The 288358-nt window shown below is 43.2% G+C and overlaps 1 protein-coding gene across 1 annotated transcript; it reads left to right on the top strand.

Moving 5' to 3' along the window:
- Positions 1-61673: 61673 nt before the first annotated feature.
- On the top strand, positions 61674-269461 carry CATSPERE (catsper channel auxiliary subunit epsilon). Its single transcript, XM_044060190.1, has 5 exons — positions 61674-61679; positions 62047-62539; positions 233616-234052; positions 234141-234209; positions 269405-269461. Exons 1-5 carry the CDS (start codon positions 61674-61676, stop codon positions 269459-269461), a joined length of 1062 nt encoding a protein of 353 aa, XP_043916125.1.
- The last annotated feature ends 18897 nt before the right edge of the window (positions 269462-288358 follow it).

Raw genomic sequence — 288358 nt, 5'->3', positions numbered from 1 at the left:
GCCTCTGCTTTCTTTCCTTATGGGCAAACTCGATCTGAGGAGATCAGGAGAGGGGCACTACGGATAATCTTAGCTTGAGAGTTTTTTTGGCTGGCGCGAGCTTGTTATATCATCCGAGTCAAACCCATCCATCAGGAATGACTGAAGATCAACAGCACAGATGGAACTTTATGATAAGAACATAATTTCTTTTTTCTAATTACTTGCCAATGGTGTCACATTAATTCCATTCATCCACTTGTCCTGTACTGCTTCTGCTTCCACATGATTATCTTGCTGTCCAGTGTCTGCCCCACGCTCGTTCAGTAACTGCATTGCTTCCTGGACATCCATGACAGTTCTACTCCCTGTTGGAAGTATAACCTGTCAAGTAAGCAGGTCAGAGTAACTTGAACTTCAGTCTTTGTTGTATTCATAATCGCAAGTCAGGAAAAAAAATTGCCCTTCTTTGCATTTCAACAGAGTGGTCATTATTGTCCCTTACGTATAGATTTCCTAACTTACACACTACTCCTAGCCTGCACATTTTTGACAGCAGTTCCTCTTTTACCCTGTATGACTCTAATCTCACTATTATATGTCTAGGTTGACCATGATGTACCCCTGCAGCATAGTGAAACACTCTGTGTGCCCTTTCAATATGTGTTTTATTTTCTAGTACCTATGACTAACTGGCCAAATGGCTTTGTATAAAATCCTCAACATTTCCATCTTAAGGGCCCTCTGGGACCTCTTATCAGCTGAATATTTTTTTTTTCTTCCAGCCCAGGCCTACATCCAGAAGCTTGTTCTGTATTTCTTTGTATCTGCCTTCTAAGTTGGTAACCTTGTCAGACAGATCTGTATTTTCTTGCTGGCAAGGCAGTGGTGTCTGAATACACAGTTAGCATCTTATCTGTTTCCTCATTTCCTTTTATAGTTCCTTCTATAAATGCATCCTGTCGTAATTCTAGTAGGATTAATTCTAGGGCTGATTGTGTAATAGGCAATGTTGCCTGCAGTCTCATCTCCCTCTTATTTTCCTTTTTAGCCATGTGGTACACCATATTTTTACAATGTTCTGCAAACTATATCTTTTTCTTGTTTTTACCAGCTGCCTTATTCATGTGGTACATCCATACTTGCTGTGTCCTACTTCATAATGATGCTTTTATATTAAAGGACTTTTTTAAATTTCCTGGAATGATTTTTTGCAAAGGCACCATTCAGGAAGTCCACAGTTTGCAATAGTTTAAAAGTAGAATAACTTTTTTTGGTCATCTGCCTACAGTTCAAGGGGCACAGAAATGGATCTGGCTTGCTCCTGAGGTAAGGAGCACCAGAAATATCAGGGATAAGACTTTGGACCTTTTTTTTTTTTTTTTTTTTTTTTTTTTTGCTTGCTCTTCAACTTTAAAGTTAAGGGGCACAGACTGGGGAGAACCAACTGGGCTTAGTTCACCAGATCAGGGTAAGGTCCCCCCTAAACTTAGAATGGGGGAACAACACTGGGTGCTAGATGAGCTAACTGTGACTGCAGTAAGAACATACTATTCCTTCCACGCCCAGCCTTTTACCTTATCTCCTGTGCCTTTTCTTATGGCTTTATTTCACTTTAGCACTGAAATTGAGAAGGAGGACTGCATGATACAAAAAGGGAAGGGGGAAAGCTGTCTGACAGCCTGAGAATGTTCAATCTGACAAGTAGTCCTAATACCTGTGGCGCAAGTCTAATAGGTTACTAACAATGGACTTTCTTCTGACAAGTGTATAGTTATGGCAAATGCGTAACTTTTGTGTCATACTGCAGCAAGTTCAGAAACCCACCTTTCACATTAAATCTCAGTAGTAAGACATTTTTTATGATTTTTTTGTGGTTATTTTATAAACAAATGTTTTTAAAGGATACTGCCATCATGCCTGATCAGAGTTCTGTTCAGAAGAACTGCTTAGAAGACAAGCAGTTGTGCTGACAATTTCATCATCACATTAATCTCAACATCATACATGGGACACAGTCCTTGAAAACCATCACCTGTTACTTCAAGTTCTAATTTATTTATGTACTTCAGCCCTGAGCACTTTAGAAGAGACTCAAGCACAATCATTGCAAGTAATGAAAACTATATACCGAGCTCCACTGACGTAGGTGACCAGCCAGTACTCTACTATCTGCATCTGAACTATCCGAGGCTTACAACTAAAGATAAGAACCATTATTGCTTGTATTTCTGCACTTACTGTTATCACTGCTTTTGCCAATTATTTCTGCATTTTTACTGTAATTTTTGACTTTTTTCAACCTTTGCATTTAACTTGTGTTCTGGGCACTTGTACTATGCAGCATAGAATAGCCACAGATTCTCTGTGTCTAGTTCTGCATGTATTTGAATTGATCACTAATCCACAGCAAACTTTCTCTGGAGAGGGCCCACTGCACTCTTGTGGCAGGAGGCGTGTGGCTAGAGACCCATATGTTGAAGCTTGTTGGTCTAGAGCTCTGTTCTGAACTTTTGATTGGATATTTTGCCCACCAGTACGTTTTTTTTCATTTATTTTAAAAGCCCCACGTTGATGGCTATAGGTACATTAAATTTTCCCTTAGCTTTGGTCTGTTCTCCAGTCGGACATTTTTATGGTTCTGCTTCCCTATCAGTCTACAGATCAGTACAGCCTCTGAGCTACTCTCTCTAGTTCTTCTCATCTTTACTAGCGGACTACCCTCTCACAGGATCCCCATCTAGTCATTTCTGACCAATCCCTATTACTGACCATACCTTTTACCTAGCACTATAGAAGGATAATACTCCGCCATTTCTCCTGCCTACCTGGTTGAATTAATGTTCTGAGGCAATGTAGCAATTGCCTCATGTACACTGCCAACCCACTTCTTTTACACTACTCCAGCTCAACATGTGAGAGGTGCATCTACATAAAAAACATAGAATCTAAGCTCCCTCACTCACCAGTCAGTATGCTTGACCCTAAGCAGGTTGTCAGTACTCACATCTCACCAACCTCACCTATCATGCAACCAATACATAACCTCACATATGTGGAGGTCCTCTCTAATAATGTACCCGATGCACAGAGACCTCCCAAACGCAAGCACACCCCACATAGTTCACTTGCAGATAAACAAAGTACACATAAAAACACACATGCCAGTGTCTCACCAAGTAAGCCACTAAGGTGTAACACAGAACCAGATGTACCAGTCACAGGTGACTCTATCGCGAGACACGCTGATGTACTTCTCTGCACTATATGAAGAGAGACATGACTGAGATCTCTGATTATGTGTCCCAGGCAGGTATATCCCTAGCCTTAAGCAACATACTACCCTCACCTAGGATGATGCCGCAATACAAGCAAAAGATGATTGACTTCAACAATTGGCTTTGTTTCTGGTGCCATTCTAAGGGGATCCAGTTCCTGTTAAACTGGGATGATATGGTTGATAGACCTTGATGCTTTGCCAGAGACAGTCTTCACCTGTCACCTATAGGATTTTGGCTTCTAGCAAAGGCTCTTGCCTCCCCCAGTGCCTTTTTAGACAAGTACAAAATTTCAAATGTAAAGTGTTCCTCAAAAATGAATATTAGGGTCATGCTGCTAAATGCTAGAAGTCTAAACCTAAAACTGCACTCATTGGAAGCTGCCCTCACTTTGGAGGATGCTGATGTCTGTGCTGTCACAGAAACCTGGATGTTAAGTTGTCTATCTCGCCTTTATTCTTGCTGGTTGGGTTTGGAGCCGATCCTCGGCTCCGACTCGGCCATCTTCAATAGCTCGAGAGCAGTTTACTGGCTCAAGGCTACCCCATATCCCATGATGCCTGGTGCTAGTTACCCAGATCTCATTTGCCGCTTCAGACTGTGAGGTTGTCTTACTGGCTCAGGCTCATATACTTTCTTGTATAGTTCTATTTTCACTAGAATTTATCCCTTAATAGTATACCCCTAATTCCTTTATTGTACTATTACCATAGCTAGATTCTTTAAATAGTGTCTATCCCTCCTTTTTTTTTTTTTTGAAAACTCGTTTTACTTAGAGAGTTTTCCCCACCCCCTCCCCCTCCCTTCCTTTTTGCGGTAGCCGTTTAAATTAGAAGTTAACTCTTTTTGTCTTTTTGTCTTTTTTCTAGTTTAAAAAAAAAAAAATAAAAAAAAAAACGTTTTTAAGTAGTATCTGTAGTAGTAGACTTTACTTAGTTTTTAGTGTGTGTTAGCTGTATAGTTTATATATTGTTTAATTTGTTATACCTGCTAACTTGTTTTTTCTTGTGGTGTGTGTGTGAGTGTTTAACCTTGGTGTGTGTGCGGTAACATGACCAAGGAAACTAAAGTGTCCAGATTCAAGAAGTGTGACTCATGCTGACAGAAGATGTCTCTGACAGATGGTCACACTTCTTGTGTCTATTGTCTGGGCGCGGTGCACCTGCAGGAGTCTTGTTCAGTTTGTCATGCTTTCAGCCCAAGAGTCCTGCAGGAGCGCAAAAATAAGTTGATCCTTCAGGGTTTGCTCAAGCCCCAGGATTCACCGGCCAAGGCTCAGCCTGTGAAATCCTCCAAGCCACCTAAGTCTTCGGCTCCCAGTTCTGAGCTGTCGCTGGGTGAAACTCCACAATCCACCTCGGCTCCGGCCAGAGCCGATGTGCCTCCCTCCCAATCGGCTCCAGCAGGTACTTCAGAGCCATCTGGGAGTCGAAAGAGATCTAGGTCTACCTCCTTGGAGTCGATACGCTTGGCTCCATGGTCACCTCTGCTCCAATCGGAGCACAGTCATAGGTCTTCTCACTCCTCTCGGTCCTTTAGACTTTCAGATCAGGACTTGGAGAGAGTGGTCAGTAGGCTGCTGAAATCACAGGCCCTAGCGAAAATGTTGTCCAGCCCCCCTCATCAGGTGTCAGCTCCGTCCACTTCTGCAGAGATTCCTCCTCCGACTCCTCTGTTGAGCTCGGAGCCGGAGTTCGTTGGGGTTCGACTCGTGGAACTGTCGGCTCTGATACCTTCTCCTTTGGTTCCGTCCTCGGCTCTGATCCCTTCCATGGCACCGTCCTTGGAGGGATCTGGGCGCCGGGACTCCCTCATTGGCTCCGAGGGGGTGAGTGGCATCGGACCCTTGTCCGATCCTGCTCTCCCCCTCGGAGCTTCGGCACAGGTGAGCTTGGCTCCTATATTGGCCTCGGAGCCGTCCCCCTCAGTGCGGAGAGGAATTCTGGTTTCTTCGGAACCGGAGTCTTCTCTGCGTCCAGGCGGGGGTGCCTTCGAGGTCATGAGGAGTGTACTGGCCCCCGAGTCAGTCCCACGGTCAACCCCATCGGCTCCTCCCCCTATGGTGCCTGCGTCTGTCTCTGCCCCTCCTCCAAACCCCAAGCGTGGGGAACCAGCAGTCCAGGGCACCACCTTGAGTGTTTATTCCTCTTCCGAGGTCTCCCCTGATCACTCAGAGGAGCCACCTCGTAAGAGGAAGTGGAAGAGGAAGCACGTTGGCTCCCCTGAGTCTGTCACATCAGATACTGACTTAGAGGATTCAGAAGGGTCCCCGAGATCCCCCTCTGAAGATGTCTCCTTTTCAGACATTTTGGAAATGGGGAACTGGAATACCCTAGCCTCTTCCGAGGATGAGTTGGTATTCCTGGATGTGTTTGGTTCCCGACCTTCCACCTCCTGGGTGTCCCCACCTTTCGACCCACTTATGTCTGTGGTGGCTTGGAAGGCGTGGTCAGCTCCAGACACAGTGGAACCAACCCCCAGGAGACCTGCTAAATTTATAACTGCACCTCAGGACAAACAGTTTTTGACTAAGGGCGTACCTGTTGATGCCATGGTGGTAGCAGCAACCACAAAGAAGGAGTTGGCAGAAACTTCCTCATCTGTCCATCCCCCTAACAAGGAGTCTAGGACTATGGACAGATATGGGAAGTGAATGTTTGCTTCAGCGACCTTCTCCATGAGGTCTCTGAATTATTTGTGCCATTTCACCCGCCTTCAGAGGGATCTCCTTAAAGAGCTTGGAGATACCCTCCAAGATCCATCAGCTGAGGGGGCTCAAGCTACGGTGGCCTCCCAGCTGTCGACTCTGAATTCAATTGTTAACTCCTCTATGAGGCTCATTTCTTATGCAGCCGATGGTGTGAGTAGAGCTGCAGGCACAGGCGTTGCCCTTAGGAGGCACTCATGGATGCGGCTATGTAATTTTGCGGAGCCCTTCAGAGCGTCTTTCACCAATACCCCCTTTGATGGCTCTGCTCTCTTCGGATCACAGGTGAAGGACACCCTAACCAGGTGTGAACAGGAAGGCAAGACTCTGTCTGCTGTGGGAGTCCATTTTTTCACTCCTTCTAGACCATACCCCAAGGGTCAGAAGAGTGGAAAGATGTGGTTCCAGAAATCCCAGGGAGCCTGGCCTGACACACATTCTGAGTTCCCTTCCAGAGGCAGAGGAGGGAACAATAACAGACGCCGCCCTCGTGGCAGAGGGGGTCCGCAGAACCAGAGCAGCAGAGAATCCTTCTCTGAGAAGCCCTTTCAGCATCCCTGAAGGGTTGCCCGGCTGCCCACCTCTGGAGACAGTCGGGGGAAGGCTCTCACTGTTCCCCAAAGCCTGGCAAGACCTAACTCAAGACAAGTGGGTACAGTCGATCATATCCGGAGGTTACAGAATTCCCTTTGCTCAACCCCCATTACCATCAAACAAGTCCCTTCCAGATGTTCCACCCAATCTAAGGGCACAAGCAGCCATAGAGATTTCAAAGCTGCTACACAAAAGAGTCATCCAGGAAGTCCCGGCAGACCAGCTCAAATCCGGAACTTACTCAAGGTTCTTTTTGGTACCAAAAAAGACAGGGGACTGGAGACCCATTCTGGATCTCAGCAGATTAAACAGATCTGTACAAAGAACAAAGTTTCGGATGGTCACACTACAGTCCATTCTACCCTTCCTGGGCCAGGACAATTGGATGTGCTGTATAGATCTTCAGGATGCGTACTACCACATCAAAATGCACAGGTGCTCCAGAAGTTTCCTTCACTTCCAGCTGGGGGCCAGTCATTATCAGTTCAGAGCTCTGCCCTTTGGTCTCACCACAGCCCCCAGGGTGTTCACCAAATGCATGGCAGTGGTTACGGCTCACCTGAGACGTCAGGAATTCCAGGTGTTTCCATATCTAGACGACTGGCTCCTCACTGCTTCCACCAGGCATCACCTCCTGCAAGCCAGGGACTACATTATCAAAACTTGCTCCAGTCTAGGTATCACAATAAATTTCGAAAAATCTGCATTGTTGCCCTGTCAGCATATCACTTATATAGGCGCAAATTTAAATACCAGGAACATGTTTGCAAACCTTCCACCAGACAGGGTATCACTAATTCACCAGCAAGTACAGATTTTATTAACATGCAAAAGAATTCAAGTCAGGTTCGTCCGCCGAACACTGAGTTCCATGGCATCAGCAATTCTTCTAGTCCCCCTGGTCCACTTTCACATGAGAATCCTTCAGTGGCTACTATTCACACAGTGGTCCTTCCAACAGCTTCCCATGTCTCACAAGATTATGATCACAGAAGCATGCAAGAAGCACCTCGCTTGGTGGATGGTCTCCCCATCAGTGTCCCAGGGCAGACCATTTGTGCTATCCCCTCCAGTCGCCACAGTGACCACGGATGCCTCCCTGATAGGGTGGGGGGGCATTATCAGGGCAGGACAGTCCAAGGCACCTGGCAGCCTCACGAGTACCATTTGCATATAAATGTCTTGGAGAGGAGAGCCGTGCTTTTAGCGTTGCAAGCCCTTCAGGACTCTCTCCCTCCCGGAACCTTTGCAATTCAAATGGACAACATGTCAGTGGTGTGGTACATCAACAAGCAGGGCGGAACCAGGTCCTATCCTTTATGTCGAGAAGCACTCAGACTCTGGCAGTGGGCGATCTCTTCCCAATGCTTTCTGATCGCAACGCACATCCCTGGGAGTTCCAGCGTCATCACAGACAAGCTCAGCAGAGTAATTCTCATGCCTCACGAGTGGTCTATGAATCAGGAAATTACGGAATAAATCTTTCGCCACACCTTTTAACGGCAAGTGCAGCAATTTCTTCTCCCTTCTTCCACTTCCCGGCCACTCCTCCAGAGACGCTCTAGTCCATGATTGGCCTCAGGGACTTCTTTACGCTTTCCCTCCGTTTCCCCTAATACCCAAACTCAAATAGAGAGCAACTGCGTTGGGTTGCAAAATGATCCTCATTGCCCATTACAGGCCTCGACAGATATGGTTCCCATTCCTGCATCATTACCTTCTCGAGCAGCCTTGGATTCTGGATCCTATTCCAGATCTGCTGATTCATCAATCGGGCAGACTGCATTGATCCCTTCAAACACTCCAGCTCACAGCTTGGTTGCGCCACTTCCAACGTTAGCCAGGCTTCCTAATATTTCCTCCTCTGTGTGGGAAATTATTATCTCATCACACAAATCCACAACTAGGAAAACCTACGATAGCAAGTGGAAACGTTTTTCTTGCTGGGCAGAGGCGAAGAACATAGATCCCTTTTCAGACCCTGTCCACGAGATTTTGGAATTTTTAGTGGAACTCTTTCATTCTGGTTCCGCTTCTGCTACAATCAGAGTTCAGTTAGCTGCCATTTCAAATTTTCACGTTGGGTTGTCTTCTAACAACATTAGGCCTCATAAGCTGTGTAAAGCCTTCCTCAAAGGAACCACTCTGCTTAGGCCCCCAATCAGGGATCCACCACCTCCGTGGGATCTAAATTTAGTGCTAGCTTCCCTATTCTTGCCATCTTTTGAACCTGCAGCATCTTGCTCCATAAAGTTTTTATCTTGGAAGACTCTTTTTCTGGTAACCATTACTGCTGCCAGACATGTTTCGGAGCTTCAGGCTCTTGGTATTTGTTCTCCATACTTAGTTTTTCATAACGATAGGGTCGCTCTAAGGACCAATCCTTCCTTTCTTCCTAAGGTTTGTTCACAAAATAATTTAAATCAGTCCATAGACCTTCTTGTGTTCTTTCCTAATCACACCAATAAGGCAGAATATAAATTGCACCAGTTAGATGTCCACAGACAACTGCGTTTTTATTTGCATAGGACAAAGGACATCAGGAAGTCGGGCCAACTCTTCCTTTCCTATGCTGAGGGCAGACAGGGCCTTTCAGTCTCAAAGTTAACATTATCTAGGTGGTTGTCTCACATTATTTCTTTCATTTACCAGCTGAGAAACAAAGAACTATCTAGCAAACCAAAAGGCCACTCAACTAGGGCAGTGGCCACCACGGTGGCCTTCCATTCTAGGTTGCCCATGGAATCTATCTGTGCAGCTGCTACATGGGCTAACCCACATACCTTCATTTCTCATTATAAACTAGACATGGTTTCCAGAAACAGAGCTGATTTTGGTTCCACTGTTCTGAAGAGTCTGTTCCAATGAACCACCCAGGATAGTAGGTGCTAGGGATGCTGTCCCAACCAGCAAGAATGAAGGCGAGATAGACAACTTAACATAAAGAAGTTATGTACCTACCATAACGTTCCATGTTAGTTGTCTTCTTTTCGCCTTCTTTCTTGCATCCCACTCTCCATCCCCCTATCCTAGTGGATCAAGAGCAGCTCCCCTTTACAGATTTCATTGGCTGAACCTTCTCTGGTTGTCCTTTTCTGCTTAGATAGCTTCACAGTTAGACCCAAGGGGCTTCTAGGGCAGAAGTCTTCCTTAGTTATGTCTGGAATAGCTTTTTCAAACGAGATCTGGGTAACTAGTGCCAGGCATCATGGGATATGGGGTAGCCTTGAGCCAGTAAACAGCTCTCGAGCTATTGAAGATGGCCGAGTCGGAGCCGAGGATCGGCTCCGAACCCAACCAGCAAGAAAGAAGGCGAGAAGAAAGCAACTAACATGGAACGTTATGGTAGGTACATAACTTCTTTTTAAAGGCTGCAGAAGGCACCCACCCATACCTGGTTACAATGTCTTCCACTTGATCAGACCATCAAATGAGAGTGGGAAATCCAAAGGAGGAGGAGGAGTATCAATTTTTATTAAAGACAAATACTCCTATAGATTGGAAAGATTAGATGAGTCCCTCAAACTACTCCAAGTACTACTCTTGGTAGATAAAACTCCACTCCAAATTATTTCCAGTTATAGGACCCCCTCCATGAACCAGGACACCCACAATGCCTACCAGGACCTCCTGGAGTCCCTCAATATACCACCAAACATCCTGGTTTTGGGAGACTTCAACTGCCCTTCAATAATTTGGTCTACACCTGTACCAATGCACTCCCCAGAGATTCTTCAACTTTTAAACTCTAACACCCTGGACTAGCTAGTTGACACCCCCACTAGGGGTTCAGATATTCTGGCTCTAGTACTTACAAACATGAGTGATCATTGCACCATCCAATGTGTACAGTCATCTCTAGTGAGACCTGACCATAGGTCAGTCATACTAGAAGTAACAATAGAGTCTGACCCTCCCCCAGCTGGAAATAGACTAAAAACTTTCTCCAAAGCAAACTAGAATCTCTTACTAGATAATATTATTAGTTTAATTGCCCATACCCCTACTGATGTCAAGGATACCTATGCCGAACTTTATACTAAAGCCTTGTATAAACACCTTCATAGCTGCAGCAACTAAAGATAAAACAAACCTGCTTGGTGGACATCCAGCATAAACAGGCTATATAATAGGAGAAAGAAACTGCTGTCTAAAAGTAGTAGAAGATGGTTCCCAAACTTAAAGGACTCCCTCCTCATTCTAAATAAGCAAATAAGACACCTAGTGAAAAAAATCCAAAGCCAACCAAAAGCCTAAATTGGCCAACCTAGCTAAGGGTAACCATAAGGCATTCTTTGGCTACGTCCGCAACCTCAAAGGAAAATCACAGATTTACACAGAACTTGTTGTAAATGGCACAGCATATACTGAACCTAGTGATATTTCTAACCTGCTGGCAGATAGGGTCAGTGAGAATGTCTCCCCCTGTGTCTGCCCAGTATACCATCCCTCCTACATGTCCTCCCCAAGAAATCTCTAAGAAACAGGTCCTTAATGCCCTTTCCAAGGCAAACAATACAGCCTCTATGTGATTAGACAACATCCCTGGCTGTGTCCTAAATTGCTTAAAGCAAGAGTTAGCTGTACCTCTGAGTACCCTCTTTAACAACCGTCTAAGCACTGAGTGTGTTCCTGCAGACTGGAAAACTGTCATTGTCAACTCCCTCTACCTCATATGTAAGGTCATGGAGAGAATCATCATGGACCTTATTAACAGGGATATAGGAGACCTCCAAACACTAGACCCATCCCAGTTTGTTTTCATCAAAGGGAGATTGTGTCTACTAAACGTAGTGGACTTCCGCAAGGCAGTTACTAAAACTAAAACTGTGCATATTGCCTATTTAGACCTAGTGAAGGCCTTCAACACCATTCCTCATTCAGGTATCATTGATAAACTTACCTAACTAAACCTAAACCAGTATATACGCAGGCAGGTTGTAAACTGGCTCACCAGTCAAACATGCAGTTAAAATAGGGAACTCTTTGTCCACCTTTAGACCAGCAACCAGTAGAGTACCACAGGGCTCAGTGCTGAGACCGCTATTGTTTGGAATTTACTTTTCAGAAGTACAGGCCAAAAGAAAGGGCATGTGTCTAACAAAACTTGCAGATTACTGCAAACTGGTCTAATCATTGAATCCCCTTGTGACTTTGCCACCCTCCAGGAATGTCTTACTCAAACCAATGATTGGTGCCAAAGTCACAGGCTCAAGTTAAATGATAAAAAGTGTATATCATTATCATCCCCTTCAGCAAGGGAGATATCCCTGCAGAGTACCACATTAACAACAACGCCTTAAGTACCCAATCCGTGTTAAGAGATGCGGCACACAGGTTGTCAGAAGCCTCTCCTTTGACCATCATGCTTCCACAGTGGTAAGGAAAGCCTTCTACATTGCCCATCTCATCAATAAGGCATTGCCTCCAGAAAAAAAGCGGCTATAGCCCCCATGTACTCTTTCTTTATAAGACCCATTATAGAGTACAATGCACCCTTTGCTACCTCTGACAAGTGGAGAGACCTCAGAGATACCTTACAAAGAAAATTCAAGGTATCTTAATACCTGTTTTATGCTGATAGACTAAAATCCCTGTCACTATACTCTGTGTCATACAAACTACTCAGGAGTGATCTCTGCCTTGCCTATATGACAACTGTGGATCCTGCCCTGATGGAAATGCTACAAGTAAGACAAATGGTACTTGCTGCACCCGCTCTAGTGACCTCAACATGAGAAGCAATATTAACAGGACCTGCTGGACAGACAGGTTCATCTCTCAGAGGCTCCCCCTACTCTGGAATAGGCTTCCAATCCTAGTAAAACAGAGCCTTTCACTGATCCTTTTCAAGCGTAATCTGGATAACTGTATGGGGACTAGCAAATTCACCCCTGAAGTTTCAAATGTGTCCCTTCTGGACAGGGGCAGCAGGTGTTGAGTCAGGTTTATTATTATCACCATTAAAAAAGGGAAAAAAAACTTGGCTAGGCTTGTAAGGGCCTCAGGGCCATTAGCCTAGTAACCTCTTATGATCCTATGATTCTATGATCATATGTGTTATTTATGCAGACTACATGTTGAAACTAATTTATAGTAACATTCTTATTTGTGGAAAGAATTATCCAAAATACAGTAATTATGTAGTAAGAGCATAGTACCACAAATTAGACAAGTGGCAGTTTATTCAGATGATCAAGTTCAAGTTTGCTTGAGTGTTCAAAAAATAAACACTTCACAAAAATTAAAATGTTAAAAGCCAAAAGAAGTTTGCAACACTTCAAAAAATTACAAAGACATAAAAATAGCAATATGGGATAAAATGTTGTTGTATCTTTCGCTTTTCCCGGTTAGGGGGTCGCCACAGCGGAACTCCTGTCCGCTAATGATTGGAAGCAGATTTTTACGTACCAAGTTGCCAGCCCTGATGCACAAACTTCAATGAAGGTGCACCCATTCACGCATGTCTCCACACAGAAGACGCTTTATCTGAGAATCGAACAGGACATCTTACTGTGAGGCGACAACGCTACCGCAGCACCACCACCACAGTATAGCAATGTGGGATAAAATACATAACTTAAATAAAAAAAGTAAAACAACTGTTAACAGCATATGCTGAAGGGTGTAAACACTAACAGATGGTTATTAAGTTGCCTTATAGCAATGTAATTTGTAATGAGGCAGGTCTTAAGAAAATTAAAATATGATGCTATGTTCACCAAATAAATCATTTAACCATCTTTAGATGACATTAACATGTTTAGCCCTGTAGTCTGTCTTTTGGCCTTTTGTAATTTAATTCCATAATCATAAGATCTGACAGAGTCTGAATGTCTCTAGGGTCTCAATTAAAGAAATAACAACCAAAAAATAATGTAGATTATTACAGCAACTAAACACCTCAAAAGATGAATGCAAAAAGCATTTGTAAACGAGCAGCAATAAACATGGGCAGGTAGGGGTAAAACATTTTAACAATTCATACCAATTGAAACCATTAAAAAATGCAGTTTTCAGTCACCCCAGTTCCTCTTTACTCAGACATTGTAACAATGTAGCAGATATTCATCATTCCCACTGCCTCGTTGTTATTTTGGGTTATCTTACAAGGTAACTCAGTACTGGCCAACTTTCAAAAGCTCAGACTTCCCTCCCTCTCTCTCTTCCTAAGACAGCTGATTGGCTGAACATATTCTGAGAGGGAAGCCTTCAGCTGTGACAGGAAGTGAGTGTTCAGTCTGTTTCTGCTATTCAAAGAAGAAAGTCATCTGACTCCACACAATCCAGTACTAATTTTTCTGGATTACTGTTCAGATAAGGCCCATTTGGAGACCCTTTCCTCCCATTTTATTATTAGATTTATTATTCTGTTTCTATTTTTATGTTTATTTAAAAAATATTTTATTTCTGTTAGCAGAGCTGGCCTTTGGTCAACTGGTGCCCTAGGAAAAGGACTGCACAGTGCCCCCCACACACACAACCCGGTGCCCCCCCATCCTGGTCTACCTACACCATCCAGATTACTTTTTTCTTCCTTTTTCTCAGTTTGTCTTATTCTTTAGTTTTCTTGTGTTCATTGAACATATTTTAAATAAAACATTTCTCTACTACAAAAAAATAAAGAAATAAGTACTGGAAAAGAGCCCCCTGCTAGTGGCACCCTAGGTGGCCACTAGGCCTAAGCCTGGCTATGTCTGTTAATGCTGCAATACCTTTGGGAATTTCTGCTTGTAGCTGTGTTACTTTGGCATGTATATTTGATAAATGCTTGATGTGAAATTGTTCAATCTCACCGTTTATTCTTACACATGGGTACGGAGCCGAGCCATTGGCTCTGTGTCGGCCGCTTTACTAGCTAAAGATCTCAGAGTAGCTTGAGGCCAGGCCCCTATCCCATGATGCTCTTTGTCCTACCCCAGACCTAGTTTGCCACTGCAACTGATCACAAGGTCGTCGGAGAGCTCGGGCCAGTAGAATTTCCTTTATACATTTATATATGTATATATAGGGTGCTAGTTAGATAGGTGTGTTTGCTAGTTAGAACATACATTTATATTCTTAGTTGTACAGGGATCTGGCAACTTGGGACTGTTGATATTTACTGTATGCAGTGTGGTTAGTGCAGTAACCGTGTTTTGTGTTAGAGTTACTGTATTTTGTAGAGTAAACTGAAGGTTGTTCAGGGATCTGACAACTCTACAGCGTGCTTGCGTATTTCTGTTTTGCTATAATTTGGCTGATCATAGGGAGAAACAAAAATCTGGCTTCAAGAAGTGTCCTAAATGCGGGCAGAAGATGTCCATTATGGATGCACATGTAAATTGTGTTTATTGTTTGGGCCCTGTTCACCTCCAGGAGGATTGCTCTATCTGCCACTCCTTCAACAGTAGGGTTTTATTAGAGAGAAGAAGGAAGCTGGTAGATAGAGGCTTGTTGAAGCCAGATTTTCAAGAGACCCTTGGATAAGGCTGACCAGACCTCCAAGTTATCTAAGGGGTCGAAGTCTTCAAAGGTGTCCTCGGAGCCCAGGTCATCGGCTCCAAGCCTTTCTGTGAAGGTGCGGTTGCCGGCTCCATGGTCTTCAGAGCCGTGCACTGAGCAGGTGTTTCGGAGCCAGTCCCCGGTCTTGGAACTGGTCTCCGAAGCTCTGAAGTCACCCATCCTTCAATTGGTGGCATCTTCGGTTCCTGCGACCCATTCTTCGAGAACCCTTTCCGATGTGGATGTGGACCGGATGGTGCAGAGGCTTCTTGAGAACCTGGCACAGGCTAAATTGCTATCGGCTTCGACCTAACAGGGTTCGAGGCCTGCGATATCCCACTGGCTGTGACTACTCCTCCTTCGAGCCGAGCGGGGCTTTTGGAGCCAGAGAAGGAGGATCTGATGGCCTGTTCCAGTGCCTTTGGCTCCATCAACCCTGACTTCTTTGGTTCCATTGGAAGAGTCTCGGAGCCGACACTCTCTCGTCGGTTCCAGGGGGAGAGTCGAACCGATGCGTTGGTTCTGACCCTTCCTCTCAGGGCTTCAGCGCGGATGAGCTTGGCTCCATCCTCTAGTTTGGAGCCCACTGTCTCTGCATCGGAGAAGTTGCTGTCTTCTTTGGAACCGGCAGCTTCCTCAGGTCGGAGCAGTGGTGCCTTCGATGCCATGAGGAGGGTTATGTCGTCTAAGACACACACACATTGTCAGGTCCTTCCTCTTCCTCTCCTAAAGTGCCGCGTTCTGCCTCCACATTGCAGGTCTTTGTGAAGCGTTGAGACCTGGAGCATCAGGTAACCCCATTGGGTGACCCTTGCTCTACTGAAACTCACCCAAAGCCTCCACTGATGAGGTTTCCAGGAAGAGATTATCCAAGAGGAGGCATTTAGATTCCCCTCAGGAATCTTTGACATCAGACACCAACTTAGAGGAATTGGAATGGTCCTCACGGTCCCGCTCGGAGGATATTTCCTTTGCGGATATCCTGGAAGTCCTAAAGCAAAGGGATGACTGGCAGTCCGTTAGCCCTGCTGAGGATGAGTTGGTGCTCCTGAAGGCCTTTGGTTCTCAACCTTATACCTCCTGGGTGACTTCGCCCTTCGACGAGTTGATGGAATTGGTCACTCGAAGAGAAAGGGAGTCTCCTGATTCTATGGAACTGGTCCCTCGGAGGCCCAGCAAATTTATCACCTCCCCCCAGGTCAAGATGTTCCTCACTAAGGGAATTCCTGTTGATGCCATGGTGGTGGCGGCAGCCACCAAGAAAGAGATGTCAGAAACCTCTTCCACTGTCCATCCTCCTAATAGAGATTCTAGGACGATGGACAGATATGGGAAATGCATCTTTAGTTCTGTGACCTTTGCCATGCGATCGCTTAACTATTTGACTCATTTCACCCGTCTTCAAAGAGATCTCCTGAAAGAGCTTGGAGATACTCTGCAGGGTAATACAGATGGAGCTGTTTCTGACAAAGTGACAGCACAACGTAATACCCTTAGCTCCATTGTGAAATCTTCCAAGCGGCTCATTTCCTATGCAGCCGATGGTTCGAGTTGTGCAGCGGGTTCAGCGATAGCTCTTCGGAGACAGTCCTGGATGCGCTTATGCTCCTTTGCGGAAGCCTTCAAGTCTTCCTTTGTCAACACCCCATTTGATGGCTCTTCTTTGTTTGGGCCCAAAGTCAAGGAGACTCTCACTAGATGTGAGCAGGAGAGAAAGACTCTATCTGTCATAGGAGTCCATTTTTCCACCCCTACCAGACCATACCCAAAGGGCAGAAAGTTGGAAAAATGTGGTTCTGAAAGTCCCAAGGAGCTTTCCAGAACACACGTAGTGAACCCCCCCCTCCAGGGGCAGAGGAGGGGCCAATAATGGAAGATGCAGCCCTGGCGGCAGAGGGGGTCCGCAGAACCAGGGCAATAGGGATCAGTTCCTTGGTAAGCACTATCAGCACTCCTGAAAGGAGGCCTGACTGTCCTGCTCTGGAGGCAGTCAGGGGTCACTTGGCTTTGTATCCAGATGCCTGGCTAGGAATTACAACAAATTCTTGGGTACAAAGCATTGTTACCAGAGGATACATCATCCCATTTCTAGAAAATCCACCTGTTGGCAAAAAAATCCCAGATGTTCCACCCAGTCTCAGGGATCAAGCAGCCATAGAAATCCAGAGGCTGCACGAAAAGGGAATCATTCAGCCAGTCCCAGCAGACCAGATAGGATCCAGAACTTACTCCAGATTCGTTTTAGTTCCATAAAAGACAGGGGACTGGAGGTCCATTTTGATTCTCAGCAGACTCAACACATTTGTAAAGAAAGAGAAGTTCCGGATGGTCACACTTCAGTCTATTCTCCCATTTCTCAGAGTGGGAGATTGGATGTGCTCTATAGATCTCAAGGGTGCATACTACTACATCAAAATGGCCAGGCCATCCAGGGATCATCTGAGTTTCTGGCTGGGAGCCAGTCACTACCAATTCCGAGCCCTGCCCTTTGGACTCACAACAGCCCCCAGAGTGTTTACTAAATGCATGGCAGTGGTTACGGCTCACTTGAGGCGTCAAGGATTCCGAGTGTTTCTGTATCTGGATGACTGGCTCCTTACCGCCGCCTCAAGGCATCAACTAATTCTGTCCAGGGATCACACTCTGAATCTCTGCTCTCAGTTAGGCATCACTATCAATTTTGAAAAGTCTGTGTTGTTGTCATTGCAGCGTATCTCCTTTATCAGAGCTGAACTAGACACTGCCACCACCACAATAAGATTGCCCCTGGACAGAATAGCCACTCTCCAAAACCATGTCTCGGACATTCTGCAGAGAAGAAAGGTACCGGCCCATCAAGTATTGAAACTCCTAGGCACCATGGCAGCTATGCTCATAGCAGTTCCTCTGGGACGTATGCACATGAGGATTCTTCGGTGGTTACTATTCACCCAGTGGTCGTACCAGCAACTTCCCATGTCATTCTTAATCATGATTATGGACTCTTGCAAGAAGGATCTTCGCTGGTGGTTGACCAGCCAACAAGTTACAATGGGCCGACCATTTGTTCTCCCCCCGCCATCAGTCAGGGTGACAACAGACTCTTCTCTGATAGGGTGGGGGGGCTTTTTCAGGGAAGAACCGCCCAAGGCACCTGGTTGGAGACAGAGTCACATTTGCACATCAGTGTTCTGGAGCTGAGAGTGGTGCTTTTGGCATTGCAGCACTTCCATGACTCTCTGCCTCTAGGGACGATTGCGATACAGACGGACAACATGCCAGTAGTCTGGTACATCAACAAGCAAGAGGGAACCAAGTCTTATCCCCTGTGTTGAGAGGCCTTGAGAATTTGGCAGTGGGCTGTGTCTACCGGGCGCTTTCTAATAGCAACACATATCCCAGGGATATCCAGCGTTATAGTGGACAAATTGAGAAGAGACATTCTGCTACCACACGAGTGGTCTCTCAAAAACAAAGTTGTGAAGAAGATTTTCCACAGATGGGGCCAGCCTTGCTGTGACCTGTTTGCATCCCCTATGAATGCCAAATGCAGAAGCTACTTTGCCCTGAATCCCCCACCAGGGGACAGCCCAGGGGACTTGCTCGTACATGATTGCCCCCCACCCCCAGGACTCCTGTATGCCTTTCCACCTATACCCCTGATTCCGAAATTCTTGCAGAAAACCAAAACTCTGGGAAGGACTGTAATCTTAATAGCCCCTTTTTGGCCTCATCAGAATTGGTTCCCCTTCCTTCGACTCTATCAACTGGAGGAACCTTGGATTCAGGACCCAGTTCCAGACCTACTGACACATTCATCAGGGGCCCTCCATCCCTCCCTTCCTTCCCTCATACTGACAGCTTGGCTGCTCCGATTCCCTAACTAGCCAGGTCACACAGTTTTTCTTCGGAGGTACAGCACGTTATTGTATCTTCACATAAGGCTTCCACTGGAAAGTTGTATGCTAGTAAGTAGAAGTGATTTGCTTTTTGGGCTTTTCAGAATAACATTGATCCTTATGTTGCTCCAATTACTAGTATCCTGGAATTCCTCTATAAGCTTTTTCATGAAGGTGCTGCAGCTACAACTATTAGAGTCCAATTGGCTGCCAGCTCGAATTTTCACCTCGGAGCTAAAGGTTCTAACTTAATGTCTCACAGATTATGTCGGGCCTTCCTTAAGGGCACCATTCATCTTAGGCCGCCTGTTAGACAGCCCTTTACTCCCTTTGAATCTAAATTTTGTGCTGTCACGTGTTATTCTTCCCCCTTTTGAACCCGCATCATCCTGTCAGTTGAAGTTTCTTTCCTGGAAGACTATTTTCTTGGTGGCCATTACTTCAGCACGCAGGGTATCTGAGCTTCAAGCCCTTTCTGTCAAACCATCGTATTTGGTGTTCCATCCAGACAGGGTATCACTGAGGACTAATCCTTCATTTTTGCCAAAAGTATGTTCTGAGACCAATCTGAACCAAACTATTGAACTTCTAACCTTTTTCAGCAATCATTCTAATCAGTTGGAATACATGTTGCATAAACTTGATGTCCACAGGCAATTGAGATTCTATTTGGACAGGACAAAGGAATTTAGAATATCTGACCAACTTTTTGTATCTTATGCTGACGCCAAGAAAGGATTACCAGTTTCTAAAGTTACCCTTTCCAATTGGTTGACTGCATCAAACTTATCTACTCTTCAACGAACCAAACATTAGAAATTGGTATGAAGGCCCATTCAACTAGAGCTGTCTCCACGTCTTCGGCTTATATGGCTCGTTTACCTTTGGATAGTATATGTGCAGCTGCCACTTGGTCTAAGCCTCATATCTTTTTCACTCATTACAAAGTGACAGGGCAACCCAGCCACTGCGGATGCACAAGCCAGTGCATTGCTTTGTGCCGATCCTAAGCCCGGATAAATGGGGAGAGTTGCGTCAGGAAGGGCATCCGGCATAAAATGTTGCCAAATCATACATGCGGACAACAGTACAGATATACATACCGGATCGGTCGAGGCCCGGGTTAACAATGACCGCCACCAGTACTGTTGGCCAACAGGGTGCTGGCAGAAATTGGGCTACTGTTGGCCGAAGGAGAAGAAGAGGGGAAGGCATGTCCAAAGGCAGGTAAAGGTTAGGACTGTGATAGTGATGGTCGGAACTTTGAATGTTGGCAGTATGACTGGTATAGGGAGAGAGCTAGCTGATATGATGGGCCAAAGGAAGGTTGGTATATTGTGTGTGCAAGAGACCAGATGGAAGGGGAGCAAGGCTAGGTGTATCGGAGGCGGGTTCAAATTGTTTTATCATGGTGTGGATGGGAGGTGAAATGGCGTAGGGGTTATCCTGAAGGAACAGTATGATAAGAGTGTTTTGGAGGTGAAAAGAGTGTCGGATAGAGTGATGTTTATGAAGCTGGAAATTGATGGAGTAATGATGAATGTTGTTAGTGCATATGCTCCACAAGTTGGGTGTGTGATGGATGAGAAAGAAAAATTTTAGAATGAGTTGGCGTGGTGATGACTGTATCCAAGGGTGAGAGACTGGTGATTGGAGCAGATTTCAATGGGCATGTTGGTGAAGGGAACAGAGGGGATGAGGAAGTGATGTGTAGGTATGGTGTTAAGCAAAGGAATGCAGAAGGTCAGATGGTAGTGAATTTTGCAAAAAGGATGGACATGGCTGTGGTGAATACGTATTTTAACAAGAGGGAGGAGCATAGGGTGACATACAAGAGTGGAGGAAGATGCACACAGGTGGATTATATCTTCTGTAGAAGGGCCAGTCTGAAGGAGACTGGAGACTGTAAAGTGGTGGTAGGGGAAAGTGTTGTTAGGCAGCATAGGATGGTGGTTTGTAGGATGACATTGGTGATCAAGAAGAGGAGGATGAGTGTGAGGGCAGCATCAAGGATCAAATGGTGGAAATTGAAAAAGGGTAATTGTGAGGTGGAGTTCAGGGAAGAGTTAAGACAGGCACTGGGTGGCAGTGAAGAGTTACTGAATAGCTGGGTAAATACAGCAGAACTTGTAAGAGAGATGGCTAGAAAGGTGCTTGGTGTGACATCTGGAAAGAGGAAGGAGGACAAGGAGACCTGGTGGTGGAATGAAGAAGTACAGGAGAGTATACAGAGAAAGAGGCTGGCAAAGAAGTGGGATTGTCAGAGAGATGAAGAAAGTAGACAAGAGTATAAGGAGATGAGGTGCATGGCAAAGAGAGAGGTGGCGAAGGCTAAGGATAAGGCATATAAAGAGTTGTATAAAAGGTTGGACACTAAGGAGGGAGAAAAGGACCTGTACCGATTGGCTAGACAGAGGGACCGAGCTAGTAAAGATGTGCAGCAGGTAAGTGTGATAAAGGATAATGAGGGAAACGTACTTACAAGCGAGGAGAGTGTGTTGAGCAGATGGAAAGAGTACTTTGAGGGGTTGATAAATGAAGAGAATGAGAGGGAGAGAAGGTTGGATGATGTGCGGATAATGAATAATGAAGTGCAGTGGATTAGCAAGGAGGAAGTAAGGATAACTATGAAGAGGATGAAGAACGGAAAGGCTGTTGGTCCACATGACATACCTGTGGAAGCATGGAGGTGTTTAGGTGAAATGGCAGTGGAGTTTTTAACTAGATTGTTTAATGAAATCTTAAAAAGTGAGAGGATGCCTGAGGAATGGAGAAAAAGTGTTTTTGTACCGATTTTTAAGAATAAGGGTGATGTGCAGAGCTGTAGTAACTACAGAGGGATTAAACTGATCAGTCACAGCGTGAAGTTATGGGAAAGAGTAGTGGAAGCTAGGCTAAGAAGGGAGGTGATGATTAGTGATCAGCAGTATGGTTTCATGCCAGGAAAGAGCACTACAGATGCAATGTTTGCTCTGAGAGTGTTGATGGAGAAGTACAGAGAAGTTCAGAAGGAGTTGCATTGTGTCTTTGTGGATTTAGAGAAAGCATATGACAGGGTGCCTAGAGAGGAGTGGTGGTATTGTATGAGGAAGTCGGGAGTGTCAGAGAAGTATGTAAGAGTAGTACAGGATATGTATGAGGGTAGTGTGACAGCGGTGAGGTCTGCGGTGGGAGTGACGGATGCGTTTAAGGTGGAGGTGGGATTACATCAAGGATCAGCTCTGAGCCCTTTCTTATTTGTAATGGTGATGGACAGGTTGACAGACGAGATCAGACAGGAGTCCATGTGGACCATGATTTTTTGCAAATGACATTTTGATCTGTAGAGAGAGTAGGGAACAGGTGGAGGAGACCCTGGAGAGGTGGAGATTTGCTCTAGAGAGAAGAGGAATGAAGGTCAGCAGGACTAAGACAGAATATATGTGTGTGAATGAGAGGAAGGATAGAGGAATGGTGAGGATGCAGGGAGTAGAGGTGGTGAAGGTGAATAAGTTTAAGTACTTGGGATCAACAGTTCAGAGTAATGATGAGTGTGGAAGAGAGGTGAATAAGAGAGTACAGGCAGGATGGAGTGGATGGAGAAGAGTGTCAGGAGTGATTTGTGACAGACAAGTACCAGTAAGAGTGAAAGGGAAGGTCTACAAGAGGGTAGTGAGACCAGCTATGTTATACAGGGTGTAGACAGTGGCATTGACAAAACGGCAGGAGTCAGAGCTTGACATGGCAGAGTTGACGATGTTAAGATTTGCACTGGGTGTGATGAGGATGAACAGGATTAGGAATAAGTATATTAGAGGGTCAGCCCAGGTTGGAAGGTTTGGAGACAAAGCCAGAGAGGCAAGATTACATTGGTTTCGACATGTGCTGAGGAGGGATACAGAGTATATTGGGAAAAAGATGCTAAGGATGAAGCTGCCAGGTAACAGGAATTGAGGAAGGCCTAAGATAATGTTTATGGATGTGGTGAGAGAGGACATGCAGGTGGTTGGTGTGACAGAGCAAGATGCAGAGGACATGAAGAAATGGAAACAGTTGATCTGCTGTGGCGACCCCTAACGGGAGCAGCCGAAAGAAGAAGAAGACTTTAAAAATACTCTAAAAATATTAAGATGACAGTGACTGTATAAAATCACCACTTATTTGCCCATTTGTTTAAAATGGGTTGCAGTGAAATATTCTCGTTAATTCCATGGTATTGTGAGGCACGTAACTGTTTACTGCCAAACAGCTTCTCTTTCCCTAAGTGTCCCTTTTATATCACCTCCTTTTGGGTTGTTTTTTACTTGTTCTAAAATCCCAAACCTAAATCTTTCAAAATTCTGACACTGTTTGGAGTGCCTATATAGTGCATTGTTTTCATTCTTTTTCCACATTTGACGTACCTTGGTTTTAGAAAACTCCATAAGTTCTAAAATTTATTTTAAGAGATGAAACTGCCAGACATGTGGAGTGGTCTGTTTAGCAAATTTTTTGATCTGCCCAGTCTTTTATGTGGGCAAAACTGAGATAGCCTTGTGGAAAAGAATTTATGAACATCTTTATCAAATGAAGAAAAAGAATGTAAAGAATGCACTATACAAGTACTCCAAACAGTGTCAGAATTTCAAAAAGTTTAGGTTTGAAATTTTAGAACAAGTAAAAAACAACCGAAAAGGAGGTGATATAAAAGGGAAACTTGGGGAAAGAAAAGTTGTTTGGCAATTACAATTACATGCCTCACTATACCCTGGAATTAATAAGAATATTTCACTGCAACCCATTTTAAACAAACTAACAAATAAGTGGTGATTTTGTATAGTGATTTTCATCTTAATATTTTACAGTATTTTTAAACTATTTTTTTTAATTTTTTTAGGACGAGGGAATAAAAAAGTTTGGTCCCTTTAAGGTTTCTGTGTTTTTCTGCTTTTAATGTATTTCCCCTTTAAGACTGATTCACTTATGTAATTATTTATTTAAATTAAGAGCTTCAATATGTATAAATAGGGTGTATGGAGAAGTATTCAGAGATTCTGATGAAGTTCTGATTTGAATGGATGAAAGCGCTTAATCGATTTGTATTCCATTGTTTTTGTTTGTTTTTTAATAAATTTATTTAAAGAGCTAATTGTTCCTGCTGGGAGTGTTATATTTCTTGGCTCTTTGTGAGTTATCATAACGCTTCACATTATTTGAGTTTTTTGGTTGAATTTTGAGTGAATCCATCAGCAAGGTTAAACTACAGCAATATGTGAAAAAAGCTGCATACCTTTGCAGCAAGTCACTTGTTAAACTAGAAACAAGTTTATAAAGCAAAAAGCAGTATAGCGATCTCTGAATCCAAACAGTTTCCCTACTATGATACAAGTTCCTTACCTATGTGATTACATTTAATTAGTGCAGATGCAGCCCTCTCAGCACTGTATTTATACAAATGAGGTGCAAACTCATTGTCATTCATGAATTCTGCAATCTGCATTAAGTACAGGGCAATTAGAAATAGTGTAAGGACCTACACGATTGAGTGCACACACAGTAGCAGTGCAAGGCTGAGCATTGAGAAGTGTTACCTGCTAAGTTTGACTGCAGGAACAAGCAGAGTTTCACAATTAGTCTTCTTTGATATACACTTATGTGTGTCAGGGACAACAGACTTACAAGAAAGTCTTTCAATACATTTGCTGACTTAAAAGAGCAACATTACTAACATTTGTATGAATTGTTTATGAGCACACTTTATGCCTCTGAGTAAAATTTGTCTGAATTTCTAAGGAAGTACAGTACTCACTGAAACATATATCAAAAGCAAGGTAAATCACATAGCAGTTTTTGTTAAAGAATCATATAAACAGTCGAAAAGAGCTGCAGCGTGTTTCTAACCTTTATTTCATATTGTGTGAGGAAAGATAGGCTTAACTGTTGCCAATTTCACAGATATCCACACATCTAACTGCAAATTGCATGACACATTTCAGAACTTGGTTCTGTTGAGTATAATGTAACCTACTTTTTTTCCTTCATAGTATATGTATGTGTCTGTGGCAAATACTAAGAATAATCTCAAGTGCATATTGTGAATACCCTGGTGTCATGGGTTCAAAGCCAGAGAGGGTGCTGTTTGTGTGAACATACTGATGTTTAAGAAGTATATTTTGCAAAATTATTGTTATTAAAATGTTTTTTTAATAATTTGGAGCTTTTCTCCCTGGGTCTCCACTGAAAATAGAATTCTACTCAGTCGGACTTTCCTGGTAATCAAATATCAGCAAATAAATATATAAATATGTTCCTGTTGCAAGACAACAAAGTATAGGAAAGATCAGAACTGTACATTTTAACTACTACTTTCATAATGTGTCCTCTATTTAATTATTTTTTCCTTTTCTGTTCATCATTTGTATCCCATTTGGGATTGTGCACTGTCGACTGATAGTGGTCTCTAGAAGTGAACAACAATTCACTTTCTAAGGAAAATATTGAAAAAATTAAATTTGGGCTGCCTTCTGTACTGTAAATGAGCCTGACACCAGTGTAAAGTCATCAGCATTCTCAATAGTACTCAGTAAATAAATTCCACATGTCAGCTCAGTATCTTTGTGGCACAGGATGGAAGTGAAGTGAGCTTAGAGAAAGAGGCCACATAATGCTCAGTTCAGATCTCATTTACAGTAATTTTTTTATGACTGGATTCAGAATAAATATTGACACTCAATGTATTTGAAGTGAATAGGCTGTGATACATGATAAAATCATACATGTGTAATATATGCTGGAGAACTTATCCATATCTTACACATGTTCATCATGACAGTTATACAATATATTGTAAACTGTGATGTCATGAGTAATTGTATCTTCTGTGGCAAAATGATCTGTCATTCTCTGTGTGTCCCCTTTCTGAAAAAATTGCCATTACATGCAGTAATAATGATGCATAATCAATATGCTACTTTTGATGTTGCAAGTAAATGTATAATGGATAAATGTGTAATGCTAATGCTAAAACTGATATGTTCTTTGCTACATGTATCCATTAAATGTGTTATTTTGAATTTCAGTGTAATTTTTTAGGCTTTTCCATTTGAGGCTAGCTTGACAGCTAGCAAACACGGTTCACAGTCAAAGGAAAAAAATGAAAAATGTTGTTTCAGCTGCCTTTTCTATTTCAAATGAGTCTGGTGCCAGTGCACAGTTGTCAGCACTCTGGGTAGTACTCACTGACAAAAATGCACCATCAGGCAGCTTTCTGTGTGGCTCTAGGTGCAATTGCAGTGATCTTAAAGTAAGAGGACAGCTGAAGCTGGGTCCAAATCCAGTTTTAGGTACTTTTTCAGAGGAGTCAGAATGCAATTTGTCACAACATTTTGATTAGGAATGTAGCAATAAATTAAAATGAGTATCATACCTATTTAATTGCAATAAATGTATCATTACAGCTTGCTAGAGAAGTCCAATATAACATGTACAAACTATGTTAGACATGACAATAATTATATTTAATGTAGAATGTACATACATAGATATGATGTGCTTAATATTTTTGTAATAATTATTAAGAGTTATCATATATCAAAGTATGTGTTTAGGACAGTGTGTCTCATGAAGCAAGTTTGTGTATAACTTAACCCACTATGTATTACTCAAGTTATGCAACTATATGCATCTACTATGTATTTACAAACACAAATGTTATCTTTTACAAAGAAATGCAGGCACATGACTAAGTCAAGTCACAGAAATACAGGCATCTCTTAAGTATATCTTCATTCATTCCTAAATCAGTATACCTCTATCATGTGAAAAAGTAAGTTCTCATGTGACACTGATTGTTAGCAAGAAAAATTTACATTTGTTATCCTTTTTTGCAGGAGTTCAATTCCAAGGTGGTAGTACTTAATCTGTGTAAGTCCCAGTACCCAATATGCCACAAGTCATACCATTTGTCCTCCAACAAACCAAGATTATAACAAACACCATAAACCATTTCATTATTTAACACTGGAACTTGTGCAATAGTTTGAGCATCACATGTGACTAAATTGCACTGCCATATTTCACATCTTCTGTGCTTTTTGATGTAATCAGTGCCAATGTGTTTCCATGCCATTGCTGTGCTTTTAATTACACAAATGCACCTGCCAAGGCTGTGCATCTTTGTTCACAAGCTGTCATATGCAATATTTGAACTGGGCCCCTATTCAGACACATACTTCTAGCTTGACTTCTGCAGACATGGCCGGCAAAGGTAGGGATGTTATTCTGTTTAGAGCACAAAGGTGGGATGGTGAGAAGTCCAGGATTTTGTGGCACTCCTTGTTAAACACAATAGCCAGGGGCTGCTGTAGGAGGATTATATAGGTTCTCAGTATAAGGCTGAGGCTTGGAATAGCTTGGCCAGTGCTGTCTGTAGTGCAACTGACATCCCACACAGTGGGGAACAATGTTGTCACTGCTTCAGTGACATGAAGAAACATCAACGGGACCTTTTGAGCTGATAAGAGGATAAATTTAAGACTGCAAACACTCTTCAGGTGTGTAAGTATACTGACCCATCACCTCTCTATCCAACACAGTTATTCATTATGTATTTAGATATCTTTTTTATTTTCTGTAATTTACAGCTGCAGCAGAGATAGCAGAAAACCATGGGATGTATCAGGATAGACTAACTCACCTCAGAGAGGCCTAGAGTACATAATTATCAGATCTGAATGCAAGGTATATAAGTATTTTCAGTTCATCACTCTATATCATCTTGAGCAGGCATATCTTAACTTTTATATCAAACATTCAAGCCTGCTCCAATATCTCTTGGTGATTGCATTAGACAGTGAGTACATCCCTTAACTGCATGTGGGTTCAATACCCAGAAATAATTAGATTTTTACAGGGTAGTATTTATAAGATATTAGCTACAATACTGCTTGACATTAGCAATACATTTTTGCAAATGCAGTTATTAACTTTGAAAGTCTATGTCTTATATGATGTAAAATAGTGAAGGATATGATTCTGTTTGCCATATCATACCATTGTAATAGACTTATTTTATGATACATTAATGCCTTCATATGACATCTAGATGTGGTAAAAGTGTACATTTTTATTTCTCATATTGATGTATGTACTGAAAAAGAAAAAAAAATGAATGTGACATGCCATTGATCTAACTGTCTGTTTTTTATCTTCCTATCGTTCGGTTTCTTTTTTCAGATATGTATATATATATATATATATATATATATATATATATATATATATATATGTATATATATATATATATATATATATATATATATATATATATATATATATATATATATATATATATATATATATATATATATATATATATATATATATATATATATATATATATATATATATGTATATATATATATATATATATATATGAGTCACCTTCATTTGCCCGACAGAAATTTCAGGCAGCTCAATTGCCTGACAGTTCATTTGCCTGACAAGTAGAAAAAGACAAATAAAAGATATATGTCATTTTCCCCACAGTAGTGCGATCCTGGAGTTAGAATATATAGTTAGGGGGTATGTGAGGGACACAGCCCCCCACACTGGGGGGTGTGGGGGTGAAGCCCCCCACCTATTTTGGTATTAGTGAATAATAAAAAAACAAACTGAACAATATAAAACCAAAGTAGGTGGGGGCTTTGCCCCCCCCCATATCCCCCTAACTATATATTCTAACTCCAGGATCGCACTACTGTGGGGAAAAGGACGTATACCTTTTATTTGCCTTTTTCTAATTGTTGGGCAAATGAATTGACAGGCAAATGAACTGTCAGGCAAATGAACTGTCATGCAATTGGCCTGCCTGAAATTGCTGTGAGGCAAATGAACATGATATATATCATATATATATATATATATATATATATATATATATATATATATATATTGTTGCTGAAAAAAAGTGGCCAACAGCATGGAGAGCTAGACCAACCACTGTGATTCAGCCCTCCATACTTCCACAGGTGGCTGTAGTGGCAGCACCACAGGCAGCACAGACATCTAGCACATCTGGATCACAAGCTGTCAGCATTGCCTCCAGAATTTCTGCCCTACTTGTTCCACCTGCATCAGGTAAATCTGTCATGGCTCCTAGTGCAGTGGTACCCTCTGGTAGCAGTAATAGTTGAGGTGGCAGTTTTGTCACCTGTCAGTAGCTGGCAGGGCTGGTGGTGGGCATAATAGAGTGGGTCCTCATGCTCAAATCTGTAAGGTTGAAAATGTCCTGTGTTGTATTGCCCAAATGATGCTACGTCTGGCACTGACCTATGCAACTGACATGAGAGACAGTGATGACAGTTTTGAGAGAGATAACTATATTCTCACTGTTCTCAAGCTAGATGTTGATGCACTTCCGATGTCTTCCTATTCCCAGTCATGGCGTCTCCCAACCTTTTGTGTCCATCACCATCCCTGTCTGTCTTGTATGTCCTGTACGTCTGTGCCTGCTACATAACCTGCCCTAATTACCTGATCCCCTCATTCCCAAGCACCTTCTCCAGCAGTCTTCTGTCCACAAGAAAAAGGGCACTTGTCCCACAAAATATACACCCCTTACCTAGCTCTCCACTTTGCGTATGTGTCATCTTGACACATTTGATTGTTTCAGTTGGCTAAATAAAGTTATTCTTTTGTTGTCACTCATTCCTGGTGTGATGACTCTCCAAAGTCGTGTAACTTTGTGTGGCATTCTGTATTCAGGTTGGGAAGAAATGGATAGCTATGGTGTTCTCCCTCCACCATCCTGCAAATTCCTGTATTGTTTCTCCTGTGACCTACCCTCTGCTTGCCCCCCACTTTCACCACTGTCCTATCAACCTTGTTTCATACATTTAATCTGGTCAGAAAAATAAAAAACAGAATTACATACAACATACATAGCTAGAAATGGGTCATCAAAAAAGCCTTCACTTTTTGTCCTTGGCATTGTGCACCAGTGCTGAGTGACTATGAATGCCATTTTACTTTTGCCATCGCTTGTACTAGTCCTGTTACTTTAGCACAGATGTGCTTAAATCTGCTGCACTATGGGAATACAGAGTAAAGGCACCACTTTGAAACAGCTATTCTAACATTTCTTAGGATGCTGGATGTAATGAACTAGAAGTTCCTATGTGGTGTGTTGAGATAGTTCCCCTGTCTGTAGACTGATGTTTTTGCATATTGTTGTGGGTTCAGTTATAGCTGTATATCAACATATTCTCTCATGTTATTTATATTTCTACGATATGTTTAAATTCAAACATCTGTATTTATCTCCAAGTATATTTTATTAGTATAGCATTGAATAGTGTGTAAAGTATTTGCAAAAACATTCCGTCCCAAACAGGGAGACTTAGTAAACCACTCTTATCCTGCTAACATCTTAATCTTGTTTCTACTCCTTTATCCCTTCTTTATCCCTGTAGCAAACACTCTATTGTACAGAGCATGACAGAGTAATAATGAGCAAATACCTAAGAGTAACACACCATAAAGATGGTCCTAAATGTCCCATAAACAAAACTTTTGGTATTTCTCTCTACATCTGCCACTCTCTTTCTCTTCACCTATTCTGCTTCAGTAAGTTGTCACTGTCCCAATGGTGTGATTTAAATTGTGTGAATTAGGAGTTCCTTTGTGGTATGTTGAGATAATGTTAAGATCTATAGACTAATGTTTACATACTTTCATGTGTTGTTATCTAGAAATATGTCAAATTGTTATTGACTGCTTTATTACACTATTTTATGTGAAGATTTTGCCTCCATATTGTTTTCAGCCACCATTAACTTGCTACTGTCATAATCTACTTGGTCCTTGCCTCCCTCTTCCCCTGATTATGGAGCCTCCCTCTTCTGAGTCATCAGTCTTTCTCTTCTGCATTTGTGCAGTGTTTAGCACAGAGCATTGTCTGTAGCTTAAAATAAATGGAAGTCCAGAGTTTATGGCAAAATATTGTGAGATATGATGTTGCCTCTTCATTCATTCCTCAACTGATGGGTTTGTATCTGAGACTCAGATCCAACTCGGCTGCTTCTACCATATCTTCAGATCCAAAATGCTGGAGCTTTTCCCTTTGCCCATAATGCCCTGCCAACCTAACATACCTCAGATCTTGTTTGCCACCATTCAGCTTCAAACACGGATCCTGTTGCTCTCGAGCTTTGGAGTAGTATTTAGCCTTTTTTCATGAATTACTCTTACAAAGCTCATTATATCCATCTTTATTCTCCTACCTCCCTTACAAATTCATTTTTGACCTTTTAGGCAATTTCTGGTACTTTTTTTAGCTACCAGTTTCTCGGTACTTCGTTAACATACCATCTTTATACACTTCCTCCCAGCTTAAATTTACTCTTTAGAATACACTGTCATTGACATTTTTGGTAGTTCTTTCTTTCCTCCTTTCTGTTTTCTTCTATTTCCTTTCTAAACAAAAAATGTTTTCTTCCTTTTCTTAGCTTGTCTTCCCTAATAGTAATGGTCGACAAGCCAGCAGGTTTTAAAAAGTGCATTACTTGTGGGCATAAAATCCCCAGTTCAGATGCCCACAGGGAATGTGTTTATTGTTTAGGACCCACGCACTTGGACACGAATTGTTCTCTGTGCTTTGGATTCAACTCCAGAGCTCTTATTGACTGTACAAATAAGTTAGTACTGAGGAGGCTCCTTCCTTCTTCCTCTTCTACTTCTGCGGCTGGGGCTCAAACTCCATCCAAAAAAACAGACAAGGGAAAGCCAGACTCAGTGACTAAAGAAACAGAGTCCCACGAGAGGTCGATAGACCATTCTTCCTTGTCAGAACCTTCATCTGAACCTCTTACTAAAATGCACAAAAAAGTCTGGCCTGACTACTTTAGATCTGACTGGTTGTAAATCTAAGTCTCCTCTGATCGAAACTCCTCCAGTCCTACTGGATCCTGTTACTTCAAGGGTCCCGTCACCATTCTTGGAGGGATCTCCCCATAGGCATTCCAGACCTCCTTTCCCCACATCATCTCTTAGTTCTTCCAAAAGATTATCTGAAGCTAATGTGGAAAAAATGAAAAAAATTATACAGCCTAGATCCAGATGGAGTACTCCTGGCTCCAACTCCCACTGGATCTGCAAGCCGACCTTTGCTCACTTCCCCCTTTTATCTCCTCCAATTCGATCCTCTGTTTCGGAGCTCACGGATCCAAGACCCCTGGGGGTGTTTTCATTGGATCTAAAGATGGTCTGTTCTTTAACTCCAGTGACTTCCCAGAGTTGCCTGGCCCTGAGCCTTTTGGAACCTGAGGACTCTCAGAGCTGAAGAATTGGCCCTGGTTGCAGGGGGTTAGGATTGATTCCATTGCTTTTGGAGCCAACGTATCCCCTTGGGGCTTCGGTGTCGGACAGCTTGGGTATGACTCCTTCCTGGAGCGGAGTGCTGATGGGGTTGCAGGAGCTGACAGTTTGAGAACCACCAGCTCCTTTGCAATCGACTTCTGTTTCCCCAAGGCATTCTGCCATTGAGGTTGTAGAGAGGGCTTTCTCTTTGTCTAGAGATGAGACATCCCTGCCCTCCCAGATCAGACAACTTTGCCTCCTCCAGTTCTCTGCTTTGAGCCTCATCCAACTCAAATGGAAGATGCCACCCTCACAGCAGAGGTGGCCAACAGAACCAGGGCTTCTGGGATTCCTTCTCAGATAAGCTCTACCCATGCTCCTGAAGGGAGGCCTGACTGTTTTCCTCTGGAGGCAGTCAGGGGACATTGTCTTTGTAGCATAGGGTCTGGCTATCTATAACAAAAGATTCCTGGTTGCAGAGAACCATATCCAGAGGCTATATTATACCATTTTCCCTAACCAACCCAAAGAAAGTGAAAAGAATCCCAGATGTTCCACCCAACCAGAGGGAAGCAGCAGCACTAAAAATAAAAAATTATTAGAAAAAAAAAGTCACCCAAAAGGTCCCCCGGACCAGAGAAGATCTAAAACCTATTCAAAATTCTTCTTGGTGCAAAAAAGACAGGGAACTTGAGACCAGTTCTGGATCTCAGCAAACTAAATCAGTTTGTACAATATTCAAGATTTCACATGGTCATGGTTCAATCAATTTTGCCACAACTGCAAAAGGATGATTGGATGTGCTCGATAGAGCTTCAGGATGTGGACTGTCACATAAAAATGAACAGGTGCTCTAGAAGATATCTGCACTTCTGGCTGGGAGCCAGTCATTACCAGTTCAGAGCACTGCCCTTTGGCCTCACAACAGCCCCCAGACTGTTCACCAAATGCATGGTAGTGGTAGCAGCTCACTTGAGACTGCTGGGATTCTGAGTGTTTTCATGCCTAGACATTTGGCTTCTAACTGCCCCAATCAGACATCGACTCCTTCAGGCAAGGGACTACTTGCTCTAGTTGTGCATCCATCAAGGGATTACGGCCAATTGCAACAAATCGCAAATCATGCCTATGCAAAGTCTGGAGTTCATAGGTCCTCATCTGGACTCAGTCAGCCAAACAGCCTCTCTTCCTTCTGCTCAAATTCAGACATTGAGATCCTATGTCAGGAAGGTAATACAAGGTATTTCTCTTCCAGTATGGCTAATTTTACAAGTTTTGGGATCCTTGGAAGCTGCTATCACCTTTGTACCTCTGGCCAGGTTTCACATGGGGATACTTCAGTGAATGCTGTTGACTCAGTGGTCCAATCTTCTACATCCTTTATCTGCTCCAGTCAACATTACACAGACATACAAAAGGTATCTCCTTTAGTGGGTTAATTCGAATGAACTCTCAGAAGGTTGTCCATTTGTTCTCCCCCTGTGACCACGGTGACCTCCCAACTGGGATGGGGACATTTCTTAGGAAGGACAGTCAAGGGTACATGATCCCCCAAATAGGCCAAATGCATAGCAATGTTCTAGAAATGAAAGCAGTTTTCCTAGTGTTACAGGCTTTTCAAGACACTTCCCCATCCTAGACAATTGCCATTTAGATGGACAATATGTCAGTATTCTAATACATCAACAAACAGGGAGGAACCAGGTCTTATCCACTTTATTGAGAGGCAATAGAGTGTGGCAGTGGGCATTCTCTTCAGGTCAGTTTCTAATAGCAATGCACATTCTGGGGAAATCCAGCATGATTGCTGACAAACTAAAACAGGTCCATTATGATGCCTCACAAGTGGTCTTTCAATGTCAAAATGGTGGAGAGAATTTTCCGTCAATGAGGCCAGCCATGTTGCAACCTATTCTCATCTCCCCTCAACAACAAGTGCAGCAGGTTCTTTGCTCTGATCCCTCCAACAGGGTAGTCACTGAGAGATGATCTAGTCCATGATTGGCTCTCCGGTCTCCTTTATGCATACCTACTGTTACCTCTGATCCCCAAATTTCTACAGAAAGTATTCCAGTTGAAGAGCACAGTTATCCTGATTGCCCCCTTTGGCTTCATCAGGTCTGGTTCCCCTTCCTCTGACCTCATCTTATACATCATCCCTGGATACTGGATCCAGCTCCAGACCTCCTGTCTCACCTGACAGGAATGACTCATCTGGACTTAACAGGCCTCAAACTGGCTGCATACTTTCTCCGATTCCATTGATTGCTAGACAGCCCAGGTTGTCCTCTCCAGTCTATCATAACTTGTTATCTTCTTAAAAAAGCTTCTTCTAGAAAAATTTACCAAAGTAAATGGAAGAGATTTGTTTTCCGGGCCCTTAGCAAAGACCCGGATCATTTTCAGCAGCTGTGCCATCTGTCCTTGAATTTTTGGCTTCCATTTTCAGTGATGGTACAAGTTGTTCAAGTGTTAAAGTTCAATTGGCTGCCATTTCTGATTTCCACGTCGGTGAAAATAACTCTACCTTAGCTTCTTCTAAACTACTTAAAGCCTTTCTTAATGGAGCCTTTTTACTTAGACTATCTTTAAAGGATTCTGCTTCTCCTTTAGATCTAACTATTATGCTTCAGGCTGTAACCCAGACCTCCTTTGAACCACCAACCAGAGCAGATCTAAAATTTTTATCTTGGAAAACCATTTTTCTGATCACTATCACATCAGCTAGACTAGTATCTGAACTCCAGGCTCTATCTTCTATACCCCCTTACCTAGTTTTCCACAAACACAGGGTGTCTTTGCAGACCAAGTCATCTTTTTTGCCTAAGATATCTTTGGAGTCTAACATAAACCAGGTCATTAATCTATCAATTTTCTTTCCAAATTTTTCAAATAAGGGAGAGTATATGCTCCATCTGTTGGATGTGCATAGACAACTTAACTTTTATCTCCATAGAACCAGACTTCAGGAAAACTGACCAGTTGTTTATTTCCTTCTCTCCTGACAGATTGGGCAAACCAGTTTCCAAAGTTACATTGGCCAAATGGTTAACTGAATATATTTGCTTTGTCTATGGTAAATAAAAAGGTTCATCCTTGCCTAAGCTTCCTAGAGCTCACTCCACAAGGTCTATGGCGGTCTCTTCAGCTTTTTGGTCAAGGACTCCCTTAGATGACATTTGTGCAACTGCAACTTGGACTAATTTTTACACTTCTATTACTCATTACAAATTAAATTTGGTTTCCAGGAACAGAGCTACCTTTGGCTCTGCAGTATTCTGTAGTACTCAGTAATATCCTTCGATGAGGGCTGCCAGTGTTTTAGTAGCTGGGGACTCTGTCACATCAGTTGAAGAATGAATGAAAAGGGCAACATCAGATAAAAAAGTTATGTACTCACCATGCATATAAGTTAAAATTCATCTGATTGAAGGTTACTGGAACAGGGCTCAGTTTTGAGCTTTTTAATGGTTAATTTGTTTTCTATGTAAACACCGCATTTGCATGTATTTGCACTTGTTTTAACAAAGCTCCACAGAGTTTGGCAACCAGCTACTGCTCTGCTGTATTTATCTGATTAATGCAAAGCACCTGCTGATTTCTGCAAAACTTGAGTAGAATGTTTATGTATTGTGCACATTTGAATTGTATTTTTACTATATCACTGTTTATTTGAGCTGTTTTTGTTACTGAATTGTTGCACTTTGTTGGCTGTAGCATAGACTAGATTCAGACTTGCTGAATCTAGTTTTGTTTGGATAACTTGAGCACTAAACCAGGCTGTCTTTCGTTGGAGATGGTTCTCCTGCACCCTTGCGGCAGGAATGTGCAGTTAGAACTCATCTGATTGATGGTTGCTGGAACAGGGCTCAGTTTTGAGCTTTTTTATTAGTTAATTTGTTTAAATTAGCTTACTCACATTTGCTACATAAGCACTGTGTTTGCACTTGTTTTAACAAAGCTTGGTGACTGGCTACTGCTCTGCTGTATTTATCTGATCAATCTAAGGCATCTGTTGATTTCTCTAAAACTTCAGTAGAATTTTTCACTGTATTGTGCACTTTTGAACAGCATTTTTACTATATCACTGCTTATTTGAGCTGTTTTTTTAAGGAGTTGTTGCAGTTTGTTCACTGTAGCATAGACTAGATTCAGACGTGCTGATTGTAGTTCTGTTTGGATAACTTGAGCACTAAACTAGGCTATCTTTTATTGGAGAGGGTTCCCCTGCACCATTGTGTCAGCAGTGTGGAGTTAGAAATCATCTGATTGAAGGTTGCTGGGACAGGGCTCAATTTTGAGCTTTTTTATTATTTAGTTTCTTTAAATCAGTTTACTCACGTTTGCTACATAAGCATCGCATATGCATGGGTTTGCACTTGCATTGCAGCGCAGTGGGGGATACCATTGGCAGTTATAGACGCAAACAGTTTTACCTGCAAATTTTACCTTAGTACTCTGCTGGTGCTCCATTGTTGAGTTCTCACAATTGTGCCTCACTGCCAGGTGTTACATTCAGCAAATCCCCTGAGATACTAACACAGATCTCACCCACTAGCCCTTTATATTTTTTGACCACTTCTCCTGTTCTCTACTTTACCTGGTGCTTCCTGTCCTCTCCTTGTTTCTGACTATATTAACTTACCTACCATTATGGAGGAACAATTTCCCACAGTTTCTCTAACCACCCTGATATGGGCATCCTGAGGCAATGTAGCAATTGCCTCATATACACTGACAACCCACTTATTCTAGTTCACACAAATTCAGTATCTATATTAAGAAGCTAGAATCCAGGCTGTTTCGCTCACCAGTCAGTGCATCTGACACTAAGCAGGTTGTCAGCATGCACACCTCACTTCCTGCACCAACCAAACCAAAAGCAAATTAACCTATATCTGAAAAGGTCCTTACCAGAAGCTTACCTAAACATAAGAGACCTCCCAAACAAACAAACAAGATTCACATAATATATCTCCTGTGACACTTAGTGCACATAACATCTGTGTCTCATCAGACAAGCCCCTAAGGCATAACACAAAACCAAACATCTTACTGATAGGTGACTCCATTGTGTGAGACACAGATATCTCTCACCAGGTTGGATAGAGAAAAGGTCAGTCAGCTGTCTGTCAAGTGCCAAGATCCACCACATCACACAGGCACTCAAGTCTCTCAACAACAAGTACTGTTATGACTCTGTCATAGTCCATGTTGGTGTGAACAACTTGAGACATACTTCATTGGACTATATTAAGAGAGACATGACTGACCTCTCTGATTATGTGTCTCAGACAGCAATGTCTCTAGCTTTGAGCAGCATTTTACCTTCGTTTAGGATGATGCCACAATACAAACAAAAAAAATGATTGACTTCAACAATTGGCTAAGTTTCTGGTGTCATTCTAAGGGATCCAGTATCTATCAGTCTGGGATGATATGTTCGACAGACCTCAATGCTTTGCCAGAGATGGCCATCATCTGTCACCCTTAGAATTTTGGCTACTTGGTTAAGGCTGTTGCCTCCCTCATAGTGCCTTTTTGTGCAATGTCACAAGAACGAAATTCATGATGCAAAAATATCCTGTAAAAACAACATCAGGGTCATGTTGCTAAACTCTGAGTCTAAACCTGAAACTGCACTCACTGGAAGCAGTCCTTACCTTGGAAGATGCTGACATTTGTGCAGTCACAGAGACCTGGTTTAAGGCTGCGGAGAGCACCCCAGCCATACAGGGTTACATTTCCAACTACACATTCAGATCACATTTTAAGGCACAAGAACTAAAGGAGATTGTGTATCATTATTCATTAAAGATAAATAAACCTCTAGACTGGTTATACAGCATGATTCCATGGAATTACTTCAGGTACATTTGACTGTTAGTAAGACTCCTTTTCAAGTCATTGCCAGCTATAGGACCCCTTCCATTAAACAGGACATCCACTCAGGCTACTTAGATCTACTTGAGTCAATCAAGAAACATCCAAACACCCTGGTTTTGGGTGACTTTAATTACCTGTTCATTGACTGGGTAAATAATACATGTACTAACTCACGTGCCCAAAGGTTTCTGGATTTCATTAACTCCAATGCCCTAGATCATCTGGTTGATAACCCCACAAGGGTCTCAAATCTCCTAGATCTGGTGCTTACCAACATGGGGTACCATTGTACCACCCTCAGTGTACTGCCCTCCCTGGTGAGATCTGACCACAAATAAATCTCGTTAGATGTAACTATAACACCAGACCCCCTCCCCCTTGGCAGCAACTAGACTAAAAACTTCTTCAAGGCCAATTACACAATTGCAAGTTCTTATGAGATGGCATAAATAGCTTCATAGCCCCTCCATCCACAGATGGAACAGACTACACCAATGTTTTATACGAACATCTGTGCAATTGTATTAACTCTGCCATACCCGATAAGACCAAAGTAAGATCTTCAAGATAGAACAAACCTGCTTGGTGGACATCTGCCATTAACAGGCTATACAGTAAGAGAAAGAAATTGCTTTCTAAGAGCAGGAAGGAATGGGCTCAAAAATGGAAACACTCCCTCCTCAACTTAAACAAGAAAATAAGACTCCTTGTGAAGTCCTCCAACGCTAACTTATAATCCAAATTAGTTTCCACAACTAAGGACAGCCATAAGGTGTTCTTTAATTACATCCATAACCTCAAAGGAAAGTCACAGATTTGCGCTGAACTTGTAGTTAATGATACTACATATACAGAACCTGTGGATATAGCATATGTGCTGGCTGACAGATTCAGTGAAAACTTCACCCCCCCCCCCCGTCCCCTCCATACATACCCCAAAGCATCCCCACCACCTGTCCACCACTTAGTATCTCTAAGGAGCAGGTCTTAAATTCCCTCTCCAAGGCCAAAAACACAGTCTCTGTGGGACCATATAACACTCTAGGCTGTGTTCTACATGAGTTAAAACAGGAATTATCAGCACAACTGGTACTCTTTTCAATCACAGCCTAAGCACTGGCTTCATCCCAGAGAAGTGGAAAACAGCTACTGTCATCCCCTTGCACAAAAGGGGTGCATCCACGGACCCCAGGAACTAAGACCCATTAGCTTTATCAGCTTTATCTGTATGGCCATGGAGTGAATCATCATGGACCTTATCAACAAAAATATAGGAAATTATCAAATGTTTGATCTCATGCAGTTTGGCTTTGTCAAGGGGAGATCATGCCTGCTAAACTTGGTGGACTTCTTCGAGACAGTCACCAAAGCCCTAGACAAGGGCAAATCTGTGCATACAGCCTACCTTGACTTAGCCAAGGTCTTTGACACAATCCCCTACTCGGACATCATTGATAAACTCACCCAGTTGGGTATCAACCCATATATTTTCAGGTGGGTTGCAAACTGACTAACTGATAGAACTCATACAGTCAAAATAGGGGATTCCACCTCTTCTAACATAACCATAACCAGTGGAGTTCCACAGGGATCAGTTCTGGGACCCCTACTGTTTGGGATCTAATTCTCCAAAGTCCAGGTAAAAACTAAAGGTCTGTGGCTGACAAGGTTTACTGATGACTGCAAACTGGGAGCTGTCATTGAGTCCCCTAACAATGTCAGCATCCTGCAAGAGGGACTTACGCAGACTAATGATTGGTGCCAAAGTCATTATCTTAAACTATATGCAAAACAAATGCATTATCATCCCCTTTGGCAAGAGTGACATTCCTGAAAACTCTCACATCAATAGCAATACCCTAAGCACCCATTCAGTGGTGAGAGACCTGTGCACACAGGTTGACAGCAACCTTACCTTTGATCACCATGCCTCCACAGTGGTAAGAAGGACATTTTATATTGCTCATCTCATAAGTAAGGGCATTGCCTCCAGAAAAAAAAGAGGTTTTAACCCCACTGTAATCTTCCCTCATGACGTCAATAATAAGAGTACAACACTCCCTTTGGTATATACCTTTTCAAGCATCTGCAGCATTTGGAGAGACCACAAACGTTCCTTACAAAGAAAATTCAGGGTCTCCAGCATCTGTCGTATGTGGACAAACTGAAATCACTGTCACTTTACTCTGTGTCATACATACTACTCTGAGGTGATATTTTCCTTGCATGTAACAGTCTCTGACCCTGCTTTAATGGGAATGCTGCACATTTGCAAGTCAAATGGCATACGGGTCACTCGCTCAAAGGATATTAACGTAGTATGAGACATCAACAGAACCTGCTGGAGAGGCAGAATTGTCTCCCAGAGGTTGTCTCACATTTGCAACAGGCTTCTAATTCATGTTAAACAGAGCCCCTCATTGACCCTATCTAAATGCACTTTGGATGATCGGATAGTTAATTGGAAATTCACTCCGGGTGTTTTACCTGTGACTCTCTTGGACAGGGGCAATAGGTGCTGATTTTAGTGTGTGCTTTAAACGTACACTCTTCAAGGGTTGAACTTGGCTAGGCTTGTAAGGGACCTAGGGTTATTAGCCTAGTAACCGCCTATGATCATATAATATTCCATCTGTGCTGTCCATTTTCATTCTTCCTCAACTTTCCACCCACCTGCCCCCGTCCTTTGCTTCTGGAAAGATCTAAGAGTTTTTACTGAAACCTCTGTTCCTTGTTCGAGCTCCAGCTTCCTTTTTCCTTTCTGCCTTGTTAAATTCCTTAACAGGTTGTCCCTTTACATATATATATATATATATATATATATATATATATATATATATATATATATATCTACGTGTGTGTGTGTGTGTGTATATGTTAGGTTAGTGGGAATTATTGATAAAGGGAGGAGCTCAAGAGTTTTGGATCCGAAGATCTGGTAGAAGTGGCCAAGTTGGATCCGAGTCTCGGATCAGAACCTATCAATTGAGGAAGAATGGAAATGGACAACATAGATGGAACATTATGGTGAATACATAACTTTATTTTTTTTTTGGCTTCAGCCACCTTATTCTGGTGTCCTTCATGCCATTGTGCCTAGCCTCGCTGCACTATGTACAGTCAAGTTAATCTTCTCTTGAACAGGCTGAAGAGTTAAATGTACACCACATACGATGTTCCAATTGCAGATATTGTTTAGGAAGCATGCTGCCCAAATATTGCTGGCTTCATGAGAAATTTGTAAATCATGACACATTACACTTTAACATAACACATCTTGTTCTGTATTGGATTATTTGTTATTCTGCTGGCTGTAATGTGCACCTTATGTAATGTTAAAATTGTCATTACGATGATGAAGCCTGATGCCTATATTCTGCCTTACCTCATTGTTTTATAATTGTCCCTTTTAACCAGTAAAATTAAGATTGTGAAATAACATTTCCTGTGTGGTGTGTTGACATAATTCACATGTCTGTAAAATGCTTTTGGCATAGTGACAAGGGTTAGAAGACAGAAAATATATGAAAGTCATATGTGATGTTTTATTTATATTACTATTATGTGTATATTGTCTATACGTCTTAAAAACCCACCATTATCCTGCTCATGTCTCAATCATGTTTATATTTTTTGACCCCTGCTTGCTCCCTATTGGAAACACTTTATTGTACATAGCATGACAAATTACTTATGAAAAATATAACAGTAACACACCATAAAGATATTAAAAAATGGCCCAGAAAAATTAATATTATTTGTCTCTATCCATGTCTCCATGCCTCTCTCTGCTCTCACTTCAGTATCATCACTTTTTACTGTTCCATATTTATTATGCTACTGGATGTAATGTATACATTATGGGATTTTACAATTATCATGATTATAGGTTCATAGGTAGGGACTAGGCTATCTGCCCAAGGGCATTTATAAGCCTAGCCAGAGTGTGTCGGCTTTCGCCACCCCATTGATTAATTAACTGATCTTCTGTCAAGCAGAGCCAATGAAGTGATCCCAGGGGTGTATTTTCTGTTACCCATCCACTCGTCAAGATTTCTCTTGAAGAGTGTTAGTGAGGGGCTCTGCCTGATGTAATTTGGAATTTTGTTCCAAAGCATGGGGAGTCTCTGTGACAGGAATCTATCCCTCCAGCATGTTCTATTTATTGTTGTGGTGAGGTTTAGCTCACAAGTGCGCGTGGCTCGCAGTGACTTGGATTTCTTTAGGTGGTGCATGTCCATCAATTCTGGGTTGGACATGGCTTTGTAAGTCAGGCAGAGATCACCTCTGAGTAAGTGATATGCCACTGAGTACAGCCAGAGTTTTTTCAGTCGGGCTGCATAGGACATATGTTTGAGGCCAGTAATCCTCTTGGTGAGGTACTTTTGTGGTCTTTCCAGCTGTTGGAAGTGTCTTGTAAGGTACATCCCAAGTGGGGCATTGTACTCTATGATGGGTCTAATGAGTGACGAGTAGAGGGGCACTATAACCTCTTTATTTCTAGATGCGAACCCTTTAGTAATTAGATGGGCCACATAGAAGGATTCCCTAACTACTGTGGCAATATGATTGTCAAAGGAGAGATTACTATCTACCTGGGTCCCCAGATCTCTTATTACCTCTTCTGTATTAAGGGGACTGCCACCTGTGTGGTAATTCGTGGGTGTTTTCTTTTTCCCAAATGGGATGACTATGCATTTTTTGGCATTTAGCTTGAGGCCATGACTTTGACACCAGGTGTCCGTCTCAGTAAGGCCCTTTTGGAGGATGTCCATGTCAGCCGGAGAGTCAATTATGGCTCCCAGTTTGCTGTCATCGGCAAACTTGGTTAGCCTTAGTATTCCTGTGTTTGCCTGTACTTCTGAGAAGTATATGCCGAACAGTAGGGGTCCCAGGTCCGAGCCTTGCGGGACACCACTTGTGACAGGTTTAGAGTCGGACCTGGAGCCCGCTATTCTTACCGTGTGAGTTCCATCTATAAGCCAGTTGGCAACCCATCTCGTAACGTAGGTGTTTATGTTCAGGCTGGTGAGTTTTTCTGTAATACCCGAGTGGGGAATGGTGTTGAAAGCCTTGGCGAAGTCATGGTAGGTTGTGTGAACCACCTTTCCCTCATCTATGGCCTTGGTGACTGTCTCAAAGAAATCAACTAGGTTTAGTAGGCATAATCTGCCCTTAACAAAGCCGAACTGGGTTGGGTCAAGTGTTTGAAGGTTTCCAATGTCTTTGTTAATGAGTTCCATGATGATGTGCTCCATAGCCTTGCAGACCAGACTAGTCAGGCTTATGGAGCAATAGTTACCAGGGTCAGTTGTGGTCCCTCCTTTGTGGAGAGGAATAATCACTGCTGTGTGCCATTCTATGGGCACATAGCCTGTGGAGAGGCTGAGGATGAACAGTGTGTTTAGGTGGGGGGTTAGTTCGTTCTGTAGTTCGTGCAAGACGCAGCCTGGGACACCATCTGGTCCCATTGACGCTGTGTTTTTGGCTTTTGAAAGGGCTGTTTTCACCTGTGCGTCTGTGATTTTTGGGACACTACACTTTTCTGGTATTGCTGTGGGCCCTTTTGGAGGTGAGAGGGAGGTGAAGTTTGCGCTGAATCTATCTGCCAGGATGTTGGCAATATCAGTAGGTTCAGTATATTTTGTGCTATTCTGCACTAGTTCAGTGCATATCTGCGAGTTGCCACTTAGATTCTTAACATAGCTAAAGAAGGCTTTGTGGTTATCTTTTGAATCCTTGGCTATTTTTCTTTTGAAGTTAGCCTTGGATGATTTCATGAGGGACCTTAGTTTCTTACTGATACTGATCAGGGATGTCTTTCTTTCTTGGGATTTGCTTTTTTTCTGAACTAATTTCCTCCTCCTATTGTATAGCCTGTTTATTGCAGGGGTCCACCAAACTGGTTTCCTTCTCTTGGTTTTGCTAGGGATGGCACGATCCATGCATCCTTGTAGGTGCTCATAGAGTGCATTTGTAAAGGTTTCTGCATCTTGGACAGCATTATCCTTTAGCGTGGGGGCTGTGAAACTTACCACTTCTGTCTTAAGTAAGGTGAAGTTTGCTTTAGAAATGTTTTTTACTGTGGTTTCCTTTGTTGGGGGTGGTGGTGGGGTGTGAACATCCAGAGTGATTAGTTTATGGTCTGATCTAACCAGTGACGGGTTGACCTCCAGTGTGGAACACCTGTCGCCCATGTTGGTGATGACCAGATGTAATATGTTTTCACCTCTTGTAGGGGAGTTTATCAGCTGATCCAGGGCATTTGAGTTGATGAATTCCAGGAAGTGCTGGGCCTGGGAATTTGTACTCGAGTAGTTTTCCCAGTGAATGGTAGGGTAATTGAAATCACCCAATATCATGGTGTTCAGTAGGACCTTCATGTTTTCCAGTATCTCCAGAAAGATGGAGTGGTGGTCCTGGGTCATGGACGGTGATCTGTCACAGGCCACAATTTGCATTGCAGATTTGCCTGATGTTAGTTGCACATGGATGATCTCAGAGATATCATGCTGTGCCACTAACCTGGAGTTGTAGGTATCCTTGATGAATATGGATACACGCCCACCTTTTATGTTTCGGTCCATGTTCTGTGGCCAAAACGTGTGGTATGAGTTGTAGCCCGGTAGTGCTGGGGTGCTCTCTAGAGCTTTGAACCATGTTTCAGTTACTGCACAGATGTCGATGTTCTCCATACTGAGGAGTGCTTTGAGCGCGTGCATTTTGAGATTTAAACTCTTGGCGTTGAGTCGCATAACCCTCAGTTTTTTGTTAATTGCGCTGTTTATGGAGGTGGGTTTGACGTTTGAGCCTTGACTAAAAAAAGCACTATGGGGGCAGCAAGAGCCTTGACCAGTATTCGAAAGCTTAGGGGTGACAGGTGCAAGCCGTCTCTTGCAAAGCAATGCGGCTTATCGAGCATGTCGCCCCAGACTGACAGACACTGGATCCCATTTGAATGACACCAGGAGCTTTGCCAGTTGTTGAAATTGATCATTTTGTTCTTTATACTGAGGAATCATTCTTGGTGAGGGCAGGATGCTACTCAGGGTCAGGGTCATACCAGCCTGGGCTGCATGATCAGAGACCTCTTCCATGTCTCTTTTCATGTAGTCCAGGGAGGTACGTCTCGGGTCATTCACACCAACATGAACAATGACAAAGTCATATTTGTACTTGTTCTGGAGTGACCTGAGTGCTTGTGTTATGTGGTGGATTCTGGCTCCCAACCTTCTGCTTGTCTAGCCTAGTGAGTGGGATGTCAGTGTGCCTGACTATAGAGTCACCTATTACAAGTGTGTTAGGTATGTTATTTCGCCTTAAGGGCTGTGATTGTGCGGCACACTGATTTTGTGTTTTATGTGTTGCCTGGTTTGTGACGGAAAGTGCAAGTTGTAATAAAGACTTATACATACAATATCCTTTGCTTCAATCTGTTGTCAGGTTTGAACATTGCAAAGTGGGAGTTCCTGTGTGGTGGTGTTAGATAATACTCAGGTTTGTAGCTTTGTTTTGGAATACTGTCAAGGTTCAAATCCAGATATATGTCAAAGTGTTCTTGTATGTTTTGTATAACTCCTTTGTGTGTAAGTGTTGGCTACACATTTTTTTAACACACCGTTATCCTGCTGTTGTATTAATGAGTTCGGTCCCTATTGGGAACATTGTCTTGTACAGATCTTACCTGAATGATTATGATGCCAAACTGAAGAGTAGCTCAACACAAATATGTGCAGAAATGGACAATCTATGTCTGTATGTATATTTCTGTCACCAGGTGTCCTCCTCTTCCTACCCCTTCTGTCATTAAATAAACCCCCTTGATTCAAAACTGTTTCCACAAGCCATGTTTCTCTCAGGAATAACATGCTTGATCCCTCGTGTTTCAGAATACACCTGTATCATACATATAAGGAGTAAAGAACTGCAACTGTCATGCCAAATGTGTAAATCACAACCTGAAACGTGACCATAACACATATCTGTTCTGTAGTCCATCAGATTCAGACTTGGTTGTTATGTGTATATGAGCTCGAAGGTTGGCACAGAGCACCATAGACTACTGTTAATTCCTATTCTGAGTTCATCACCTCAAGATATGATTATGCATATGCTAATAATTTTCCATCAGCCTTGCAAATGAGCATGCCAGTGTTGTGCTCATGTGTTCATGTAGAGGGTTAAAGAAATGTGACTAGGTTGAACAACTCCTATATGTTTTTAATGGAATTTTGAAACTGAAGGTTTCTAGCTTACAGAGTGATGTTGACTGAGTTAAATCAATCTGTTAATGAATGTCTGCATTCCAACAGTTACACTTGCAACTTTGTTACAATGGTGTGGAACCTCATCACACATAATCCATCGTTGTTATTCAGAAGTGTACTGCCATATTTAGGAAGTGTCTGCATTGTCAGTGCAGATTGTGTAAGCATGAGCCAAGACATCTGACAGTGATACAGTAAAAGGTTCTATTAGCATGCAATCATACCAGTATGAACTGTTATGGTTACTTGCTTGACAAGCCACTGTTTTACAATTGTGATTGTCACTGACATTGACACCCAATGCTGTCTAACAGTTACATGTCATTCACAGTAACACAATGTACACAGATGACAGTATATAGATGTTGCAGATAAGTATGTCATTACATGGAACAGTCACAGTGCTGTTATGTTGACCTGTCCAGACATGTGCAGTTGTCCTAAAACATGTGATGCTCAGTAGCTGATATAGAAAACAGTGAAGATTGAATACATACAAATGTGCATTTTTACATCATTAAAGTTTGACTTCTCCTGTGGCGCTTGTGATACTGTGTTCTATAGGTTCTGTAACAAGGTAGGTAGGTGGTTTGAATCTGACAATGATGCATTTGTGTGTATGTATGTGTGTCTTTCTACTGTCAAGAAATGAAGTCTCAACAACAGATGTGCTTTGTCCATTTCCTCTCAGGAGAAAGATTTAAATTTGGACACAGCTCCCTGTACACTTTATCACACTTTTAATGCAAACATCCTGACTGCAACACACTAATGAAGCCATTCTGTCAAAAGTGCACTCTCTCCCTTTCAGTGTCAGACTTCTCCTGTGGCACTTGCAATTCATGCCATGCTCTCTAGATGCTGTAACCAATTAATTAAGTGGTTTGAATCTAGCAGTGGTGAACTTGTCTGCAAGGTTCTAGTAACAGGTAAGTAAAGCCTTAACAGATGTGCTGTGCCCACTTCCACTCAAGAGGAAAATGTAACTTTGGGCACAGCCCTCTGGACTTTTTATCACACTTTTAACACAAACATCCACACTGGTGAGGTCTTCCTCTGTCACTGTGAAAGTCATACTTCTGTGGTTGTTTTGGCTAATACTGTGTTCTCTAGATTGTGTAAGCAAATAAGAAAGAGGCTCAGATCTCACAGTGGTGAACTTGTGTGTGTGTGTGTGTGTGTGTGTGTGTGTGTGTGTGTGTGTGTGTGTGTGTGGTTTCAATATCAGTTACATAGAGCTTCCTGAACAGACATGATGTATCTACTTCCATTCAGTGGAAGAATTTAACCATGGAGACAACTCTTGCATCCCACTTATACCACACACATCCTCTCTGCAACACTCTGATGAGGTAGTCATTTCATAAGTGCAGCCTGTCAGTATAAAACTCAGACTTTGATGGCAGTTGCAACTAATACTGCGTTCTATAGATTGTGTAACTAGATGGGAAGGAGGTTAAAATCACACAGCAGGGAACGTCTGTGTGTAGCTTCAATATCAGTTATATATAGCTTCTCTTTTTTTTAAACATTTTTATTGAATTATCACTTGTGACACAGGCAAATTTACATAAAAGTAATCAAACTGTATTAACAAGTTCACGATGTTAAGTTGTCAATCTCGCCTTCATTCTTGCTTGATGGGTTCGGAGCCGATCCTCGGCTCCGACTCGGCACTTGCTAAGCTCGAGAGTCACTTTTACCAGCTCGAGGCAGCCCCATATCCCATGATGCAAGGCGGTAAGTATCCAGATCTCGTTTGCCGCTTCGCTGATGAGGTCCTCCTTTTGCCAGCTCCTGGTAAGTGTTTTATATAAAACTATCTTAGCCCCCTTTTCACTTTAAACTTTATATTTAACGTTTTTAGTTTATATTAAGCCCTTTTCTGACTAAAGTTTCCCTCACTCCTTAATTTTTTTAGTCAGGCCTTTTCCCCTCCCATCCGCCCCCTTGTCAGGGTGTGTGTGTGTGTGTGTGTGTGTGTGTGTGTGTGTGTGATAGGTTAGTTCTCAATATTTTTTTTGGGATAACTTGTTCTTTGGGACTGTGTTGTGTGTGTGTTTTCTGCGACTATGTCCAAAGAAAGGGTCTCAGGCTTTAAGAAGTGTGACTCGTGCTGTCAGAAGATGTCTCTGACAGACGGTGACACTTCTTGCTTATACTGCCTGGGACCTCTCCACCTGCAGGACTCCTGTGCGAATTGTCATTCCTTTAGCCAGAGAGTCCTGCAGGAGAGGAGAAATAAATTGATATTAAGGGGTCTTCTTAAACCGGAGGGCTCTCCGGCTAAGTCGGCTCTGAGCAAGACTTCTAAGTCTTCCAAGGCCCAGGCTTCTGTGTCTAAGCCTGCGGCCTCGGTTCCGACTCTTTCTGAGTCGAGATCGGCTCCGGCTGGAGCCGATCCTAGTTTGCATAAACCTTTGGCACCGATGGCTATCGGTGCCGATACTGGTTCAGTCACATCGGTGTCGGCTCCGACTGGCTCCGACCACCATGTGGCTCAGGCTTCGGTGTCGGCACCGACCGGCTCCGACACCCTTACCTTTATGTCTGTATCGGCTCCGGCCAGAGCCGATGCATCGAGACCTTCTGTCGGTGCCGAAAAGTCCTCGGCTCCGACTGCATCTATGGTTTCGTTGGCTCCGATGGTTCCTTCGAGGAAGAGGTCCAGGTCCCCTTCCTTGGAACCGATACTCTCGGCTCCGGCCTCACCTCTCCTTTCGGAACGGAGCCATCGGAGCCGATCATCTAGGTCATCCAGGCTTTCTGACCATGATTTAGAGAGGGTGGTCAGTAGATTATTGAAATCACAGGCACTGGCCCAGATGCTACATAGTCCGTCTCAACAGACGACTATTAGTCCACACCCTCTTGTAGTTCCTCCTTCGACTCTACCTCAGAGTTTGGAGCTGGAGTCTTCGGGAATAGTTTCTGCTATGGCTGAGGGGCAGATACCCCCCCCTTCTGCTCCCTCAGCATCTACTCTTATCTCCTCTTCGAGACCTTCCTTAGAGGGATTCGGTGGTCGGGCTTCCCTGGTCTCCTCCGAGGGGGTGAGTGGCATCGGACCCTTGTCCGACCCCACTCTTCCCCTTGGAGCCTCGGCCTTGGTGAGCTCGGCTCCGACATCTGCCTCGGAGCCTTCCCTTTCGGTGGGCCCTGGAGTTCCGGCTTCTTCGGAACGGGTTCTCTCGGACCTCCCTGGGAGGGGGGCCTTCGAGGTGATGAAGAGTGTGCTGGCCACTGGACTCAGCCAGCAGTCTGTTCCCTTAGCTCCTCCCTCTACGGTGCCTGTCGATATCTCTGCCATCTCTCTTGCTCCCGGACCCAGAGATCCTCCGCCTCAGGTTTCCCCACTGGAAAGAACCCCCTCTTCCGAGGATTCTCCTGATCAGTCAGGGGATCCTCCGCGCAAGAGGATTTGTAAGAGGAAACATATAGACTCCCCTGAGTCTATCACTTCAGATACCGACTTAGATGAGTCGGAGGGATCCCCAAGATCCCCCTCTGAGGATGTCTCCTTTTCAGACATCCTAGAACTCCTAAAACAGAGGGGAAACTGGCCTTCCAATAATCCCTCTGAGGATGAGTCGGTATACCTAGAGGCATTTGGATCTCAGCCCTCCAACTCCTGGGTGTCTCCGCCTTTCGACCCCCTCATGGAGGTTATTGCTCGAAAGGCTTGGGGTGCTCCTGACTCTGTAGAGCCAGTTCCTAGGAGGCCGTCAAAATTTATTACTGCCCCTTCGGATAAGCTATTCCTTACGAAAGGTGTCCCTGCTGATGCCATGGTGGTGGCAGCTGCCACTAAGAAGGAACTTGCAGATCCTTCCGTACCTGTCCATCCTCCTAATAAGGACTCTAGGACCATGGATAGGTATGGTAAGCGGATGTTCTCTTCAGCGACCTTTGCTATGCATTCGCTGAACTACTTATGTCACTTCATCAGACTCCAAAGGGACATTCTTAAGGAGCTAGGTGAAGTAGTACAGGATCCCACAGCTGCAGGGGCTCAACAAGAAATTGCTTCGCAGCTAGGAACCCTTAATTCTATTACTAACTCCTCCATGCGACTGATATCATATGCAGTAGATGGAGCGAGTAGGGCCGCAGGTACAGGTGTGGCTCTTAGACGCCAAGCCTGGATGCGACTCTGTAATTTTGCAGATCCCTTTAAGGCGTCCTTCACAAACTCTCCCTTTGATGGGTCAGCTTTGTTTGGCCCTCAAGTGAAGGATACATTGACCAGGTGTGAGCAGGACGGCAAGACTCTTTCTGCCGTAGGGGTCCGTTTTTCCACTCCTTCTAGACCTTACCCTAAAGGACAGAAGGGTGGCAAGATGTGGTTCCGCAAATCCCAAGGAGTCACGCCGGATACACGTGGTCAGTTTACCCCTAGAGGCAGAGGGGTTAACAATAACAGACGCGCTCTAGAGGCAGAGGGGTCCACAAAACCAGGGAAGCAGAGAGCCTCTCTCTGACAAGCCCTTTCAGCATCCCTGAGATGTTGCCCGACTGTCCATCCTTGGAGGCAGTCGGGGGAAGACTATCGCTGTACCCAGAAGCCTGGCATTCCCTCACTCAAGACAGATGGGTACAGTCGATCATATCCGAGGGTTACAAAATTCCTTTCGAGGAAAGTCCTTTCTCTCACTCAAATTCCCTTCCAGATGTACCACCCAGTCTAAGGGAAATTGCAGAGTTAGAAGTTTTAAAACTTCTACAAATAAGAGCCATTCAGCCAGTTACAACAGACCATTCAGAGCCCGGAATCTACTCAAGATTCTTTTTGGTCCCCAAAAAGACGGGAGACTGGAGACCAATATTGGATCTCAGCAGACTGAACAAGTCTGTGAGAAAGACAAGATTTCGAATGGTCACACTTCAGTCAATTCTGCCCTTACTAGAGAAGGACAACTGGATGTGCTCAATAGATCTTCAGGATGCGTACTATCACATAGAAATTCACAGACGCTCCAGAAGGTTTCTCCGCTTTCGGCTGGGGTCCAGTCATTTCCAATTCAGAGCCCTGCCCTTTGGTTTCACTACAGCCCCCAGAGTGTTCACCAAATGTATGGCAGTGGTCACGGCTCACCTGAGGCGTCAAGGATTCCAGGTGTTTCCGTATCTCCACGACTGGCTCCTTTCAGCCACCACCAGGCATCAACTTCTTCAAGCCAGGGATTACACAATAAATCTTTGCACTCAATTGGGAATTTCGATCAACTACGAAAAATCCTCCTTATTGCCCTGCCAGTCTATTACTTTCATAGGCGCAAACTTAAACACTGTTCGGATGTCAGCAACCCTCACAGGCCAAAGAATCTTAGATATACAAAGTCACGTGAGGATCATCCTAGCCAGCAAGAAAGTACAAGCCAGAATGGTTCTAAAGGTGTTGAGCCTCATGGCTGCGGCCATTACCCTTCTTCCCCTGGCCCGCTTCTATATGCGCCTTCTTCAGTGGATGTTGTTCACTCAATGGTCTTACCAACAACTTCCGATGCGTCACCAAATACTGGTGACACAAATTTGCAGGAATCATCTTTCATGGTGGATTACTTCTCCCCAGATTCACCAAGGCAGACCCTTTGTTCCCCCAGCCCCGGTAGCCGCTGTCACTACGGACGCCTCCCTGATCGGGTGGGAGGGTCATTATCAGGGCAGGATGGTTCATGGGACGTGGCAACCGTTCGAATACCACCTGCACATAAATGTCCTAGAGATGAGAGCAGTGCTTTTAACGTTGCAAGCCCTCAACGACTTTCTTCCCTTGGGAACAATTGCAGTTCACTCAGACAACATGTCTGTAGTATGGTATATCAACAAGCAGGGCGGAACCAAGTCCTACCCCTTGTGTCGAGAAGCTCTCAGACTTTGGCAATAGGCGATCTCCTCTCATCGGTTTCTGGTAGCAACGCATATCCCTGGGAAAACCAACATTTTAGCGGACAGATTGAGCAGAGCTATTCTCATGCCTCACGAGTGGTCTCTCAAACAATCTATAGTGGAGGAGATTTTTCTAGAATGGGGCCGCCCATGTTGCGATCTTTTTGCTACTCCCCAAAACAGCAAATGCCCAGACTTCTTCTCTCTCTTTCCACTGCCAGGCCATCCCCCCAGAGACGCTCTAACCCAGGATTGGCCCCAGGGACTTCTTTATGCCTTTCCTCCTTTTCCGCTGATTCCTCAAGTACTCCAGAAAGCCACCGTTTTGAGAGCCAAAATGATTCTCATTGCTCCATATTGGCCTCGACAGATTTGGTTTCCGTTCCTCCATCGTCACCTTTTGGTGCAGCCTTGGCATCTGGACCCAGTGCCAGACCTTCTGATTCACCAATCGGGTCAGCTGCACCGGTCTATCCCTTCTCTCAACCTCACAGCATGGTTGCTCCACTTCCTTCCTTAGCCAGGCTTCCTATGATCTCTAATCCTGTTAGAGACATCATAGTAGCTTCCCTAAAATCCTCTACTAGGAGGATTTATACTAGCAAATGGAAACGTTTTTCTTGTTGGGCAAAGGCTAAAAATATTGATCCCTTTTCTGCTCCAGTACAAGCAGTTTTGGATTTCTTAGCGGAAATCTTTCACGCGGGCTCCTCTTCTTCCATGGTCAAAGTTCAGTTGGCTGCTATCTCGAACTTTCATGTCGGGTTCGCAGATCACAACATTATGTCCCACAGGCTTTGTAGAGCCTTCTTGAAAGGAATTTTTCTCCTGAAACCTCCAATCAGGAGTCCTCCTCCTCAATGGGACCTAAATTTAGTGCTGACATCCTTGATTCTTCCTCCCTTCGAGCCAGCTGTTTCATGTTCCCTGAAATTTCTTTCATGGAAAACTTTATTCCTGGTTGCTATTACATCGGCTAGGAGGGTGTCTGAACTTCATGCTCTATCTGTTCGCCCCCCCTATTTAGTCTTCCACAAAGACAGAGTATCATTGAGAACAGGATGCTACTCAGGGTCAGGGTCATACCAGCCTGGGCTGCATGATCAGAGACCTCTTCCATGTCTCTTTTCATGTAGTCCAGGGAGGTACATCTCAGGTCATTCACACCAACATGAACAATGACAAAGTCATATTTGTACTTGTTCTGGAGTGACCTGAGTGCTTGTGTTATGTGGCGGATTCTGGCTCCCAACCTTCTGCTTGTCTAGCCTAGTGAGTGGGATGTCAGTGTGCCTGACTATAGAGTCACCTATTACAAGTGTGTTAGGTATGTTATTTCGCCTTAAGGACTGTGATTGTGCGGCACACTGATTTTGTGTTTTATGTGTTGCCTGGTTTGTGACGGAAAGTGCAAGTTGTAATAAAGACTTATACATACAATATCCTTTGCTTCAATCTGTTGTCAGGTTTGAACATTGCAAAGTGGGAGTTCCTGTGTGGTGGTGTTAGATAATACTCAGGTTTGTAGCTTTGTTTTGGAATACTGTCAAGGTTCAAATCCAGATATATGTCAAAGTGTTCTTGTATGTTTTGTATAACTCCTTTGTGTGTAAGTGTTGGCTACACATTTTTTTAACACACCGTTATCCTGCTGTTGTATTAATGAGTTCGGTCCCTATTGGGAACATTGTCTTGTACAGATCTTACCTGAATGATTATGATGCCAAACTGAAGAGTAGCTCAACACAAATATGTGCAGAAATGGACAATCTATGTCTGTATGTATATTTCTGTCACCAGGTGTCCTCCTCTTCCTACCCCTTCTGTCATTAAATAAACCCCCTTGATTCAAAACTGTTTCCACAAGCCATGTTTCTCTCAGGAATAACATGCTTGATCCCTCGTGTTTCAGAATACACCTGTATCATACATATAAGGAGTAAAGAACTGCAACTGTCATGCCAAATGTGTAAATCGCAAAACCTGAAACGTGACCATAACACATATCTGTTCTGTAGTCCATCAGATTCAGACTTGGTTGTTATGTGTATATGAGCTCGAAGGTTGGCACAGAGCACCATAGACTACTGTTAATTCCTATTCTGAGTTCATCACCTCAAGATATGATTATGCATATGCTAATAATTTTCCATCAGCCTTGCAAATGAGCATGCCAGTGTTGTGCTCATGTGTTCATGTAGAGGGTTAAAGAAATGTGACTAGGTTGAACAACTCCTATATGTTTTTAATGGAATTTTGAAACTGAAGGTTTCTAGCTTACAGAGTGATGTTGACTGAGTTAAATCAATCTGTTAATGAATGTCTGCATTCCAACAGTTACACTTGCAACTTTGTTACAATGGTGTGGAACCTCATCACACATAATCCATCGTTGTTATTCAGAAGTGTACTGCCATATTTAGGAAGTGTCTGCATTGTCAGTGCAGATTGTGTAAGCATGAGCCAAGACATCTGACAGTGATACAGTAAAAGGTTCTATTAGCATGCAATCATACCAGTATGAACTGTTATGGTTACTTGCTTGACAAGCCACTGTTTTACAATTGTGATTGTCACTGACATTGACACCCAATGCTGTCTAACAGTTACATGTCATTCACAGTAACACAATGTACACAGATGACAGTATATAGATGTTGCAGAGAAGTATGTCATTACATGGAACAGTCACAGTGCTGTTATGTTGACCTGTCCAGACATATGCAGTTGTCCTAAAACATGTGATGCTCAGTAGCTGATATAGAAAACAGTGAAGATTGAATACATACAAATGTGCATTTTTACATCATTAAAGTTTGACTTCTCCTGTGGCGCTTGTGATACTGTGTTCTATAGGTTCTGTAACAAGGTAGGTAGGTGGTTTGAATCTGACAATGATGCATTTGTGTGTATGTATGTGTGTCTTTCTACTGTCAAGAAATGAAGTCTCAACAACAGATGTGCTTTGTCCATTTCCTCTCAGGAGAAAGATTTAAATTTGGACACAGCTCCTGTACACTTTATCACACTTTTAATGCAAACATCCTGACTGCAACACACTAATGAAGCCATTCTGTCAAAAGTGCACTGTCTCCCTTTCAGTGTCAGACTTCTCCTGTGGCACTTGCAATTCATGCCATGCTCTCTAGATGCTGTAACCAATTAATTAAGTGGTTTGAATCTAGCAGTGGTGAACTTGTCTGCAAGGTTCTAGTAACAGGTAAGTAAAGCCTTAACAGATGTGCTGTGCCCACTTCCACTCAAGAGGAAAATGTAACTTTGGGCACAGCCCTCTGGACTTTTTATCACACTTTTAACACAAACATCCACACTGGTGAGGTCTTCCTCTGTCACTGTGAAAGTCATACTTCTGTGGTTGTTTTGGCTAATACTGTGTTCTCTAGATTGTGTAAGCAAATAAGAAAGAGGCTCAGATCTCACAGTGGTGAACTTGTGTGTGTGTGTGTGTGTGTGTGTGTGTGTGTGTGTGTGTGTGTGTGTGTGTGTGTGTGTGTGTGTGTGTGTGTGTGTGTGTGTGTGGTTTCAATATCAGTTACATAGAGCTTCCTGAACAGACATGATGTATCTACTTCCATTCAGTGGAAGAATTTAACCATGGAGACAACTCTTGCATCCCACTTATACCACACACATCCTCTCTGCAACACTCTGATGAGGTAGTCATTTCATAAGTGCAGCCTGTCAGTATAAAACTCAGACTTTGATGGCAGTTGCAACTAATACTGCGTTCTATAGATTGTGTAACTAGATGGGAAGGAGGTTAAAATCACACAGCAGGGAACGTCTGTGTGTAGCTTCAATATCAGTTATGTATAGCTTCTCTTTTTTTAATCATCACTTGTGACACAGGCAAATTTACATAAAAGTAATCAAACTGTATTAACAAGTTCACGTTTACAAACATTATACTTCACATATATTGCTATATATCATATAACCTAAGCAACATTACATAAATTATTCAATTCCTCCCTTTTTTTAGCCAAGAAACAACTTTATTAAATCATTGTCTATGACATAGTCAAGCACACATTTATATAAATGAAAACAAATCACACTGGCACAATCCTAATTGCAAGCATTTTACATTACAAACAATACTGGCACACTCCCAGTTGCAAACATTATACATCACTTATTATCTACCCAATCATTTTCAGTCAAACATCAAATAGCTCATTTAATTTCTATCTTCTTTTAAACCTCATTCCTTCCTGTATGTATTATTCCCACAATTCCCATTTTTTCCTATGTAGTTTGCCCCACCCTTTTCTAAAGATCTCAGTTCCAGTTGTTTTATCTCTGTTATTATATTCACTACTTCTAGTATAGTTGGTTTAGATTTTGATTTCCATTTTCTAGTAATTTCTTTTTTTGGTGGCCACCATAATTAGACGGTTCTACGATACATGATCGAAATTTCAACCTACCTACACATTGCTAGCAGGGGGGCAAGCCCCCCTGCACCCCCTGCTATTTAAATATACCAACTCTGAGATCACACTACAGTGAAGAAAATGGAAATTTTCCCATTCTGCACTATAGGGAGCTATCCATTCAGAAAGTTGGAACTTCCAAAAGTCGGTCATATGGTCTCGGCCATATGAAAGTTGGCCTTTTGTAAGTTCGATCATCTGTAGGGGATCCAATTAGACACAACAAGGCCTTACCATGTCTACGCAATTCTGATTCTGTATCATAGCTCAGAAAAATCATCTCCCTCATCACACCAATCTGCCCATCCAGCAACTCCGACAGTGCACCCCGCGGGGAATCCTTGAAGTCCACCAACTCACCACACTCCTAGAAAATATGTTCCCAATTACCTCTTTCTTCCCCATCACACCTCCAACATTTGCTGTCTACCTGAGAAAAAAATTCTCTGGAGTCTACTTGAGGTATAAAAATATCAATGTAAACATTTCCAAGCAAAAATCCAAAATCTTCTAGATTTTGATGTATATTTGGGAGACATACATATATCATCCTATTGTTTCTTTGTGAATTACTTATGCAGTCTCTCTTCCCAATCCATTCTAACCTCTGATTGATTCTTATAGTTATTATGCAATATTTTATATGCTCTACTAATTATTCTTTTTTTAATGGCGACTTCTGTTCAAGATTCTATTAAAAACTCTACCAGTGATGGTGTTTTGTTTAGGGCCCCCTATTTCTTTCTCTTTGCCTATACTCTGATATCAGTCCTTCAAGAAAAATCTTGATGAGTGGATGGGAAATAGGAAATTCACCCTGGGGATCACTTCTGTGTCTCTGCTCAACAGTGGCACAGGAAAATAACGTTCTTGGGTGGCGTAAGCCCTGGAACCTTGTTGGCTAGGCTTATGTAGGCCCTTGGGCCGATAGCCTAGTACCTACCTATGAAACTATGAACTTATAAACCACACTGATGAGGTCATGCCTTCATAAGTGCAGTCTATTAGTGTAAAAGTCAGACTGCTATACCACTTGTGGCTAAAATTGTGTTCTTTAGATTGTGTGCCTAGATAGATAGGGAATTGAAATCCAGCACTGGTTAAATAGTGTGACCTTTTGTACTGTCATGTACAGTTGGCCCTGTGACAGCACCCCTTATGTAAAGTTCCATTTAGAAAGTGTATTTTCACTGGCAGAGGGCTACCCTATAAATTCTATTAACCCCAGGCATTACCAGGTTTTGGAAATAAAATGGTTACAATATGCTTTCAAAAATAAACTAAATCACAGTTGTAAAATGAATTATCCTGTAGCACTGGCTGTTGTGCTTTCTAGACTGTGTAATTAAACAGGTAGGTGGCTTGAATTTAGCAATGGTTGACTGTTGTGACTATGTTTTTCTGTTGTGTTAGTTAGAGAAGGCTGCTAATGCATATAGGATGTGCAGCTGTGAATTGTTACTGTGCTCTTCAACCACCTTCTTTCCTTTTTAGGAGAGCATCACCATATTAAACAATGGTGATATCACCCATTCAAATCTGCACTGTCACAATTGTAAGCCAGCATCTGCTGTGGTGCTTGTGATTCAGGCAGTGCTCTATACCTTGTGATCATAGTAGTCAGTTCAAATCCAGCCATTACTTCTTACAGTCACTTGTGATAGTATGGCTGTGAATGTACATGTAGGTGACATTGTCACCCTGCTGTGTACATGTATATCTGAGGATTCTTTTTCTACGAATAACTGCTCATTTTTCACACAGAAATGCTTTATTGGATAGTGATGATACTTTGAATGAAATTAGGCTTTCCTAGGAGAAATGCTAAGGCTTTTCCCATGTCATGATGAAATGAGACAATGTTCTGTATGCTGTTGCTTTAATAAGGCATGTGTTGAATCTGTGATTATCAACACATTGTGCATGATTGCCATTCTCACATCACAGTGACAGCTGCAGTACACATCATATCACATGTGTTTGGATATGCTTAGCAGCAGGCAATACTGTGTGACAGACATATAGCAACAGTATTTTAAAGAAATTACAGGCACACATTTTTCTTCATCAAGAACATGAGTCACAGCTTCAAATACCCAAATATTTAAACTTTTTAGCAACACTTGCACTATGGTGTGTTCATTCTTCACAATGTCATGTCTACTGTCATCGCATAGTCAGGTGTTTGAAACCCACATTGAGTGGTTGTAATCATTGTGCGCCCTTATGCTGTTATACAAGAATAACATTCACAACTGTTATAATGTGTGCAGTTACAGTAGGAGAAGCCTCCCCATCCATTTTATCTTAAATAAATGTATTGCAACCCAGTCATATGATCTAATTACTTTATAGAGGTCGAGTCTCACAGATGTGTTAAGATTTCTACTGTGATGAGTGTGTGCTGTGGACATACATAGCTTGCTGTTCAATTCCATCAAAGTTCAACAGTATATGAATGTACTGACGTTATACAGCCAATACTGTATCAAGTTATTTTTATAAGTTTTTGCTTTGGACAAACAAATATAAAGTCATTTTGGAATTTCCTGGCAGTGAAACAATTGTTCTGTGTATGTTGTGTTGTGAGTGTTCCTCCAGCACATGCATTCAGTAATGGTTTGTACAGCATACCTACAAAGATAGAATGTGGTTCAATTCTGGAACAGTGTGTGTACAAAACAACAGAAACAGCTTCCTTGTTCAACAAACATTGATATTGCAGTGCTCATAGCTATGTGAGCATTAGCATAGTTACCTCCTTGTCATCATTCTGACAAATTAATATTGTACACGTTATCAATACATGTCCTTTCTTACTTCACATATTAATTTCAGTTATTTGTGGAAAGATCCATTGCACTGTGTTTGTGTTATTTACATGCTGTTATGGCAGTGTTTCCTATAATTTCTTGTGAGCATGCCCAGTAAAATCATGTAATAGATGTACTCCATTTACAAACGGATTGAAATGTCATCATATCTTTATTGTCATTTGTCACTTGCTGTTATCTCAACTCAGCACGTTATCAACATTAATATCACATTTACTCCCCTTTGTTACAATGGTGCTTTCTGTCCTGCTCACATCCACTGTTAGTTAGCATGTCTGGTAGTTAAGTGCGTGGGTCAAGAATTCTGAACAAAATTAATTATTATTACATCAGTATGGAAGTATTTATGTTTAAACTGTGTCTTTGTGACATAATTTGACTGCATTATCTCACTACATTTTCTCTGTTTTTTCCCCTCCCACTTATGTCTGCACTATTACCATTGTAGTTTGTGTACATTCTCCCAATTTAAAGTCCCCTGCTTGTTAATTCTTGTAACCAACTTGCCCTTACTTCATATTTTATTTATTTATTTAACATTTGTTTATTGGAAAAGGCTGAATGGGGCAGCGGCCATTTTCAGCAGAGGCCCAGAGAGAAAAGCACCAGATGCATGTCTTTGGAATGTGGGAGGAAACCAGAGCACCCAGAGGGAACCCACATGAATGCAGGGAGGACATGCAGACTCTGCACAGAAGGCACCCCAGCTGAGAATTGAACCAGATAACCTCTCGCTGTGAGGTGACAGCACTAAGCCCTACACCACTGCACCACCCAAGCTCTCCTTGTGTGCTCGCATTATAGGTTTGATTACAGGTAAGTAGTTTTGTTTACCTGTGTACTTGTGCTTCCTTGTATACCTTTTCTTGGTCTCCAGCACTTCTGCTAGCCACCATAAGGTGCATGTAAATGTCTAAGCGTGATGAGCAGAGTGCATATTCAGTAAGTGCTGTTGCTCATCTAGCTAACGCGCTTAAATCCTGTAGGTTTAACACAAAGCATACGCGATTGTTAATGAATCCCAGGTATATGTTTAAAGAGTACAACAAGCAGTTTTCTTCTGCTTCTTTCGGCTGCTCCGGTTAGGGGTCGCCACAGCAGATAAACTGTTTCCATTTCTTCCTGTCCTCTGCATCTTGCTGTGTCACACCAACCACCTGCATGTCCTCTCTCACCACATCCATAAACCTTATCTTAGGCCTCCCTCTTTTCCTGTTACCTGGCAGCTTCATCCTTAGCATCTTTTTCCCAATATACTCTGCATCCCTCCTCAGCACATGTCCAAACCAATGTAATCTTGCCTCTCTGGCTTTGTCTCCAAACCTTCCAACCTGGGCTGACCCTCTAATATACTTATTCCTAATCCTGTCCATCCTCATCACACCCAGTACAAATCTTAACATCACAAAGAGTAATAAAAATAATTGGTTATAGCACTTCCTCCAGTTTGGGCAACAAATTTATAAGACTTTCAAGAGAATAAATATGAGCAGAAGAAAGCCTATAAGTCTTCTGTACTGCAAGAGTATCTTTTTAGCTAACTCTGTTGATCAGCTTCCTTGTACAGCTGCATTTTTCTGTGTTCACCATTTGAATATAAAAATACATGAATGCCTCTGCACTCTTGACAACCTTATAGCAGCTGATATCTTATGATGTGTAATGCCTTATAGGAGTACTGGGGGGCATTCTGTAAGAGAGTCAATGAACTTTTTCTCAGCAATGGCAGATGATACTGATGGGTTAATTTTATAAATTAATAAAAAATAATCTAGCAACAAGACTGGTGAATGATGTATCACTTATGTCTCTGAAATGTGAGGGTCAGACTGCGTAAACCTCTCTGGAAGGAAGAAAGGAAAACTAAGTAATAATGTCTTCACTGGAGCATGATTCACTCCACTTTCATGAAATACTATCATTTGCAATTTCATATCTGAGTATGTATGTCAGTTGCTTTATTATTCTAATTATATCTGCATGTTGTGTGCAGTGGAGTTCACCATTAGCATTGCTAGATAGGAAGGAATAGCTGTATTTCACATGTATGGTAAAGCAGATCTGATTTGTGCAGGAAATATTTTTGCTGTGCTGTTTTACTAACGTATGGCTGTAATGCCAATCATCAGAAAGCTTCATAGCTGAAAAATGCAAAAATACAAGTTTGCACATCCCATCTGCAGCACTGCACCTATTGCAGCTTTAATAAAACTGTCTGGATAATGTTTCACATTATTTTAAAAATGTGTAAAGACTCTAGTCTTATGTTCTGTTGTTGTCAGTAATAACTTTATAGGATCCAGAGTATATTCTACTCAAAAACAGTTATAGGGGTGTTACTGAATTTATTTATTACTGAATTTAGTTTTTGACCTGCTGGAGTATGCTTATTACTTGCTGATTTAATTAGATGCGTAAAACAGAAACTGCTTTGTTTCTAGTTCTTGGTTTTAAAATAAGTTTCTGATGTTTTCCTTAGGGCTCCAAGAAATTTACTGTAATAGCAGTATGGACCACACATGAACTGTATCTGGGGAATGCCAGTGGTACTTCCTTTTCTAAAATTGCAAATTCTACAAAATTTTTGAACATTTTAAAATTGCCTATACAGTCTACTGTCAATATTCTTACTGTTTCTTCGGGTTCACGTCCACCTGAAATTGGAGTATTACTTAAGGTGTGTAATACATGTGACTTTACTGATAAAAGACTGTGGCTGTTGATATTCGATGAAGAGACAGATAAATGGAGTGTGAACTCTTTGTTTGCCAGAACTCATTCAAACCTTTTACCCAAAGGACCTTTCACCATGGAATTTTTTCAGTCGGCACTGCCATCTCTCTTACTGGGAAACAATGAAACTATTTTTTATAGCCTTGGAAACAACACACAACGTGGCAAGTTGCTTTTACCAGGCACTAACAACTTTGTCAATGCATCGGGAGGAAGCATTATACATCAGATTACTACTGGTTAAGTATTATCTGTTTCTGTTCCTTAATTTAGATTACAAATGACTAATTGTTTTCCCTTTGATTTATGATGGTTGGAAATACATTTATAAATTTGTGTTTAGTAATTTCATATGACATATTAGGCATTACTGTCTGAATTTAATTCTGGATAAATCTTCAAGTAGTTACTAAAACATAAGTTTCATCATCTCGTTTCATCATATCTGAGGTCTCTTTTTCTAGGTTTTCCATCTATCTCCTTGTGAGATCACCTTGAGATGATGTCATATACTTCATTCATAATGGCAGACAACATTGATCTGTCATGTGTGCTATAGTTCTTTCCTACTGCTGATTTTAGGTATACATTTACCAATGAAGCATTTTCAGCTGTATTTTTTTCTTTTCTTCTCCTTATCATACACTGCACAAGTCCTCCACTGAGAGAAAGTTACCTTAAAAGACACACATTTACTGAACCTTTTTATCTGGTTCAAAATCGTGTAACTCAAGTACTTCCATCTTAAGCTGGTCCTGTCTGGAAACTAAACTGGTTGTCTGTTCACCATGTTGCCTTGCCTCACGACAACAACAACTCTTTTCTAATTTGAGTTCCTTATCTATCCTAAATACACTTGCTCCCCTGTGAAACTCCACTTCTTATTGCCACCATTGTGGCTTCAGTGTCTCTGAACTTCGCTCAAGCTTTGAAAGTTTTTCTGTAGTTATTACCTCAGATAAGTTAGTCCTTGTTTTGCTTGTCTGACATTTTCAGAGTTAAATTATTGTCAGGAGTTTGACTGCTAAGTTTATTATAGTTCTAAATTATTTTTCTGCTTTTAAGTTTTCCCTTCTTTTACCCTCCCCATCCCTTGTTTAAAAAAATAAAAAAAAAATAACACATTGAAGTTCCTTCCCTTTTGAATACTTATAATAAGTTAAGTGATTGTAGATTGGCTGTTATTTGTGGTTTCCATGTAGTTTGAAATCAAGGTTTAAAGCATTATACCAGCTAGCCTAGTGTCAGAGGATACCAGTGACTCCTGATTTAAGAAGTGGAGGCAGTTGGACATAAAATTTCTCTACAAGATCCACACAACATGCGAGTCATGTGTCTTGGGGTAGGGCATTTGGATGCTGGCTGACCATTATTTAAGAACTTCAGCTCTCATACTTTGTTAGACAGATGTAATCAATTTATGCTTAAGTGATTGCTCAAGTTGTATACTTTTAAAGAAAAAGAAAAGGAGGATAAACAACTGGACAAAGCCAAATAACATCATTCTGAAACAAAAAAGAAGAGTGAACAACACTGACATATCCATTTAGACCAATTCTCTCCAGCAAAGGTACCCAGGTGGACTATTTATTGCACCTCAACCAGGAGCTTCCTTGTTGACCACTCCATCCAGATTGTCTTTTCCCCCAGACACAAGTCATTGGGTCCCACCAACTGCTTTGTGAACAGGAGAACTGGGAGCTCCTACTCAAAGCAGGAGCTTTCCTAATGTCTATTCTCGTGTCTGAAATAGGCTGCATCATTTTGTTCTTCCTTCTAGAACCTTACACTGCTGGACTGGGACATGATGATGGTGGCATTTGTGAAGGCTTAGCTTCAGTATGGTGCTGTCTTGACCCCCTTAGTGTCCAGGGTGGCTCGAGAAGAGCCCTAAACTACCTTCCTTACTGTCCCTCTCTTAGCCCTGTTTTAGATGTGGAAACCTTGCCACCAGTGAGAGAGTCCATGCTGATGTTCTCAGTATCAAAAAAGATTTTTTTCTTTGATGTTGATGCCCTTGGCCTTGCCCTTGGCCATCAGCAGATCTGATGAAGTACTTGGTGAAGTATGAAAGTGCTCATTTTGTTTTATTTTGCTTTGTTTTATTAAAGTTATTTTGTATCGTACCACCTGCATTTTGGTTTTGCCTTGCTCTATTTATTTTATTTTATCTCCTACTGTGTCTGAAGATCTTGGCACCAAGAGTTTGGTGCCAACTCCAGCCCCTAATTTATTGGGGCCATTGTTAATGTTGATGCTCTTGGCTTTCGACCCTCTCATTCTCAAAGTCTTCCTTTGTGACCTTGATTCCATGAATGTTAGTGCTGTCAATCAGTGCTGATGTTCGTCCTTCAGTGCTAATGGCTTCTACCCTGAGTCATTTAGTTAATAGAATGATACAGAGGAGATCCGAGGTGATCGTTGCTCAGGAACAGGTAAAAGCTCCACTAGTTCCACCTATAGACATCACTGAAACTTGAGAATTTTAGATGCATGTCACATCAGACTTGCACTCACAGGACAGAGGACCATTTAAGAAAGAATTGCTGAGGTCTGGGCTGCGCACTCCTCATGATAGCTTGGACAAGTCTCCTCCCCCAAGCCCTCCTAGGAAGAGACAGTGCAAGAAGAAGCACTTCAGAGTATCTCTCCCCAGATATAGATCTCAATGAATGGGAGGTTTTCTCACCCTCCTCCTGAAGACCCCACATTTGATGAAGCCCTGGCAATGATGTGGCAGAGAGGAACTGGCCAGTGGCAAACCTTCTTTAGGTTTTACTCCAAAGGAGAACAAATAAGGGACTTTATTCACACTGTAGCTTTTTATGTACCATAGTTGTTGTTGTTTGTCTTTCGGCTTTTCCCAGTTAGGGGTCGCCACAGCGGAACTCCTGTCCGCTAATGATTGGTAGTAGATTTTCACAAACGCCGAGGTGCCAGCTCGACCTTTTTTAACCTTCAACGAAGGCATGCCCATTTACGCATGTCTTTCGAACACCCACCCAACCGCGGGGAGGACATGCAGACTCCACACAGAAGGCACTCCCCGCACTCCAGCTGAGAATCGAACGGGAGAACCTCTTGCTGTGAGGCAACAATGTTACCACTGCACCACCGCAGATGTATGATTGTAAAAAACAGGTATGGGAGTGGGTTAATTATGTTATTCATTGGGGAAGGGGCTTTTCCCTTTTCATCCCCTGCACCATCCTGACTCTTCAGTTTGCTTATTGCTCTTATTCACAAGCTTTATATAATACTTAAAAGAAAAGGTTTCTTTTGAAATATTTTCAAAGGTGGAGCAGTACATAAAGATTACGTCTTGTATGCCTTGTTGTCACCACATAACACATTTCTTTACTGAAACTGTCATTTTAATGAATAAATTGTACAAAAGAAGAGACTCACCCCAAAGGAAAAATAGTTGACCATATAAAAGTCCAACAGTCACATGCTAATTTACACAGTGTCTGGCAACTTCAATACTTTAAATGAGAGATGTGACAAAATATTGCCTTTTGCTCCTGTCTCTAGCTTAAAGGTAATGCTTTTGACTCGAATTGTAAGCTTTTCTGATCAACAGGCATTCTCAATACTCTTTGTGCCTTGCACTGCACTCTCTTCCTGCATTTTTACTTTACATTACATCTTTTTTTTTTTTTGGACTCAGTAATATATAAAACTTACAAAATAAATTTAGTTTGTTTCTTATATATTTTTCTGAAATTATTGTTACTAGTACATAACCTATATGGTTGATTAAAGGATTTCTGTCTTCTTTATTTTGTGTGTGTGTGCCTGTAGCAATGCCTAAGCACGAGACCTTGGGTAGTAGTATTCATAGCTGTTGCATACAAGCACACCAGGTATGTACACCAGTCTTACATAAGCACAATCTCAGGCATAATTCAGAGACACAAGCTGTGCCAAAGTGAATCAGTTAGAAGATGATGGAGAAAGTTTTATGCAATAAGGGATTATGAGATATAAATGAGGAATGTAAAAAATCTATGACTTTCTTTCTTCCTTCCTGCCTTTTGTGAGTTACAGTTGCTTTTAGATGCATATGTGCACTATACACAGATGGGTTATAAAAAATGAATCTGCATCTTTTCTGTCTACTTTGTAGTCAAAACAAAATGCTCAGTCTCATTGCAAATTTAGCTTTTTCCTGCACTGAGTTGCTCATTTTGGTTGTGATGAAACCGGATGCACGAAGTGCCACTCACTGGCCTAAGAGAAGAAGGTAAAAGCAAACCTACTCTACCTTGCTGAGCAGAAGTTAGTGGGCAGGATTAGAGTGGGCAGGGATATAACAGGGACTTTGTTGAGCTCATAGTTCATAGGCATAAATTCATAGTTAAATACTGGGTTAGTTGCCTTATGGGGCTAGTCAATCACCCCAAGTTAGAACAGGAAGAGCAAATTGTTTTATAGCTTGGACTTTGTTTATAGATGTCAGGGCTGTTTTCAGTATTAATTTTAGTCTTTTAAAATATTCCTTAATTTTATTCACAGTTGTTCATGTTTTATTGTAGATCCTTCATCATTTCCCAAATATTTATACACTCCCTTCTGCTCAAGTTCCGCTATATCACATTCCTGTCAAAAACTGATATTTTCGTGGTGTTGTAGCTTTTCTGCTTTATAGGTTACCTTTTCACATTTATCAAGACCAAATGACATTCTTATATCATCTGAGAAAGTTTTGACCACTTGTAGCTATGCTTTCATTTCCTTATCTGATGAACTATGCAGTTTTAAATCATCCACAAAAAGAAGATGAGTAGTCTTTACACTATGTTATTTTCTGGGAGCCAAAATGTAACTGTGACCTAATCTACTAGACAGCTTAATGGTTTATGAATGAGACAAAAAGAGCAGTGGTGACGAGTCACCCTGCAGTATCGTCCTTTGAATTTTTATCCCTGGGATAATAATTTCTTCTTTACCATGGCTTAGCTGCAAAGCGGTTTGCCACTGTTTCATGGTCATTAAAATGTAATTGGTCACTTTAGGGAGTATAACTCAGTCCAAAAAGATGCGTGACTTTCCAATGAGCAATAAAATGAAAGTAGAAATTCAAACAAATAAATCCATGTAAGTTAGCAAATTGTTTATTCCAAACGAGTAAGCGCTTTCGCCAAAGGCTTCTTCAGACTCTGATTTATTTGTTTGAATTTCTACTTTCATTTTATTGCTCATTGGAAAGTCACGCATCTTTTTGGACTGAGTTTTACTAGTGTTTTAGCGTGAGTATCCTACCTCAACTAACAGCAGCTCTGAGTTTTGGATTTGTGCATTTACTTTAGGGAGTATCTTACAACATTTATATGCAATCTTTAATCCATGAATGTGGGATGCTGTCAAATGTTTTTTTGCAGTCTATTTATGCCATACTTAAGATTCTTCCCCTTTTTACACTTCTCCATTATAACTTTAGTTTAACACCAAAAGATCCTTTGTTCCATATGACTTTCTTTTGTTACCCTTTTGTTCTATTGCCATGATTGAGTTTTCTTCTAAATGACTATAAATTGTGTCGGCATTAATTCCAGTGTAGTTTATACATTGTCAGAAGGCAAGTTATTTGTCTGTAGTTTTTAAGGAAGCTTGCAGGTTCACTTTTGAGGAGGAGTATCATTTTTCCTGTTGTTAATCAGGTTGGTGTCTGTTCAGGATGCGTGTATAACTAGTTCTTACTCAGGACTAAATCTTTGTGTAAAGATGTTAATGCTTTTAGTCATAAGTTAGGTACTGCATTTGGGCCTGACGTTTTCTATTTAGGAGCTTTTCTTAATTTAATTTTCTCAATTTTTCTGGCAGTTACTTTATCACGTTTCATATCCTGTACATTTGAACTTCTTACTGTCCCCCCCCCCTTCTATCCATTTGGCATCTTTGTTATGCTCCACAGGATCTTCATAAATATTTCTCCAAAATGTGTCAATGTCTTATTTGTTGGAGGTGTTTCTATTCCTTTTACCTTGTTTTCCAATTCTCTATAAAACATTTTGAGTCATCAATGAATTGCTTATTTTATACTTTTCTTTTCTATTTGTCTGTATATCTTCTTAGTTTTCTTTATGTGATGATATCTGTAGTTTATTATTTGCAATAGTGTGATAGATCCTGGTCTATTCTGATACTGTGTGTTGCTTTTATCACATGTATCTTTCTAAGTATTTCTGCTGATCTGTTCACTCTTCTGTACTCTTTTAACAGTGACACTTCTTGTCTTAATTGCTTTATAGTTTTCTGTTCGATACTTCCATGATAGCATTTGATTTCTCCCTTTCCTTTCCCTTACTGCCCTGTGCTTTTGTGGTGAGACTCAATCTGTTATTAATTTAGGTGCACAATAATATATTCTAGTTACTTCTATTATATCGCACACATTTCTATGAACAGTCTTGATTATTGTGTTCATTTGCATTCTACAGAAACTTCCAGAAAGCTTCCTGGGACATATCCTCATCTGCTTCATCCTGTGTCATCCGTTGCTATTTCATGTGGGATCTCACTGGCCTATCACTCCACAACATTGGCTGTGTCAGAGTTGCCACAGTTTCCTGTTGATTCCTTTACTGTGAACTTTTGTACTGGTTTTCTGCTAAACAATTCAAAGTATCTTCATATGGCAACTGATCAGATGCTTCCCACGTTACTAGTTCTCCTTAATTTGGGGACTCATTTTTCTATCATGCTGTGAGGTTACCAGAGTGAAATTTTCTACACTAAATCCTTCACTTTCCAGATAGTCCATAACTTCAGTTTCTGTTTCTTTAACTTCTCCATTGCTAATCCTCTTTTCTGTGTTCTCCCTTTGTTTTCTTATTTTTTGTATTGTATAATGTTCCATATCTGGATGCCTTTGCTAATTTTTTTTTTTATTAGTTTTGCTTTCTCCTTTGCATAAATATTGCACCATATTAAATCTCTTTTTCTTTCCCCATGTCCACATTTCTTCTTCAGTTGTATCCCACTTGTCTTGTTTCTTCTTACTTTGGGGACTCATTGTTCCATCATGATGTGACATAACTTGGGTTAGACTTTCTACACCAAATCCTTCACTTCATGGGTATTCCATAACTTCAGCTTCTATTTGTTTAACTTCTGCTTTACTAATCTTCTGTTCTATGTTCTCCCTTTGTGATCTTATTTTTTGTATTGTGAAATTATCCTTATCGTGGTGCCTTTGCCTATATTTCTGTTCAAATATCTATGGAGCTGCTTTTTTTGTATTGATTCATTTGGCTTTCCCCTTTGCATAAATATTGCACATTATCATATCTCTCTTTCTTTTCCATGTCCATGTTTCCTTTTTATACCTTTTAAGAATCTCTAGATTTTTCTTCTTTATATTTTCACACTTCCTCAGTCACTTCTTTTTCCAAACAGCCCAAGGTTTCTTAGTCTATATAATATTTTTCATGAGTCTGGTATATTAATTAAACACACATTTGCATTTGAAGCTTTGACAGTTTTTCTTGTGCAAGTATATTTATTTTCTCTATTTTTTTCTTTTAATCTTTTTGTATATCTTCTAGCCTGATGTTCTAGGTTTTTTGCATAATAGAAACAATACATGATTTCTTTCTTATCCATAGTAATCCATTCTATAGTATTTATGGCTCTTTTCTGGCCTGTCAGTTTTCGTGGCTTTTTTGGACTACTGCTTCCTGATACAGTGTGTGTGTGTGTGTGTGTGGGGGGGGGGGGGGGCATGTATCCCCTGAGTCTGGCCTAACCTCATTGTAGGAATGTTTCCTTATCTTAAGGATTCTACATAGTCATTTTTTCCAGTCTTGATACCAGTGTGCCTACCAGGAATGGGCACTTTTTTATCCTGGGATTTTTGCACCCAGCTGTCTTTTTTTATTTTTTAACCTACTTCTGTCCATAATATATGATCTGATGTTGTTAATCTTCGTTCATTCCTTACTGATGGGTTATCGGTTCCATCCTTGGAACCAAGCCAGCCATATATCAAGTTTGCATCAGCCAAAAGCTCTCGAGCCAAGGTCCTACCCAGAATGCTCTGCTCTTTGTTACCCCAGATCTCGTTTGTCACGTTGCTGTTCAGCCGTGTCAAGCCACTCTCTTCAGCTAAGTGTATAATTTTTTGAAAGTTTATATATCATTTCTACTTTAAAGTTTTTCATACAGTTTCTTGTATTATTCTCCTACGCTATCATATCCTTAAGATTCTCTCCCTTTAGTCTGTTTCCCTTTATTACCCTTTTCTTACCTTTGAGGTAATCCTTCATTACCATCATTGGTAATTCTTCTTCCTTCTCTCTTCTTACCCTTTTGGGTAGTCTTTCCTCTTCTTTTTGATACTGTTGTACTTCTCCACATCATTATGTTGGATAAGAAAAGTAGTGTTGGTTTTAAACAGTGTAAGGATTGCGGCCATATGTTACCGCTTTCCGATGGCCATGACTTATGTGTCTATTGTTTGAATGTCTCCCACCTTACTGTGGATCCCCCGTGTGGGATTTATAGAAATTTTTCAACCAGGACTCTTAACAAGAGAAAGAACAAGTTAATCCTGAAAGGTCTTCTCAAATCTCCTTTCTGTGAGGCTATCTCTGGGTCGGAGGGCTCAGCCCCTCCTGATAAAACCCTGTAGGAGGCGTTCTTCCTTTTCCTCATCAAGGTCGCTCACTTCATCTCCCTCTGGAGATCATAGGGAGTCGACTCATAAGAAGGTGAAAATGACTACTACTTCGGTGCTGCCACCTGTGACCCTTTTGGCTCCAGGCTGGGCACCGCCCCAGCTGATTCTTACTCCAGCCATGTCTTCCTTATCGACACCGGCACCAGAGTTCCTGGTGCAGACAATTATGGCTCCGACAGTTCTGTCGCAGCCCTTACCAGCACCATCCATGCAGGTACAGTCCCCTTCGGCACCGTTGATACAATCCCCTTTGGCCCCGTGTATGACGTTACTATCCTCCATGGTGCAGTCACTTTTGGCAGTGACATACTCTTTGGTGCAGTCCTTTTTGGCACCATCATTAATACCAGTGCAGACACTTTCCTTGACAGCACCATACCCATCGGTGCCTACACTTGCTTTTATGGTGCAGACACCTTCGACTTCTATGGCGCCATCCTCGTTTCCGTGCTCTGCACCTCTTGAATTAGCAAGAACCAAGTACTCTCCTTTCTTGGATCCATTTGCTGGTAGCCAATATAGTCCTTTTGTAGAAAGGCCAGAATTGCCCTCAGGTTTCTCTATGAGGTTGACCAGGAGCCTCTCCGAGTAAGATGTGTTGCGGCTTGTTGACCACTTGCTTGTGGCCAGAGGTCTCTCTCAACTGTCGAAACCCATGTTCCCTCCATCAGGTGAAAGTATATCTCCTCAAACTCCAGTGTGCACTCCTCCTTTGACTTCCACCCAAGTACCAAAGCCCATTACTCCGACAGCAGCTTCCCTCCCTCTGACCCCAATAGTGGTTCTCACTTTGGAACCAGAGTCGTCCTTGTGACCCTCAATGCACTGGGCATTGGGATCTTCTCAAGCCAGTGGCTGTGCCGTGGGGAAGGGCATTCTTGGTTCCATGCTGATTTTTTTCTATGGCACCCTCCAGGAATCCCCTTTTTCATGCCTCACAGTCCTCTTGAGACTCCTGGTCTGGGGGTCGGCTAGTCGGGGCAGGGTGTGACCCCGGTTCTGAGGTTGTCATGCTCATTTCCAAGGTCCCATCCCACCTTGGGTGGACTGGCCTTCCAGGCCATGGAGAGGGCGCTTGCCTCTGCTGACAAACCCCACATGTCAGAATCCTCTCCGCACTCTGTGCCGCAACTCTCACAAGCAACAACTGCCGGACACTGGGCACAAGGGCCTCGGGTTTCTCCTCCTCAGGAGACCCCCTCTTTGCAGTCTTCCCCAGAACCTCCCACTGAGGAAGTACCCGGCAAAGCTTCATGCAAGAGGAAGCACATGGACTCCACTGAGGGGTCTTTGACCGAAGATATGGACTTTGATAATGGGGAAAGATACCCACAGTCACTCTCTGATGAGGTGTCCTTTGGTGACATTCTCGAGATTCTTAGACAGCGGGGTGACTGGAAGTCTTCTAATCCTTCCTGAGAAGAATCCATATTCCTGCAGGCCTTTCGTGCCCGGCCCCCTAACTCCTGGGTTACCCCGCCAGCTGATGAGCTTGTCCAGCTCATCGTGCAGCACACATGGAAGGCTCCTGACTCCCTGGAAGCAATACCGCAAAGGCATGATAAAATCTTATCACCCCCAGCTGAGCATCCCCAATGGTCACAAAGTCTTCCAGTTGATGCCATGGTGGTGGTGGCTACAACTAAGAAAGATTTGGCAGAAGAGAGCCAAACTTTCCATCCACCCAACAAGGAGTTCTGGGCGATAGACAGACTTAGATAAGCATGTGTTTGCTTCATCAACCTTTGCTGTAAGGTCTTTGAACTATTTGGCACACTTTACGAGGCTCCAGATAGATCTCATCAACCAACTCTCCGAAACCTTGGCAGGAGCTGTTTCTGATGAGGTCCCTGACATTGTAGCTTCTCAGATAGCCACCCTAGAGTCCATTTCCAATTCTTCCTTGTGTCTTATTTCTCACACAACTGAAGGAGTGGCTAGAGTGGCAGGCGTGGGTATAGTCACCAGACGACATGCCTGGATGCACCTTTGTGACTTTGCGGACACCTTTAGGGCTTCCTTCATGAATGCCCCCGTCAAGGCCGCTTCTTTGTTTGGCCCTAAAGTTAAAGATACCCTGGCAAGGTGCGAACAGGATGGCAAGACCCTATCTGCCGTTGGTGTCAGGCACTCCACTTCTTAACGATTCTACTCCAGAAATCAGAGGAGTGGGAAAATGTGGCACAGGAGATCACAGGGCTCTTTCCGTGATGCACATGCCGAGTTCTCCCCTAGAGGCAGAGGGGGAAACTCCAATGGAAGATACCCCTTTCGGTGTAGAACAGGTCTGCAAAACTGGGGTCCCAAACATTCTTCTCTGGCCAACCCTATCAGCGCTCCTGAAGCGTTGCCTGACTGCTAACTTCTGGAAGCAGTCAGGGGTAATTTTTCCTTGTACCCCGCTTCCTGGCGAAACATAACCACTGATTCTTGGGTACAACGGATAATATCTAGAGGCTATCACATCTCCTTCCATCTTTGTCCAACCTCATCCAGAGTGTTACCTGATGTTCCACCCAGTCAAAGGGAAGCAGCAGCATATGAAATCCAAAAGCTGCTACAAAAAATAGTCATCCAAACAGTCCCCACAGACCAGATAGGATCTGTTTTTTACTCAAGGTTCTTTTTAGTGCCAAAAAAGACAGGGAACTGGAGACCAATTCTGGATCTCAGCACAATGAACAAATTTGTAAAAACAGAGAAATTCCGGATGGTCATGGTTCAGTCTATCCTTTCTCTTCTGGAAGAAGACTATTGGATGTGCTCTGTAGATCTTCAAGATGCGTATTACCACATAAAAAATGGACAAATGCTCAAGGAGATACCTCCACTTCCACATAGGAGACAGTCACTACCAATTTTGAGCACTACCCTTTGGTCTCTCTACAGTCCCCAGAGTGTTCACCAAATGCATGGCAGTAGTTATCTCTCACTTGCGACTTCAAGGATTCCAGGCATTTCCATATCTAGACGACTGGCTCCTCACTGCCCCCACCAAGCATCTACTGGAAGAAGCCCTGCACTACACTCTCCTTACAGCACAATGCTTGGGAATTACTATAAACTGGGAGAAGTCCAACATGACCCCAGCCCAGTCTTTGGAATTCATGAGGGTACTGTTGGACACGAGAAATTGCACAGCATCTCTTCCAGACCACAGGCTTCAAAGAATAAAGCAACAGGTTCAACCACTGCTCTGTCAACACAAATCTCCCACTCAATCTATACTCCAACTCTTGGGGTCAATGGCAGCCTCGATCATCATTGTTCATCTAGCCAGATTCCACATGAGGCTCCTACAGTGGTTACTTCTCACTCAGTGGTATCCTCTGCAACATCCTTTGTCTTTTCAGATAAGTGTAACTCAGAGATACAGGCAAGATTTACTCTGGTGGACGTCTCGAAATCCCCAGCAGTAGTCTTGCCCCTTCAGCCCCCCTCAGCTGAAAGCCACGGTGACCACAGACGCCTCCCTAATGGGGTGGGGGGAGCTATGTCAGGGAAACTCGGTCCAAGGCACATGGTTGGAGACAGAGGCCCTTTTGCATATCAGTGTTCTGAAACTGAGGGCGGTGCTACTAGCATTGCAAGCATTTTATTCCATTCTTCCATCAGGGACTATTGCGATCCAATCAGACAACATGTCAGAGGTCTGGTACATCAACAAGCAAGGGGGCACCAGATCTTACCCATTATGCTGAGAGGCCTTAAGAATATGGCAATGGGTGATAGCCTCCAACCACTTTCTGACTGCAATGCACATTCTTGGGAGCTCTAACATGATAGCGGACAAATTGGGCAGGTGCATTCTACAACCTCACAAGTGGTCCCTCAACTCTGTGATAGCGGAAAAAAATATTCAACCACTGTGGCCAGTCTTGCTGTGATCTATTCGACTCCCCAGCCAACTTCAAGTGCAGCAACTATTTTGCCCTGATAACCCCTCGGGGACAGTCACCGGGAGACGCTATAGTCCATGATTGGCCCTCGGGTCTACTTTATGCTTATCCTCCTCTTCCCCTCATCTCCCAATTTCTGAAGAAAGCATAGCAGTTAAAAAGCAAAGTGATCCTCATTGCTCCATATTGGCCTCGACAAGTCTGGTTCCCCTTCCCCTGGCCTCACCTGCTAGATCAACCGTGGAGCCTCAATCCATCCCCAGTGTTGATCTCCCATCCGCAAGGTGTGACTCACCCCTGTCTATCAACCCTGAAGCTGACAGTTTGGTTTCTCCACTTCCAGTGATTGCCAGGCAGGAAAACCTCTCATCCCCAGTGCGCAATATTCTTATTGCATCTCATAAATCGTCCACCAGACAAATCTATCTCAATAAATGGAAAAGGTTTTCTCTATGGGCAGTGAATAAACAGTTAGACACTTTGTCAGCCCCAGTCTCGGTGGTTTCGGATTACTTATCACACCTTTTCCACTCTGGGGTGTCTGCCTCTACTATTCGTGTGCATTTAGCTGCCATTTTGAATTTCCACATTGGGTTTCAGAATTCTTCACTCATGTCGCATAGACTCTGTAAAACTTTCTTGAAGGAGGTTCTTCACCTAAAACCTCCCTTTAGAGAACCAGTACAACCATGGGATTTGGCCTTGGTCCTGCAAGCCCTAACAGCTCCCCCCTTTGAACCTGCATCTTCATGTGATTTAAAATATTTCTCATGGAAAACTTTGTTTCTAATTGCAATCACATTGGCCAGAAGCTTGTCAGAACTTCAAACCTTATGCATCAAACCTCTCTATCTTATCTTCCATAAGGACAGGGTATCACTGAGAACTAATTCTTCATTTTTACAAAGAGTGGTGTCAGAGCAGTCTATCAACCTATCTATTGAACTTCCAGTATGATTTCCTAACCACTCTAACAAGGGAGAGTATTATCTGCACTCCTTGGATGTTCATAGGCAAATACGATTTTATATGGACAGAACGAAATCTAACTGTAAATTAGACCAACAGTTTCTGGCTTTTTCTGGACCAAAACTAGGTCATCCTGTATCAGAAGATACATTGGCTTCATGGTTGAGAAATTGCATTACCTTTATCTACAACAAGAACAATGTCACCTTGCCTCACAGAGTGAAAGCACATTCTACAAGGTCTATGGCAACTTCAGCAGCTTTTCATGCTAAGGCTTCCCTCAATGATATTTGCTCAGCTGCAAATTGGGCCAAACCTCATACCTTTATTCTTCATTAAAAGTTGGATTTGGCCTCCAGAGGTAGAGCTTCTTTTGGCTCCATGTTGCTCAGGAATGTCCTTCCATGAGGGCCACCCAGGGATACAGGTAGCTGGGGACTCTGTCCTATCAGTAAGGAATGAACAAAGATTAACAACATCAGATAAAGAAGTTATGTATTACCATAACGTTCCATCTGAAGTAGGAACTTCATTTGTCAGCAACCTGTGGGATACGGATCCGATCTCGGATCCGAGCCGGCAACTTCTAACATAGCATAGATCCGAGCTCCTAGCTCCTCCCCTTACCCATAATCCCCTGCCTGCTCTAACTGACCTCAGATCTAGTTTGCCGCTCTTCAAGCAACAGCTAGGTTCAGAGCTCTTGGCGTTTTGTGAGGAAAAAAGTTTTTGTATTTTTTCTTCTGAGTGACTGGTTGTGTGTGTGATAGGTTTATCCTTTCTCCTTTTTATATATATATCATACTTGTTTTAATTTAAGAATAATTCTCCCTCCCCCGCTGGTCGTAGCGTGTGTGTGTGACTGAATTAGGGGCCTAGTGAGTGTGCTTTCCTACAGTATGTCGGAGGCCCCTAAGGCAATTTTTTCGAAATGCACCGAGTGTGGTCACAAGATTTCACCGGCTGATGGCCACACTCGGTGTGTTAGGTGCCTTGGGGTTGAACACCTCTCTTCGGGTTGCGCGATCTGCGCGGCGTTCAACCCCAGGGCACTCAAGGATCGAAGGTCGAAGCTAGTTCAGGCGGGCCTTCTACCCCCAGACTCTGCTTCAGCCTCCGGTGCTTCAGTGCCCGCTACCCCTCCGGTAGCGGTCACCCCTGTCTCCCTTCCTCAGACCGGGACTCAACCTCCCGCTTCGGCTCTGGAGGCTAGGGATGCCAGGAAAGAGAAGCGGCGGGAGAAGCACCTTAAGCGGCGGGCCGAGGCCTCTTCATCGGCCCCGCCCGCCAAGAGGGCTTCCCCGTCCAAGTCTTCTCGATCTCCTCCTCCTCGGATCCGATCCCCTTGTTTCTCCCCGGGACCCGAGGAGGAGGTGATCCGGTCCCCGTCGAGGTCATCAAGGCGACACTCCAGGTCTGCCTCGGTGGCCTCGTCGAGGTCCACTTTTAGCATGTCTGACGCGGATATGGACTGGATGATGAGGAGATTCATCCAGGCCCAGATGCAGATGGGAGTGCTCTTGCCTCCCCCCCTCTGGGGGGGAGCTCGACCCCTTTTTTCGCTCCTATAGCTCCTTCTCCGACCCGCATTCCGGGCTCGGTGCCGAGCCACGTTGGATCCGGGGGTAGGTTGGAGCCGACCGTGCTGGGCACATCGGCTCCAACTATTCCCTCGAGTCTGTCGGATCCGACCTCTCGGAGCCGTGGGCCGAGCTTCGGATCCGAGGGATTCGGTGTGCTTTCGGCTCCATCCCGGTCGGAGCACACTGGTCCTTCGGATCCGACGTTCTCGGCGCCGGGTCCGATCCCCGCTTCGGATCCGAGTGGGAGTCGGATCTCGGATCCGTCTGAGAGCGGCTCCCCCTCAGCTTTCGCTGTGATGGAGAGGGCACTGTCGAGTGCTTCCAGGCCTCCGGTCCTGGCTTCGGCTCCCTCCTGCACTCCTTCTCATCTGGTCCTGGCTCCCCTCACCCGGCCCTCCGGGCAGCCTGCCTCAGCGCCTTTAGGAGTTCCAGTGGAACAGCTTACAGCCCATGAGGACTCCTCAGACAGCCCCCCCCCGAGGAGATTCCCCACAAGGCAAAGTGCAAAAGGAGGCACATAGACTCCCCTGAGAGTCTCACAGAAGATACGGACTTGGATGAAGGGGAAGGCTCCCCGAGATCACCCCCTGAGGATGTCTCCTTTGGAGACATCATGGAAATGCTCAAAATCAGAGGTGGGTGGTCTGCCTCCAAGGCTTCCTATGACGAGTCCGTATTCCTTGAGGCATTCGAGGCAGGACCATCTACCTCTTGGGTGTCCCCTCCACCCGACCCCATAGTGGATCTCATATCCTCTAGGGCTTGGAAGGAACCGGACACCGTAGAGCCCATCCCTAAGCGCCCAGACAAAATTTTGAGCCCCCCTGCAGAGAGATCGCATTGGAGCAGAGGTCCCCCTGTGGATGCCATGTTGGTGGCTGCAGCCACTAAGAAAAAGTTGTCTCAGGAGAGCCCCACTGTTCATCCTCTGAGCAAGGAGTCTCGCGCGATGGACCATCTTGGGAAGCGGGCCTTCAGTTCAGCGACCTTCTCTATGAGGGCCTTGAACTATATGGCACACATTATTAGGATGCAGCGGGACCTAATTAAGGAATACGCTGCTTCCCCCCCGGGGTCCATGTCGGAGGGAGACAAGGATTTGTACTCTTCCCGAATGGCCACCCTCCGCTCTATCTCTAATACCTCTATGCGGCTATTGTCTCATGCTACAGAGGGAGCCGCTAGAGCAGGCGGAGTGGGGCTTGTCATGAGGAGACAGGCCTGGCTCCGTCACTGTGACTTCTCGGAACCCTTTAAGGCGTCATTCGCGAATGCCCCTTTTGATGGTTCTGCACTGTTTGGCAAAACCGTTCGCGACACTCTTGTCCAGAGCGAGAAAGACGGGAAGACCTTGTTTGCCATCGGAGTCCGCTTCTCTGCGCCCCAGAGGTCCTTTTCCAAGAACCAAAACGGTCAGAAGAAGATGTGGTTCCGAAAATCGCATCAATCTCAGTCTGCTCAGGACAACCAGTCCTCTCATGGCAGAGGAGGACAGGGAGGACGCTGCCCCAGAGGCAGAGGGGGTCCGAGGAATTTTGGGTCCAGAGAACCTTTCTCTGAGAGGCCCACGCAGAGCCCCTGAGGTGTTTCCTGACTGCTCCACTCTGGAGGCAGTCGGGGGGCGTTTTTCGAAGCACCTGGCAAGACGGGTGTCCATAACAACAGATTGCTGGGTGCTTCGCATTATATCCAGAGGTTACCTAATTCCCTTCATAGCCAACCCCAGAATCAGAAGCCTTCCCGACTTCCCACCCAGTCAAAAGAAGGCGGCCGCTGCAGAAATTCAGCAGCTTCTACAAAAAAGAGCCATCCAGCCCGTCCCCCCAGATCAAGTCGGATCAGGGTTTTACTCCAGGTTCTTTCTGGTGCCAAAAAAGACGGGGGACTTGAGGTCCATCCTCGACCTCTCTTTCCTAAACCTGGCGGTACCCAAACAAAAGTTCCGAATGGTCACGTTGCAATCCGTCCTTCCCTTATTGCGGGAGGATGACTGGATGTGCTCTATAGACCTCAAGGATGCTTACTATCACGTTCTAGTGGACGCGTTCCAGGAGGTTCCTCCGCTTCCGGCTTGGAGCCAGTCACTTTCAATTCAGGGTCCTCCCCTTCGGTCTCACCTCAGCCCCCAGGGTGTTCACCAAGGTCCTAGCGGTAGTAGCGGCCCACCTGAGACTCCAGGGAATTCAGGTTTTCCCATACCTGAACGACTGGCTCCTCACAGCCCCAACAAGGCATCTACTTTGCTCAGGCAGGGACTATTTTTTCGGTCTGGCTCCACTATTAGGATTAACCATCAACATGACCAAATCCTCTGTCATCCCTACACAGATGCTAGATTTTATAGGGGCAAGACTGGATTCCAGACAGATGCTTGCGTTCTTGACTCCAGATCGACTTCGGAACCTGATGTTACAAGTGCAGGCCATTCTTCAACTGCAAACTCCTTCGGCGGAATTGATTCTGAGGGCCCTAAGATCTATGGCGGCTGCAATCCCTCTGCTGCCATTGGCCCGGTTGAACATGAGGGTTCTACAGTGGACCCTCCAGGTACAATGGTCCCTGTCTTGCAACCCTCTGTCTCACCCCGTTTCCTTAAGCAAGGTTTGCAGAAAATCGCTCCTGTGGTGGCTCCAGTCTCCCAACCTCCACATGGGCCGTCCCTTCTCACTACCTCCACCAGTCGACACAGTGACCACAGACGCTTCTCGCTTGGGGTGGGGTGGGGGCATTTTTCAGGCAGAACAGTCCAAGGCACTTGGAACAACGTAGAGACCTCTTTGCATATCAACGTTCTAGAGATGAGAGCGGTGCTTTTGACATTGCAAGCACTACACAACTCTCTTCCAGTAGGGACAATTGCGGTACAGACAGACAACATGTCAGTAGTCTGGTACATCAACAAACAGGGGGGAACCAGGTCTTACCCCCTTTGCCGCGAGGCCATGAGAGTGTGGGAATGGGTGATTTCCACCAACCGCTTTCTCATAGCAACGCACATTCCGGGACGGTCCAACATTTTAGCGGACAGGCTCAGTCATACTATCCTGACTCCTTACGAGTGGTCTCTCAACCACTGAGTGGCAGAGCAAGTATTTGCCCGATGGGGGCGACCTTGTTGCGATCTTTTTGCCTCTCCTTCAAACACGAAATGCAACGATTACTTCGCTCTGATCCCCCCTCCGGGGAAGTCCCCGAGAGACTCTCTAGTTCATGCTTGGCCTCCCGGTCTGCTTTATGCTTACCCTCCTCTACCCCTGATGTTGAAATTGTTACAGAAAGCCAGGCAGCTGGGGAGCAGAATGATCCTCATTGCCCCATTCTGGCCTTGTCAGATGTGGTTCCCTTACCTATGGTCTCACCTAGTGTATCCACCATGGATTCTGGATCCCATTCCGGATCTCATCTCTCATCCTCTTGGTCTTCCGACTCCGAACCTGGTCAACCTCAAGCTGACGGCTTGGTTGCTCCAGTTCCACTCCTCATAAGGACTCCCGGGATCTCATCACCGGTCAAAGCCATTCTTGTAGCAGCTCACAAGCCCTCCACCAGGAAGGTTTATTGGAGTAAGTGGAAATGCTTCACCATTTGGGCAGAACACCGTCGTTTAGACCCTTTTACAGCCCCGATATCATCGATTCTAGATTTTCTAACCTCTCTCTTTCACCAGGGGGCTAGTTCTTCCACAGTCAAGGTACAGCTGGCAGCAATCTCATACTATCATGTGGGGCAAGAGTCTGGTCCTATTATCACTTCCAAACTGTGTAAGACCTTCCTCAAGGTTACCTTCCTCCTTAGGCCTCCAGTTAAAGAGGTGGTACCTCCATAGGATTTATCCTTAGTCTTGCAGGCCTTGACTGGTCCCCCATTCAAACCGGCTGCCACGGTTGATCTCAAATTTCTCTCTTGGAAGACAGCCTTTTTGGTGGCCATAACTTCAGCCAAAATGGTATCGGAATTGCAAGCCCTTTGTGTCAAACCACCATATTTGTTTTTTCACCCGGATAGGGTTTACCTCAGAATCAACCCGTCCTTTCTACCTAAGGTATCTTCAGAAGCAAACATCAATCAATCCATCAATCTCCCAGTGTTTTTCCCCAACTTTCATAACAAAGGAGAGTACAAGCTTCATTCCTTGGACGTACACAGACAATTACGTTTTTATATCCACAGAACTGCTGGTCATAGGCAATCCGATCAGTTGTTTATCTCCTTTGCCAAAAGTAATTTCGGAAAATCAGTTTCTAAGGTTTCTCTCTCTAGATGGATCTCGAGCTGTATTCTGTTAGTATATCAGAGTTCGGGAAGGCCTGCACCTCAAGGAGTCCGTGCTCATTCTACTAGGGCCGTTGCCACTTCTGCGGCCTTTCAAGCTAGAGTTCCGCTGGATGACATTTGTTCCGCAGCCACTTGGGCTTCATCTCACACCTTTATCAGCCATTATAAAATAGATGTTGTTTCCCGAGGTAGAGCGTCCTTTGGCTCTGCGGTGCTCCGGAGTATCCTTCCATGAAGGCCACCCAAGACTTAGGTAGCTGGGGACTCTGTCCCACAGGTTGCTGACAAATGAAGTTCCTACTTCAGATTAAGAAGTTATGTACTCACCATAACGTTCCATCTGAGTAGGTATCTTCATTTGTCTGCAACCATCCCCCCACTCCTTCCCCCTGACCGATTGGATCACTCTTGTGTTATTAGCATATGTTCCCATTGGGACACCTGTTATCTGTTGTGCTATGGGGCAAACTTGATCTGAGGTCAGTTAGGGCAGGCAGGGGATTATGGGTAAGGGGAGGAGCTAGGAGCTCGGATCTATGCTATGTTAGAAGTTGCCGGCTCGGATCCGAGATCAGATCCGTATCCCACAGGTTGCAGACAAATGAAGATACCTACTCAGATGGAACGTTATGGTGAGTACATAACTTCTTAATCTGTGTCGTTGATCTTCGTTCATTCATTACTCCCCACCCTCTGTCCCCCACTGGAGGCTCCTGGTTGATCTCATATACTTCCTTATTATAGGTCTGTTATGACCAGAGGTAGTCTCTACTTTTGTCTATCAACTTGCAAACTTGATCTCAGGTAACAGGGAGCAGAGCGTTCTGGGTAGGAGAGTTTTTGGCTGACGCGAGCTTGATATATGGCCGGCTCTGTTCCGAGGATGGAACCGATAACCCATCAGTAATGAATGAATGAAGATCAACAACACAGATGGAACATTATGGTAAGACATAACTTCTTTTTATATAAACCAGTTCCGATAGAACACTCGAGTGATGTTGACAGTAATCCACACAGATGTGTTGCATAAAAATGGTAAATTTATTAAGTGTGCTTTCATCTTTGAAAACAAGACTTCATCAGAAAACAGTTAAAATTCAAAAACACAATGCTTTTATACTCTTAAGCTAATATATAATTAATTAGCAATCAATTACACATCTTCTCTGTCATACTTAAAGCAGCAAACCAATGTTTCATAAAAAATGTTTTTTTAAAAAACTAGAGCTGTAAAAATAAAATGAAATATAATTCTGGTACATTACATATAAAATTAATGACAATAATAATAATAAAATATAATTTAATACATTCCATATAAATTGTTAACAATAAAATGTAACTTTTTCTTCTTAAAAGAAAACGTTTAAAGCTTAAATTAGTGGTATTTTAATACAGGCATAATGCTACATGCTTCATTAATACCTGGGGGGTGGGTGGAATTCAGTCTTAGCTGCCACTTTAACTCTTCCCTATCTAACCTGTTTTTCCAGTCACCACCCCTGGTGTCATTACTAAGGTTCTCAAGTATACCAAATAGAAAAGTTTTACATAAACCATTACCCTTTAAATGCCTATAGAGAGCATTATTATCATCCTCACGTCTAATGGCATAAAGGTGCTCGTAGATCCATCTACACAAAGCCCTTTTGGTTTTGCCAACATAAAACTGTTGGCAATTCTGACAAATAGAACTATAAACTCATTGCTTGGAGCCACATAAACCTCTCTTCAAACACACCTTTCTCTTAGGGGAACCGATTTCCACCCAGTCAACCCCTAAAATGTGTGAACAGTATGCACTGGATCCACAGCTCCTAGTTCCTCTAGATGTATCATTAGTTTTTATAGGATGTTCCAATAAAAACTTGAGGTTATTATTAGTTTTAAACACTGAGTTTTTTTACCTACAAAGTCCATAAGACCATCCACACCCCTAAACATTACCCAATTTCTCTTCACTATTTGTTGAATGTCCTTACTAATTAACCCATATGTCAAAACCGTGGATTGACTATAATTTGTATCCACAGAATAATCAGCAGGGTTTGTTAAAACCTCAATGGGTTTACCCAATAAGGGTACAAATTTCTTACCCCATTCATTTAAAACCTCCTCACAAACAGAATGTAACAAAGAGGTGGTGTAACCCTTATCCATAAAGAGGTTAACAAAGGTGGTTATCTCACTCTTACAAATCTCTTTACTGGAGCACATTCTTGCTACCCTCACCATTTGGCCCTTCACAATGTTTTTCTTAGTGTATCCTGGGTGACAACTGTTGTACTCCAAATAACCATTTGAAAATGTAGGTTTTCTATATAGTCTCGACACAAAACAACCCTTAATATTATCCACGGAAGTAGTTACATCCAGATAGTTTATAGACTTGTTGTCTTGTGTAACAGTAAATTTGAAGTAGTCACAAACAGTATTGATGTAATCAAAAAATTTCTTTTTAGTTTCATCCCCCCTCCATAAAATAAAAATGGCATCCAAAAAACAGAGGTAGGTCCACCATTGACCTAAGAATTTGCTGTTAAATATATATAGTTTCTCCCAGGAATACATAACGAGGTTTGCAAAAAGGGGGGCACAACTGATACCCATAGCAACCCCTTTTGTCTGTTTGTAAAACTCCCCCTCGAATATAAAAAAATAGTTTTTTAAAATAATTTCTATAAGGACCATTACAAAATTCATTAAAGTATTGCTTAAATTACAAACATCTAGTAAAGCTTCATAGAAAAGGTTTAAGCCCTCACAATGGGGAATAGAAGTGAATAAATCTACTACATCAATAGTAGAAAAAACATTCATCTCATGGAAATATTCACTTTTTATCTTACCCAGAAAATCCCATGAGTCACATAATATATAATCAATACTCTTTAAGTTCCCACAAACTATCCTGTCTATGAATATCCCCAGGGGGTAGGTCATACTGTTCTCGGAACTTATAATCAAACAATATGGGGGGGGGTCAGCTATATTTTTGTGGGTTTTGGGAATACCAAACATAATAGCAATTTTAGGATGCTCATTACGCAAGAATTGAAATATTTCTTCGTTGATTACACCCTGTAATAATGAGTCTTCCAATTTTCTTATGGGCTACATTAATTTCATTAATGGATGAGACTTCATATTTATCATCATCCTGTAGCATACTATAAATTTTATTGGTATAATACATCTTCTCCGCAATAGCCATACCCCCCCCCCCCCGTCAGGTTTCATAAACCTCAGGTTCGAATTACCACAAAGTTCCTTTAGAAGATGGTTCTCTTCATAAGTGAGATTATACTGTTTATGTTTGGAGTTGTAATAGGTTCCATAGATCTCCTGTGTGCATACTTTTTCAAAAGTAGAAATTATAGGATGTAAAGGGGGATTGAAACAACTTCTCCGTTTGAAATTTAGAGGTTTAGGTACTACGGAGGTATCCTTAAATAGATATTTTAGACTTAACTTCCTAGTGTATAGTTTAAAGTCTGTGATAATATGGGAGATATCCCCCTTATGACTAGGAACAAACTTAATACCTTTCTTCAATAGAGAAAAAACTTAATATCTTTCTTCAATAGAGACAAATAATCTTTTGTTAATTTCTATACCAGCATAGTTAAATATGTTGAACCCCTTATAACTCAATAATATCCCATCAAAGGAATTAATTATTTCCTCTTCTGGGACTTCTAGGTCACATAATAGTGACTGCCATTTCTCCATTTCTGGTAAGGGCTCCTTCACCCCCCTCCCTTGTTTCCCCCTTGTTGCTCTAAAAAATGCTTTCCTTTAGGTGCATTATACTTGTTCTGTAACCGTTCAGATCTCCTAAGTACTGGGTATTCCTAATCATAATTTTCAAGCACTTCATTAGTATATGGACGTGAGGGGAAGATGTTTAATTGATTGCTAATTAATTATCTATTAGCTTAAGGGTCTAAAAGCATTGTGCTTTTGAATTTTAACTGTTTTCTGATGAAGTCTTGTTTTCAACGATGTAAGAGCACTTAATAAATTTACCATTTTTGTGCAACACATCCGTGTGGATTACTGTCAACATAATTCGAGTGTTCTATTGGAAATGGTTTATTTTCATTTATGGTTGGTGTTTTGCAGTTCCTGGTTTTGTGTTTTTTGGAGTTCTTTTTATATAAAATACAGTCTATATATCAGTGTCGTCTTGGTGAGATTTTTGTAAAAACAGGGTCCACCTTGTGAAGGTACTCACCAAGACTTGCGGACTACCCCACTATTAACTGGAATCCTATACGACACCAAATGTACATGCACAGAAATTCCTGGATTATGTAAATACAAAGTGCCTGGACCAGCTAGTCGATACACCAAGCAGCGATGCAAACATACTGGATGTGGTCCTCATTAATATAGGAGACTGCTGCACACCCCCTACTGTAATGCCTTCCCTGGTAAGGTCAGACCACAAAATGGACTCCTTTGAAGTAAAAATAAAACCTGGACCCCCAGCTAAACCGGGAATATTTAGGAACTATTCTAAGGCTAACCTCCTGCTATTAAGTGAGAACCTGCCAAAATTTCAAGCCCCTATAAACCCTGAGAACACTTCTGCCTATGCAAAACTGTTCACAGAAGCCCTGTACAATCATGTAAATAGCTTCATAGAAGCAGCTGTATCCACCAGGAAGAAGTACAGAACTAACTCAAAAAACAAGTCACCCTGGTGGAATCACAAAATCAGTCGGATGTATAACAGGAGGAAGAAAATCATGACGAAAATTAGGAGGTGCAGCACCCAGCAGGATAAAAGCACTGTCATCAAAACTAAACAAACAACTCATAGGAGAAATAAAGTCTACAGCCAAAATTGAGTTAAGTTTGGCCTCCCAGGCCAAGGACAGCCACAAAGCATTCTTTAGCTATGTCTGCAACCTCAAAGGCAATACACAATTGTGTGCAGAGCTCATTGTAAATGGAGCCACCTATACTGAGCCAGACGATATAGCAAACCTCCTGGCTGATAAATTCTGCTCCAGCTTTACTCCAGTCTCCCCCTCAGCCTTCCCTCAGGAAATATCATCAAATATAACTCCCCCAACTATCATTAGGGAACAGGTTCTTAATGCTGTCTCTAAGACCAAGAGCACTGCATTAATGGGTCCAGACAATATCCCAGGATGCCTTTTAAATAGCATGAAACATGACCTATCAGGGCCTCTGGAATTACTATTTAACTGTACCCTCCAAACAGGCTTCGTGCCTCATGAATGGCAAAAGGCAACAGTCATCCCCCTGCACAAAGGTAGGACATCTACAGACCCTGGAAACTACAGACTCATAAGTCTCACTAGTCTTATATGTAAAGCCATGGAAAGAATTATCATGGAGATGATAAATAGAGATATAGTAAACCTCCAGAGGGTCTATATCAGAAGATTGGAGTTTCAAAACTTTGAATCTGATATGGTCGACACCATATGATCGGTCTTGAAACTTAGAATCTTTTAACAGAGCTCTCCATACAGAGCGGAAAGGGAAGATTTCCCTTTTCTTCACTGTAGTGTGTTCTTGGAGTTAGTATATTTAAGTAGTGGGGGGTGTGGGTGGTGCAGGGGGGGCTTGCCCCCCTGCTTAGAGCATTTAAATGGCTTGTTTTTGTTGGTTGCTGTGTTTTATTACATTTTCAATGTTTCAAGACTTCAGTTATATGATGTCAACCATATCAGATTCGAAGTTTTGAAACTTCGATAATGTAATATAGACCCAACCCAGTTTGCTTTTGTCAAGGGCAGAACATGCCTATGCAACCTGGTGGACTTCTTTGAGAAGGTCACCAAAGCAATGGATGAAGGCAAAATCGTTCACACTACCTACCTTGACCTGGCCAAGGCATTTGACACAATACCCACTCGGGCATTGTTGACAAACTCAAGAGGTTAGGTACAAACCCACATGTCACCCAGTGGATATCCAACTGGCTCACAAATAGGATCTAGGAAGTTAGACTTGGGGAGTCCATCTGTACAAAGAGGTCAGTCACAAGTGGAGTCCCTCAAGGGTCAGTCCTTGTACCACTCCTTTTTGGCATGTACCTCTTAGAAGTCAGGGCCAATGTCAGTGGTCTCTGGCTGACTAAATTTGCAGATGATTGCAAATTAGCAGCTGTCATTGAATCCCACACTGGCAGAAATGTTCTCCAGGAGGGGCTGACACAGACAAACAACTGGTGTCAGAGCCATGGACTAAAACTAAATGCCAAGAAATGCATATTATACCATGACCCCACCAAAACGTGCACGCTGATTGGCCAGCGTGCACATTGTAAATCGAGTTATACTAATGGAAAAAGGTCCGGTCGCCCGGACTTTTTTCCATTAGTATAACTCTACTTTTAAAACACTGTCTCGCTATGTTAAATGGGTTTAACATGGCGAGACAGCTTTAAAATAAGCAACGGAGATCTCTGTTGCTTATTTTAGCTGTCTCATATGCTAAACCCATTTAACATAGCGAGACAGGTTTTAAAAAAAAAGCAATGGAGAAAGCAAGATCTCCGTTGCTTTTTTTTACTGTTTCGCTATGCTAAATGGGTTTAACATAGTGAGACAGTTTTAAAATAAGCAACGGACATCTCCGTTGCTTATTTTAAAACTGTCTCGCTATGTTAAACCCATTTAACATAGCGCAACAGTAAAAAGCAACGGAGATCTTACTTTCTCCGTTGCTTTGCCACAACTCTGATGTACTGCGCGGGCGCAGTACATCAGAACTGCCGCGGATGCCAGACATCTACGGAAGGGCAGTAAACAGGCATTATACTATGCCATTATTTAAGAAAAGTAATAGTTTCTTTTCTTAAATAATGTCATGGTATAATAGCAATAACCCACTTCTGGGTGTGGGTAATGCTGTATTTACCCACGGTTGGCTTTGTTTGGTCCCTCGGGCTTCACCCTCGGGACCAAACCACGCCAACCGTGGGTAAATCCAGCATTACCCACACCCAGGCGTGGGTTATTGCTATAATAGTATCCTTTGGGAAGTCATCCATCCTTGGTAATTATTATATTGACAACACACCCCTTAGATTTGACCCAGTAATCAGGGACTTAGGGACACACATAGATAGTAATATAGCCTTTGATCATCACATGTCTACAGTGGTGAGGAAATCATTCTGTGTTGCGCAACATAAACAAAGGTATGGCATCTAAGTCCAAGGAAGTCATTGTTCCACTTATTCAGCATTCATCAGACCTTTCATTGAGTACAATGCCCCCTTTGATATGTACCTAACCAGGCATATCCAACAACTGGAATGTCCACAGAGGTTCCTCACTAAAGGAATACAGTGTGTAAGTAATATGTCCTATGCAGGCCACCTCAAGGTCATGTCCCTGTATTCTGTCTATGGAACAGGCTCACCATCCATGTGAAGCAGAGTTCCTCCCTAACACACTTCAAGTGCAAGTTGGACAATTGGATGGGGAACTGGAAATTCACCCCTGGTTTGGCACCTATGTCTATAATGGAAACAGGTAACCTGTAAATGGTTCATCTCCCAGCCCATGCTTGCACTTATCACAGGTATCAGAACTTGTCAGAGATTTGGGGTGCATGGCATGGATTAAAAAGAGCCTTGTGGTCATTAGCCTAGTAAACACCTACGAACCTATGAACCTATGATTCCACTTCCAGCAGTACTAATGTTCTGTGAAGTAAATGACATGTAAACTCATATACCATATGCATGCAACATGACTTCCTAGTGCGTAACTTCTGTATTACCAATGTTCTAAATTTAACTGAGATTTGGAAGGTGTCAAACACAATATCCCCTAAAGACAGTGTTGATGATGATCCTGGAGATTGTGAACAAGTGCTAGCCTCTGAGCTTGATGTTGAGTTGCTCCAGTGATGAGATCTACTGGATGCAGGAGATCCTCTTGATATTGACCTAACAGTGTTAGGGGACATAGACCTTGACTGAGAGGTTCAGCCACATGCTTTCTAAAAATACCTGACTGCCTTTTTCTTTGGGTAATCCACATACCTGCAGCACATGCTGTATTTTCTACTCAATCCGCCACACATGTGGACAGTTCTTCACACATGCCCAGCTGTGTTCCCAATTTGTGTCTGGTAAGCCCTTAATGTGTGCCATCATACTGCGCTTGATGATCATCGGGATTGCCTCTCACCTCCTCAGTTCCCATGTACTGGTAGATTTCCTCATGTATTCCATGTAGCACTCTGACCATCTCTATCTGAATTTCAGTGGCAGTAGATTGAGCCTGAACTATTGTGACACATCTGCTGCTAGGGAGACACGGTCTTCTCTGGAGATAACTGGAAAAGATGCCTCTGTTCTGCACCCCTATGTACAAACATAGCAGTGGGTACTGCTTCCTCCAAAAGGGTTATCTCTTCACCAAGGGGATGCAGGAGTACAGTTACATGGTGTCTTCCCCCTTGCTTTAATGTCATTTCCTTCTGTGATTAATGTTGCAGTATTGATTGCAAATGGTAAGTATCCTGCCAAGGATACCTTACTTCCAGCTGGCATACCAGGGTGTGGGTGCCTTCCTCATGCAACGTACATCCAACATATGACCCAAGCATGAGAAAGCAAAGTGGTACATAAAGGATATATGGGTGAGAAATTCCTCAGACCTTTTCTTGCCACCAGCCCAAACAGTAAGACTCCATTTTTGCTTTGGTCTGTCAGCCGAATAGCCTGTGCCAGCTTCCATTGCTTGTGGACAGATAAATAACCTTGTTGGGGAACCTTCTTCTTACCTTTATGTTATGAATAAATATTCATTTTTTTCATGTCATCTAGGAGGGTTAAATGTGATTTTAGGAAGCAGATACCTTACAAAGGCAGTCACACTAAATATTTATTCTGCTTGGGACATATTTACAACTCTAGTAAGTGCTTCCTTTGTTAATCATTTGTTTCTAAAACCTGAAAGAGTCACTTATCTTTCCTCAAAATCTACTTAGAAAAATCAAAGACTCAAGGAGTTCATTCAGGGTAGGATGGCCTTCAAGTCTTCCCAGTCAGACACCCCACAGCAGCTGAGAAACAAAGTTAAAAAGTCAAAGCCCAAAACTTCTTTAGTATGTATGGACCTGGATATTTCTGCTGTGGTGCTGCTTGTTGAGCACTCAGACCACCCATTATTTTCTACTGTTCCCACTATTGTGACGCTGTTTGCACAACACCTTGGCACATCTTACTCAAACAATTAGACAGACCATTTTTTCATGAAGGGGGAACCACCAATTATTGTTTCTAAGTGTCATGAGGGTATAACTCAAATTATGGTCTGAGAGGAAGTTCCTGGTATTCTTATTGAGTTATGTCAGGGTCTGATCCTCCCCACTTCATGTAGGCTAATGCTCCCAAGAAAATTAACCACATTCTAAACACATCATCTGATGCTGCCAATTTTCACTCTGTCCTCAACTGTTGGGTTTAGATCCTAGCCCTCAGATCTGACTTGGCCATTGCTAAAGCTTGTGGCAACCAGAAACTCTCAAGCTTTTCCCTTACCCATAATGCACCAACACCAATTACCTCAGATCTCATTTGCCGCTTCAAGCAAAAGATGTGGCTTCCATCTGTCTCCAGCATTAGTGAGATAATTTTGATATATTTCTAATTTTCTTTCCTCAAAACCTCTTCTAATACTATCACTTATTGATAAATAATAAATTTCCTCCTGTTTTTTCTATATGTTGTACAATTTATTCTGTACTTCTTAGATACTATTGTTAGTATCTTTTTTCTCCAAGTGTTTTGTATTAATCTTTCAAATAATTCCATTGTATAATAATCTTAATACATTTTCTGATAAGTAAAACAGTACGATTAACTATATACAATATTTACAGTTGGCCTAAATTATTATATTGATCAGTCTAGTCAGAGTAACATCATATTAATGAGAGATCATTTGTTCCCTTTTCTTTTACTCTCATTAAGAGTTTGAATTCACGTTTAGTGTCTCAATAAGTGATAGTATTTTTCCCATGGATTCTTGTTCCATCATCTTGGTGCTAATCTTAGTTCTTTTACTCTGGTTTCCAGTAATGCAGTTTCCTTCAATATTAGCAGAAATTCTTTAAATGATGGTTCCAGATTTGATTTCCATTTTCTGGTAATACATTTTCTAGGATTTTCTACACTGTTCCATAGTAGGTATAGATTGCTATTATTTAAATCTAAATTCTCATTAACATTCAACAAAATTAGAGATTTACTTATTACAAATGTATCTGAGAATATGGCTTGTAAGAAATTGCTGGCATATTCCCAAACTTTTTTAACTTTAATACAGTCATAAAATACATGTATCCAGTCTGCTTTACAACTCTGCAAGCGTCTCCAACATGTAACATTATTAGAAGTATTACATTTTTTAATCTATCTGGCGTAAAAAAGATCTGTGCAAAAATTTCCATGTGTAAATTCTCCAAAAATTGTATGTTGGATGTCAATTTAACAGAATTTAGTATTTTGTTTTTGTTTTCCAGGGATAACTTTATTGAATGACATTTTGTTATATGATTCCATAATTTTTGATTGATTTTAACTTTATAATTTATTAAAATTTTATATAATTTTGATGTCAAATTTTCCCAATTTTGATTATTGTATACTATTTCATATAAATGAATTATAAGTGTAGGTTTATCTCTAAAAGAAGAATTGTTAATTATTCTGAATAGATCTTCTGAGTATTGTAATATGCCTTGTAATAATACCCAGTCTGATGTAGAGAGATTATAAGTTTTTATTATAAGTTGACTATCCAAAACCTTATGTTCATTAATGCATTGTTGCCAGTAAATTAATTGTTTCTTTTGCCAAGTAATGAAAACTGTCCCATGCATTTTGTTTGGAAAATTTCTTGTTACATTGAAAGGATATAAAAGTTCTAGCCATAACTTTATATCTGTATTAGAAGTTACAAATCTTCTAAATGAATTATACATATCATTTAAGTATTTTAGATTAGTAGGTTTTGTTAGATTATATTGAAGGCTAGCACATAAGATATGCCATGGTTTATTAATATGATTGTCTATCATTAAATTCTTTAAAATGGTATTTTCATTTGAATAAATAACAGTGTGGAGAGATTTCCAGTTAAAAGAATAGCACGGATGTTCATCGTGTTTCACTGTTGCAGTCATGACTGTAGGGTTCTCCCCTGCCGGCAGGCAGTCCTCGGTCGGCCAGAATCCCAAAGTCTGGGTCCGGCGACGGCTGTTCAGCCATGCTCCCTGATGTCAGAGCGCCAGGAGTACAAAGCTGACAGCCGACGCCATCTTCTCCAGTCTTTCTTGCCGTGCGGTGATAGCAGTTCGCAAGTGCCGGTCGGCTGACTCCTGACGATTTTTTTCTGATATACTTCAGCCAGAAGATTTTCTTCACCACTCACAGCTAAGTACCCCGTTGGGGAAACTTTTTCCTTGCTCCACTCCGATGTCAGAAAAAGTTAATAATTGTATTTCATGTGGGAAGCAAATACCTCATAAGGATTTTCATTCTTACTGTATTCCTTGCTTAGGCCCTGATCACGGCGTAGCTAGTTGTCGGTTTTGTGCTACATTCAATCAACGTACAGTTAAGCGAAGGTACGATTTTGCTTTTCATTACTTAGGTAGGCGCTTTAACTACAAAATGTCGTCGGATACCGTTCCAGCTACCGGAGTTCATAAACGTCGCAAGGATAAAGACAGGCCTCCGAGGTCCAAATGTGATGATAGCGCACAAGCGGAGCCAGCTTCAGGTTCGGCTTTCGTCAGTGAGGTGCTTTTGCAGCCCCTGTCGTCGGCCATTTCAGAACCGACGGCCGAAACAGACTCTCATGAGGAGCCAACCAGGCCTTTAAATAGTTCTGTTGCAGGACCTTCGGACAATGCTCCTTCAGATGGTTCCGGAGCCGCTGTGCAGGTACCGGCTTCCGAAGGGGTTTTCAGGCCTACTTAGCTTCTAATAAAGGCAAAGCCAAAGACAAAGGCAAAGACTCCTTCTAAATCAAAGACTACAACACAGGCCTCTTCTGAACTGGCTCCCAAGTCACAGAAACAGTTACTCAAGATGGCGGAGGATTTACTTACTATGATTAGGGGTTCACATCCCCCTCCAGATAAAAGGCCAAGGCAGGATGTTTATTATGATTCCTCTGATCAGGCTTCTGTTTCCTCAGTTTCTTCTTCTGATCAGGAATATTCTTTCCCTCCTTATGAGGATTCTGATGCTGAAGAATCCATTCCTTCAGCTTCTCCCCCTGAGGATTTCTCTTTTGGGGAAACTTTGCATGAAATGAGGGAACATTTCCACTGGGAAGGACAGGAGTATTCAGAATCTAAGAAAAGAGTGAGGGATTTTCTTCTTCTTCCCCAACATAGACCCCTGGCTATTCCTCCTGTTTTGGATATTGTGGATGATGCTTTTTCGGAGGCTAACTTAACCCCTGATTCTTTTCCTCCTGCTCCTGTTAAACCTGATAGATATTACAGGGTTCCTGATTCCCACCAGTTTTTATACAAGAACCCTTCTGCTGACCCTGAAACCATTTCTCAGGGTCCTAAGGGGGTTAAGGCCACTTCTGCCAAAAACCCCATTCCTTCTGAAAAGGATTCTCGATCCTTAGAAAGATGGGGCAAAAAAGTGTACACTTCTGCTACTTTGTCCATTAGGGCTTTAAACTGTCAGTTTCATATGCTGAAATACCAGCAATTTCTCTTGTCTGTTTTGAAACAAAAGCTTACTTCCATTTCTGCCTGTGCAGATGATAAGGAAATACATGACTTATTGCATGCCACTGAACAGGTTGGGAAGCATGGTTTACACTGTGGATTTGATGCCTTGGAGGCTTCTTGTAGGGCTGCTGCCTCCGGCACAGTCATTAGAAGGCATGCATGGCTAAAGGAACAAAATTTGCCTGATCAAGTAAAAGCTAAATTATTGGATGCTCCTGTTCAGCATAATGTTTTGTTTGGATCAAAAGCTGAAGAGGTGATTAAAAAGATGGAGGATAAGGCGAAGTCCATGCAAACAGTTAAGCATTTCTTACAGGTACAGCCACCTAGATTTAGCAGGAATTGGCCTTCGAAAAATTGGTCCTTTCCCACTTCAGACAGGCCTCAGAGGGGTAGATATAGACGCTCCAGAGGAAGGCCTCAAACACAAGCTTCTTATAGACCAAGACAGTGGACTGCTTCCACCCCTAGGGGAAGAGAGGACAGGTCTCAAACACAAAGAAAACAAACTCAATGACTCCCTCTGTTGGGCTCCAGGAACTTCTTGTCTGGAAGCCCCTCTCGGAGGAAAACTCTCTCTTTTTTATCAAAATTGGACTCAAATAACCCAAGACAAGTGGGTTTTGGATGTGATTTTAAGAGGTTACAAATTCCATTTTCATACCTTGCCAAGACCAAGCGGATGGCCAGACCTTCCAAAACATCAATGGACGGAGGCCTTAAACCAGGTGGAAGCTCTTTTGGCTATGAATGCCATAGAACTGGTTCCACTTTCAGAGATGGGAAAAGGATTTTACTCAAGGCTCTTTCTAGTCCCCAGGAAGCAAAACTCATGGAGACCCATTCTGGATCTGTCGGTCTTGAACACCTTTCTAGAGATTCCAAAATTCAAGATGCTTACTCTACAGCAGCTACTTCCAATGCTGTCCAAGGATGCATGGATGGTAACTTTGGATTTAAAGGAGGCATATTTACACATTCCCATCAGGCAGGATCCAGAAAATTCCTCAGGTTCAAGGCCGGATCGAGGCACTTTCAATTCTCTGCGCTGCCCTTTGGATTGTCTACTGCGCCCAGGGTCTTCACCAAATGCCTGGCTCCAGCAGTAGCTTACTGCAGACTCAAGGGAATTCAAATTTACCCTTATCTGGACGATTGTCTAAATCAGGCAGACAGCAAGGATGTCTTACTCCAACATCTAGAATTTGTACAGAACCTCCTGAAGTTCCTGGGATTCTCTGTAAACGTAAAAAAGTCAAATTTGACACCATCACAACAGATAATTTTTCTGGTGCTCTTCTAAACACCACAACCCAGATGGCATTTCTGACATCCGAAAAACAATTACAGCTGGCTTCAACTTTCAAAACCTTGGCAACTTTAACTCAACTAACTGCAAGGCAATTCCTGCAGGCTTTGGGTTACATGGCCTCCTGCATCCTTCTCGTACCATATGCAAGACTACACATGAGGAAAATACAGTGGTACCTAAAAAGTGTATGGTCTCAGCATTGCCACAGTTTAGACATACTGATCTCCGTCCTTCCTTGCCTTCAAAAGGAATTTCTTTGGTGGTCCAGGGCATGTGCTCTAAACAAAGGGAAACCCTTCTGTCTGCCTCCTGCCACTCAGATTCTAACCACGGACGCCTTGGATTATGCTTGGGGAACCCATTTTCAGGGAAACTGTCTGCAGGGCCTTTGGACGAAGGATCAGAAGCACCTGCATATCAATTTAAAGGAAATGTTAGCCGTTCAGAAAGCTCTATTGGCCTTCAGGAATTTTTTACAACCAGGACAACTACTAATACGGACAGACAACATCACAGTTATGTGGTACATAAACAAGCAGGGGGGATCTCATTCTTACCCCCTTTGCAGACTAGCCATGGATCTATGGAACACAGCTCTAGCTTGCAATCTGGATCTTCAAGCTCAGTATTTACCAGGGAAACAAAACTTCCTGGCAGACAGTCTGAGCAGAAACCTTTCAGATCCACACGAGTGGATGCGGGACACCAAAATATTCAGGATGATAACAGCAGTCTGGGGATGTTCTCACACAGACCTCTTTGCATCCCATCTCAATCATCAACTACAGCTTTTTTGCACCAGGACTTTCCACAGAGCAGCTTGGAAAGTGGATGCCCTGTCATTCAGTTGGAAGAACCTATTGGGATATGCCTTTCTGCCTCTTCCTCTTCTTCCACGGGTTTTATTGAAGAAAAAACAGGACAAGCCCAAGATGATAATCTTGCTGGCTCCAAATTGGCCTTGGCAGTTTTGGTATCCAACTCTAAAGAACCAATGTCTGGAGCTCCCTTGGGTTTTACCTCAGTCTCCGAACCTTCTTTTCCAACATCAGGGTCAGGTTCTACACTCTCATGTCAGAACTCTCAGCCTGGCGGCCTGGTTAATCCAGGGCCCTTGATTTCTTCTTTCCTACCCAAGCAGGTTATGGATGTCATTTTAGAAGCCAGACGTCCTAGCACTAGAAAATCTTATGCTGGAAAATGGAAAAGATTTTGTTCCTGGATGCAGGCTCAGGATTCTGATCCTCTTCTTCCTAACATTACCTTAATTTTACTTTACTTGACAGATCTTTTACATAAGGGTCTCTCTTTCTCTTCCATTAAGATTCATGCCTCTGCTATTTCTGCTCATTATAATACAGACCCTCCAATCTTTTCCCACCAGCTCATGAGACAGTTTCTCAGAGGAGCTATGAACTTAAGACCTCCTAGATCTCCTCCCATTCCTGCTTGGGATCTCAACTATGTTTTGGAAAAGCTAACCTTGCCTCCTTTTGAGCCTGCTGCCTCTTCTGACATCAAGTTTTTATCTTGGAAGACAGCTATCCTGTTAGCCCTAACCTCTGCCAGGAGAGTTTCAGAGTTACAAGCTCTTATGGCTGTAGAACCTTATATTATTTTTCATCAAGACAGGGTGTCTTTGAGGACTAATCCTACCTTCATTCCTAAGGTGGTTTCCAAAGTGGCCTTAAATCAAACTATCCACTTGCCAACTTTTTTCCCCACTCCTCAAAATAAAGGAGAAAGGATCTTGCATTCCTTGGATGTACACAGACAACTACATTTTTACCTGGACAGAACCAAGGACATCAGAAAATCAGAGCAATTGTTTGTTTCTTATGCTTCAAGTTCCCAGGGTAAAGCCATTTCAAAACAGACCATTTCTAAATGGATTGCTCATGGAATCAGATTTTGTTATTCACACCATGGAAAGCAAATCCCAGGGAGTATACGGACTCATTCCACCAGAGCTGCTGCCACTTCTGCGGCCTTCCTCAGGGGAGTTCCTACCAAAGACATTTTAGAAGCTGCAACTTGGAGTTCAGTGCATACTTTTTCTAAGCACTACAATTTACCTCTCTACTCTAAGTCCAGGGCAGGCTTTACCTCTGCAGTCTTGCAGGGCCTTTTAGCCGCCCCTTCTTCTTTATGACCACCTCCCTTTCTTTCAGCTTTGGGATTCTACCCTACAGTCATGACTGCAACAGTAAAACACGATGAACATAGTGCAGTTGTGTACACCTACCATAGATGTTCGAGTGTCTTCACTGTTGCAGTCTGGGTTTCCCTCCCTCCAGTCCCCTCTTATTTTTACTTTTGTATGGTTCCTTTTTTCACCATTCTTCTGAGGTGTATTTGCAAAGGATATGGGACTTTTCTCATTATGGGACTCCTGACATCTGGGGCAAGAAAAACTGGAGAAGATGGCGTCGGCTGTCAGCTTTGTACTCCTGGCGCTCTGACGTCAGGGAGCATGGCTGAACAGCCGACGCCGGACCAGACTTTGGGATTCTGGCCGACCGAGGACTGCCTGCCGGCAGGGGAGAACCCTACAGTCATGACTGCAACAGTGAAGACACTCGAACATCTACATTTATGGTAGGTGTACACAACTGTACTATCTATCCAATTTATACTTATTTGTTAGTATCTTTTTTCCCTCTACGATGCTGTTGTAGTTTTTCATCACCATTGTTGCAGCTCTATCCCTTTTCTCTTTTTCTAAATTTTTCCTGTTTAAAAAAAAAAAAAAAAAAAAAAAAAAAGAGCCTTTCTTTCTAGCTTAAGATTTTGTTAAAGATAGCAAATAAACTAGAAGGGTTTAAGAAATGTACTAAGATATTTTGAAACAACAACTAAGTGTGGGCACAAGCTGTCAGTTTCTGATACCCACACACTTTGTGCCTACTGTTTAGGTTCCCTCCAATTACAAGAGGATTGTTCTATTTGTCTTGGTTTTAATCCTCATGCATTGGTAGAATGCAGAAATAAGCTTATCCTAAAAGGTCTTCATGTGAGAGTGTTCAATCTCGCCGTTTGTTCTTACACATGGGTGTCGGAGCCGATCCTCGGCTCCGAGTCGGCCGCTTAGCAAAGCTCTGCATCTAGGAGAAGCTCGAGACCAACCTACCTCCCACAATTCCCTCTGCCTTTACCTCAGATCTAGTTTGCCGCTGCAACCGATCGCATCGATTTCGAGAGCTCTGACCAACTTTGGGAAGATAAGCTTTTTTCTACTTGTATTTCTTCGAATTTTTTTTTTTGGGAAACTTATCTTTAGTGTGTGTGTGTGTGTGTGTGTGTGTGTGTGTGTGTGTGTGTGTGTGTGTGTGTGTGTGTGTCTGATTCATCCTTGGATACTCTAATATATATATAATTTATATATATATATATATATATACTTAGTTTCCTTAGGGCCTACCCCTCCTAGTTCTAGGTTTAGGGTTGATATTGATTTTTGTTATAGTATTGCTGTGTTTGTGGACTTGAATCCTTCCATTTTCAAACTGTTATTTGGTATAATTGTTTGTTTTTTCAACAGGATATGTCTGAAAAAGCTAAGTCGGGATTTAAGAGGTGTCAGTGTGGGCAAAAGATGTCTGTCACTGACAACCATAGCTCCTGTGTCTACTGTCTTGGCCCTCTCCATCTACAAGAAGACTGTTCTATTTGTCATTCTTTTAGTGGAAGGGTCATGACAGATAGACGCAGGAAGCTCATGGATAGGGGTCTTTTGAAGCCTTCCTTCCAAGAGGAGCTTGACAATTCGAACCAGGCTTCTAAGTCCCCGAAGGGATCGAAGACATCGGAGCCCATGTCATCGGCTCCGAGCTCTTTGTTTAAAGTTCGTTCACCGGTTCCACAGGCTTCGGGGCCGAGTGTCGAGCTTCTTACTGTGACCGAGTCTCGAGTCTTGGAACCGGTGTCGGAGCTTCCACCTCCTGCCGTATTGAGGTCGGTACTGTCCTCGGTTACTTCGACCCGTTCTTCCAGGCCTCTCTCCGACACCGACGTAGATCGTGTGGTGCAGAAGTTAATGGAGAACACGGCCCTGTCCAAACTCATTTCAGTCTCCTCCCAATTGGTGTCGAGACTCGAAGGCCTTCCCTTATCTCCATCTGTTCCTCCTCCGAGGCCTACACAGCTTTCGGAGCCGAGAGATGTTGATCTGATAATTGTGGAGCCCTTGGTGCCGGAACCGTCCCTTCCTCGGTCGGCAACATTGACCTCGACTCCGTCGGAACCGTAGGCGGACCCGCGGAGCCGACAATCCCTCCTTGGCTCCAGGACCAAGAGTCGAACCGATCTTTTGGTGCCGACTCTCCCCCTTGGTGCCTCGGCACGGATCACTTCGGCTCTGTCCTCGGGGTTGATGCCCTTGGCCTCCTCGTCGGAGATACTTCCGCGTTCTTCGGAACCGGAGGGCTCCTCGGCTCAGGGTCCCGGGGCCTTTGACCTCATGAGGAAGGTTTTGTCTTCTCAGACAACCACGTCATCAGAAACAACTTCTCTCTCCCATAAAGGTCCGTTGTCTACTTCTGCACCCATGACTACCCACAAGCGTAGAGCACCAGTGTCTCAGCCACTCCCAGAGGGAGCCCCTCCTTCCTCGGAGGCCTCATCGGAAGCCCCTCCCCATGACGTTCCGAGGAAAAAGTTGCGTAAGAGGAGGCACTTAGATTCTCCACAAGAATCTTTAACATCGGATACCGACTTAGATGAGTCAGAAGGGTCCCCAAAATCACCCTCAGAGGATGTCTCCTTTGCTGACATCCTGGAGATCCTGAAGCAGAGAGGTGATTGGCAGGCCCTACCCCCTTCTGAGGATGAGTCGGTTCTGCTGAAGGCATTTGGTGCTCGCCCTTCCTCCTCCTGGGTCACTCCGCCCTTCAATGAGTTAATGGAGTTAATTGCTCGAAGGGCGTGGGAGACTCCTAACACAGTGGAGCCTGTTCCCAGGAAACCTAACAAGTACATAACTGCCCCTCAGGACAAGTCTTACCTTACTAAGGGAGTTCCAGTGGACGCTATGGTGGTGGCCGCAGCCACTAAAAAGGAGATGTCCGAATCTTCCTCGTCTGTCCATCCCCCTAACAGAGACTCGAGGACCATGGACAGATATGGGAAGCTCATTTTCAGTTCAACGACGACTTTCTCTATGCGATCGTTGAACTACTTGACACATTTTACACGATTACAGAGGGATCTAGTCAAAGAGTTGGGAGATACCCTCCAGGGTAATACAGATGCTGCTGTCTCGGACAAAGTGACAGCACAACTCAACACCCTTACATCCATAGTGAACTCGTCCATGAGGCTCATCTCGTATGCGGCCGAGGGGTTGAGTAGGGCTGCAGCTTCAGCGATTGCTCTTCGTAGACAATCCTGGATGCGGCTGTGCTCCTTTGCGGAAGCCTTCAAGTCTTCCTTTACTAATGCCCCCTTTGATGGTGCCACTCTTTTTGGCCCCAAAGTAAAGGAGACCCTAACCCGGTGTGAGCAGGAGGGAAAGACTCTGTCTGCTGTCAGAGTCCGTTTTTCCACCCCATCCAGACCGTACCCCAAAGGGCAACAAGGTGGAAAGATGTGGTTTCGTAAACCCCAGGGCTCTTTCCCAGGCACACAGGGTGATGCCCCCTCCAGAGGCAGAAGGGGGGGGGCAGAGGTGGAAGGCGCCACCCTGGTGGCAGAGGGGGTCTGTAGAACCAAGGTGACAGGGATACCATCCCTGAGAAGCCTTTCCAGCACTCCTGAGAGGAGGCCCGACTGTCCTGCTCTGGAGGCAGTCGGGGGTTGCTTAGCTTTATACCCTCAGGCCTGGCAAAGCCTTACTTCAGACAATTGGGTAAAAAGCATTATCACCAGAGGTTACAAAATCCCCTTTGTATTTCCCCCGTTACCACAAAGACGGTTCCCAGATGTACCACCCCATCTGCGAAAACCAGCAGCGATAGAAATCTCAAAGCTGCTAGAAAAAAAGAGTCATCCAACCAGTCCCGGCGGACCAAAGAGGATCCGGAACTTACTCAAGGTTCTTTTTAGTTCCAAAAAAGACAGGGGACTGGAGGCCAATTCTGGACCTAAGCAATCTCAATACATTTGTGAAGAAAGAAAAGTTCCAGATGGTCACGCTTCAATCGATCCTTCCGTTTTTGCAGAAGGACGACTGGATGTGCTCAATAGATCTCTGGGACGCCTACTACCACATCAAAATGGCCAGAGTGTCCAGAGATCACCTGTGCTTCCGGCTGGGAGCCAGCCACTTTCAGTTTCGGGCCCTGCCCTTTGGTCTAACCTCAGCCCCCAGGGTTTTCACCAAATGCACGGCAGTGGTAGCGTCTCACTTGAGACGCTTAGGATTCCGGGTGTTTCCGTATCTGGACGACTGGCTCCTTACTGCCACCACCGAGCGTCAACTGATACAGGCCAGGGACTACACAATCAGCCTTTGTGCTCAGCTAGGGATTTCGATAAATTTCGAAAAATCTGCGTTACAGCCCTCGCAACATATTTCATTTATAGGCGCAGATCTAGATACCCGTTCTATGCTACTAAAACTACCCCTCACAAGAATAGCTTCCCTGCAAGATCACGTATCTCTCCTGCTATTGTCCAAAAAGTCCCCAGTCAATCTAGTCCTGAAAGTCTTAGGGCTCATGTCAGCTTCCCTCATTGCAGTTCCCATGGGGAGGCTGCACATGAGAGTTCTCCAATGGCTGCTGTTCGCACAGTGGTCGTTCCAGCAGTTACCGCTGACACACGAGATTCACATAACGAATACCTGCAAAGCACACCTGTCTTGGTGGTTACAGCATCACAACTTCATCAGCGGCCGGACGTTTGTGTTACCCAAACCAACAGCCACAGTGACCATGGATGCTTCCCTGATAGGGTGGGGGGGCATCTTTCAGGGACAGACAGTCCAAGGCGAATGATCCACCTTAGAGTACAACCTGCACATAAATGTTCTAGAGATGAGGGCAGTGTTTCTAGCATTGCAACACTTCTCCCCCCTTCTACCTCTAGGGACCATTGCAGTTCAGACGGACAACATGTCCGTAGTCTGGTACATAAACAAACAAGGAGGAACCAAGTCTTACCAGTTGTGCAGAGAGGCCATGAGAATTTGGCAATGGGCAGAATCCACGGGTCGCTTTCTGATAGCAACGCACATCCCGGGGTTATCCAACGTCATAGCGGACAGGTTGAGCAGAGCCATCCTGTTACCTCACGAGTGGTCCCTCAATCAGATAGTGGCGGAAAGGATTTTCCGCAAATGGGGCCAGCCTTGCTGCGATCTGTTTGCGTCTTCAATGAACACCAAGTGCAGAAGCTACTTTGCCCTTTTACCCCCTCCAGGGGATGTCCCCAGGGATGCTCTGATTCACGATTGGCCCCCGGGTCCTACTGTACGCTTTCCCTCCTATACCTCTGATCCCGAAATTTCTTCAGAAAGCCAAGGACCAGGAGAGGACTATAATTCTCATTGCCCCATTCTGGCCTCAACAGATTTGGTTCCCCTTTCTTCAAGCCCACCAAATATGGGAGCCCTGGATTCTGGACCCAGTGCCAGACCTACTGACTCATTCGTCAGGAGCTCCTCACCCGTCGCTCCTATCCCTCAAGTTAGCAGCTTGGCTGCTCCGCTTCCCTACTTAGCCAGGTCTGATCTTCTCTCTCCGGCGGTTCAGGACATTCTGGTCGTCTGTCATAAGGCTTCCACTACTAAAATCTATACCAGTAAGTGGAAACGTTTCGTCTACTGGGCGACTACACAACATTTGGATCCCTTAGTAGCCCCTCTAAACAAGATTTTGGAGTTCCTGTCCATGCTCTTTCACCAAGGAGCCTCTACTGCCACTTTAAAAGTTCAGTTGGCCGCTATTTCCAACTTTCACGTAGGAGAAAACGGAGCTCCCATTATGGCTCATAGGCTTTGTAAAGCCTTCATGAAAGGGTCCTTTCATCTCAGACCAACAGTTAGGTTACCTACAGCTCCTTGGAATCTAAATTTGCGCTTATCCCAACTAATTTTACCACCCTTTGAACCAGCTTCTTCCTGTTCCTTAAAGTTCTTGTCCTGGAAGACTCTTTTCCTAGTAGCTATCACTTCAGCCAGATGAGTATCAGAACTTCAGGCACTTTCCATCAAGCAGCCATATTAAATTTTTCACCCGGACAGGGTATCATTACGCACCAACCCTTCCTTCCTCCCTAAGGTTTGTTCGGTCAACAACATTAATCAGCCCATTGAGCTTCCTACATTTTTCAAAAACCACTCCAACAAGCTGGAATATATGTTGCACAAGTTGGATGTTCATAGACAACTCAGATTCTACCTGGATAGAACTAAAGACCATAGGAAAGCGGACCAACTCTTTATAGCCTTTGCGGACAACAAAAAGGGCATGGCAGTGACGAAACGCACACTTTCTAAATGGCTAACTGATTGTATAACCTTTGTTTATTCTGCTTCAAATCAGATTTTGCCCACCAAACCAAAGGGACATTCTACTAGGTCAGTTTCCACATCTCTGGCTCATGCGGCTTGTCTGCCATTGGACACTATTTGTGCAGCCGCCACTTGGTCTAAACCGCATACATTCATCACTCATTATAAAGTTGACAGGACTTCCAGGGATAGAGCATCTTTTGGTTCCACTGTGCTCAGGAACGTTCTTCCTTGAGTGACTCAGGGTAACGGAGCTAGGGACGCTACCCATGTGTAAGAACAAATGGCGAGATTGAGCACTCTCACATAAAGAAGTTATGTCCTTACCATAACGTTCCATGTGGAGTGTTCATCTCGCCTTTGTTCTTACATCCCCACCCTCCCACCCTCAGGTCTGGAAGAATGTACGGATTTAGAAGTCTGGTCAATTTGTCTCCCACTAGTGGTCACTCTGTTGTTCCTACTGGCTTGAGCTAGTGTCTGATCCTTACGTATACTTATGTATCCTTTTATGCTCATAACCTTTGTTATTGCTGGATCTGGTCTTGTTTGCAAACTAGATCTGAGGTAAAGGCAGAGGGAATTGTGGGAGGTAGGTTGGTCTCGAGCTTCTCCTAGATGCAGAGCTTTGCTAAGCGGCCGACTCGGAGCCGAGGATCGGCTCCGACACCCATGTGTAAGAACAAAGGCGAGATGAACACTCCACATGGAACGTTATGGTAAGGACATAACTTCTTTTTTTTTCCTTTGGGAAAGCTATAAGCTATATCAGAGGATGCTTCTTCTTCTTCTTCCTCTAAATCAAAAACTGCAAAAGTTAAAAAGTCATCCTTTCCTAAGCAATCTTCCTCCTCCTCAGCTTTGGACACCTTGAGGAAAAGTCAAGGTCTGAGCCAGTCTCAGCCCCAGATCCAAAAAAGGCTAAACTTCATGATTCAGCTAAGGAAAAATGATCAGATCTGACACCTTTTCATTTGGATCCAATGAAGTCAAAACCCTTGGATTTGATGTCTGATTCAAAGCTTTCCAAATCTGACCTTCAGACTATCAGATTTTTATCCAGGACTAGGTACTCTCCATTGCTGGATTTGGTTCCTGACAGGGTACCTTCTCCATTCCTAGAAAGACCCAGCTCTCCATCTATTTACTCCACTTACTCTTCCAGAAGCCTTAGAGAAGAACATGTGGAGAGACTGGTAAAGAAGATTCTCTTGGCACAGTGCCAGATTGGTGTTCCTTCTGCTCCTACTCTGCTGAATCAGGAGGTCTGCAAATCTACTACTCCCCTATTACAAATTTCTCCTCTGACTCCTATAGTTTCAGAGGTTTTGGATCCGAGTAGTCCAGATCCATCTGGCTTGGATCTGAGGTTAACTTTATCCTTGGCTCCAAAATCTTCCCTCAGGGCTCTGGTCCCATTGGATCTGGAGAGCTTTTGGAGCCATCTCTGCACCTCAGAGCTTCGGCACTTTGGCTCCAGCTTCCACCTCAGGGGTTGTGCCCTTGGAGCAGGGGAGGCCTACAATTCAGAAACTTGTCGTCTCAGATCTGATAGAATCTCTTTCTCTCCCTCTCTGAGCCTTTCTGCCTTTGAGGCTATGAAGAGAGTATTTTCTGCTTTGACAGTGCTGATGGATCCTTCTCCCTTAGATCCTAAGTTCTCTGCCATGATGCCTCACCATCTCCTTCCACAGGGACAGTCAGTGCCAAAACACTAGGGTCCCACCCAAGGAATTATTTCCTCTTCTAATACCTCCCTAGAGCATCCCACTAAGGAGGTCTCTAAGATGATGCCTTGTAAGAGGAAACACTTAGACTCCCCAGAAGAGTTCATCAGTGAAGATACAGATTTCGATCATGGCGAAGAGTCTCCATGATCACCTCCTGAAGATGTCTCCTTTGAAAAAATTCTGGAAGTCCTTAAGCAGAGAGTTGGGTGGATGTCCAGCAACCCTACATCTGAGGAATCTGTTTTCCTGGAAGCTTTTGGTATTGGACCATCTACCTCCAAGGTGAATCTGCCCACTGATTAGCTCATTGACTTGATCTCACAGTGGGCATGGAAGGACCCTGACACCATAGAGCCCATTCCTAGCAGACCAGACAGGATAATAGCACCTTTGGTGGATAGACAGTTTTGGGGGAAGAGAGTTATTGTGTCAGCCAGCAAGAAGGAACTAGCTGAGGAAAATTCCACTGTCTATTCCCCAACAAGGAGACACAGGTAATGGATCAATTTGGGAAGCATGTCTATGCTTCAACGACCTTAGCCTTGAGGTCTCGGAACTATTTGTCACTTTTTGCTAGACTTCAGAGGGATTTGATCAAGGAGTTATCAAATAACCCTCTCAGGTGCTGTTTCTGATGAAGTTCAAGCATCTGCTACTTTTCAATTGACGACCCTACAGTCCATATCCAATTCTTCCATGAGGTTGATTTCACATGTAGAGGGAAGAACTTCAAGGGCAGTGGGTTCAGACATTTCCATAAGGAGACATGCCTGGATGCACCTCTATGAGTTTGCAGAGCCCTTCAAGTCTTCTTTTGTCAATGCTCCTTTTGACAGAATGTCTATATTTGGCACCAAGGTAAAAGATACTCTTCCAAGTATGAAAAGGATGGAAAGACCCTGTCATAGGTGTGCATTTTTCGACTTCTCAAAGAACCTTTTCCAGGAATCAATGAGGTGGTTGAAAAATGTGGTTCAAAAAGTCTCAGGGTCCTTTTCAAGACACACATGTTGGAGGTTCCCTCAGAGGCAGAGGACGGAACTCTAGTGGATGAAGACACCCCCTGTGGCAAAGAAGGCCCACAGAACCAGGGTTCTAGAGATTCATTCTCTGACAAACCGTACCAGTGCTTCTGAAAGGAGGCCTGGTTGTCCACCTCTGGAAACAGTCGTGGGACACTTATCCCTGTACCAGAGAGCCTGGCTAGATATAACAAAAGATACTTGGGTGCAGAGGATTATTTCTAGAGGATAAATTATACCCTTTTCCCTTTCTCCCCCAATCCCAAGAAAAATCTTCGATGTTCCACACAGTCAGAGAAAACAAGCAGCAATTCAAATACAAGGGCTGCTAGAAACAAAGAGTCATCCAAGAGGTCCTGACAGACCAGATAGAATCCAGAACTTATTCTAGGTTATTTTTGTTGCCAAAGAAAACAGGGAAATGGAGACCAGTCCTGGATCTCTCCAAACTAAACAAGACAGTTCGAAGAACCAAGTTTCAGATGGTCACAGTTCATTCAAGTCTCCCTTTTCTGGGCAAGGATGACTGGATGTGCTCTATAGACCTTCAGGATGTGTACTATCACATAAAAATGAACAGACAATCCTAGAAGGTACTTGCACTTTCGGCTGAGAGACAGTCATTATTAATTCAGAGTACTGCCCTTTGGACTCACCACAGCCCCCAGGGTGTTTACCAAGTGCATGGCAGTAGTAGCAGCTCACCTGAGACTGGAAGTATTCTGAGTGTTTCCATATCTAAATAACTGGCTCATTACCACTCTGACCAGGCATCAACTCATATATGCAAGAGACCAGGCTTTTCCAGACTTACTGTCATCTTAAGATAATAATAAACTACAATAAATTCTATCTGCAACCAACACAGACTTTAGAGTTTATAGGAGATATTCTTTATACAAAGACAATCATTGCTTTTCTTCCATTACTGAAAGTTCAGATCATAAGACTTCAAGTCAAAACGATAATCTGCAGCACCTCAATTTCAGCCCGACTGTTTTTTCAGGCTCTGGGATCGATGGCAGCAGCAATAACATTGGTACCGCTTGCCAACTTTTATATGAGAATTATTCAGTGGATGCTAGCTTTTCAGTGGTCAATTCTTTATCAACCTATGTCATTCAAAATAAGCATCACTCACATCTGCAAGAGAGATCTGAAATGATGAATTAATTCAGACCAAGTTCTACAAGGTCATCCATTCATTCCTCCTCAACCAAAAACCATAGTGACCATGGACGCTTCTCAGCCAGGGTGGGGGACATTATATGGGGAAGACAGTCCAAGGCACCTGTCAGTTTGCATATAAATGTCTTAGAGATGAGAGCAGTGCTGTTAGCATTGCAGGTATTTCAAAATGCTGTCCCTTTGAGGACAATTACAGTACAGTCGGACAACATGTTGATCATCTGGTAATCAACAAACAGGGAGGAACCAAATCCTACTGAGCCCAAAACTCGAAGTACAGCATTAATAATAAAATACTAATGAAAATAAAATAAATGCAGGAAGCCAGGTATAAAATACCACCAATGGAAAAAGATAAAACTGTTTAATTAAAGAATAAAACAACAAACGGACATGTGATTTAGTGCTTTCATCCTGAAACAATCAGGACTTCTTCAGAATGACCCAACATACACTAAGAACAGTTTTATACACTCCCATCATGTCACCAACCTCAATTAATTAGTTAACATTAATTATAATTCTTAAAGACATAATAAAACTTCATAAAATCCTCTCTTGTCAAATAATGAATAATGAGTAAATATAAAATTAAAAAAAAAAATAGATAAACAATAAATGACCTGAACCGGCATAAAGTTTGTTAGAAATACAAAATACAAGAATACAATAAAATGCAATAAAATAAAAGCGTAATGAACCACCTACAGCTAAACTGCACTCATATGTAAAATGGGTTTAATAGAAGTATTAAGACCAGGGGGAATTGCTGCTTGCAACCTAAGTTGCCACTGAAGTTCCTTGTTTTCCAGGTGTGTTATTACTCACCTCCTCGGAGGTTTTGGTTAATTTGTTCTAGGGTGGCAAGATGAAATTTAGAGAAAGACTGACAGGTTTTAGAATGTTTGAATAAGGCACTGTTCTCATTCCTTTTACTGATATCATAGTTCATAGGTTCATAGGTTTATACTAGGCTATCTGCCCCAAGGCATTTATAAGCCTAGCCCAAATTTTTGTGGCTTACGCCACCCCTTATATGAAAAAATACTGTACCCATTAGTTTGTTGTGCTTCTGTCCAGCAGTGACACAGAGATGATTCCCGGGGTAAACCTACGATCTCCCATCCACAGGTCAAGATTTCTCTTGAACAGAGCCAGCGAGGTGCTCTGCCTCACATGGACCGGGACTCTATTCCACAGCATAGGGAGTCTCTGAGTGATAAATCTATCCCTCCAGCACGTCCTATTTTGTTCACAGATACACTTACGAAGCTTGCATTCCATTTTGCCCACCTAATAAGCAGGACACTGTAGGCATTTGGCTAAATATACAACTATTTTCAAAGAACAATTGCCTTTACAAAATTAAACTTTGGAATGAATATCATTCTCCAAAAAATGGACATTGCACATACCACACCAGGTAGTGCCAGGTTTTATCATGTCCCTACTACTAATGTGTCTACCTGCATTTTCAAATCATTTGTTAAAATCCCATCCTGTTTTGTAAATAAATTGTGGATCATGCCCTAAAAAGCTGAAAATAGCTGGGCTAGCTTTGAAAATATTCCAATTTCTCTTTATGTTGTTCTTCTTTCGGCTTTTCCCGGTTAGGGGTCGCCACAGCGGAACTCCAGTCCGCTAATGATTGGCAGTAGATTTTTATGGTGCCGAGGTGCCAGCTCGATGCCCAACCTTCAACGAAGGCCCGCCAATTCTACACATGTCTTTCAAACGCCACTCAACTGCTGGGAGGACATGCAGACTCCACACAGAAGGCGCTCTATTTCCACACTTTGAGGGTTGTATTGCAAAACTAAAGCTCTCTCAAAAATTTTCAACATTAGATGTGAAGTAGAGGGTGAGAAACCTGTTCCTAAAAGGAGTTTATAAATCTTCCCACAACCTAATTTGCCACTGAAGTTCCTTGTTTTCCAGGTGTGTTTTATTACTCACTTCCTCGGAAATTTTGGTTAATTTGTTCTAGGGTGGCAAGATGAAATTTAGGAAAGACTGACAGGTTTTAGAATGTTTGAATAAGGCACTGTTCTCATTCCTTTTACTGATATCATAGTTTTGTTCATAGATACACTTACGAAGCTTGCATTCCGTTTTGCCCACCTAATAAGCAGGACATTGTAGGCATTTGGCTAAATATACAATTATTTTCAAAGAACAATTGCCTTTACAAAATTAAACTTTGGAATGAATATCATTCTCCAAAAAATGGACATTGCACATACCACACCTGGCAAGTGCCAGGTTTTATCATGTCCCTACTACTAATGTGTCTACCTGCATTTTCAAATCATTTGTTAAAATCCCATCCTGTTTTGTAAATAAATTGTGGATCATGCCCTAAAAAATGAAAATAGCTGGGCTAGCTTTGAAAATATTCCAATTTCTCTTTATGTTGTTCTTCTTTCGGCTTTTCCCAGTTAGGGGTCGCCACAGCAGAACTCCGGTCTGCTAATGATTGGCAGTAGATTTTTATGGTGCCAGCTCGATGCCCAACCTTCAACGAAGACACGTCCATTCTACACATGTCTTTCATACGCCACTCAACTGCTGGGAGGACATGCAGACTCCACACAGAAGGCACTCTATTTGCACACTTTGAGGGTTGTATTGCAAAACTAAAGCTCTCTCAAAAATTTTCAACATTAGATGTGAAGTAGAGGGTGAGAAACCTGTTCCTAAAAGGAGTTTATAAATCTTCCCACAACCTGTTTCCACATAATGTTTTATTTAATTTACCAGAGGTCTTGGATATCCTCTTAATAGGAACATATTGGCTACTATGTCTAATTCTTTGCCAGTGTCTTCAAGGTGTGAAGTCATCTTAGCAACCCATAAACAATGTCCATTAACAATGCTCTTCTTTTGAGCAAGCGGGCGACAACTAGTAAAACCTAAATATGTGTTGCTAAAAGTGGATTTCCTAAAAACCCTCGATTTAAATCCTTTATCTGTATGCATAATAAGTGTATCCAAATAGCTGATCTACCCATTGTGTTGAGAAGCTTTCAGAGTGTGGCAGTGGGTGATCTCTTCCAACAACTTTTTTGTAGCAATGGACATTCTGGGGAAATTCAATGTGATAGCAGACATATTGAGCAGGTGCATTATTCTACCTCACAAATGGTCCCTCAACAAAAAGATTGCAAATACAATCTTCCTAAAATGGGGTCAGCCTTTCTGCGGTCTATTCATGTCACCAGTGAACAACAAATGCAGCAGCTACTTTGCCGTAATCCCCCCACAGGGGGAATCCCCAAGGGATGCTCTACTTTATGATTGGCTCCCCGGTCTCCTTTATGTGTATCCTCCCACACCATTAATTCCCAAATTTCTTCAGAAAGCTGCAAGGATGAAGAACAAGGTCATCCTCGTTGCCTCTTATTCACCTTGGCAAATTTAGTTTCCCTTCTTTTGGCCTGGCTTAATTCAACCACCTTGATTTCTGAATCCAGCTCTGGACCTCCTGTCTCACCCAGCAGGTATGATACATCCCGACATACTAAATCTCAGGCTGACTACTTGGTTCCTCCAGTTCCATTAATAGCCAGACAACCCATGATCTCTTCTCCGGTCTATCATATTCTTTTGTCCTTCCATAAACCTTCCACCAGAAAACTGTACTGCAGCAAATGGAAGAGTTTTTTTTTTTTTTTTTGGGCTCAGTACTGTAACACTGAACCTTTTCCAGCTCCCTTTCATAATATCTTGGAATTTCTTGTGCATCTTTTTGAAGACGGGGCTAGTTCTACTACTATTACAGTACAATTAGCAACAATTTCCAATTTTCACACTGGAATAGATGGTTCTTTGTAGCATACCAAAAGGTGAACAAGGCCTTTTTAAAAGGCACTCTACTCTTAAAGCCACCTTTTAAAGATCCTACACCCCCTTGGGACCTTCACCTTTTTGTTGCAGTCTCTTACACAATCCCCTTTTGAACTCTCAGCTACATGCAAACTCAAGTATCTTTCATGTAAGGCAGGTTTTCTTAGTGGCCATTACCTCCGACAGAAGAATTTCTTAGGTCCAAGCATTGTGTTCAAAACCTCCATACTTGATTTTGCATAAAGACAGTTACCTTCTGTACCAACCTGACTTTTCTTCCAAAGGTGGTGTCAGAATACAATATAAATCAATGTATTAAATTGCTGGTATTCTTTCCCAAATTTTCTAACAAAGTAGAATAATATTACATTTATTGGATGTTCATAGACAGTTATATTTTTACTTACATAGAACAAAAAACATCAGAAACTGTAATCAATTATTTGTTTCATATGTGGAGCCAACATTGGGTAAAGCCATTACCAAAAGTTACTTTACCTAAATGGATAACAAATTGCATTTCTTTTATTTATAACAAATCGGGCATTGCTCTGACAAAATCTGTTTGAGTCCACTCCATCAGGTCCATGGCAGCTTCCTCAGTTTTTCAGTCCAGAGCATCCATGGATGAAGTTTGTGCAGCAGCTATTTGGGCTACTCCCCATACCTTTACTACTCACTAGAAATTAGATATGGTCTCCAGAGGAAGGGCATCTTTTGTTTCTGTGGTGCTTAGGAATATTCTTTCTTGAGTTTACTCTGGAAATTAGCTAGCTGGGGACTCTATCCCAATAGTTGAGGTCAGAATGAAAATGGACAACAACAGATAAAGAAATTATGTACTCACCATAATGTTCCATCTGTGTTGTCCATTTTCATTCTTCCTAAACTCCCCTCCCACCAATCCTCATCCTTAAGACTTCTGGAAGAGTGAGTGCTTAGGGGACATATATGGCCTTATTTTTAATATAATTCCACACATAGCTTCTCCATAGTAATTTCCATCTTTTACTTTCTACTAAGGCAGCAAACAAGATCCGAGGTAATTTGGTTTGGTGCATTATGGGTAAGGGAGAGTTTTTGGTTGCCACAAGCTTTAGCAACGACCAAGTTTGATCTGGGGGAAGTTATCCTTCCAAGGCTGGCCCCTTTCTTCATACTGAACATAAACCGTAACAAAAGGCTAAAACATTTCTTCAATAAGAAGTTCCAGGACAAATCAAAGCCAGATTTCACAGGCCATAATGGTATTTTCCATATGAGTAAGCCAGTTTGTGACTATCTGCCTCAGCTTCCCTCCTTCTGCCTTAGCCTGTCTTCTCTTTATCTATAAAGAAAGCTTTCTGATTCTCTTCCTATATGGAGATTTATAACTTCAGTAACTTCAGACCAGTGGATCTTCAGTATCATAAAGAAAGAACACAAACTAACTTCCTCCAACCCTTTTCGATATTTCTCAAGTGCCCTCAAGCCAAGAACATCTAATGCTTATCATTCTCTTTTTGCTGCAGTATCCCTTGGCTAATTGAGCTGTATCCTATGAAGGATACATCAGATGGCAGGTCTTCAAAAAGCTCTGACTCCCTTCTACACCTACATTCTGACTGCTGATTGGCTAACCCCTTAGAGGGAAATCAGCTTTCAGAGTGTAGATGACTTTAAAACTTTCTTGCCACCTCAAGGGAAAGCAGCTCTGAAGTTTCAAAGGAGCAGCAATTAGCTATAGGCTTCATTTCTGTCAGGTTCCAACAGAGGAACCCTTCCATACAGAAAATATTGCCTTTTTACATATTTTGATGTATTTTTTTATTTTCTAAATAATACCGATAATTGTATTAATATTAGAAGCTTCTTGTTAGAAACTACTACTCTTAGCATAGGGCTTGTTATTGAATACTGACAATGATTTTGTAAGGAAAATGTACTGTTTTTGAGACATTTTAACTGAAGTATAAGAATTTAAAGACTGAGAAGTGTTTTATGTATTTAAAACAGTGCTTGAGTGTTTTGTTGCCTGTGTACACTTTGTCAGAGTTTTCCTTCATTTTTTGTTTTTTCCTTAGCACAGATGTATTTTCATTCCCATTGTCGGGAGTGTTCCTGTATGCATGTCCACACACAATTTTGAGGGACTGTGTGGGACTGGCAGGGATTTTGTGTTCTGTTTGTTTTTTTTACTTTTCAATTTTGAGGGACTGTGTGGGGAAGTGTAAGCGTGCATGCTGCTTATGAACACTTTTCTGAAACTTACCTTCCGATCGACTTTTCCCAGCAGAGCTTACTGGCAATCAGGCTTTATTTGTGGCTACAGCATGGATTCTTATACCCATTTGAATGTTTCTTCTTACACTGTACCCAAAAAGAAAAAAAAAACTGCATAGCAGGAGTCTCTGCCTACACCTCCGGCTTAGACAGTCTCTCAGTCACTGATGTGTAACTCTGCTGTAGCCATTTTTTTGTTGCTAGGACCACTTACTAGTTTCTCCAAGGTTCCTTTGGTGTAATCTCTTATACCACCATGGGCAGGGGGTTAGCCACACCCTCTACAGCTGTTTCAGTGAACCATCTTCTTTGATTTTGTCCCGGTGTTTTTTTTCTTGGTGAGGCCAGGAAAACAGACCTCTTGCCTAGGAGTGCCATCTCTCAGTCGTTTTCCTTCCAGGGATGTCCCTAGAAAAAAAATGAAACAAAAGGTTAGATATTGCTCATCTAAAGACATTATATCTGTTTATAAGGATGATTGTCATATCTTACACAGGAGTTTATTGCAGACTCTATCTTGGAGAGTAGAAATCTGTACCAGTAGGTCAATATATTCATGAAGAAAATATGTCAGACAGTTCTGACACAGACTGAGACAGGATTTTTTTGATGTATGATTTGCAAGCCCAAGACTCTCATTCAGAGGAAATGTTGTATTCTTCAACTCCATTAGAGAAGTTTTCCTTTTCTAAGTCTAGTTCAAGGATGATGATGTCTTTTTGTAAGAACAAGTGGATCCCCCCAATACTGAGGAGATATTATGATATGCTTGTAAGTAGATTTACCTCATGCTTCACCCATTCCTCCTATCATGCTAGCTGTGGAGGGTATGTTAATACTGGTTGTAAGAACCCTGACCCTCAGCCTTCAGTACTCAATAAAGGCAGGACACTTATTAATACCAACCCTTCTCCTCCAGACAAGAATGTAAGGTATTAGACAGATTTCATATGATAATTTCTTTCTTCCAGTTTATTCTGTCAGGTGCTGACAGCTTGTGGGACTGTTCTGCCACACTTACTTCAGAAGGTAGATCCTGTCTGAATCCTCCAATTTCTAAAATGTCTCAGGAGTCTAAACATGCTTTGAAGAGTGTGTATGATTATGCAAATACTGTGTACAGGGCCACTACTACTGCTACTGTTTTGAGATTTGCCTGAGTACATATTCATAAGTTTTCTGGTGAGATAAAGTCTGAGATTTTAAACTCTACTTTAGACAAGGAGGTCTTGTTTGGCCCTGCTGCTTCCCAGGTTCACAAACGACTTAATGACAGAGGGAAATGAATTGATGGAGTTACTAAGACATCTCATGCCCAGTATTATACATTTTACAAACCCTCTACTTTAAAAAGGCAAAATTATAAGTCCCTGCCATCTTCTGGCAAACAGGGAAAAAAAAGAAGTGGCAAGAGGGAACAATAAATAACAGATATCCTTTCAGAAAGGGTACAAACTATGCCTTCAGAATGACAATGTCAGCATTTTTCCAGGAATGGAACCAGTTGTGGGGACCACATCAAATAAATCAATTTGCTTCCTTTTAAAACAGACAGCTAAGTAAATTACCCACTGGGACTCATTGCAGACAGGCCAGGAACAGATGTATTTTCATTCCCATTGTCGGGAGTGTTCCTGTATGCATGTCCACACTTTCCACTGATATTCAGGGTCATTTTGAAGATTCAGAAGGACTCTCCAAAAATTATTGTGTTAACTCCATTCAGTCAATATTGGTTATGTCTTCTTATGGACTTGGCCAGGGTCAGTTACCACAGGCTTCCTCACAGATTGGTTCTACTCACAAAAGCCGGGAAGTCTGATACACCTCAGTCTCAAACTGGCTGCTTGGTGATTCAATTCTAATACCTTTTAGGCACCTTCTTATGAGAATGTGCAGTAGAAACCAAAGGAGGCAAGAAATCACGCTACTTGGAAATCTTATGTTAACCAATGCTGAAGACTTTTCTAGTTGGTGCATCAGCTATTACCAGGGCCCTGTCTGTGATTATTACCTCTGGTTCTCAAACACTTCTTTCATTTACTACCTATGGCCTGTTTACTGCTTTGGCGAGGAATATTTATCGGTCATTTCAGCATGTCTGCCCATGGATGCTCTTATTCATTTCAGACTTTTCTCAAGCTGTTCATTAAGGAGGTTTTCCTGTTGATATGTAAGTCCATCTGCAACTCAATGATGCTTAATTGGGATCTTTAATTTTTGCTGGGAGAGTTAGTTCTGTCTACCTCTGAAAAAGCTATTATGTCTGTTTTTGGCTCATATTTTGGTAGACTAGCTGGTTTATTGCTCTGACACCTGCAAGAGAGTATCTAGTTTACAGCTGTTCTTTCCGGGTAAACTGCTTTGCCTTTCCAATCATATGGGGTTATAAGTAGAAAAAAATCCCCTTATATGTCCTTACTACTTTCTGAGTGTACCTTTAATCTAGTCATGTATCTCCCTCATTTCTTTCATAATTTGAATGACAGGCAGAATGTACTGTATATAGTCTGGTTATGCTCTTGAAAAGCAGGTATAATATTGTCAGTACTAAGTCCTTTAGAAAAGCTGTATAGCTGTGGGTTTCCTTGTATGAGACTGGAAAAGTACAGCATGTGTCAGTTCAGACAAGTGTACCTGACTGTTCATTGCTGTATCTTTTCTTGTTATTCCCAGCATCATAAAATATTTCCAGGCAACATTAAGGCACATGCTAATAGAACCTTAGTTTATTTGATGGCATATTGGAAAGGGATAAATCCTAGAAGCATTCTAGAGGCGACTATGTGGTCCTCTGTCATAATGGATTCCTTTTCCAGCTCCAGGATTGCCTTTGCTAGGAACATTGTCCAGGTGCTCCAGGACTCTTATCTTTCCTCCTGGGTTGAATAAGCTTTGGTAATTAACCCATATAGCCTAAAAGCTACTGCAACAGTGAGACAGTTGAACATAGTACAGTTGTATAAGTTATACTTACCATAACAGTAGATATTCAAATTTCTCAGTGTTGCAATAGATGCATCCACCATCTATCCCCCTTCTACTGTATAGGTTCCTAGGTAGGTACTAGGCTATTGGCCCTAGGGCCTATATAAACCTAGCCAAATGGTACCCTGGCTTTTGCCACCCAAGAAAATTATTTTCCTATGCCGCTGTCAAGCAGAGCCACAGAAGTGATCCCCAGGATGAATTTCCTATCTCCCATCCAATCATCAAGATTTTTCTTGAAGAGTGCTAATGAGGAGCTTTGTTTAATATAGATAGGTAGTTTGTTCCAGACTATGTGAAGTTTCTGGGACAGGAATCTATCCCTCCATCATGTTCTGTTTATTGTGGTGACAAGGTTTAGGTCCCTAGAACGTGTAGCTCAGAGGGATTGGGATTTCTTTACATGGAGCATGTCCAACAGCTCTGGGTTTGACATAGCTTTGTATGTTAGGCAGAGATCACCTCTGAGTAGGCAATATGTGACAGAGTAAAGCCTGGAGTTTTTTGAGACGGTCTGCGTAGGGCATCTGTTTGAGGCCGGAAATCCTCTTTCTGAGGTATTTCTGTGGCCTTTCCAGTTGTTGTAGATGTCTTGTGAGGTACATATCAAAAGGGGCGTTGTACTCTATAATGGGTCTAATGAGTGATGAGTAGAGGGGAACAATGACCTCTTTTTTCCTGGATGTGAAACCTTTTGTGATGAAGTGTGCCATGTAGAAGGATTTCCTGACTACTGTGGCGATGTGATTATCAAAGGAGAGACTACTGTCCACCTGTGTCCCAAGGTCTCTTATCACACTTTTGGTGTTAAGTAGACTACCGCCTATGTGGTAGTTCATGAGTACAGAGTTTTTACCAAAAGGGATGACAATGCACTTTTTGGCATTGAGCTTGAGGCCATTTCTTTGACACCAGGCATCTGTCTCAGTGAGGCCCTTTTTTAGGATGTCCACATCGTTAGGAGTTTTGATTATGGCTCCTAGTTTGCAGTCATCTGCGAACTTTGTTAGCCAAAGACCTTCTGTGTCAGCCTGTACTTCAGAAAAGTAGATACCAAACAGGGGAGGACCTAGGAGTGAACCCTGTGGTACTTCACTTGTCACTGGTCTGAAGTTGGATTTAGAGTCTGCTACTTTCACAGTGTGGGTTCTGTCAGTGAGCCAGTTGACAACCCATCTTGTGACATAGGGATTTATACCTAGTTTAGTGAGTTTGTCTATAATTCCAGAGTGGGGGATGGTGTCGAAAGCCTTGGTGAGATCTAGATAGGCTGTGTGAACCACCTTACCCTCATCTACAGCTTTGGCGACTGCTTCAAAGAAGTCTTTCAGGTTTAGGAGACATGATCTGCCTTTTACAAACCCGAACTGGGTAGGGTCCAGAGTTTGGAGATTACCATTGTCATTGTTTATAAGTTCCATGATGATACGATCCATAGCCTTGCAGACCAGGCTCATCAGGCTAATGGGGTGATAGTTCCCGGGGTCCGTGGTGGCTCCTCCTTTGTGGAGTGTGATAACCGTTGCTGTGCACCATTCAGTGGGCACAAAGCCTGAGGTGAGGCTATGATTGAACATGGTACTTAGGTGGGGTGCCAGTTCATTTTGTAGTTCATGTAGAATGCAGCCTGGGATGTTGTCAGGTCCCATGGATGCTGTGTTCATGGCTTTGTAGAGTGTGTTTTTTACCTGTGCAGCCGTGATTACAGGTACTTTGCATTCTTCCAGTATAGCGATGGGCCCTTTAGGGGATGAGAGAGGGGTAAAGTTAGCACTGAACCTATCTGCCAGGATGTTGGCAATATCAGTTGGTTCTGTATGTTTAGTGCCATTGTGCTGTAACTCAGAGCAGATCTGAGTGTTGCCATTGAGATTCTTGACATAGCTATAGAATGCTTTCTGGTTGTCTTTAGAATCTCTGGCGATTTTGCTTTTGTAACTAGCTTTGGAGGATTTTATTAGGGATTTCAGCTTCTTACTGAAGCTGACCACGGAGTTCCTCCAATCTTGGTATTTTACACTTTTTTGCAACAGCTTCTTTCTTCTGTTGTAGAGTTTGTTTATAGCAGGGGACCACCAGATTGGCTTCCTTTTCTTTGGAGAATAGCATCTTGGTTCTGTTAGATATTGCATGATCCATGCACTCGTGTAAGTGCTTATAAAGTGCAACTGTATAGGATTCAGCAGTCGTATCTCTATTGTCCGTCTGCATGGGTGTCGTGAAGTTTGCCACTTCTGTCTTAAGAAGCGTGAAGTTGGCTTTGGAGAAATTTTTTTATGGTGGTTTCCCTAATGGGGGTGGGGGTGGGATGTGGATGTCTAGGGTGATTTGCTTGCAGTCGGATCTGACCAACGAGGAATTGACCTCTGGTGTGGAACACTGGTTGCCCATGTTGGTAATGACCAGGTCTAGGATATTGCTGTCCCTGGTGGGGGTGTAAATAAGTTGATCCAAGGCATTGGAATTTATGATTTCCAGAAAACTTTGAGCACAAGAGTTGGTACATGAGTAGTTTTCCCAGTTAATGGTGGGGTAGTTGAAATCGCCCATTATTAGGGTGTTAGATTGTACCCTAATATTTTCCAGTGTATAAAGAAATGAGGAGTGGGAATCCTGGGGCATAGTGGGAGATCTGTAGCAAGCTACAATTTGCATTGTGGTCTTGCCCAGAGTTAGTTGCACTTGGATAATCTCAGATGCATTATGCTGGGCAACTAGCCTGGAGGTGTGGATATCCTCAATGAATATGGACACTCATCTGCCTTTAGTGCTTTGGTCCAGGTTAGGTGGCCGAAAGGTGTGGTATGAAATATAGCCTGGTAATGTAGGGGTGCTCTCTGGAGCCTTGAACCAGGTCTCTGTCACTGCACAGATGTCGATGTTCTCCATTTTAAGGAGTGCCTCGAGTGAGTACATTTTGAGGTTTAGACTTCTAACATTAAGTAGCATTACCCCCAGATTTTGCTTGCTTGTACCTTTTACGGTGGTGAATTTGTGATTTGAATCTTGCCTAAAAAAAGCACTATAGGGGTGGCAAGAGCCTTAGCCAGTATCCGGAATCCCAAGGGCGACAGGTGCAGGCCATCTCTGGCAAAGCATCGTGGTTTGTTGATCATGTCATCCCAGGCAGACAGATACTGGATCCCCTTAGAATGACACCAGAAGCTTAGCCAATTGTTGAAGTCAATCAGTTTGTCCTTGTACTGTGGTACCATTCTGGGTGATGGCAGGATGCTACTCAGGGCTAGGGTTATATCTGCCTGGGCTACAAGATCAGAAAGTTCCTTCATGTCTCTTTTCATGTAGTCCAGGGAGGTACATCTCAAGTCATTCACACCAACATGGACAATGACAGAGTCATATTTGTACTTGCTGTGGAGTGACCTGAGTGCATGCGTTATGTGGCGGATCCTGGCACCTGACAGGAAGCTGACAGTAACTTTCTCCTTGTTTAGCCTGGTGAGTAGAACATCAGTGTGCCTGAATTTAGAGTACGTTCTTATGCCTTATGGGCTGTGGTTGAGTGGCACACTGAGTTTGTGGTTTATGTGTCATTTGGGTTGTGTTGGGGGGTGGAGGTTGCTTGTGTTTCTGCTTTGGAGGTCCCTGTTGCTTGGGTAGATTTTTTGTGAGAGCCTCCGAGAATGTAGGTGTGTTTTTTTGTGCTTCTATTTGTGTGTTTTGATGGTGTAGGTTTTGAGAGACTATGTGATGAGTGTGGTGTGGTGCACGTGTTTACCTTCTCCTCTTGATTGTCTAATCCAGTCTTGGGTGAAGAGAGCTTTGCTTCCAGTTTGGTTATATAAGTGCATCTCTCACAGGTTGTAGTGTTGGGTGATAGGAGGAGAGGGTTGTCTGTGTACATGAGGCAATTGATGCCCAGATTCATCAGGTAGACAGAAGTAAACACCTGGACCCTTAGACATGCCTGGATAGGTGCTTATTTATTAAGTACTAGTAACTGTTTTCTTCTAGACAAGTGAGGATAGTTGAGTGTTGTAGTAATTTGTAGTTTATTTAGTGTGTACAATGAGTTCTGAACAAGTGCTGAGCTCAAAGAAACAGATTTGAGTACTGAAACTAGAAAACTGGCTAGTTCTAAGAAACAAAATTAAGCTAGAAGGCTTCCCTCCAACACAGAAAAAATTGGGGGCTCAGAAGCTTACAAACAGTCCTGGATACAGCATATCTGTATCTGGACTAGACAACTTATAGGAAAGGCAGGAAACAAGCTTAGAAAAAAAGATATATATATATATATATTTATATATATATATATTTTTTTTTTTTTTTTTTTTTTTTGTAAAGTGGAAAGGGGGAAAACTGGAGCAGAAGCTAACTGGGTTGGCCTTCTCAAATGTTCTCCCTGGAATAGGTAGAATGAGCTAATGACACTAGACTGGGAGGAGTGTCCCAGATCAAATTTACAGTAGGGGCAGGCAACTGCAAAGCCACCAAGTATAAAAACAGGATACCAAGAGGGAGGTAGGGTGGGAAACAAAAGTCAGAACAAACAAACCCAACCAGATGCTTAACAATTGTAGAAAATTCTACTTAATACCTCACACACAGTGAGTAAAATAAAAGTGCTATAAATAACTCACAAGTAAGCAAAAAACAGGATACTTAATGTGATATATCACAGATTAGTTAGCTCAGAGCCCTTCCTCCAACTTCCTCCGATTAGCTCAGTGTGAAATGGCAGAAACAGTCACAAGTTAACTTCTTAAGTAACAAAGTTGAAACCTGAAACAACTTTAAAAAAAGCTTGAAAGAATCAATGAGGTGCTTACTCCAAGGCGTAGTCCAGGCAACCCCAGTCAGCCAATGGCCACAAACAATTCACTCTCACTGAAATGCTATACTGGCTTTGGCTAAGCTATGATGGCCTGGGACTTGTGCTCAGACACACAGCCTCTACTAACAAACAACTAGGCCCAAAACACAAGTCTGAATATGGACAATGCTACACTACCAACACTACTTAGGTAGAAAAACTGCAGAAATGTTTAAACAGATAAAGGATCAAGGAGACTCTAGAGAATGCTTTTAAATGCAAACAAGTTATATGATACACTGCTAGCAGGAAATCAGAACAAACAAACCCAACCAGATGCTTAACAATTGTAGAAAATTCTACTTAATACCTCACACACAGTGAGTAAAATAAAAGTGCTATAAATAACTCACAAATAAGCAAAAAATAGGATACTTAATGTTATATATCACAGATTAGTCAGCTCAGAGCCCTTCCTCCGATTAGCTCAGTGTGGCATAAAAAGTTATATGCTTATATCTTTTGGGAGTTTCAGGACAACTAAGCCTTCCTTTTATTGTTTGAGCAAGAAAGTCCTGAAATTGTCTACATTCTGGCTACTGATTTCCTTCCAACTGGCTAGCCAGTTAGCAGTCAGAGTGTAGGTGTGGGGGAGAGACAGAGCTTTTTGAAGACTGACCAGTTGTATCCCTGTCAGGATACAAACTAATTAGCCAAAGCCTACTGCAGCAGTGAGGAATTTGAACATCTGCCATTATGGTAATTGCAACTTACACAGTTATACTTTTTACCCATTCTGAAAGAGTTGTTCCATTGGGGAACTATAGAACTAGTTCCCAAACATCAGCAGAAAAGGGGGCTTTATTCTAGACTCATTTTGGTTTCAAGAAAGGAGGGCACCAGGAAACCCATTATGGATTTATCATTCTTCAGCACCTTCTTAATGGAGCCAAATTTCAAGATTCTGTCTCTTCAATGTCTTATTCCAATGATCCTCCTCATGCTTTCTTGACTACCTGGTCCTAAAAGATGGATGTCTTCATATCTCCATCCACCACATCATAGAATATACTTGAGATTTTGTGCCTTACAGTTTCATTTTTAGTTGCTTGCTTTGCCCTTGGTCTTTCTACAACTCGAAGGATATTCACCAAATGCTAACCCCAGCCATACCTTTCTTCAGGTGTCAAGGTATACATATACATTCCTACCTAAACTATCTTCTTTTCTAGGCTGCTTCAAGAGAAAAGTTCATTCTGGATGGCACGTTCACCATGGACCTTTTTCTCAACCTTGGCTTCACAATAAACTTGAAAAAGTCTGTCCTTTAATTCGTTCAAACACAGGATCTGCTATTTTAAGGCTACCATCTGAACACTGTCTCTATGTGGCATTTCTTCTTCAGGACAAGATGACTTTCTAATTGCTTACTTCCTGTCACTCCCTCCTTCCCCCTAAAATTGATCTCAGCAAAGAAGATATTGAAAGCCCTGAGGTGGGTCTTTGTCATAAGATCAAAAGTTCAAAAGACTGAAAATCAAAATATGTAACACTAAAATTATTAAAAAAAAGTGTGTGTGTGTGTGTGTGTGTGTGTGTGTGTGTGTGTGTGTGTGTGTGTGTGTGTGTGTGTGTGTGTGTGTGTGTGTTTATATTTGTGTATATGTGTGTGTATGTATATATATATATATATATATATATATATATATATATATATATATATATGAGGGTGTGGGGGTCAGCCCCCCCACATGAGGGGTGCAGGAGGGGGCTTGCTCACGGCATTAAAAATGTATCTGATGTTGTCAGTTTTCATTCATTCCTCAACTAATGGGTTCAGATCCGATCCTCGGATCCGACTCGGCCATTACATTGCCTCCAGAAAACTCTTGAGCTCCTTCCCAACCCATAATGCACCAAACCTTAGTATCTCTCAGATCTGTTTTGCTGCTTTCATGTCTAGATGTGGGTGCCTTCTTCTGTCAACTGCAGAGTGGGATTTAAGCCATTTTTTGGATATTTCTTAATTAAAAACTAAATGTTAAGTTGTCAATCTCGCCTTCATTCTTGCTTGATGGGTTCGGAGCCGATCCCTCGGCTCCGACTCGGCACTTGCTAAGCTCGAGAGTCACTTTTACCAGCTCGAGGCAGCCCCATATCCCATGATGCAAGGCGGTAAGTACCCAGATCTCGTTTGCCGCTTCGCTTAGGAGGTCTTCTTTTTACCAGCTCCTGGTAAGTTGTTCACTTTTGTGATATTTAAGCCCCTTTTTAGTCAAAACCTTTTATTGATAGTTTTTAAGTTTAATTTGTACCTTTTCTGACAGAAATTCCCTGTCTCCTTTAATTTTTTGTTAGTCAATCTTTTCCCTATCCCATCCCCCCCCTGTTAGGGTGTGTGTGTTGGTTTATAGAATACCTTTTGGTATTTTATTTAACTTAATTTTGACTGGTGTGTGTGTGTGTTTTTTCGGCACCATGTCAAAGGAGAGGGTCTCAGGTTTTAAGAAGTGTGACTCGTGCTGTCAGAAGATGTCTCTGACAGACGGTCACACTTCTTGCCTGTATTGTCTGGGCCCTCTTCACCTGCAGGACTCCTGTGCTATTTGTCACTCCTTCAGCCAGAGAGTCCTGCAGGAGAGACGGAATAAACTGATTCTTAGGGGCCTTCTTAAGCCGGAGGGCTCTCCGGCTAAGTCGGCTCCACCAAAATCAGTAAAACCTTCCAAGGCCCAGGCTTCTGTATCTAAGCCTGCGGCCTCGGCTCCGACTCGCACTGAGTCGAGATCGGCTCCGGCTGGAGCGATTCTAGCTTGACAAAGCCTTCGGCACCGATGGCTATCGGTGCGAATCTGTATTGACCACCGATGTCGGCTCCGATCGGCTCCGACACCCATGTGGCACAGGCATCGGTGTCGGCTCCGATCGGCTCCGACACCGTTACTTTGGTGGCTGTATCGGCTCCGGCTGGAGCCGATACATCGAGGCTTCCTGTCGGCTCCGAGAGGTCGGCTCCGACAGGATCTATTGTATCGGCTCCGATGGCTCATTCCAGGAAGAGGTCGAGGTCTCCTTCCTTGGAGCCGATACTTTCGGCTCCGGCTTCACCTCTTCTATCGGAACGGAGCCATCGGAGCCGATCTTCAAGGTCATCCAGGTTGTCAGATCATGACCTAGAGAGAGTGGTCAGTAGATTACTCAAGTCACAGGTACTGGCCCAAATGTTACACAGTCTGTCTCAACAGACGACTGTTGATCCACACCCCGTTACAGTTCCTCCTTCAACTCTACCCCAGAGCTTGGAGTTGGAGTCTTCGGGAATGGTTACTGCTACGGCTGGAGGACGGATACCCCCTTCTGTTCCTTCAGCCTCTACTCTTATCTCCTCTTGAGACCTTCCTTAGAGGGATTCGTGGTCGGGCTTCCATGGTCTCCTCCGAGGGGTGAGTGGCATCGGACCCTTGTCCGAACCCGCTCTTCCCTTGGAGCCTCGGCCTTGGTGAGCTCGGCTCCGACATCTGCCTCGGAGACTTCCCTTCGGTGGTCCCTGGAGTTCCTAGCTCTTGGAGCGGGTTCTCTCGGACCTGCCTGGGAGGGAGCATTCGAGGTGATGAAGAGTGTACTGGCCACTGGTATCAGTCAGCAGTCTGTTCCCGTAGCTCCTCCCTCTATAGTACCTGTTGACATCTCTGCCACTTCTCTTGCTACAGGACCCAGAGATCCTCCGCCTCAGGTTTCCCCATTGGAATTTCCCCTCTTCCGAGGATTCTCCTGATGTTTCGGGAGATCCTCCTAGGAAGAGGACTTGTAAGAGGAAGCATGTAGACTCCCCGAGTCTGTCACTTCGGATACTGACTTTGATGAGTCAGAGGGATCCCTAGATCCCCTCTGAGGATGTCTCCTTCTCAGACATCCTAGAACTTCTGAAACAGAGGGAAACTGGCCCACCAACAATCCCTCTGAGGATGAGTCAGTATACCTAGAGGCGTTTGGATCTCGGCCCTCCACCTCCTGGGTATCTCCGCCTTCGACCCCTTATGCAGGTGATTGCACGAAGGCGTGGGCAGCTCCTGACTCTGTAGAGCCAGTCCCTAGGAGGCCTTCAAAATTTATCACTGCCCGAGCGACAAACAATTCCTTACTAAGGGTGTCCCCGCTGATGCCATGGTGGTGGCTGCGGCCACCAAAAGGAACTTGCAGATCCTTCCGTGCCCGTCCATCCTCCTAATAAGGACTCTAGGACCATGGATAGGTACGGTAAGCGGACGTTTTCCTCAGCGACCTTTGCTATGCGTTCGCTGAATTACCTATGTCACTTCACCAGACTCCAAAGGGATATCCTGAAGGAGCTGGGAGAAGTAGTTCAGGATCCTACAGCTGCAGGGGCTCAAGTAAAATCTGCTTCTCAGCTAGGAACCCTCAATTCCATTGCAAACTCCTCCATGCGGCTAATATCTTATGCTGCGGATGGAGCGAGTAGAGCCGCAGGCACAGGTGTGGCTCTTAGACGCCAAGCCTGGATGCGGCTATGTGATTTTATGGATCCCTTTAAGGCGTCCTTCACAAATTCTCCCTTTGATGGGTCAGCTTTGTTTGGCCCTCAGGTGAAGGAAACCTTGACCAGGTGCGAGCAGGACGGCAAGACTCTTTCTGCTGTTGGAGTCCGTTTTCCACCCCTTCTAGGCCTTATCCCAAAGGACAGAAGGGTGGGAAGATGTGGTTCCGTAAATCCCAAGGAGTCACGCCGGATTCACGTGGTCAGTTTACCCCTAGAGGCAGAGGGGTAACAATAACAGACGCTCTAGAGGCAGAGGGGTCCAAGAACCAGGGAAACAGGGAGCCTCTCTCTGACAAGCCCTTTCAGCATCCCTGAGATGTTGCCCGGCTGTCCCTCCTTGGAGGCAGTCGGGGGAAGATTATCACTGTACCCAGAAGCCTGGCATTCCCTCACTCAAGACAGATGGGTACAGTCGATCATATCCAAGGGTTACATAATTCCTTTCGAGGAAAGTCCCTTCCCTCAAATTCCCTTCCAGATGTACCACCCGGTCTAAGGGACATTGCAGAGTTAGAAATCGCAAAACTACTGCAAAAGAGCCATTCAGCCAGTTACGATAGACCATTCAGAGCCGGAATCTACTCAAGGTTCTTTTGGTCCCCAAAAGACGGAGACTGGAGACCAATATTGGATCTCAGCAGACTCAACAAGTCTGTCAGGAAGACAAGATTCGAATGGTCACTCTTCAGTCAATTCTGCCCTTCTTACAGAAGGACAACTGGATGTGCTCAATAGATCTTCAGGATGCGTACTATCACATCAAAATTCACAGACGCTCCAGGAGATTTCTCCGCCGGCTGGGGTCCAGTCATTTCCAGTTCAGAGCCCTGCCCTTTGGTCTCACTACAGCCCCCAGAGTGTTCACCAAATGCATGGCAGTGGTCACGGCTCACCTGAGACGCCAAGGATTCCAGGTGTTTCCGTATCTCGACGACTGGCTCCTGTCAGCCACCAGCAGGCATCAGCTTATACAAGCCAGGGATTACACAATAGACCTTTGTTCTCATTTGGGCATCTCAATCAACTTCGAAAAGTCATCCTTATCGCCCTGCCAGTCTATTACCTTCATAGGCGCAAACTTAAACACTGTTCGGATGTCAGCTACCCTTACAGAACAAAGAGTTTCAGACATTCAGACTCATGTCAGGATCATTCTGGCCAGCAAGAAAATACAGGCCAGAATGGTTCTAAAGGTATTAGGTCTCATGGCTGCGGCCATTACTCTTCTTTCCCTGGCTCGATTCTACATGCGCCTTCTTCAGTGGATGCTGTTCACACAGTGGTCATACCAGCAACTTCCAATGCGTCACCAGATTCTGGTGACACAGACATGCAAAGAGCATCTTGCTTGGTGGATCACATCGTCTCAGGTTCACCAAGGCAGGTGCTTTGTACCTCCGTCCCGATAGCCACTGTCACCACGGATGCCTCCCTGATCGGGTGCGGGGGTCATTATGAGGGCAGCATGGTTCAGGGGACGTGGCAACCGCTCGAGTACCATCTGCACATAAATGTCCTGGAGATGAGAGCAGTGCTTTTAACGTTGCAAGCCCTCAACGACTTTCTTCCCGTAGGGACAATTGCAGTCCACACAGACAACATGTCTGTAGTTTGGTATATCAACAAACAGGGCGGAACCAAGTCCTACCCCTTGTGTCGAGAAGCGCTCAGACTATGGCAATGGGCGATCTCCTCTCATCGGTTTCTGGTAGCAACGCATATCCCTGGGAAAACCAACATTGTAGCGGACAGATTGAGCAGAGCTATTCTCATGCCTCACGAGTGGTCTCTCAAGCAATCTATAGCGGAATAAATTTTTCTGGAATGGGGTCGTCCATGTTGCGATCTTTTTGCTACTCCCCAAAACAGCAAATGTCCAGACTTCTTCTGCCTCTTCCCTCTACCAGACCATCCCCCCAGAGACGCTCTGACCCAGGATTGGCCCCAGGGACTTCTTTATGCCTTCCCTCCATTTCCTCTGATCCCTCAGGTGATCCAGAAAGCTACCGTTTTGAGAGCCAAATTGATTCTCATTGCCCCTTACTGGCCTCGACAAGTTTGGTTCCCGTTCCTCCATCATCACCTTTTGGTGCAGCCGTGGCATCTGGACCCAGTGCCAGATCTTCTGATTCACCAATCCGGTCAGCTGCACCGGTCAATCCCTTCTCTCAACCTCACAGCATGGTTGCTCCACTTCCTTCCTTAGCCAGGCTTCCTTTGATCTCTAACCCAGTTAGAGACATCATAGTAGCTTCACTAAAATCCTCTACCAGGAGGATTTATACAAGCAAATGGAAACGTTTCTCTTATTGGGCTAAGGCCCAAAATATTGATCCTTTTACTGCCTCTGTTCAGGCAGTCCTGGACTTCTTAGCAGAGATTTTTCATGCAGGCTCCTCTTCTTCCACAGTCAGAGTTCAATTGGCTGCTATTTCCAATTTTCATGTCGGGATAGCAGATCATAATATTATGTCCCATAGGCTCTGCAGGGCCTTCTTGAAAGGAATTTTCCTACTAAAGCCTCCAATCAGGAATCCTCCTCCTCAGTGGGATCTAAATTTAGTGCTGACATCCTTGATTCTTCCCCTTCGAGCCAGCTGTTTCTTGTTCCCTGAAATATCTTTCTTGGAAAACTTTATTCCTAGTGGCTATTACATCTGCCAGGAGGGTGTCTGAACTTCATGCTCTTTCGGTTCGACCCAACTATTTGGTTTTTCACAAAGACAGAGTAACTTTGAGAACTAACCCAACCTTTTTACCTAAGGTCGCTTCAAAGAACAATTTGAATCAATCCATTGATCTCCGGTATTTTTCCTAACTATTCAGACAGAGCTGAACAAAAGCTACATTATCTTGATGTCCATCGTCAACTTAGATATTATTTGGACAGAACAAAAAATTTAGAAAATCTGATCAACTTTTGTTTCCTATGCGGATAATAAAAAGGCCTTCCTGTTTCTAAAGTGACTTTGTCCAGATGGCTTTCTTCGGTCATCACTGAAATTTATCGCTCAGGGGAAAACAGCTGTGCTCAAAACCTAAAGCACATTCAACTAGGAGTTTAGCTACTTCTACAGCTTTTCAAGCTAGACTTCCTTTGGACACTATTTGTGCAGCGCCACTTGGGCTACTCCTCACACTTTTGTTTCCCATTACAAATTGGACTTGGCCTCCAGGGACAGAGCCAGTTTTGGCTCTACAGTCCTCAAGAGTTTGTTCCATTGAGCCACCCAGGATAGAGGTGCTAGGACGGTCCCATCAAGCAAGAATGAAGGCGAGATTGACAACTTAACATTAAGAAGTTATGTACCTACCATAACGTTCCATGTTAGTTGTCTTCTCTCGCCTTCTTTCTTGCGACCCTCCCTCCTTCCCCCTGGCCTGGACAGACCTTGTATAAGAAACTATTATGCTAAAGACCATTCAGACCTGGTCCTTTTCCATCTGTAAGTTTCTTCTTCCTTTGGGAAGTATTTCATGCTTGGTGTTATTGCCCTTTGTCAACAAACGAGATCTGGGTACTTACCGCCTTGCATCATGGGATATGGGGCTGCCTCGAGCTGGTAAAAGTGACTCTCGAGCTTAGCAAGTGCCGAGTCGGAGCCGAGGGATCGGCTCCGAACCCATCAAGCAAGAAAGAAGGCGAGAGAAGACAACTAACATGGAACGTTATGGTAGGTACATAACTTCTTATTATTTACTACTACTTACCTAATCTATAGATCTGATGTTGTCCTTTTCATTCTTCCTCATTGATGGGTTACTGATCCGATCCTCGTATCTGACTTGGCCACATTTTCCAGATGTTAGATCCAAATCTTGAGCTCCTCTCTTTTTCCATAATACACTACACTACCTCTCTAACTTCACAGATCTTGTTTGCCACTTTTGTGGTAAGACAGAAGAGAATCTTGAGCTGTAATGGAGTTTTTTTTTTTTTTTTTTTTTTGCTAAGATCTTTGTTTGATTGATTTATTTAAATTTATAATATTTCCCTTTCCTCCCTAAATAGTCTGTATGGATATATAAAATAACAAACACAAAGGAACCAAGTCCAGAATTCACTCCAAAGTAGTTTTATTAAAGTGCTTTTCATTTCCCAAATAGAACCTTCATCAAAATACATTTTCAAACCCAGGCTACTCGGTTTATAGTAACCCTTAATAATTAGCATAAAGCCATTAGCCTGAGTTAATTCCACCCCTTAAAGGTGTATTTACAACTACTTTAAAACTTGTGCGATAGTATGTTTATAAACATATATAAATGCATCAATATCATAATAAAAATACATAAATATGTAAAAAATGCATAATTTTACATATGAACATTATAGATAAAATTCAGCTTTTAACCTTAAAATGGAGCTAATGGAAATTGTACTATTTAAACCAGGATAATTGCTGGCATTAGTCCGCAGTTGCTATTTTAGCACCTTTTGTTCTAAATAGTCATTCAAAGGACCTCCTCTATCCCCTAAAATAAGTGATCAATTATAACAAATCTAAAATCATGTCCATCATTTTCAATAATATGTGCTGCCAAAGGATTTTTACTTTCCTTCTTTTTAATGTCATAACAATGCTGATATACCCGGCTCCTGAAAGTGTTAATGGTTTTTCCAATGTATTAACCCTGACATTGTGTGCACAGGGCTAAATAAACAACTGCTTTACTACCACCATTATATTTTCCGTTAATAATATATTGCCCATAATTAGAAATATTTATCTCACTGGTTTCTATCATGTACCTACATTGTAGGCAATATCCAAATTTTTTCATCGTCCCATTTTATCTCCCCTGTTTTACCTTTTCCAACATACTTTTAAAACAGATATCCTTTTTATAGTCAATTTTGGGGGTATTTCCTACGATGTTATGATACTCTTCTCTAATGAGTTCTTAACACAGATGGATATATTGGGGGACATGTTTACTAAGAGAGGATATCCGGATAAGTTTGTTATGGATATAACAAAAGAAGTGACAAATAAAAGGATGAACGGGTATTTTTTTCTGCTCCTAGGTACAGTAGTTTTAGCAACACTGCAGTTTTAGCATACAATATATTTATTTATTTATATTTATTTATTGACATTTGTTAACCGGGTTTGTCCAACTGGGCTTGTGGCCCATTTTCAGTGGAGACCAAGGAGAAAAGCTCAAGTAATACATTTTAAAACAAGTACAATTTTAAACAATATTGCTATAATAGCAGTTATAGCAAAACGATCCACATATGTTGGGTTACATGCATAAAGCAATGAGCAGTTTCAAGTTATCAAGGACATTATTTACCGTAACTGGAGTATTTTTAAGATTGAACCAGAGTATCATAACATAACAACAAGTTATTCGTACTTATGCCAGCATACCAACATGAGACATGATTGGATTCTTACCATCTGTACCTTAATGGAGTTAGTATTAGACAGTAACATCATTACCTTTGAACAGCAGATCTGAAGTAGGATATTCATTTGTCTGCAACCTGTGGGTTATGGATCCGATATCGGATCCGAACCGGCATAGTTTTCCAGCTATGGATCCAAGCTCTCAGCTCCTCCCCTCACCCATAATGCCCTGCTCTACCCTCATGACCTCAGATCTTGTTTGCCGCGCTGGTAACTAGATGTGGATTTCATAGCTCTCAGCTAAGTGGACTTTTCTTGTTTAAAAATAGAGAATTTTTTCCTTCTTTAACTTTTTTTGTGTGAAAGTTGTAGGTTTCCTATTATTATTGACTGTTTTTAGTTTAATTTAATTTTCAGTAGTAATTTTAATTCCCTCCTCGCTGTGCGTGAGTGTGTGTGAGGCCTGTGTGTTCCTTTTTTTGTTTAAGTTACTTTCTGTAACTTAGGTTAAATTTAGAGACTATGGCTGAACAGCCTAAGTCCATATTTTCTAAATGCTCCGAGTGTGGCCATAAGCTCTCCGCTGATGGCCACACTCGGTGTTATGTCTTGGGGTTGAACACCTCACATCTGGTTGTTCCATTTGTGCAGGGTTCAACCCCAGGGCACTGAGGAGCGGAGGTCCAAGCTGGTCTTGGCGGGTCTTTTACCGGACTCGGCTCCGACCTCCGCTCCTTCGGGACTCCTGCGGCTGCAGTTGTTCCCCTGTGGCACCCCTCCTGCTCCTGGGACTCAAACTCCCGCTTCAGGACAGGAGAGGGATGCATCTAAAAGGACCGGAGGAGAAGCACCACAAGCGGGGGCCGAGACCTCTGTTTCGCCCCGCCAGCCAAGCGGCTTCTCCCGGCTCCTTCGGTGCGGTCTCCTCCTTCTCAGCTCCGGTCACCTGTGTGCTTCTCACGGGGCCTGAGGAGGAGGAGACCCGATCTCGTCGAGGCTATCGAGGAGGCATTCCAGGCCTACCTCGGAGCCTCGTCGAGATCTACCCATAACCTTCGGATGCTGATCTGGACCGGATGATGAGAAGGTTCATCCAGGCCCAGATGCAGATGGGAGTGCTCTTGCCTCCCCTCCGGGGAGCTCAACACCCTTTTAAGCCTATTGCTCCTTCTCCGACCCGCTACCCAGGTTCGAGCAACTGGAGCCGAGCAGCCGGGCCGGGAGGTCGGGCCGATAGTACTTGGTACCGGATCCGACCATGCCTCGAGTGCGTCGGATCCGATCTCGGAGCCTGGATCCGAGCCGGATCCGGGGATCAGTGCTCCTTCGGCGCCGTCTGTGTCGGAGCGCACTGTCGCCGGATCCGAGTGCTTGCGCCGGCTCCGATCCACTCTTCGGATCCGAGGGGAGCCGATTGTCGGATCCTTTGGTCGAGGTCGGCTCCCTTCGGCTTTTGATGTAGTGGAGAGGGCTCTGTTGAGGGTCTCCGGACCCCGGCACTTGCTTCGCTCCGTCCCGCTCCCTCTGCACTGGGCCAGGCTTCCACCATCCGGCCCCTGGGACAGCCCGTTTCTGTGCCCCAAGTTGCTCCCATGGAGCAAATTGCTGCTGCGAGGACTCCTCTGACAGCCCCCAGAGGAGGCTCCTCGCAAGCATACGCAAAAGGAGGCACATTGACTCCCTGAGTCTCTCACTGAAGACACGGACTTGGAGGAAGGGGAAGGCTCCCCACGGTCACCCCGAGGATGTCTCCTTGGAGACATCATGGAAATGCTCCGTATTAGGGGTGGTCTGCCCCAAGTCTTCCTCGGACGAGTCCGTGTTCTTGGAGGCATTCAAACGGGCCCGTCTACCTCTTGGGTGTCCCCTGCCGACCCCTGGTGGACCTTATTACCACCAGGGCGTGGAAGGAACCGGACACCGTGGAGCCAATTCCCAAAAGACCTGATAGAATCCTTAGCCCGCCTTCTGACAGGACCCATTGGAGTAAGGGGCCTCCTGTAGATGCCATGTTGATGGCGGCGGCCACAAAGAGGAACTGGCTCAGGAGAGTCCTCAGTCCACCCACCGAGCAAGGAGTCTCGGATGATGGACCGCTTGGGGAAGCGGATGTTCAGTTCGGCGACCTTCTCGGTAAGGGCGCTGAACTATTTGGCACATGTTATTCGGATGCAGCGAGACCTTATTAAGGAGTACGCTGCATCCCCCCCTGAGTCCATTTCGGAGGAGGACAGAGCTCTGCACTCCACCAAAATGGCCACTCTTAGGTCAGTCACAAATACTTCTATGCGGCTACTCTCCCATGCTACGGAGGGCGCCGCTAGAGCTGCGGGGACAGGACTGGTCACTAGACGTCAGGCCTGGCTCCGCCACTCCGATTTTTCTGAGCCCTTCAAGGCGCGTTTGCGAACGCCTTTGATGGTTCTGCTCTGTTTGGCAAGACCGTTCGCGAGACGTTGACCCAGAGCGAGAAGGACGGAAGACGCTGTCTGCCGTCGGAATCCGCTTCTCTGCACCCCAGAGGCCCTATTCTAGGAACCAAAAGGGTCAGAAGAAGATGTGGTTCCGGAAGTCGCAGCAGTCCCAGCCTGCTCCGGACAACCAGTCCTTCCGTGGCAGAGGAGGACAGGGAGGACGCCGCCCTAGAGGCAGAGGGCTCCCAGAAACTTCGGGTCCAGGGAACCTTTCTCTGAACGGCCCGCAGCAACCCTGAGGGTTGCCCGACTGCTCTACTCTGGAGGCAGTCGAGGGACGTTGTTCGGGGCACCTAGCGGCATGGGAGTCCATAACATCGGACCGCTGGGTTCTCCAAATCATATCCAGGGGATATCGCATTCCTTTCCTTCACCTTCCAAAGTTGAAGTCCCTCCCAGACGTACCACCCGGTCAAGGGAGGCCGCTTTGGCAGAAATTGGCCATCTGCTAGAAAAGAGCCATCCAGCCCGTTCCCCCGACCAGATCGGATCAGGGTTCTACTCCAGGTTCTTTTTAGTGCCAAAAAAGACGGGGGAACTAAGACCAATCCTAGACCTCTCTCTTGAACCTGGCAGTCCCCAAAGAAAAATTCAATGGTCACTCTACAATCTATTCTCCCCCTTCTGGGAGAAGGCCACTGGATGTGCTCGATAGATCTCAAGGACGCGTACTACCACATCCTAATGGACAGACGCTCCAGGAGGTTTCTCCGCTTCCGGCTGGGAGCCAGTCACTACCAGTTCGGGTCCTTCCCTTTGGTCTCACCACAGCCCCAGGGTGTTTACCAAAGTACTAGCAGTGGTAGCGAGCCACCTGAGGGCTCAGGGTGTGCAGGTCGTTCCCTAACTGGTTGACTGGCTCCTTACCCCCAACAAGGCATCTACTTCTCTCGTGAGACTCCTTTCTCCATCTTGCTCCATTTCTGGGCATCACAATAAATACAAACAAGTCCAACCTGGCACCCACTCAGCTCTTAGATTTCATAGGGGCCAGACTAGACACAAGGAGTTTACGAGCCTTCCTCACTGCGGACAGAGTTCTAAATCTGCAGCTCCAGGTGCGGGCCATTCTCCATTCATGTTCTGTTCCAGCGGAGTTGGTCCTGAGGGCTCTAGGGTCCATGGCTTCGTCGATAGCACTTCTTCCTCTTGCCAGGCTCAATATGCATTCTACAGTGGACGCTCTTAGTACAGTGGTCATACCTTGCTCTCCCATGCATCATCCCATAGCGATCAGCAAGGCTTGCAAGCGGTCCCTCTTGTGGTGGCTCCACTCCCGGATCTCCACAGGGTCGCCCATTTTGTGCTTCTCCCCTCTCGCCACGGTGACCACGGACGCCTCCGCCTCGGGTGGGGGCACTTTGCAGGCGGACAGTCCAAGGCACGTGGAGCGATTCAGAGACCTTTCTGCATATCAATGTTCTAGAGATGAGAGCAGTGCTCTTAGCGTTGCTAGCACTTCAGGACTTTCTTCCCTTGGGAACAATTGCGATTCAATCGGACAATATGTCTGTTGTCTGGTACATCAACAAGCAAGGGGGAACAAGGTCTTACCCTCTTTGTCGAGAGGCCATGAGAGTTTGGGAATGGGCAATCTCCACCAATCGCTTTCTCATAGCAACGCACATTCCGGGTCGGTCCAACATCCTAGCGGACAAGCTCAGTCGCACCATCCTGACCCCTTACGGGGGTTCTCTCAATTGTCAGGAAGCGGACGGCATATCCGCAGGGTGGGGAACCCCTTCATGCGATCTTTTGCTTCTCCCTCAAACACCAAGTGCGACAGTTTTTTCGCTCTAATACCTCCTCCCGGAGGTACCCCAAGAGACGCTCTGGTGCATGCTTGGCCACCCGGTCTTCTGTATGCCTATCCACCCTTGCCTCTGATGCTGCAAGTTCTTCAGAAAGCCTCTCGGGTGGGTTGCAGAATGATTCTCATTGCTCCATTCTGGCCTCGACAGATCTGGTTCCCCTTCCTAAGGTCTCACTCGGTGAATCCTCCTTGGATTCTAGATCCCATTCGGATCTGATATCCCATCCATCCTGCATTCCTCCTCCGAACCTGGACAACCTGAAGCTGACCGCTTGGCTGCTGCAGTTCCACTCTTGATAAGGACTCGGTATTTCCTCACCGGTAAAGGCTATTTTGGTGGCAGCTCATAAACCATCCACTAGAAAGGTTTACGAAGCAAATGGAAACGTTTCTCTGTGTGGGCGGAGCGGCAAGGCCTAGATCCCTTCACGGTTCCTCTCCTGTAGTGCTTGATTTTCTAACCTCTCTCTTTAATGATGGTGCCAGCAGTTCCACAGTCAAAGTTCAACTGGCGGCAATTTCTCACTATCACATTGGTCAAGAGTCTAATCCTCTTATGTCAGCCAGATTGTGCAAAACTTTTCTTAAGGGTACTTTCCTTCTCAGGCCCCCGATAAAGCAAGCAGTTCCTCCTTGGGACCTTTCTTTGGTCCTACAGGCCTTGACCGCTCCCCCTTTCGAGCCCGCGGCTACAGTGGATCTCAAATTCTTGTCTTTCAAGACAGCCTTTTTGGTAGCCATTACATCAGCCAAGAGAGTTTCTGAACTTCAAGCTTTATCAGCTAAACCTCCTTACTTGGTTTTTTATCCGGACCGTGTCTCCCTCAGGACCAATCCGTCCTTCCTTCCTAAAATCGCTTCTGAAGCAAACATCAATCAATCCATTAACCTCCCTGTTTTCTTCCCTAAGTATGAAAACAAAGGTGAATATAGGCTACACTCACTAGATGTTCACAGGCAACTAAGATTTTATCTCAACAGGACAGCTGGTCATAGGCAATCCGACCAGCTGTTTATTTCCTTTGCAAAATTCAATTTGAGCAAGCCAATTTCTAAAGTTTCTCTGTCCCGCTGGATTTCACAGTGCATTTTATTGGCTTATCAAGCGTCAGGAAGGCCGCACCGGAGGGTGTTCATGCCCATTCAACCCGGTCAATATCTACCTCGGCAGCCTTCAAGGCTAGGATTCCTCTAGATGATATTTGTGCAGCAGCCACGTGGGCTTCATCTCATACATTTATTTCTCACTATAAGTTGGATCTTGCATCTAGGGGTAGAGCATCCTTTGGCTCCGCGGTGCTTCGGAATATCCTTCCATGATGGCCGCCCAAGATTCAGGTAGCTGGGGACTCTGTCCCACAGGTTGCAGACAAATGAATATCCTACTTCAGATTTAGAAGTTATGTACTCACCATAACGTTCCATCTGAGTAGGTGTATTCATTTGTCTGCAACCATCCCGCCCTCCTATCCCCCTGGCCTTTCAGTTTCCTGCATATTCCTTGTTACCCTTTTGAGGGTATTGTTGCTTTGGCAAACTCGATCTGAGGTCATGAGGGTAGAGCAGGGCATTATGGGTGAGGGGAGGAGCTGAGAGCTTGGATCCATAGCTGGAAAACTATGCCGGTTCGGATCCGATATCGGATCCATAACCCACAGGTTGCAGACAAATGAATACACCTACTCAGATGGAACGTTATGGTGAGTACATAACTTCTAATTTTTTAAACAATGCGAAAGTGTTGCTATGGGGCCAGCATGTGCCCCCATTTTTGCAAACATTGTCCTTTGCATATTGGGAGTTGGACTACATTGTACATAGTCCATATTCTTGTTTTTGGTCATATTACAGACATTTTTTGGAAGATATTATTATTCTATGGAAAGGTGACAAAGAGGAGCTAAATAGCTTTTTTCGTACATGAAGGATAGCACAGACTTTTTGGAATTTACTATCACCACAGGAGATGAAGTGGTTAATTATTTGGACATCACTCTTGTGAAAAATAAAGTTAAGAAGGGGTTTAGCTCCACTATATATAGAAAACCTACTTACTCAAACATCTTATTGCATTTTGATAGCTGGCACAAAGTACACCAAAAGAGGTCAGTTGTTAAAGGGCAGGGGATACAAAAAGCCAGGATGGTATCTGACTTTAATGAGTTCTTAACACAGATGGATATATTGGGGGACATGTTTACTAAGAGAGGCTATCCAGATAAGTTTGTTATGGATATAATGAAAGAAATGACAAATAAAAGGATGAATGGGCAATTTTTTTCCCGCTCCTAGGTACAGAGAGTATGGCTCAGACAGAAACTAATGTTGTAGAGAAAATTAGTTTTAACAAAGCTGCAGTTTTAACATATAATAAGCAGTTTCAAGTTATCAAGGACATTATTTACCGTAACTGGAGTATTTTTAAGATTGAACCAGAATATCATAACATCATAGGAAATGCCCCGGAGCCAGGTTTATCAGCATTGTTATGACCTTAAAAAGAAGGAAAGTAAAAATGCTTTAGCAGCACATATTATTGAAAATGATGTACGTGATTCTAGATTTATTATAATTGATCAGGTTATTTTAGGGGATGGAGGTTGTCCTTTGAATGACTATTTAGAACAAAAGGAGCTTAAATGGCAACTGTGGACAAATGCCAGCAATTATCCAGGTTTAACTAGTACAGTTTCCATTAGCTCCATTTTAAGGTTAAAAGCTGACTTTTATTAATAATGTTCATATGTAAAATTTGGGTATGCAATTTTTACATATTTATGTATTTTTTATTATGATATTGATGCATTTATATATGTTTATAAGCACACTATTGCACACGTTTTAAAGTAGTTGTAAATACACCTTTAAGGGGGTGGAATTAATTCAGGCTGATGGCTTTATGCTAATTATTAGGGGTTACTATAAATTGAGTAGGCTGAATTTGAAAATGTATTTTGATGAACTTTTTATTTGGGAAACGAAAAGCCCTTTAATAAAACTACTTTGGAGTGGATTCTGGACTTGGTTACTTTGTGTTTGTTATTTTATAAGTTTGTGTGGATTTTCAACAATTTCTGTATGGATATATATAATTTTTTTATCTACCATTACTATTTATTTTTCTGTTCGCGGCAGTGGTGCTGCGGTAGCGTTGTCGCCTCACAGTAAGATGCTGTCTGGTTCGATTCTCAGCTAGAGCATCTTCGGCGTGGAGACATGCATGAATGGGCGTACCTTTGTTGAAGGTTGTGCATCAGGCCTGGCAAGCCTGTACATAAAAATCAACTGCCAATCATTAGCGGACCGGAGTTCCACTGTGGCGACCCCTAACCGGGAAAAGCCGAACGACACAAACAAACTATTTATTTTTCTGTTGGTGGTACTGGTTTCCTATTGACTAGTACATTGTTGCTGTTGCCTTTCTAAGTGTTGTCTTGCTCTTCAACCACTCTGAACTTGCATTTGCTTTTAGATCATATTCTTTTATTGATGCTTCCCCTTCTGACCATTACAAGAACCTTGACTGGCTCCTGTCAGATTTATTCAGTCTTCCCTTTTTTTTCACTTTTATCTGGGTCTATTTAGCTTAATCTTTTTTTTTCAGATGGCTCATTTTTTAGTGTAGTAATGCTGTTTTCTGCCTCATAATTCTGTTTAGTCTGATAGCATGAATTGTTTGATCTCCGTGATGGTTTCCCGGTCTGGGTGCTACACTCCTTCTTAACCTTCAGAAATATATCTCTCAGCTGTCAATGTTTTCTCTTCCCCGTTTTCCATTTCGGACTTTGTATCTTTCAGAAAATTTATGTTAAAATAAACCCGGTTACTCTAACAACTTTCTAACTTTATAAAAGCAATATTTGCTGAGAGGATAGAAAGCTTGTTTTTTTTTTTTTCGTCCATAAGCATTTACATTTCTTCTTAATGTCAGTTATAAAGGAGAAAGAAAAAACAATAACAAAAAAAAAAAAAAAACGGCTCTTTGAATAAGGATGGAATCAGAGGGTGCAGTGGACTTGGTTTGCTCTGATGCCATATCCCTAAAACATTTCATGCTAGAATTTATTTTAAGTCTGTCCTTTACTGGTTAGTCATTTTGGGTTTGTGTAATCTCCATGTTGCAAAATGCTGAGTGGCACTTTATTTGGTCGGGACTCTCTATCCCCTGTTCTTAGATGGTTGTTTGCTGGGGCAACAGTTTCAAGGCACTATCATCTGTCCCCATAGCTTGTTTCTAAGTTCCTCTGTTGGCGCAGTCTTTCTTACCTATCTTGTTAATACACAGTTACAAATGAATGTTTTTTATTAAGCTGCCCTATAACCTTTAAAAAAAAAAAGGGTACTGGTGTTTTAGATTTGTTTGGATATTCTTCTACTGTGGTCTTGGCCATATCGTGGACTGCTGGCTACTTGTGTGGTCCTGGAGAGAGCCGATTCATTGATGGACTGCTCCATCTACTGGAGATGCAGGGTTTGGGTGCTTTGGCTTCCTGCACCTTAGAGCCTTTTTACCAATTTCTTTTGAGGCTCAAGCCCCCCCCCCCCCAAAAGAAAGAGACATTAATATAATATCACAAGCATCTCAGATACAATTTTTTGGATTCAGGACTGCTGGGACCTCTGTCAGATCCCAGGTCTTTTCACATCTGACAGTTGTCATCCCCTGTGGTGTTTTTCCCCTTGACTGCCTGTCATCGTCAGATCCTAGATCTTTGGATCTGACAGTCTGTGACTGTTGCTGTGGAACAACCTCCTTGGATCAGACAGGTGTGCAGAATCATTCGGATCCTGGTTTCTCTCATCTGATGCAGTCAGTCCAACCATATTTTTCTCCCTCTTCCTCAGATCTTAAGACTGGGATCTGATGGACCCCAGGTGCCCTTGGAGCACTGTACAGTTCTTGGATCCATTTCCTTCAGATCCGAAGTTATGGGACTATTGTGGTTTCTTCAGATCCAGGGTGCTGTTTGGATCCTACGGCTTTGTTATTTGTTGGATCCATAGCTGGTGAGCAAATGGTTCTGTCCTTGGATCCGGGGATCTCGAATCCTACATGTGGCAGGTTGGCCAAATACAGCTGACTTGTCCTTGGATCTAGTGCCTTTGGAGCAGGATATGTTGAGTGATTGGTCATCTCTTCAGATCTGAGATACTTAGATCTGACGTGTGGCAGGTCGCCGGGCATACTTCTCATTTGTCCAGTTTTGTTTTTTTGTCTCATATTTTTGGTCTTTTCTTCTTAAAAAATTGTGGTTTAATAGAAATTTATTGAGATTTAAAGACATAAATAATACTAAATAATGACAGACATCCAAGTTTCATATTTAATATCCTTCAGAAAATGAATAATAATTTAAAACCTGTTATTATATGGGCTTTCAAAGTTTATTAGAAGCAATTTTTAAAATGTGTTCTTATTCTTGGGCCTTTGTCCCCATCTTATAAGGTTTTTGTTTAGATTCCTTGAACTGAAATTGAGAGATTTTTCTTCTCTTTTTTCTTTTTGGGAAGCATGATGGCTTAATAGGAGAGTCTGTACTGCTAAGCTGTGTGGGCAGAGTTTGGGAGCTGACTTCCTGATACTTTCTGGGTGGAATTGATCTGTTTCCTTACATCTGGGGGGGGGGGGCTTCAGCAGGCATGGAGTTCTGGATGGTCCACTCTGTCATGGTTCCATTCGGTTGCTCCCTGAAACTAGTGACCCAGTGTACTGGCTGGCCTTGGAGATTTGTGTCTAGTCCTTGTTCACACACCCCTACATCGCCTCACCATGAAGTCCAGATTTTATTTCCCTTGAGCTACGTCCCAGGATCTTACTTGTCCTTTTCTCCTAAAGCCCTTCAGCTTGACACAGTGAGAAAGATCTTTCCCCCCCCCTCTTTTTTTTTTAAGATTAAAAGGCTTAAATCTAATATGTGACATTAACAAAACCTGTTGGAGAGACAGGTTTGTCTCCCAGAGAGTGCCCAGTCTATGGAATAGACTCCCCATACACGTCAAACAAAGTACATCGCTGACCATCTTCAAGCGCAACCTTGATGAGTGGATGGGTAACCACAAATTTGTCCAAGGGGTACTACTTGTGTCCCTCATTGACAGGGGTGAGAGGTGCTGATTGAGGTTTCTTTTTTGGGGGTAAACTATTGAATAGGCTTGTAAGAGCCATTAGCCTAGTAATCCCCTATGATCCTAAGACTTGATTCAAGCTAAGGTAACCACTCCGGCTCCTCCATTAGGCCTCTTATGCAGGGGGGAGGGATTCTATGTTTTTTCTCGTGGTGTCTCCTCCCTTTCTCCCCCTCTGGAATGCAGCAGTCTCACTGGATGTTATGGCAGCGACCTGTCTCACAGTATGAGTGTGATGATTAATACCCCCCACTTGTCCTTCCGTCCTCCACATGTTTGGAATTATGAATCTTCTCTTTGGGACTATATGAGTCTCCCTTAAATACCCCCACGCTGAATTGTTTACTGCCTGCACACTTCTTTAGGCCATACAAGATTTTAAATTAAAACTTCCATATTTCCCTAAGTTCGGGTCTATGGAGGATCCCAAATGCCTTTGAAACAACTGATCCAAATATTTCCTTCAGGGGCATGCGTACACACTGCTTCACTATCTCATGAATCCCCAAGGCTCCCGTTCCTCTTCTTGGTTGAGATTCATTAAACAATCTAACTCTTTGATAGAATTTCTCTCCACAACCAACTACTGCATTGCCCTTTTTCAAATACTTTGGGTAACTCCTTAAAGCATCTTTGTTTAATGCCCCCATTGATGACTTCTCCTTCACTGGAGCATCAGTGAATTGTCTGCTTTTCTGCAGCTAATAAAACAGAGGAGCAAGACCTTGAATGCCACTGGAATTTAAAACCTTTCAACTTCCATTCATGTACTATTCCAGGAAGGCTATAAAAATATGTACCTAGAAAGAAGAAGTCTGCAAAAACATGTTCCTAGATACTCCTTTTTTGAGAGATTCTATCAGTGTCCTTACACACCTCACAGGCTGCCCTACTCTAAAAAAAATTTAGGGGTCATGTTTATCCCCATCTAGAGACCTGGACTAATTTCACAAAATTCCTATGGTGTCCAAAAAAATAAATCTATAACAAGAGACACAAAGATGTGGGTCCTGAGATCTATATAGTTATTCTAAATCTCATTGTAACCTATCTAAATTCTGGATGCTTCACAATTCAGTCCATCCTGTCTCTTCTGTGCAAACTTTAACTAAGGTGTCCCTTACGTCTCTAAGATGCACAATGCCACATTAAAATAGCAGGCATTCTGGGTTATTGAGAGCTAGTTACTATCCATTCAGTTTATCTTCTTTACCTTCATTGTCATCCCCAGGAGCTCTACTTAATGTCAAATGGTCTAGTTAGCTCACTTGGTATTAAAAATGCTACTACAGTGATCATATACTAATAGTTAACCTTTCACTGCTCTTACCTGATATCCACATCCACTAGCCAATGCTTACTTATTGTTTCTACATTCCCACTGATTTAGCTCTACTAGCTAAATTGTTTTCATGCGATCCCTTTCTATAGACTGATGATACAATGGTCTGTTCCTTATCAGCCTTTTTCTTTCCTCTCACTATACATCCAATTTGGCAGATGTTATATTTGTTCCCAACCTTAGCACATATGGTAGGTCAAACCATTATCTTTATCTCCCCTATTAATCACAGTTCTTTCCGATGCTCCACACTATGGTAAGAATGCATACGAAGTGGAGGATGGTCCATCTTTATTGTACCCCAGGGAGATTAAAGGGCCTGTTACCACGGATATGACAATGGTTCTTCTAATATTACAAAGAATGTATTTTTGCAGAACATACTCTTCATTCCGACCTCCAATGAGATTATGTTTCAGTTGGGTCACCTAGTCTATCTCCTACATGTCTATCCCCATATACCATTGATCTACAAGTTCCGACGCAGGCCATGAGGCTAAAGAACTCTGGAAACATCCTTGGTCCCTTCTGGCATCATTAATTTTTTGGACCCCCACCTCTCTAGTCCCCTTTTGAAATAACATCCAGGATTTATATAGTCCAGTTCAGATCTCCTATCATTTCTGATGAAGAGCAAGTATTTTAATTTCCATACATTTCATCTAAAGGCATGGTTAATGATAATCCGATGGTTCAGTCTCTCTTTTCCCTAACCCTTGAAACAGTGAACAATTCTGATAAAAAAAACAAAAAAACATTCACAACTTCAAGCCTTGTATGCCAGACTACATGCCTAATCTTCCATAAAGTCAGGGTCTTCCTCTGGACCAATCCTTTCTTCATACCCATAATGGCCATAGAGACGATCACTTATCAGTCCATATAATTGTCAGATATCTTTCCTGTGTCCACCTTCTGTATTTTGCTGATTTATTTCTGAATGGTTGAAATTGCATTATCTTTCCAGAAACCTTTCTACCAAATCTATATCTACCTCATCAGCCTTTTTTTGAGCTTCCTTCGGCAATATCTGTCTTAAGGTCTATTCCTTAAACAGTCATAACATTGTGACGCTCTTCCTCATCTGCCTTAGTCACAGTGTCCTTTTGATGATATTTCTTTTACAGTCACTTGCTCAATATATCATATATTTCTTATGTATTACAATCTGGGCACTGTTTCCAGAAGTAGACCTTCTTTCGTTTCGACTGTACTCTGACATATCCTTCTTGGAGGGCCTCCCAAGAGTTATGTAGCTGGGGATTCTATCCATCAGTGAGGAAGAATGAAAAGGACAACATCAGATTTAGGAGTTATGTTAGGAAGAATGAAAATGGACAACACAGATGCCAGGTTATGGTAAGTACATAACTCCTAATTTTATTTTTTAAGTACATCACTGCTGTAGTCCTTTTTTCATACACTTTTGAGTGTATTCTTTCCTGCCATTGTTGGTAGGCCTAGTCTTCCTTCTCTACTCCATTTACACTTAGTGTATACCTCCTTAATTACCATAGTTGGTGATTTTTCCTCTTTACAAGATTCTTGTATTCTTTCTGTTAAAGTGCAGTTTAAAATATACATAAATAACATTAATTACCTTTTAGAGTCAAGAATAACTCTTCAGAATGTGCAAAACATTTTCTTTTTATTTAAATCCACATACATCAGTGCTGGGAGACTACCTCCACAGTTTAAAAATCAGTGTCACCAAGCAGCAGAAATAGACAGTTTTTATTTCCTTTTCTTATCAGTATCATGCATGCAGAATACTGACGTTGACAAATAGGGTCTCTGCAGACCCTCATGCTTCTCGCTTAGTGCTGGGTGTGAACACTCAAGAATCATGTTTTTAGTAACAATAATGTTTTAGAAAAAACACGAGCCATCTGGCTTGGTAATCAATCTTGTTTTCCAACCTTGTATATTTCAATACCAGTAAGATTCTTACTCCCTAACATTCCTTGTTACTACCATCCCAGCCTGGGAAGGTCAGAGCTTACATAAAACAAAATCTCTTTCACATAGTGTGCTTTCCTCCTTTCCTAGGCATTCCAGACTCTGTAGACCATACTACATCCCTTAACCCCTTCAGCACTTTCTTTACCTTAAGTCATCTGTTAATACACTTTACAGCTTAATATTAGAATGCAGTTGTGAAACACTTAGAACTACAATAAGTATTTGTGGTTTGCATAACTATGCACCTATACCATATATCATTTTTAACATGAATATTAAATAATTCATTGAATATATTTGTGAAGAAATTGTAAATTAATATGCATTTTGTGTAGAATAATCATGAGAGATGCATTTTTCTCTAACATTTCCGTACCATTGTTGGCATTTAACTTTTCTTCCTCAGGGCGGCCATGGTGGTACAGTGGTTAGCGTTACCGCCTCACAGCAAAAGGTTCTCCGGTTCGATTCTCGGCTGGAGTGCCTTCTGTGTGGAATCTGCACATTCTCCCTGTGGTCGCGTGGGTTTCCTCTGGGTGCTCCGGTTTCCTCCCACATCCCAAAGACATGCTGTAGGTGGATTGGACACTCTAAATTGGCCCTAGGTGTGAGTGTGTACGTGTGTGCCTTCTGTGGAAGGTTGGGTGCCAGGCTGGCAACTCAGCACTGTAAAACTCCACTGCCAATCATGAGTGGACAGGTGATCCGCTGTGGTGACCCCTAACCGGGAAAAAGCCAAAAGAAGAAGAAGTTTAGTACTTCTATTATTTCTGTAGTTTCTATGTTTAGAATGTCTGAAAAGGGTCCTTCAGGATTTAAAAAATGTGATAAGTGTGGGCACAAGTTGCCTTATTCTGATGCCCACAATCTTTGTTCATATTGCTTGCATCTGGGTCATTTGCAATAGGATTGCAGTATCTGTTGTGGGTTCAACCCCTGAGCAATAGCTGTCAGGAAAAACAAATTGATTTTCAAAGACTTATTGCCAATTTCCTTTTTTAAAGCCATTACTGGGGTTCAATCCCACAAACAAAATACTAGAGACCCCACAAAAAGGTCTAAACCTTCTGAGTCTTCAGCATCTTCATCCTCAGAACCTAAAAAGAAGAAAGAGAAAATTGGATCTGAAATTACTCATGTTCCGAACTTCATCGGATCTGATCAAGCCTGATCCTTATTCTGCACTCTCGGATCCAAAACCTTTACAGAGGATGTGTTATTCTCCTTGCCTGGATCCAGTCCCATCCAGAGTATCTTCTCCCTTTTTAGAGAGGTGCTCCAAATAGCCATCCCTAGCATCTTCTCATTCCTCCAGTAGTCTCATGGAAGCAGATGTGCAGAGGATGATGATGAAATTCTTCATGGTGTAATTTCAGATGGGAGTTCTTATGGCTTCTATCCCTTTGGGTCAGGAAGTCTGACCATCTACCACTCTACCCATTACAGCTCCTTCTGTGATCCAACCTGTTGTTTTAGAATATTCAGATTCAAGTGTTCTGGGCCCATCTGGTTCAGATCCAAAGAAAGCATTGTCTTTGGACACAAATACTGCTCTGTGTGCACCACCTCTGACATCCTGGAAGCCAGATGACTCTCAGAGCTGAAGCACCCCTGTTGGATCCTAGAGGTTGGAGTCAACTCCAAGGTTTTCATAGCCATCTCTTCCTCTTAGAGCCTCTGCATGGACAACTCGGCTCCGACTTCCACCTTGGGTGGATTTTTTTTTGGGTGGAGGGAGGTGATAAGCCAGAAACTTGCTTTCTCAGCTCCATTATCTTCCATCTCCCGAGGATGATCTGCCTTTGAGGAAGTGAAGAGAGTGTTCTCTGCTCTGGCAGGTTACATGCGTCCTACTCCCTTGGATCCACCTTCTACTTTTCATGTGACTTTGCACCATGATCCTCAACATTCTACCCCACAGGGACAAACAGCTCAAAGCTTTCCAACTACCCAGCAGGATATCCTAATCTCTTCTGATACTTCAACGGACCACCCCACTGAGGAAGTCCCTAAGAATAGAAAGTATAAAAGGAGGCACTTTGACTGTCCTCAAGAGTCACTCACTGAAGATACTGATTTTGATGGAGAGGGTTCCCCAAATTACCACCCAATGACATCTCATTTGGAGACATTCTTGAGATCCTTAAGCAGAAAGGTGGCTGGTCTTCCCAAGATCCTTCTCTAGAAGAATCAGTATTTCTGGAAGGCTTTGGAGCTGGCCCGTCTACCTCTTGGGTTACTCCACCTGCTTATGAGCTCATTGATTAGTGTGTCTTGGCTGGTGTGGAAGAAAACTGATATGGTAGAGCCAATCCCCAAGAGGCCAGACCAAATTTTGGCTCCACCAGTAGGCAGGGAATTTTGGGTTAAAGAGGTGCCAGTAGATGCCATGGTCATAGTGGCAGCTACAAAAAAGGAACTTGCAGAACAAAGTTCCACTGTCCATCCTCCTAAAAGAGAGTCTAGGGTGATTGTCTGTCTGGATTGCAATTGTCCATGAATGGAAAGAGTCTTCGAATACCTGCAATGACAAAAACGCCACTCTCATCTCCAGAACATTGATATGCAAGTTGACCCCTTCGAGGGACCAAGTGCCATGGACTGTTTTCCTAAGGAAATGCTCCCCCTTCCAATCTGGGAAGTGTTTTAGACTCTGTGATCACTATGGCCTTGGACTGAAGGAGGATAAAAAGGGCAGCCTTGTAGTACCTGTTGTGATTGCATCCACCAGCAAAGGTATTTTTTGCATACTTGAGTCATTATTATATTCATTGACATGGATTGAGAAAATATCAACCACTATATTGCTAACATCCATTGTAGAATTCTCATGTGGAATCTCGTTAAAGGAATTAAAACTTTTGCCACTGACATTAACCCCAGGGCTTGCAGAATCAATCAGGCTGAAATTCTGGTACTACAAATTATTTATCTGACCAGCATCCTTATCACTTGCACTCTTGATAGTGGAGGAGAAGCTACCATAGATACTGTGTTGAACACTGCTCCTATGAATGCTAATGTCTGGGTTGGTTGTAAGTGAAACTTGTTGAAATTTATGGTTATTCCTAGATGTGAACAAGTCTGAAGCACCTGATCTAGTGCTTCTATCAGTCAATGCATGATCGGAGCAGTAATGAGCCAGTCATCTAACTATGGAAACACCCAGATTCCTTGCAGTCTGGAGTGAGCTGCTACCACTGCCTAGCACTTGGTGAACACCCTGAGGGTTATGGTAAGGCCAAAGGGCAATGCTCTCAACTGACAGTGACTGGCTCCCAGCCAGAAGAGTAAGTACATTCTGGATCGTCTGCTCATCTTTATATGATAGTACACATCCTGAATATTTATCGAACACATACAGTCGTCCTTGCCCAGAAAGGGCAGAATGGACTGAACTGTGACCATCCGGAATGTTGTGTGTCAAACTGACTTGTTCAGTACTCTGAGATCCAAAATTGGTCTCCAGTCCCCTGTTTTCTTTGGCATTATACAGAATCTTGAGTAAGTTCCATCTTGGATGACTCTTTTTCTTAGCAGTTTTTGGATTTCTAGTGCTTCTGCTTTCCTCTAATTGGGTGGAACATCAGGAAATTTTCTTGACAATGGGGGAGGTAAGGAAAAGAGAATTATATAACCTCTGGAAATAATTCTCTGCAACCAGCTGTCTTTTGTTATATCTAGCCAGGCTCTCTGGTGCAGAGATAAGTAACCCCAACTGCCCCCAGAGGTGGACAATCGGGCCTCCTTTCAAGGGAGATGAAAGGGTCTGTCAGAAAAGGAATCTCTAGATGCCTGATTTTGCTTGCCTCCTCTGCCATGGGGGTGTTGTCTTCCATTATAGCCCCCCCCCTCTGCCTCTAGAGGAACTATCTCAATGTGTGTCTTAGAAAGGACCCTGGGACTTACTGAACCACATTTTTTGACCTCCATGTTGATTTCTGGGAAAGATTCTTTGAGGGGTTGAAAAATGCACTCCCACTGCAGAGAGGGTCTTTCCATCTTTCTCACACCTCAAGAGTGTGTTCTTCACTGTGGGGCCAAACAAAGAAGTCCTGTCTAAAGGAGCATTGATGCACGAGGACTTGAAAATCTCCACAAAATCACAAAGGTGCATCTAGGCATGCCTCCTGATGGAAATGCCTAAACCCACAGCCCAAGAAGCTCCTTCTGCAGCGTACGAGATAAGCCTCATGGATGAATTAGATATAGCTTGTAGGGTAGCCAACTGAGAGACTACAGAAGACTAAGCCTCAGCAGTTTTGGTTCCAGAAAGAGATTTTGATAGCTCTTTAATCAAACCTCTTTGAAGCCTCGTAAAATGTGTCAGATAGTTCAGCAATCTCAGTTCAAAAATCACTGCAGCATAAATAAGCTTCCCAAATCTCACACCACAAGTAAAAGGCCAGACGAATTCACTCAGTTTAGTACACAGATTAATTTATTAAAACAAAAAAAAAATAATAACTTTTGCAGTAAAAGTTAACAGCAAAATTTCAAAACTCTTAATACCATTAAGAGCAAGTAACACTTCTTTGGTGCCTTGGCTTTCAGAAAAGCATTTTCAGAGTACATCTTTCTGCTAGTACGCATACACTTAAATACATGCATTTGATCAATTAAATAATCATCCAATTAAGAATTCACTAAAAAAAACAAGTAAAACGTTTAACTTTTAATATTCTTTTTAACCTTCTTACATTAAATTCTTCCAAGAGAATTCCATATTCACACCTGTTGGAAACATTGTATTATATTTTAAAATAAATATTGCTTCCTTCCGTCCTTCTTAAATGTTCCTTAATTTTTTCATCAGTACTAAACCTAGTATTTACTTGTTCCAAAACAGTTGCCTGTAACCCCTGTGGGTCTCCATTATGATGTTCCTTAAAGCACATAGCTACAGGACTCTGAAATCTTTGCTTCTTGATGTCTCTTATGTGCTCTTTTAATCTTGCAGCAAAACTTCTCTTGCTCTCTCCAATATAAAATAATCCACAAGGACATTTTAAACTGTATATAATCTTTTCACTATTGCAAGTGAAGCTGCCTCTTCTATCAATTTTTTTCCATTAATGCTTTCAAAACTATCAACTATGTGTTTGCATACTGTGCAATTGTCACATGGAAAAGTTCCATATCTCACTACATTATTTTCTATATTTTTTGGTCTCTCAAATTTTCCATGTACTAACATGTCGTTAAGACTCTTGCCTCTTTTATATGAAAAACAAAGTTTAACATTTTTTAGGCAGGATTTTTCTTTCAGTATATAGGACCAATAATACCTATCTATTTTCTCTAAAAATGTTAGAAAGATTAGTATACTTAGACACATACAAGGCCATGTCAAACTCTGAGCTTTTGGACATGCTCCAATTAAAGAAATCCCAATCCCTTAGAGCCACATGCTCCAGGGATATAAACCTTGTCGTCACAATGAACAAAACATGCTGGAGGGATAGGTTCCTGACCCAGAGACTCCCCATACTCTGGTGGAATAGACTGCCCATACATGTCAATCAGAGCACCTCCTTGGCCCTCTTCAAAAGGAATCTTGACGATTGGATGGTAGATAGGAAATTCACCCCAGCAATCACGTCAGTCGCCCTGCTAGACAGGGGTCCAGGGAAGTAAATATTGTGGGAAGAAATATCCAGGGAATTGTTTGGCTAGGGCTGATAGCCTAGTACCAACCTATGAACCTATGTTGACCTATGAAATAGTGCTCATTGATCGTAAAAAGAAAAAAACTGAGAGACATTCAGGATTATGAACGGAAACAAGCATTTGTTTCTTCTTCCAAAACTAACAAAAAGCAGCATGTTAGGTTCCAGGAAGGGAAGGAGGTATCTGAACAATCTGTGAATTATTATACATCGGCTGAAAGTGGAGCCCCATCAGCAGAAGGGGAAGAATGGGAAGATTACCCACGGCTAGCAAAGGGACAGAATCCAGGGTATTTAAACATAAATTTTTGTGACCAATCTGGGTTACAACAAGGGATTAAGAAGAGAAATTGGTAGGATCAACAGCGTGGTGCTGGATATAATTCCTGGACCAACAAATGGGGAAAATAGACATAATGAAATGGGAATTTTCTAATAATATAAATGAGTGGTTTTGAGTATATTGTAAATTTGTCTGAATGCATTATTAGTAATGAAGAAAAAATGTTTTACATAGGGGTTTGAAATTTATCCCAATGTCTCTTTCCAGAATGCATGAGTTAAAGGGGGAAGTATTTAATTGTGTTGGCAAGTTACATTTAATTGATTTCTATGGAAATCTAACAAAAAGTTTAGAAGCAGATGTGAATAGATTTGTAGATGCTGCAAGTAATGAGAGTTTTTTTCTTGTAATTCTGATTTAGAATGCAATGTTTATAGCAATTTTGATACTAGTGGTGTTTCTTATAAAAGTAAATTTATGCCTCCTTTCAAGTGGATAAAATTGAAATGTTTCATCATATGTTAAATTATATGATAGAGTAAGAGTGCAACAATTTTTTTAGAAGTGAAATTCAATATAATATGACACAAAAAGAATGGGTCACTTTAAAAAAATTAAGGGAAAAAAAGGTCTTATATTTAATCCTGCAGATAAGGGGGAAAACTAGTAATAGTGCATTACACGCAATATGTAAATATGTGTTTACAGCATCTAAAAAATGACAAAAGCTATGATAAAGCAGGTTTCTTAACTTATCGGGAGGTGGTTGCAAACTATGAAGAATTAATATATAAAGGAGTTAGACTAAATCATTTTAGTCACGAAGATGCTAAAAATAGGTTTTTAAATAAAAGCAGTCAGTTGGCAAAGTTTTTTGTGTGCCTAAAATACATAAAATCAAGGTTAACCCTCCAGGTCGTCCCACTGTATCTGCCTGCAATTATGTAACCCATAATTTGGGATTTTTTTTGGATCAATTTTTGTTAAAAAAAGGTGATACAATTACATTCATATATCAATCAAAGACAGTTTTGATTTTCTGGATAAAGTAAAGGAAATAGTATGGCAGAAGAACATGTTTTTATAGTGATAGATGTAGTCAGCCTATACACCAGTATAAAACATAGTGATGGCATAGAAGCTATAGATTTTTTTTCTGGGGAAAACCCCAGTACACAGTATATTATAGAACTGACATTGTTCTGTTTGGAAAATAATATATTTGAATTTGATGGCTCTCTGTATCATCAGAAGTGTGGGACAGCTATGGGGGCAGCTTTTGCCCCCACGTATGATAATTTATTTATGGGTCTCTGAAAATCTATACATGTATAGGAATGACTTTTTTAGAAAACACGTTCTTCATTTTTACAGATACATTGATGATTTGATTTTTGTTTGCAAGGGGGGCTATGAAGAGGTGGAAAGGTTAGTTCAAGAAACGCAAGTGAACAGGTTTGAGATCAAATTCGATGTGTTACAAAAAGGAAAGACAGTAAATTATCTGGATATTACAATAGAAGGGCAATAATATGGTAAACTTAAAACTAAAATATTTAGAAAAATGGGACAACCAAGCTTTATGTTGCATGGAACTAGTTGTCACCCCCCAACACACACACACACACACACACACACACACACACACACACACACAGACACACACACACACACACACTATTTCTTCCATTCCTTATGGGGAAATGGTCAGGGTTAAACGTTTGTGCAGTGACAGGATGGAATGTGAGAAGGAAGTTTAAAATACAGCTAACATGTTTATAGAAAGGGGCTATGAGCCAGAGAAAGTATGGTTGGGGTTTAATAAAGCAATGAATAAAAAAGTGAATAAAGCACAAAACATAATAATGCATAAAAAGAATGTAGACAAAAAAGAAAAAAAATGAGTTATATTTTGTGTATAAGTTTACTAATTTTTCTAACATTTTAGAGAAAATAGTTAGGTATTACTGGTCCTATATATAGAAAGAAAAATCCTGCCTAAAAATATAATAGGTTAAAATGCCTTGTGGATTATTTTATATTGGAGAGAGCAAGAGAAGTTTTGCTGCAAGATTAAAAGAGCACATAAGAGACATCAAGAAGCAAAGATTTCAGAGTCCTGTAGCTATGCACTTTAAGGAACACCATAATGGAGACCCACAGGGGTTATAGGCAATTATTTTGGAACAAGTAATTACTAGGTTTAGTACTGATGAAAAAATTAAGGAACATTTAAGGAGGAAGGAAGCAATATTTATTTTAAAATATGATGCAATGTTTCCAACAGGTTTGAATACGGAATTCTCTTGGAAGCATTTAATGTAATCTTAACTGGATGATTATTTAATTGACCAAATGCATGTATTTAAGTGTATGCCTACTAGCAGAAAGATGTACTCTGAAAAGGCTTTTCTGAAAGCCGAGGCACCAGATAAATGTTATTTGCTCTTAATGGTATAAGAGTTTGAAGTTTTGCTGTTAACTTTTACTGCAGAAGTTATTTTTTGTTTTAATAAATCAGTCTGTGTGCTAAACTGAATGAATTCATCTGGCCTGGAACTTGTGGTGTGAGATTTGGGAAGCTTGTTTATGCTTCAGTGATTTTTGCACTGAGATTGCTGAACTATCTGACACATTTTACGAGGCTTCAAAGAGATTTGATTAAAAAGCTATCAAAATCTCTTTCTGGAACTGAAACTGCTGAGGCTCAATTTTCTGTAGTCTCTCAACTGGCTACCCTACAAGCTATATCTAATTCATCCATGCGGCTTTTCGTGTACACTGCAGAAGGAGCTTCTAGGGCTGTGGGTTCTAGCATTTCCTTCAGGAGGCATGCCTGAATGCACCTTTGTGATTTTGCGGAATCTTTCAAGTCCTTGTTCATCAATGCTCCTTTTCACAGCACTTCTTTGTTTGGCCCTACAGTGAAGAACACACTCTCGAGGTGTGAGAAAGATGGAAAGACCCTCTCTGTAGTGGGAGATAATTTTTCAACCCCTCAAAGAACCTTTCCCAGAAATTAACATGGAGGTCAAAAAATGTGGTTCAGTAATTCCCAGGGTCCTTTCTAAGACACACATTCAGATAGTTCCTCCAGAGGCAGAGGGGGGAGTTATAATGGAAGACAACATCCCCATGGCAGAGGAGGCATGCAAAACCAGGCATCTAGAGAACCCTTTTCTGACAGGCCCTTTCATTTCTCTTGAAAGGAGGCCCGATTCTCCACCTCTGGAGGCAGTTGAGGGTCACTTATCTCTGCACTAGAGAGCCAGGCTAGATATAACAAAAGACAGCTGGTTGCAGAGAATTATTTCCAGAGGATGTATAATTCCCTTTTCCTTACCTCCTCCATTGTCAAGAAAATTTCCCGATGTTCCACTCAATTAGAAGAAAGCAGCAGCACTAGAAATCCAAAAACTGCTAAGAAAAATTGTCATCCAAGAGGTCCCACCAGACCAAATAGAATCTGGAACTTACTCAAGATTCGTTTTAGTGCCAAAGAAAACAGGGGACTGGAGAGCATTTTTGGATCTCAGAGTATTGAACAAGTCAGTTTGACACACAAAATTCCGGATGGTCACAGTTCAGTCCATTCTGCCCTTTCTGTACAAGGACGACTGTATGTGTTCGATAAATATTCAGTATGTGTACTATCATATAAAGATGAGCAGACGATCCAGAAGGTACTTACTCTTCCAGCTGGGAGCCAGTCACTGTCACTTGAGAGCATTGCCCTTTGGCCTCACTACAACCCCCGGGGTGTTCACCAAGTGCTAGGCAGTAGTAGCAGCTCATTCCGGACTGCAAGGAATCCAGGTGTTTCCATATTTAGATCACTGGCTCATTACTGATCCGATCATGCATTGACTAGTAGAAGCACTAGATCAGGTGCTCCAGGCTTGTTTACCTCTAGGAATAACCATAAATTTCAACAAGTGTCACTTCACCAACCCAGAAGCCCAGACATTAGCATTCATAGGCTCAGTGTTCAACACAATATCTATGCTAGCTTCTCTTCCACTATCAAGAGTGCAAATGATGATGCAGGTCAGATAAATAATTTCAGCCTAATTGATTTTGCAAACCCTGGGGTTAATGTCAGTGGCAATAGTTTTAATTCATTTAGCAAGATTCCACATGAGAATTCTACAATGGATGTTAGTAATATAGTGGTTGATATTTTCTCAACCCATGTCCACGAAGATAAGAATAACTCAAGTATGCAAAAGATACCTTTGCTGGTGGATGCAATCACAACAGGTATTACAAGGCCACCCTTTTGTCCTCCTTCAGAACAAGGCCATAGTGACCACAGACCATACCTCTCAACCTCTTAGAGCAAGAAATCTGGACAAAGCAATAAATAAAAGTGGGACAAAGGCCAAAAAAATAGGGACAATTTTTAAATACTATGCTTACAAACTTAGAAAGTTGATAGAATAACAGGATTGGCATTATCATGAAATTTTCTGAAGGGTATGAAGTCTGAAACTCAAATGTCTGTCATTATTTTCTAATTTCAATATTTGATGATTTGCCACTAATTTGCCAGATTTGAAAGGATATTTTAAAGCTATACTGTTAAGGCTCATATACATAACACAAGCACAGCGCTGTAGTTCAAAGTGAAAAGGGATGATGAAGTGGAGGGGGATTCAAAAATAAGGAGAAAGTGGGGTTTTGGATGCAGCTTGTTAAGGAGAATGACAAAAACCATACAGAGTATTATATTCATAAAATAGCAGAAAGTATTCTAAGAACTAAGCCAACATAAAAATGGAGAAAGGAGATTCTACTGATAGAATGACTACAGTTAGTTCTGGTAGAGTTTTTAGTTTAACCTAGAACAGAAGCTGTTGGTGATAAAAAGGGATAATTAGTAGGCCAAATAAAATATTGCAATGATAACTATAGGAATCAATCGGAGATTAAAAAAGATTGGGAGAAGAGATCTGATAAGCAATTCACAAAGATACAATGGGAGGACATATGTATATCTCAAATGTACATTTTTTCTTGGAAGTGTTTGCATGGGTATTTGTAAATCCCAAGCAGACTCCAAAGAATTTTTCCTCGGGTAGATGGCAAATGTTGGAGGTGTGATGGGGAATAAAGAGGTAACCGAGAACATATGTTTTGGGACTGCAATGAGTTTGTAAACTTTAAAAATTCCCTACAGAGTACTCTGTCAGAAATATTGGGTGAGCAAATGGGTCAAAATAAGGAAGTTATTTTTTGAGCTGGGATATAGGATCTGAATTGTCTAGACATAGTTAGGCCTTGTTAAGTTTAATTATGGTGGCTGTCAAAAAACAATTACTAGAAAATGGAAATCAAAGTCTAAACCAGCTGTATTTGAAGTAGTAAATATTGTAAAAGAACTGGAAGTAGGATCATTAGAAAAAGATAGGAGCAAATTATATAGAAAACAATGGAAATTGTGAGACCAGTACATGCAGAATAAAGACCCGCGGTGGTGGTGCTGCGGTTGCGTTGTCGCCTCACAGTAAGACGCTGTCCGATTTGATTCTCAGCTAGAGCGTCTTCTGTGTGGAGACATGCGTGAATGGGCATACCTTCATTGAAGGTTGTGCGTCAGGCCTGGCAAGCCGGTACATAAAAATCAACTGACAATCATTAGCGGACTGGAGTTCCGCTGTGGCGACCCCTAATCGGGAAAAGCCAAAAGACACAAACATGAGAAGTGAAGTTTAAGGGAAGGCAGGAATTGATCAGTTTATATAATTTTGGATTGATGATAATTTTATAAAATAATATATGCAATGTATAATGTTTGTAACTGTGAACATGTTAACATAATTTGTTTTATGAAAATGTATGTTTGACTATGTCTTAATTGATGATTCAATCAAAGTGTTAAAAATTCTCCTTTACCTGCTGCAAGCATTGTACCTGCAAAAGTTGGTGGGTGTGTTGCTGGCAGCACCTGAAAAAAAAAATATTATCTGGTTGGAGTTGGGGATCACCTGTTTTCATTGACGGGTATTTCCCACTCTGGAGAAGCCTGCTGCCCCAGATATGGTGGCCTGCAGAGGTAGAGTGGGGGAATCAGGTGTCCTAGTCTTCCATTTCTAAGAATAAGGGTAGAAGGCAGCAGCACATACCTTTGGTGCTAAAGATAATCTGGAGCCCTGATTCTTTTGACAGGTTGAGCTTGCTAGGAATTTTGAAATCTTTGCAACACTTTTCTGATTTGGCTCTTGGTGTTGACACATATAGTCATTGTTCCAATTTAACACCTTTGCAATAGATAATTAATTGATTTATTCATTCATTTCAACTAAGGGAAGTTTAATTCCAAGTGTCTTCTTTGAAATTATATAAAAGGTATTTGAAGATTTTAATTTTTGTTAAATAGCTGATTAATATATAAAAATAATATGAGAGAGAGAGATATTATACAGAAACATGCTACACACATGTGTGTGAGATGGGGGGGTGGGAGGGTATATACATTTTTTGTGTGTATGTATGTATCACTTTTCATTGATTCCCTCTATAGTTATCCAGTACAAAGAGTGTGTTTATTTGTGTGAATGTGTCTTGTGTGGTGCAGTGGAGAAATGTAGAGCACAACTGCACTGACACTACTGAGACTTGTCTGCATATATCAACTGGACACAAGCTGATTTAAGTATATTTTTGCTGCACTTATTTAAGATTTGAGTAAGTAAGTATTGTGTGTCTTTGAGTCACTAAATGTTGTGTCTGTCTCTCTGCAGTTATCTGAGCTCACTGAAAGTTGTTAGACTGCTTTGAAATTCCTTTGTTAAGTGTTACTTAGCTTGGGGGTTTCTGCTAGCATTAAAATCTGTGTTGGTTACATTTCTAGTAATCATTTTAAATCGAGTTGCTGGCTACTGAGACTTGTCTGCATATATCAACTGGACACAATCTGATTTAAGTATATTTTTTCTGCACATATTTACGATTTCAGTCAGTAAATATTGTGTGTCTTTGATTCACTAAATATTGTGTCTCTGTCTCTCTGCAGTTATCTGAGCTTACTGAAAGTTGTTAGACTGCTTTGAAATTCCTTTAAGTGTTACTTAGCTTGGGGGTTTCTGCTAGCGTTAAAATCTGTGTTGTTACATTTCTAGTAATCATTTTAAACCGAGTTGCTGGCTACTGAGACTTGTCTGCATATATCAACTGGACACAAGCTGATTTAAGTATATTTTTTCTGCACATATTTAAGATTTGAGTCAGTAAATATTGTGTGTCTTTGATTCACTAAATATTGTGTCTGTCTCTCTGCAGTTATTCCCCCTTCCCCTCTGTGTTTCTTGTTGTGGTGTTAATCTTGGTGGCTTTGGAATTGCCCGCCCCTGCTGTAAATCTGTTTTTGCACACTCCTCCTGGACCCATCTCGTTTGCTCACTCAACTGAGTACAGTGAGATCATATTTTGATTTTGGATACTCCTACCAGTCCCATCTCCTCTGCAGTGTACAGAGAGAGCACTTGGGAAGGGCATTCCCCTATAGTATCTTAATCTGCTCTGTTTCCTCCGTCTAAAAAAAAAAATAAATTGCACTTCATCTGCCTTACTGTATTCGTGTTTCTTCCTACTTTATTACCTTATTTTGCTTTTGCCTCTTCTTAAAAGTACTCAATTGAATTTATTCTGCTGCCTTTATTACTGCTTGTTAGTAGCCTGATTAAATTGTAACTGTTATTCTAAGGCCCTTGGTTTAAGCACGTGGGCTTCAAACCAGTTGTTTTACATTAAGAAGGTTTGTGGTCTGCACTGCTGTGGCAGGACAGGCAGTGTACATCCTTCTAAGTTGGGAACTGCTGATTGAAGGCTCAGTGTCTGTTATTCTAAAAGTGTATTAATTCTGGGGTAAGAACTTGGGCTTCAGGCCAGTTATTTTACTTTAAGAGGGTTTGTGGTCTGCACTCTTGTGGGAGGAGAGGCTAGATTCTGCCCTTCTGAGCTGGGAATTTCTGGTTAAAGGCTTATTGCGTGTGCTTACTTGAACTGTTTCTTTCTGAAATCGGTACGCCTTGTTTGCTGTAGCATAGACTAGATTCAGGCTGGCTGGATCTTGCTTTGTTTGTATAACTTGTGCACTGATATAGGCCGTCTTTTTTGGAGAAGGTTTCTCTGTACCTTTGTGGCAGGACTGTGCAGTTAGAACTTGTCTGATTGAAGACTGCTGGAACAGGGCTCAGTTTTAAGCTTTTTAACTAGTTAATTGGGTAAAGTGTTGTTTTGATTGTATCTGCTCTATTTTCTGGAGAACAATATATATATATATATATATATATATATATATATATATATATATATATATATATACTTGTTTCTCGCCTTTCTGAACTAGTATAGTCCAGTTTTCATGTTATTGCTGAATCCAGGGCTGTGTTACAAGTTTCTGTGTTGCCATACCTTACTTGGATAGAAGGAAGTTTCTCTGTTCACCTGTGAGAGAAGGGAGCTTTGAGCAGGCTATCTGTCCCTGGAGGAGTGGTTTCAGCCCAGAAATTAGTAGTTTATTGGCCTTTTTGGGCTAAATTTGATTGTATCTGCTCTATTTTTTGAAAAAAAATATATACTTGTTTCCCGCCTTTCTGAACTAGTATAGTCCAATTTTCAGGTTATTGCTGAATCCAGGGCTGTATTACAAGTTACTGTGTTGCCATTACCTTACTTGGATAGAAGGTAGTTTCTCTGTTCACCTGTGAGAGAGGGGAGCTTTGAGCAGCCTATCTGTCCCTGGAGGAGTGGTTTCAGCCCAGAAGTTAGTAGTTTATTGGCCATTTTGGGCTAATTTCTATGTCTTTCACTTCCCTGCTAATAAAACCTCATTTGCACAGTTTTTACGCTTGTATTCCGCTCAGCAAGTGCCTTCCAGGTGTTCTGCAGTCTACAGCAGCAGAGAGACAAAAGAATGACTTTGGAGTGATTACGTATCACTTTTCTGCTTTTCTTGCTGTCTTAACTAATTCCGCCTAAAACGCCAGTTTTTTTAGCGAATCTGTGATTTAAAAAGTTTGTTATTGTATACAACTCCGCACAGCTCCTTGTGGTGTCCTGCAGAGTGATACAGGCAACAGAGAGTCCCAAGAGAGACTTTTCCAGATTTAAGTATTTTTTTTCTCTGTTTTTTTGCTCCGACTGCCTTTTCCCGCCTAAAAAGCGGATTTCTAACTGAGCTTTGCTTTAAAAAGTTTAAATTGCTTTTTACAGTTTTTGCACTTGTTTTATATCAATTTAAATCGTTTTTGTATTGTATAACTGTTGTAGGCTACACACTGTTTATAGCATTTACAGTGTTTTCTGTGTGTTTTTCTGCTGTTTCCTGAAAAAAAAAAAAAAAAAAAAAAAACTATTCTCTTTTCCCGCCTTTGCTGAACTAGATTAGTCCAGATTTCAGGTTTTGCTGAATTCCGGATTGTGGTATAGTTTCCTGTGTTGCCCATGTCCTTACTTGGATAGGGGGAAGCTTCTCTGTTCACCAGTGAGAGTGGGGAGCTTTGAGCAGCCCATCTCTCCCTGGAGGAGTGGTCTCTGCCCTGAAACTAGTAGCTTATTGGCCGTTTTGGGTCAATTCCTATCGCTTTCAGTTTCCCTGCTTTAAAAAACGCATTTGCGTGGTTTTGTGCCAGTATACAGCTCCGCACAGCTCCTCATGGTGTCCTGCAGAGTGATACAGGCAACAGAGAGACCCAAGAGAGACTTTTCCAGATTTAAGTATTTTTTTCTCTGTTTTTTTGCTCCGACTGCCTTTTCCCACCTAAAAAGCGAATTTCTAACTGATCTGTGCTTTAAAAAGTTTAAATTGCATTTGCCTTCTGCTTTTCACAGTTTTTGCACTTGTTTTATATCAATTTTAGTCGGTTTTGTATTTTATAACTGCTGTAGGCTACACACTAAAGTGCGCTAGCCTGTTTATAGCATTTACAGTGTTTTCTGTGTGTTTTTCTGCTGTTTCCTGAAAAAAATATATATGTATTCTCTTTTCCCACCTTTGCTGAACTAGATTAGTCCAGATTTCAGGTTTTGCTGAATTCCGACTGTGGTATAGTTTCCTGTGTTGCCCATATCTTTACTTGGATAGGAGGAAGCTTCTCTGTTCACCAGTGAGAGTGGGGAGCTTTGAGCAGCCTATCTGTCCCTGGAGGAGTGGTCTCAGCCCTGAAACTAGTAGCTTATTGGCCATTTTGGGTCAGTTTCTATCTCTTTCAGTTTCCCTGCTTTAAAACCTGCATTTGCGCAGTTTTGCACTATTTTGCGCATAGTGCAGCATCGGGCAGCACCGCTTAAACGGGTTTAAACTATTCCCGGTTCCACAAAGTCTGCTTTTCACTTTTTCCCTTAGAACTGCTCTAAATCTCAAAGTAAGCACTCTATTTTCATTCTAAAGCCCTGCAGTTGCTCGTATAAGTAATCTTATAAGTAAGCACTAATAAACTAAAGCACTACATCCTCTTATACTCCCTTTAAGTACTTGGCTCCCTATTGGTCATTTTTGATCAGTCAAAAAGTAGTTCCTTATACTATTCTGGCATGTCCAAAAGTCAGTTTTGGGTTTACTCTCCAGTCCCAGCTGGTGAATCTGGGAATCTTGAGGCAATGTTACAACTGCCTTATGTACACAGACCACCCTCTCCTCCTCCCAACAAGCTCAAATATATGTGAGAGATGGAACTATATAGCCAAACTGGAGGCTGAGCTCTCTCAACCCAGTACTGGCGCAGTCAGTCAGGCGGAGAAGGTAACCACACACACCACAAATACAGTCTCACATAGACCTATCACAACAGCAAACCAAACACATAAACACACAAAAACATACTCAAAGGCTCTAAATAAAAATCTGCCCAAGTAGCAGAGACCTCCAAAGCAGACATCCAAGCAACCGCTACCCCACAACAATACCCACGTATCACATAGTTCACAAAGTCACTTGTAATACGTGACTCTATTGTCAGACACACTGATGTCCCACTCACCAGGCTGAACAAGGAGAAGGTCACTGTAAGCTGCCTGTTGGGTGCCAGGATCCGCCACATAACACAAGCACTCAGGTTACTCCAAAGCAAGTACAAATATGACTCCATCATTGTCCATGCTGGTGTGAATGACCTGAGACGTACCTCCCTGGACTACATGAAAAGAGACATAGAGGAGCTCTCTGATCATGTAGCTCAGGCCGGTATGACCCTGACCTTGAGTAGCATCTTACCCTCACCAAGAATGATGCCACAGTATAAAGACAAAATGATCAATTTTAACAATTGGCTAAAGTATTGGTGTCATTCAAATGGGATCCAGTGTCTGTCAGCCTGGGATGACATGCTCAACAAGCCACGTTGCTTCGCTAGGGACGGCTTGCACCTGTCACCCCTGGGCTTTCGAATATTAGCTAAGGCTCTTGCCACCCCCATAGTGCCTTTTTTAGGCAAGGCTCAAAAGACAAACCCACCTCCATAGACAACACAAGGAAAAAGAAACTAAGGGTAATGCTGCTCAATGCCAGAAGTCTAAACCTCAAGATGCACGCACTCGAGGCCCTCCTCAGTATGGAGAATATCGATATCTGTGCAGTAACAGAAACCTGGTTCAGGGCTCCAGAGAGCACCCCAGTGCTACCAGGTTATACCTCATACCATGCTTTTCGGCCCCAAAACTCGGACCGAACCACAAAAGGAGGGGGAGTATCGATATTCATCAAAGATACCCACACCTCAAGGTTAGTGGCACTGCACGAAGCATCGGAGACCATCCATGTGCAGCTAACAGTGGGCAAAACTGCCTTTCAGTTTGTAGCCTGCTACAGATCACCCTTCCAAACTCAGGAACCCCACTCAACTTTCCTGAGAACACTGGAGAATATGAAGGTCTCTCCAAACACCATCATATTGGGTGACTTCAACTACCCAAACATAGACTGGGAGCACTACTCAAGCACCAACACCCTCGCCCAACGGTTCCTAGAATTTATAAACTCAAATGCTATGGAACAACTTATCATCACTCCCACAAGAGGGAAAACATATTGGACCTAATCATCACCAACATGGGGACTCTATGTTCCATACCAGAGGTATACCCCTCATTGGTAAGATCTGACCATAAATTAATCTCACTGGACAGCCATACCCCATCCCCACCCCCAGCCAAGGAAACCACGGTGAAGAACTTCTCAAAAGCAAACTTCACACTTCTCAAAACTGAGGTGGAATCCTTCAAAGTCCCCGGGCCAGTGGAAAATACGGCCCAAACTGCAGATTCCTTTACAAACGCATTCTATGGACACCTACAGGAATTCATAGATCGTGCTATCCCAAATAAAACCAAGACTCACTCCTCCAAAGGCAGGAGACCTGTCTGGTGGACCCCAGCCATAAATAAGGTATACAACAGAAGGAGGAAGCTACTACACGATATAGAAAAATCCCAAAAAAGGAAGGCATCTCTGATCAGTACTAGCAAGAAACTATGATCCCTCATAAAATAATCTAAGGCCAGCTTCGAAAGAAAAATTGCACAAGACGCTAAAGATAATCACAAGGCCTTCTTTAGTTATGTCAGGAACCTGGGTGGCAACTACCAGATATGCTCTGAGTTAGTGCAAAATGACAAAAAATACACTGAACCCACAGACATTGCCAACATCCTGGCAGACAGGTTCAGTGCAAACTCCCCCCCTTCCCCCCAAAAGAGCAAATGTCTATCCCAACAGAGTGTAGCCTCCCTGACATCACAGATGCACAGGTGAGAGCTGCCCTCTCCAAAGCAAAAAACACAGCATCAATGGGACCGGACAGTGTCCCGGTCTGCGTCTTACATGAGCTCCAAGAAGAACTGAACCCTCACATAAAGTCACTGTTCAGTCTCTGCCTTACTGCAGGATATGTACCCAAGGAATGGCGTACAGCAACAGTGGTCCCACTCCACAAAGGTGGTGCCACAACGGACCCCGGAAACTATCGCCCTATAAGCCTGACTAGCCTGGGCTGCAAAGCTATGGAGCATATCATCATAGACCTCATAAACAAAGACATTGGGAACCTCTAAACACTGGATCCTACCCAATTCAGCTTTGTTAAGGGCAGATCTTGCCTCTTGAACCTGGTCGACTTCTTTGAAACAGTCACCAAGGCCATAGATGAAGGGAAGGTAGTCCACACAGCCTACCTGGATCTCGCAAAAGCCTTCAACACAATACCCCACTAGGGCTTAAATATCAACCTCTATGTCACAAGATGGGTTGCAAACTGGCTCAGGGACAGAACCCACATGGTCAGAATTGCAGGTGCCATGTCAGACTCTAAACCAGTTACAAGTGGCGTCCCACAAGGCTCAGTTCTGTGACTTCTCTTGTTCGGTATATATTTCTCTGAGGTACAGGCTAACACGGGAGGACCGTGGCTGACCAAGTTCGCAGATGACTGCAAACTGGGTGCCATAATCGACTCGCCGACTGACACAAGCATCCTCCAAAAGGGTCTCACAGAAACGGATAACTGGTGCCAGAGCCATGGCCTAAAACTAAATGCCAAAAAGTACATAGTCATCCCCTTTGGGAAAAACAAAGTGCCCACAAATTACCACATAGGTGGTAATCCATTAAGTATGGAAGAAGTAATTAGGGATTTGGGGACCCAAGTAGATAGCAATCTCTCCTTTGACAATCACATTGCCAAAGTGGCTAGAAAGACCTTCTATATAACCCACCTTATCACGAAAGGGTTCACATCTAGATCAAGAGAGGTCATTGTGCCCCTGTACTCATCACTCATCAAGCCCATAATTGAATACAATGCCCCATTTGGGATGTACCTTACCCGACACCTGCAGCAACTGGAAAGACCCCAAAAGTACCTCACCAAGAGGATCAAGGGACTCAAACTGATGCCCTATGCAGTTAGGCTAAAGAAACTCCAGCTCTACTCAGTTGCTTACCGCCTACTCAGAGGCGATCTGTGCCTGACATATAAAGCCATGTCCAAACCAGTATTAATGGACATGCTCCACCTCAGGAAATCCAAATCCCTTAGAGGTACATGCTCCAGGGACTTAAACCTCAGCACAGAAATAAATAGGACATGCTGGAGGGACAGATTCATATCCCAGAGATTTCCCTCACTCTGGAACAAAATCCCAATCCATGTTAGGCAGAGCCCCTCAATGACCCTCTTCAAGACAAATCTTGACGAGTGGATGGGAGATCGTAGGTTTACCCCTGGGATCTCTTCTGTGTCCCTACTAGACAGAGGCACAGTAAACTAACCTTAAAAGGACTATCTTCTGTGACCTACTATACAGAGGCACAGTCAACTAATCTAAAAGGGTGGCGAAAGCCAAACACACTCTGGCTAGGCTTATAAATGCCCTAGGGCAGATAGCCTAGTATCAACCTATGAACCTATGACACCTGCTTTCTGTTCTGGTGGTGAGTTTCTGGCATCAGAGCAGTGGGCTTGCAAGAACTGTGGGTCGTCTTGAGCTGAGATCTTCATCGGCTGTGGTACCCGAATAACCATTCCAACATTACATAACCAACCAAGCGTTAAAAATAATTACAAAAAGAAATACATTCCAAAAACAATCCAAGCATACCAGATAATGTACTGAGCACACCAGATATTTTATTTAGTGATTTTGTCTTCGATATTACCAAGACTTCTTTGGAATCAGAATAAAAGTACATTGCAATACCTGTTTGATATAATATATATCTATCAAGTCACATGATAGATCACATTAAAACATTAAACCTGGTTATTAAAGGTTAATGAAATACCAATAAAAATAAAACATGATACAAAGCCAGTGATACATGGTAAAAAAACATTTTTAAAAATAGTAAATAGTGTGAGCAGTAGCTTAAAATTTCCTTAACCTCCTGCTTAAAGAAACCCTCAGTATTAACTGTCTCATTTAACCCTGGGTCACAATCAGATCATAGGTTTCCACGGGTCTATATTAGAAAACAGACTGTTTAGGTGATCAAACACCTAAACATTGATCTTCTAATATCGAACCGCACAATGTCAAACGTCCCAGGGAAACACGTCCCTCGGCCATAACACAAAAAAAAAAATACTTTACATCTAAAGTAAGTGGGGAGCTTCACCCCCACCCCCACCCCCCCTGACAATAGGGGGCTGTGCCCCTCACACCCCCCTAACTAAATATACTAACTCCGAGATCACTCAGCAGTAGGGAAATAGCAAACTCTGGCGAATGGCCAAGGGAAATCTTTCCCTGCATTAAATCGGTTGTTCACCGTTTTTTGCTTTCAATATTAGAAGATCAATGTTTAGGTGTTCGATCACCTAAACATTTGGTCTTCTAATATAGACCCGGTTTCCACTCTGTTTCTTTAATTTCTAACTTGTTCTTAAAATCTTCTCATCTTAACTCAATTAATAAATGGTCTATTACAAAAAAATAAAAATTGTTTGCATCCTTTGCAACTCTGGATATGTTTGTATAAAGCATTTCTAGTGTTTCCCAGCTTGATAGCATACAAATGTTCTTTTAAACTCTTAGCCAATGTTCTAGCAGTCACTCTTACATAAAAAGCTGGACATCCTGAACATCTGGCAATATAAACAACCTTAAAGAATTTGCAGCTGTATCTAGAAGAACCACCATAAGATCTGATGTTGCCTTTTCTGTCTAGGATCAACCTGTGGGTTGTCAGATCTGACTCTGATTTGATACCACCTGATTTCCAAAGACTTCAGCCTATTGGACTCTGCCTCCTTTACACATAATTCCCTGTTCCACCAGAGCTACTTCAGATCTAGTTTGCCGCCATTCTGGACAGCAGCTCAGTTGTGTGCTCCATTGAGTATATCCTTTTTCTAGCAATGTTTTGAGAATGTTAGCTTCCTCTAAAGGTTTTAAAACATGTATTGCATGTGGGCATAAGCTCCCATTTCAGGACATCCATGAGCGGTGACTCCATCTCCAGATACCCTTATTTACCTGGTGTCCTGGAAGGTGTGGAAGAAGCCTGATATGGTGGAACTGCTTCACAAGAAGCCTGACAAGATCCTCACCCCTCTCAATGATCAGCAGTACTGAAGTAAGTGTCCTGCCACAGATGCAATCGTAGTGGCAGTGACCACAAAGAAGGACATTTCTGAAGAGAGTTCCTTGGTCCATCCTCTGAACAGATAGTCTCGGGTATTGAACCATTTGGAGAAGCACTTCTACATCTCAGCCATATTCACACTGAGGGTGTTAAAACTATCCAGCTCACTTGGCCAGACTTCATTGAGACATTGTGCCTGAAGTGTCAAGAGTGGTTAAGACACATCAGACTCTGGATTCCCAGAAGACTCTGCTGTCCATCCTGCAATCCATTGCTAGCACATGCATGCATTTGCACATCTGATGGCACATCCTGGGCAGCCGGTACCAAAATCTCTGTGTGTCACCATGCTTGGATGAGATAGTGTGACTTTCTGGGCTGCTTTAAGGTAACCTTTATGAATGCCCCATTTGATGGCTCATCACTTTTCAGGCTGATGGTTCAAGACACTTTAACCACGAGTGAACAAGATGGAAAGACACTGTCTGCTGTAGGAGTTCATTTTGCTAGCCCTCAATGGACCTTTTCTTGGAACCAGAAGGGGAAAATTGTTCTTTTTCAAGAAATCACAGCAGTCATTTCAAGAAGCTCCTTTTTAAGGTTCCCCCTGTGGCAGGGAGGCAACCACAATAAACACCACTCTAGTGGCAGGGATGGTCTGCTGAACCAGGACTTCCATGGAGGCTTCTCCAGGATGCCCTTTCAATGACTCTGATGGGTTGCCCAACTGTCCTGCTCTTTAGACAGTCTGGATTCAACTGGATGTACACCTGCAAACTTGGGAGGCCATCATCACCTGGGCTGCATGGGTGTTAGGAGTCATATCCAGAGGCTATTCATTTAAATTTTTACAAGTTCCAAGTATAAATCTGATACAGCTTCCAGACATGCCACTCCATCACAGAAGAGAGGCAGCCATCGAAATTTAGAAGCTGCTAGCAGATCGAGTCATCTAAGAGACCCCATCAGACCAGTGGAGGTCTGTGGTCTACTCAAGGTTCTTTTTAGTTATGAAGAAAAACAAGACCTCAGGCTAATCCTGGATTTGAGTAAGTTGAATCAGTTTGTGAAGCAGACCAAGTTCTGGATGGTCACAGTGCAGTCTATTCTGCCTCATTTGAGGAAGGATGACTGGATGTGCTTGATCGATCTCATGGACACTTACTGTCATATAAAGCTTGCAAGACAGTCCAAGAGATTTCTGCAGTTCATCTGAGGACAATCATTATGAGTTCAGAGTGCTGACATTCAGTCTCACCACTGCACCACGGTGTTCACCAAGTGTATGGCAGTAGTAGCAGTTTGTCTTAGGTTGCAGGGCTTCCAGGTCTTTCACTACCTTATTGATTGGCTGCTAACCACCCCCATGAGAGCATCCTTAGTCAGGGCCAGGGACAAATTATTCCATATGTGCTGTTCCTTATGGATCACAGTCAACTATCAAAAGTCCAGTCTCCTTCCCTTTCAGAACCTAGAGTTTATAGATTGCCTTTGCACACCGTCTCCCAGATTACAAAGCTTCCAGATTTTAGAATATCGAACTTTCGGTGTCTGGCAGACTCCTTGCTTTCTTACAGGAATCCTCCAGCGTATTTTCTTTTCAGGCACTTGGACCACAAGGTGGCCACCATCTGTATAGTTCCCTTGGTCAGGTATTACATGAGGGTGCTACACTGGACTGTGGAGGCATAGCAGTAGTACTTAACTCATCCATTGGATTTTTCTGTTTTTCTGACCAGTGTTTCTTGAGATGAGATCAAATGGTGATTGATGTCTCTCTTGGTGTCCACTGGGAGACTGTTCACCCCCCCCCCCTTAGGGCACAGTTACAACGGATGGCTCTTTTCTGGGGTGGGGTATTTTGAAAGGAGGACTATCCAGGGGACCTGGTCTGCTACCGAGGCCAACCTGCACATCATTGTTTTGGAGATGAGGTGGTCCTGCTCACATTGCAGGGTTTTCAGGATGTATTCCTCAAGGGTGTGATTTCTGTCCAGATGGATAATATGCCAGTGGTCTGGTACCTGTCAGGAGGCCATGAAGGTGTGGCAGTGGGTGAATTTGTCTTTGCAGTTTCTGACTGAATTGCACATCCTGGGGAAATCCAACATCTTAGCAGACAGTTTCAGCAGGAATGTTGTCCTTCCTAATGCGTGGTCTCTAAATCTGAGGGTTGCTCTCCAGATTTTTCAGGGGCTGCAGCACACCATGTTGCAACCTGTTTGCATCCCCTTCCAATACCAAATGCAGTAGCTATTATGCCATACTACCCCCTCAGGGACAGTCTCCTAGGGATGCTGTTCTGTATGCTTGTCACCCCCAGGTCTTCTATGTGTATATCCTCTGTCTCCATTAATAATAAAGTTTCTTCAGGAAGTGGCCAGTTGCAGAGTGACTGTAATCCTACTTCCTCCCTTATGTCTTCACCAGTTGTGGTTCCCCTTTTTTTGGCCTCTTTTAAAGTATCCGTCTTGGGTCCTGGATCCCATTCTGGATCTGATTTCTCACCTGGATCCACCCAATCTTGGGACAGTGATGTTAACAGCAAGATTTCTCCAATTCCCTTGATGGCCAGGAATCTCAAGATATCAGACAGAGTCATACACATTTTAACTTCTTCTTAGATTCATAGATTCAAAGATTAGTACTAAGCTAATTGCTCTTGTGAGCCTTTTTAAGCCTAACCAATTATCCCTTGTGAGACTCAAACCCTGCACCTTGTGTTTGTAAGGCAAACAACCTTAACTATTAGACCACCCTCCCAACCGGAAAGAGAATGTCTACTCTTTAGGTGTATGCTAGTAAGTGGGAGCACTTTACTTTATGGGCTAAGACCCAGGGCTTGGATCCTTTTTTAGTACCATTGGAGACCATCTTGGACTTTCTCGTGGATTTGTTTAACTCGGCTAACAGTTATTCTACTGTTAAACTGCAACTGGCAGCTATATCCAATAGGGATAATGTGCCATTGGCTGCTGTTAAGATCTTGAAGGCTTTTCTCAAAGGAACCTTTTTGCTTTGCCATCCTGTCTGAGACCCTATCCCACCTTTGGACTTGCCTTTCACGCTCCAGGTGCTGGCAACACCTCCTTTGAGCCCTCTGCTATTGTTGATTTGAAGTTGTCTTGGAAGACTGTCAGAGCTGTAGGCCCTCTCTTCAGTCCTCCATATTTAGTCTTTCATTGAGACAGAGTGTCCCACAAAAGATACTGGTTTTCCGCCTAAGATGGTATCAGAGAATAATTTGAACTAGTCCATTCATCTGACAGTTTTTTTTTTTTTTTCGATTTCTCCAACAGGGGAAGATATCTGGTGCATTGTCTTGATGTCTAGAGCCAACTGAGATTTTATTTGGACAGCATAAAGTCCATGAGAAAATCTAACCAGTCATTTGTTTCCTTTTCTAAGACTACCAGGGATGTGCCTGTATGTATGATTGTATTTCCTTTGGGTATAGTTTACAGGGGGAAATCTTTTCTTCCCAAACCCAAAGGTCATTCTATTACTTCTACAGTTTTTTTTCTGCATAGTTGCTTTGGATGACATCTGCACAGCCACTACTTGGGTGGGCCATGATACGCTCATATCACACTACAAACTGGATATCCAGTTGAGGTGTAGAGCTTTGTTTGGTTCCATCATAATGGACAATATTCTTCCGTGTGGCCACCCTAGGGTGTTATGTGGCTGGGGACTCTTTCTCACAGGTTGAACCCAGATCGAAAGACAAGAAAGTTATATACTCACTATAAAGATACATCCGTGTTGTCTGTTTCTGTCTGATTCAACCTTCTGCACCTCCTGCCTCTGCCTTTGTGGCAATTTCCTTTTTCAAGAGATGACTGAGCCAGGGATACTGCTTCTTCTCTCTTCTTGGGGGTTCTTAGTCTCTTGATTTCTCCCTTGGGGGCTAGGTCCTGTATTTTATATGAAAGAGGGAGCAAACTCAATCTGAGGTAGCTCTGGTGGAGCAGGGGGTTATGGGAAGAGGAGCCAGGGTCCATTGGGCTAAAACCTTTGGAAGATGACCAGCATCAGATCCAAGTTGGATCGGACAACACACAGGTTGAACCAGATGGAAAAAGACAACACAGTTCTATCATTATGGTGAGTACATAACTTTCATTTTTATCCATCTGTTCAAAATTTTTATATGGTCTTTCAAATATGTACCTGTATAGATGTCACAACTGCCACACTTGTATGTACGTTTTGCTTTATCTGTTTTATGTAGTTCAGCTCAAGTGCTGTCATGTTGTAATATTTCTTTGATGTTAGCACTGGTTGCCTGAGCATAGGTGGAAAACATACATCCCTCTTCTCTAAAGTCTTATCTGCCACTTTTGATCCCCTCGTTTTAGACATAATAACAATGAAGTTGACCTCTTGTAAGAAATCGCCAAATCTGGTGGTAAGTCTGGAGGCAGTAATGAACTATCCTCTAGGAATATTTTTCTTTATGAAGGTGGGATGATTGCTCCTAAAGTGTAAATAGCAATTAGAAAATGTGTTTTTCCTATAAATCCTACTTTCAAAAGCAGTAGTTAGGATGATCCAGCTCAATAGTTTGTTTCTAAAAAGTTTACTTTAAATTCTGCTTCACCCAAAGTGAACTTAAAAAAAAACTAGTAGACTTGTTCAACTATTTCAGTAACATTTTACAATATTGCTGTGTACATTTAAAAGAAATCACCCATAAGCATCCTATAAACCAAAATCATACAGAAGCAGTCACATTCCTGTAATATATTGGTCTCCCACCAACTTAACACCAAATTGGTAAATGCAGGTGCCATTGATGATCCCATGCTCACCCCACAAGTCTATTGGTAAAACTTTTTGTTGAAAATAAAAAAAATCACTCTGAAGTAGTTTACTTCATTTGGTCTTCAACCTGTGGGATCCCAGATCCGTATCGGATCTCAGCCGGCAATTTCACTAGCATCTGCTCCGAGCTCCAAGTTCCTCCCCTTACTCAAAATACACTTCCTCTGCCTTTCAACCCCCAGATCTTGTTTGCCGCAGCTTGCTGAAGCATCGTGATCTCCTGAGCTCTGAGTAGTGAGTGGGTTTTCTGCTTTTAAGCAGCTTTTTTTTTTTTTCTGAAATATTAGTATAAGTGTTTAGTGTAGATTCCCTCTTCTCCTCCCCTCACTGGTGCGTTGTGTAATAGAACCTTTTTTGTTGTTTAGAATTAGTTTGTTAGTGTGCTTTGCTTCCCCTACCCCCTCGGTGTGTTCTGTGTGACTTGAGTTTGTGGTGAGTGGTCTAAGTGGGAAAACTGGTAATTTTTTCTCTCCTTATTCCCTTCTCTAGTTTCAGTGGCTTGGATAGAAGCATGGCTGATAAGCCTGAGTTCAAAAGGTTCACTGAGTGTGGCCATAAATTGTCTCCTACAGATGGCCACACTCTTTGTGTAATGTGCTTGGGCATTCCCCATCTGAATGCTGATTGCTCTATATGTGCAGGTTTTAACCCACATGCTATCAAGGACAGGAAGGCTAAGTTGGCCCTGAAAAGCCTTCTTCCCACTTCTGAGGCGGTTGCCTCGTCCTCGGTTTTGGTCATCAGCGGCTGCTGTGGCCACCTCTCCTTCCTCTTTTGCCCTTGCTTCTCCTCCCTCTCAGGCTGGGACTCAACCTCCCATTTTAAAGCCTGTGGAAGTGGAGTGGAAAAGGGGCAGAGAGATGGAGAGAGAGCCAAAATCTCACAGACCAGACAAACGTAAGAGGTCCTCGGACCTACCTTCTCCCACAAAAGTCAGCCTAGGATCTGTGACTCCCCTCGGCTCCGATCTCCGAGATTTTCCCCAGACCCGGAGGAGACACGTTCTCCATCTAGGGCCTCGGTTCCTCGACCTGCCAGGTTGGAGTCCATGGCCTCATCGAGATCCACGCATAGCTTATCAGAAGTTGACATGTATAAAATGATGAGGAGGTTCATACATACTCAGATCCAGATGGTGGTCTTGCCAGCCCTCTCTCCCCCTGGAGGGGGGAGCTCGCTTCCTTTTTTCACACCGATTTCTCCTTCTCCGATCTGTCCACCGGGTTCGGAGTACTCAGATCCATGGATGGCCTTAGTCAGGGGGTCGGCGCCGATGGTACCTTCTTCCTCAATGCCGACAGCTGCCTGGAGCATGTCAGATCCGACCAATTCAGATCCAAGCGGCTCTCAGAGACGGAGCTTGGGTGTTGGATCTGAGGGAGCAGAACTTTTTTCACTGGCTCCGGCATTGTCCGGCTAAGTTTCCTCCCTCGGAGCTTCGTCCACTTTGGGCCCGGCTCCTATTCTCATGTTGGATCCGGGAAGACCGACTTCCTTATTGGTTCCCCAGGAGGTTCATTCTCCCTCGGCTTTCAACATGGTAGAAAGGGTTCTCTCCACTACATCGAGACCTTTGACTATCCCCTCAGATTCCACCCCAACCCCCTCAGCTCTATCTATGAATCCCATCATTTTACCAGAAAGAAAGTCCGTGCTTGAGGAGCCTTAGATGGTTCCCCCTGAGGAACAAGTGGCTTGCGAGTTACTCCCCGGAGAGCCTCACCTGAGACATGCCTCGCAAGCATACGTGTAAGAGGAAGCACTTGGACTCCCCCGAGTCCCTCACCGAGGACACAGATTTGGATGATGGGGAATGTTCCCCCAGGTCACCTCCCAAGGATGTCTCCTTTGGATACATCATGGAAATCCTTCACCAACTGGGAAGTTGGTTCGCCCCCAAACCTTCTTCTGACAAGTCCATGTTCCTGGAGGTTTTCGGCATGGGTCCTTCTACTTCCTGGGTTTCACCTCCCAAAGATCCCCTGATAGACCCGGTCACCTCGCGGGCTTGGAAGGAGCCAGACACCATGGAACCTATCCCTAAATATCCTGATAAGATCTTAAGTCCACCATCAGATAGACCAGCATGGAACAAGAGCTCCCCGTAGACACTATGGTGGTAGCAGCAGCCACAAAGAAGGAGCTAGCCCAAGAGAGTTTCTCGATTCAACCTCCTGACCAAAAGTCACAGATGATGGACTACTTAGGGAAGTGGGTTTATGCATCAGCAACTTTTTCCATTAGGGCGCTGAATTACCTGGCTCACGTCATGCGACTCCAGCGTGACCTGGTCAAGGAGCTGGCTGAGAATCCCCCTAAGTCCATGTCGCAGTAGGACAGGGACTCGTTCTCCATGAGGATGGCCACTTTGAAAGCAGTCTCCAACACATCCATGCGACTCCTCCCACATGCTACTGAAGTAGTGGCTAGGACGTGTGGGTTGAGCGTGTACATGAAGCACAATGCCTGGCTCAGACTATGTCAGTTTTTGGAACCTTTCAAGTCATCCTTTGCCATTGCCCCTTATGACGGCTCTACTCTCTTTGGTACGACCTTCAAAAAGACTTTAGTCCAGAGTGAGAAGGACGGAAAGACACTGTCTGCCATTGGAATCCACTTCTCAAACCCTCAAAGATCCTTTTCCTGGAATCAGAGAGGGCAAAAGAAGATGTGGTTCTGGAAGTCACAGTAGTCCCGGGATACTTAGGGTTCTTCTTCCCCCAGAGGCAGAGTGGGACAGAATGGATGCCAGCCCAGAGGCAGAGGGGGTCTGAAGAATTTTGGGTCAAGAGAACCTTTCTCAGACAGGCCTGGGCAGCAACCCTGAGGGACTGCCCGACTGCTCTACTCTGGAGGCAGTTGGGGGAATGATTGTCATTGCACCTGGCGGCATGGGAATCCATAACATCAGACCGCTGGGTGCTTCAGATCATATCCAGATGATACTGTATCCCCCTTTGTGGTTCCTCCCAAACCTCCCAAACACCTCCCAGATGTACCACCCACACAAAGGGAGGCAGCAGCACAGGAAATCTCCAAGCTACTAGAAAAATGAGCCATTAAGCCTGTCCCACCAGATCAGTCCAGATCGGGCTTCTACTCCAGGTTCTTTTTGGTGCCAAAGAAAATGTGGGACTTAAGGCCCATTCTGGACCTATCTACCCTGCACCTATCAGTTGCCAAAGAAAATTTCCGGATGGTCACACTACAGTCCATCATGCCGTTCCTGCAAGAGAGTGACTGGATGTGCTCATTAGACCTCCAGGATGCCTACTATCACATAAAGATGCACAGAAGCTCCAAGAGGTTCCTCCGCTTCCAGCTAGGAATCAATTGTTACCAATTCTGAGCCCTACCCTTTGGTCTCACCACAGTCCCCAGGGTGTTCACCAAAGTGATGGCGGTAGTAGTGGCTCACCTGAGGCTTCAGGGGATTCAGGTATTCCTGTACCTGGACGATTGGCTCCTCACTGCTCCCATGAGGCGTCTACTTTCTCAAACCAGGGATTATTTCTTAAAGCTTGCTCTGCATTTGAGGATCACAATCAACACATCCAAATCACTTCTAAATCCTGTCCAGGTGATAGACTACATTGGGGCAAGGATAGACACCTTACAATGCAAAATCTTCCTGACCTCGGAGAGAGTACAAAACCTGAGGATGCATGTCTCTCTGATCTACCGTTCTCATCTCCCACTGGCAGAACCAGTGTTGAGGGCCTAAGGTTTAATGGCAGTGACCATAATACTTCTTCCATGTGCCCAGTTACATATAAGAATTCTACAGTGGACACTAGCTGTACAATGGTCCCTGTTGGAACTTCCATTATCGTATCCAATACAACTCAGTTGAGTCTGTTGGTTGTTCCTTCTGTGGTGGATGTGCTCTCCAGAGATCTTGGAAGGACCACCCTTTGTTTCAGCCCCTGTCCAAGCCACAGTGACTACAGACACCTCCCAACTTGGGTGGAGGGGGGTCATTGTTCGGGCAGGACAGTCCAAGGCCTGTGGTCCCCTGTACAGACCAGCTTGCACATAAACATTCCAGAGATGAGGGTGGTCCTTTTGTCATTGCAGGGCCTTCATGCGTTTCTTCCTCTGGGAACAATTGCAATTCAGTCAGACAACATGTCAGTGGTCTGGTACATCAACAAACAGGGAGGGACCAGATCTTACCCCTTTGTTGCAAGGCCATGAGAGTGTGGGAATGGGCGATCTCCACCAATCGCTTTATCATAGCAATGCACATTCTGGGATGGTCCAACATTCTAACAGACAAGTTAAGTTGGACAATTCTGATGCCTTATGAGTGGTCTCTGAATCTTTCACTAGCAGAGCAGATCTTGCTGGAGTGGGGTCAGCCTTGCTGTGATCTCTTCACATCTCCTTCCAACGCAAAGTGCAGTGAGTGTTTTGCTCTGAACCCCCTGCCGGGGGAGTCCTCCAGAGATGCTCTAGTCCATGCTTGGCCTCTCAGTCTTCTGTATGCTTACCCTCCAGTATCTCTTATTCTGAGGTTTCTACAAAAAACTCGTCGACTGGGGAGCAAAGTGATCCTCATTGCCCCATTTTGGCTTCACCAGGTATGGTTTCCATTCCTTTGGTCTCATCTTCTGTCTCCGTCCTGGATCTTGGATCCCATTCAGGATCTGATTTCACACCCATCAGGGGTTCCTCATCTGAACCGGGACAGTTTGAAGCTCACAGCTTGGCTGCTCCAGTTCCCATGATTGCTAGGACTCCTCCTGGATTATCCTCTTCAGTTAGGTCTATTCTGGTGGTTGCTCATAAGTCTTCAGCCAGGAAGGTTTACCGCAGCAAATGGAAATGTTTTTCTTTTTGGGCTTCTCATAGGAGTTTAGACCCTTTCACGACTCCTATTTCTGCCATTCTTGATTTCCTAGCCAGTATTTTTCAACAGGGAGCTAGTTCTTCTACTATCAAAGCTCAGTTGGCTGCCATTTCTCATTTTCATGTGGGTGAGAATTCTACCTTACTGGCCTCCTCCAGACTGTGTAAAGCCTTTATCAAAGGGACCTTTCTGTTACGCCCCCGGTCAAGGATCCTGTTCCCCCATGGGACCTTATTATGGTTCTTCAAGCTTTAGCTGCTCCGCCTTTTGAATCTTCTGCAACCACAGATCTAAAATTCTTATCTTGGAAAAGAGCATTCCTGGTGGCTATCACATCTGCTAAAAGGGTTTTAGAACTACAAGCTTTGTCCATCAAAGTTCCATATATGATTTTCCAGAAAGATAGGGTTTCCCTTCGGACCAATCCGTCCTTTCTTCCTAAGGTGGCATCACAATTTAATATCAACCAGACCATTAATTTACCTGTGTAACTTTGCTAACAAAATGGAATACAAACTCCACTTGTTGGATGTTCATAGACAGTTACGATTTTACTTACACAGGACCAAAAACTTCTGTAAATCCGATCAGCTGTTTGTGTCCTTCTCTAAACCCTTTTTGGGTAAGCTTATCTCCAAGGTTACTTTTGCTAGGTGGATTTCCTCATGCATCCTTCAGGTCTATGAGGATGTTCATAGACAGTTACGATTTTACTTACACAGGACCAAAAACTTCTGTAAATCCGATCAGCTGTTTGTGTCCTTCTCTAAACCCTTTTTGGGTAAGCTTATCTCCAAGGTTACTTTTGCTAGGTGGATTTCCTCATGCATCCTTCAGGTCTATGAGGACAAAGGTATGTCTCCTCTGGGTCAGGTGAAAGCTCATTCCACTAGGTCCATGGCTACTTCTGCGGCCTTTTGGTCTACAGTCTCATTGGATGATATTTGTTCTGCAGCTACTTGGTCCTCATCTCATACCTTTATTTCTCACTATAAATTGGATTTGACTTCTAGAAGGAGAACATCCTTTGGTTATGTGGCGCTCCGGAATATCCTTCCATGAGGGCCATCCAGGAGTTTAGTAGCTGGGGACTCTGTCCCACAGGTTGAAGATCAAATGAAGTAAACTACGTCAGATAAAGAAGTTATGAATTCACCATAACGTTCCATCTGAGTAGTTCTACTTCATTTGTCTTCAACCATCCCTCCCTCCTTCCCCCGACCTTGTCATATGAACAGCCTGCGGGCTGCAGTTGTAGGCCATAAAGTATTTTTCAGGTCGGGTTATCAGTATAAGGGTCAGCAAACTCGATCTGGAGGTTGGAAGGTAGTGGAGGTGTATTATGGGTAAGGGGAGGAGCTCGGAGCAGATGCTAGTGAAATTGCTGGCTCGGATCCGATGTGGATCGGGGATCCCACAGGTTGAAGACAAATGAAGTAGAACTACTCAGATGGAATGTTATGGTGAGTACATAACTTCTTTTTTTCTAAAATGAGTCCTAACAATTTACAACATGAATTAATTTTCTCATTGGTAAAAGCTGTGTATGTAATTAAAAACAATGTAATAAATTCAGCTGCTTCGATTTGTGTTATACTTGTAAACAAAGATTCAATGTCAACAGTGATTAACATGGCCTTCTCACCTGATATTTGGTCCTCCCTCAATTTATCCAAAAATCCAAGATCCTTAACATAAGAAGGCAACTTTTGTACAGCTTAATTTAAAACTCTGTGCAAGTACAAATACATTTCTTCAGTAATACTTCCTGAGGCTATAACGGCAGGCCTGAAATGTTGCTTGTTCACATCTTTGTGAATTTTGGAAATGCTGAAAAGAATACAATTCTATGATTTTTCTACAGTAAGGAACTTAAACAAGATAGGGTCAATAGAACTATTAACAACTATATCATAGAAAATAGAAATACTGCTGAGATACCTTTTATAAATTTCTACCGTAGAAACAATTTGATATTTAAAGTTGTTAATTAACAAGTTCTCTACTGAAACAATATAATCAGTTTGGTACATAACCATCATTCCCAGTCCTTTGTCATCTCTCATGAACTTTAATTTCCCTTGTTGACTTGAATCATGTAATGCCTTTCTTTCCTGTTGGTTTAAAATAACATATGTGAAGTTGTTCAATCTCACCGTTCATTCTTTACTGATGGATTCGGAGCAAATCCCTCGGCTCAGATATGACGAATTGTAAAGCTCGAGGTCTTCAAATAGCTCGAGGCCAAGTCCCTATCCCATGACGCACCTGGAATTACCTCAGATATAGTTTGCCGCTACAATAGATCGGAGGTTCTGCATTAGCTCGGGCCAGTAAAATTGTTTTTCTACTTATTTCTTACTTACATTTACATAGTTTAAATAGCTTAGGTAGTTTATTAAAGCTCTTACAGCTTTATACTGTGTGTTATTGTACTTTAGTCCTTTCCCTTAGTCTGTTTAAAAATTCTTTCTAGTTAGCCTCTCATTTTAGGCCTAGTTTAAACTCTTCGCTAATCAGTAGAGTGTGCTTAGTCAGTGACCTTTGGCACTATTTTGCTAAAAACGTTTTAGTGTGTAGTTTTTCTGTGTAGTGTATTTAGCCTTCAGTTTGTTTAGGAAAAGCTTACATTTATAATTACTGTTAGAGTTTTATCATTAACAGTAAATGTTAAGTTGTCTATCTCGCCTTCATTCTTGCTGGATGGGTTCGGAGCCGACCTCGGCTCCGACTCGGCCACTCTAAAAGCTCGAGAGTTGGTTCCACCGGCTCGAGGCTCCCCTTATATCCCACAATGCTAGGCGAGAGTTACCTCAGATCTCGTTTGCCGCTACAGCTTCGAGGTTGGTTGCTTCTACCGGTTCCTGGTGAGTGTTAGCTTTTTATACTAAAAAGTTATTCTTTTTTCCCCTTTTAACCTTAATTCTTCACAAATTAGTGTAGAATATAGTTTTTATCCCGACCCTATTTTTTCCCCGTTTTCTCTTTAAAAGAACCGCTGGTTCTTCCCTTGGGCCTTTGGCCTTCCCTTCCTTAGGGTGTGTTTGTGTAGTTTCTTAACTTTTTGTGTATAATTTCTAGTATTTTTACTAAAATTGTTAATTATTTTAGTATTAATAATTTTTCTGACAGGGTGTAACTGTGTGTTTGGTGTGTGTTAGTGTACACCTGTCAGTTAGGATAATGTCAAAGGAAGCAAAGGTCTCTGGATTCAAGAAGTGTGATGCGTGCTGTCAGAAAATGTCTCTGACAGACGCTCACACTTCTTGTGTCTACTGTCTGGGGCCTTTGCACCTGCAGGACTCCTGTGCTGTGTGCCATGGCTTCAGCCCCAGGGTCCTGCAGGAGAAAAACAAGTTAATTTTGAGAGGCTTGTTAAAACCAGAGGATTCCCTGTCAGTTTCAACAGGAAACCCTCTAAGGCATCGAGGTCTTCGGCCGCTTCTGAGCCGAGACCTCAGGTTGTTCAACCTTTGCCTTTATCGGCTCGGCTGGAGCCGATAAGACTCAGTCCACAGTTTCTGTGGCTTCCGGCTCGGCGGAGCCGAGGTTATCGAGGTACCTGTGTCGGCTCCGACAAGATCTTGAGCCGACAACCAGAAAGAGGTCTAGGTCACCTTCTCTTGGCTCCATTCATTCGGCTCCAGGATCTCCCCTGCTGTCTGAACGGAGCCAAAGGTCTCATTCCTCTAGGTCATCGAGGCTTTCCGATCATGACCTTCAGAGGGTGGTGAGTCGACTACTTAAGTCCGAGGCACTTGCCCAGATGCTTCAGAGCCCGACTCATCAGTCGGTGCCTGCCCCGGTCCATCAACTCTTTCCTCCTTCGACTCTTTTGAGTTCGGAGCCGGGTCGTGTCGGAACCGAGACTGTGGTCACTTCGGAGCCGAGACAATTGTCTTCGGCTCCGTCGGCTCCGTTTTCTTCCGTGGAGGAATCTCGGCGCCGGACTTCCCTCGGCGGCTCCGAGGGGGTGAGTGGCATCGGACCCTTGTCCGACCCCCCTCTCCCTCTCAGTGCTTCGGCGCTGGTGAGTTCGGCTCCGACATCGGCCTCGGAGCCATCACTGTCGGTGCCGAGGGGGGTCCTTAGCTCCTCGGAGCGGGGACCTCTGGCTCTGCCTGACAGGGGTGCTTTCGAGGTCATGCGGAGTGTGTTAGAGCCTGGCTCTACTCCACAGTCGGCTCCGTCAGCCCCTCCCTCTATGCTGCCTCAGGGTAAGTCGACTCACTCCCTCATCCCGGACCGCAGAGAGCCAGCTCCTCAGGAGCTCCCTTTGGGGATTTCATCCTCTTCCGAGGCCTCTCCTCATTTGGCAGCAGAGGCGCCTCGGAAGAGGAAGTGCAAGAGGAAGCACATTGACTCACCTGAGTCTATCACGTCGGACACAGATCTGGATGATTCTGAGGGTTCCCCCCGTTCCCCTTCTGAAGATGTCTCATTTGCAGACATTCTGGAGATCCTTAAACAGAGGGGAAATTGGCCAGCCCTCAACCCTTCAGAGGACGAATCTGTGTATCTTGAGGCGTTTGGCTCTCGTCCTTCCACCTCCTGGGTGTCCCCCCCGACCCCCTCATGCAGGTGGTTGCTAAAAAGGCTTGGACGGCTCCTGATTCAGTGGACCCCACTCCCAGGAGACCCTCCAAATTCATCACAGCTCCATCAGACAAGCAATTTTTATCAAAAGGAGTTTCTGTGGATGCTATGGTGGTAGCTGCCGCCACAAAGAAGGAACTGGCTGATCCTTCAGTGCCTGTCCATCCACCTAACAAGGAATCTAGGTCCATGGATAGGTGCGGAAGCGGATGTTCTCCTCAGCGACTTTTACCATGCGTTCGCTGAATTACCTGTGCCATTTCACTCGTCTTCAAAGGGACTTGGTCAAGGAAGCGAGTGAGATGTTGAAGGACCCTACAGCTGCGGGTTCCAATAAAAATGAACACGCAGCTGGCTATCCTTAATTCCATTTCCAACTCCTCCATGCGCCTCCTCTCTTATGCGGCCGATGGAGCGAGCAGAGCCGCAGGAACAGGGGTAGCCTTACGTAGGCACGCCTGGATGCGGCTATGCAACTTTGTGGAACCTTTCAAGACGTCTTTCACGAACTCCCCCTTGATGGATCATCTCTTTGGTCCTCAAGTGAAAGAAACCCTGACTAGGTGCGAGACTGATGGCAAGACCCTTTCTGCCGCCGGAGTCCGTTTTCGACTCCTTCTAGGCCTTACCCCAAAGGCCAGAAGGGTGGAAAGATGTGGTTCCGTAAACAATCTCAAGGGACTTCGCCTGACGCACAGAGTCGTTTTCCTACCAGAGGCAGAGGTGGGAATAACAATGGTAGACGTCGCCCTAGGGGCAGGGGGGGTCCGCAGAACCAGGGCAATCGGGAAGCCTTTCCTGACAAGCCTTTTCAGCATCCCTGAGGTGTTGCCCGACTGCCCATCTTCGAAAGATTGTCACTGTACCCAGAAGCCTGGCTATCCTTGACACAAGACAAATGGGTACAGTCCATCATTTCTGAAGGTTATTCTATCCCCTTTCTTCGTTTTCCAAATCAGTCAAAAAAATCCCTTCCAGATGTTCCACCCGCTCAAAGGGATATAGCAGCTTTGGAAATTTCAAAACTGCTTGCAAAAAGAGCTATTCAACCAGTGTCAGCAGACCAACAAGGATCCGGAATCTACTCAAGGTTCTTTTTAGTTCCAAAGAAAACAGGGGACTGGAGACCAATTTTGGATCTCAGTATCTTGAACAGATCGGTCAAGAAAACAAGATTTCGGATGGTCACGCTGCAATCCATTCTTGCCCTATTGCGAAAAGGAAACTGGATGTGCTCTATAGACCTTCAGGACGCGTACTATCACATAAAATGAACAGACGCTCCAGAAGATTCCTCCGCTTCACGCTGGTAACCAGTCATATTCAATTCACCGCCCTGCCCTTTCGTCTTACCACTCCCCTCCCGGTCTTTACCAAATGCATGGCAGTGGTAGCTTCTCACCTGAGACGACAAGGATTCCAGGTGTTTCCATATTTGGACGACTGGCTCCTCACAGCTCCCACCAAGCATCTCCTTATGATGGCCAGAGATTACACTTTTCGCGTCTGTCAAAAACTGGGTATCTCAATAAATTGCGAAAAGTCTGTTTTGTCGCCTTGTCGTACTATTACCTACATAGGCGCAAATTTAGATACTGTAAACATGTCTGCAACACTAACGAACCAAAGGATATCAGACATTCAAAATTGGTGTCACTTCTTCTCAACAACAACAGAGCCAAAGCCAGGTTAGTTCTAAAGGTGTTGGGAATCATGGCAGCGGCCATACCTCTCCTCCCATTGGCCAGATACCACATGCGGATCCTTCAGTGGATGCTCTTTCTCAATGGTCATACCAGGAACTTCCAATGTCTCACACCATTATGATCACATAGCGTGCAAAAAGCATCTCATGTGGTGGATGTCTTCCCCCCAGCTCCTGTTGGGGAGACCATTTGTTCCACCTCCTCCGGTTGCTACTCTGACAACGGATGCCTCCCTGATCGGGTGGGGGCATTATCAGGGCAGGACAGTCCAGGGCACATGGCAACCAAACGAATGCCACTTGCACATAAATGTTCTGGAGATGAGAGCAGTGCTTTTAGCGTTGCAAGCCCTTCAAGACTCTCTTCCCTTGGGAACGATTGCAATCCAGACAGACAATATGTCTGTAGTGTGGTACATCAACAAACAAGGCAGAACCAGATCATACCCCCTGTGTCGAGAAGCACTCAGACTGTGGCAATGGGCGATTTCTTCTCAGCGTTTTCTGATAGCAACGCACATCCCGGAAGTCCAATCACATTGCGGACAAGTTGAGCAGAGCTATTCTCATGCCTCACGAGTGGTCTCTGAAAGACTCTGTAGTGAGAGAGATATTTCTCAAGTGGGGTCAGCCTTGCTGCGATCTTTTTGCTACTCCCCAAAACAGCAAGTGCAGAGAATACTTCACTCTATTCCCTTTACCAGGCCAACCCAGCAGGGACGTGCTAGTCCAAGTTTGGCCCCGGGGACTTCTGTATGCATTTCCTCCTTTCCCACTGATCTCTCAAGTAATACAGAAAGCTATCGCTCAGAAGGCCTCATTGATCCTCATTGCTCCTTACTGGCCTCGACAAGTGTGGTTCCCCTTTCTACATCGATTTCTTTTGGAGCGACCGTGGAATCTGGACCTAGTTCCAGATCTTTTGATCCATCAGTCGGGTCAGTTTCATCGCTCCCTCCCCTCTCTGAACCTCACTGCTTGGTTCCTCCACTTCCAACCGTAGCCAGGCTTCCTCAATTATCTCACTCTGTTAGAGATATTTTGATAGCTTCCCATAAATTTTCCACTCGAAAGATTTATTTGAGTAAGTGGAAACGCTTCTCATATTGGGCACAAGGAAAGGACATAGATCCTTTCACCGCTTCCATCCAACTAGTCCTTGATTTTCTTGCTGAACTCTTCCATGCAGGTTCATCTCCATCTACTCTTAAGGTTCAATTGGCAGCTATTTCTAATTTCCATGTGGGTATTTCTGAATCTGCCCTAATGTCCCACAAACTCTGCAAAGCCTTTTTGAAAGGAGTTTTTCTTCTCAGACCTCCTGTAAGAAATCCTCCTTCTCCTTGGGACCTAAATTTAGTTCTTGCTTCTTTGATTCTTCCCCCTTTCGAACCTGCAGCTTCATGTTCCTTAAAGTTATTATCATGGAAAACTCTCTTTCTGGTGGCTATCACATCAGCTAGAAGAATTTCAGAACTTCAAGCACTCAGTTGCCATTCTCCTTACCTTGTGTTCCATAAGGACAGAGTTTCCTTACGAACTAACCCGTCCTTTTTGCCTAAGGTGGTCTCAACATCAAATCTAAACCAATGCATTGACCTCCCTGTCTTTTTCCCGGAGTATTCAAACAGGTCTGAACAAAAATTACACTACCTGGATGTTCATCGTCAATTAAGGTACTACTTGGACAGGACAAAACTATTCAGAAAATCTGATCAGCTGTTTGTCTCCTATGCGGAAAGCAGAAAGGGACTTCCAGTTTCAAAGGTATCTTTATCCAGATGGCTAACATCTCTGATTACCCTTGTTTATGAGATTAGACACCAAAAACTGCCTAATAAACCTAAAGCCCATTCCACCAGAGCTTTGGCTACTTCTCTAGCCTTCCAAGACAGACTGCCTATTGACACCATTTGTGCAGCGGCTACTTGGGCTACTCCTCACACTTTTATTTCCCATTATAAGTTGGATTTAGCTTCTAGGCATAGAGCTAATTTTGGTTCCACTGTTCTCAGGAGTCTGTTCCGTTAGGCCACCCGGGACAAGGTGCTAGGACGGTCCCATCCAGCAAGAATGAAGGCGAGATAGACAACTTAACATATAGAAGTTATGTTCTTACCATAACGTTCCATGTTAGTTGTCTTCTTCTCGCCTTCTTCTTGCGTCCCACCCTCCTTCCCCCTGGCCTGGACAGACCTAGAGGAGTTGTGATCGTGACCTCTCTTTCTACCACCTCTTTCTTAGTCATATGCTATTATGCATATTTTCTTGTTTCAGGATATAGGTCACCTCTTTTCTTCCTGCTGTTAGAGGTGGATTCTGTTTCACAGTTATACTGTTTTTGATATAAGCTGGGTTAGCTTACAAACGAGATCTGAGGTAACTCTCGCCTAGCATTGTGGGATATAAGGGGAGCCTCGAGCCGGTGGAACCAACTCTCGAGCTTTTAGAGTGGCCGAGTCGGAGCCGAGGTCGGCTCCGAACCCATCCAGCAAGAAGAAGGCGAGAAGAAGACAACTAACATGGAACGTTATGGTAAGAACATAACTTCTATTTTTGTCTGACTGGATATTTAGACAGGATATGATATCTTAGCAGCTATCTCCTTTTTCTGTATAACCTGCTATTATTGTGTGTTTAAAAAGTTGTGGTGACAGTAAAGGCTTTTCCTGTCTCATTTATAATTGCATTTATATTTACATTGCATTTCAGCGTGTGTGTGTGTGTGTGTGTGTGTGTGTGTGTGTGTGTGTGTGTGTGTGTGTGTGTGTGTGTGTGTGTGTGTGTGTGTATGATTTAGCCTGATATATTTTAAGGCTTTTGGTAGCTGATTACTGTAGAATTGTTTTGTGTGACAGTAATTCTTCTCCAAGTTTTCCAATAGCTGACCAAGACAAGCATCCCAAGTCTGGGTTTAAGAAGTGCCCAAAGTGTGGCCAAAAGATGTCTGTAACAGCCACGTGTATTGTGTATACTGTCTAGGAGACCTGCATTTGCAAGACAGCTGTGCTATTTGTCATTCCTTCTCCTCAAGGGCCCTTCAGGAAATGAAGAGAAAACTTATCGACAGAGGGTTGTTGAAACCTTCATTTCAAGAAGCTTTGAGTGACCAAGATGGATCCAGCAAGTCTTTAAATTCTTCCAAGACTTCGGACTCTAAGAAATCAAAAAAATCTTCGACTTCGGCTCCACTGCCATCGGAACCGACAGTCTTTTCCTTTTGGAGCCGGTCCCCTGTCTTGGAACCGGTGTCCGAAATTCCAAAGAGTCCATTACTTCAGTTGGTTCCACCTTCAGTGCACTCCTCTCAGTCCTCTATCAGCCTGTCAGATCTAGACATGGATCGTGTGGTGCAGAAGCTGTTATTGGCACCGGACTTGGTAAAAATATTATCGGCTTCGACCCAAATGGCTTCAGAGCCAAAGACCCTTACACCAGCTCAAACTATTCCTCCTCTGAGCCATGCTGTTCCTTCGGAGCCGGAAGAGTCAGACCCGATGATAGTGAAACCCTCGGAGCCGATGCCTGCTCCAGTGTCTTTGGCTCCGTGCACTCTGACATTCTCGGTGCCGATCGAGGACTCTAGGGGCCAACACTCTCTATTCGGGTCCGGGGAGGGTAGTCAGACTGACTTGTTGGTTCCAACTCTCCCTCACTGAGCTTCGGCTCGGATGAGCTCAGCTCCTACCTCTGGTTCGGAGCTCACTGTCCCAGTGCCAGGGGTGTCAATGGTATCTTTGGACCCGTCGGTTCCCTCACATTGGAGCAGAGGTGCTTTTGATGCCATGAGGAGAGTCATTTCTCCTAAGACATCCTCGACCTCAGGTCTGCCTTCCTCCTTCCCTAAAGCACCTGTGTCTGCTTCTGCCTCACACATCCTTACCAAGCATAGAGACCCAGAGCCTCAGGAAGCCCCATTGGGAGGCCCCTGCTCTTCTGATACCTCACCAGAAGTTCCCACTGATGAGGTTCCCAGGAAGAGATTGCGTAAGAGGAAACATCTAGACTCCCCTCAGGAGTCTCTAACATCAGATACTGACTTAGATGACTCAGAAGGGTCCCCATGGTCCCCCTCTGATGATATCTCATCTGCTGAGATACTTGAAATCCTTAGGCAGAGGGGTGACTGGCAGTCCAAAAGCCCTACTGAGGATGAGTCAGTTCTCCTGAAGGCTTTCGTGTCTCAGCCCTCCACTTCTTGGGTGTGTCCGCCCTTCAATGAGCTGATGCAGCTGGTCTCATGAAGGGTGTGGGAGTCTCCAGATACTATAGAGACTGTCCCTAGGAGGCCTAATAAATTCATTTCTGCCCCCTTGACAAACCATTTTTAACAAAAGGTGTTCCAGTTGATGCCATGGTGGTGGCGTCAGCTACCAAAAAGGAAATGTCTGAGGCTTCCTCATTTATCTATCCTCCTAACAGAGACTCCAGGATTATGGATAGATATGGGAAGCACATGTTTAGTTCAGCAACCTTTGCTCTTCGTTCGCTCAACTATTTAACCCCTTTTTACCAGGTTACAAAAAGATCTCCTTAAGGAGCTAGGAGATACCCTTCAGGGTACAGTAGCTGCAGGAGCTTCCAACAAAGTTGCCGTTCAGCTTGCTACCTTCAGTTCTATGGTCAACTCATCCATGTGCCTCATCTCTTATGCAGGTGATGGAACAAGTAGGGCAGTGGGTACAGCAGTTGCTCTTAGGAGACACTCCTGGATGCGCTTGTGTTCCTTCGCAGAGCCCTTCAAGTCATCCTTCATGAACACTCCCTTTGATGGCTCGTCCCTCCTCAGGCCTAAAGTGAAGGAAACCTTAACCAGGTGTGAACAGAACAGAAAGACTCTGTCTGCCATCGGGGTCCATTTTTCCACCCCTACCCGACCCAACCCTAAAGATCAAAGAGGAGGGAAATGTGGTTCCGAAAAGCCCAAGGAGCCTTTCAGGACACACATAGTGAACCCCCCTCCATATGCAGAGGAGGGCACAATAATGGAAGACAACACCCTCGCGGCAGAGGGGGTCCGCAACACCAGGGTGACAGAGATCACTTCTCTGGGAAGCCCTACCAGCGCTCCTAAGAGGAGGCCCAACTGTTCTGCTCTGGAGGCAGTCAGGGGTTGCTTATCTTTGTATCCAGACATCTGGCTCAAATCACAAAAGACAGCTGAGTACAAATTATCATTTCCAGAGGATACTTCATCCCATTCACCATACCCCCTCCACCCATAAGAAAAATCCTGGACGTTCCACCCAGTTACAGGGAACAGGTAACAATAGAGGTCCAAACGTTGCTAAGAAAGAGTCATCCAACAAGTACCAGCAGACCAGACAGGATCCATAACTTACTCAAGAATCTTTTTGGTTCCAAAAGAAGATGGGGGACTGGAGACCCAAATTCGACCTCATCAGTCTGAACCAATACGTAAAGAAAGAGAAGTTCTGGATGGTCACATTTCAGTCTATACTTCCCTTCTTTGGGTAGACAATTGTATGTGCTTGATAGATCTCAAGGATGCGTACTGCCACATAAAAATGGCCAGGCCATCCAGGGATCATCTGCGCTTCCGGCAGGGAGCCAACCATTATCAGTTTCAAGCCCTGCCCTTTGGGCTCACTACAGCCCCCAAAGTGCTCACCAAATGCATGGCAGTGGTAACTGCTCACCTGAAGCATCTAGGATTCCAGGTGTTTCTGTACCCAGACGATTGGCTTCTTACCGCCACCACCAGGCATCAACTCATTCAGGCCTGGGAGTCCACTCTGTCACTCTGCAATAATCTGAGCATTATCATCAAGTCAGAAAAAATCTGCCTTGTCGCTATCGCAGCATATCGTTTTTATCGGAGCAGAGTTGGACACCACCACCACCACACTAAGGCTTCCAATAGAAAGAGTCTTTCTTCTTCGTCAGCATGTCAGCATTCTGATTTCAAAAGACAAGAGCACCAGCATCAGAAGTTCTTAAATTATTGGCATGATCGCAGCAGTAATTCTAGCCATACCACTAGCTCATATGCACATGAGGATACTACAATGGCTGTTGTTCACTCAGTGGTCTTACCAAGAGCTTCCCAGGTCTCACACTATAATGATCACAAATTCCTGCAAAAAGGACCTTCAATGGTGGCTGACCTCGCTTCATGTCACGATAGGACTTCCATTTGTGCTGCCCTCTTCAGCAGCCACAGTGACCACGGACGCTTCCCTGATAAGGTGGGGGGGGGGGGCATTTTCAGGGAAAGACAGCCCAGGGCACATGGACCGATCAAGAGACACATCTGCATATCAATGTCCTGGAGATGAGAGCAGTACTTCTAGCATTGCAGTACTTTCAGGACTTTCTTCCTCTGGGTATGATTGCGATTCAGACAGACAACATGTCGGTGGTCTGGTGTTTGAACAAACAAGGAGGAACCGGGTCTTACCCGCTTTGTTGCGAGGCTGTCAGAGTATGGCAGTGGGCTGTTTCCACCCAGCGCTTTCTGTTGGCAATGCACATCCCGGGGAAATCCAGTGTGATAGCAGACAAGCTCAGCAGGGCTATCTTCTTGCCCCACGAGTGGTCCCTCAAGAAAGAAATAGCAGACAGGCTATTCCACAGGTGGGACCAGCCTTGCTGCGACCTTTTTGCCAGTCACATGAACACGAAATGCAGAAGCTACTTTGCCCTGATTCCCCCTCCTGGTCTCCTCTATGCATTTCCACCAATCCCATTGATACCCGAGGTTCTACAGAAAGCAAAAAATCTTGGGAAGGACCATCATTCTAATAGCCCCTCATTAGCCTCATCAGATTTGGTTCCCCTTCCTTTGACTTCATCTTTTGGAGGACCCTTGGATTCTGGACCCAGTTCCAGACCATCTGACGCACTCTTCGAGGGATCTTCATCCCTCTCTGCAGTCCCTGAAGCTGACAGCTTGGCTGTTCCAATTCCCATCATAGCCAGGTTCTATAACCTCTCCAATGAGACAAAACAGATCCTTTTATCTTCTCATAAATCTTCTACTAGGACGCTATATCTTAGCAAATAGAAAACATTTTCTATATCGGCTTTTAAAAATAATATTGATCCTTACCAAGCCCCTATGGCTTCCATTTTAGAGTTCTTGACTATGAGTTTTAACAAAGGAGCTGCAGCAGCAACAGTTCATGTTCAATTGGCTGCTATTTCTAATTTTCATTTTAGATTTGAAGGGTTGAATATCATGTCACACAAGTTATCCAAAGCTTTTCTCAAAGGGACTTTTCGTATTAGGCTACCTGTGAAATCTCCCTATTCTCCATGGAATCTAACTGTTTATGTTTTCACGGATAATTCTTCTGCCATTTGAACCAGCTTCCTCTTGTGACCTCATATTTTTGTCATGGAAGACCATCTTTCTGGTAGCTATTACTTCTGCCCGCAGAGTGTCAGAGCTTCAGGCTTTATCCATCAAGCCTCCATATTTGATATTCAATGCTGACAGAGTCTCACTTAGAACAAACCCCTCTTTTTTGCCCAAAGTTTGCACTGAAACCAGTCTCAACCAGATTATTGATTTGCCAGTCTTCTTCCCCAACCATTCGAACAATTTAGAGTTTATGCTATACAAACTTGATGTTCACAGACAGCTCAGATTTTATTTGGATAGAACAAAAGATTTCAGAAAATCAGACCAGCTTTTTGTTTCATTCTCGGACTCCAGGAAGGGTAAACCAGTGGCTAAAACAACTCTGTCTAAATGGTTATCTGAGTGTATCACCTTTGCCTACTCAGCTGCCAATATGCCTTTGCAACATAAGATTAATGCTCACTCAACCAGAGCAGTTTCTACATCATCTGCTTTTTCTGCCAGACTTCCCATTGATAACATTTGTGCAGCAGCCACTTGGTCAAAACCTCATACCTTTATCATTCATTACAAAGATGACAAGGCCTCCAGGGACAGCGCCTCCTTTGGACCCACGGTCCTGAAAAATATACTCCCGTGAGCCACCTGAGGATGATGGTGCTTGGGATGCTACCCATCAGTAAAGAATGAACGGCGAGATTGAACACATTCAAATAAAGAAGTTATGTACTTACCATAACGTTCCATGTGAATTGTTCATCTCACCTTCATTCTTACATCCCTCCCCCCTACCCCCTCCTGGGCTGTTTGATGACCGAGATGCTGGATCCATCCTGGTTACTCAATCCTTCTATGGCAAGGATTCACATAGCCTCCGTGTAAGAGTTATAACTCTTACACGGAGGCTGCAGTTAAACGGAGTGATATCAGCATGCTTTGCATATTCATGAGAGCATGCTGAATCACACCTAAGTCTAACATGGTCCGTGTAAGACAGTAGGGGGCGTGTCCGTAGGCTGAGCCCTGCAAGCGGACACGCCCCCAGAAGTGTAAAAGTGCCCAAAGTAAACACCCACAACAGAGTCCACGGAAATGTGAATAAACACAACACAACACATGCCCCCACAGACTATGAACATAAAATATATATAAATGAACATGTTATATATTTTTTTAAAATTGTAAAGATGTTTAACCGTGAGTGCCCGTAGCGCAGCTACAGTTAGCAGTCAGTGGGAAAGCATATAAGAACTAAATATGCAACATAAGCCAGGAAGCAATAGCGTAGCGGTAGAGATGTTGGCTGAAGAGCAGGCATTCATGGTTCGAGCCCCCACAACACCAATTTTTTTTTCTCAAAATAAGCAGGAAACAAGTCCCTGACAAATATGTACACATAAAACCACAATTTATGTAAAATGTAATGAAATAGCCCATTTATATTGAAGACATGTGAGGTAACAAAAGAAGAAAAAATGCCAGATGTGCACATAGCTGAGCTACAGTTTAACAGAGTGAGTGTATATGCCCCTAGATGAGCAGTGGTTTAACTAGTGCAAAATGAGTGCCCGTAGCTGAGCAGTGATCTAACACGCTAAATCTATGTGCCCCTAACTGAGCTGAGCGTAATATGCGTGCCGATAGCCAAATGAGGCTTAAACCAGCATACCCCATTTGCGCGGAGCTGTGCACCGCGCAAACGAGCTAACCGACGGGCAACGTTGAGCAAGCCGTATCAAAACTGCCTTTACACAGACACACCCCTCAGCATGTCTAGACAGTCATGAAAAATAAAAAGCAGTGGCCAGATTCGAGCCCTGGATACCATACACCATAGTCAAGGTACAGAACCACTAAGCCATGACAGCAGTACCTAGAAATGCAATAATAGCTAATATATAGGAATGAATACAAACTGGAGCATGACAATGCAGGTTCACTGAAGTTGATACAATTCCAAAATGGCCAATCACAGATATGTGCGGGAAAAACGGACTATATAAGCCCCATAGGCGGGAATACACAGCATAAACGATTGTAGAACTGACCTGCAGGCAGAATGACAGGAGTTGGAGAGGGTAGTTGCTTCCGAGCACAGAGGTGAGGTGTTGAGGAGTCCAGGTACATGGTCTGGCTCCTAGTCCATAATCATGAGGCCCAACTCATGCAGGGCCAGGTCCTCTGGGGAGCATACAGGGCTGAGGCGTGGGACCGGTTGGCTCATGATCTCACCAGTGCCACAGGGATTCCAAGGACTGGTGAGCAGGTCTGTCACCACCATGCGGACCTGAAGAGATGCAAGCAGGACCAACTGAACCTTTGGATCCAGGAGGCCCGGCAAACACCCAACGCCCCACTACTGAGTAAGTAACATTTAATTATGTATGTAAGAAATTAAACTAGCTGATATTATGGAGATGTGTATTCCAATATTACTTAATTTATATTACAGCTGCAGGTGTCCGTTCTGCGAACCGCAGAGCCTATGGCGATAGGCTGGTGCGGTTGCACCACCAGGCAGGTCAGTAATCCACTACCAGTAACTGTAAAGAAATACAAAAGTATGACAGTCAGCAAAAGAGTGCAGTGTAGTCAGTAAGGAATAAAATCTGCAAGTAACAGTGTGAAAGCGTATGCAAGTATTGCTTGATTACAAAAATGTGTTTCGGCCTGTAAGTTAAACCAAATAATGAAACTGTCTGACATATATTCTGAAATAAAAATGCCCTACCTGTAAGAAAATAGTACACAACCTGCAGCAGGCTGAAAAGTATAGCTGCAGAAGATGATGAAATCACATGTGTGAAATATATCCCTGTGGAAATACTGAAACATGACAGAAGTGAGACTGCTGGAAAGGATTGTAATAACTACTGGTAAAACATGTCAATAAAGCCTAGAAGTACCATCCTGAATAGTAAAATGAAAGCAAGTGAGAGAGTGTGAGAAAGTGTCATGAATCCAGCAATACAGTAGTAATAACCCCTGAATAAAGTATACTGCAGTCAAGACAGAATGAAATGCATGTGGGATTCAAAACCAAACAGCAAAATCTGTTCAAAGTGTTGCTGTATCTGGAATGTGTATCCCAAAATCTGGATATGTTGCTCTCAGTCTGCAATATGCAGATAGGATGATTGTCTGATATACCAAACATCCACACTTGTCTACAGCTATATAAAGCAAATGTAGCAGGATGATGTAGCTGAACAAAGCTAGATATGAATGTGTATGAAGAATCATAAAATGTATATTGATGTTGCAGTAATAGTCCTATCACCAAGTTGAAATAGTTATCATATAGGAAACTGTAGTTAGAACAGTAGTGTGTATATAACTGTAGCTATTAGAAATGTACAGCATATGATTGTTATTCGAAGGTGTTAATATTACTTTCTTTACCCCACCCTATAACCACATATAACCCATTCCACGTGAAAATGGTATGTGCAATCACAATTAACACCCCTGGACATTTGTCCTGTTGGGTCATATATATTTGCATGTCCGTTGATGCATCTGCCCTGTTCATACATCCACACCTGATGGCCTGTTGCCATCAATTAACCCTGCATGTTGTTGGACTCTGTATTTCTGTTCAAATTATGCATGTGTTATGCACGCTGTTCAATGGTGTGAATATCTGGGTGTTTGGTTAATGGGAATACTAATGCATGCTGTTACAACTAATTGTGAATGGTATTATATGTCACTAACCCAAACTGTCATGACATAATGCAAAACATAGGACGACAGGGAAGGCGGGTTCCAGCGGACCCACCTCTCCCACCTCAGCTAGCGAGTGCACCTGGCACTAGTGCCGAGTCCGGACCCTCCTCCAGTGGCCCTGTGCCACCTGCGGGTGGAAGCGCTGCAGGGGATGGGGCTCACCCCCCCCCTGCAATTGTGGCCGGAGGAGAACCACCACTCACCCTCCGTAGCGTCCGGACTGTGGTGCATAGGGAGATTTGGGACTCTGTTCTCGAGCCCCTACGCCAGCTCGAGGGACGGGTGGTGCAACTAACGGGCATGCCAGTTGCCCCGCTTACACAGCCCCCAGCACAGCCCCGTCCTGGGCAGTGAAGGAACAGTGGCAACTGCCTATGGGTGGGAATATCAGTTCCACTGTTGCCATCTGTGGGCTCATGGGCTCTGGATATCCAAACCTCCGTCCCCGTCAATTGCGTAACCCCCCCACACGTGTCATACACCACCCCTGTATGCGTCTTGTTTGTCTTGTCTGTTTACCTACCCAACCTACCTCCCCAGCTGTACCGACTTCCTTCACCTGACATACCACTCTCACCTAAAAAAAAAAAGGGGGGGCACTCTGTACCCACAAAAGAATTACGCCCCATACATAGTTGCCCATTCCGCACACATGTCTGCTGGACATGGAACCTATCAATTACAATTGGCTGTACAACAAGTATTATTGTTGTCCTGACACCTCTCTCAGGGGTGGAAGGTTTCAAATGTCACACCAAATTACATACATATGCACAGCTGTTGCTGATGAAGAAATGGGCAGCTATGGGCCTTACCTACATCCCTCCTGCACATCCCAAGCTTGTTTCCCTACTGTCTTACCCTCTTTGTGACCCCTTTTTCACCACTTTCCTGTCTCCCTATTTTATTTTCTTTCAAAGAAAATAGCGTGGGTGTGCGCAAGAGTAAGCACATTTAAGCGGTTATAAGAAGGTGTGCGCGGAGCCGACTGCCAGTGCGCATGCGTGAGCTCCGCGCAAACCAGCGCTTACCCGGTTACAACTGCTTAAAAGTGCCTTAGTCACTTTGATTGACAGGTCCTGTACTCAGTTCAAAAGCAAAATAAAATCCCACTGTGAGTCCCGAACCCAGGACCTTGGAAACAGTAGTCTGCATGACTTACCACTAAGCCATGACTCTTATACAAGAACATTGTGCTAAAATAAATATATCATGTAATAGTAGGAATGAATGTAAAGGGAATATAGATGTGTAGTACACAAAGCATGCCATTTAGAATTACTATCAAAACTAGTGGATTTCCATAATAGTAGTGTGTGAACAGAAACAGCCATGCTAGTTGGAAGCTAGTAGGTAATAATGTCACTATAGCACCTTGCAAGCCACACACATACTCACAGCAGGATCATCACTGCCCATACCCCACAACCTCTTACAGGAACACATCTGGACCAAGTAATAAAATATGTGGAGCAAAGGCCCAAAACCAGGGACACATTACAAATAATGTTACAACAAACGCAGACAGTTCAGAGAGTAACAGGGTCTGCACTTTGTGGGATGTTTAGAAGGGTATGAAGTCTGAAACTTGAATGTTTGTCACCATATTCTGACTTGAGCCCAGAGTGATTTGCCAGAAAAAAGTGTGCATAAGATATTGACCAAAATGTGAGGCAGAAATGTGGACAACCTGCAAATATCTGTACACATGACGGGTCTGACACCACCATGTTTGAATAGTTAAGAGCCTAGACATAGCAACAGTGAATGACTTACAGGGATGCCCCACAGACTCCATGTGAAATGTACAAACAGTAGGCAGAAAGGTGTAACACATGCAATGGTAACTATGGAGTCCTGAAAGTATTCACCACTTGCATGGCAGAAAAAGTGTAGTAATACATATGCTCATGCCAACCCACAGTCACAACTGCAGCATACCAGACATTCTAATGGGTGTACCCCACTGATATGTACCATTCCATGAGGCACACAACAGATGAACCTGAAAGTCTCTGGGGCCTGCTCAGCAGCATACTCAAATACCCTAATAGATGTCAAGGCCCACACCATGGCCAGACCACACTGCATGCTGTAACACCCTAGCATATATAGCAAGCATTCCAAGGTGTGAATGTACATGGAAAATAGGAAAGCTACAGCAGCACACTACAGTCAGGACACCTAGCAGGCATACAAGTAGTGACTGTAAAGGGCAACTGTTGAAGCCTTAGCAACAAAGTGCAAGCAAAAGTGAAAGGAAAGCACACACACACACATTAACAGTAGTAGTAGTTGTAGGTGTCAGTGTACATACACAGTTAGTACAGGAAACTGGAGAAATGAATGGAGGAATGTTAATCTACAACACACCTGGAAATATGAGAGAGATACCAACCTTTACACTCACAGAACATTGTCCACAGCATAACAGCATGGTCCCTGCCCTTAAAATCTGAAAGGGCTATGCCTATCTCACATACCTTATTATAGCACTGTTCTGAAATCACAGTGAGAACTGCAATCAGTACACAACTGGCTGCATGCAATTAGCAAATGCTGGCTAACAATTGGTGCAGAGGCCATCACATGGGCATATGCAGATACCTACAAAGTATGCTGTACTCCCAGTCCACACATGCAATACTTTCATTGCACCCTGAGAAGGACGTGAGAGACAGACAGACAGAGAGAGAGAGACAGAGACAGAGAAAACTGCAATTAAGCAGACACAAACAAATTGTTCAGCAACAGCCACCTGAAAGCTGACAACTGGGAAGTGGAGCAGCAGGACAGAGAACCAGACGGCAACACAAGCAGCTGTGACAAACACAGGTAATGTAAAGTAATATTATAAAGGTCTACATACTGTGAACCCTCCATATGTGTCATTGGTCTGTATCCATATGTATATGAAGATGTGTAAAGGGCAGGGGACATACAGCATCTATCAGTGAAGGCTGTACATACATTTGTATGTGAGAGCATCTATGTGCACATATCAATGTTGTAGGTTGTAGTGCCATGTACAAAGTAGGTTTCACAGTTATGTATGTTTAGCAGTATGTTAGTGTGTGTATACAGTATGGTAGACAAACATGTTGATATACCTGTCTAACATATGGATACGTATGTATGTCAACATATGTATGTGTATACATATATATATATATATATATATATATATATATATATATATATATATATATGATATGCATATATGTATACATACATAGAGAGAGAGATATAGGAATACATAGACAGATGTAGATAGAATATTGTACAAACATATATGTGTAATGCACACATACAGATATAGATATATGTAGATACATATACATAGACAGACTGATCTGACTATCTACAGGTATGACTGTATATGACAACCTTCAACACACCCTGTCCCACCCCCTCTGTCACTCTCATCCCCTCTGTGCCCCCCCTCCACATCTATAGCAATATATGTACATCAATATATATATGTGTATATGTATACAGATATATATAGATATATCTATATACATATAGATATATCTATACATATAGATATATCTATATACATATATATATATATATATATATATATATATATATATATATAGAGAGAGAGAGAGATGTATATAAATTCTGAGTGAGGCACATGTGTACAGATGTATTGCAACAGGTGCCTGGTGACAAAGGCATGGAGTGAACACCAGTGTCAAAACCGGAGTACCATACCACATTCCAAATCACCTACACCAGTAACCACCAGATATGTGATTGGCTGCCCACCACTGCATGTGTCAGGGGTGAACAGGGTCATAAATGTGTACAATAGTGGCCCCAATGATATTCACAGTGGCACACTATCCCTGGAATACCTGCACATGGTATGTGTCAGCGAACATGGTGTGTCAGCTATGGACATGTAGGTCGGTGTACCCCTCCACACCACATAATGGATGCCATGGTATGGACCTCACATGACAGCTACAGATATGGAGAAGGACACAGTGACATGTACAACACTGTGACAATGCACTCAAACACATTACCAATGCACAGTGACTGACAACACCACAGAGTACACATATACTACCCACATAAAGGTTACCACTCCCGGATTTACATATGTAAGTCACACCCATGACAGATGTCCAACAACCATAGTAACACCTCACACCATCCACAACCTAAATGACTGCTGTGTGTCTGTGCCACTGCAATAGAGTGCACATGTGGAGGTAAAAGTTCCTACCCACAGATAAGACATACCCTGCAATAAACCACACAGTGTTAAGAAGCAAGACTCCCCATGAGTACATGTCACACATACCCCTGCTGAATGTTAGTCAGATAGGTAATATGCCATATGAGTCACCCTGTGTAACTGTGTGACAGCAGCAGGTACCATCACACCTCATGTGTCACAATAGTCAGGGTAGCAGAACAGTACACTGCTGTAGTCCCCGGGGCAATAGCATATTGTATAGTATTGTATTGTAATGTAATGTATTGTGTTGTATTGTATTGGTATGCTGAGGTGCCTCCTTCGTGGAGTGGAACCACTGCTGCTGTGCGCCAGTGTACAGGTACATATCCTGTAGTCAGGCTAGTGTTACATAGCACTTCTATATGTGTGTTTAGCTCCTGTCAGAGTTTATGTAGCATGCAACTGGGGATACCATCAGGTCCCATTCATGTTGTGTATTCTGCTGTCCTGAGGGTGTCTCTCACCTGGACATCTGTGATGACAGGGAGGTTACAGTCAGCTGGGATAACTATGTCTTATTTTGTGGGAGAGGGCGGTGACACCTGCACTGAACCTGTCTGCCACAATGTTGTCAATATCTGTGGTGTCAGTGAAATATGTGTTGTTGTGTACTAACTATGGGCATAGAGGATGGATCCTGACCAGGTTGCTAACATAACTGAAGAAGGCCTTCTGGTTATCTGTAGTGTCCCTCTTGATTTCCCTCTCAAAGTTGCCCATGGATGTTTGTATGATGGAAAATAGATCCTTACTAGTGCTGCTCAGACATGCCCTCCTTTTATGGAATTATGCTCTGTCTTGCAGTAGCTTCCATCTTCTGTAATACAATCTGTCTATGGCTGGGGTCCACCAGACAGGATGCTGTCCCTTTGTGGAGAGTGTCTTGGTCATATATGGGATTGCATGATCCATGCATTCTCGGAGATGTCTGTAGAAAGCAATTGTGTAGGGGTCAGCATTGTGGGTTGTATCTGCCACTGGCCCAGTGGGCTGACAGGATACCATGTCACTATTACAAAGTATAAAATTTGCATCTGTAATGTTATTCACTATAGTCGTTTGTGCTGGTGGTGGAGGTGGGATATGTATATCCAGGGCAATCAGTGTGTGGTCAGCTCACAGTAGTTGATGATGTAGGCCATACAGTACCTAGATACAAACCCCCAGAGTGAGGAGGTGCTCTTGACCTGAATCAGTGTTCTGACTGCTGGGGTTTGGTAGTATGTCGTATGGAGTGTGCCAGGTACTGTTGCACAGTTGCTGGCTGAGCAGTGATACCTGGCCATTTACATGTGTATCCACCAAAAGACAGACAGATGCTACATATGTGAGATATGTTGTATCATAACAGTCGAGTAGCATGTGTAGTATGTGTGCCAAATTCTGCTGACATATAGTGCTGATATCAGGTTATTTTCTTTCTCAGGTACATGGCCCACCCGTGGAATCCCACTTACTCCACAGCCGAGGATGAGGAGATACAGCAGAGCCTGGTGCGGGATTATGTAATACTCTTTTCCTGCACCATCCAGAATCAGCAGGAGAGGGCTGCACTGTGGCAAGACCTTGTCCATCGGGTAAATGACATAGGCACGCATAATAGGACATATGAGCAGGTACGACATCACTGCAGTGATTTAATCAGACATGTCCATCAGCGTGCGTCGGATATCCACAGGCAACAGGTCGCCACAGGTGGTGGGGTGGCTAAACATCCCCCACTCACCAGACTGGAGGGACTACTCATGAGTGTAGTGGCTCCAGTCCACCAGCAACAACAACAGCAGCAGACATGCATTATGATGGAGGCTGGAGCCACGCAGCAGCAAGACAGTGAGCGTGCAGGTAATATGCCATATGTATAGTTGACTGTTGTGTACACTGGTAGTTAATGCATGTGTGAGGTGTGTCCTTGGTTTGTAGCTGTCACCATAGTATTTAATGTGCAAGTGTGATATCCTCAATATTAGCAGCTGACCTGTGAAAGGCGACTGTTGTACTACTGACCTGTATCATACTCAGTAACAATGGCACAGTTGTGCCCACTGACATTAGTTTCTTCACGTCTGCAGGTCCCTCTGGTATAACAGCAATGCAGCCTATCCATGCTGGTGAGTGTGTATTAACAATTCCTGTATTAGTCTTGATGGTAATAGTACTATTTGGCTCACTTAGTAGTGTTCTTTGTATGCATGTAGGTGTGTCTGTGTCTGTGTGTTGATATCACACATACTGCGTACTGTACAATTGTGTGAAACTGTGTGCATGTGTGCATGTGTACGTGTGCACCTGTGCATGTGTGCACCTGTGCATGTGTGCATGTGTGCATCTGTGCATGTGTGCACCTGTGCATGTGTGCAACTGTGCATGTGTGCACCTGTGCATCTGTGCATGTGTGCACCTGTGCATGTGTGCACCTGTTCATGTGTGCATGTGTGCACCTGTGCATGTGTGCATGTGTGCACATGTGCATGTGTGCACCTGTGCCTGTGTGCATGTGTACATGTGTGCACCTGTGCATGTGTGCAACTGTGCATGTGTGCACCTGTGCATGTGTGCATGTGTGCACCTGTGCATGTGTGCATGTGTGCACCTGTGCATGTGTGCACCTGTGCATGTGTGCATGTGTGCATCACTGGTAATGTGTAGACATTGTAAACTGTGTTTCCTGTTTCCCTCCCACAGGTTCTGGTGCTGCTCTGGTGTCATGTAGCAGGGAACCTGAATCAGGTGCCGTGGGTACTGATAATGATGACATCTGTGTAATGGCACAGGAAGGTATGCCAGGGTCCGCCATTGGTCAGCCGATTGACAGTACACAGCTGTCGACCCCATCAATGCGCACAGTTATCCTGCCAATACACCCTTTGTCACCAATGTCCCTAGGTGATGGACAGCATACAGTGGGCATTGACCAAGGTAATGTGGTATCTGTGGCACATGCCTCCCCACACAGCAGCCATGGGCATGGCCCAGAGATGGTACCACACAGACAGATGTCCAGGGGTTCTCGTGGGAGCATCCGTGGGCGTACTGCCCCTGTCAGACATGCCCACAGAGGTCTTACAACCTCAGCTATGTTTCGGGCTGTCATGCAGGCACAGTCACATATGGAACGGTACACCAGACAGGGTCTGAGGGAGCTGACAGCATGTCGCACAGCCATGACTGACAGTATGCGTGACATTGCGGCTGCCATCCATGATTTCACTGATGTCATAGACAGACGTTGTGGGGACATATCAGACCGGTTCCACAACTACATGTCCATGAGCCAGGGTGATGGTGGGTGGTTGAGGCGTCGACGTGGCTGTATGCCAGCAACAGCAGCAGCTGGCAGTCGTCGCGGACGACAACAGGGCCGCGGCCGCCCCCGTAGTGCCAGCAGCAGCCCCAGCAATGCTGGGTCTGTGCTGTCATCAGACCGCCCCAGGAGACCACGTGCATGTGGCTCTGGCCAGGCCCGACAGGGATCTGTGTCCAGTCAATGAACACCTGCTTCTGATGACAGTACCCAGTCTGGATTGGTACCGGATACGGTCCGTAGCACCCCTGCAAGGCACAGGTACCGTGTCCGTGGCCAGAGACACTGATCTGTATGACCTGGCAGGTACAGTCTGTGGCTGTCCACAAACACCAGTATATGGCAGCCATGAGGTGGAACTGTGTGCATCCATACACACATGCAAATTGACAATACCTAGGGCTACCGCATACATGCACACACTGCATCAACATTGCCCCACCTTCTACTGCTCTCCCTCACCAACACACATACACATACATGTCAATCGGTGGTATTGGTGGCTGACTCAGGCATACCAAGTTCACACCCTGTGCATATGATGAAACTGTGCCACCTCCTGCAATCTGTAACAACTGTGCAGGTACAGGTTAACATGTTGCTGATGCACAGGGTGACCACATAGATGTGTAGTAATAGTATCATGTTGTTAACAGTACTGTGTGCTGAATTAACTGTGGGTATATCACAGCATGCCTGATGCAGTAAGTGGGTGATTGTCATGTACTGTTGTCTACACCCGTGGTAAGTACCATAGTGTATCATCTGCACATGTTGGCATACTGGTGGTAATGATGTCAACAGAAGGCTACATACATAGGTAGCACAGGGGATAAGGTAATGAATGTAGTAATACGCAATGATGGACATGTAAATTGCAAGTGGCATGTTGCCCACACTGGACTCTGCAATGCAGATGTCTGAGGATGTTGATATGTGTGCAGTACTACACGACTGGTACAGGACACACAGGAGCACCCTAGCACTGCATGCTCACATCTCATACCATGCTAGACAGCCCCAACACACAAAACTAACTGTCACAGGAGGGAGAGTCCCCATATATGTCAGGGATACTGTGGTGGCAGGCCAGGTAGCATACATCCTACTAAGTATGGAACCACTGAGTGAAGGCTCAGTGTCTGTTATTTGACATGTGTATTACTGCAGGTATGAGCACATGGGTTTCCATCCAGTTATTGTACATCCTGACAGTACATGGTCTGTACACTTGTGTGCACTGAGACTGGACCCTAGCCATCTGACCCGTGTATTTCCATGTACATGTGCATAGTGCCTGCATATTTGCAGTGTTACCTACTGGAACTGGTACAGCTTGTTTGTTGTACAATGGACTACATGCAGCCCTGTTTACTGTAGCTTTGTTTGCATGCATGTTTGCTTGCAATTACCCTGGAATACTGATCACGCCTGCAATGCATAGTTATAGAGCTACTGTGGACTCCTAGTGCCATCTGCATAGCTTACTATATGTATGTCCATGTCCCACTTGACAGGATGTCACTGTTTGTCCTGTTCACATGTACATTGCCTGTGACACAGTGCATATGACTTACCTGGCATGTGTCCACGTGAGCAGTCATATATGCTACTGCTAACTAATCACAGGCACTACACCTTCACATATTCATCTTCTGTTGAACTACCTGCTTCGCTAGGGACGGCCTGCACCTGTCACCCCTGGGCTTTCAGATATTGGCAAAGGCTCTTGCTACCCCCATAGTGCCTATGTTAGGCAAGGCTCAAATGACAAACCCACCTTCATAGGTATCACAAGGGATAAGAAACTAAGAGTAATGCTACCCAACGCCAGAAGTCTAAACCTCCAGATGCATGCACCCAAAACACTCCTTGGCATGGAGAACATCGATATCTGTGCAGTAACAGATGCCTGGTTCAGGGCTACTGGGAGCACACCAGCACTACCAGGTTTAACCTGGTTGATTTCTTTGAAACAGTCACCAAGGCCATTGACGAGGGGAAGGTGGTTCACACAGCCTACCTGGACCTCGCAAAAGCCTTCACAACAATACCCCACTTGGGCATTCTGGAGAAGCTCACCAGCTTAAATATAAGCCCCTATGTCACTAGATGGATTGCACAGTGGCTCAAGGACAGAACCCACATGGTTAGAATTTCTGGAGCCATGCCAGACTCCAAACCAGTTACGAGTTGTGTCCCACAAGGCTCATTCCTGGGACCTCTCTTGTTTGGTATATATTTATTGGAGGTACAGGCCAACACGGACGGACTGTGGCTGACCAAATATGCAGATAACTGCGAACTGGCCACCATAATCGACTCTCCAGCCGACACAAGCATCTTCCAAAGGGGCATCATAGAAACAGACAACCTGTGCCAGAGCCATGGCCTTCAGCTGAACAGTGTTTAGAAAGGGAAACGTGCATTCTGTAGTCTGTTCTCCTAGTTGCCAAAAGGGACATTTTCCTCACTCACAATTGCACACACACTAACCCCCCTCAGCCAAACACACACACTTGCCATTTGCAGGATTCAACCCCCTACCTAACTATATTATGACACTTGAGACGGACGCATTAGCAGAGTGCGCTATTCGCATTACTGGGAGGTTTTCCTTCTCTTGCTGTACTTATAGGGTGCTGACATCATCAGTGTTTAGAAAGGGAAATGTGCATCCTGTAGTCTGTTCACCTAGTTGCCAAAAGGGACATTGTCCTCACACACACTAACCCCCTCAGCCAAAAACACACACTTGCCATTTGCAGGGTTCAAACCCCTATCTGACTATGTTATGACACTCAAGACGGACACATTAGCAGAGGGTGCTATTCGCATTACTGGGAGGATTCCCTTCTCTTGCTGTACTTATAGGGTGCTGACATCATCAGTGTTTAGAAAGGGAAATGTGCATCCTGTAGTCTGTTCACCTGGTTGCCAAAAGGGACATTGTCCTCACACACACTAACCCCCCTCAGCCAAAAACATACACTTACCATTTGCAGGGTTCAAACCCCTATCTGACTATGTTATGACACTCAAGACGGACACATTAGCAGAGTGTGCTATTCGCATTACTGGGAGGTTTCCCTTTTCTTGCTGTACTTATAGGGTGCTGACATCATCAGTGTTTAGAAAGGGAAATGTGCATCCTGTAGTCTGTTCACCTAGTTGCCAAAAGGGACATTGTCCTCACACACACTAACCCCCCTCAGCCAAAAACACACACTTGCAGGATTCAAACCCCTATCTAACTATGCTAGGACACTTGAGACGGACGCATTAGCAGAGCACGCTATTCGCATTACTGGGAGGTTTTCCTTCTCCTGCTATACTTATAGAGTGCTGACATCATCGGTGTTTAGAAAGGGGAATGTGCATCCTGTAGTCTGTTCTCCTAGTTGCCAAAAGGGACATTTCCCTCACACACAATTGCACACACACTAACTCTCCTCAGAGGAACACACACACTTGTCATTTGCAGGATTCAAACCCCTACCTAACTATGTTATGACAGATGCATTAGCGGAGCGTACTATTCGCATTACTGGGAGGTTTCTTTTCTCCTGCTGTACTTATAGGGTGCTGACATCATCGTGTTTAGAAAGGGGAATGTGCATCCTGTGGGGAGGCAGACACCAAGCACACTCTGGCTAAGCTGTCATTCCCTAGGGCAAACAGCCTAGTGTTGACCTCTACACCCATATGTTTAATTGTCAAATGCACATTATTTGTTGCTGATAGACTGTTTGCACATCTTTATTGCCATAGCATTCCCTGTTTGTATGAACAACTTGTGCATCTGTGGAAGATATTTGCATATGGGAGGGATCCACTATATCACGTATGTCTCTGTAGTCATTTAACTGTGTGCACTGGGCAGACTGCTGTAATGTGGTTGGTTCCTGGAATAACACATAAAAATATCAGATATGTGTGTCCAACTGCTAAACTGAGAGTTGGCCTAAGTGTGTGAGCATGCCCAGTTCAGCCTTCCCATGGCATGTTGTCTGACATATGTCTCATTTATCAAAGTGTGTGAACATGGCCAGTGTGAGCATTCCGTATGTTGGACTCTGCAGCCCACCACATTTGTGGATGAGTGTGAACTTCAACAAATATCACCCGTTTATAGTTGTGTGTTGTGTGTCATGTTGTGTAGTTACTGTACAACTGCTTTGTGTGTGAACACAACAGGATTATACTGTGCCTGCAGTGTTTGCATGGGATACTTTGCATACAGTTGTCAACATCCTTTCACACTGACCTAACACTGTAGTACTGTATAGTGTACTGGTAGTACCTTGACTGTGGTGGACAGTATCCTGGGCTTTAGTGCTATCACTGCTTTACATTTCGATAGTGAGCACAACAGCCTGGTTAGGGGCCAGTTGTGTATATCTGACCATGTTGCATTCTGTTCAGATATGAACTACTTAAACCAGGCTTGTCCAACATTAGTAGTGTATTCCACAACATAGGTGTACATTTGCAAACACTAGCGATGTGCCCTAGTCCATGTCTAATGCTAGTTGGAGAGTGTGTTTGTCCTTCAACACACATTGTAAGTGGAGTTTGCCATGACATATGTCATGGTTAGTATACTGTGCCTCTGTCTACCTGTGACATGACAGTGATACCCAGGATAAAGCTACCATCTCCCATCCACTCATCAAGATTCCTATTGAGGAAGATTGATAAGTGACTCTATGGGTAGCCTGTACTGGGAGTTTACTCATGGGTGGGGGTGGCTTCTGTGTTATGGATCATGCAGTACAGCTTGTCCTATGTAAGTCAGTGCTGGGGTTCAGGTCTCTCATGTGCATAGCTCACTGCCATTCAGATTGTACAAGGTGCAGCATGTTTATTGATACCAGCAACACAGGCAACACATGGCATCTGTGCAAGCTCTTTGATACTCCTGGTGAGGTACTGTTGGGGACTTCACGGTTGATGGAGGTGTCTGCTGAGGTACATCCCACAGGGGCTATTGTAGTCAATTGTACCGCTGATGAAGGATGACTGCAGAGCCACAATGACCTCCCCTTATCTAGATCTGACAACCTTCATGATTAGGTGGGTATATGGTATGCTTCTGTAAACACTACAGCACATGTTTGTCCAATGCAGGATATCTATCACCTTGTGTCCCCAGGTCTCTCATCACATGTTAACTACATAATGGGTTAACACCTATGTGGTAATTGGTGGGCACTTACTGTATATACACGGGGGTTGGCTATACACTTTTCTGCAATTAGCTTGCTGACATGGCTATGGCACCAGTTGTCTGTTTCTATGTGGCCCTTTTGTGGGATGCTTGTGTCAGCTGGTGGATCATATGTGGTGAGCAGTTTGTAGTCCTCTGCAAACATGTTCGGACACAGTCCTTCCATGTTTGCCTGTACCTATGGGACATATATACCAGACGAAGGAGATCCCAGGACCAAGCCTTGTGGGATGCCAGTTATATCTGGTTTGTAGTCTGACATGGCTGCAGCATGTCTGACCATGTCTGTTCTGTCCTTGGTCTGGTTTGCAACCCCTCTACTGACATAGGGGTTTATATTTAAGCTGGTGAGCTTATCTATAATGAACACGTAGGGTATTGTATAGAAGCCTTTGCAAGGTCCAGCTACGCTGTGTGGACCACATTGCCCTCATCAATGACCTTAATGACTGTTTCAATTGAGTCAAACATGTTTAGGGGCAGGATCTGCACTTAAGAAAGCCACACTGGGTAGGGTCCGGTGTCAGTAGGTCCCCAATATCTTTATGTCTGTGGTACATGCTGATCCTTTCCATAGCTGTGCAGACCGAGCTTCTCAGGATTCTGGGGTAGTAGTTTTCAGTATCCATTCAGGCAACACCTTTGTTGAGAAGGACCACTATTGTTGTACACTGCTCTTTGGGTACATACTCTGTGGTAAGGCTGACATTGAGCAGTAGTGTGATTTGGCATTCCATTCATCTTGGAGTCCATGTTGCACTAAGCCCAGGACACCATCTCATACCATTGCTGCTGTGTGTTTTGCTTTGTAGATGCTGGCTGTTACCTCAGCATCTGCAATGTCAGGGGGCCAGCAGTCTGCTGGGACAGATATTCTGCATTCGGGGGTTGCACTGCACCTGTCAGGATGTATGTTGGCAATATGTGTGTGTGTTTGTGATATTTGTGTGATTCAGAGCATATCTGTGAATTCCCAACATGGTTCCTACCATCAGTTGTGAAAGCCTTGGGATTATCCTTAGTGTCCTGTACAATTTGTATCTTCATAGGTTCATAGGTTCATACTAGGCTATCCACCCTAGGGCATTTGTTAGCCTAGCCAGAGTGTGTGTGGCTTTTGCCACCTTGCTATGTGAATATTATGGCCATTTATGATTTGCTTTGCTGTGCCTCTGTCTGGACATGACACAGTGAAGACCCCCAGTGTAACTCTACAATCATCCATCCACTTGGCAAGATTCCTGTTGAAGCGTGTCAGTGAGGGGCTCTGCCTAACATGGAGTGGGATTCTGGTCCAGGGTGTGGGGAGCCTCTGGATTATGTATCTGTCCCACCAGCACATCCTATTTCATTATTTGTTGAGGTTGACATCTCTCACTCTCACAGCTCCGATGGCTTTGAGTTTTCTGGGGTGGAGCATGTCCATTACTCCTGTGTTGGGCATGGCCTTCTACAACAGGCATGCAATGCCTCTGTTTAAGGCAGTATGTGACTGCATTCAGCTGGGGTGTCTACAGCCAGGCAGCATATGACATATATTTGAGACCCTTTATCCTCTTGGTGAGGTACCTTTGAGGTCTTTCTAACTGCTGCAGGTGTCAGGTAAGGTACATCCCATATGAGGCATTGTACTAGATTATGGGTGTGATAAGAGAACAGTATAGGGGCACAATGACCTCTGTTGACGTAGATGTGAATCCTTTCCTGATACAGTGTCAAATGTAGACAGTCTTCCAAGCCACATTGGCAATGTGGGTGTCACATAACAGGTTACTGTCCACTTGTGTCCCTAGGTCCCTGGTTACTCCTTCCATGCATAATGGTTTACCACCTATGTGGTAATTTGTGGTACCTTGTTTGGTATTTGGTGGGACATTCATACTGTCCAGTGTCTTCAGGACAGCTGGGTGGGGTTCCTGTGTGTGAGAGTGTGGTCTGTAGCATGCTACAGACTGTACAGCAGTCTTGCCTACAGTTAGTTGCACATGGGTGGACTCCAATGCCTTGTGCATTGTCAGTTACCTGGACGTATGGGTGTCTGTGCTGAATATGGATACTCACCCTCCTTTTATGTTTTGTTCCAGGTTTTGGGGCCATGACACATGATATGTGGTATAACCTGGTAGTGCTGGTGTGCTGTCAGGAGGCTTGCAGCAGGTTTTTGTCACTGCACAGACATTGATGTTCTCCATACTGGGGATGGCCTTGGGAGCATGCATATTGGGGTTTACACATCTGGCATTGGTCAGCATTACCCTTATGTTTCTTTCCACTTATGTTTTCTAGGGTGGTGGGTCAGTCTTTTCAGCCTTGCCTACAAAAGGCTCTATGGAGGTGGCAAAGGCCTTATCCAATATCCAGACGCCCAGGGGTAACAGGTGCAAGCCATCCCAAGAACAGCTGCATGGCTTGTCAAGCATGACATCCCAAGCAGACAGACATTGGATCCCCTTGTAATGACACCAGTAAGTGTGCCACTTGCTATGACTGATCACTCCGTGTTTGTACTGTGGCATTATTCTTGGTAAGGGTAGGATGCTGCAAACGGTGAGTGTCATACCGGCCTGGACTACATAATCAGAGAGCTCATCTATGTCTCTTTTCATGTAGTCTAGGGAGGTACATCTCAGGTCATTCACACCAGCATGGACTATGACTGCATCATATTTCTACTTGCTTTGGAGTGACCTGCATACTTCTGTTATGTGGCGTATTGTGGCAGCCTACAGGCAGCTTACTGTACCCTTTCCCTTGTTCAGTCTGGTGTGCGGGACAGCAGTGTGTCTGACTATGGAGTCACCTATTACAACTGTATCAGGCATGTTGTTTCTCCTTCTGGCCTGTGACTGTTTGGCACACCAGCTTTGTGTACTATGTGTTGCATGTGCTATGTTTTGAGGTTGTTTGATTGGGTGTCTGCTTTAGAGACCTCTGTTGGTGTGCTGTGTTTGTAATTTGTGCCTCCGGGAATGTTTTTCTGTGTTTATGTGTTTGGTTTGCAGTTGTGATAGGTCTATGTGGGACTGTGTTTGTGGTGTGTGTGGTTACCTTCTCCTCCTGACTAGTTTTGGGGGTACTGAGTTGAGGGAGCTCAGCCTCCTGTTTGGATAGATGGTTGCATCTCTCACATATATTTGTATTTCTTGGGTGGAGTTGGGGGTTGTCTGTGTACTTGGGGCAGGTGTAACATTGCCTCAGGATTCACAGATTCAACTTGTTGTGGCTGGCCTTAGTGGATTGTATGTGTGGACAGATTTTATTGCCATACTACTGATCAGTGATTACTTCATTGTTTAGGTTTGCTCTGTCATGTAGTAGCTTCCTCATTCTCTTGCATGGTTTGGTTATGGCTGGTGTCCACCATGCCAGATGCCTGCGTGTATGGCATCGTGTCTTGTTTTAATTTAGGATTGCATAATCCAAGCATTCCTGGCAGTGTTCATGGAATGGCTGTATTACAGGTTCTGAGGTGTGGCCCATATTTTGCACCTGCACAGGACATTTAATGGATTCCACATCAGTTTGGAGGAGTGCAAATATTGCTTTACACATGTTTTCCACTGTGGTTTTCTGGCCAGGGATTGTGGTCAGGATTTGTATATCCAGTGTGATTACTCTATGGTCTGGTTTTACCAGTGAGCAATACCCTTCTCATCTTGCCATCCAGTACCCATGTTGCTGATTATCACATCCAGTATGCTTACCCCTCTTGTGGGAGTGGTACGTTGTTCCTGGGCCTTTTGGTTTATGGATTCTATGAACTTTTGTCCTACAGTGTTGGAGCTAGTATAATACTCCCAGTCTATGTCTGGGTATTTTCAGTCACCCAATATAATGTGGTTTTGAGGACTTGATATATTCATGTATTCCAGCATAGGCCAGGTGCAGTTCCTGGTGTTGGGACAGTAGTCTGTAGCAGGCTATGAACTGGGGGGCAGTTTTAGCCACTGTTACTTGACCATGGCTAGTCCATGCTGATTTTTGTTGTGGTACCAACATGGGGGTGTGGTTATCCTTGACAATTCTTGCTAGTCACCCTCCTTTTGTAGCTTGTTTCATGTTTTGAGGCTGTACAGCACAGTATGAGATGTAACCTGGTAGTGTTAGGGTGCTGTTGTGAGCCTTGACTCAGTTTTCTGTTACAGCGCAGATATCAACATTCTCCATACTGGGTGAGTTTAGACTGCATGCATCTTGCTGTTTCAACTTATCCCTTATCTTATTCTTATCCCTTCTGATACCTATGGAGATAGGTTTGTGTTTTGAGCCTTACCTATTCAGGGCACACTGTGGGTAACAACAGCCTTTGCCAGTATCCATACGGCCTGCACTGATAGGTGCATGCCAGTCCTAGCAGGTGGAGCATCATGTCATGCTCAGCATGTCATCCCAGACTGGCACACATTGGATCCCCTTTGACTAACTGCGATACTTCAGTCAATTATTGCACTTGATCATCTCATTGTCATATTGTGGCATGATGCTTGGTGAGGGTAGGATGTTAGTCAGGGTCCTCAGGTGTGCATATAGTACATGGTGTTACATTACTTAACACATGGCATTCATGCCTCAGGTGGTGCTGCAGGGCTGCCTCTGTCGGATGCATATTACTCTTCCCTGTACATGTTTGTGAGCATGTCTTGTCATTGTAGGCATCCAACTTATTATTTGAGTGAGTCAGAGGGGTCATTCCCAGGGTTCCTACTGAGCCAGTGTATGTGCTATCGTTGCCTCTTTGCCAAGGCCAGGGCATACTGGGCACGCCTCCTTCTGCCTACTGGGGCAGGCTCAGGTTGTTCCTCCTCCGAGTCACGCTCTGCCTGTGATGGCCTTGGCAATGGTGGGGGGGCTGTTTGGCCCAGCCCTATGCTGGTCCTGCTGCAGCTGTTTTCGCAAGATCATATTATGTAGCATAGCACATACCATGACAATTTGGGTACATGTAGTTGGTGTGTACTGCAAGGCTCCACCAGATGTGTCCAGACACCGGAACCGTGACTTGAGCAGCCCAAACACATGCTCTATTACATTACGTGTTTGTGCGTGTGCCTCATTATGGCGTTCCTGTTCAGGTGTGTGTGCGTTTCTGATGGGTGTCATCAGCCACGGCTCCAGTGCTTAACCTGCATCCCCCACTAGGTGTCTGTGCGGGATGTCCCCATTGGTAAATGTCTGGTACAGCTGCGTCAAATGCCAGATGTGGGAATCTTGGTAGCTCCCAGGACAGCCACCACACACATTCATTATTATGCCCTGTGCATCACACACGACCTGGCAGTTGATGGTGGGGAAGCCCTTGCAGTTGATGTATGCCCTATCCCGCTCACCCACTGGTGCTTTGATGCGTATGTGCGTGCAGTCTATTGCACCCACTACCTCAGGGTATTCCGCTATTTGCTGGAAGAGACGCATATTGCTGGCCAATACCTCATGGGCATTGGGGAAATATACATGATCACCGACATGTGCTGACATGGCATCCAGGAACTGGTGCAGTACCCTGGAGGCTGATGCCTGTGATATCCTCATCATATCACCAGTTGGTCTCTGGAAGGTACCTGTTGCTAGTATTCTTAGGCCAACACATACCTTGGTTTCTACTGGGATGGGTTCCCCTCTGTTGGTTCTGTGTGTGAGGCGTGGCCTGCACAGCTCCACTATTTGCTGCAGGAGGTCTCTGTCCACTCTATAGCGCTCTACTATCTCCAGCTCATGTAACCCATGGTAGGTGACCCTGGGCCTGTACACTCTTCTCCGTCTCCTCACTGTGGGTTGTCTGGCACCATCTGCATTGTCACCACCCTCAGCAAGTCGCCTATGTCTCATTATGACAGCTATGGCAGCCCCTAACATTTCTGCTCTGAGTTCAGCTTTTTCAGTTTTCACTTCTAATAACTTAACTCCTGTCTTGCAGTGTCTCTTGAGAGAAACATCCTGCACTGCTGTTTGCAGAGTTTTAAGTGCTGGGCTGGGCTACTATTCTGCCTGTGTAATTGCCTGCTTCTAATTGTTTTCACCTGCTAGCACCAGCAGTATTCCCTGCTAGCTTCCTACTAAATCTGTTGCTTCCTTTTTCCTTTCTGTTTCCTCAGGGAGGAGCCATGTGCAGACCAGCAGAAACACGCTCACAGTGGCTTACACGCGCGCACACATACTTACACGGTTCAGAATCTGCTTATTCGGATTAAAACGCGTGCACACCCGTGCAAACAGTGTTAAACATCTCGCAACACGCTCCTACATGCTCAGTCTGCCTTACACGCGCGCACACTGCCTTACTCGCGCTTCATGGCGTGCACACGTGCGCATGCACGCCCAGCAAGAAACTTTGGTGTAGGCAACAGTGTACACCTTCCATTTCTTGACTTTCTCATGCTTATTTAGTGGCACACCTCTTTCCATGATATCTGTCTGACATCTGTCATGTAACTCTGACCTCCAATGAACTGCATTTCTTTCTACCATTCCCCCCTGTGATGTCACCTATCTCCTACTCTGTTCCTCCCCCTTCTGTAACTCTTACACTACTCAGACTGTGCTCTTTTGCTATGTGACAGTGGAATTCAGTATCCTAACACTCATTTGCATCAGATTGCCTACTAATGCTTAGTTACATCTCTTAGACTCAGCTTCCCCCCTTAGGAACCACTACACGGTGGCCATGTTGGTTTTGGTCTGCTGGTCCCTGCATTGACATTTCATGTATTGCATAAAACCCACATCTGTGGGTTTACAACCTTCGTTTTTATGTATTATGCAGCACAGCCCGTTTGCGCGGGGCTGCGCTGGGTTTAAACATCGGCGATCACTGAAAAAAATATATATATTTTTAAGATATTTGCATCAGGTTACCTTGCCAATGGCCACATATTTGGCCATTGGCATGCTGTCTGACACATATGCACCCTTTATTTGGAGCTGACATGGCTCCATTGCGATTTTTGCAGAAACGTACTCAGTTGTCAACTGAGTACATTTCTGCAGCTAAAACGGCTCTTACACGGGCTGTTCTGGGCTTCCTGGATCGCTAATCATCCTCATTTGCATGCTATTCGGATGCAAGTGAGGTGATTAGCTTATCCACGCCCACTCCGTGTAAGAGCCGATGTGATAGTGTTCAATCTCGCCGTTTGTTCTTACACATGGGTTCGGAGCCGATCCTCGGCTCCGTGCCGGCCTCTTGCAAGCTCTGCATCGAGAAGAAGCTCGAGACAATCTAATACCCACAATCCCCCTCTGCCTTTACCTCAGATCTAGTTTGCCGCTGCTGCATTCGCATCGTTGGGAGCTAGCTCGAGCGTCTAAAGCTAAGATATAACTTTATTTGTTATATTTTATTGGATTTCTTATTACTATTTGATATTTCTCTGATATACTGTGTGATTGTGTTGTTGACTGGATAAATTCTCGGTACCGTTAAACTGTTTTATCGGTTAGAATTTTTCGGGGCCTACAACCCTTCTTAAATTTAATAGGATTTGACTTTTATACCGGATTTGACAATTTTTTCTCGGATTTGACAAATTTTTCTTGGATTTGACTGCATTACTGGACTTGTCTTTTACTTCTATAATGTCTGATAAGGTAAAGTCAGGTTTTAAGCGTTGTCAGTGTGGCCAGAAAATGTCAGTGACTGACAACCATAGTTCCTGTCTACTGCCTTGGCCCTCTCCACTTGCAAGAGGACTCTTCCATCTGTCACTCTTTTAGTGGCATGGTCATTACAGATAGCGCAGGAAATAATGGACAGAGGTTTATTGAAGCCTTCTTTTCAGGAGGCTCTGGATGCTTCTGACCAGGCATCAAAGTCCTCTAAGGAATCGAAGGCGGAGCGCAAGCCACCGGCGCCGAGCTCTTCAGCAAAGGTTAGACCACCGGTTCCACAGACTTCGGGGGCGAGTGTTCAACTGGTATCGGTTCCTGAGCCTCGAGTCTTGGAACGGTGATGGAGCTCCCTCCTTCGACCTTATTGAGGTCGGCTCCGTCTTCGGTTCCTTCGACCCGTTCTTCCTCCAAACTTTCTGATATCGATGTGGATCGTGTGGTGCAGAAGTTATTGAAGCATTCGGCCCTGTCCAAACTTATTTCGGTTTCCACCCAGTTGGTGTCGAAACTTGAAGGCCTCCCGGTGTCTCCATCCATTCCTCCTCCGAGACCGGTTCAGTCTTTGGAGCCGGAAGAGGCTGATCTACTGATTGTGGAGCCCTCGGGTCCAGAACCGTCCTTTTCTCGGTCTGTTCCTCTCATCTCGACTCCGTCGGACCCGATACCGGAGTCTCGGAGCTGACGGTCTGTCCTTGGTTCCGGGGCCGAGAGTCGAACCGGCGTTTGTTCCGACTCTCCCCTCGGCGCCGGATCGATTCGGCTCCGTCCTCGGGTCGATGCCTTGGTGCCTGTGTGGGATTCTGCCCATTTCCTCGAACCGGGAGATTCTTCGATGCGGGACCGGCGTTCGACCTGATGAGGAAGGTGTTGTCTACCCAGACAACCACATCAGTGGAAGCAACCTCTCCTCCCCATAAAGGGCCGTTATCCTCCTCTGCACCCACGGCCACATCCAAGCGTCGGGCCAGTGTCTCAGCCACCCTGGAGGTGCCCCTCTTCCTCGAGGCTTCTTGGATGCTCCCCACAAAGAAGTCCCTAGGAAAAGATTGTGTAAGAGGAGACACTTGGATTCTCCACAAGAATCCTTGACATCTGATACTGACTTAGATGAGTCAGAAGGGTCCCCTAAGTCACCTTCAGAAGATGTCTCTTTTTCGGGCATATTGGAGATCCTGAAACAGAGAGGTGACTGGCAGTCCCTTCCCCCTTCTGAGGATGAGTCAGTTTTGCTGAAGGCATTTGGTGCTCACCCTTCTTCCTCCTGGGTCACTCCGCCCTTCGACGAACTAATGGAACTAATTGCTCGAAGGGCATGGGAGGCTCCTGACACAGTGGAACCAGTCCCAAGGAAACCCAATAAATACATCACGGCACCTCAGGACAAGTCCTACTTAACAAAAGGAGTTCCAGTGGACGCTATGGTGGTGGCAGCAGCCACGAAAAAGGAGATGTCGGAGTCTTCTTCATCTGTCCATCCTCCTAATAAAGATTCTAGGACGATGGATAGATCACGGAAGCGCATTTTAGTTCAGCGGCTTTTTCCATGCGATCCCTGAACTATTTGACCCATTTTACACGTCTACAGAGGGATCTAGTCAAAGAGTTGGGAGATACCCTCCAGGGTACTACAGATGCAGCTGTCTCAGAGAAAGTGACAGCGCAGCTTAATACCCTTACATCTATTGTTAACTTCGTCCATGAGGCTGATATCCTCGCGGCGAAGGTTCGAGTAGGGCAGCAACTTCAGCGATTGCTCTTAGCGAACAATCCTGGATGCGCTTATGTTCCTTTGCGGAAGCCTTCAAGTCTTCCTTTACAAGCGCCCCATTTGACGGTGCCACTCTCTTTGGCCCCAAAGTAAAGGAGACCCTTACCGGTGTGAACAGGAGGGAAAGACTCTGTCTGCTGTCGGAGTCCGTTTTCCACCCCAACCAGACCGTACCCCAAAGGGCAGCGTGGTGGAAAAATGTGGTTTGAAAACCCCAAGGATCTTTCCCAGGCACACAGGAGATGCCCCCTCTAGAGGCAGAGGAGGGGTAGAGGTGGAAGACGCCGCCCTGGCGGCAGAGGAGTCCGCAACATCAAGGTGACAGGGAGACACTCCCTGGTAAACCTTTCCAGCACTCCTGAGAGGAGGCCCGACTGTCCTGCTCTGGAGGCAGTCGGGGGTCAGCTTTATACCCTCAGGCCTGGCAAAATATAACTACAGACAAGTGGGTAAAAGCGTGGTTACCAGAGGTTACAACATACCCTTTCTATCTCATCCCATCCCAAAGAAAAGACTCCCAGATGTACCGCCCCATCTGCGAGAGCCAGCAGCTATAGAAATTTCAAAGCTGCTAGAAAAAGAGTCATCCAACCAGTCCCAGCGGACCAGCAAGGATTCGGGACTTACTCAAGGTTCTTTTTAGTTCCAAAGAAAACAGGGGACTGGAGGCCCATTCTGGACCTAAGCTACCTCAATACCTTCGTCAGGAAAGAAAAGTTCGAATGGTCACGCTTCAATCGATCCTTCCATTCTTACAGAAGGACGACTGGATGTGCTCAATAGATCTAGAAGATGCATACTACCACATCAAAATGGCCAGGGCATCCAGAGATCATTTGCGCTTTCGGCTGGGGCCAGTCACTTTCAATTTGAGCCCTGCCCTTTGGTCTGACCTCAGCCCCAGGGTCTTCACCAAATGCATGGCAGTGGTAGCGTCTCACTTGAGGCGCCAAGGATTCAGGTGTTTCCGTATCTGGATGACTGGCTCCTTTCTGCCACCACCCAGCGTCAACTATTACAGGCCAGAGACTTTACTCTTCAACTGTGTGTTCACCTAGGGATTTCTGTAAACTTGGAAAATCCTTACTTCAGCCATCACAAAATATCTTGTTCATAGGAGCAGAATTAAACACCGTCAGTTAATTCTAAGACTTCCCCAGAAAGGATACTATCACTTCAGACTCATATCGTCTTCTACTCTTGTCAAGGAAATCTCCTGCAAAACTGGTACTGAAGGTGTTGGGACTCATGTCGGCCTCCCTTATTGCAATACCCTTGGGAAGGCTGCACATGAGAGTCCTACAATGGCTACTGTTTGCACAATGGTCGTTTCAACAACTACCTCTAACACACGAGATTCTTATAACGAAGACATGCAAAACAGATCTAAACTGGTGGCTTCAAACTTGCAACCTTTCCAAGGGAGACCGTTTGTGCTACCCGCCCACAGTTACGGTGACCACGGATGCTTCCCTGATAGGGTGGGGGGGCATCTTTCAGGGACAGACAGTCCAAGGCGAATGGACCAATTTGGAGTACAATCTGCACATCAATGTTCTAGAGTTGAGGGCAGTGTTTCTAGCGTTGCAACACTTTGCTCCCCTTCTTCCTCTGGGAACTATTGCAGTTCAGACGGACAACATGTCTGTAGTCTGGTACATAAACAAGCAAGGGGGAACCAAATCCTATCAGCTATGCAGAGAGGCCATGAGAATCTGGCAGTGGGCGGAGTCCACGGTCGCTTAATAGCAACGCACATCCCGGGGTCATCCAGCGTCATAGCCGACAGGCTGAGCAGAGCAATTCTGCTACCGCACAGTGGTCCCTAAAACAGTCAGTAGCGAAAGGATTTTTTCGCCGTGGGAAACCTTCCTGCGACCTGTTTGCGTCTCCAATGAGCGCCAAATGCAGGAGCTACTTTGCCCTATTACCCCTCAGGGAAGTCCCAGGGACGCTCTGGTTCACGATTGGCCCGGGACTCCTGTACGCATTTCCTCCATTTCCTCTGATACCAAAGTTTCTCCAGAAAGCCAGAAACCTACACAGGACAATAATCCTCATTGCCCCATTCTGGCCTCATCAAATTTGGTTTCCTTCCTGAAGACTCACTGCATTTGGGGACCCTGGATTCTGGACCCAGAGCCAGATCTATTGACTCACTCGTCAGGGGCTCCCCATCCCAGCTCCTGTCCCTCCATCTAGCAGCTTGGCTGCTCCAATTCCCAACTTAGCCAGGTCTGATCTTTTGTCACCAGCAGTTCAGGATATATTGGTGGCTTCTCATAAAGCTTCCACTACTAAAACATATTCTAGTAAATGGAAGCGATTTGTATTCTGGGCAAATACACACCAAGTGGATCCTTTTACAGCTCCTTGAATAAAATATTAGAGTTTTTAACGGACTTATTCCATCAGGGTGCTTCTCCTGCTACACTAAGAGTTCAATTGGCAGCCATTTCAAATTTCCATGTGGAAGAATGTGGAGCTCCTGTTATGGCTCACAGACTTTGTAAAGCCTTTCTAAAGGGGTTTTCCATATTAGACCACCAGTCAGATCTCCTACGTCACCTTGGAGTCTAAACTTGTTGTTATCTAAATTAATGTTGCCCCCTTTGAACCTGCCTCTTCTTGCCCATTAAAATTTTTGTCCTGGAAGACTCTATTTTTGGTAGCCATTACTTCCGCTAGGCGAGTGTCTGAACTTCAGGCTCTCTCCATCAAGCACCCTTATTTGATCTTTCACTCTGACAGAGTTTCTCTTGAACCAATTCATCTTTCCTCCCTAAAGTGTGTTCTATTAACAATATTAATCAGTCCATTGAATTACCCACTTTCTTCAAAAATCACTCCAACAAAATGGAGTACATGTTGCATAAATTAGATGTTCACAGACAACTAAGATTTTACTTGGCTAGAACAAAAGATCACAGAAAAACTGATCAACTCTTTGTGGCTTTTGCTGATAGCAGGAAAGGACTAGCAGTTACCAAAAGAACTCTTTCTAAGTGGTTAACGGATTGTATAATCTATGTCTACGATTCTTCAAATCAAACTCTTTTGCACAAACCCAAAGGACATTCCACAAGGTCAGTGTCTACATCTTTGGCTCATGCAGCCCGCCTACCACTGGGCGCTATTTGTGCGGCTGCTGCTACTTGGTCTAAGCCACATACATTCATTTCTCATTATAAGGTAGACAAGGCTTCTAGGACAGGGCAACCTTTGGTTCCACTGTGCTCAAGAGCGTCCTTCCGTGAGTTCCTCAGGAACAAGGAGCTAGGGGCGCTACCCATGTGTAAGAACAAGCGGAGATTGAACACTATCACATATAGAAGTTATGTCCTTACCATAACGTTCCATGTGGAGTGTTCATCTCGCCTTTGTTCTTACATTCCCACCCTCCCGCCCTAAGAAGAACGTTCTTTGATGCCTGGCCAGGATCATCCTGCTGCTGCTTCTACAAATATGGTGTACATAGTTGACATATATATATATATTATATATATATGTCTATTGTCTTACTATATATATATATATATAGTTATGTATAAATTCTTATTTCTGGACATATGTGATGTAAGCATGAATGTGCTCTCTCTGGATTGGTTTGCTTGCAAACTAGATCTGAGGTAAAGGCAGAGGGGATTGTGGGTATTAGATTGTCTCGAGCTTCTTCTCGATGCAGAGCTTGCAAGAGGCGGCACGGAGCCGAGGATCGGCTCCGAACCCATGTGTAAGAACAAAGGCGCGATGAACACTCCACATGGAACGTTATGGTAAGGACATAACTTCTATTTTTAGCTTGTCTCTTACACGGACTTTCGAGTGGTCCCTAAAACAGTCAGTAGCGAAAAGGATTTTTTCGCGTGGGGCCAACCTTCCTGCGACCTGTTTGCGTCTCAATGAGCACGCCAAATGCAGGAGCTACTTTGCCCTATTACCCCTCCAGGGAAGTCCCCAGGGGCGCTCTGGTTCACGATTGGCCCCGGGACTCCTGTGCATTTCCTCCATTTCCTCTGATACCAAAGTTTCTCCAGAAAGCCAGAAACCTACACAGGACAATAATCCTCATTGCCCCATTCTGGCCTCATCAAATTTGGTTTCCCTTCCTGAAGACTCACTGCATTTGGGGACCCTGGATTCTGGACCCAGAGCCAGATCTATTGACTCACTCGTCAGGGGCTCCCCATCCCGCGCTCCTGTCCCTCCATCTAGCAGCTTGGCTGCTCCAATTCCCAACTTAGCCAGGTCTGATCTTTTGTCACCAGCAGTTCAGGATATATTGGTGGCTTCTCATAAAGCTTCCACTACTAAAACATATTCTAGTAAATGGAAGCGATTTGTATTCTGGGCAAATACACACCAAGTGGATCCTTTTACAGCTCCTTGAATAAAATATTAGAGTTTTAACGGACTTATTCCATCAGGGTGCTTCTCCTGCTACACTAAGAGTTCAATTGGCAGCCATTTCAAATTTCCATGTGGAAGAATGTGGAGCTCCTGTTATGGCTCACAGACTTTGTAAAGCCTTTCTAAAAGGGGTTTTCCATATTAGACCACCAGTCAGATCTCCTCGTCACCTTGGAGTCTAAACTTGTTGTTATCTAAATTAATGTTGCCCCCTTTGAACCTGCCTCTTCTTGCCCATTAAAATTTTTGTCCTGGAAGACTCTATTTTTGGTAGCCATTACTTCCGCTAGGCGAAAGTGTCTGAACTTCAGGCTCTCTCCATCAAGCACCCTTATTTGATCTTTCACTCTGACAGAGTTTCTCTTGAACCAATTCATCTTTCCTCCCTAAAGTGTGTTCTATTAACAATATTAATCAGTCCATTGAATTACCCACTTTCTTCAAAAATCACTCCAACAAAATGGAGTACATGTTGCATAAATTAGATGTTCACAGACAACTAAGATTTTACTTGGCTAGAACAAAAGATCACAGAAAAACTGATCAACTCTTTGTGGCTTTTGCTGATAGCAGGAAAGGACTAGCAGTTACCAAAAGAACTCTTTCTAAGTGGTTAACGGATTGTATAATCTATGTCTACGATTCTTCAAATCAAACTCTTTTGCACAAACCCAAAGGACATTCCACAAGGTCAGTGTCTACATCTTTGGCTCATGCAGCCCGCCTACCACTGGGCTATTTGTGCGGCTGCTACTTGGTCTAAGCCACATACATTCATTTCTCATTATAAGGTAGACAAGGCTTCTAGGGACAGGGCAACCTTTGGTTCCACTGTGCTCAAGAACGTCCTTCCGTGAGTTCCTCAGGAACAAGGAGCTAGGACGCTACCCATGTGTAAGAACAAACGGCGAGATTGAACACTATCACATATAGAAGTTATGTCCTTACCATAACGTTCCATGTGGAGTGTTCATCTCGCCTTTGTTCTTACATTCCCACCCTCCCGCCCTAAGAAGAACGTTCTTTGATGCCTGGCCAGGATCATCCTGCTGCTGCTTCTACAAATATGGTGTACATAGTTGACATATATATATATATTATATATATATGTCTATTTGTCTTACTATATATATATATATATAGTTATGTATAAATTCTTATTTCTGGACATATGTGATGTAAGCATGAATGTGCTCTCTCTGGAGATTGGTTTGCTTGCAAACTAGATCTGAGGTAAAGGCAGAGGGGGATTGTGGGTATTAGATTGTCTCGAGCTTCTTCTCGATGCAGAGCTTGCAAGACGGCCGAGGATCGGCTCCGAACCCATGTGTAAGAACAAAGGCGAGATGAACACTCCACATGGAACGTTATGGTAAGGACATAACTTCTATTTTTAGCTTGTCTCTTACACGGACTTTGGGCTGTTCCTGGATCACGAAGGCTGCATGGAGTCTTACACTACTCTTAGACTCCGTGCAAGCCTTCGTGAATCCGGCCCTATATCTTTCTCTTGGGAGTGAAAGAATGACATATGGTATTATTATATGCAGCAAATCAAGATCTGAGGTAATTCCAGGTGCATGGGATATGGACTTGGCCTCAAGCTATTTGAAGACCTCGAGCTTTGCAATTGGCCGTATCGGAGCTGAGGGATCGGCTCCAAACCTATCAGTAAAGAATGAAGGTGAGATGAACAACTCACATGGAACATTATGGTAAGTACATAACTTCTTTTTTTTTCTGTCTTTTGATTAATAGTTCATGAATGCCTTTTTCACAATAACTCTCAAATGTTTGTATAGTTGAGTGGAGGGGGATTAAAAATAGTAGGTTTCCTAAACTCTTGTCACACTTACTAATATTGTGCAAAAGGTATTCCAAATTTAGTTCCTAGTAAATTACTTTTGTTAAGAGTCTTAACAACATTTGCTATGACACTAAGTATAAAATTAAGTACCATTTCCAAAAGTTCTAGCTGCAAAGGACTAAATTGTTTAGCATTTAAATTAAATATTTCAGTAGTGGCCATACCTGTATCTGGTTGGGCCATTGCAGCATTGTTTTGTGGAGAGGTAGGCATAATCCCATGGTTCACTGGTAGATTGTGTGTTTGTGTGTGTGTGTTTTGTAGAGATGGTGTAACAGAAAACTGTGGAACAGGCCTGCACTAACACGTGCCTTGGTGAGGCAGCTTCTGTTGTCACTGTAGTGCTTTTGCTATAACAACTGTGGGGTGTCCTTAACTGAGATCCTCACAAAGTGTGATCTCTTTTAACTGTTGCAACATTGTTTTTTTAAATAAGTGGGCAGATGCCCTTGAGTCATTATTATGTTGTGTGTGTGTGTGTGTGTGTGTGTGTGTGTGTGTGTGTGTGTGTGTGTGTGTGTGTGTGTGTGTGTGCATGTGTGTGTGTGTTTGTATGTGTCTGCTGTGTGGATGGTTTAACAGAGGACTGTGGAGCACAGATGGACTGATACTTGCTACCCTGGTGAAGAAGCACTGGTGTCAGTACACTGTGCTTGGTGCAACAGCTAGAGGAAGGTATGTTTTGCTGATATACTCACCAGTTGTGGTCCTCCTTACCCATTGCAGTATTATTTATGGAGAAGTGGGCAAAGTCCCTTGTTTTACCTGTATATTTTTTTTTTGTGTGTGTGTGTGTGTCTGTGTGTGTGTGTGGGCACGTGTATACTTGTGTCTATGTCTGTGTGTGTATGTGTGTGTGTGTGTGTGTGTGTGTGTGTGTGTGTGTGTGTGTGTGTGTGTGGGCACATGTGTATACGTGTGTGTGTGTGTGTGTGTGTGTGTGTGTGTGTGTGTGTGTGTGTGTGTGTGTGTGTTTGTGTGCACACTGGGTGCAGTGGATGGATGACTGATATTATGAACTGATCTGAAGTACTTGTCTTCATTTGGTCTTCAACCTGTGGGTTCCTGAATCCATATCAGATCCGACTCGGCCACATATCCAGCATCTGATCTAGGCTCAAAGCTCCTCCCCTTACCCATAATGCTCCTGTCTCCTTCCTCCCCCCAGATCTCGTTTGCTGCACTACATGTCCACATGTCACCATCGTGATCTGAGCTCTCTGCGATAAAAGTTTGTGGTTTTGGTGTAAATCTTTCCTCTTTTTTTCTCTACCTGCCTTTCTCTACCTTCTACCTCCTCTCTGCATTTCCGTCAGTGTAAAAAAAAAACTCTCTCTGTCTTTCTCTTGCCCCTTGCATGTGTGGTCTCTGCGATTTGTGAGTGTGCTGGGTCTGAGGTTGGGACATGTCTGACATTCCCAAACCTGGCTTCAGAAAATGTACAGTGTGTGGCCATAAGCTCTCCCCAGCCGATGGCCACACTCTGTGCGTAGTGTGTCTTGGGGCAGCCCATCTCCAAGCCTTCTGTTCCATCTGTGCTGGGTTTAATCCCCAGGCACTTAAGGACAGGAGGGACAAACTCATCCTTAAGGGCGTTTGTCCCTCTTCGGGAACTCAAGTCCCTGTGCCCCTGGCTTCTACCCCGGCCTTTGGGACTCAAACTCCCACCAAGAGGCCCAGCGATAAAGACAAAACTTCAAAAAGGGATAACTCAGCTTTGGCCAGCCTACCACCTAAGGTTAGGTTGGCTCTGAGATTGGAGTTGCCCTGGCTCCATTCCTCTTGGTTTTCTCTGGAGCCAGAGGACTTCTGGATCTGGTCGCTAGCTCAGACCTCTCCTCAGCGCCCCTGCAGGTCAGTGTCAGTTGCCTCTTCCTCCCACTCCATCCAGAGTCCTAGAGAAGCGGAGATGGATAGGATGATGTGGAATGTCATCCACACCCAGATACAGATGGGAGTATTGCCTGCCCCCTCTTTCTCTGGAGTGAGGAGCATGCAGTCCTTTTTCACCCTGATTACTCCTTCTCCAATCAGACCTTTGGTTTTGGATCTGAGGACTCTCGATGTTGTGGGGCCAGCGCTGACGGTACCTTGTACCTCGATGCTGGCTATGACCTTGAGCGGGTCAGATCTGGCAAGCTCTCGGAGCCATAGGCTCGGCGTCAGATCTGTGGGTTTGGTGTTGGCTCCGAGTATGTCTTGGTATCTCGGCACCTGGACATTCGGCTCTGACTCCCCCATTGGGTCAGAGGGTGATGGCACCTATTGTCCTTTCTCAGGATGTCTGTTCCCCTTCGGCTTTCTCTCGATTTCTTTGAGACCCTTGACTATCTTGTCTTCAGACTCCATCCCGACTCCCTCTGTTTCTGGTATGGTTCCAGCCATTCTGCCATCTCAGGGGCAGCCTGCTACCACTTTACCTCAGGAAGCTTCCACTTGGGAACAGCAAGATTTTGCAGAGTCCTCCCCAGAGATCCCCACTGAGGAGATCCCTCACAAACATACATGCAAAAGGAGGCACTTAGACTCCCCACCGGAGTCTCTCACTGAAGACACCAATTTGGAGGAAGGGGAAGGTTTCCCCCAATCACCCTCTGAGGATGTTTCTTTCGGAGTCATCATGTAACTCCTTTGCCAGTGAGGGGGGTGGTCTTCCCCAAAACCTACCTCAGACGAATTGGTGTTCCTCGGGGCATTTGGAGCAGGACCATCTACTTCCAGGGTGTCACCTCCCACAGATCCTTTAGTGGATCTCATTACATCTTGGGCGTGGAAGGAACCGAACATGGTGGAGCCCATTCCCAAATGTCTGGATAAGGTTTTGAGCCCCCCTCAGATAGATTATATTGGAATAATTGAGACCCTGTTGATGCCATGGTGGTAGCAGCTGCCACTAGGAAGGAGCTCGCTTAGGAGAGCTTTACATTCTACCCTTCTGACCGAGAGTCAAGAATGATGGACAGTTTTGGGAAGCGGGTGTACGCTTCGGTGACGTTCTCTGTTCAGGTGCTGAATTACATGTGACATGTGATTCAGCTGCAATGAGACCTAGTTAAGGAGATCACTGAGTCGACCTCAGAGTCCATGTCGGCGGAGGACAAGAAGATCTTTTCCTTTCATATGGCCACTCTAAAATAAGTTGTGAAAACCTCTATGCACCTCCTCTCCCATGCAACCAAAGGAGCCACTAGAGCAGTTGGTACAGGCATTGCCATCAGGTGACACTCCTTCCTCTGGCATGTGTGTGTCTGTGTGCATGTCCCTGCGTGTACAAGTGTGCACATGTGCATGCATGTGTGTGCGTGTCTGTATTGGGACAGTAAAAATTGTCTTATTTTTCATTACAAATTTGCATGTGTGTTGGTGCCATCAGTGTGATGGCTTCCTCTCATGGTAATCTGCCATGGTTATTGCTGCATTGGCCTAGCACATTGGCCTGATGTGAGGTACTTGGTCTGGCCCATGACCATTCCAGCAGTGGTTTGTGAAGAGGTCAATAATGTCTCATTCTTGGATGGTACAGTGTGTGTGTCTGTGTGTGTGTGTGTGTGTGTGTGTGTGTGTGCTTATGCACATGAGTGTATATGCATGAGCTCTGTTCATGCATGTGTGTGTTGGTGTGAGCTCTGTAGAATTTCCAACCAAAAACTTTTACAGTGACCCCTTACTGATGTCTGTAGTATTTATTTATTTATTTAAATTTGTTGACCGGGAGTGTCCGACTGGACGTGGGTCCATTTTCAGCGGAGGCCTGGGGAGAAAAGCTCCACAGTAAAAAAAAAAAAAAGTAGTTACATTGGATTACATAGCGATTAACAATTTAACATAGAAATTACTTACAACATATTTACAGATGAAGAACATAGTACATCAGCAGACAACTAGAATCTTTATCTGTGAAGTACATAACAGGCATTAACAAATGTAACAATGAGAAGTTCCTGCTGTATAATAAGTACTAGGCTTATGAGCATCTGAGCTTGCTATCATCAAGGTAGTTAGTGGAGGTGAAAGAAAGGTAGTAGTTGGATGGGGTGGATGATATTAGAGTGGGAGTTGCAAGGGCATAGCCAGCATGTTTTTAGGTGCGCTTTTAATAAAGTTTTGAAGTTGGTGCAAGATGGTACAGAGGTAATTGTGGGTGGGAGTGAGTTCCATAATTTGGCTATGGCGCAAGAGAATAGTGCTTCACCAGCAGAGTTATTGGCTTTAGTGATCTGCAAGTGATTTTTGTTGCTGGATCTTAGTGGTCTGGTGGTGCGATAGGATTGGAGTAGATTCTGGAGGGATGGGACATTTAGTGGATGGTTTACTAGTTTGTGGGCGAATGAGAGTTGATACCACTGAAGGAGGTGAGGGAGTTCAAGCCAGCCCAGTTCAGCAAGTGAGAGACAGTGGTGACTACGGTAGGATGCCCCTGTGGCGAATTTGGCAGTTTTGTTGTAGCAGGTCTCTAGCTTGTTTATATCACATTGCCTTAGGTTGGTATATACTGGAGAGGCATAAAGTAGGGTGGAGATAAGGTGGGAATTTGCTATTGAAATCTTTGCTGCTTTGGTGAGAAATTGTTTATTTCTGTATAATGCTCCTAGTTTTTTCTGGACTTTTTTATGATCATGGATATGTGAATATCAAATTTTAGTTTATTGTCTATTTCTACTCCTAGCAATTTGGTGTGTTCAGTTGGGTATATAGTGGTGTTGTCTTTTGCTGTGATGTTAAAGTGAGAGTTGTTTTGAGTATGTTTGGTGGGTTGGAAGATGAGTAGTTTAGTTTTGTTTGGGTTGAGTATTAATTGGTCATCGGATAACCATGTTTCAACAGAGGAAAAGGCTTCCTGTGTGACTTTTTGCAGTTTGGGTAGGGACTGGGCTGAGCAGATGATGGTCGAGTCATCTGCGTATTGGATGAGTGTGCCATGTTTGGTGGCAGAGGCTAGATTATTGGTGTAAACAGAGAAAAGTAGGGGTCCAAGGATGGATCCTTGGGGAACCCCTATGGAGACAGGTAGTTGGGGAGATATGTCATTCTGCCATACAACGGATTGTTGGCGGTCAGACAGGTAACTCTGAAACCAGTTGGTGACTGATTGTGAGAAGGATAGGTTATTGAGGACAGAGATAAGTTGTTTGTGTGGGACCATGTCAAATACTTTAGATAGGTCTAGGAAAGTAGCAGAGGAGAGATAACCATTGTTTTTATGCTGAAGGATAGTGTTAGTAAAGGAGAGTAAGGCAGTGGTGGTGCTATGGTTTGGTCGGAAACCATGCTGAGTACTGGAAAGGAGGTTGTTAGTAAGGAGGTAGTGTGAGACCTGAGAGTGTATGCATCTCTCTAGTATTTTGGAGAGTGGAGAGAGAATAGCTATGGGGCGGTAATTGGTTAGTTCTGCAGAGGGTCCGCCTTTGTGGAGGGGAATTATACATGAGACTTTCCACAATGTGGGAGTAACTTTCTGACAGAGATCGGTTAATCAAGATGGATACTGGGTAGGCCAGAACATCAGCTGCGATTTGTAGGTATTCACTTGGGAGGTTGTCTGCTGCTAATTTGGTGGGTTTAAGTTTAGTTAAGAGTTTTTTTATGTTGGAGGTAGGCACAGGAGAAAAAGAGAAGGCAGTGGGGAGATTACTAGTTGAAGGTGTGGGTTGGAGGGGAGGGGGGTTGTGTTGTTTAGCTAGTGATAGTATGGTTTGGGTGAAGTGTGTGTTGAATGAGGTAGCAATATTTTCTGAGGATTGAGGGATGGTAGGAGGAGGGGTACTGACTTTACCTGGGTGGAGGATGGAGTTTATGGAGGACCAGAATTGTTTGGGGCTGTGTTGTCAGGAGTCTAGGGCAGACTGGTAGTATTGGAATTTGTCCTGTTTTATTAGCTTTTTGACTCTATTGCGTAGTTCTAGGAATGTTTGTCTAGCTGCGGGGGTTTTGGTTTTGCGCAAGTGCTCCCAGGCTTTATCCCTGTTTTTCATTTCTGACTTAGTGGTTTTCTGTAGCCATGGGGAGGGTTGTGCTTTGGTTCTGGAAAATCTTATGGGGGCATGGTAATTAAGGATGTTCAGGAAGGTAGTATTAAAAATTCAACTGCGTCATCTAGACTGAGGTACTTTAGAGCATGCCAGTTACATTCTTTGAGGGATGAGATGAATGTGAGTGGGTTAAAGTTTTTTTTTTTACGTATTTGACGATAGATGACAGGTTTAGCTTGGTACAGGTATTTTTTGAGTAGGAATGTTGGGGAGTGATCACTGAGGCTATCTGATAAGCAGCCTGTTATATATGACTGGGGGTTCTTACTGACTAGTATCCAATCCAGGGTAGTGTGCTTGCTGGAGTTTTTATTTATCTTTGTTGGTGACTGGACTAGTTGGGTGAAGCCATGAAGGTGTACATGATGGGTTGGATTGTTGCCAGAACAGGATTGCCAGTCAATATTGAAATCACCTAAGATGATAGTTTCTTGGGGGAGATGGTGGGAAGACCAGCTGAGGACGTTTTCTAGTGGAGGGATGTTTTGGCCAGGTGGGAAGTAGCATCCAATTATGTTGATGGTTTTGTTTTGGTTAATTTTGAGGTTGGTATATATTATTTCTTCATTGCCTATTTGTGGAGCTGATGATTTTAAGATCTGGATGTTTAGATGCTGTTTAAATATTATAGCTACACCACCTCCTTTTTTGTTTAGCTGGTTTACTCTTAGTATGCCGTAACCTGTAGGGAGTATTTGCTCACTGGTAATGTGAGGTTTTAGCCAGGTTTCTGTCAGGATGACAATATCTGGGGAGTATAAGTCAATGGTGGCATGGAGTTCATGGGCTTTGTTGGATATGCTTCTAATATTTAGGCTTAGTAGAAGGAAGTCACTTGGCTTTCTATTGGCTGTAATATGGGAGAAGTTGTGGTTTCTAGTCTGATTATGAGGACTGGGGTTGGAGATGGTAGGGCCAGGGTTGAGGTGGATGTCTCCACTTAGGGCTAGTTTTGATATGCATGAGATTATTAGTTTTCTCAGTTTTTGAATGTGTTTGTTTATAATGGAAACTTTATGATTGTGCTCTGTGGGTAATAGGTATGGTGGGAGGGTTACTATGTTAAGTTGTAGGGATGCTTTACGTTTGAGTAATATAGTTGGTAGAATATGTGGGGGGTGCATAGGGATGGCTCTTGAGCTGGTGGGAGGGGAGCTGAGTATGGGTGAGACATGGGTGGTGGTGTGAGTAGTAACACAGTGGTAGTGGTTAAGTGGGGGAATGATGGAGCTTTGGTAGGATGTAAGATATGCAAGGAGAGTGCATGCAGTGAGCAAAGGAAAGGTATGCTTGTACATGTCAGTTGAGGAGGTGTGAAAGTAGAGGGAATATGGAGGAGGTAGTGTTGGGTTAGCGCTGTGGTTGGCTATTGGAAAGATGGGAGGGGTTTGAGTGCAATAAAGGTGGGACCACTGGGGGCGGAGGGAATAGGGGGCAGGGTGGGGAGCGAAGCGGGTAGAGACCCTGTTAGGGTCTTGTATGAGGGTCTGGAAACAATCACAAAGCAAGACAAGTATGTGTTAAGAAACAATCACAATTGACCAAGGACTGCTCTGAAACTGTAAGTCTTTTCTTAATTTCTCAGGTGGAAAAACAGGATAACCTTGTATCAGTAGGCTACTGTGGTCATAGTTTAAATTAACAAACACACAGTATTGATCAGTTATGGATACTATTTGCTAACAGAAGGGAATAAGAGAAAGTGGAAGATGTGTGTGGTGGTGGGGGGGGGGCTGCTTACAGCCAAAGCACAGTGCTCTCCAGGGGAAATGAAGATTGGCTCAAACAGGTAGACACATACTCAAAGTTAACTGTAGCTGTTTGCAGACAGTTCAGACCCGGACTGCGCTTCTCTTATAAGAATGTTAAAGGTGGTACCGCAGTTGAATACTTAAGAGTGGTGTTAGGTTCAAAGTTAACTGTAGCTGTTTGCAGACAGTTCAGACCCGGACTGCGCTTCTCTTATAAGAATGTTAAAGGTGGTACCGCAGTTGAATACTTAAGAGTGGTGTTAGGTTCAAAGTTAACTGAGCTGTTTGCAGACAGTTCAGACCCGGGCTGCGCTTCTCTTATAAGAATGTTAAAGGTGGTACCGCAGTTGAATACTTAAGAGTGGTGTTAGGTTGGAGAGACGCTGAGCCTTCATGGGGCCTGTAGCAGAGTGGATTGTAGTTTTACTTTACTTTACAGTATGTTTTTACTGTTACAGCTGTGTGGCTGTCTGGGGTCATGACCTGACACATGCTTCAGTTCATTTTAGCTGTTGCTGCAGTTTGGCTTGTAAATGTATTGTCAGTGCTCCGTGGTTCACAGATAGTGGTCGGGTTTGTTTCTGTCAGTGAATGTATGTATACTTGCCTGCTTTGCTTTGTGTAATGGAGAACTGCAGAGTGGTTATGGTGGATGACTAACTGAAGTGAGCACAGGTCTGAGTGAGAGAAGATGAGCACTATGGAATAAGTGCTCTTCCAAAATACAGTTAATTGAATTAAAATAGAGTGCTCTGGAACTTTTGGGCAACCGCAAATAGCCTAAAAATGACTGGGATGGAAAATATGCTAGCTGCAGTAGACATTTTTTTTTCATTTTCCCAAATACCTGAAATTGCTAGCAAAATGGATTAGGCAGTCAGAAATATAGAAAGGGAATTGGCAGGGAGGCGAAGAAAAATTGGCCATGTTTGCTGACGATCAGGATATTAAGATGTGAAATGCTAGGAGAATTCAAAATAATCTCAGTTTATAAAATAAAGATAAAACCAATGTAATAACAATTAATTACACACCATCTTTCAGGTTAATCCAGGAGTTCTCATATTTATGGGGGCACTTTACATTAAAATCAAATATTTAGGAATCTAGCTTTCAAAAATGGCAAAGACGTGATTAGCGAGTCCTGGGAGCAAGTATGGGAGAAAATAAGTGCAATGATAAGAAAATGGAAGAGAGCTGGATCAAAGGCTCCAAGCCATGAAAATGTTTATAGCGCCCAAAATAGTATACATACTGCAAGCAAAAGTGCATGATCCAGGGAAGAAATTCTGGGACAAGCTCAGATAGTTAATAATGCATGGAATGAGAGATACGCAAAGGAACAGTGGCAAAAAAAGATACTACCTTAGGGAGAGGAAGGGCTGGAAGTCATGAATTTGTGCAAATACCACCAGGCATCCATCAATCCACAACCCCTTTTTCCCATTTTTTGCACATGGGGGCGGTCCATATGGGATAAACAAAGAGGGAATACAGAAATGGTATGAAGGGAATAAGAAACTATATTTCTATGAGAATATCTGCGAAGAGGAAGAAAGGGGGTATTGAAATATAGGAGAGTTACACAACATTTATGGCAAATATAATAAGGAATTATTAAAGAGAGACATTAAAAAAAATCTGAACTCATTAAAAATTTGAAAGAAGCCTGAAACGAGAAAGTAAATGAACAAAAGATTACTTAATTTCAGTCTATGGAGCTGTAATTCAGAATAGATGAGTAGAACAGTGAAGGCAACAACCTGACTGGTAAACTTTCACAGACAAGGAAATAACAGGAAAGTTGGTGAGAAGTCTATGGGGCACTAAAGATAGCAGCAGAATCTTGAAAATTTAGAATTTTTGGTAGAAATATCTGCACATTTATTTCTACAATCCACATTAGAATGTTTCCTGAAATGAAGGAAACTTGTTGGCAAAGTGAGAAAGACTCAGCAGTGCTTAACTGTTGTCATGTGACTTTGAAACTTGTATGATTGTAGCTGTGCTTTATGATGTGGCAATTATACAGTGATTTGTTTACTGTACATATTTCTAGTAGGCTAAAGCATTCTTATCAATATGAAATGAGTACTTTTCACTTAAGTTATATGGAGAGTTTATGGCGGCCCTTATTTATGAAACACTGTCATGAAGTTCCTGTGTTGGCCAGCTCAGGAGGATATGAATGCTGTAAATAAATGACTAGATTCGCTGTGCTTTAGAGATGAATAAGCACATAAAGTATTGATTACTGTCCTATTATTTCTTCCTGTAAGATCCTCAGTTATGGTGTGAATCATGTAGACACATGCACTTTTTATTTGTCTCTATGAGGCATACATAGCCAAGGAAAAGAAAAATATTAAAAGCAATGAATGACTGGAAGTCCATACTTGAATCGTAGAAGTCTTTCATACAAACAGTCTTGTGATCCTGAATAGCTTACATAAATGACATGTACTCCATATGTCCTCTAAAAAGCATATCACTGAAATACCAGTGAAAATTTTCTGAATTACTTTTGAGATACTTTAATTCGGCCATTATCTGCATCTTAATGTCTTGAAAAACATATATTTTAAGATATAGTTTTCTCTGTAATGTAACAGTCTGACTTAATTTTTTTAACCTGTTACAGATATTTCCGGGAATGTTCTGATAAAAATGGCAAACAATAAGTTATTCTTTTCTAAGATTGGAACAGAAGATACAATAATACTCCCTGACTGGGAAAATGCAGATACTGACATGATCTTTTACTCAGTCCCTACTGGAAACACATATGTTTTGAAACTGAAAGGAACATGGGTGCAGAGACAAGTCTATCCTCTAGAAATGGAAATATTCAGTGCAACAGCCAATCTTACAAATGGTTGTTTGTATACTAAATTCTATCACAACATGAGTGTTCCAGTGTACTATCTGGATATGGGTGAGCAATTATTTGCCTGGGCTCAGATTATTTATAAGGAGGACTTTGGAATAAGTATGCGGCTGGCTAAAAATAGAGATTTACTTCACGTGGATCAAAATATGGAGCTTGAAATAACTAATGGAATGTGCATTAGGAATTTGGTAAGTTGACCTGAAATGCTGTAAATTTTATGTAGCTGAAAACTAGATGTTAATATAAAACTTCTTTCTTTTTATTTTCTTGACCTAGCTGACCATCAGTTTGACTGCTCCCATGGCTCCCCTGATGTTACTTAATGGAGGGAAGGGACTAAGAAATGTGAGTTCATACTGGTCTTTTCCCCTCACCCAGTTTATGCTGTCATATGGCAGTCAGGGAGAACAGCATGGAGTGGAACTAGCAGCTGGCAGCATCACCTATGCTGGTGACAGGGCTTTTCTAATCCCTTCCCCTGGATGCTGACACTCCATGGAATAGGCTGAGTGACCCATGAGATGTAGCTTGTAAGACCATGCATACTCATGGACCCAGTGTTGTTAGGACTCCTTGGCCCAGTCACACATTCCAACCTGATGACATTTGACTCTTGGCCTCCATCACGGCTCAAGGGATCTGCCATCTGCAGCATTTACCTTCTCCCCAGGATGAGCATGCCCATCCTCCCTGCCAACCCAAGTGTATGAGCCATTAATCAAAAACAGGTCTCCAGGGCTGTAGTTAGGGTCGCTTCCTTCTATGCCATTGGGCTGGTCAAAATATTGATATAAAATTAATGTTTTCTGTCAAGATCTCTAATGAGAAAAACTAGCATCAAAGATGTAACACAGTTCTGTAACATTATTTATTATTTCTAACATAAAGATGATTTTAATGCTGATCTTTATTGTAATAATGACTTTTTCTAGTGCTTCTGTATTCAAGCTCGTTCACTTTTGCACCTGTTTGATTTGTGGGCAACTCCACTCTCCTTCATGCATCATCTGAGGACCTCCTTTGAGTGAGGATCAAAATACAGTATTCATAGACTTTTTAGCTTACAATTTTGCCTTTTTATCTGTGCTGACTACTTTGCTTTGGATTTAACATATTCAGAAATCGAGGGCAACAATTCACTTCCAATGTTTTATACAACAAAAAAAAGAAGAAAAGTAGGCTTTCATATAGCAAGTAGTGGGCTGAAGTGAGAGTCGGTAATATAAATACAGTTTTTTTAACACCTTTGCTAAATTTTCACATAAAACATGGACAAGCATACATTAACAGAAAAGAAAGCAAAACATATTAACATTTTTTCCATTTACATACTTTATAAAACATACATGTAGTCTTTCTTTCTAACTATCATCAGTCCAACATTATTTACTTAAATTACTCATTTCCTGCCTTCCCTTAAATCTGACTTCTCCTCCTGAACATTATTCTGCATGTATTGTTGCCACAGTTTCCATTATTTTCTGAAGCCGTACTTGCAGTTTTTCCAATTGGCAAAACCTCCTTTCTCCATTCTTCTGTTGGCTTAGTTTGTGGAATACATTCTGCTACTTTATAAATATAATATTATATATGTTTTTTATTATTCTCCTTGTAACTTGCTTCTTCCCTTTGTAAAGATCTCTCTTCCAGTTCTTTTATCTCTTTTACAATATTCAATATTTCAAATACAGTTGGTTTAGACTTTGATTTCCATTTTCTAGTGATTACTTTTTTGCCAGCCAACAGAATTAACCTTAACAAGGTTTTACTATGTCTAGGCAATTCAGATCCTAAGTCCCAGTGCAAAATAATGATTTCCTTAGCTACAGCCATTTGCTCACCCAATGTTTATGACAGAGTATTCTGTAGGAAATTTTTAAAACCTGTCAACATATTACTCTCCAAAAACATATGTTCACAGTTACCTCTTTCTTCCCTAGCATACCTCCAACATTTGCTGTCTACCTAAGAAAATGATTTGAAGTCTTCTTGGGGTATAATAATCTCTAAGCAAACACTTCCATGCAAAAATCCTAAATCTTTGACTTTGCATACTTGGGAGCCATAAAGATGTCTTCTGATTTTTCCCTTGTAAACTGGTTTTCCAGCTTCTCTTCACAGTCATTTTTTATCCTCCTCTGTTTGATTCTTATAGTTATCATGCAATATTTTATATTCCCTACTAATTATCACTATTTTAACAGCAGCTTCTGCTCTAGGTTCAACTAAAAACTCTACCAGATCGCGTCCTTCACTTAAGATTCACATACCCCTTTATATTTGCCAGTACTCTGATATTAATCCCTAGTAGGGAAGGCAGTCTCTAGCCTGCAGTCCAAATGTTTTATTGGCCTCATCCCACTCTGTTACCATTCTGTCTCTCTAGTTATTTGCTCCCACTACCTTGGTTCCTTTGCTAGTTTTCTCCAGTAAATTCCAGTCTCCTCTTGCTTATTTTCTGTAGCCGTACTTGCAGTTTTTCCTATTGCCAAAACCTCCTTTCTCCATTCTTGTGTTGGCTTAGTTTGTGGAATACGTTCTGCTACTTTATAAATATAATATTCTATATGTTTTTTTGTTATTCTCCTTAAAGATCTGCATCCAAAATCCAACTCTCTCCTTATTTTATATGGGTCTACTTCATATGTTTGAAATGCCAGAACATCAAACCTCTGATCATCGAAGACCAGTGGATCGAAGTTCTGAAATATCGAACCTACAAAAAAAAGTAAAATGTGAACACTTCTGATTTCATGTTTTTGCAGGAGGGGGCAAGCCCCCCCTGCACCCCACATCCTCTGCTACTTAAATATACCAACTCCAAGAACACACTACAGTGAAGAGAATGGTAAAGTTCCCGTTCCACACTGTATGGTGATCTACAGTCACAAAGTTTGATATTTTGGAACTTCGCTCTTCTGGTCTTCGGTGATCAGAGGTTCAGTGTTCCAGAATTTTGAACATATGAAGGGGCTCCATATATATATTTATGAGCTTTAACTGTGTAGCTCTAAAATATCACTTCAAATCAAGTAAACCTAAACCACCTTATTCTATTGGAAAGATCAACTTAACTCTTGCCTTCTTCCCTTTCCAGATAAATTCCTTCATCTCTTTATTATTGTCCACAACTTCTCAAGTGATTGATAAAATGTCTGACCTGTATATAAAACTAAATGGGCTAAAAACATTTTTGCTGCTTGTATCTTACTATCCATATCCATAAACAAAAGCTTACAGTTTTTCAGTTTTTGTATTAACTTTTGTTTAGTCTCTTCTCATATAACCTTAGGTACCATAACCGAGACCTTTTAAATCCATACACCTAAATACTTAACCATATTTATAGGGACATAATAAGATGACCACTGAACCTATTAACAGCTATAGCCTTTGTTATATCTTCATTAATGTTATATCCCGAAATGACATGCCGCTGTCTCAAAATGTTCCACAATACTGATATGTCCTTTTCCAGATTTATCAGGCACAAAATAATATCATCTACAAATAAAGCCAACTTTTCTTAATTGCCATACCAAATATATCCTTGCAGTTCTAAAACTCTTATGTTTTGCCAATGACTCTAAATATAAAGCAAATAACAAAGGGGAAAGAGGACACCCCTGCTTAGTTCTTCTGTTCCAATACCTCTTATCAAAGAAGAACCCTCTAATTTTATTTCTTGCCTCCGATCCTTCGTATATCATCCTAATTAACCTTATTATCAGAAAATTAAAATGTTTCCATTGCACTACTGATAAAATCTCAGCTTGCTCTGTCAAATCTTTCTCTGAATCAAGACACACCAGTAACAGCAGTATTTTCTTACATTTTGCTTCCCGCTGGTTCAACACTGTTCTTTAATGTTGTCAAATGTTTGCCTCCCCTCCACAAAACCACATTGATCCATATCTATCAGTTTTGGCAACAGCTTTGTCAGTCTTTTATCTAGTATAGACATAAACACTTTATAATCATGGTTTGAAATTGAATTGGCTATATATGAAGCTAGGTCTGATGGATCCTCACCATTTTAGGCAATACAGCCACCACAGCTTTCTTCTAAGATGTTGGTGCTTCCCCTCCTTTTAAAAGACTGTTAAACAAAACATCCCAGATCTTTATCGCTTTCTTTGCTCCTAACATTAATTATACATCACTCTTTTTATCTTATCTCCTCCTATAGTTGTTGAGCCTCATTTACCTCCAAACAGAGCGTAATTGTCTTCCATAAATATTTTCATTTGTGCTCTTTCTTGATTTCCACATTTATCTGCTCTATACAAATTTTCATAAAATTTACGAAACATCTCTAATACCTCTATAGGATCTCTGGATGTTCATTATGTTGATCACTGCTGCAGTAGTCTAACCGATTTTGGTTATATCCTGCTAAGGACATAACAGCCAGCCACCTTTCAAAGCTTCAGGGCACCTTCCACACACTCAAACTGTCAGGTAGCTTGAGCTGAGCTGACTGAAAAACAAGTTTGGGTGCAAAGCCCTTCAGTGCTTTACTACTGTTAAAGAGTACACTCAAATGAGGCTTTAGAGGATTGATGGTACGCTTGTGCTTTACCTTGCTGGGCTGATAAGTTCCATGTAGAGAAAATAACTTTAGTTTTCTTAATTTTGTTGATGTTTTATTACTTTCATCTTCAGGAAAGTTATTTTAAAGCTAGGAGTGTTGTGTTTTAATAGACTGTATTGTAACTGTAACATATTTTTAAATGGATAACTCGTTTTTTTCTGTAAGCTTAAAAGTGGTGTAAAGCAACTGAAAACATTTTTATGTGGAAAAATTGTGTTTGTTACTTTTGTGAGGATAGCGTGGTGTTTTAAAATGCTTTTCACTGTTTTTCTGTCAAAAAGTAACTTTTTTTGGAGATGCGTTTAATGGCAATTGCTGCTTGTCTTCCTCAGGAAAGAGGCACCATTTTTAGCTTGACCATGGAACAGACAATGGTTCCAATGGTTAGTTCTTGTTCCAGCCACAAAAAGAAAAACTTAAGGAAACAGCCTTTGCTGCCACAGTGGGCTAGCAATTTGCCTCATCCCCAGGTTGGTGGTTCTGCTGTGGTCATTTGTTGTACCTCAGACCAGTCATATTATACCCCAGATCCCTTTGGTGTAGCACCTACAGCCAATATGGACAGGAGAGTTAGCCACATCCTCTACAACCTTTGAAGTCCCCTCAGTGAGCAAGGAAGAACCAGGAAAAAGGGAAGGTGTTCCTGTTGTGTCAGAATGCTATGCCTATCCGTGGGGAAACTGCTACTGCCATTAGTAACATCATTGGTCCCATTTTTCCTGTCAAAAAGAAACATTAAACCAAGCATGTATCTACTCCTCCTAAAACTTCTTTGGATAGGAGTAACTTCTTGGGTCTGGCTTGGGTTTAATTCATGCTACTGATCCTTCTTGTAAAGTAGTTTCTGGTAAAAGAAAGGGGGGATCCCTCTTTTCTTGAAGAGATTCAAGATTCTGAATCTGAAATGGAAAAAGAAGGGATATATGTAGCTTTTTTCCTCAGCTTTCTGATTCTGACTCAGAGGAGAACCCGGTTTCTAATTCTTCCTGTAGGGGGGTTTCTTTCTCTAAGATTATAGAATGTACCAGTGTTTTCCATGGAATAACACTGAGGTTTCTCAGTCCCTCAGAAAATACTATGAGTTGTTACAGAAAGAGTTTCCAGAACCTATATCCATTCCTCCTGTTCTGTATGCTTTAGAGGATGTGTGTGTTACTGCCTGCAGTTTTCCTGATAGCCAATCAGCTACCCCTAAAAAGGCAGATAGGATGTCTGAAGCTCCTCGGTCTTTTAAATTTTCATACCCTATTCCCAAACCTGACCCAGCAGATACAGCTTTAGTTGATCCCACTGCTGCTAAGAACTTAGTTAATTCCAATCCTACTGTTTCTGATAAGGATGGGAAAGTATTGATATGTATTAAGAAAAAAAGTGTATACTTCTGCAACTTTGATTTTCAGGATTTTGAATAGTTAAGCTTGTATGTTTAAAGTTTATTCTGACAATTTGTGAAAGTATGAGGAATGTTTTATTTCCAGTTTCTTCTTGTTAGGAAAAATCTGCTTTAAATAACTTATTTTTTTCTATTGTACATGTAGACTTATTATTTACAGTGTATGTATGACTCTGTTGATACTTCTCTCAGGGCTATGGCCACTGGTACTGTTCTGAGGAGGTTTGCAGGGCTGCTTTCTCAGACATTTCTAGATGATGTTAAAAATGAGATTCCAAATTCTGCCTTGGATAGTGATTTATGTCCCCCCCCCTCTGCTGCAGAGGTGATCAAAAGCATGATAAAGGGGGCAAACTGATCTGAGTTTTCATCTCATATTTTCCAAAGGATTTCTATCATCTCATCTAATTTTGTCAAACCCCCCCCCCCCCCAGAATAAGCAGTCTTAAAAATACAGATAACAGATGTTTAAGAAGAATAGCAAGGGGGTTCCAGAAAGAAGTCTCAAACCTCTCAAAATGAATGGCAATCCAATAAGCTTGAATGAATTTTCAAGAGACCTTGCAACCCCCTCCTACCTTGGCCCCTTTTCTTCTTCCAGAAAGTCTGAATCTCCATTTTTCTCTTTGGCAACAGATCGTTTCAGACAAATTAGTTTTGAAAATCATTTATCAATGTCACAGATGGCAATGGGGAGAAATTCTTCCTTTTAAAGGAGTCATTCCTCATTTTCCAGATCAGACTCTTGTTTCCACTAGGTCTTCATCACATCCTGTTTCAAGGAATGATAGAACCAGTTCCTCCTTTCCATGTGAGAAAAGGTTTTTATTCAAGGATGTTCCTAGTGCCAAATAAAGAAAATACTTGGAGACTAGTTCTGGATCTTTCTTTCCTAAACCTGTTTGTGATAGTGTCCAAATTCAAAATTATGCTACTTCACAACCTGTTACTTTTTCTTCCTCTTTCAAATTTCCAGGCAGCAATAGACCCGCAGTGGTGGTGCTGCGGTAGCATTGTCACCTCACAGTAAGACGCTGTCCGGTTCGATTCTCAGCTGGAGCGTCTTCTGTATGGAGACATGCGTGAATGGGTGTTCCTTCGTTGAAGGTTGTGGGTCAGGGCAGGTAACTCTGCACGTAAAAATCAACTACCAATCATTAGCGGACCAGAGTTCCGCTGTGGCGACCCCTAACCGGGAAAAAGCCAAAAGACACAACAACAACTAGACTTAAAATATGCTTATCATCACATCCCCATTCATCCAGACTTCAGAGGTTTCTTAAAGTTTTATGTGTCTAGATCACATTATCAGTTCTCTGCCTTACCCTATGGACTATCCAGTGTATAAAGTGTGTTCACAAAGTATCTAGCTCCAGTTATAACTCATTGCAGGCTACAGAGTATCCACTTTTTTCATATAAATATCTATCTATATATATATATATATATATATATATATATATATATATATATATATATATATATGGATTCACTTTATATCCTCGAAATACTGAAATATCGAAATTCTGTATTTCGAAGCTATAAAGTCGAATTTTTGAAACCACGAAATTCAAACTCTCGCACATTGGAGATTTCGAATTTCACACTTCTACTGTACACACACACACACACACACACACACACACACACACACACACACACACACACACACACACACACACACACACACACCATCCTCCCCACACACACAAACACAAGCTCTCCACTACATAAAAGCAGGGAGGCAAGCCCCCCTGCACCCCCCACACACCCCCACTTAAATATTCTCACTCTGAGGTTGCACTACACACAAACACACACAAAACACCACCACACAAGATACACTCTCCTCACACACAGACATCACAGCAACAAAACAGCCCCCCACATTATGCCAATCGTTTTTACTAAAAATATATATATCAATGCATTTCTAATGGATATACCTTCTTATAATAGTGAATACATTAATATTATGTAGGGGGCTACGCCCCCCATACCACCCATTGTGGGGGGCTGTGCCCCCCACCCCCCCCTTATTTAATATTCTCACTCCAGGGTTGCACTGCAATGGGGCAGGGGCTATATTCCATTTTCGACCAAATGAACTTCGACCAAGTGAGCTTTCAGTCAAGTGAGCTTTCAGTGAAGTGCAATGCTTGGTATCATTTTCGACTAAGTGTAATTCGACCAAATGTATGGAATCCATATATACATATATATATATATATATATATATATATATATATATATATATATATATACAACTTGCTTATCTCTGCAGAGTCTATTTCAACATGTCAGGAATCTCTCTTTTGGGTGAGAGATGTCTTACACAAGATGAGATTCCAAGACAGCATTCAGAAGTCTTTCTTGACTCCTTTTATACAGGGTTATATTTCTCTGATGTTAACTAGAGACCTCAGTTTAAAGAGCATTTCTTCCACATGAAAAAATAGATGTTTATCTTTGTCTTTTTCTAAGGTTTTCCACATAGACTTTAGACACTGCAAGGGTATATGTCTGGATTTTAGGACTCATGGCATCGCTGACTCTCATGATATCCCTGGTAATAATAATGATACTCAACATGAAAAAGATACAGTAGTATCTGAAATATCTTTGGTCCCAGCATCAACACCCCCTTTCTGTTCAAATCACACTCCTGGGGTTCTTCAGAACAGAACTATTTTGGTGGAGACAACAAATATCAGAGAAAATGGAAGCAAGTGCTATAGAAAAGGACCAAAAACAGTAAAAATTCAGCATAGGATGCCCAATGAAGTACAGCACACAGGTTTATTCAGAGACAGCACACCATGAAGTAAAACATAAATGCTTATATTCACAAGTAAGTTTTCATCTATACAGACTTCTTCAGATGCATAAGTGAATATAACTCACATACAGCAGTTAAAATACTTTTAAATGAATAATGCCTCTTCAATCACAGTGCAGCTACTTGAAATGTGACAAGTTAAAAAAATGAATATATATATAGAGAGATAACATTGAATCACATGAAGTAAGTATTTAAATACATAATTAAACACATGTTTATTATATAAAACTTAAAACACAAGTACCCAAGTTTCTTAAAAAGTTTTCTACTTAAAATAATAAATAAAACTCTTCGGCCATATAAATAAAATCAGTCACTAAAAAGGAATGTTTCTCAAAAAAAACACTAGAGGGAGTATTATCATTTCAAAAAATATTTTAGTGACTGATTTTATTTATATCTCCAAAGAGTTTTATTTATTATTTTAAGTACAAAACCTTTTAAGAAACTTGGGTATTTGTGTTTTAAGTTTTATATAATAAACATGTGTTTAATTATGTGTATATACATTTACTTCATGTGATTCAATTATATAAATATATATTGAAAATGACAAAACTTCATAATACTGAAGACCAAAATACTGAAAGCTCAAAATACTGAATACTCAAAATACTGAAACTCAAAATACTGAAAACACATATTATGCGTAAACTCAGCTTAAACAACATAAATCGTAACAATGTCTACCAAATATATGCAGGGGGGCAAGCCCCCCTGCACCCCCACACCCCCTGCTAATTATATATATCTACTCCAAGATTGTACTGTGCAATCTTGGAGTTGATATATTTAATTAGCAGGGTGTGCAGGGGCTTGCCCCTGCATATATTTGGTAGAAATTGTTACGATTTATGTTGTTTAAGCTGAGTTTACGCATAATATGTGTTTTCAGTATTTTGAGTTTCAGTATTTTGAGTATTCAGTATTTTGAGCTTTCAGTATTTTGGTTTCAGTGTTTTGAGTTTCAGTATTTTGATATTTCAATGTTATGAAGTGAATATATATATATATATATATATATATATATATATATATATATATATATGTATTTTTTAACTTGTCACATTTCAAGTAGCTGCACTGTGACTGGAGGGGCACTATTCATTTAGAAGTATTTAAACTGCTGTGTTTGAGTTATATTCACTTATGCATCTGAAGAAGTCTGTATAGATGAAAACATACATGTGGATATAAGCATTTATTTTTTACTTTGTGGTGTGCTACCTCTGAATAAACCTGTGTGCTGTACTTCATTGGGCATCCTGTGCAGAATTTTTACTGTTTTTGGAGACAACAAATATGCTTAAATCCAGGTCTTCCCATCTCCTTCCCCTGCTATAAAGCAGTCAGCCACCACAGATGCTTCAGACTTTGCTTGGGGAGCAGTTTCAAGAGGGATAAATGTGCAGGGGATGTGAGATACAAAGGACAGATGCAAGCACATAAATATAAAGGAAAATCTTGCCCTGAACAAGGCACTCATCTCTCTGAAACATCTTTGGTCACCAGGACCTCTTCAAGTGGTTACAGACAATACCACAGTCATGTGGTACATCAACCATCAAGAGGGAACCTGGTCGTACCCTCTTTGCAGACTAGCCATGTTAGCTTGGGATATAGCTTCACAGCAGAATCTCACTCTGTAGGCATCCTACATTCCATCAGAGCAAAACTGTGCCACAAATAAGCTGAGCAGAATCAGGGCAGTCCCTCATGAATGGAAATTAGATCGGGGGCTTTTTCCAAGATTTGATTCATCTGTGTGGAGTTCCTGAAGTAGACATCTGTGGCTACTCTCTGAACAATCAACCTGCAAGATTCTGTTCTAGGACTCCATGCAAGAAGGTCTGGAAGACAGACGCCTTTTCTTTTTCTTGGACAGGAATGTTCATGTATGCTTTTCCACTCTTTCCAATAATATCCAGGATACTTCTAAAGATTTAGAAGGAATTCCCTATGATCATTGAGGTGACTTAATTCTAGCACAGGCAACCATGGTTCTCCCTTCTTTTGGAAATGACCAGGGGCAGTTATCACAACCTTCCTTATAGACTGGATCTACTCACACAAAAAAGGGGTGGTTGATACATCTTGAAATCAATCAACTTCAATTGACTGCCTGGATGATAGGCTCTTAATTCATTTTGGGAAACCTTTTGCTGAGTATGTGCAGCAAGTACTAACAGAGGCAAGAAAACTTACTACTTGAAAATCATATATTATAGGAAATGGAAAAGGTTTTCTAGTTAATTCCAACAACATAACCAGCTCCTATTCAGGGCTAGTTGTTTTCTGGTTCTACAGTACTTGTGTGAGTTACTATCCTATAGCATTTCTACTTCCTCTGTAAAGGTTCTTTTATCAGCCATTTCAGCTTGCCTGCCCATGGATCATCCTTTTTATTTTCATTCTCATATCAAAAGAGTTTTGCATAAGAGGCCTTCAAGAAAACTGCTGATCCCTCCCTGGGAGCTCAATGTTTTGTTATAGAAATGAACACTTGCTTCATTCGAACTAGCTAATCTGGCTGACTTGAGGCTCTTAATATAGAACACAGTTTTACTGCTTGCTCTGACATCTGCAAGAGAGGTTTCTGAGTTGCAAGCTTTTTACGGTGAGTCATCCTTATTTAATTTTCCATAGTGGTATGGTTTCTTTGAGAACTAAACCTGTTATGCTTCAAGTAGTATCCAAGTTTACTTTAAGTTAACTACCCATCTCCCCAGTTTCTTTCCTGAACATAAAAAATGAGGGAGAAAGGATACTCCGTACCTTGGATGTCCACAGACAACTCAGGTATTATCTTGAAAGAACTAAATCTTTCATATTTTCGGATCAATTGTTCATTTTCTGTGAGGGAAAGAAGAAAGGATAACCTGTGTCAAAACAGACTAGTTCCAAACTGTTGTCTAAGGCTATTACCCTTTGTTATACTTATAACAAAACTATTCCAGGTGTAGTCAAGGCCTGCTAAACCAGTATCGTGGCTTCATTTATGAATTTTTTTTGAAAGGGCTGAATTCTAGAAGTATTCTAAAAGCTGCTACTTGGTCTTCTGTACATACATTTACAAAGAACTATAAGCTTGATTCCTTTTCTTGGTGCAGATCAAGTTTTAATAAGACCGTTTTCCAGGGGCTTCAGGACTCTTCTCCTTCCATCTTTCAGATATAGCTAGCTAAGGTAATCTACCCATATCACTAAGGCTACTGCATCAGTGATCAATTTGGTGAACATAGTACAGTTGTGTAAGTAAAGCTTACCATAACAGTAGATGTTAGAATGATCACAGCTTTTTGGTGTGTTTTGTATGCTAGGGCTTGGACATTTTTTTTATTATTCCTAGCATTGTCCTTTCAGGGTTAAACCTCCTTGTCTATTCTGGCAGGAAATCTCTGAAGGGCATTTGTGCCTAAAGTAGTCCTTTAGTCAGCTCAGCTTGTGTTAAATTGAATTAACAACAGGTTACACAAAGATACTGTATAACTGTATATTCATATTTACTGAAAGGTTTATTGAAACAAGTTGACCAAGCAGTACCCTCAAGATTTTTACATTTTCTTTATAACATAGATTACTGTCAGATTTACTGTACTTCCTCAGATGACTCAAATTACAAAATGTCAAGCAGACAGTTCTTTACAGTCACTTTTATGTAGCTTCAGACTTCTTCCTTGATGAAACATTCTTTTGCTGATTAAAGCACTCTTTCTCTGCGTCCTTATCTCATCCAGAGAAAATTGGTTACTTAGCGGGCTGAATTGTTCTTTCATTGATAGGATAGTCTGTAACTTTTTCTGCTGTGTTAACCATTTCCCTTTAACAGGTTTATTCACTTGAATATCTGTATAGATTCAACTATTTATGATATTTCAACAAACCTCTATTGTCAATGCCATTTCTTACAAAAACATTCAGAAGTATAATACTTTTTGTTCCACACAAGCACATTCTGTTAAGCTAATCATACTTGTTTACTGCATATTTCTTTTCTGTACTTGCAGATGCTGTGTTGCATGGTATTTCTAAAAATATCACACTGTTACTATGACAGAAAGCAGTTTTACCAAACCTCTGTTACTATGAAAGAAAAACAGTTCTACCAAATTATATATATATATATATATATATATATATATATATATATATATATACACACACATACATACATATATACTATCAAATGCATATTATTACTATGAGGGAAAACATTTTTACTTTATATAATTCTATCAGCTCAAGCTGCCTGACAGTTTTGGCACAAAAAAATTTTTGTGCTCTGAAGATGTTATAAAAAAATAGTTGCTTAACAACAATCTCTCTAAGCTCATATGCATTATCCAAATACTCCGTTAGTTTCTCTTTAGCACTCTGCAGTTCTGCCTCTGCTTGTTCTCTGAGAATTTCCTTACTCTATAGTGCTTTAACCTCTGTCAGCCACTCTAAATAATTTCTATGTTTTCTTAACCATATCTCTTTCTTTTTTAATTCTACCCTGTTTTTAAACTCCATTTTCATCCTCCTCACTAGCTACCATCTCTGAAGAAATTTCAGTCTTTCCTAATAACTCTCAAGTAATTTCAACTACCCAATCCTTTATTTCCTGTCTTTTTAGCAAGTAGTGAGAAACTGTTAGTGTCTTGTTTTTGCTTCATTAGCCTGTATTTTTATCTTACTATCTGATGTTGTCTTTTTCATTCATTCCTCAGCTGATATGTTTGAATCCAAGACTCAGATCCAACTCGGTCACTTCTACCAGATCATTGGATCCAAAATTCTCAAGCTCCTCCCTTTACCCATAACGCCCTCTAACCTAACATATCACAGATCTCATTTGCCACCATTCAGCTTCAGACTCTGATCCTATCACTCTCGAGCTTTGGAGTTTTATTTAGCCATTTGTTGTGAGTTTTTGTCTCAGATTTCGTCTATTATATTTTTCTAATTCTCCCACCCTTAGTCCTTTTAACTCATTTCTGTATTCCTTTTGGCTTTAGTTTCTTGATACCTACTTAAAGTACCATAGCTAATACTCTTTGCTTTATGAATACTTGTTTGCTGACTTCTTTCCCTTTTTCCTTCACAAAAAAAAAAAAAAAAAACTTTTCTATCTTTAGTGTTTTTAGGTCTTTCTCTACTTGGACAACAATGTCTGATAAGCCAACTGGATTTACAAAGTGTGCTATCTGTGGGTATAGTCTTCCCCGTTCAGTTGCCCATAAGTGTATTGTTTAGATCTCACAAACTTGGATGTGGATTATTCAATCTGCTCTGGATTTAACTCCAGAGCCTTAACTGAGCAGTGGAATAAATTAGTCTTGAGAGGCCTTCTTCCTTCTTCCTATACTTCTTCAGTTGCTGGGGCAGAAACCCCTACCAAAAAACTGACAAGGGTAAGTCAGAGTCAGCTGTCACTGAAAAAGAGTACTGTAAGAGGTCTTCAGACCATTCTTCCTCTTCGGCTCCTTCATGGGAGATGCATAAGAAATCAGATCTGACTACCTCGGATCTGACTGTTTCAAAACCAAGATCTCCTCAGATCTGTACTCTTCTAGTCCTATTGAATCCAGTTTCTTCACGGCTCCCTTCTTCTTTCCTGGAGGGATCTCCATATAGGCCCTCCTGAACTCCATCCATCACATCATCTCTTAGAACTTTCAGAAGCTTATCAGAAGCCAGTGTGGATATAATGATGAGGAAGTTTGCCAGAGTGCAGATCCAGATGGGGGTACTCCCAGCTCTGACTCCCACTGGTTTAGCGAGCCGTCCTTTGTCCACTTCCCCATTGTTATCGCTTTCTCTGATCCAACCAACTATTTTAGAGCCCTCGGAACCAAGATCTCTGGAGGTGTCTTCATCAAATCCAAAGACAGTCTATTCTTTGACTTCAGTGATTTCCCTGAGTTGACCAGCTCAGAGCCTTTCGAAGCCAGAAGACTGCCGGAGCTGAAGCGTCGATGCTTAGTCCGGGGGTTGGAATTTACTTCGAAGCTTTCAGAGCCATCTCTTCCCTTCACAGCCTCAGCTTGGGTCTGACTCCTTCCTTGGGTGGAGTGCTGGTAGGGTTGTGGGGCTGATGGTTTGAGAACTTCCGGCTCCATTGCCATCAATGTCTGTGTCCCCTAAATTTGAGGTTGTGGAGAGGGATTTCTCATTGTCTAGAGAAGGGACATCCCTGCCCCACTCAGATTAGACCACTTTTGCCTCACCTGGTTCCCTGAATTGAGTATTTTCCATCCATTCCACTGAAACAGCCAGTCCAATGTAGTCTCCATTCAGTCTGTCAGGACATTGTCATCTCTTCTGATACTTCTCCAGACCACCTCACAGAGAAAGTTCCTCAGAAGAGAACATGTAAGAGGAGGAACGTAGATTCCTCTCAGGAATCTCTCATGGAGAATAATGATTTTGATGACTGGGAGGTGGTCCCAAGATCTCGATCTGAAGATGTCTCCTTTGCAGACATCTTGGAGCTCTTGAATCAAAAGAAAGTTAGTCCTCTGACATCCCTTCCCAGGAGGAACTGGTGTTCCCAGAGGCTTTTGGGTTTGGCCCATCTTCTTCTTGTGTGACCCCCCCCCCCCAGTCGATGAGCTCAAAGATTCTTTTTTGTCATTGGGCTTGGAAGTAACTGGGCACTGCAGAACCAATGCCAAAAAGACCAGACAAAATTCTAGCCTCTCCTAAAGACCAGGAACAATGGAGCAAGGGAGTCCTGGTCAGTGCCATGGTTATGACTGCAGCTGGTAGGAGAGAACTGGCAGAACAGAGTTCCTCTGTCCACCCCCCTAACAGAGAGTCCAGGGCTTTGAACAGATTTGGAAAGCACATGAATGCATCAGTCACCTTTGCCCTCAGGTCACTAAATTACTTGGCACATTTTATGAGATTGCAAAGAGATCTGATCAAGGAGCTTGCCAGATCTCTTTCTGGTCTATGTCTGCCAAGGATAAAAGTAGGATCTCCTCACAACTGGTCACCCTCCAGTCTATTTCAAGCATGATCATGAGGTTGATCTCCCATGCAGCATAAGGTACCTCACAGGCAGCAGGTTCAGGCATAGCCATTAGCAGACATGCCTGGATGTGCCTGTGTGATTTTGCAGAACCCTTTAAGTCTTCATTCATCAATGCACTTTTGATGGCTATTCCTTATTCATCCCCAAGGTAAAGGATACACTCTTCATATGTGAGGAAGTGGGAAAGACCCTCTCTTCCATGGGTGTATGTTTTCCAACCCCTCAAAGACCTTTCTGTAGGAATCAATGATGAGGTAGAAGAATGTGGCATAGAAAAATCCTTGGGTCCTTTTCAAGACTCATGTGGAGAGTGTTCCTCCAGAGGCAGAGGGGAGAACTCAAATGGAAGACACTGCTCTTGTGGCAGAGATGGCCTGCAGAACCAGAGCTTCAGAGGTTCCTTCTGGGATAAGCCGTATTAGCACTCCAGAAAGGAGGCCCAGCTGTTCCCATCTGGAGGCAGTCAGGGATGTTTGTCTTTGCACTAGAGAGCCTGGCTATCTATAACAAAGGATTCCTGGGTGCAGAGAATCATATCCAGATATTATATTATATAATTTTCTCTGATCCTCCCTATCAGTGTGAAAAAGATCCCTGAATTTCCACCCAGTCAAAGGGAAGCAGCTACTATAGAAATAAAAAAATTGCTAGGAAAAAGAATCATCTAACAGGTGTCCCTAGACCAGAGAGGATCCAGAACTTACTCAAGATTGTACTTGGTGCGAAAAAAGACTGGGAACTTGAGACCAATCCTGGATCTCAGCAAATTAAATCAGTCTGTACAATATTCAGAGTTTCAGATGGTTATGGTTTAGTCCTTTTTGCCTCAACTGCAATAGGATTATTGGATGTGCTTGATTGATCTTCAGGATGTGTACTGTCACATAAAAATAAACAGGTGCTCCAGAAGATACCTGCAAGTCTGGCTAAGCACCAGTCATTATCAGTTCAGAGCCCTGTCCTTTGTTTCCACCACAGCCCCCAGGGTGTTTACCAAACGCATATCATTGGTAGCAGCTTACTCAAGAATGCTGTGATTCTGAGTGTTTCCATCCCTAGGCAACTGGCTTCTAACTGCCCCAACCAGGCATTGACTTCTACAGGTAAGGGAATACTTGATCCAGTTGTGCATCCATCTAAGAATCACAGTCATTTACAGCAAATCACACCTCACACCTACCCAGTGTCTAGAGTTCATTGGTGCTCATCTGGTCACAGTCAATGAGATAGCCTCTCTTCCCTCTACTCAAATACTGGCACTGAGATCCCAAGTCGACAAAGTTTTGTAAAATTCTTCTCTTTCAGTTCAATTAATCTTACAAGCCCAGGGATCCATGGCAGCGATTATCACCCTCGTTCCTCTGGCCAGGTTTCACATGCAAATTTTTCAATGGACACTTTTAGTCCAGTGGTCCATTCCTCAACATCCATTAACAGCTCCAGTCAAGATCACACAAGTGTGCAAAAGATATCTTCTTTGGTAGAATCATTCAAATGAGCTTTCTGAAGGCTGCCCATTTGTTCTTCCACAGCCTGTGGCCACAGTGACTATGGATACCTCCCAACTGGGGTAGGTGAGACATTACTTGGGAAGGACAGGGTAAGGTACGTGGTCCCTTGAAGAGGTTAAGACACATATCAATGTCCTGGAATTGAGAGAATCCTCCTAGTGATGCAGGCCTTTCAAAACACTCTCCCATCTGGGATAATTGCCATTCAGACGGACAGTATGTCAGTATTCTGGTATATCAACAAGCAGGGAGGAACCAAATCTTAAATAATGATCAAAAATAGTACTAAACAAAGAAAAAAAAAATAGCCACACAAACTAGGAGCTGAACTCACTTTATATTAACCAGATCTGGTACCTCTGCATTTCCTCTTCAAGGATAACTCACAGACTCAAAAGGCTCCATTTATACAACATTGCCCCCTGCTGATTAGTTAACATTGTTCTTCAAATACACGAATAATGCTTTATTACAAAGTATATAAATATATAAACTTTATAAAACATTCATATGTAAAAAATTTACCGTAAAGAGCTTGTGTTTCTCGTTTTTTTGTTTTTGTTTGCTTAGGAACCAAATCTTACCAACTTTGTCAAGAAGCAATGAAAGTGTAGTAATGGGCAATCTTTTCTGGTCACTTCCTAATAGTAATGCACATTCCATGGAAATCCAATGTGATTGTGGACAAACTAAGCATGTCCGTTCTGATGCCTCACAAGTGATCCCTCAATGTCAATGTGGCGCAGGGTATTTTCTATCAGTGGGGTCATCCATGCTGCAATCTTTTCATCTCTCCCTTCAACAACAAATGCAGCTGGTTCATTGCCCTGATCCCTGAAATGGGGTGTCACTGAGAGATGCTTTAGTTCATGACTGGCCTTCGAGTCTCCTTTACGCTTACCCACTGTTACCTCAAATTCACAAATTTTTATAGAAAGCATTCTGGTTGAAGAGTACAGTTACCCTCAGTGCACCTTTCTGGCATTGTCAGATTTTTTTCCCCTTCCTCTGGCTTCATGTTCTGCATCCGCACCGGATACTAGATCCCACTCCAGATGTCCTGTCTCACCCAATTTGTATGACTCATCCAGACTTAACAGACCTCAAACTGTATGGTTTCTCCAGTTCAACTGATTACTACACAGCCCAGGGTCTCCTCCCTAGTCCATCATATCTTGTTATGTTCACAAAAAAATTCTACTAGAAGGATTTACAGGAGTAAATGGAAAATATTTATTTTCTGGGCCCTTAGCAAGAACCTAGATCCCTTTTTAGCAATGGTGCCATCTATCCTTGAATTTTTAGTTTCAATTTTCAATGAAGGGGATAGCTTTTCAACTATTAAAGTTCAATTGGCTGTCATTTCTAATTTACACCTGGTTAAAAATAACTCTACCTTAGCCTCTTCTAAGCTATGCAAAGCCTTTCTCAAGGGAGCTTTTTAGTTAGTCCATTGTTAAAGGATCCTACTTCTCCTTGGGATTTAACTGTCATGCTTCAAGCCATGACACTCTCCCTTTGAACCTTCTGCCAAAGCAGATCTTAAACTTTTGTCTTGGAAAACCATTTTTTTCTGGTCAATATTACATCGTCTAAATGAGTATATGAACACCAGGCTCTGTCTTCTAAACCTCCTTACCTGTTTTTTCACAAAAACAGGATGCCCCTGCAAACAAATCCATTCTTTTTGCCTATGGTAGCTTCTGAGTCCAACATAAACCAGGCCATTAATCTACAAGTTTTCTTTCCTAACATTTCAATTAAGGGGAAGTATGTGTTCCACCTTTTGGATGTGCATAGATAACTTTGCTGTTATCTCCATAGAACAAAGACTTCAGGAAGTCTGAACAGTTGTTTATTTCCTTTTCTCCTAACAAATTGGGCAAACCAGTATCCAAATTTACATTGACTAAATGGTTAACTTTAATGTATCTCCTTTGTTTATAGTAAAACAGGTTTATCATTGTCCAAGCCTCCTAGAGCTCATTCCATGAGGTCTATGACAGTTTCTTCAGCCTTTTGGCCAAGGGCTTCCTTAAATAACATTTGTGCTGCTGAAACTTGGACTTGTTCTCATACCTTTATTGCCCATTACAAATTAGATTTGATTTCTATGAACAGAGCAACCTTTGGCTCTACAGTAGTCCGGAATATCCTTCCATGAGGGCTTCCCAATGTTACAGTAGATGGGGACTCTGTCCCATCAGTTGAGGAATGAATAAAAAGGACAATATCACATAAAAAAGTTAGGTACTCCCAATAATGTTCAGTCTGTGTTGTCCAATTTTATTCTTCCTCAACTTCCCACTCACTTGTTCCCATCCTTGCTTCTGGAAAGATCTAAAAGTTGTACAGGATCCTCTGTTCCATGTTTGAGCTGTAGCTTCCTTTCTCCTTTCTGCCTTTGTTAATTTGTGTATTACAGTGTCCCTTTATATAAAGGGGCAGCAAACTCAATATGAGGCATGTTAGGTTGGTGGGGCATAATGGGTAAAGGGAGGACCTTGAGAGATTTGGACACAATAATCTGTTAGAAGCGGATGACTCAGATTCAAGTCTCAAATCTGAAACAACAGTTGAGGGTGAATGAAAATGGACAACACAGATGGAATGTTTGGTGAGTACATAACATTTTTTTATTGTTGCATGATCTGAAATAGCTATTGGACATGTGGCAAAGCTTTCAATTAAAAGCATATGCTCCTGTGGAATATATTTTCTGTCCAGTCTAGCCCAGTTATTGTACCTTGGGGAATACTTTGTAAATTCTGTCAGAGTTCCTACTACTGAATTCACTTCTTCAATGCAAAATATTTTCATGTACTCTGTTTTGTTCTATTGAACCTTCTACATCCCAGTGATACACCCTCACTATTGCAAATAAACTTTCAGTGACCACCAGTTAGTAATATTTTATTCTGAAAGCTGATTATTTCTCCCTACATTTTCTTAAGCACCACAATAGCAGTTCTGATAGTATATAAATACCTGTCAGCATAAACCTACTCCCTTGCCAATATCCCCCTTACTAACACAAATCTACCATTGTTGTCTTTTGTCCTCTTCTATCACTATTGGAGCTTCTCTAACCATCAGTATTATTATTCCCATTTTCCACTTCTGAATATCCAACCTGAAATCCTTTCTTTGTCAAATTCACAGGCTGATTTCTTTACAAATATTTATCTTGCAGCATTGATCTTTGCATTCTTAATATAATTCAATAACCTTTCCTTTTAGTTCATACCTGTAAGGCCATTTTTCAGTCCAAGATAATATGGATAGTGTAGCCATTATGATAAAAAGCTATTGTTCCTACCTATTATACATACCATTTTAAATGTGTATTTCCAACTTTTGTCTTGTATACGTACACCAATGTTTGGCAGGCTGATCCTTTAAAGAGTTGATGCTTCTTATCTGCATTTAAACATATGTCACATTTGTCAAAACATTTTATTTTAATGAAACCCCACAAACAAAAAAAGCTATAGACATTTTCTGAACACCCCCATCCCCTAGAAACTTAGATCAAACAAGCAAAAGTATGTACTTCTCTAAAAAAATGAAAATTTACCCTCCAGATAAGAAGAATTGCCCCTAATCAACAGCTGCACCCAGAGGCATTACCTAACTTAAAATTAAGGTTATCCATGATAAAGCACATGTTACAGCCTATGTTCCCAATTATACTGATTACAGTGTTTTCTTTTCTTATCATTATTTCCCTCACAGATGTGAGAATAGCTGGTATGATTTCAGAAAACATTAACTTTTAGCCCTAAACAGAAGTGCACTGACAATAATTAAATTAAACTATATAATATTATATTAAATGCATAAAATAAAGTATTAGAGCTTATATAATGGCTGCTTTACCTTATTCATTTCCCATAATTTCATACTTTATTTTTCAGTGACCTTATTGCCATTGTACCTTTATTTTTTATATCTCTCAACAAAGAATGCCCAGAAGTTTCAAGATCATTTGCTTGTATCTTCAGACAGCTGATTTCCATGTAAAAGCAGTCAGCAATGAGAAAAAAAACTGCTAACTGTTCCTCAGATGCATGAAGAAATCTTTGTCAGTTTCAGGCAGAACAGAATGTACAACTGCCTTCAGCTGCAGACTTCTTGACTCCTATTGAGAACATGTGCTACTGGAAAAAACAAGCTAATATCATTGTAGACGCAAGAAACATAGCACATTTGATGGCTTACATCATTTGACTTATTTCTCAAGCATACTTGATGACAAAAAACACTTGTTTATAGCTTAAGCCAAGGTCATTACTCTAGACATACACCCTTGTAAAAATAAGAGAAATTATCTTTATTCTACATATATTATAATCAGTACAGCTTTACCCACCACGCCAGCAGCTGATGATCACAACATATTAGCTTATACTTTTCTTTTGTCCAGCCTTTCTTCTCTTGTTATAGTGTAAAGCTACATTTCTTATAACTAAAGAAGTGTTTGTTTTCTTTAGTATCTTTAACACATGCAACAGTCACTGAAAAGACTCTCCCATATTTAAAATACTCTTGATTACACTCTTCATAAAACTGCTTTACTGTACAACTTGGAATTTAGTTCATGAAATGTTTATACAATACTAACAAGAGTAATAATTGTTTTACTTGCACTTACTCTTTTTTTCCTTTTAGTGTCCTTCTAAAATGTAATGACATAAAGTGGGGTATATGCTTTACTGTCCATCCACAAGTTTGACAAAGTCAACAAAAGTCCAGTCTTTCTCAGTCACGTTTTCTTGCAAAGCCATATTTCACAAATGTGACTGATTCTTTATAGTCTCCCATTTATACACTAATTTTACTGCTGCTGACCTTTTTCTTGTTCATCTTCCAGTACCAGACTCTGGTTCAAGTCCAAAGTACTCCCAATTTTTCTAGTCAGCTCCTGTGCTTTTTCTGTCTTTCAAGCATTTTTCTTTGGAACATTGGAATAAGTTTCACTGGCAAAGTCTTTGTATGAGTTTTATTGTCAGACGAATGAGATGCATTGTCCCCTTGTATTGCTGGATCACCTTTTGTTGACTGAATTTTGTTTTTATTTCCTCCTTAGCCAGTTATGCATCCAAAATATGTCTTTGATCCTCCAATAAGAAATATTATAAACATAGCTGTATACTGCAGCTTGAATATCACACCTGCATCTAGACATTCCCTTATTACTGTGATAAATTTGTTTCTAGTCTTCCTGGTGTGCAACGAATAATCGTTTTTCAAAAACACTCTGCTGCCTCTAATTTTTAATACTTTTTCCCTTCCTCCACAGTTTTGTCAGGATCATCTCTCACTGCTGGTAATATTGCATCTTTATTAATGCAGGTTGTCAAAGGAAAAATATACTTTAAAAATTATCAAAACACGGTAGGTTCAGGTTAAGGCACTTTAATCTTGCAGCAAGGAGACAAAAACATGCTAATACAGAGTTTGTCTAACCAGAAATAGGAAATACATTCATTTTTATAGATTCTCAAATTAATCTTGTCCTACCATGCTGACGTAACAGATTACCGCCTTTTCATCATCATCTGCTGACCATCTTTCCCATGAATTTCTGCTGATTTAAACAATTTTTATGTGAAACTTCCTGTGGAAAACAACATGGCCTTGGTTACTTTCAGTTAGATACTTGTTATGTTACATTCAAGATACTATGGCTAAATCAAGCACTATGCTAGCAGTTCATTTCTCTAATAATCCTTTGTCTACTTTATCTCTAAATTACTACAGCTGCAGAGGTTCCCATCCTCTGGACAAAGCTGTTTGTCTAGAATCATTACATTTATAACATAAGGCATTGTTCATTCATATACTTCTGACCTAGCAGATTAAACACCTGCTTCTCAAGTACATTTCCACAAGGCATAAACAAGAATATTGCTGTGCTAGCAGTTACTAGGTCAGAGGGCACCTTGCAAGTTTCAGAAAGCATACTGCAGTTTTCAAAAGGCATCTTTTTCAGTCTCATATGAAACTCAATTTATATAAAAGACAGTGCATGAAAAATAGAATGAAAAGCGTATTAAAATACTTGATTATTAATTTGGCATTAAGCATACACACATTAATACATATTTTTCTAACAAGGTCTTAGCTGATTTTTCATGGCCAAGTTTGTAGCACTCAGTGTGTTTTTTCAGTTAACAACTCTGACTGTGGAATACCAGTCCAATTGATTATTTGTGCTTACATAAAATTAATAAAGTTTGTTACTTCCAATTTCTCTGGTTCAGCATAAAAATCACAGGTTTTCACTATGCACTTTGTCTTCTATAACCTGCCAGTATTTGAAACAGCTGTTTGTGAGAAGCCTCATACTCAGCCAGTCATTTCAGCCTCTGATTTTTGCAGTTTTATCAGTTCATCTGACATAGCTAGTTGAAGCTTCTTCAATGTTTTCCAGTCTTTTGTTATTTGAGTTGATATATTCCTTCAATGTTTTTATTTATTTTAATCAGCTCTTAGTACATTTGATTTAATTTTCTCTAAATTACTGAAAGCTATTTTCTGGGCCAAACCGGAAGCTTGAACTACTTTTTATTGAATATTAAAAGCTACAAGAAAAATCTAGCCAGAGTTTTTACTGTGTAGTACTTAAATCTCTTGTAATAGAGGCCCATGGGATGTAGGCAAATGTCCCCTTAAGAACATCAAGTGTTTCAGCTATATAGCTTCTGATTATCCATGACATTTTACATTTTCAAGTCTTTATGGTTTAATTAAGGACATTGTGTTTCAGCTATATAGCTTCTGATTTTTCATGACTTTGCCTGTTAAAGTCTTTATGGATTAATTGATGTCCTAAGGGGGCATTTGCTTATATTCCATGGATCTCTATTACAGAAGGTTTACTGTGTCACACAATGAGAACTCTAGCATGGCTTGGTTTTATCTTGTAGTTTTTACTAATTGGTTTGCCTGTGTGACCTTTTTACTTTTTAGTTTGGATGCTAGTTGGGATATTTTGCAGACACCTTAATGGTGGTGGACCATCAGTTGGGTGTAAAGACCCTGTGTTTCTGAAGTATAGCCAAATTGCCTATGCTGTGCTGGTAAGGTAATAAGAAGGTTGAAACATGCATGGTAACAGCTAGTGGGGTTTGTCTTTGTTGCCTGATATATCCACAAAGACTTAAAACATAAAAGAGATGCTATCTCTTATAAATCCTCTCAATTCTCTCATGCACGTTGTTCTGTCAGGACTTTAGCTTCCCTGTATCTCTGCTAGGATGAGTTGACTAATGGTTTGGTTGTGTGGAAGGTGCCCTAAAGGCTTTTGAAGCTGGCCCTTAGCAGGATATAGCCTATATAGCTTAGGCTACTGCGTGATCATTCAAACATCTACTGTTAAGGTAAGTTTGCTTACCTGCCTGCACTGTTCATCACGCAGTACCCCCCCCCCACCTCTGGAACAGACTCCGCTGCAAATTAAGTAGTGTGATACACTCTCGTCCTTCTAATGAGACTCAGATGATTAGATGGATATTCACAAATACACCCCAAACTTGACTGGCCTAGCCCTCCTGTAGAGTATGGTCTAAAGATGGGTAATGACAAGGTGTAAATGGTCACAAAACTTAGTTGCCTTGTATTTCCTCTGATCCTGTGATATCCATATAGATGATACCATCCACACAGCATATGGAGATAGTCACCTGATCCTTATGGGTTGAATAGCCATCAAGAGAGGTAAATGTCCCTATGTATGCAGCTAACAAATCAGATATAGAATTCTGCCCCAAGTTCTGTAATGTGCTTATATACCATTTAATTCAACTGGATAAGGTACAAATATTTATTCACAAGAAAAAACTGAAGAGTCACAAGGTTTGTCTTACAAGGTAAGACTACAGCAAGTTGTCTTTTCTCTGTATGTTACTGTCTTGTTAGAGGGGACATACCTTCCATACAGAGCATTAAAGGACTACTTACATTTTAAAGCCATTTGCTTAGAATATCTCCTGATGTCCTAAATACAAGAGACCATTTGGCCTGAATAAAATCTTATTGTGAAGATTTACAGCTTCATATCTGTAAGATTCCCACACTAATGGACATTGCTACTTCTCTCAGTTAAATTCAGTCCATCGATCCATACTGTGAAAAAGGAAATGGATAGCTGTTTGGACACCTGCTTCATGTTATCCAGACCATCAAACTCCTCAACAACCAGTATAGTTTAAGCTTAAGCTTAAACCTATAAACTTTCAAATGTACAACAGTGATATGCTCAGCTAGAAATAAAGGCCCGATAACAGCTGTATACAAACACGAGAAATGCCATAACTATGTCTGTGACAAAGAAATTCAGATGGAAACAGATTACAAACTCTTGGTTGGAAATCATGTTCAGATAGTCTTTGAGCATGCAGGGGGATGTTACTTAATCTACAGAGATGATGTGCAGACAAGACATATGAGGAACTGCATATATCAGATGTGTTGATTAGAGCATATTTACCAGAGATACTTGAAGAGGTGCTAGAAATAGAAGTAGATATCTGACACTGGGCATTTCAGCTCCGTAACCTCTAAGGCTTATAGCAGCAGGTATTTAGTCAGCTCTATAGGGCGGCACAGTGATGCAGCAGATAGTGTTGTCACCTCACAGTAAGAAGTTCCCTGGTTCGATCCTTGGCTGGAGTGCCTTCTGTGCGGAGTCTGCATGTCCTCCCTGTGTCTGTGTGGGTTTCCTCCTGGTGCCCCAGTAGGTAGACTGGACACTCTAAATTGGTCATAGGTATGAGCATGTGTGCAAATGACAGGTATGGAAGAAGTACTGCGGCAGGGCTAGCCAATTGGTGGTATAAACCTTGACTCTAGATGATTGCCACTGTTGAAGTGACACTCCAATCCCATGTTAAAAAATGGAAAAAAGTGGTCATGGATGGATGGATGATTTAGTCAGCTTTTAGACTGCTGCAGTCTGTCTTCCTTACCTATAATCCCCAGTACTAAAAGATCCTTCTCCAGCCCTTTATTGAAGTTTTCACTCAGTAAATGTCCCCAAGCTATGATCTGATGTTGTAAATTTTCATTCTGTCCTCAAACCTGTGGGATTCAGATCCGATCCTCGGATCTGACTCTGCTATTGCAATAGCACGTTACAAAAAAAAAGCTCTTGAGCTCTTTCCTTACCCATAATGCACCCTTCTAAGTTACCTCAGATCTTTTTTGCCACTTTGTGAAGATGTGGGTTCTCCAATTGCCCTTGGACAGCTAAGTGAATTTTCAATATTTTTTCTATTATTATTGCTTTCTAAAATTCTGGACTCCTTTAAATAGTTTTAATTAAACTGTATTTATTGAAAGATCTTTTGCCTTCCTCCCTTGGTGAGGCAATTTCTGGAGCTACATCAAAAGTAAAAGAAAAAGAAAAATCTAGACAATCTAGCCCTGCTTCTTCCTCATCCTGCATAGTCTTGGACAAGGGAAGAAAAAGACCTATTTCAGAGATGACTACTCCCTCTGATCCAACTGCAATAAAAGATCAAGACATCAGATACAAAAACTTCATCGGATCTGAAGGCAAAAGTGCCGGAATCTGTAGACCTTCTGATTTGACCCAACCAGGCTAAAAGGACTCCTCGGATTATATATATCTTCTTAGGACTCAGTATTCACCCTCCTTTGACCCAGTTCCTTCTAGAGTTCCATCTCCCTTCCTGGAGAGACCTAAATCTCCATCAGTTATGTTGATTTACTCTTCCAGGAGTCTAAGCGAAGAAGACGTGGAGAGACTTGTGAAGACGATTCTCTGGGCACAGGGTGTATCAGGGGCTACTTTGGCTCTTACCCCTTTGGGTCAGGAAGTTCTGTGCATCATCTACCACTGCCCTTCTTCCTCCTCTGACTTCCTTCGAAGCACTGCAGCCATCAGATCCAATCTGGCATCATCTGTGTCAGATCAGAGGATCTCTGTTTCCCTGGATCCAATGTTTAGTATGATCTTGGCTCAGTCTGAGCCAGAGATCTGTCAGAGCTGAAGTGGCCTTGTTGGCTCCGAGGTGACTGATTTGACCCCAAGATTTTTGAAGCCGTCTCTACACCTCAGAGCTTCAGCTTGATCTCTGGAAGATTGTCCCCCGAGCAGGAGGAGTCTACGACTGATAGGAATGCCCTCTCAGATCTGGGATCATTTCCTTCTCGGGGACAATCAGCCTTTGAGGCTCTAGAGGGAGCCATGTCTGCCTCTGCAGCTCAGACACTGCCTACCCCCTTGTATCAGCAACCTTCACCTCTGTCAACTCTACACATGGCTTCTCACTTGGATCTCCCTCTAGGACAGCGGGCATCAAAACCTCAGATTTCCCAACAGGATTCCCCCACCTCTTCTAATACCTCTCTGAAACATCCCACGAAAGAGGTCCCTAAGAAGAGGATGTGTAAGAGGGAACAGCTGGACTCCACTGAGGAATCTATCATCAAAGGCACGGACTTTGATGAGGGTGAAGGATCCCCAGGGTTACCTGCTGATGATGTCTCCTTTGGAGACATCCTAGAAATCCTAAAACAGAGAGGTGGCTGTAAGTCCAGCAGTCCATCATCTGAGGATCTCTGTATCTGGCGTGGTTTGATGCCCATCCATCTACCTCCTGGGTGACCCCACCCATCAATGGGATCATTGAGTTGATCTTTCTGTGGGCATGGAATGTTTCAGACTCAATTGAACCTATTTCCCGGAGACCAGACATATTTAAATGGCCCAAGAGGACAAACAGTTATGGACAAAACGTTCTTCTGTCCATCCTCCTAACAAGGAGTTCAGGATGATAGATAGATTTGGGAAGTGTGTTTACATGTCAGCGACCTTTGCTCTAAGGTCCCTGAATTATCTTTCACATTTTACAAGATTGCAAAGGGATTTGATCAATGAGCTATCTAATACCCTTTTAGGAGCCATATCTGAAAAAGTACAAGACTCAGTTGCTTCTCAACTGTCCACCCTACAATCTATATCTAACTCATTTATGAGGCTCATTTCTCATGTAGTGGGTTCAGGTATATCCATAAGGAGACATACCTGGATGTGCTTATGTGACTTTGCAGACCATTTCAGGTCTTCATTCGTCAATGCTCCTTTTGATGGTTCTTCCCTGTCCAGCCCTAAAGTAAAAGAGACCTTGTCCAGGTGTAAGAAGGATGGGAAGACCCTATCTGCATACTCTTTTCCACTCCTCAGATACCTTACTCCAGGAATCAGAGAAGTAGTGGAAATATGTGGTTCAAGAAATCTCAAGGGTCTTTTCAGAACACACGTGGAAGTAGTCCTCCTAGAGGCATGGGGGGAACTCTAATGGAAAACGCTGCCCTCGTGGCATCTGCAAAATCAAGGGTCCAGATATACTTTCTTTGGTTGACCCTTCTAGTGCTCCTGAAAGAAGGCCCTATTGTCCTCCTGGCTAGAAGCAGCAAACAAGATCTGAGGTAACATAGAAGGGTGTATTATGGGAAAAAGGAAGAGCTTGAGAGCATTTTGGTTGCTGCAAGCTATTGCAACAGTCAAGATGGATCCGAGGATCAGATTCGAACCCCACAGGTTTGAGGAAGAATGAAAATGGACAACACATATGGAACATTATGGTGAGTAGTAGAGTACATAACTTATTTTTTTTTTGCTCTGATTTTTAATTTTTTTTTTTGATAAAGTTGCTCCTTTGGCTTGATCAACATTTTTCAGGTCCAGTAGTTCCAATATATTGCCTTTCTATTCTTGTTGCAGTATATTTAAAGTCCTTTCCTGCTAGTGTTTTTAGAGCATTCTCTCAATCCCAATCCTTCTGGCTGCAGTTTCTAGTGTTGTGTAGTTTTCTGTTTTTAGTCTATGTGGTTTAGAGATTATATGATGTTAAGTTGTCTATCTCGCCTTCATTCTTGCTGGATGGGTTCGGAGCCGACCTCGGCTCCGACTCGGCCACTCTAAAAGCTCGAGAGTTGGTTCCACCGGCTCGAGGCTCCCCTTATATCCCACAATGCTAGGTGAGAGTTACCTCAGATCTCGTTTGCCGCTACAGCGATCGAGGTGTTGGTTTTCTACCGGTTCTTGGTAAGTGACTTTCTTGTGAAGTTAGTGTATTTAAACCCCTTTAATTTTAAATTTTATACTTATTTTCCTTAGTTTAGAGGAATTCTTGCCCCTTTTTCTTAAAATTCCTGTTTTTTCCCCACAAGAACTTTAAGTTCTTCCCTCGGGCCTTCAGGCCTTCTTCCTTCCCTAGTGGGTGTGTGTGTGTGTTATTTTTCTTAATCTAAAACCTAGTCAGTTGTTTTATTTTAAGCTAAAACTAGACAGGGTGTAATCAGTGTGTTTTTTGACTGTGTGTGTGATTGCACTTTCGGGATGTCTAAAGAATCAAAGGTCTCAGGCTTCAAGAAGTGTGATGCGTGCTGTCAGAAAATGTCTCTGACAGACGGTCACACTTCTTGTGTTTACTGCCTGGGGCCTTTGCACCTGCAGGACTCCTGTGCTGTTTGCCATGGCTTCAGTCCCAGGGTCCTGCAGGAAAGAAAAAATAAATTAATTTTAAGAGGTTTACTCAAGCCTGAGGATTCCCTTACTGTGTCTTCAGGGAAGCCCTCCAAGGCTTCAGGTCTTTGGCTCCAGCAACTGAGCCGAGACCTAAGGCTTCTAAACCTCCGCCTACATCGGCTCCGGCTGGAGCCGATGAGTCTCAGTCCACAGTTTCTGTGGTTCCCTCGGCTCCGGCTGGAGCCGAGGTATTAGAGATTCCCGTGTCGGCTCCGACCAGATCTTCGGAGCCGACATCGAGGAAGAGGTCCAGGTCACCATCCCTTGGCTCCGTTCATTCGTCTCCAGGATCTCCCCTGCTGTCTGAACGGAGCCATAAATCTCACTCCTCTAGGTCATCGAGGCTGTCGGATCATGACCTTCAGAGGGTAGTGAGTCGACTTCTTAAGTCCGAGGCACTGGCCCAGATGCTTCAGAGCCCGACTCATCAGTCGATGCCTGCCCCTGTCCATCAACATATTCCTCCTCCGACTCCGTTGAGCTTGGAGCCGGGTCGTGTCGGAACCGAGACTGTGGTAGTGTCAGAGCCGATACAATTGTCTTCGGCTCCATCGTCGGCTCCGATTTCTTCCTTAGAAGAATCTCGGCGCCGGACTTCCATTGTCGGCTCCGAGGGGGTGAGTGGCATCGGACCCTTGTCCGACCCCGCTCTTCCTCTCGGAGCTTCGGCGCTGGTGAGTTCGGCTCCGACATCGGCCTCGGAGCCATCACTGTCGGTGCCGAGGGAGGTTCTCAGCTTCTCGGAGCGAGGACCTCTGGCTTTGCCTGACAGGGGTGCGTTCGAGGTCATGCGGAGTGTGTTAGAGCCTGGCTCTACTCCACAGTCGGCTCCGTCCGCCCCTCCCTCTACGGTGCCTCAGGTCAAGTCGACTCACTCCCTCATCCCGGACCGCAGAGAGCCAGCTCCTCAGGAACCCCTGTGGGATTTCATCCTCTTCGAGGCCTCTCCTGATTTAGCAGAAGAGCCCCCTCGGAAGAGGAAGTGTAAGAGGAAACACATTGACTCACCTGAGTCCATCACATCTGACACAGATTTAGATGATTCCGAGGGCTCCCCCCGTTCTCCTTCTGAAGATGTCTCCTTTGCAGACATTCTAGAGATCCTGAAGCAGAGGGGAAATTGGCCAGCCCTTAACCCTTCGGAGGATGAATCTGTATATCTTGAGGCGTTTGGCTCTCGCCCTTCCACCTCCTGGGTGTCCCCTTTGACCCCCTCATGCAGGTGGTTGCTAAAAAGGCATGGACGGCTCCTGATTCAGTGGACCCCACTCCCAGGAGACCCTCCAAATTCATAACGGCACCAGCAGACAAACAGTTCTTGACAAAAGGAGTTTCTGTGGATGCTATGGTGGTAGCTGCTGCCACTAAGAAGGAACTAGCTGATCCTTCAGTACCTGTCCATCCACCTAACAAGGAATCTAGGTCCATGGACAGGTACGGGAAGCGGATGTTCTCGTCAGCGACATTTACTATCTCCGCTGAACTACCTGTGCCATTTCACTCGTCTTCAAAGGGACTTGATTAAAGAAGCGAGTGACATGTTGAAGGATCCTACAGCTGCGGGTTTTCAAGATAAAATGAACACTCAGCTGGCTACCCTTAACTCCATAGCCAACTCCTCCATGCGCCTCCTTTCTTATGCGGCTGATGGAGCGAGTAGGGCCGCAGGGACAGGTGTGGCCTTACGTAGGCATGCCTGGATGCGGCTATGCAATTTTGCAGACCCCTTCAAGACGTCTTTCACTAACTCCCGTTTGATGGATCATCTCTCTTTGGTCCTCAAGTGAAAGAAACCTTGACTAGGTGCGAGACTGATGGCAAGACTCTTTCTGCCGTCGGAGTCCGTTTTTCTACTCCTTCTAGGCCTTACCCCAAAGGCCAGAAAAGTGGGAAAATGTGGTTCCGTAAACAATCTCAAGGGACTTCGCCTGACGCACAAAGTCGTTACCCCGCCAGAGGCAGAGGCGGGAATAACAATGGTAGACGTCGGCCTCGAGGCAGGGGGGCTCCGCAGAACCAGGGCAATCGAGAAGCCTTCTCTGATAAGCCTTTTCAGCATCCCTGAGGTGTTGCCCGACTGCCCACCTTCGGAGGCAGTCGGGGGAAGATTGTCACTGTACCCAAAAGCCTGGCTATCCCTGACTCAAGACAAATGGGTACAGTCCGTCATTTCCGAAGGCTATTCTATCCCCTTTCTTCGCATTCCGAAACAATCAAAAAAATCCCTTCCAGATGTTCCACCCGCTCAAAGGGATCTAGCGGTTTGGGAAATTTCAAAACTGCTTGCAAAAAGAGCAATTCAGCCAGTTCCAGCAGACCAGCAAGGATCCGGAATCTACTCAATGTTCTTTTTAGTTCCAAAGAAAACAGGGGACTGGAGACCAATTTTGGATCTCAGTATCTTGAACAGATCAGTCAAGAAAACAAGATTTCGGATGGTCACGCTGCAGTCCATCCTTCCCCTATTGGGAAAAGGAAACTGGATGTGCTCTATAGACCTTCAGGATGCGTACTATCACATAAAAATGAACAGACGCTCCAGAAGATTCCTCCGCTTCAGGCTGGGAACCAGTCATTTTCAATTCAGGGCCCTGCCCTTTGGTCTCACCACTGCCCCCCGGGTGTTTACCAAATGCATGGCAGTGGTAGCTTCTCACCTGAGACGACAAGGATTCCAGGTGTTTCCATATTTGGACGACTGGCTCCTCACAGCTCCCACCAAGCATCTCCTTCTGATGGCCAGGGATTACACTTTTCGCATTTGTCAAAAGTTAGGCATTTCAATAAATTGCGAAAAGTCTGTTTTGTCGCCTTGTCGTACTATTACCTTCATAGGCGCAAATCTAGACACAGTAGACATGTCTGCGAGGCTAACAGATCAGAAAATAACAGACATACACAGACTGGTCTCACTCCTTTTCAACAACAACAGAATCAAAGCCAGGTTAGTTCTGAAAGTGTTGGGAATTATGGCGGCTGCCATACCTCTGCTTCCATTAGCCAGATTCCACATGCGAATCCTTCAATGGATGCTCTTTACACAATGGTCATACCAGCAACTTCCAATGTCCCACACCATTATGACCACGCAGTGCAGAAATCATCTCATGTGGTGGATGTCTTCCCCTCAGCTCTTGTTGGGAAGACCCTTTGTTCCTCCCCCTCCGGTTGCTACTCTGACAACGGACGCCTCCCTGATCGGGTGGGGGCATTATCAGGGCAGGACGGTCCAGGGCACATGGCAACCAGACGAATGCCACTTGCACATAAATGTTCTGGAGATGAGAGCAGTGCTTTTAGCGTTGCAAGCCCTTCAAGACTCTCTCCCTTGGGAACGATTGCAATCCAGACAGACAATATGTCTGTAGTGTGGTACATCAACAAACAAGGCGGAACCAGGTCCTACCCCTGTGTCGAGAAGCACTCAGATTGTGGCAATGGGCGATTTCTTCTCAGCGGTTTCTGATAGCAACGCACATCCCCGGGAAGTCCAATCAAATCGCGGACAAATTGAGCAGAGCTATCCTCATGCCTCACGAGTGGTCTCTGAAAGACTCTGTTGTGAGAGAGATTTTTCTCAAGTGGGGTCAGCCTTGCTGCGATCTTTTTGCTACTCCCCAAAACAGCAAGTGCAGAGATTATTTCACTCTATTCCCTTTACCAGGCCAACCCAGCAGAGACGCTCTAGTCCAAGTTTGGCCCCGGGGACTTCTGTATGCATTTCCTCCCTTCCCACTAATCTCTCAAGTGATACAGAAAGCTATCGCTCAGAAGGCCTCGTTGATCCTCATTGCTCCTTACTGGCCTCGACAGGTGTGGTTCCCCTTTCTACATCAATTTCTACTGGAGCGACCTTGGCATCTGGACCTAGTTCCAGATCTTTTGATCCATCAATCGGGTCAGTTACATCGCTCCCTCCCCTCTCTGAACCTCACTGCTTGGTTCCTCCAGTTCCAACCTTAGCCAGGCTTCCTCAATTATCTCACTCTGTTCGAGATATTTTGATAGCTTCCCATAAATCTTCCACTAGGAAGATTTATTTGAGTAAGTGGAAACGCTTCACATATTGGGCTCAAGGAAGGGACATAGATCCTTTCACTGCTTCCATCCAAATAGTCCTTGATTTTCTAGCTGAACTCTTCCATGCAGGTTCATCCCTTCTACTCTTAAAGTTCAATTGGCAGCTATCTCTAACTTTCATGTGGGTATTTCTGAGTCTGCCTTAATGTCCCACAAGCTTTGCAAAGCCTTTTTGAAAGGAGTTTTTCTTCTCAGACCTCCTATAAGAAATCCTCCTTCTCCTTGGGACCTAAATTTAGTTCTTACTTCTTTGATTCTTCCCCTTTCGAACCTGCAGCCTCCTGTTCATTAAAATTGCTATCATGGAAGACTCTCTTTCTGGTAGCTATTACTTCAGCTAGAAGAGTCTCAGAACTTCATGCACTCAGCTGTTGACCTCCTTATCTATTGTTCCATAAGGACAGGGTATCCTTACGAACCAACCCGTCCTTTTTGCCTAAGGTAGTCTCGACGTCAAATCTAAATCAAAGCATTGACCTCCTGTCTTTTTCCAGAATATTCCAATAGGTCTGAACAAAAATTACACTGGCTAGATGTTCATCGTCAGTTGAGGTACTATTTGGATAGAACAAAACAATTCAGAAAATCTGACCAACTGTTTATCTCCTATGCAGAAGGCAGAAAGGGACTTTCAGTTTCAAAGGTATCATTATCTAGATGGCTTACATCTCTGATTACCCTTGTTTATGAGATTAGACACCAAAAGCTGCCTAATAAACCTAAGGCCCATTCTACCAGAGCTTTGACTACTTCCTTAGCCTTCCAAGACAGACTGCCTATTGACACCATTTGTGCAGCGGCTACTTGGGCTACTCCTCACACTTTCATTTCTCATTATAAGTTGGATTTAGCTTCTAGGCATAGAACTAACTTTGGTTCCACTGTTCTCAGGAGTCTGTTCCGTTAGGCCACCCGGGACAAGGTGCTAGGGACGCGGTCCCATCCAGCAAGAATGAAGGCGAGATAGACAACTTAACATATAGAAGTTATGTTCTTACCATAACGTTCCATGTTAGTTGTCTTCTTCTCGCCTTCTTCTTGCGTCCCACCCTCCTTCCCCCTGGCCTGGACAGACCTAGAGGAGTTGTGATTGTGACCTCTCTTTCTACCACCTCTTTTCTTAGGCATATGCTGCTTTGCATATTTCCTGAATCAGGATGTAGGTCACCCTTCTTTCTCCCTGTTGTTAGAGGTGGACTCTGTTTATAGTCATTTTGTTACTATTATAAGCTGGGGTTAGCTTACAAATGAGATCTGAGGTAACTCTCGCCTAGCATTGTGGGATATAAGGGGAGCCTCGAGCCGGTGGAACCAACTCTCGAGCTTTTAGAGTGGCCGAGTCGGAGCCGAGGTCGGCTCCGAACCCATCCAGCAAGAAGAAGGCGAGAAGAAGACAACTAACATGGAACGTTATGGTAAGAACATAACTTCTATTTTTGTTGTATTATAACTTGTGGAATCACTGCTGTTTTTGCTGCTTGTTTACTTTTTAACTACTTTTGATGCTCACTTTCTTTTTTGCTATGTTTCATTGTAGATAGAGACAGAGACAAAGCTTTCCATTCCTTTAGAAACATTTAGATTTTTGGCGTGAAAATTCCACTCCAGGATAAGCATTCCAAAGGTAATAAAATATATGAGAGGCATATTTCTCAGGGGCTGCTCCTTCTGCACCTCATTCAAGCCCTCTAGCATTAAACAACACAGGAATCAGTTAGAGGTGGAGAGGTTGAAGGCTGTTGCCTAATACGGAAGTTAGGGCTTTGCCTTCTACTTTCAATGGCTCTTCTTCCAAAAGAAGACAGTCATCAGATGCAAGTGATCTGGGACTGGAGTTCCATTTACTTTACTTGTGCATCTAAGTTCTGCAAGACTTAGCCTGGCTGGGTGAACTTTCTTAAAGTTATGAGCCTTTTCTCTTTTTCTTCAAAAATGCTGTATTGCCTAGGACCCAACTTCAGATCTCTTCAGCCACTTCTCATGTCAATCACAGCAGTAACACCATCCCCAAACTATAGCTTATGCTGTCCTAGTCCTCCTTCCCCACTAGCTTTACAATAAGTTTGAGCACCTTCCCAAATGGATCTTTCCTGTTTATGGCCTAGGCTTTTCCCACTGGAACTCTGTTTCTGGTCTCAGTTTGCCTGATGGTTAGCCCTTCAATGCAGGGTCAGCATTTTTGAGCATGTTGGGGTTGACCCTTCATTGTGTGTGTTGCAGCCTTCGACCTTGACCATCCTGGCATTGACTGTTTTTCTGATCTTTGATTTATTCGCCTTCAGACTCTCAATGTCAATGTACCATTCTGCATTAACACTGAGGATTGACTTTTCAGGGTCAATGTCAACTTCAGATGTCTCACACTGGATGATTCATTCAAGGAATTGGCTTTCAGAGTTTGACATGGAGACCATTGACTGTAATGCAGGTGTTAATTAAGTCTTTGGTAGTCAGGATCAAGATAATGGCTGTCACAGCTCTAATCATGCAGGCCTCTCTGCATGCCTCGCCACTGGCTTAGACTATAAGTGTGAACCTTTAGGGACTGCAGTTTCTGACTCTGTAGCTCTCCACCTTCTTCCAAAGCAAGACATTAGTCCTGAGGGTCTTGCTGCAGAATCTCTCACACTATTTAGTCTTGTAGCTTCCTCCATCTTAGATTCCTTCCCTCTGAGGCACTCAGGTAAGTGCAAGTCTTAGAATAAGCAGATGGACTTTCCAGTGTAGACCTCCACTCCAGAAGTGGATGAGGAGAACAATGCAGAATCCTCCACTATCTCTTGCCTGAGGACTTCAAGCTTGGAGAGGTTCTCTAAATGACCTAAGCCAACACAGGATGGATAGAAGAGTCTCCCTGTCCATCTAACTTATCATGGTGGAGGCTTTTCAGTCCTTAAGTCTTCTTCCTGGGTGGATCCCCAAACCAGACAAGATGGTGAGGGTGGTGACAAAGAGTTCACTGAAGGATGTTAATGTGATGATCCCAATTTCAAAGGCACCTGATTTGAACCTGTGGCTCCCTGCATATCTAGCTTCCACCCTGGAGGGGGATTGTTAAGTGGCAGCAGCTACCTTAAAGAAAGCTTCCATTCTGCAGAGCCTTGTGATCCATTCAATGAAAAGACAGACACATGTTCTAGACTTCATGGCAAAGTGTGGTTTGGCACATCCTCAACATTTACTTTGAAGACAGTTTACTACATTTTACATACCTTAAGATTCCAGATAGACATATCACAGGAAAACTTGAAGGGCTGTAAAAGGGTTGGAGGATGGAGATGTTAAGAAATTATTTTGTCAACCCTGTATTCCATTTCAGTTGTCTCTATGTGCAATTGCTCATAATATGGCAGGTGGAAAAATCTTTAGAGTGGCTGATATTACTATTAGGTGTCATGCCTGGCTCTTCTTGACAGACTTTACCTATGATATCCAGTGAAACTTCTTGAATGTCCCCTGTGGTGATAACCTTCTATTCAGTGAAACAGTAGGAGCCAGACTTCAAAGCCAGGGAAATGATGGGGAAACCCTCAATGCTATTGAACTAAAGTTCCAGGTGCCTCAGCAAACTTTTTGTAAAATGCAATGGAACCAACAGGATCTGTTTTTCTGGTATAGTCAACAGCAGTTACAATGCAATTATTTTGGTAAGGGCCACAAATACCATTGCAATTATCAAAATGATTGTCAGCCCAGAAGGAGGATAGCCTCAGCAATTTAATGACGGGTACTAAGGATGTTTAGCATTGCTACTGTATCCTTTAGGCTATATGGGCTGTGTCTTGCCAAAGACACAACAACCAGCCAGCTTCCAAAAGCTGTAGCTTCCTCATACACTTCTACTCTGACTGCTGATTGGTCAGTCTTCCAGAGGGAAAATCAGCAATCAGAGGAAAATATTCAGTGTTTTCCTGCTGCCCTGACAAGAAGCAGCTTAGAGGCCTCTCAAGATCAGCAGCTGGACTTCAGCTCTTTTTTCTGGCAGATAAGTCATTTTTGGGGACCTTTCCACAAGGAAAGCTGTATTGTTTATGTTATCTATCCATTTACATATCTATCTATCTATCTATCTATCTATCTATCTATCTATCTATCTATCTATCTATCTATCTATCTATCTATCTGTCTACCAGGGGCATCAGCAGACATGGGGATGGGGTGCAAAAAAACACTGAAAAAAATGAAACTGCATTCTTGGTGTTACGGTCCTCCCCCTACACCACTTTTGTTAGCAGTCACTTGGTGGGTGAAGGCTAATTAACTGACACTGACTCAAAAACTCAAATCATACAGAATGAACTAATTTGAAGTGACATGAAAAAAGTGGGAAGGTTTTACTTCAGCAACAGTTGTAAAAAGCAGAATGTCATGAAGTCTTAAATGCAATACATTCATAAATAATGGGCTAGAACTATATCTCAGCACAATGAGATATGCTGCTTCTGGGTGGGGCGGGGTCATCATCATCAACTTTGTATTGTTTGCTGTTACAGTCCTCCTCCTTTGCCATGGTTTGGAAAGCTGAAATAATGCAGTACAGATTCATCCACTTCATTCAGTCTGTTACTTCCCATGTTTCTTTCTTTTGAGTATTTCAGTCTTTAACTTCTGGTCACATTCACATGCCTCTCAATTGTACCAAATTTTGTCAGTACTTTTTCAACTGTAGCCTTTCTTAACATCTTTCCCAAGATTTCTACGTACATTTACATGATTTATTCGGAGTTTCATGCTGTAAATGCTTTCCAGTCATGGAATACATTAAAATCTGTTGCCTCAGTTAACTGAAACTTGAACTGAAAAGTGCTTTAGCAGTTATTTTTTGTTGTGATTCCAGATACTGCTGCTTACACTGTGAGCATTAGTATTGCCAGTGCCTGAGAAGAAGTGTAATCAACATGTGTGTGTGCATGTGTGTGTATGCACACGTGATTGCTCGTGTGTGCTGTTTGTTCCATAACTAGGGTGAAGGTTTTATTTAAATTATCGGTGTACTGCTGTGTTTCATGTCTTGCAGGAAGTATATGTGCTCATTTCTTTCTTTCTTGCTTCTTTTTTTTAAAATTTTTGCATCATGCAAGTACATTTTATCTGTGGACAGTGGTAGCAGTACACACTGCCCACAGTAACAGTGCACTTGTTTACTTTTTACAACATTCATGGAAGGAAGAAGGATCTGTAGCAGCACATTTACGTAATGTGGCCATTATTTGTGTTGCTTCTCCATGATCCCACAATTAAGAGGTGATTACCATAAAGCCACTTTCTGTTTGGGGACAGTCAAAATTAGAGAATGGAGAGTAGTTACACATTGTGCCTGTGACTGCTATATGGGCATGAAAACTTCTGTGAACATTTTTTTTTCTATTGCTTCCTCACAATTCAACATCAGAACAGATAATGGCAGAAAAGGTGGACATTCTCTAGGGTTAGGGATGGGAGCCATGCAGTGTGTGTGAAATTGCAGTAGAGATACACGGTCACTTTAAAAATATCTGTATGGCTTGTAAAGTGGTAGTGGGGTCAATGTATGTCCCTGAAAGCATCACATTTTGGTTGACTTTTAAAGCACTTAATTTTTGTATCATGCCAGCATGGGGAATGATGTCAAAGGCCTTAGATGGGGTATGATATGCTGAATGGGACAGCATGGTCACCATTTACATCCTCCATAACCCTTCTGAAGAAATTTAAGAGATTAAATAGACAGGATCTAACTTTCATAAAACCAAACTGTTGGGGGTCAACACGGTTCTTGATATCACATCTCAAGAGGTCAGTTATAATACATTCCATGACTTTGCAGATGAGGCTTATAACAATGATAATGACAGACATATAAGTTGCAGACTTCACATCCTTCAAAACATGTATTCTCTTGTAAAACTTGATGTTAAGTTGTCAATCTCGCCTTCATTCTTGCTGGATGGGTTCGGAGTCGATTCTCGGCTCCAACTCGGCCTATACTAAAGCTTGAAAGCTATTTTTACCGGCTCGAGGCTCCCCTTTATCCCACAATGCTAGGCACTAACTATCCAGATCTCGTTTGCCGCTTCAGCTATGAGGTTGCAATTTTGCCGGCTCTCAGGCTAGATTTATAAAAATCTCTTCTGGTAAGGTTTTTTTCTTCCTTTTTGTAGCATTAGTTTTTTCTATTAGACCCACTTTACCCCTCTAGTGTATCCCACCTAGATAGCTCCCTTTTCGGGTTTGTTTCTCGTTACCAACCCCCCTCCTTAGATTACTAGGGCTTCGGCTAATTTTTAGTTTAAATATTAGCTTAATCTTAAGTTTATTTTAGTTAATTTTAGTATAAGATTTTCTATTTTTTCAGTGTAAACAGTCTCAGTCTTTGTGTGTGTTTGTGTGTGTGTGTGTGTGTGTGTGTGTGTGTGTGTGTGTGTGTGTGTGTGTGTGTGTGTGTGTGTGTGTGTGTCTAGACTGACTAACTTTGAGTGTGGGTGTTTGTTGGTGTGTTTGTGACTTGTCATCCCTGTCAGGATGTTTAAGGATTCCAGGGTTTCAGGCTTCAAGAAGTGTGACTCGTGCTGTCAGAAGATGTCTCTGACAGACAGTCACACTTCTTGTGTTTATTGCCTGGGCCCTCTGCGCCTGCAGGACTCTTGTTCTGTCTGCCATGCATTCAGTCCAAGAGTCCTGCAGGAACGCAGGAACAAGCTTATTTTACGAGGCTTGTTGAAACCCGAAGGTTCCCCAACCAAGTCTTCGTCAGGCAAACCTTCAAAGCCCACAAAACCGTCGGCTCCAAGAACCGAGCCTTCAACTAGTGGTGCTCTTAGTGCTCCTACATCAGCTCCGGCTGGAGCCGATGCTACACAGACTCAGTCGGCTCCGATCATTGTGTCAGAACCATCTGTGAGCCGTAAGCGCTCCAGGTCTCCATCTTTGGAGTCAGTCCATTCGACTCCGAGATTTCCTTTGCTTTCAGAGCGGAGCCGTCGGTCCCATTCCTCTCGGTCTTCCAGGCTTTTGGAACACGACCTGGAGAGGGTGGTTAGTAGACTCCTTAAGTCGCAGGTACTGGCCCAGATGCTTCAGAGCCCTTCTCAACAGACAGCAGCTATCTCCATTCTATCGTCAATTCCTCCTCCGACTCTTCCTATGAGCTCAGAGCCGGAGTTCGTGGGAGCCGGGACCACCGACACGTTGGAGCTGATACCACACCTTTCGGCTCCGTCGTCGGCTCCGATCTCTTCCATCATTCCATCCTTGGAAGGATCCGGGTGTCGGGACTCCCTCGTCGGCTCCGAGGGGGTGAGTGGCATCAGACCCTTGTCCGACCCCGTTCTTCCTCTCGGAGCCTCGGCGCAGGTGAGTTTGGCCCCGACATCGGTCTTGGAGCCGTCCGTCTCGGTGCCGGGAGGGGTCCTTATCTCTTTGGAGCGGGGGCCTTCTTCCATGCCTGATAGGGGTGCCTTTGAGGTTATGAGGAACGTGCTGGCCCCTGTGTCTGCTCCTTGGTCAGCTCCCTCAGCTCCTCCCACTGTTGTGCCTGCCACGGTCTCTACCCATCCTCTCGACCCCGACCGCAGAGATCCAACGCCTCAGGTGCCCCTATTGGGAGCATCCTCCTCTTCTGAGGCCTCCCCTGATCCGTCAGGGGAGCCACCTTGGAAAAGGAAATGCAAGAGGAAGCATGTGGACTCTCATGAGTCCGTCACATCCGACACCGACTTGGATGAGTCGGAAGGGTCCCCATGGTCCCCCTCCAAGGATGTCTCCTTTTCTGACATCCTTGAAATCCTCAAACAGAGGGGAACTGGTCTACCCTCAATCCTTCTGAGGACGAATCAGTTTACCTAGAGGCTTTTGGTTCTCGCCCTTCCACCTCCTGGGTGTCTCCACCCTTTGACCCCCTCATGGAAGTGGTGGCGTGGAAGGCATGGACGGCCCCTGACTCGATGGAACCTACCCCACAGAGGCCTTCAAAATTTATCACAGCCCCTTCTGATAAACAGTTTTTAACCAAGGGTGTCCCTGTTGATGCCATGGTGGTGGCGGCGGCCACTAAGAAAGAACTGGCTGATCCTTCAGTACCGATCTATCCTCCTAATAAGGAATCTAGGACTATGGATAGGTACAGCAAGCAGATGTTTTCTTCAGCGACTTTTACCATGCGGTCGCTGAATTACTTATGTCATTTTACCTGCCTTCAAAGAGACATGCTCAAAGAAATGGGTGATACTTCACAGGATCCAACAGCTGCGGGGTCTCAAGACAAAATCAAATCCCATCTGGCAACCCTGAACTCAATTGTTAACTCCTCCATGTGGCTTATTTCTTATGCGGCCAATGGGGCGAGTAGGGCTGCAGGCACAGGCATGGCCTTAAGGCGTCACGCCTGGATGCGGCTTTGTAACTTTGCTGACCCCTTCATGGTGTCCTTCACGAACTCCCCCTTTGATGGTTTGGCGTTGTTCGGACCTCAAGTGAAGGATACTTTGACCAGATGCGAACAGGATGGCAAGACGCTCTCTGCCGTGGGAGTCCATTTTTCCACCCTGTCTAGACCATACCCTAAGGGTCAGAAGGGTGGAAAAATGTGGTTTTGCAAACCACAGGGAGTCGCGCCTGACGCACGAGGTGAGTTCCCCTCTAGAGGCAGGGGGGGCAATAACAGACGCTGTCCTAGGGGCAGAGGGGGTCCGCAGAATCAGGGTAGCAGGGAAGCTGTCTCTGGCCAGCCCTTCCAGCATCCCTGAGATGCTGCCCGACTGTCCGCCTTCAGAGGCAGTCAGGGGAAGATTATCACTGTACCCAGAAGCCTGGCTTTCCCTCACCCAAGACAGATGGGTACGGTCAATTATAGCCGAGGGTTACGAAATTCCCTTTGCCCACACCCCAACACAGCCAAAAAGGCCCCTTCCAGATGTTTCACCCGGTCTAAGGGAACAAGCAGTATTAGAAATCTCAAAACTGCTAAGAAAAAGAGCCATCCAACCAGTCCCAGCAGACCAGCAAGGATCCGGAATCTACTCCAAGTTCTTTTTGGTACCAAAAAAAAACAGGGGACTGGAGACCAATCTTGGATCTCAGCAGACTAAACAAATCTGTCCAAAGAACGAAGTTCCGGATGGTCACGCTACAGTCCATTCTACCCTTTTTGGGCCAGGACAATTAGATGTGCTCTATAGACCTTCAGGATGCTTCCGGCTGGGGGCCAGTCACTACCAGTTCAGGTCCCTGCCCTTTGGTCTCACTACAGCCCCCTGAGTGTTCACCAAATGCATGGCAGTGGTTACAGCTCATCTGAGACGTCAAGGATTCCAGGTGTTTCCATATCTGGACGACTGACTCCTTACCGCCACCACCAGGCGTCAACTTCTTCAGTCCAGAGATTACACCATTCAAACTTGCAAAGAGCTAAGTATCTCCATAAATTTAGAAAAGTCTGCCTTGTCGCCTTGTCAGTCTATTACTTTCATAGGCGCCATATTGGACACAGCCGAACTAAACGTAAAACTAACCACACAGAGAGTTGCAGATATTCGAGCACATGTTCACATCCTTCTTCAGAACAACAGGATACAAGCCAGGTTCGTACTGAAGACTTTCGGTCTCATGGCAGCTGCCATTACGTTACTTCTCCTAGTTCGCTTTCACATGCGGATCCTTCAATGGATGCTCTTTTCCCAATGGTCCTTTCAACCGCTTCCAATGTCTCACAGCATTTTAATCACACAATTATGCAAGAAACACCTGTCTTGGTGGACTCCCTGCAAGTCATTCAGGGCAAACTCTTTGTTCCCCCCCCCCGGTTGCTACGGTGACAACAGACGCCTCCCTGATCGGGGGGGGGGGCATTTTCAGGGCAGGACAGTCCAGGGCACATGGCAACTGTTCGAGTGCCAACTGCACATAAATGTCTTGGAAATGAGAGCAGTACTTTTAGCATTGCAAGCCCTTCAGGACTCTCTTCCCATCGGGACTATTGCAGTTCAGACGGACAATATGTCCGTAGTGTGGTACATCAACAAGCAGGGCAGAACCAAGTCCTACCCCTTGTGTCGAGAAGCACTCAGACTTTGGCAGTGGGCAATCTCTTCTCAGCGGTTTCTGATAGCAATGCATATCCCCGGAAAGTCCAACATAATAGCGGACAGGCTGAGCAGAGCCATTCTCATGCCGCACGAGTGGTCTCTCAAACAGTCAGTAGTGGAAGAGATTTTCCAACGATGGGGTCAGCCTTGCTGCGATCTTTTCGCAACACCTCAAAACAGCAAGTGTCATGACTTCTTCACTCTCTTCCCTCTTCCCAGCCACCCCCCCAGAGATGCTCTAGTCCACGATTGGCCCAGGGGTCTTCTGTACGCTTTCCCCCCTTTCCATTAATCACACAGCTGATTCAGAAAGCTACCGCATTGAGATCCACAATGATCCTCATTGCCCCTTACTGGCCTCGACAAATCTGGTTTCTGTTCCTGCATCATTATCTTTTGGAGCAGCCCTGGCATCTGGACCCAGTGCCAGACCTCTTGACCCATCAGTCGGGCGAGCTGCACCACTCCCTCCTCCCTCTCAACCTCACAGCTTGGTTGCTCCACTTCCAACCTTAGCCAGGCTTCCCTTTATTTCCCATTCGGTGCGTGACATCATTCTAGCTTCTCACAAATCTTCTACCAGGAGGATTTATGCTAGCAAATGGAAACGCTTCTCCTGGGCAGAGACTAGAAACATGGATCCTTTCATGGCACCTATCCAGTCAGTCTTAGATTTCTTGGCTGAACCTTTTCAATCAGGTTCTTCTTCGTCCACTATCAGAGTTCAGTTAGCTGCCATTTCAGATTTTCATGTTGGCCTGTCAGACTCCACTGTTATGTCCCATAAACTTTCTAAAGCCTTCCTTAAGGGTATCTTTTTACTTAAGCCCCCAATCAGAGATCCCCCACCACAGTGAGATTTGAATCTGGTTTTAACCTCTCTCATTCTACCACCCTTTGAACCTGCGGCTTCCTGTTCCTTGAAGTTACTCTCATGGAAAACTCTATTTCTAGTGGCCATAACTTCCGCGAGGAGAGTCTCAGAGCTTCACGCCATGTGCGTTCGTCCTCCTTATATGATTTTTCATAAAGATAGAGTATCCCTCAGAACTAACCCATCTTTTTTACCCAAGATATCTTCTGAGGCAAATTTAAACCAGACTATCGATCTCCCAGTCTTCTTCCCTAATTACTCCAACAGAGCGGAACAAAAGTTGCATTTTTTGGATGTTCATCGTCAACTCCGTTACTACCTGGATAGAACCAAGCAAGTTAGGAAATCTGAGCAGCTCTTCCTGTCTTATGCGGAAGGGAAGAAAGGCCTCCCAGTTTCCAAAGTAACCCTTTCCAGATGGTTGGCCTTTGTGATTACCTTCATCTATGAACTAAGGAGTCAAGAACTTCCTTCAAAACTTAGAGCCCACTCAACTAGAGCCTTAGCTATGTCAATAGCTTTCCAGGCTAGGTTACCTATAGATTCCATTTGTGCAGCAGCCACATGGGCCTCTCCTCATACCTTTATTTCTCATTAAAAACTGGACATGGCCTCCAGAAGCCGAGCTAACTTTGGTTCCACCGTCCTCAAGAGTCTGTTCCGATGAGCCACCCAGGGCTGAGGTGCTAGGGATGCGGTTCCATCCAGCAAGAATGAAGGCGAGATTGACAACTTAACATTGAGAAGTTATGTACCTACCATAACGTTCCATGTTAGTTGTCTTCTTCTTGCCTTCTTTCTTGCGTCCCACCTCCAACCCCCTAGCCTGGACAGACCGAAAGGATCTTCTTGGGCCGTCTTTCATCCCAACTTGGACTCCCATAGTTGCCCTTTTTCTGGGTATGTTATAGTTATAGGTATTACTCCTTCTCCTTTGTTCTGGGATCAGAACTGCTATGGTGTTATCTATCAAATGAGATCTGGGTAGTTAGCGCCTAGCATTGTGGGATACAGGGGAGCCTGGAGCAGGTAAAAATTGCTCTCGAGCTTTAGTATAGGTCGAGTTGGAGCCGAGGATCGGCTCCGAACCCATCCAGCAAGAAAGAAGGCGAGAAGAAGACAACTAACATGGAACGTTATGGTAGGTACATAACTTCTCATTATTCTAGCAACTGTTTTAAGTATATAAGAGGAATATTTAAATCTGTTTTTGATTTTGGGATCACCCACCCTCATTATTTTTTGGCTCTGTCCATAATTCTTCAGTTAAGAGGTTGAGAACTAAGTGGCTGTAACTGCTGGTTGGGTATGGGGCTGTCTGTAGATGAAACTAAATGACCCTATTGTAATTTGCTCAGCTTCATCAATCACTATTCAGTTTTTACAGATGGAATACTTCCTGTAATTACTGTGTGTTGTGTGAAACAAACCTGAAATATATTATTGTGATGATTATTATTTTTTATACTACAATTAGAATTATGAGATGTACACACCCATTAAAGTGACTATAATTGATGGGTGCAGAGGCTGTTTTGTGGGTAAAAGTAACTTACCCTTGCTATTATTGAATTACTTTTAAAAACAGTCAGTGGTCTGGTGTGGCAGGGTTGATATTTCAACGCACCACAGTGAATTTTTGCACAGGCTGGGTTATGGTTTCCCTGACTGATAGCTTTGATTGGCAATTCAAAAATAAGCTGAAATGTATAAACTGTCAGTGTAGACAATTCTCCCTCAAAAAATAGTAAAGATGTTAGTACAGAATTGTACCTTGTAGCTACTTACTAAATAAATGTATAATCACTGACACAACACAGGTGCAATGAAGTAATGTTTTTTTAGTACTGATTAAGGTGTCCTTAGCAGGTATTTCACAGCTAATATACAAAGAGAAAAATGTACCCATTTTTGTAATTTAAAGCTATAGAACTCAATTTTAGTTCGTCCAGGCAGTAAAGAATATGTCTGTCTTTCCTCCTCCCATAACCTTTGCAATATCAGATTAAACATAAGGGGGCAGCAACCTCCTATTTATGTGTTAGCATAGGCAGGAGGTTTCTGTGTCATTTCATTTGTTTTATTAGTCCATATATTATTTATTTTAATTTATTATTGTAGCATAGATGCATATCATTGTAATTTATATTACTAGAATTGCAGTAGCTTGTCTGTGCAGAGAACAAGCTTCATTGAATATACTGGTCTTCATATGTATGAAATGGACTGTGCATGGGGAGGATGTGTTACTGCATATCTAATGTGATGCAGCCATGGTAGGCCTATTATCACACAATGTACTGTATTTGCTGAAAATGAGTGTAAAACTAGTATTGCTATGGTTCATGATTGCATGTATGTGTGTGTGTGGGGGGGGGGGGTGCAGTGGAGTTAAGAAAAACAAGATGACCATAATTTTTGGATTGTCCTTGGGTAACATACCATCTAGTAGCAAAAAGTTGGAGTATATAACACATTAGTGTGATGGTAATTTTTTCACATTCTTTATATATATTTATGTGTATGTGGCTATCCTCAGGATGTAGGGATAAAGAGACATTTTGAGTATATACATCTGACAGCAATAAGTTGAGATGTGTTATTGTGCTCTGTTTGTTCTTTCACTTTTTCTCGACTCTGACATCAGAGAGGTACACAGAAAGTGACTTATCTTTTGGCGGCAGGAGTTAGGAAGCATGGTATGTCTATATATGATGGCAGCAACTTGAAATATATGACTATGACCATTTGTTCTTTTGCTTTCATCCTACTCTAACACCAGAGTGATACACACCTTATTTATTGCAAGCAGTACTCCCAGACATGTTTTGTGTGCCCTTACATTTATTTGTACTCTTTGTTTTTTGGTGAACTACTATTTTGATATTTCTTAGCATCAATCCTTGGACACAGTATATTTCTTCCTTGAATGAAAAAGTAAGACTGACTTTTATTTTTTAGTCATAATTTTTTTGAGGTCATCATTAGAACAAAGGGTAGGGTGGAGGCTCTAAAAATGTCCATCAGAGCATCTGGAACCCCATGGCTTCTACCCTGACTTAATTTTATTATTTCCTCCTCAGCTGCTCTTGTGCAGTTTTGGTTACGTAGAGTGTGTTGAAAGGATATAGGGAAAACTTGAAGGGATCAGACAGTGTGTGTGTGTGGTGGTGGGGGGGGGGGTGACACAACAACATCAAAGGTGTAGGGAAGATGAGGCAAACCAGGAGAGACACTGGAGGGTGGTGGTGGTGGGAAGCACCATTACGTCCTTCACTTTAGGCTGTATTTCACCTAAGGTAGGCCCACAGTGCAGGAAGTGGGCAACTGTCACTGATTGGGGGGGGGGGGTGTAGAATTTTAGAGTACAAGCTAAAAAATCCTGGCTACATCCTTACTATCTATCTATTGATCCATGTTTGTGGTGTGTGTATGTATTTGTTTTAAAAGAGTGTTAGTAACTTTTATTTTACTTGGGCAGTTCTGACTGTTTAAGAAACCTGGTATTTCTTCTCTATAGGAAGTTTCACATCAGGTACCTCTGTTTATCTTTGGCTAATTTAGGGGTTATTTTTGTTTAAATGTGCTGGTTATGTAAACTTTTTTGCATTTTATGAAGTTTGTTTGGGAAAATGTTTGGCCAGGGAATGGTTTGGGTAAGGTAGTGATTGTGGTCATGCTGTAACAATTTAACTGCTGTTAATTTGTTCTAGACTAATTTTATTTTAATGGAGTTTCTGTCAGGAGTATTGTATGCTGCTTATCCATTACAGTGTTTTGAGGACATTTTTGTGTGTGTTAAGTGGAAGTGTGCTGTTTGTGCAAACTATTTGACAACTTACCTTCCGACAAAATAATTCCAGCACTGTTAGCCACATCCAAAGCATCCTTCTTGGTCATGGCATGGAAACTTACCCTGCTTCTGCTGGCTCAACTTCCATGGCTCCTAGATAGCAAAAATCCACTTAACAGAGAGTCTTTGCTGACTCCATGGGCTCAGTCTTTGCCTTCATCTGATCATGGGTGATGCTGTAGTGGCCAGCAGTAGTTCCTCAGACCACTCACTAACCTGTCGGGCTTTTTATGGTACAATCCTTTCAGCCATCATGAACTGGGGATCAGCCACATCCTCTTCTGCTGTTCCAGTGTTTGAACTGGGCACTGGAGAGCCTTCCTTACTGGAGCACTGAGACTTTACAGGGCATGCTACAGGATGTGTTGGTGGAACAGACCTCTTGTTGAGGCAGACATTTCTTCTCCATGTTGGTCACTACAGATACCTGTAAAGAAAAAAACAAAAAGTTAAACACTGTTTACCAAAAGACATGGAATCTATAAGAAAACAATTAATTGATGTTGTCAGTCTCGTCTTTATTCTCACTGATGGGTCGGATCTGATCCATCGGATCCATATCGACCTTTACATAAGCTCGAGGTCCCCAGCCAAGCCGTGGGAATTTTCCCTACTTATAATGCAGCTGTTCAATAACCTCAGATCCTGTTTGCCACTCAGCGAAGAGGTTCCTGTTAGCTAAGCTCTGGGCTAAGTATAGCTAGTTGTTAATTATTATTATTATCTTAGACCTTTCTTTTCCCAGCCTATCTTCCTTTTTGCTAGCATGAGTCTTCCCTACCCCAATAGTTTACACTCGTTTAAGTTAGAAGGTTATTTGTCATCTGTTTAGTTAGAGGATGTTTTTTCATCTTTCCTTCCCTCCTATAATCATCCGTTTTAGTTAGAGGGTGATTTTCTATCTTTTTCTTTCCCTTCTCTAATCGTCCGTTCAAATTAAAGGATGATTCTTTGCATGTACTGCCAAAACAAATCCCTCTTTCTTTCTTCTTTTCTGTTTTAGCGTGTTTGGGTGTGAGTGCATTTAAGTTAATATGTCTCAAAAGCAGGAAGGGAAACTAAAAAAGTGTGAAAAATTGGGGAAGAAGATGCCCCTTAGTGATTCTCACATTCTCTGCATTTATTGCTTGGGGCCCCTTCATCTCCAGGAAAATTGCTCCATATGTCTTGGTTTTAATCATAGAGCACTTATGAGATAAGTTATTAACAAGTTATTAATATAAGAATAAGTTGATTTTAAAGGGTTTATTAACCCCCCCCCCCTTTTCAGAGGCTGTTTCTTTAGAGTCCTCAAAATATCCGGACAAGACTTCAAAAAGGGTATCTTTGGCTCCAAAGGATTCGTCAGAGTAAAGACCAAAAACTTTGCTCACCTCTCTACTCCACAAGTATCTCTGGAGCAGATGATCAGTCCTGGATCCAAGACCACATTTATTTATTATTTATATATTTACATTTGTTTACCGGGAAGTTCTGTCTGGACACAGGTCCTTTTTCAGCGGAGGCCCAGGGAGAAAAGCTTCACAGAATGAATGACATGATAAATTGTATACAATATGAATCAAAGATATGAAAAGTACAGGAGCACATTTGGTAAAATTTAAGTAGTGAGCACTAATTACACACACAAAAAATAAGAAGTAATACATAGTACTGCAATTATCTATCAGTTACAAGATTAACAATAGCAATATTCTAATGATAACTAAAATCCTGGTGGGATGAAGTAACAGTAATTGATATTCAGTTCAGATTAACAGTGGAAGAGGAGTTACTTTTACCAAAATGCAAGGAAAAAGAGAGAAGGGTAGAAAAGGGGGGGGGGGGTTAGTCGTGGTTTGGACGAGGACAAAGCCAGTGAGATTTTCAGTGTGATTTAAGTGCAGTCTTGAAAAGACTGCAGGATGGAAGGGTAGTTATGTTAGTGGGAAGGGAGTTCCAGAGCTTGGATATAGAGCAGGAAAATAGAGTTTCCCCCACTGAGTTTTTGACTTTGGTGACCTGGAGTAGATTTTTGTTGCAGGCCCGTAAGGGTCTGGAAGAGTGGTAGGGTTGGAGAAGTGTGTGGAGTGACTGGATTCTAAGAGGGTGGTTTACAAGTTTATGAGCAAAGGTAAGTTGGGTTAGGTGTAGGAGTTGTGGGAGCTCGAGCCAGTCTAGGTCTCTAAGGGAGACACAGTGGTGATTGTGGTAGGAGGCCCCAGTGGCAAATTTAGCGATTTTATTGTAGCAGGCTTCGAGTTTCTTTAGGTCTGACTGTCTAAGATTTGTAAGGATGGTGATGCATTGATTAGGGCTGAGATTAGTTGGGAATAGCCGGTAGAAATTCTAGCTGGTTTGGTGAGGTATTGGCAGTTTCTATATAAGGCACCCAGTTTTTTGTGGACTTTTTTTATTGTGAGTGATATGTGCTTGTCAAATTTGAGTTTGTTGTCAATCTGTACACCAAGTAGTTTTGTGTGGGCTGTTGTTGAAATGGAGGTATTGTCCTTGGCTTGTATATTGAAGTGGGGGTGATTGGGGTAGATTTGGAGGGGTGGAAAATGTGGAGTTTGGTCTTATTTGGATTCAGGAGGAGTTGAGCATTGGATAGCCAGCTTTCAACAGAAGAGAAATATTCTTGTGTGATCAGTTGGAGTTCTGTTAGAGTTGGGGCTGAGCAGATGAGAGTGGAGTCATCTGCATATTGTATGAGGGAGGCATGTTTGGTGGCAGTATGCAGGTTATTGGTGAAAAGGGAGAAGAGAAGGTAGCCAAGGATGGAGCCTTGGGGAACCCTGAGAGTAACAGGGAGGTGAGGGGATAGATCGTTGTTCCAGACAACTGATTGCTGGCAGCTATGTAGATAGCTGTGGAACCAGTAGGTGGCTGGTGTGGAGAAAGAAAGGTTGGAGAGAGCAGAGAGTAGTAGATAGTGTGATACAATGTCAAAGGCCTTAGATAGGTCCAGAAATACAGCAAAGGCGAAGAGGCCATTGTTTTTCTGCTGGAGGATGGTGTTAGTGAAGGAGAGCAGAGCAGTTGTAGTGTTGTGGTGTGGCCTGAAACCATGCTGGGTATTGGAGAGGAGATTATTGTTAAGGAGGTATTTGGAGACCTTTTTGAGTTGATGCATTTTTCGAGTATCTTGGAGAGAGGGGAGAGGATGGCAATGGGGTGGTAGTTGGAGATGTCTGTGGAGGGGCCACCTTTGTGGAGGGGTATGATGTGGGATATTTTCCATAGTGTTGGTACATAGGACTCATATATGGAGCAGTTGATTAATATGGAAATAGGATAAGCTAGGACATCAGCTGCTATTTTTAGGTATTCAGTGGGCAGGTTGTTGGCTGCTAGTTTTGTGGGTTTTAGTTTTGTCAGGAGTCTTTTTATGTCAGAGGTGGGTACTGTGGAGAAGAAGAAGGCAGGGAGAAGTGGATTTGGGTTGGGCATGGCGGGGGGGTTGATGTAGGGAAGTGTTTTTTGGTTAGGGATAGTACGGAATCTGTGAAGTGTTTGTTGAAGGAGTTGGCTGTGCTACAGGTAGAGAGAGGGGTGGATGGCAGAGGGGTGTTTACTTTTCCTGGACAGAGAATAGAGTTAATTGCAGACCAGAATTGCTTGGGGTTGTTTTGGGAAGAGTTTAGAGATGTATGATAGAAAAGGGCTTTGTCTGCTTTTACTTGCTTTTTGACCTTGTTACATAGTTCAGGGAATAGTTGCCTGAGGGTTTTTAGTTGTGCGCCAGTGTTCCCATATTTTATCCCTGGTTTTTATAAGGTCCCTGGTGGTTTTTTGTAGCCAGGGGGAGTTTTTAGTTCTGATTTTGGTGTATCTTGGCAGGGCATGGGAGTTAAAGATGTTAAGGAAGATGTTGTTAAAGAAGTGGGCTGCTTCATCTAGATTGAGGTACTTTAGAGGTGACTAGTTAATTTTCTGTATGGAGGTGGTGAAGGAGTTGGAGTTGAATTTACCTTTGTTGTGAATAAGTCCCTGGGTAATGGGTTTCCTGTTATTTATGTGATGCTTTAGTAGGAAGGTTGGGGAATGGTCACTGAGGGAGTCAGGTAAGCAGCCTGCCAGGTAAGAGTGAGGATCTTTGTTGACTAAGACCCAATCAAAAATTGTGTGATTATTAGGGTTTTTATTGATCCCGGTGGGGGATTATATTAGCTGTGAGAAGTCATGGAGATTTAGGTGGGGGGCTAGTGCTTACTATTGCAGGATAACCAATTAATGTTAAAGTCTCCGAGAATGACAGTTTCTTGGGGTAGGGAGAGATTGGCCCAGTTTAATAGGTTTTCAAGGGGAGGTATATTTTGGCCTGGTGGGAAATAGCACCCTATTATGTTGTTTGCTTTCTTAGGGTTTACTTTGAGAGTGGTGTAAAGGATTTCTTCCTTGTGAAACTGGGGAGCTGATTGGTTGAGAATTTGGATATTGAGGTGGTGTTTATACAACAGTGCCATTCCTCCTCCTTTTCTGGATATTCTGTCCTTGCAGTGGATGTTATATCCAGGTGGGAGTATTTCCTCACTTTTGATGTGAGGTTTGAGCCAGGATTCGGTTAACATAAGGATGTCAGGGGAGTACAGGTGTATGTAGGCCTGGAGGTCTTGTATCTTATTACAAATGCTTCTGAGGGATGCTTCTGATGTTGAGACATAATGAGGAGATAATTTGGCTTTTTGTTGCTTGTGATTTGGGTGATAGGGGGAGTTATTTTGGAGGGGGGTTTATGGAGAGGTTGGTGAAATTGGGGCTAGGATTGGGGTGCACATCTCCACTGAGAGCAAGTTTAGAGAGAGTGCTGAGAATATGTTTTATATATGCAGTAAAGTACTTGTGGTATTTTATGGATATTTTGCATTCAAATGAGATGGGAGTTTGGTAATTGGGTAGTTGTGCTGGGAGGAGGCAGTTTGTGGTAGAGGTAATGAAATTATGTGGGGGGAGTTTGAGGGGAGTAGATGAGAGTGTGCAGTAGAAATGGTTGGGAGTTATGACTGTAGCGTCTTGGTAGGATGTAGTATAGACCAGAAAAGTGCAAGTGAGGATTACAACTGTATTAGTAGCATGATTGCATAGAGGTTAGGATGTGTAATTAAGAAGGTAGGGGGAGTAGAGGGGTGGGGAATTTGGGAGGTATGGCTTCATTGGTGGGGTAAGTATGGAAGTGGTTTTTAGCTGCAAAATAAATGTAGATGTAGTGAGGGTGGGTGGAATTTGGGGGGAGGGAGCGGAGTGAGTATAGCAAACAGAGCAGGGCTTAAACCCCAGGCTAAGGATTGCAGGGTAAGTGAAAATGTCTAGTAACACTCGCTAGTACAATCTTGTATAATACTTAGTTTTGTAGCCAAACGTTTAAGATTTTACATTAGTTTGTAGCCAAAAGTTTAGGATATTTTGTAGGTATGACTGTAATTAGAAGGCAGGAAGAGTAAAGGGGGGGTGTTAGAGAAAGTTCAAGGTGGGGACAATCGTTGGCCCGATTGAGTATGTGCTACCCTTAATTAAAATGAATTAAACACATACACTATTTGCCTTTAAGTGTAATTTTCTTTTGTTATAGTTAGCTGTAGAAAAGTATCCTGAGCTGTTCCTGAGGTTGTTTATATGTGGTCCTTGGTGGGCAGGGAACTGAAAAGCCAGGCACATTGTAGGGGTGAAAAACTGTGAGGGAGAGAAAAGAAATTAAGCTATTTGAGTTATTTAGGGCAGGGG

Source organism: Protopterus annectens, chromosome 1.part2, assembly GCF_019279795.1.
Source record: "Protopterus annectens isolate FY-2018-M chromosome 1.part2, PAN1.0, whole genome shotgun sequence".
NCBI classification, from domain to species: Eukaryota; Metazoa; Chordata; order Ceratodontiformes; family Protopteridae; genus Protopterus; species Protopterus annectens.
The sequence above is the reverse complement of the archived record's forward strand: the minus strand, read 5'-3'. Positions and strand labels throughout refer to the sequence as shown.

Excerpts from the sequence above, each read along its gene's own strand:
- CATSPERE (XM_044060190.1), top strand. Across the intron at positions 62,540-233,615 it reads TATACATCAGATTACTACTG|ATATTTCCGGGAATGTTCTG; the intron begins GTTAAGTATTAT and ends AACCTGTTACAG. Across the intron at positions 234,210-269,404 it reads GAGGGAAGGGACTAAGAAAT|ATAGAGACAGAGACAAAGCT; the intron begins GTGAGTTCATAC and ends GTTTCATTGTAG.